The following is a 288,358-nucleotide window of genomic DNA, read 5'->3' on the forward strand; positions in this document are numbered from 1 at the left end:
TGAGCTGAATATGAATTGCTTGGTAAACGGGGAGTAGTAAATATTTTATAAAAGCAGTGAAATTCAACAGAATGCCCTCTTTATAATTTAAGGAAATTATTCCTTAATTATTGGTTTGGAGCAAACCAATTCTCTTTTGACTTTTCTTCTTAACATGCAATAGACTGCTTCTATTATCTCCACCGTCTACTTTTCATTGACTTTTTGCAGCTGTTTAGGAGGAGAGATGCTTACTGATAACTTTATTGAGCAATGTTGCACATAGCCTATCAATGAATATAATGAATGAGATGGGAATTTTAAAATACAAAAATGTATTTCTGTCACATTATTCATAAGAAACTGTTCTCATGGAGGATAGGTTTAGACATGAATGCCTATCATTTAATGTATCAGCATGACAGCTGGCAGTAAAATATGGGAACTAACCATTGAGAAAACATTGTGACACATCATGGCAGTTCTATCTATAAGGAGTAATTCACATACTGTATGTACTATGTAATATTGCAGTCATGGCTTTCTCAGGGGGAAGCGGGCAAAGGACAAAACATGAGTGATGACATCTGCATCCAAATACTATAGTTTATGTACTTGGATCAGAATTTGGGGTTTAACTATGTAATTCTGGCATTTGTTGTAATTGTCAATGCATGCATATCTCTTCAGTGTGATCATAATTATGCTGCAACCATGGCCAAATGTTATCATCAAGCCATTAGACATCCATTAAAAAAAAACAGAGTCATGAACAAGGATAGTAGACAAATGAAATTACTCAGCAAGAGAATTCTTCGGTGCTATTATAATGTATCATAATACTTTTGTCTCCTGAGACAGTGAAAGTATTCACCTAGTTTATCTAACATTCTAGGTACATAGGAATCAAATTAACTACAGTTACATCCCATTGTAAGCCACTCAGAGTCACCTTGAATGTGAGATGGGCAGCAAGTAAGTTTAATAATTTTTTTTTTAAAATTATGTGAATTGATGGATAAACTGCAGTTTGGAACAGACAAAGAGAAACAGACCAGGTATGTTGAAATTTTAATCTACTTTATAGTTTCTTCTTTGAGAGAAATGACATGAAGTAGTGCATGTATGACAATTTGAGATCCTTAAGAAATTCAATAAAAATAAAACATTCATAAAATTTTCTACAGTAAAGAGTTTGCAATACTGTAAGCAAAACTAGATATTGTATGCTGCTCATTTATTTTAGATATCTACTAACAATTTGCCAAAGAACCAAATCCCTGTCTGTAACAAATGAATAAATTCCATAACATTATTAGCAAAGTCATTGCTGGCTAAATTAACATGAACTGATTTTGTAAGGGGAAACTTGAGTATATGCATATATGTTTATTCAGTCAATTATTCTGATCTATCATTAGACATATAAATATAATTAATCCTATTGGGGTTTTTTAATTATCCTCCTGCCAATCAAGATTTTCTATATATTGTGTTCATTACAAAAAATTGTTCCTAGTCTTTTGTTGTTGTTCTATCCACTAATTGTATCAGATAAAGCATCCCCGCAAGCATACAATAAGAACAAACCTGGCAACTAGGCTGAAAGCCTCTGATGAGTGGCTATATAAATTTTATTAATAAATAAATAAGTAAAGAAAGAAACAATGGATAACAGGGATTTTCTGTATCCATCTTAAAAGTTAGAAATGAAGGAAGTGGTATAATTTATTTATTTAAAACATGTATATAGCTGCCCATTTTACAACTAACTCTGGTTGGTTGACCCCTGATTTCTGAGACCCATGAGCATAATCTGATTTCCTTTGGAATCAATGAGATAAGAAGGAGATGTTCGCCAGACATGTCTTAATGGAAACTTCCTCTTTCATGGAGCATAAAAAGGCACTTTTTATTGAATGATCTAGCTTGGTATTGTCAACAGAAGCTCTAAACCAGAGGTCTTCAAACTCAGCCCTTTTATGACTCATGGACTTCAACTCCCAGAATTTCTCAGCCAGGCATGCTGGCTGAGGAATTCTGGGAGTTGAAGTCCATGAGTCATAAAAGGGCCGAGTTTGAAGACCCCTGCTCTAAACAATGTCAAACTGGGTGAGTTTATCCTTGTTAACCTCTCCTTGTATGTTCCTAACCAGCCAACTTATTTTTATCTTTTCTCTGGGAAGACGCAAACACTTTCAGACAAAGAACTAAGCTACAGTTATCCATTTTTTTTACTTTGTTAAGAAAGCTTATTTGGCCCAAAGTATTTTTTTTAAAAAAAGCTTAAAACTATTTTTTTTTTCACAAACACCCTGTCATTTCATTATTCATTTATTATTCAAATAATCTTAAGAAAATCATAGGGTAAGAATACCAGACAGTAAGGCACGTACCCTGGGATGTATTGGAGACAATGGGTACCAGGTTGCCCACGTATGATATAAAAAGGAATACTTCTTATCTGAGTGATTTTTTTTCAATTTGTCAGAATTATCTTTATTCTATGGTTCTGCTTTAGCCTCTCCAGGAAATAAGAAGTCTATGCTTTATTCAAAACAGATTCATAATATAATTTCTCACATACCTGGCAACTTCATAGGGGGCTTCACAACTTCATGACCACTATTTGAACAGAGATGGAAGCTGCAACTCACTACCCATGAAAGCTCATGAGCTGGATTATGTTTGATATATTACACTGCAGAGAGGGCTGCTTTGTGGTTTTATGGCAAACCTGTTTAAATCCAGTTCTCCTTTTGCTGCCCGCATAAGTTTATTAACTAATATTTCATTTACTTAAGGAATTTATGGTCAAATAAGTAATATAAATATTACAAGTTTACAGATAAATCTCCAACAATTTGTTTACTTTATATAACACGCAACATAAAGAGCTTTTTAAGCAAAATATTGTAAGAAGAAAGAAGTTTCTCCAACAAAAACAATATACAGTGTTGAAAATGAACAAAAGAAACAAAAGTCAAAGGGTTGCAGGAGAGCAGGATTAAAATATAAAAGTTCAGCTGTAAGCACTTGTTTTTTTTTAATTAAAAAAAACTATAGCAATTATGTGCCAGTTTTTTTTATTAATGAATTGCCATGCTGTTATTATTATCAGGATTATAGTAATTATAGCTAACAAGCTGTAAGTAGCCAAACCTTTCTTGGTGGCATTAACATTATATTACTTTCTGGATGCAGTAAATATGTAGAATATGAAATTCATTCAGAACACAAATTGTTAATCAGATCTACAATATGTAAAAGAATAAGGGTATTTGAACATGTAATAACAATAATAATAAAGTTGGAAGGGACCTTGGAGGTCATCTAGTTCAATCTGCTGCTCAGGCAGGAAACCCTATACCATTTCAGACAAATGGCTGTCCAGTCTCGTCTTAAAAACTTCCACTATTGGAGCATTCACAGCTTCTGGAGGCAGGTTGTTCCACTGATTAATTGTTCTAAGTATCAGGAAATTTCTCCTTAGTTCTAGGTTGCTTCTCTCCTTGACTAGTTTCCATCCGTTGCTTCTTGTCCTGCTTTCTGGTGCTTTGGAGAATAGCTTGACTCCCTCTTTGGGGCAGCCCCTGAGGTATTGGAACACTGCTATCATGTCCCCACTTGTTCTTCTCTTCATTAAACTAGACATACTCAATCCCAGCAACCGTTCCTTATATGTTTTAGCTTCCAGTCCCCAATTAACTTTGTTGCTCTTCTCTGTACTCTTTCTAGAGTTTCAACATCTTTTTTACATCATGGTGAACAAAACTGGATGCAGTACTCCAAGTGTGGCCTTACCAAGGTATTTTAAAGTGGTATTAATACTTCACCTGATCTTGATTCTATCCCTCTGTTAATGCAGCCTAGCACTATGTTGGCTTTTTTGGCAGCTGCAGCACACTGCTGGCTCATATTGAAGTGATTGTCCAATAGGAATTTGAGATCCCTCTCAAACTTACAACTATTGAGCAATGTACCTATATTATACCTATGCCTTTGGTTTTTCTTGCCTAAATGTAGAACCTTGCTTTTTTCACCATTGAATTTCATTTTGTTAGATAGCACCCAATGTTCAAGTCTGTCAAGATCCTTCTGTATCTTAAGCCTATTTTCTGGAGTGTTGGCTATTCCTGCCAGCTTGGTGTCATCTGCAAATTTGATGAGTTCCCCATCTATCCCCTCAACCAAATCGTTGATGAAGATGTTGAATAGCACTGGGCCCAGAAGAGAGCCCCTGGGCCACCCCACTACACACTTCCCTCCATGTAGATGCAGTTCCATTGAGGATCACATGCTGGGTATGGCCAGTCAGCCAGCTACAAATCCATCTGTTGGTAATGCTGTCTAACCCACATTTTTCTATCTTATCAAGTAATAGTAAATAACATACTTATTGTGTTTGAATTCATAGTAAGATATCAGATTGTATTACAAGACTTCTTATAAAGTAGTTGGAAAATAATTCAGGGAACTCCTTTTCATTTTTTTTAAGGTTCTGCCATATAGGCCTCTCAAATAGTCCCCCAGTATTGATCAACAGCCTCAGTATTAGCATGGATATTCTCAATAAGACCAGAATAAAAAAGTGTGAAGATACTTGAGAAGTTTTATAGAAGAAAGTGAGATATTAAAAAAAATTCTTTTAACCTCAAGGTAAGCACACCATAGGTGGACACAAGCTTCTGCCTCATGGACCAATTTGAGAAAGTTGTGCAAATAAGTCAATGCAGTTGTTAAATAGCCAAAACAACTCCCCAAATCATAAGGCCTTAAATGTCTTACTTGTCGCCCTCTGAAGAAAGCAGTGTGTATGTTTCAGAGACCTGTGTTACCCACTGTGCTGCTGTGGCAAAGATTAACTTTATTATTTTATTCCTATAGTTCAATGATTCTTTTTTGAAGTATGAGTGCCTTTTATTACTGCAAGTTGATGTGTAAACTTTGTGATTTTGTTTCATCTTTCTTTGTTAGCCTTCTTTGTATAAGTATTTATTATCAGTTGCCTTAAAAATTATAGAAGGGTGAAAGTGTGAACCTTTACTTCTAATATGTCTAGAAGATTAACTTGTTTCCTTTTTATTTTCCTTTAGCAAGCAGATCAAACTGCTTAGTTTGCCGTGTTTCTGTTCATAAATCATGTAATAATTTTTGTGATGCAACAGCTTTATCAGGTTCCTGACTGACTTTATGAAATTTAAATTACCACGAAGGACACTAGTTTAAAACTGGTTTCTGAGGTACAAGAGTTTGATAGTTAAACAAATTACATACTTTTTTTCTTGCAGAATTGGCCTATTTTTGCATTGCTGTTTTATATGGTTATTGTTGTGTAGCCGGTTCTTTGCAGACAATAAGCGAGACGGAAGGTTGCAAACAGGAACATGCTTTATTAGGGCAAACAGGAACAGAACTGAAACAGTGGCTACTGCGCAGCTACTTATACGGTTGGCCACTAGGCGGCGGCCAATAGGTTTAAAGGAACCCATTCCCACCCCAAAATCATCCAATGATCTTCTTGGAGACAATAAGTTTGGCTTAGTCAGTGACCGTTACACAGACACTCCAATGAGCAACCTTTAAGCAGCATCCAAACAGACACATGAATCAGCACAAGTAAAAATCCCAATAGATTACAGTTATGTAGAAATTAAACACTCCCACAATAGATTTTAAGATACTAAAAGAGTATCCAGATTTTTAATTTTTTTTCCTTCAGATTTTTTCTCTCCTTAAATTGCTTTGTAAAAGGGTTGTTGACAATCACTGTTCATAGTTTCATTCCTCAAAATGGCAGGAAAGCAGGGCTTCAATTTTCAGCCATCAGGACCCAAATTGACAGAATGATTGGAGTGATTTCAGAAGAATGAAAAAGAGAATAATTTTGGGATTGCTGTCCTGTTCTATACTGAGCAAACACACTGCAGAAAATTGCAATTGGTTTAAATGATGACTTTGTATTTTAGACAACCAACAAAGTAGGTAGAATATCCAGTTTAGCAGTCACATATGTGCTCCCAGAAATACATAGGCAAGAAGCCATGTTGTCTGGGGCCTGCAGTGCAGCACCAGAAGAGCCAATGGGAGATATTACCTGTTAAGTTGTGGGCTCTGGAGAGCAGGAATGATGACACAAGGCTGAGTACAGAATAACTCATACTTTTATTCTTGCTGGAACTGTACTGGAACTTGGGCCGCAACCAGCCACAATATATAGTCTAGCCCCTAGGCGGAAGCCAATAGGTTTGAACCCATGCTTGCCACCTGGGGCTGACCAATTGCAGGACCAGAGACGGCCTGTCTGGGTTGCTGGAGAGCTGTTAGCTCCTCCAGCAACACAAGTGGTGTAACACCACAAGCCCAATACATAACATTACCAATTCTCCCCCCCCTTAATTTTCACTATTGTAATTAAAATTCTTAACTAGTAGCCATGATAGCTATATGCTCTATCTAATATCAGATATAGTTTGCCTCAGAATGCTACTTATTGAAAAAGCCTAAGAAGTTATAGATAATACCTTGATTTTCTGCCATTGGATTCTTGACTGGAATTTTATTGCCAGGTTTGTGAGGCCAAAAAATCTACCTGCTATTAATTTCAGGTAAAGAAATCTTTCTTGTTTAGCTTAAAATACAGACCTAAAATTTATTTTCCAGTAAATAAGGTATAAAACATTGTTTCTTTCATTAGCTTTGGGGCTGGTGATTAACTGCATTGGACACCATACACAATGAAGAGTAATTTCAAATTGCAGTTATTTAGAAAGCAATTTCCAGCTCTGTAGGCTAGAGAATAATTTGTATTGAGATAAATATTATAAGTCCCATGAGGTTTGTCTGAAAACCCAGATGTCACCTTTGCCCTTCCAATCAGTGGGAAGAGCCTAAATCAGTGATGACGAACCTTTTAGAGACCGAGTGACCAAACCGCAACCCAAAACCCACTTATTTATAGCAAAGTGCCAGGGCAGCATCAGCATTGTGGTGCCCTCAGGGGGGTTGGGGGCGTGGCCCACTGGGTGGGCATGGCTGCTGTGGTCATGGCAGATTTGGTGGGCATGGCCAGGCTAGGCATGGCCACCTTGATGTTGCTCATGGGGGGGTTGCCTATGGGGGCTGGACAGGACTGGGGGAGATCCAGGGGGTCTCTGGTGGATGGGTCAGTTGGCAGGAGGCTCGTCCTGCAGGGTGAGGCAGGGGGTAGGGTGGGGGTGCCATTGCTGTGGGGCAAGGCAAGGTGAGGCAGGGGCAGCTGAGTGCATAGGGGCGTGCTCTACCACCTGTACTTGAGCTTGGTAGCCGTCTGCTTTGCTTCCTTTGTGCTGGGCAGGGCTGCCACTCTTGGCACCGGCAGTAGCCTAATGGACCTGTGCAAGCTGCTAGTGGGCTCTGAGTGCCACCTGTGGCAGGTGTGCCATAGGTTTGCCATCACTGGCCTAAATCTTTTGGCGAGAAACAAGGCAGTCTATGAAGCCACAATTCATTCCAAGATGAATTTAGCAGGTTTCATTAGATTCTGTTGTGTGCCAAAGAGATTTCCTAACTTGTATGTTACTGAATGGAAAATTTAAACAACTTATAAATGGTTTATCTGAATGAAGGAGCCATATTCAAATTTTCAGTTTGAAAAAATGCATCTTTTTTTTGAAGAATAAAAAGAGCCACTCGTATTCCAAGAGAGCTTAGGAGCTCAGTACCAGAAAGGCCCCCCGTTTCCCTACATTTTTGCTATATTTTGAGATGATATTGAGAAGATCTTGCCAAGAACTTCTCAAGCTGCCCTGCAAAATGAGGGAGGACAGCAGGTAACCATATAAAACAGAAACAGGGAGGGGAAAAAGCCTTCTCGGTAATAGCCCCTCATATGAAGAATGTATTCCTTCCTCTTGCCAAAAACCCTACTCTAATCTTGACAATTTTGGATATGTGATTTTCCTGCAATATAAATCTATTTTCATATATTCACAAACATTTTAAATACTAGGGTGATACCAAGCTTCAAGATTTTATGTTTTATGAAGGTTTGCATAAAGCAGGTCTTTCAACCTGTAACAAGGCTGTTTTAAAAGAATAAGAGCATGTCTAAAAGCAAAAAGCCTTCATTATTAAATGTGTTGTGCACATTTTGTTAGTATTTTTTGTTTTAGTGGATTGTCCTAAACCTTCTATTGGAGGGATTTTTTTTACTTGTTTGATATAGGCCCCAAACATGGGACAAATCTTTATTTCCTGTTTCAGCCTAACCCAGGGGTCAGGAACCTGAAACAGTGAAAGAGCCACTCGGAACCAGTTCCCTCACAAAAGGAAAAACTGGGAGCCACAAAAAATGTGTGCGCATGCGCGTACATGCGCACATGTGCAGAACAGGGTTTGACTGAAGAGTGGAGCCAAGGCGAGATATGCACCTACCCTGCATATTTGAATTGATTGAACTTTTTTAGTCCCACCTAACCGAAGGCCATCGACAGGCAGTAGTCACAACAGTGACAGCTCATATTTGTATATATATATATATATATATATATGACAAATGCTTGTTAACTATTAGATTACCTTGCTAGGCCCCAAACATGGGACAAATCTTTATCTCCTGTGTCAGCCTATCCTGAAGGCCATCGACAGGCAGTAGTCACACCGGTGACAGCTCATATTTGTGTAAATTTTAAATTGCTAACAAAGAATTAAGGGAGACTGATATGCATTTCAAACTTATTAGTTTTCATCAGTCAGCCATACCCTTCTGAGATTCGAACCTGGGCTGATTACACATTAGGCAGTTGTTTTCACCTCTAAGCCACAGGATCTCTCTTGCTTTGTTAGCAGAGAAGCAAGGGGAGATATATGACAAATGCTTGTTAACTATTAGATTACCTTGCTAGGCCCCAAACATGGGACAAATCTTTATCTCCTGTGTCAGCCTATCCTGAAGGCCATTGACAGGCAGTAGTCACACCGGTGACAGCTCATATTTTATATATATACAAATTAATATTGATATGGATCCACCAGTCAAAACAAACTGAAGGCTTTGCAAAATAAAAAATAAAAACACAAACTGGCTGGAAGTCCCATTCCATACCATCATGTTTTTTGCTTGGGGGTAACTCTCTTTCATCAGCTGCCTTAATTCTCTGACTCACTTGCAGTGATGACTTTAAATTGCTTCATCACCTGGAGCTGTACATTAATTTGCTCTTTACAATGCTGCTTCCTCCAGACGTACTTCTCCATCTCAACTTGTTTATTGATATGCACAGCCACCTCTTGTGCAGGGCAAGTGTGAATGTTTCTCATAGTTGTGTTCTTGTGATGGAATACGCTCCTTCCCTCTTGGGAATCTGGACTACATTCCACCACCGTGGAATGAAGTTGCTTTGTAGTTATATTTTTTCATATTATCAACAATGTTTGATAGATATTGCTGCAAACTACTTAGAAATGCATTCTGTGGAGCAGGGGAAAGCAATTTCTATTGTAAGAGATCCCAGTAATCCCAGCCCTGTTCCATGTTTCATGATTGGCATACCATAAGAAAGGATCACTGAAATTTAGATGTGAAACTCCAATTGTCATTTTTAAAAGAGGCTGGGAGTAATATGAATGTTATATATTCTTCTTAAATCTTCCTAGCTCTAATGCATCCATTTTGCAAAATGTAAAAACTTAGGTAGAGATATTCAGCTCAATAACCTCTAATCTTATCACAATCATGTTCTTTCCTATCCTTTGAGATATAGAAAGTTGAAAAAAATAATAAGAATGTATCTCTTAGGCACAAAAAGGTTGCCTATGCTTGCTGTGGAGAATGTGGAATATTTACGTTTTGAATAATAAACAGGAAAAACAAATTCTCCATACTCGTGACATATATTGACTCCTAAGAACTTTTCACAGGCAGTGTGCAATTTATATACCGTATTAAAAAAGGCTGCTGCTGATTTTTAATGTTCCAGCACTCAAGATTTAGTGCATTTTTATGTTAATTTCAGTCCCCATATGGGAACAAAAAAGCCTTTATCTATACAACTCTACAAATCTGAACAGTACTGTGAGCTGTGATTTTTTTGTTTTGTTTTTCTAAACAATTATAACTTGTAATTAGTAGGCCAGTTCAAAACTCAGCCAGGGCCTAAGAAGAATAGACACATGCATAAGAAATAATCAGAAATATTTAGGAAAATCTTAGTTTGGTCAACTGAAACTCTATAATTAAGCCAATAGATTATGCAATAGTGCCCTCTTTCAGGTTTATTAAAATTTAATAAAGATCAGCTTGGTGAGGTAGGCAAGGAGAAACATTAGAACTCTGTATCTGTATTAATGCACAATAGCAGAATCCTGAACACCTGATGAGTTTCTTTTTCCCTTTCTCTTATGGCCAAGAGCATCAGGACAGTCCAATATGAATATATTTCTTATTCCCTCAGGAGGAGGTGATGTTTTTGTTATAATCTGTCTTCTAGACTGTTGTGTGTACACCAGATCCTTTAGGCGCATGTTAAATTTAAACCAACATGGTTATCAGCAGGACTCTCTTCACTTTGAGCAATCCAGTCTCCAACCACAAAATGGAGATAGGGACACACCATAAATCTGAAAGAATTGCTTCAGAATCTAAGTATTTTTCATCAGTCATTATTCATTAGGTTAAGGTCTCATAGGTAAAGGTAGAGGTAAAGGTTCCCCCGCACATGCATGCTAGTCGTTTCCAACTCTAGGGGCCGGTGCTCATCTCCGTTTCAAAGCCGAAGAGCCAGCGCTTGTCTGAGGATGTCTCCGTGGTCATGTGGCCGGCATGACTAGATGCCAAAGGCGCACGGAACGCTGTTACCTTCCCACCGTAGTGGTCCCTATTTTTCTACTTGCATTTTTACGTGCTTTTGAACTGCTAGGTTGGCAGAAGCTGGGGTGAGTAACAGGCGCTCACTGTTACGCGGCACTCGGGAATCGACCCGAACATCTGATCGACAAGCTCAGCATCCTAACCCACTGAGCCACCGCATCCCTATAAGGTCTCATAGACAATGCTTTTTCAGTTATTTTTATGCCTCCATATTTTGGGTTTTCTTTCTTTTAAGCTGTAATATTAAGATATTACAATGATGGTTTTATTGTGCATTATATATTTATTTTATGATTATAAACTGCTGGGACTGTGTATGAACAATAAATAGTTTCTCTTTATTTGTATTATTTTAATATTTTTGCATCCGCTCATCTGCACCATTTCCTAATTAAAGTTTTATAGGATCTGTGTGATTCAACCAGGTCAGAATTGACACTTTAAGTTTTTATTTCTGTATGCCAAAGTTCTTTTGTGTATAATGGCCTTAATCTATTAGCTAAAATCAGTATTAGCATCCAATATAAAATTTAACTTCTATAGCAAATATATGATATGATATATAATTTTTCCAGACTGAGAACCATTTTTTGGCTTTGCTAGATTTGCATTCTAAGTGGAACAAAAAAGATGGTAGAGACAGGAAAAATTTAAATTTGATTTGAATGAATTTACTTATATGTAGTTAAGATAATTATTTCCATACTCAACAATATACCCTTCTGTTGAATTAAAACATTTGTGTGAGCGCTAAGATTCATGCTGCAGATTTGGGGAGAATTACACAATAAGATACATATTTGGGTCGAGAGAGTTAAAATATTTGGTCCGTGGACTCAAACACAATTCAGTTAGAAGAATCAACAGAAAAACCATTTTTTAAAGTTAAAATCAAATACAATTAAAAGAATTAATTCCCAAAAAATTAATAGTTTTTCTCTTCATGTTGGAGAAAATTAAAGTGTATAATCTTAAATTGTGCACTCATAATCAATACCTCATAGCAATTAATTGAATTTTATTCACAAAAAGTAAATAAAAAGGTATCTTTTTCAATTATCTGTTGCAAATCTCTATAGCTATAATAAACTGCAGAAAAGGACAATAAAAATCATCACAATGGACAATTAAAATAATTACTGATGGGCTTGTTACTCACAAACATAATCACCTGTAAAGCAGAAAACTACCTTACATAGTCATTCTGGGTGTTTCTAGTATACTCTATACATATATTGCTGACCATATACAAAGATTTTTACCATAACCAGTAGCCACTTATCAATACATTTAAAAATGCCGGGACTGGAACTTTTGTACCAAAAACAAAGAAAAATCTGCCACTAAAATGGTAAATTAGTTAGTAGTCAATGGATCAACAATACTGTTGGAGAAAATATTAACATTTACTTCGTATTAACAGGTGCAAAATCTGAGTCAGATAAGATTAGTGTATCTTAATATGCAAACCACTTATCTCTGTTTTGTACTCTAACATCTGTGGGTATAATATAACATGGATATTTTCATATGATTGGTGTATGCTGCATCTATTTACATGCAGCCCTTAAGAAGCTTTATGTCTCTTTGTCTGAAAATATCATGCAATATTTCTGAAAAAAATGGCATGTTTTGAATTCCAAATAAAAAAGAAATAAGGTAGCTCATTAGGTTTGTTTATTTGCAAAACAGATTGCTTGTCATCTTGTGCAGCTGACATTACATCTTAAGTATCAAATGAAATACCAGGAATAGTTTGTTTTTTTTAAGTAGACTAGCCTGAGTCATCCAGGAGCATGTAATTTATTTATTTATTTTGGTTGCATTTAAATCCCCATTTATTTCTATCATTACATCAGTGTAGTACTGTACATTTCTCGAATACTAACAAAATATAACTTTCTAAAAATTAACTGTATGTGTAATAATTAGTCCATTACTTCCAGTAACCCACTGAGCCACCGCATCCCTTTTGTACTCTATACATAGTACTTTACTCTCTATTTTTGCATGTTTCTCTATTTCCATCTGTCTGTTTGTCTCTCTCATACTGTATTTAAAATAGAACACAATGTACAAAGCTGGAAGGAAACACATTTGTGAGAACAAGCACGGGTACCATGACATACCAGCCACTGAGAAAAGTATAAAAGATGGTTGTATGATGTTGGAAGGTTGTCATTTTTATTCTTTCTTTAAGTCATTCATTACTGTACATGGCTGCCTACCTATAGAAGAATTATAGGTGAAAACAAAAATAAAAAAATATTATCAAATTTCATAATGACAAAAAGCTGTTTGTAATCTCCAAAATCCCTTCTGACTCCCTAACCAGTGATAAAAAAAATGTTTTTCTTACTTTCTCTCTTCTCTTTGAGTTGATGTATTATACATGTGTTTGTGGCTTGCGTATTTTGCTGACAAAATACACAAATGGAAGCAATCAATCATGGCTTGCTATCTAGGATCATCCTTGTTTCATGCTCTTACATGGTATATAAGATCCTTGGAGATCCTGTAACATCTTTCCAGTACTGTTCTGGTGTTTTTTCTTAAAATTTGTGGTTTTTTTTAAAAAAAAACCACTCCAAAAGCTCAGTTAAAATGGTCAATTTAACCATATGAGAGATAATTTTACAGAGACTAGTGTGTAGCAGTTTAAGGAATAGCACTCAGTTTTCTGAGGATTGTGAATGGCGTATAGAAGGATAGGAAAATTATTGTAATTAGATTTTTTTGCAATAAAATTATGTTATATTCCAAGTGCAAATCAAAATGCTGGCCATTACTTTTAAACCCTAAAAAATTATTTGCAGGACTTTTCATCCTGAGGGTATTTATCCATTTTGGTAGGTCTGAGAGAGTAGATGTACACCAGGTCTCCTCTAACACAGGGCTTTTCAACCTTTTCACCCATTGTACCACTTTTAGGATATGGCAACATCCGAGTACCACCAGTCGCCTAGCAAGGTGTCAAAAACCTGATGTCCCAAAAAAAAAAGGAAAAAAGTGATGAAGTACAGGTAGTCCTCAACTTACAACAGTTCGCTTAGTGACTGTTTGAAGTTACAATGGCACTGAAAAAAATGCCCCCCCAAGTCACAGCCGAGCAAGACATCTGCCTGCCTGTCCAGCGGCGTTCTTCCTCCCGTCAGAGGTTTTCATTGTTGTGAGCATTTCTATTGAGGATTGGCAGTGGGGGTGAGGTGGGGGTGTTTGGTTTTTATTCCCATCTGCTGGGTGGTTGCAGCAGGTTTTGCTCACTTCACATGACCCTGGGACACTGTGACCGTCGTAAATATGAATCAGTTGCCAAGCATCTGAATGTAAATTGCAAGACCCTGGAGATGCTGCAACATTCCAGCTGATCAGCGCTTCTTCTGGGCTCAGCAGAATCACCGGGATCAGTGCCAAGCTCCAGCTGGATCCTGGCACTTTCACTGAGCCCTGACAGCCCTGCAGCTCCAGCCATCTCGCTCAGGCTTATGCGGTGCTGCCACTGGCTCAGCTCATTCCCTTCCCCCACTACCACTTTTCTAGGATGGCCGTGTACCACCTGCCAGGTGCCAATGTACCATGGGTGGTACCCGCACCACTGGTTGAAAAGCCCTGCTCTAACAATGTTATCTGCTAGGCCTTAGAAGGCATATCTTCTCTGTGGTGATGCCTACCATTATGAAATAGTCTTCTACCAGTAATCCAGAGGCTTCTTGGCCTTTCACAAGGCTGGAGAGTCCTGGCTTTTCCCCAAAGCACTGGGTCAGGATGTGAAGTGGATGTGAGGTTTTTGTATACTGGGAGTATAGTTGCCTTGATTCAGTTGCCTTGATGGTTAATCATTAGTCATTAGTCAAGTGGTATTTCCTGCAGATTTTCCAACGCACCATTGTTGCTACTTTGTCATATTGTGATTTGTATCAGTCTTGCAATGTTCTCGCAGCAGCTAACTAGTAGTCTGCTGTTTCTTCAGTTTCTTTGTGGAGGGAGAAGTCTGTTGCTACCTTTTCAATTCTGGCTTTGTATCCATTTGTTCTTAAGGCTTGGCCTACATTATAGATCATATATATACATCACATATCATATATAAGATTATAAAGATCAAGCTATAGAAAGATTTATGGCCTTCAGAACTGTGACGTTTTCTAGCTTTCCAGGCTGTCATAACTTTGAATGGTCCTTAAATGAACAATCAAACAAATCACAAAAAAATCATGTCCAATTAACCTTATCCCTTAAATAGAATCAGTTACTTAGTGGATCAAGAAAATTTATAGATATAGAACACCAGGAAGTCAGCAAAACCTTCATAAAATGTCTCATGGTATTCTTAGCAAAATGGAAAAATGTGAGTAAGATGATCAATGATATAACAATCAGATGTAGTCACAGTTGGCTTAATATTAATATTTCCTCTTCAGTCTGGAGGGAAATTTTGAGTCATATGCCAATGGTTTTTTCCCCCATTCCCGATGTAGTTCAACCTTTTGTCTTACAATTTGTATGAAAGTTATACAATTGGCAGGTAAGGAAAAGCTTGGACCAGTGGCTAATTAGATTAAAAAAGTACAAGATTCAAAAATAGAGTCTCAAGCAAAGGGATGAATGGATGGATAGATGGATGAACTATATCAGGTATGGATGTAATATAATGCATCTGGCTAGGAAAAATACAAGGCACAAATATAGGATGGACAGACTTGATCTTTTTCAGTTTTTCAGTCTTACTGATAAATAAGGCATTCTTGGGCATGAATCATGAACTGAACTAGTTCAAATGTCACAGAAAAGTGACACGAATGAAAGCGAAGATACCTGTCTCAGGATAATGTTGCAGGATCCAATCTGGGTCAGTCACCAGGACCAGAAGAGGTTTCATCTTCCGAGCTTTCAGACCCCGAGATGGGCTTCAGCATGAGTCTGAATACTTGGAAGACAAAACCTCTTCTGGTCCCAATGACCGACCGACTTTGGATCCTGTGACAGAACAGTGACAGTTTGTAAGAAATTGTAATGATAATTAATTTTCATTTGTTTAAACTGTAAGTGCAAATAAAGGTAAAAGGTAAAGGTTCCCCCGCACATGCGTGCTAGTCGTTTCCGACTCTAGGGGCCGGTGCTCATCTCCGTTTCAAAGCCGAAGAGCCAGCGCTTGTCCAAGGACGTCTCCGTGGTCATGTGGCCGGCATGACTAGACGCCAAAGGCGCACGGAACGCTGTTACCTTCCCACCGTAGTGGTCCCTATTTTTCTACTTGCATTTTTACGTGCTTTCGAACTGCTAGGTTGGCAGAAGCTGGGGCGAGTAACAGGCGCATACTGAAGCAATTCTGTATCAGCATATTCTCTGTTTTCCATTTTGATGTAGGACAGTAACTAACTAGTCAGTTGCATTTCTGCTGGATGGTGAAAAAGTGTCGATTCCATGCCTTGCCTTATGCAACTCTAATTAACAACAGAAAATTCTTCCATACTTAAACAATAATAGGTTTCAGCACAATAAAACTGGATTGAAAATGTTCTTTTTATAAAATGAATAGTATTAGGCCAATGATGTGGTTAAAGCAGATTGACTTTAGAAAAACATTTGACTTTAGTAAGCAATTAGATTGGATGTTCAAGACTGCAAATTGAATATTTTAATTAGCCTCACAATCAATTACAATCTTACCTAACAACAACTGAGCACAGGGAGATTTCTCAATAGTTATATGCATTAAATACAATAAAGACTTTATTGAAACTCACATTAAAGTATATGGAGATGCAAATGTTATTGCTTGATCTGCTGCTTTTTCATCTAATTGAACTATTTCAATATTGGTTAATACAAAAATGCTAAGAGTATCTGTTGCCTTAACTCTATAAGAAACATTATAGCACTCTGAATAAAAGTTGGTTATAAGAGTCTTTATTTTGTAAACTATACATGAACATAAAAGGAAAAACAGTATTTTAATGTTACATAAGAGAATCATTAAATTTAATATTAAATCTATTTAATCAAATGCAAAGAAACTTTATTTCAATTAATTGCAGATTAAAAATGAGGAAAAGCGATAATGCAGAGTTGAAATTAAACAACTGCTTGCATAATTACACAGTTTTTCAATTTCATTATGGCATGAAGCCACAATTTGATATGAATGCAGGTAGTGGAATCTCAAAACGTTTACACAATTAACATGCTAACATAAATAAAGTGATTAAAATAATTTTGTCTATAGTCAACTTGTGAATGCAACTCTACTTAAGAGTTATATGCATTCTATATGGTAATTATGTAAAAATTGGGGCAGAGGAGAAAAATATTTTCCGTAACAGCAGTAGCACTTATAGCACTTTATGATATAAAATTTGGAATTTTGAAGTGCTTGGCTACTGCCTCATAATTTTATTTCAGTATGCATGCTATAAATCTTTCTATTACTATTTTGCAAGGCACCTTACAATAGCTCCTCTAAAGTTTTGAACTAGTAGCAAAAAGGGATAAAATAGAAATGTTTAGGACCATTTAAAAATGAAAAAAAAACATTGTTCAAAAAAACAATTATCCAGACATGTGTCGTCATTATCAGCTACAGTAACACAGAAACACAAACTTTATGGAAGGTTTTACTCACAAATCATCTGAAACTGATTTTATGATAGGAAAGTTTCAGAAATAAATATAAAATTGTCAAGCTAATTTCATGCTTAACAAGATGTATATGATTTTGACATGGAAAAGAGAAAAGAACAAAATAAAATTCCTCAGTCTGTTTGTTGGGATCAATTGAATTTATAGTTCAGAAAGGTTAAAGAGATTAATTTTTGAAAGGGGCTTATGTTTGGTTAATTTTTGAATGGGGGAATACTATGGCAGTATTAGATTCAAAAATCAAAAAGTTCCTGGAAGTCTGTGGAAGACCATTTGCATTTTAATTTCCCCAAACAACATGGGCCTGTCCATATAGTCACTAGGAGTCAAGCTTTAGAGGAGGAGTTGGCAACCATAGTCCTTTTATGACTTGTGGATTTTAACTCCCAGGATTCCTGAGCCAGCCATGCTGGCTCAGAAATTCTGGGAGTTGAAGTCCACAAGTCATAAAGTGGCCATAGTTCCCCACTTCTGCTTTAGAGAATGAATGTGTATCATTTCAATATCCTACTAATTTGGAAGTTGAAAACGTTAACAGTTCAAAACAGAAAAAGAGTACCTGGCACTTTGTGTCCTCTTATGGTTTCTCTGCTGCTCTAATATATAGTAAGCTGATGACATTATATACTCTTGACTAAAATTTCCTTCTCTTGCTCATGCACATTCTGAAAAATGTCCCTGTGATCTACATCATGACTAAGCTGCTTTATAATGGAGCACGGGTCTGCTGGAAGTGTACCTTTACGTATGGATTCTCAAACAGCAGTTGTCCTTAAAATTATCTAGGGCGGTTTGCTTGTTGTTTACTACCTCACAAACCTCAAGCATCAGTTGTTGTTTTTCCTTGAGGCTACACTCCAGTGCATTTTCTTCTGCTGAGCGGTATATAAAAACAACACATAATAGAATGATTTTCATTTAAACGAAGAATGTCCAGCTGCAGTGTTTCAAATAATCATACAAAATATACATGTAGATTTGATTCCATTTGACCTTTGAAGATAGAAGAATTTTCTGGGGTAGCATCTTGTAAATTTTAGAGACAAATTAGTCACAGCTAAGAAAATCAAATATATCCCTCACGGTCATCATCATCATCATCACCCTCATCTTCATCATCATCTTCTATTTCATCTTCATCATTCATGATATCATCATCCTCATCATCGGTCCATTCATGGAAATCACCACTGGCAAAATCCCCTGATGTCTCTAAATCTACACAGTGAAGAGGAAATATATATAAATATCTAATACATATATAGTTATGTTTCTTTGTGTTAAGCATTCCTACAGGACTGTTATTTTATTTATTGTCTTGGATTTCGACTCAACCTTAGAGAGCCAGTTTGGTCTAGTGGTTAGAGAACTAAGCTAGAAAGCAGTTCTAATCCTGCCTTAGGCATTAGAGCTGTTTGGGTGACTTTAGGCTAGTCATTCTTTCTCAGCCCAACCCACCTCACAAGATTGTTGCTGTGGGAAAAATAGGAGGAAAAGGTGTGTTGGATACGTTCATTGCCTTGAGCTATGAGTTATTTGGAGAAAATAAATAACAAATAAATGAAAACTCAAGGTGGGTTACTTATTAAAAATCAAAAACAATTAAACCCAAAGCAAAAGAAAATGATCACGAATGTCCAGAAAAAACACAACACAATGCATTTCAAAATAGAACAATAACAAAAACATTAAAATCAACAAAGAACTCAGCAAGCATCCTGTCTCAGGCCTGAAAGCAAAACCAAGTTTTCAAATATTTATAGAACAACCTCAAGGTGAGATTTGGGGTTCCAGAAGGCAAAAACAACTGGAGTTAGATGGTTTTTCAGATAACCAGGCCCAGGACTATAAGAGACTTTCTAAGTGATAACCCTCAACTTAAATTGCATACAGAAGCTGGCTGGCAACCAGTGCAACTCACAAAGTAGCAATGGCATACAGATGCATTCTGATATACAAATACCATCCTGTGTTGCCATATTTTTGACCATTTGTAGCTTCCAAATAATTTTCAAGGGCAATCCCATCTACAGCATGTTGAACTTAATCTAGTCTTGACACTAGGGCATGAATGACTTTCTGACCCATCTCTCAATCTATAAAAGGGCACAACTGGTGCACCAGATTAATCCATCCAAAGGTCTTCCTCCTGAAGCTGCCACCTGCTCTTCAAGATAAAGATTAAGCTAAATGAGAAAGTTCACTCCGATGTCTTCTTTGAATGTGACACGTACAGTATATTACCTGAGGCACATGTTCAAATCTTTTCCAAATTAATCTACAAATCAGCCTTCCCCAATGTAACATAAAGTGGTATAGATAGAGGTTGTGGCTTAATATACTGTATGTGGAGACACTCAAGTTGTGAAAAAATTAATTTAGATTAAAAACCTTCAAGATTAGTTATTGTAATGCTAGCATTAGCACACAGTTTTAATGGGAAAAAGGGAGATTTTGGAGACTTACCACAATCTGCAGCACCATGTGTTCGGGATCCTATTACCTCATTGCCATATCTGTCAACACACCAGCACTGGCCCGCAGTTCCATGACACTGAGTTGGTTTATAGTAGCCATCTTCATCACATAAAGGAATATATTGCCCTGAACAAGACCCAAAACCACAAATATCTTGCAACATTTGCAGCTTTTATATTATGACTCCAGTGAAGCATTTTGTAAAGGAGCTTACAACATTTAATGGATATTTACTTCAGTATAAGCACTTTTCTCCTGAATGTCTTTTAAATATCAAGTCAATATATCATGAAAGAGATTGGTTGCTATGCAAAAGAAAAAAAAGGAAAAAAAGAAAAACCTGGCACCGTTTAGGGATAATGAAACAGACTACAACTCATTCCAGAATATGTAAAGTTGATTATTTAAGAGTAAGCAGTCATCATGACAATTGGAAAGTTAATGCAAGACCAAAAACTGGAATAATGAAATTAAGGAGTGACTGAATGGTCCTATAGATTTCACCTGTACTCTTTGTATGTGTGTGTATACTTTATAGGTACCAAATGTCACTTCATAGACAAAGTCACGGCCCACAGATAATTTAATACATAAATTATATTAATTGTTTTAATTGGTGGATCTTTTCTTCTAAACACTTCCCTAATAATTTGACACATGCATTTTGAAAATTATTAATTATTTTCTCTGAAAAAATAATAATTAAAAATGTATTTTTCTTGCTCCCTCTATTGATAAATATAGGCTCTTTCTCTGTCTACACAAGTAATGAAGAAACCTATGTGTGTGCAGGTCTGTGTGACTGTTTTAAGGGTTCCATGAAATTTTTTAAATCTGTAAGCTACTATAACAAAAATATTGCTCTAGTATGGAATTTTGTTTTTCTTATCGTATTGCATGATTCAATGAATGAAAAGCTAATAAATCCTAGGTTGTATAAACAGAGGCATAGAATCAAGATCATGGGAAGTATTAGTACTGCTTTATAAAACCCTAGTAAGACCACATCTGGAATACTGCAGCCAATTTTGGTCACCGTACTACAAAAAAGATATTGAGACCTTGGAAAAAGTTCAGAGAAGAGTACCTAAAACGATCAAAATGGAGACTAAAACATATGAAGAACAGTTGCAGGACTTGGGTTTGGTTAGTCTAAAGAAAAGAAGAAACAGGGGTGACATGACAGCAGTATTTGAGGGGCTGCCACAAAGAAAAGGGCATCAAACTATTCTCCAAAGTACCAGAAGGCAGGACAAGAAACAATGGTTGGAAACTGACCAAAAAGAGAAGCAACCTGGAATTAAGGAGAAACTTCCTAACAATTAACCAGAGGAACGACTTGCTTTCATAAATCATGGGCGCTCCATCACTGGAGATTTTTAACAAGAGACTAGACGGTCACTTGAGATGGTATAGGTTCTCCTGCTCAAGCAGGGGGCTGGACTGGAAGACCTCCAAGGTCTATTCTATTCTATTCTATTCTATTCTATTCTATTCTATTCTGTTCTGTTCTGTTCTGTTCTGTTCTGTTCTGTTCTGTTCTGTTCTGTTCTGTTCTGTTCTATTCGTTTTAAAAGTAAAACGGTCATTCTAGCAATAGTTTAAAATAGCAGCACTATCTTCAAGAGGAGGCACAGTTTGAGTCCTCCACAAGTGACAAAGTGATCTCCCATCACTTGCCTCAACTCCTGCCAACCTAGTGGTCTAAAAACATATAAATGCAAGTAGATAAATAGGGACTACTTTGGTGGGAAGGTAACAGCATTCAGTATTTTGCCCTATGCTTTGCTTGCCACATGACTACAGAAACATCTTTGGACAGCACTGGCTGAATGGCTTAGAGAAATGGTGAATGAGTGCTGCTATGACTCGCGGATTAAGACCTGCAGAGACACCTTTATTTTTTACTATCTTCAAACTAATAATGAAATAATTCTAATAGCTTTCAAAGTGTTTATACATTCTGTTACTAGAATTTTGGGTCACTAATTTAGGATTCATGTTAATTTTGTATTGCAGTTTCACTGGAATAATTATGTAATCGACAAAAGCTTCAAAAAGTAACATATAACTTACCTAGAAACTTCTTTCTCCCTTGCTGTTTGTGAATGTTGCTAAGCAATGACTGGCAAGGTGGGTCTAGAATAACATTAGGCACATTAAAATTTAGCCAGGTATGACAACTGAAGAAAGTTTTGCTCAATTTATAAGTTTCTTTCAAATATTTAAAAATATTTGATTTTCATTATAAACTTCTTATCCAGAAGATAGTCGCCAAACTTGGTTTGCAAATCATTTTTCTAGACTGGGCTAAGAATATATTCTGATTCTGCTTATCCAGATTTCTACTGAAACATCATAGAAAAATCTTTCCATAAATATTAATACATTTGGAACCACTGGACTGAAGAAGGTTCTTTAAACCAGGGCTTTTCACCCATTGCACCACTTTTAGGATATGGCAACATCCCAATACCACCAGTCACCTAGCAAGGTGTCAAAAACTTGATGTCCAAAAAAAAGGAAAAAAGTGATAAAGTACAGGTAGTCCTCGACTTACAACAGTTCGCTTAGTGACTGTCCAAAGTTACAATGTGCCCCCCAAGCCACAGCCGAGCAAGACACCTGCCTGCCTGCCCGGCCGCACTCTTCCTCCTGTCCGAGGTTTTCATTGTTGTGAGCATTTCTATTAAAGATTGGCAGTGGGGGTGGGGTGGGCGGTGTTTGGTTTTTATTCCCCCCCATCTGCTGTGTGGTTGCAGCAGGTTTTGGTCACTTCACATGACCCTGGGACACTGTGACCATCATAAATATGAATCAGTTGCCAAGCATCTGAACGTAAATCACAAGACCCTGGAGATGCTGCAACATTCCAACTGATTGGTGCTTCTTCTGGGCTCAGCAGAAGCGCCAGGATCAGCAGCGAGCTGCAGCTGGAGCCTGGCACTGATCCTGGTGCTTCCGCTGAGCCCTGACAGCCCTGCAGCTCCAGCCATCTCTTGTTCAGGCTTTTGTGGTGCTGCTACTGGTTCAGCTCATTCCCCTCCTCCGCAACCTTTTCTAGGATGGTCGCGTACCACCTGCTAGGTGCCAATGTACCACAGGTGGTACCTGTACCACTGGTTGAAAAGCCCTGCTTTAAACAAAGTATGACAATTACAGGTTTGCTCTGCTATTTACATATCACTTCTGCAAACTAAATATATATGTAATTATTAATAATAGTAGATATCATCCAGTAGCCCTAACTTCTTTGAATTTGTTTAGGTTTTTACAAAGGTACATTCAGGAATGTCATTACATCATTATATTTTCCACTAATGAATTCTATTAAAATAATTAATGTATATAGAGTCTATTTTAGATTCTTAGAAAAACCCCATTCTGTTTACTCTTGTAAATTTTATTTCTATTGTTTCATGTATTTATATGTGTGTGCTAGTATGTGTACATACATTTGCTTAACCAAACTATACTAAAATTTTACAACCAGGAGAGTTTTAAAACATGCCGACATTTAATCTGTCAAAAATAGATATTATATAATAACTGACATTTTAAAGTATTACAGAAGCAAAATTGAAAAAGAGCAGAGCATATTTATTTAGCTGAAACTGCCAGTAACTATCTGCAGAAGCAAAACATTAGTCACATATCTGCATCCCAAAGACAAAAAGACAAAAACTTCTGACTTCCATTGAGAGAATTACTCACTGAAACCAGTGTTTGACTGGATTATGCCTTTTTGTACATGATTTGCCTTTGTATTTTTTGAGAATAAATCCCCAGGAATAGGATAGGGAAGTCTATCAAGCTGTCTAGTACAAGACAGAATGGAATGGGACAACTCGCTGCTGCCCACTTGCTGTGGCCAACTCACCATGGGACAAATTGCCGTGGCCAACTCACCAGGAGCTCACCAAGAGACAACTTGCTGTGGCCAACTTGAATTCAACAATTCAATTTATTTAAAATACTTAAAAATTATTTTAATTTTGTCATTCACATTGCATTTTATCCCTCCTTTTGCAACATTTATGTAATGATTTTATTCCATAATTTCTTTGATATTAGAGTAACTCTTGTCCTGCAGCTGCGGCAAGTTGACTGAGACAAGTTGGCCATGGCGGGTTGGCTGCAGCGAGTTGTCCTAGACCACGGGTCAGCACCCCGTGGCTCTCTTTCAGCCTTCTCCTGCAGCTCCCAGTCCTCCTCTGCCATTTGCAGAGAGAGAGAGTCAGAGACAGAGAGAGGCACCTGTGCTTCCCTTCTCTCTCTCCCTCTCTCTCTCTCTCTCTCTCTCTCTCTCTGTGTGTGTGTGTGTGTGTGTGTGTGTGTAAAAAAGAGAGTGGACTCATGCTGTTCTCGGAGAAGCTGACAAGCTTATTGGGCAGGGCTCCTGCCTTTGCTGCGTCTCCACAGGAAGCAGCAGAAAGCAGGGCAGGAGAGCCAGCACAATAAGAATGTGTGTCAGCTTGTCTGAAAACAGCATGAAGCCAGCTTGCCAGCTGAGCATAAGATCAGAGAGAGGGAGAGAGAGGGGGGGAAGAGAAAGAGAAAGAGAGGGAGGGAGGGAGAGAGAGAGAAAACTCATGCACAGCAGCCTTTATTTCTTTTTAATTAAACTTTTCAATCAAGGTCTCCCCCTTGCGTGTGTGTGCACGTGAGAGTTTTGCGGTTCCCGGTAGTTTTTTTCCCCTCTGGGAAACGGGTCCATGTGGCTCTTTGGTGTTTAAGGTTGCAGACCCCTGTCTTAGACCAAGACAGAACCATTCCCTAATCCTTGATCTTCTGCTTAAAAATCACTATTGCACCATGCAGATGGTGATATTGGTGGTTTGAATCAGACACCAAGCAAGTAACACTTGGGATATTTTCTTAACACTGTTGTAATGAATCTAGGATAGGACAACACATGTATATTGATTCTTTTGTTGTTGTTGTTATTGTTGCACTGTATTTTCAAGAACTAAATTAAACTGCCATAAGGCATCTTTTTTCCCCCTTTTTTCTATAGCTTTCAACTGTTTGAATATTATTTTAATTGCTCACCTTGCTGCCTTTGGAAACAGTAGCACCATTCATTGTTTGATATTAAACTGTCCTTGTAAGTGTCACAAGAATTGAAGAATGCCTTGGTGCACTGCTCATTCTTGTCAAGATATATACTTCCAAGTTCTGATTGGTCCAAAAGTAGGTCATAGTTTGTATCAAGTCTGTTAAACATCCAGCCAAGAGACTCCTTGCAAATTGGTAAAATGCTGGTATCAAATCCTAAGAGACAAAGAGACCAAGCAATTAATTCACTAATAAAGGCATAGCTGACACACGTATCAACAGAATCAGCAGTGTCCTTTCTCATGGAAACTGTTTTATAGCATAAAACTAGATCAGGTCCGTGCTAACAGTGTTTAGCAAGGCTACTAGATGATGCAAAATTTGAAAGGACTACTAAATAGCAGCAACACTAGTTCTTTGCTCTAATGTTTTGCTGTTATCCTCCTGGAATTTTGCAAAGTAGATCTGGTAGCCTTATTGTTACTTAGTATTTTATCATTTGTTTGTTTCCCCAATTTATCATGTGTCTAGTTCAAACACAGCAAGTATTATTTAAAAAAAATCTACTAATTGCCAACTTCAAAAATTAATAACATGGATTGCAATTGAAATTAATTCATTAAAAATCCTGTTAAATGGCCTTATATAGCATGATCTTCAACTACCAAAAGTTCTGCAGGTATTTAGCATTCTGTTAAACATTGTTGTTGTTAGCTGCAAAGTCGTGTCCGACCCATCGCGACCCTATGGACAACATTCCTCCATAGGGAATGAATTGGAGCAGATGGACAGATTCCCTCTGGAGAAGATGATCCTGTAGGTAACTCAGATCCTATACAGTAGGCTTTATGGGTTATTAACAGCAATAAATTGTTAACTGATTGAACTGAACTTTGAAAAAACACTACCAACTAACATCTGCAACATATATATATATATATATATATATATATATATATATATATATATATACACACACACACACACACACACACGGACACACACACATACATACATACACACACACACACACACACACACACAGACACACACACAGAGTGCTTTTTTGTAAAAGAAAAAGGTGCCGGAACATGAGGTCTTTGATGGTCTCTGAACTTGGTTGTTAGAGAGCATCAAGGAGTCCACAGTACAACTTGAACTACAAATATTTTCTTCTATTGATGGAATACAGATCACTACATTCTGCACCAGTATAATATCTGGTTTATTTTCAAGGGCAGTTTCATGTGGAGCATGTTGTACTACTCCAACTGCATTAAGAACACGAATAACTAGATGTCTTGCCACAGAAAACTGAAAGCAATCATGCAGCCCATCCTTCCCTCTAGGTACGGCTCCTGTATTTCATCTCACGTACTGTATTTCTTTAGTAATTTAAATCTGCCGAAGATTACCTCCGTATTTCCATCATTTCCATGTTTCAGAGTTTGCTGAGATTCATGGCAGATTTGCCTGCCATTCTGCTAAGAAAATATCCCAAGTGTCTTCTGGAAATCATACAGATCCATATGGCATTTACCATGGATCACACATTTATAGACTATTTTAAGAAATATAAGGCTGTAGCAAAGTTATTATTGCATGTCTATATTCCTTCTTTGTTCTCCTCTGTATTGAACAGAAAAAGAACAGAACAGGAGCATACTTCATTCACAGCAAGAGCTTCAACATCTGAACTTGTGTGTTCTTTGAAAATCGCCCATATCCTTATATGAACTTTAAAACAAACAGGAAAAAATACAATAAAAATGAAATATAATTTTAATAAGAAATGCAGCAGAATTTCACAAAAGAATGTATACGAGTTTTATACTGTATTTCCTTCATTTTTTTTTCTCATGTTCAGTTTATATTATATTTGCTCTGGATTATGTTAGAACAGAGATTTTCTTCAGGATGAAAAACATTATTGAACTAACCATTTGAAAAGGAAAGTAGGCCATTAGAAAGTTAAAAAAGAAAGAAAGAAAAATCCTTCATATATTTCATTGAGATAAGCTAATGCAAGTTAAAACACACAGATGTCTCTTTGGAAAAAAGCCTTGATAAGTCAGATTTAAACTATTCTTCTCTTTGTGTTGTTTCTGAAAATGCTCATTGTGGAGGGGCAGGAACAACAGTGGGCTGGTCATAAAATAGGCCTGTTACCAATTTTGTATATATAAAGGTAAAGGTAAAGGTTCCCCCGCACATGCGTGCTAGTCGTTTCCGACTCTAGGGGCCGGTGCTCATCTCCGTTTCAAAGCCGAAGAGCCAGCGCTTGTCCGAGGATGTCTCTGTGGTCATGTGGCTGGAATGACTAGATGCCAAAGGCGCACGGAGCGCTGTTACCTTCCCACCGTAGTGGTCCCTATTTTTCTACTTGCATTTTTACGTGCTTTCGAACTGCTAGGTTGGCAGAAGCTGGGACAAGTAACAGGCGCTCACTCTGTTACGCAGCACTCGGGATTCAACCCGCCAAACTGCCGATCTTCTGATCGACAAGCTCAGCGTCCTAACCCACTGAGCCACCACGTCCCTTATATTTGTATATATAGCAGCCCATTAATTTCACTTTGTTCTGCTTCCTTCCTTTCACAGAAAATGCAACATTCCAGAGATTACTATGAATACCTTTACATTGTTTAAGGCCTTGGTATTTCCACTTCAGTATTAGCAATTATGATGCATTAAATTAAAAAAAGCTAAAATATGCCCACAGATACAGGTAGTCCTCAATTTATGACCACAATTGAGCCGAAAATTTCTGTGGCTCCTATGAACCAGTTGTCAAACATCCGAATGTAAATCATGTGGCCATAGGGATGCTGCAATGGTCAGAAGTGTGAAAAATGGTCATAAGTCACTTTTTTCAGTGCTGTTGTAACTTTGAACGGTCACTAAATAAACTATTGTAAACTGAGGATTCTTTTTTTTAATCTATAAGCATCATGGCAAACCCCAAAGTTGCATGCATAATAAACAGGTGACTATTTCTTTGTCCTTGATATATCTTTTTCAGATATTGATACAGGAATGATTTAAGTTTTTATGGGATATTGAAAAAAAAAGCTGGCATTAGACACTGATAAGCAGAGAAAGCAGCAGAAGATATAGTAGCTAATGAACTGAAGTAAATTAAATCTATGAATAAAAGTCTGATACACTGTGGCATGTGCCACAATGGTTAAGCACAGTTCTCAGAATAGTAACAAAATATTAGGTAACTTTACACAAACCACTTGTTTTATGCTCAGCTTCCTATTTCTGTCAGAGAGACAAAATGATTAGTTACCCAGCACTGTTTAGCCTATGATTAAGGAGTAAAAATAAACATTAAAGAACAATAATTAAGAGAATAATTAAAACAAGAAAAAAGTTAAGGAAATGTTTGGTCCATTAATGGGAGAAACTGGCAAGAAGGTGACAAGCAACAGGAAGAAAGCAGAACAACTTAACTCATTTTTTTGCATCCATCTTTACACAGAGGGGGAAAAAAACAGTCCAACCTACTAAAAATAGTACCGTAAAAATCAGATTAGAAACACAAGTTAAGATAGGCAAGGAAATGGTAAGTGAGCACCTGTCTGCCCTAGACGAGTTCAAATCACCAGGACCAGATGGATTACACCCCAACGTTCTGAAGGAACTGGCAGATGTGATCTCAGAATCACTGAACTATATCTTTCAAAGATCCTTGAGCAGTGGGAAACTACCACAGGACTGGAAAAGTGCTGATGTAGTTCCCACCTTCAAAGAAGGGGGAAAAATGGATCCAGGACTATCAGCCTGACCTCAATACCTGGGAAGATTCTGGAAAAGATAATCAAGCAACGAATCAGCGAACACCTAGAGGCAAACAAACTCATTACCAAAAGCCAACATAGGTTTGTCAAAAACAGATCATGCCAGACAAATCTTATTGCACTTTTGACCAGGTGACAAAATTAGTGGTGCCCCAGGGTTCTGTTCTAGGCCCAGTGCTCTTTAACATCTTCATCAATGATTTGGATGAGGGGATAGATGGGGAACTCATCAAATTTGCAGATGACACCAAGCTGGCAGGAATAGCCAACACTCTGGAAGATTGGCTTAAGATACAGAAGGATCTTGACAGACTTGAACACTGGGCACTAACTAACAAAATGAAATTCAATGATGAAAAAAGTAAAATTCTACATTTATTTATTTAATCCCATTTATATCCCGCTCTTCTCCGAAGACTCAGAGCGGCTTACAATTTAAAGCACAAATCACTGTGCTTAGGCAAGAAAAACCAAATGCACAGATATAGTATAGGTGGTACCTTGCTCAAGAGTAGTAACCATGAGCGGGGTCTTGGAGTCCTAGTGGACAATCACTGAAATATGAGCCAGCAGTGCTGGGCTGCATTAATAGAAGGATGGAATAAAGATCACATGAAGTGTTAATATCACTTTACAATGCCTTGGTAAGGCCACACTTGGAATACTGCATCCAGTTTGGTCACCACGATGTAAAAAAGATGTGGAGACTCTAGAACGTGTACAAAGAGCAACAAAGATGATCAGGGGACTGGAGGCTAAAACATATAAGGAACATTTGCTAGAATTGGGTATGTCTAGTTTAATGAAGAGAAGGACAAGGGGGGACATGATAGTAGTGTTCCAATATCTCAGGGTTGCCACAAAAAAGAGGGAGTCAAGCTATTCTTCAAAGCATCTGAAGGCAAGACAAGAAACAATGGATGGAAACTAACCAAAGAGAGAAGCAACCTAGGACTAATTTCCTGACAGTTAGAACAATTAATCACTGGAACAACCTCCCTTCAGACGCTGTGAATGCTCCAACACTGAAACCATTTGTCTGAAATGGAATAGGGTTTCCTACCTGAGCAGGGGGTTGGACAAGATGACCTCGAAGGTGCCTTCTAACTTTTTAAGAATAATTATTATTGATCATCGCACAGTCAGCCAGATGTTCAGACTGGATTTGGCATTCTTGTTTACCTATCAAGTCCTTACCAAGGACCTGGGATAGGCAGATGTGGATTTTTGATGGTATTATAGATATCATCACAGGATGGAAACAGTTCCTAGTAAGGCTGCCTTTTGCAATTGACTAATGGCGAATTTGTCAATCCCAATGGTGTTCAAGTGGTGCTCCAGTTGTTTTGGGATTGCACCCAAGGCGCCTATTACTATTGGTACTACCTTTGCTTGCCTTTGCCACAGTCTTTCTATTTCTATTTGTAGGTCTTTGTATTTTGTTATCTTCTCCAGTTCTCTCGTCTATTCTGCTGCTCCAGGCATTGCCATGTCCACTATCCAGACTTTTTTGTCTTTCTTATCGAAAATTGTTAAGTCCGGGGTGTTATGTTGTAGGTTCTTGTCTGTTTAAATTCTGAAGTCCCAGAGCAGTTTAACTTTACATTTTCTATGACTTTCTCTATTTTATGATCCCATCAGTTCTTGCTTACAGGCAAATGATATTTCTTGCAGATCTTCCAATGCACCATTGTTGCTACTTTGTCATGTCGCTGCTTGTAGTCAGTCTGTGCAATCTTCTTGCAGCAGCTTACCAGGTGGTCCACTGTTTCTTCAGCTTCTTTGCATAGATGGCACTTACTGTCTGTTGTTGTCTTCTCAATTTTGACTTTGTATGCATTTGTCCTTAAGGCTTGGTCTTGTGCAGCCAGAATTAGTCCCTTGGTATCTTTCTTCAACTTTCTTGCTCTTAGCCATTGCCAAGTCTTGTTATTATCTGCTTTCCCAGCTATTTTTTTAATGTACTGGCCATGTAGAGCTTTGTCTTCCCATGCCTCTATTCTGTTTATCATTTGGTCTTGTAGGCCAGTTTGGTCTCTCCAGTAGTCAGTAAGCCTTCCTGATATACTAATTTCAGTGCATCTTCATCATTGTCTTTGAGATATTCTTCCAAAGCCCAGGTGTTGATTGCCTTCACAGTATTTCCTCCATTCAGTTTGGACTTTAAGATCTTCTTCACTCTCTTGATGTATTCACCTCTAATCTTCTTCTTGACTTCAGTGTGCTTGTTGTTGTCAGCTTGAAGGATGCCCAAGTATTTGTAGTAATCTTCCTCATCCAGACTTTTAATGTTATTTTTGTGGGGCATCTTGATTCCTTCAGTTTTCACCATTTTTCCTTGTTTGAGAGTAAGTGTGGCACATTTGTCCAAGCCAAACTCCATTGCAATATCTTGGCTATATATACGGACAGTGTTCAGCAGCAATTCTATTTCAGATGATGTTTTTCCATACAGCTTCAGATCATCCATGTAAAGGAGGTGGGATAGTCTGGGAGATGTTTTTGATGTTTGATAGCTATGTCCTGAGTTATTCAGTATTGTTGACAGAGGAAACAGTTCAATAACAAGTAGTAGTGGTGATAATGAATCTCCTTGAAATATTCCTCTCTTGATATTAACCTCTCCCAGTCTTTCACCATTGACCTGCAACTGTGTCTTCCATTGTGCCATCAATCTTTGCACAAATTTTCTGATGTTTCTACTGACTCCTGTTATTTCTAGGCACTTGATTAGCCAGTCATGTGGCAGAGAGTCAAATGCCTTTTTATAGTCAATCTATGCCACATTCAGGTTGGTCTTCCTTTTCTTGAAGTTTTCCAAGATCATTTTGTCTATTAGGAGTTGATCTTTTGTTCCTCTGCTATTCGGGCGGTTTCCTTTATGCTTGGATGGAAAGAGATTGTTTTCAACTAGATGCTGTTGTACTGCATCAGCTACCACATCAGTTAGCAATTTGAAAGTTGTTGGTAAGCAGGTAATTGCCCTGTAGTTGCCCCTTTTGCTGGATTTTTCATTATTAGGTAGGTTTTCCCAGTTGTTAGCCACTTTTCAATTTCTCCTCCTTGTAGTATATTGTTGAACTGTTTGAAGCCGCATCCTTATTGTGTTTCTTTGGATTATCCCATATCTACTTCCAGAACTGCACTGTTTCTTCCTTGTCAGGTACTGACTGATTCATCACAGTTTCTCCATTGATGGACTGGTAGAAACATTTCTGATTGGATTGAAATTGGAGATTCTGCCTATAATTTGCAACTCAAGCTTCATATCTACTGATTTTCCTGGCTATAGCTGTTATTTGCTGCTTTATTATTTCCAGTGCTTCCTTGTTTCTAAGTGGTATTTCTTGATTAGGTATTCTTTGATCTTCTTGTTCTTCAGCTTTTCTTTCATCTGTTCTAACTTGCTTGCATGTGATCTTAACTTGCTGATCTTATTTTCTAGTCTAACCTTCCATTTTTGTGGTGCACTGTTTGTTTTTCTTTGTTGATTTTGCATCCCAGGTAATCAGTTATAACTGCAGCTGTGCTGTACATTAGTTGGTTTGTTTCTTGCAGTGAATTGGTGCTTATACTTGATATTGCAGTATTTGCATCTTTTAATGCTTGTGCTAGCTGTTTCTTTGGAACAAGCTTCAATGCAGGCAGCCTTATTCTATTGTTTTTGTGTTGTTCTAGATGCTCAGTTATTCTTTGTTTCAATTCTTTTATTTCTTTACTTAGAGGGCTTTGTTCTTCCTGAGGAAGAGGTGCCTGGTTTCCAAATGAGAACAGTTGTATATCTCTGCTGGATTCCTTCACTGCCAACTCCCCCTTGCTTGCCTCTACATTCTGAATTACTTCTGGCAAGGCTTTGATTCCTTTGCCCTGGGTAAATCTTTACAGTTCCTCCAATTCTGTTTCTGTGAATACTTTATTTCGTATTATAAATCAGCGTTGATTTGCTAGTCTCTGTTCTGTTATTTCTGATTCTGGATGTTGTTCTTTCCAGAACTGGTGCATTCATTTTAGATATCCTCTTCTTGTTGGACTTGATCTGTAATAATAGATTATTATTTCTTTGTTTTCAATAACTGTGTATTTGCGATGGGTAAACACCTTTTCTTCCAGTAGTTCTGCAGCTGCTGGCCCTGGTTGCTCAGCCAACAGTACTGAGTCCTGTAGCCCATTTTTCACCAGATATCCAGGAACTCCAACATCTGGCATGGACCTTGTTAACCCGGGCGACATCTGAGCCGATATGGCATTCTGAAATTTACGTCTCACCATATTTTTATGGGAGAGACACTCTTTGTCTGACTCCTCTGATGAGACCTGTCCAGTATGGTTGAACCTCTAGCATAGCTCTCATCTTCCTCAGAGCACACAATCCCCACAACAAGGTAGTGCCTCACTGGGGGATTATTATTATTGTTATTATGTGGACGTGTGAAGCTCTTTTTCTTATCAGGAGAAAAATGCTTAATAATAATAATAATAATAAACCTTTATTGTCAAAGTACAACATGTGTACATTGAGATTAGCTGAGCCTCCCCCCGTGCTCCCTCCCCCCAACACACAGTGAAAACAAACCCTCCATCCTACCACACCATGTGAACCAACTACACCACACACCAGCCTCCCAAGTCAATTCTGCATAAGTTCACAGAGATTACCGTATATACTTGAGTATAAGCCGACTCGAGTATAAGCCGAGACCCCCAATTTCACCCCCAAAAACTGGAAAAAGTTATTGACTCGAGTATAAGCCGATCCGCCATTCTGCAAGCCTCTGCCGCCAGCAGAGGCTCGATCCGCCATTTTGCAAGCCTGAATACACAGGAATACCCTGTGTGGCCGTGGCTCTCGGGGAAGCCCTGGCTGTCCGCTTCCTCGCTCCACGCTGCCATTCAGGGCCCGCGCATTCCCCGGGCAAATCGCGGCGCCCAGTAGGCGAGGAAACACGCCCGGTCCAGTCGCCCCCCCTTCCCTCAGGAGACGCGAAGCAACTGACCGCCCGGAGCTTACCGAGGACTTGCGCGTGGCCGAGGCTTCGGTGCTTCCAGGATCGCGCGCACCTCTCCCAAGCCATCGCCGTCCGGAGACCTGCCGAAGTTTGGGGAGGTTTGGGGAGGTGCGCGCGCACCTCCCCAAACCTCCCCAAACGTCGGCAGGTCTCCGGACCTCCGCGCCCTGCCTGCCTGCTTCTTTCCGCTGCGGAAAGAAGCAGGCAGGCAGGGTGCGGAGGAACGAAGACCTGCCGACGTTTGGGGAGGTTTGGGCTCCTCCCCAAACCTCCCCAAACGTCGGCAGGTCTCCGTTCCTCCTGCCGACGTTTGGGGAGGTTTGGGCGCCTCCCCAAACCTCCCCAAACGTCGGCAGGTCTCCGTTCCTCCGTGCAGACCTGCCGACGTTTGGGGAGGTTTGGGCGCCTCCCCAAACCTCCCCAAACATCGGCAGGTCTCCGTTCCTCCTGCCGACGTTTGGGGAGGTTTGGGCGCCTCCCCAAACCTCCCCAAACGTCGGCAGGTCTCCGTTCCTCCGCGCAGACCTGCCGACGTTTGGGGAGGTTTGGGCGTCTCCCCAAACCTCCCCAAACATCGGCAGGTCTCCGTTCCTCCTGCCGACGTTTGGGGAGGTTTGGGCGCCTCCCCAAACCTCGGCAGGTCTCCGTTCCTCCTGCCGACGTTTGGGGAGGTTTGGGCGCCTCCCCAAACGTCGGCAGGTCTCCGTTCCTCCTGCCGACGTTTGGGGAGGTTTGGGCGCCTCCCCAAACCTCCCCAAACCTCGGCAGGTCTCCGTTCCTCCGCACAGACCTGCCGACGTTTGGGGAGGTTTGGGCGCCTCCCCAAACCTCCCCAAACCTCGGCAGGTCTCCGTTCCTCCTGCCGACGTTTGGGGAGGTTTGGGCGCCTCCCCAAACCTCCCCAAACCTCGGCAGGTCTGCGCGGAGGAACGGAGACCTGCCGAGGTTTGGGGAGGCGCCCAAACCTCCCCAAACGTCGGCAGGAGGAACGGAGACCTGCCGACGTTTGGGGAGGTTTGGGGAGGCGCCCAAACCTCCCCAAACGTCGGCAGGTCTGCGCGGAGGAACGGAGACCTGCCGACGTTTGGGGAGGTTTGGGGAGGCGCCCAAACCTCCCCAAACGTCGGCAGGAGGAACGGAGACCTGCCGACGTTTGGGGAGGTTTGGGGAGGCGCCCAAACCTCCCCAAACGTCGGCAGGTCTCCGTTCCTCCGCGCCCTGCCTGCCTGCTTCTTTCCGCTGCGGAAAGAAGCAGGCAGGCAAGGCGCGGAGGTCCGGAGACCTGCCGACGTTTGGGGAGGTTTGGGGAGGCGCCCAAACCTCCCCAAACGTCGGCAGGAGGAACGGAGACCTGCCGACGTTTGGGGAGGTTTGGGGAGGCGCCCAAACCTCCCCAAACTTCGGCAGGTCTCCGGATGGCGGTGGCTTGGGAGAGGTGCGCGCGATCCCGGAAGCACCAAAGCCTCGGCCGCGCACAAGTCCTCGGTAAGTTTTTTTGTTGACTGGAGTATAAGCCGAAGTGGAATTTTTCAGCCCAAAAAGTGGGCTGAAAAAATCGGCTTATACTCAAGTATATACGGTATATCCCATTCAAAAGCCTAACAGCCCATGGATAAAAGCTGTTTTTCAGCCTGTTGGTATGGCTGGCTATATTCCTATATCTCCTACCCAATGGTAGGAGAGTAGATACCGTCCAGGGTGTGAGTCATCCCTGAGAATTTTCCTCACTTTTCCAAGGCAACGAGCCCTGGCAATGTCATCCAGTGGTGTCAGGGAACAGCCCACAATGTCTTGTGCTGTGCTCACTACCCTCTGTAATACTTTCCTGTCCGCGGCTGTCAGACCAGCATACCAAACCACAATACCATACGAGAGGACACTCTCTATAGTAGACCGGTAAAAGAGGGTCATAAACCATTGTTCTACCCTGCTCTTCCGCAAGACCCTAAGAAAGTGAAGCCTCTGTTGGGCCTTTCTAGCCACCTGGGTTGTATTAACTTTCCAGGTCAGATCTTCACAGAGGTAGACTCCCAGAAATTTAAAGGAGGAAACTCTCTCCACACAGTCATCCCTGATGTAAAGTGGGGCAGGTTCCTCCTTTTTTCTCCGGAAGTCTAAAGCCATCTCTTTTGTCTTGCCGATGTTTAGGTGCAAGTTGTTGTTACTACACCATATGGATAGTTTTTGTACCTCCGCCCTGTATGCTGTCTCATCCCCACCTGTAATAAGACCCACCACAGTTGTATCATCTGCGAACTTATCGCAGTGGATGGGTCAGATGATACACAATCATATGTGTATAAAGAGTACAGGTAGGGGCTAAGCACACAGCCCTGTGGTGTGCCAGTGCAAAGCTTCAGGGAGGTGGACAAAGCAGACCCGACCCTCACTGTTTGTAACCGGTCCCTAAGAAAGTCTTGAATCCAATCGCAGATGGCGGGGGAGAATTTCAAGTCAGTCAGCTTCTCGATGAGAATGCTCGGCAAAATGGTGTTGAAAGCCGAGTTGTAGTCAACAAAAAGCATCCTGACATAACTTCCAGGTTTCTCGAGATGACTTGCTACAGAGTGTAAAGCAGTAGCTATGGCATCCTCTGTCGACCTATTTCCCCTGTAGGCAAATTGATGTTTATCAAAGTCCAGTGGGAGGCAAGTCCTAAGATGTTGGAGAACCAATCTTTCCAAGCATTTCATGACTACAGACGTTAATGCAATAGGTCTGTAGTCATTCAGGCACTCAACTGCAGTTTTCTTGGGGACTGGGACAATGGTAGCTGCTTTCAAGCACGATGGTACACAGGCTGTTTGCAAGGAGATGTTAAAAATCCTTGTCAGGACCCCTGCTAATTGGTCGGCACAATTCCTGACCACTATCCTCAGCACCCCGTCTTGGCCTGCGGCTTTGCTGGGATTCACAGCCTTCAATACAGCTCTCACTTGGTGTTCACACAGGGTGAGTGGCTGAGAGTCAGAAGGCCGGCCAGCAGAGGCTACGGGGTCTGGTCTTTTTACCTCGTAGCGGGCAAAGAAGATATTCAGCTCCTCAGAAATTTGGGTAAAATAATAATTGTAACTAGGTATATAATGGCTGCTTTTAATCAGGCTGGGATCAATTTGTCATCTTTCAAAAGGATGCTTTCATGAATATATGATACATTTTAGACTGAGATTTTTCTGTTGCAATAAATAGATTCTCCAAAGCTCACAACGTATTACAAAACCATACATACAAAACACAACATATTACAGAAACTTAACAGGAAAAAACACAAATAGAGATATCTACATTATGTAAACTATCATCAAACTTTACAAAGGAATGAAAGGGAATTTCATCATATATACAATCTCAAAAAGTGCTTGGCAACTGCATGTAAGAAAAATACAAAATATATGAATAACATTTGGTTGTCTTCCTGAAATCAGACAAATTGATAGCTTGTGAAAACTCAACTAATGTGGAGACTTTCCAGCTACCAAGCATTTTGGCTGTTGTATATTTATTTCTAAAATTTCCAAAATAATAACAAATTTTATATAATCAATGTTTCCAATGATCAATATTGATAAACTTATTTTTGATGAAAATGGTTTTCACTGTACTTGAGTTTTTCCTTACTTAGCATAACTTCAATTTTAAATGCAGAAAACCAGTAGAAATGCAAGCAGTTTTAGTTCCTATTATATTCAATGCCATTTGGATCTTCCTTCTGCTCTGTCTGAAAGCTTTTTAAACCAAATGCCTTCCAAGATGGAAGCTCATTTTCCAGTATGATGTTGATACTGTCATGGTTATAAATATCCACTTGGTTTTCTTGGAAGAATATTGCATCAGGTTGTTGTTTCCTTGTGTAAAATTTAGTTCCTCATCCATGATTCATCACAATTGTGGATGAATTCTTGGGGGGGGGGGAGGGGAAGCTACATTCTCAACAATAGAACTCATAGCATCCTTGGAAAATCTTCTTCACCATTACAATGCAGCAATCCATGAAAGGGGCTGAATCAAAACATTGCTTTGAAATCTATTCTATATAATATGGTTTGTTTTTAAAAAGGTGATAGTTAAAATAGTTATTTTTAAATATGAAGACCGCTTCGTTCTTTCATTTTGTTCTATCCTCATAAGTAGCACAGGGTCAGTGTGAGTTGGACAGCCAGATATATTTTCTTAATAAAAATAAATAAATAATTTTGGAACAAGAATTAAAGAAATAGTCTGTTCAGTTTTACCACTTGATATCATGTTCAAATATTCCCTTTCCTGCCAATGAATAACATAAACCTGGATCCTGTGTGTATCGGTCTCACTACTACTGAATTATAATGCAATGGTGCATAAATTATATATGCACTGTTGCAGTCACACAAAGAAATAAAATACAATTAAAATCTAATGCAAATCTGTACAAATAAGTACCTGAAATTAAACCAACATGAACAAATATTCAGAATATTTAAAAGTGTAAATAATGAAACTAACAAGGAAAGCAATTAACAGCAGAAAGCATGTATTAAACAAGACAGGAATTGGCTTGTTGTATTACTGAAGAGTCCAGTTTTAACGCTTGCAAAATCTGCTAAAGTAGATTTTCTCTGTAGGCTTCCCAATGTTCTTCAGTAGGAAATCCATTGTCAAGCATGTCACTGTTCATAACCTCATAAACACAGCCTAGAAATAATTACAAATTCTGCTAGTTTTGATTTTATTTCTCTGTTAAGATAGTACCATTTATTAACAATTGTTATGTTACTATATGCTATTGAATACTATCTGCCACTTCAGTCCAGTGCTGTCCAGTGCTGTCTGACAGCAAAGTAACATTCATCAGTGAAATCAATTCTACCTAATATAATTCCATGCTCCAAAAATTGGAGTTCTGCCCTCAGGGCTGATATTTGTAGAATATAAATAATTATGCTTGTGTAAAATCCCATTTCCATTTTATGTATGTATAAAATGTATAAACTTATCATATGTTAAATCCCATTCCTATTTTATGCACATGTGCAATATGCATAAAATGTATATGCATACATGAAACCCCATTCAGGTTTAATGGACATGCTGCTTTAACAGAAAGACATTAATTAATAGTACTGTATACAGACCGCTGTATCCTAGCAGTTGAATGAAATGGCCTAGCAATCCATCCATCCATCCATCCATCCATCCATCCATCCATCCATCCATCCATCCATCCATCCATTCATAAGGGTGCAGAACCTGTTGATAAATCTAGGTGTATACTGTTACATGCTAATACATACACATGCTTCTATTATCTGCAGGGCAACATTTTAAGAACATGAATTTATCGAAAGCATCCTAGAAAGGGTTTAGGAAAACAAAGTTTGAAGTTTAATGAAAAATAAAATTCCTTCTAAATCAGAGATTCTTCCAGAGACATATTAAAAATTGTTAAGTGCTTACTGCTTCTTTCAGGCCTTTGCAAAAGTCTAGCTCTCTTCTGAATTCCACTCTCATGAAGGGCCTTGAACCAGTCTCTCAATCGATTTGCAACTTCTCTGAACTCCAAGTCGCCACATGCTGAAAAGCAAAATAAAACGCCCTTTAATCTCCACAGGCTGCCTAAAAATTAAATCTTTCATATTGTAAATAAGTGGAAAGTAGCTACAGGCAATCATTTTGTTATAACTTCTATTCCCTCTTTCTTTTTCTATAAATTTTTTTATAAAATGTAATTTACATAAAGTCTTTGAAAAGTTTTATTTGCAATTATTCCTTTATAAATTATTTATAACCCTTTAAAATTACAAAATAAAACCATAAAAAGGGTCTTACTGAATCTGCCTAGATTTCTATCTCATTCAAATTTCCATGTCACACAATGGCCAACTGGATATATTTGGAAAGCACATAGCCATTGATTATAATCACTGGAAGTGAATTCATCAAATGTGCGATGCGATAGAAAACTCTTTTGTCTATCAAGCTCTCTATTTGGCTTCAATGAATCTCAAGTTTTATGAAAAAGAGATAAGAATATGCTATTTAAACTAAACATTATATATATATATATATACATATATATATATATATATATATATATATATATATATATATATATATATATATATATATATATATATGTATGTTTGTGTGTGTGTGTGTGTGTCAGACCCATCGCGACACCATGGCCAATGTTCCTCCAGGCCTTCCTGTCCTCTACCATCTTCTGGAGTCCATTTAAGCTCACGCCTACTGCTTCAGTGACTCCGTCCAGCCACTTCATTCTCTGTTGTCCCCTTCTTCTCTTGCCCTCAATCTTTCCCAGCAATAGGCTCTTCTCCAGTGAGTCCTTCCTTCTCATTAGATGGCCAAAGTATTTGAGTTTCAACTTTAGGATCTGGCCTTCTAAAGAGCAGTCAGGGTTGATCTCCTCTAGGACTGACCGGTTTGATTGCCTTGCAGTCCAAGAGACTTGCAGGAGTCTTCTCCAGCACCATAGTTCAAAGGCCTCAATTCTTTGGCACTCAGCCTTTCTTATGGTCCAACTTTCACAGCCATACATTGCAACTGGGAAGACCATAGCCTTGACTATACGCACTTTTGTTGGCAGGGTGATGTCTCTGCTTTTTAGTTTAGTTTAGTTAGTTTAGTTTTATTATATTTATATACCACCCTTCTCCCGAAGGACTCAGGACTCACTTTTTAGTGTGCTGTCTAGATTTGCCATGGCTTTCCTCCCCAGGAGCAAGCGTCTTTTAATTTCTTGGCTACAGCCTCCATCTGCAGTGATCTTGGAGCCCAGGAAAATAAAATCTGTCACTACCTCCATTTCTTCCCCATCTATTTGCCAGGAATTGAGACGGCTGGATGCCATGATCTTGGTTTTCTTAATGTTAAGTTTCAGCCCAACTTTTGCACTCTCCTTCTTCACCCGCAACAGGAGGCTCTTTAGTTCTTCTTCACTTTCTGCCATTAGAGTGGTATCATCTGCATATCTTAGGTTGTTGATATTTCTCCCGGCAATCTTAATTCCAACTTTTGATTCATCTAGCCCTGCCTTTCTCATGATGTGCTCTGCATATAAGTTAAACCGGCAGGGTGACAGTATACAGCCTTGCCGGACTCTTTTCCCAATTTTGAACCAGTCAGTGGTTCCGTGTCCAGTTCTCACTGTTGCTCCTTGACCCACATATAGGCTTCTCAAGAGACAAATAAGATGGTCTGGTACTCCCATCTCTTTAAGAACTTGTCACAGTTTGTTATGATCCACACAATCAAAGGCTTTAGCATAGTCAATGAAGCAGAAGTAGATGTTTTTCTGGAACTCCCTAGCTTTCTCCATGATCCAGCATATGTTGGCAATTTGATCTCTAGTTCCTCTGCCTCTTCGAAATCCTGCCTGTACTTCTGGTAGTTCTCGATCCACATACTGCTGGAGTCTAGCTTGTAGGATTTTAAGCATAACTTTACTAGCATGGGAAATGATTACAATGGTGCGATAGTTTGAACATTCTTTGGCATTAGCTTTCTTTGGAATTGGAATGTAAACTGATCTTTTCCAATCCTGTGGCCACTGTTGAGTTTTCCAAATTTGCTGGCAAATTGAGTGTAGCACTTTTACTGCTTCGTCTTTTAAGATTTTGAATAGCTCAGCTGGAATACTGTCACCTCCACTAGCTTTGTTGTTGCTCAGTTTTTCTAAGGCCCACTTCACTTCACATTCTAGGATGTCTGGCTTGAGGTCAATGACCACCTCATTGTGGTTATCAGGGACGTTAAGCTCATTCTTGTATAGTTCTTCTGTGTAATTTTGCCACCTCTTCTTAATCTCTTCTGCCTCTGTTAGGTCCCTGCCATTTTGGTCCTTTATCATGCCCGTTTTTGCATGAAACATTCCCTTCATCTCTCCAATTTTCTTGAAGAGATCTCTGGTCCTCCCTATTCTATTGTTTTCTTCTATTTCTTTGCACTGTCCATTTAAGAAGGCATTCTTATCTCTTCTAGCTATTCTCTGGAATTCTGCACTCAATTGGGCATATCTTTCTTTTTCTCCCTTGCCTTTCACTTCCCTCCTTTCCTCAGCTATTTGCAAAGCTTCGTCAGACAGCCATTTTGCTTTCTTGCATTTCTTTTTCTTTGGGATGGTTTTGGTTGCTACCTGTTCTACAATGTTACGAACCTCTGTCCATAGTTCTTCAGGCACTCTGTCTATCAGATCTAATTCCTTAAATCTATTTGTCACCTCTACTGTATATTCAACAGGGATACGATTTAATTCATACCTGAGTGGCCTAGTGCTTTTCCCTATTTTGTTCAGTTTAAGCCTAAACTTTGCAACGATAAGCTCATGGTCTAAGCCACAGTCAGCTCCTGGTCTTGTTTTTACTGACTGTATAGAGCTTCTCCATCTTTGGCTGCAGAGCACATAGTCATTCTGATTTCTGTGTTGACCGTCTGGTGATGTCCATGTGTAGAGACATCTCTTGGGTTGTTGGAAAAGAGTGTTTGTGCTGTAGGGCTTCATTTATATACATGCAGGTACTGCTAAAATCACGATAAAGCAGAGGAGGTCTAATAAGTATCTTAATATGTTTCCATCTTGGTGACCACTTCTGTGTTTGAAACATTATGAATAAATTAAGATATGATATCGATGTATTAACCACATTACATTTTTATAAACTGAAAGCTAGAATAATATATAACAAAAAGTTGAAATATTTTTTTACCATAAACAAGAAATTTATTATAATAAATTATAAATACAGTCTAATTATAATAAATTAACTGATCTATCAAGAAACCACTGACCATTACAGACCTGTGCTTTCTTCCTACCAGCTCTAGCTAAGCTTCCAAGTATTTAGTAATTAACCATTTCCAGTTGCTAAAGAACTGAATTGGTGAAAATATATATACTATAGATTCCAGATAACACAAACCTCCTAACACTTCAAAGAATATTTTTTAATCTATTCCCCCAAACAAACAAACAAACAAAAAATGCACATACTACAACAATTAGGAGCAGCTTTGAATAGTTTAATTTGGAATAAGAGAGTATGGCAATACTCTTCTCCTCCAGTTCTGTAACATCCTACTGGTTGTTTTAGATGTGATGAACACAGGAAAAAACATTAAGATATATTGAATGTACAGAGCAGCTGACTATGGCTGGTACCTGTACAGCTGACAAAACAAACCTGAAAGTTAGGAATAATATTAGGAATAGATTAGATGAGTATTTAAACTTGTCAAGACTGATTTGCATCTATATTCCTCTTTGCTTGCAGCTTCACAAAGAAAAAGGAGGATGTGGGATGGAATTTAAGGATGGGGAGAATTGCATCTGACCATCGTCTGTTCCCGTGGGACAGTGCTTCAACCCAAGGATACATCGAGCAGATGGACTAGCGTGGCTGGCTGGTTCCCATAACAAAATGAACACAAGTGATTGGTGGGCATAATGACTGTGGGTGGCCTATATGGAAAGTGGGGAATTAACTATGCTAGCTTTTGCATGGGAAACCCAGAGCTGGTTTTGCTTTGTCTGTGCAAATATGGTACACTCAATAAAGTTTATACTCTTGGTAAAATAATATTCCAGGAGTTTCTTTTGCTGGATCTGCCAACTGGACAGTTGACAAAACTAGTTAAGAGTAGCAGTCCTTAAGAGAAAAAAACATACTGACACTACTGGATCTACATTGCCTAATTATATGGCTAACTATGTAATAGTAAATAACGCAATTAAGTTCTTGGGCTCTGCTACTGCCAGAATGCCAGATTGAGCTTGCAGGATTACATTTAGTTACTCTAAATTGCAGAGTATACTTTTTTCCTTCAAATGAAAAATCTTTGTCTTTTTATGAAGGCACGCTCCTTAAATTAATAGTACATATTGGTCTCTATTGATTTAAAATAGGTCAAGATGAGGTAATTCAGACTGATATTTCAACCAACAGCTTGGCAGATGAATCATTAATGACAAAGACAGACTGTAAAGGTTCTAGAAGGTTATACAGTAATCAAAAATGCATATTAAATCAGATGAATCCACTCAGGAATCTGCCAAGAAGTGCTTTCCTTTTGGTGTAATACTGAGTTGTGCTCTTACAATCAATTCCAGCAAGCACTAAAATAATGAATATGGATAAAATGCTATTTTAGTTGACCATCTTAAAAGTCTACACTGGGTATATAAAAATCAACATATATAACCAGTATGGAGGGAATCTTTCATTCATGTCCGGTAAATTATTTCCATAATGTATAAATGCAAAATGGAACCAACTGCTGCATTTGGTTTCACATTAAATAAATGCTACAATTTGGAGTTGGCATTTGAATATACAGAAATATAGTGATTACAATCATGATTTTTGGAATTGCAGATTTTTCCTCACTGCTTTAATTTTTAGTGCAAAATCTAATTGTATTTCATACTATGGATTCATGAAAACAAGTATGAAAAATGTCTTCATTTTTCATGTAAAATGTGCATCTAACAAAGCATTGCAAGTTATAACATCAGTCATTTGACTTGAATAAAATAACATGTTTCAAATCAAAAACAAAAACATGAATGTTGTCTCAAAAAGAGTTTAAATGAAGTTCAGCATGCAGTATCTATAGAATTTTAGATATCTGGGAGTTCATAATAACTGAAAGAGCATTTACCTTCAACAGAGAGCATGTCTTTAAGTGATTATGTTCAAAACAACTCTACCAGTTGTCAAATAATCTGTTAAAATTATATACAGCACAATTCTGTAGCATTCTATACATACTAATAACAAAACTGCAGAAAACAGATAATTGCATCCTGAGGGCAAGTACAATGGTTTTCAAAGCTATACAAGTGAAACTGTACAAATGAAATAGAATTGTTCTTGAAGAGTGAGCCACTTCCTAATCCACACAGAAAAATAATTCGAAACTGATAAACATCAAGAATCAGAAATTTAAGAAAAGAAATTTTTAAAAATGCCTGTACAAAGAATTTTAACCTAGCCACCATGTGTTGTAACATTTTCTATGATAGGGATGTATGTGAAATAATATGAAATAATGTTCAAGTGTGTGGCCTACATGCTACATACTGAATTGGTGAGATTTTTAATAAACCTGTACCATGTAGTTCATAATTCATCACATAGCTAGCAGTGGGTTGTTGCCATGAAAACTGCAAAAGCAAAGATACTATCTGAGCTTGAGTATATTCCATGTTATTTTTTTTTATTTAATTATTCCTGTTAAAGGCAGAAAAAGTGTATATGCATTTTTTTATGCTGAGAAGTGAAAAAAACCCCAACCCACTGCCTTTCCCAAAAGGAAAGTTAGATGCGAATAAATGAATAGATGGCTAAATAAAAGCAAGATAAAATAATATTTCAAATATGATAGTGTTGTTTTTAGAAGTACTATATTGCAGAGAACTGTTCAAAGATACTTCTTATTAATATGCTGTATATCAGACATGTCAAACACAAGGGCCGGGGGCCGGATCTGGCCCGCGAAGTGGTTTCATGTGGCCCACGAAGCCATCCTGGAAACAGTGAGGGAATGGCCCCCACTGCCTTGGCCCTGGCCCAGAGACCCTCCTTCTGCCAGAGACCTTCAAATCTGTCCCACTCCTGCCCAGGCCCCCATAGGCACCCTTGATGCAAACGATGTAGAGCTGGCCATGCCCATCCAGTAGGCCATATGCACTCTAGCCATGCCCATCCAGTACGCCACGCCCACCCTGGCCATGCCCACCCAGCCCCCTGAGGGCAACCACAATGCTGATGTGGCCCTCAATGAAATTGAGTTTGACACCCCTGCTGTATATGAATAGCAAATATAGTTGATGGGTTGTAGAGATAACTATTATTCCAAAAGAATTTGTCCCCTTTCTGTATTATCAGAATCCATGCATGTCTTTGCCAGTGAATGATAACAGATTTCCACAAGGATGCTATAGTACAGTGATGGCGAACCTTTTAGAGACCGAGTGCCCAAACTGCAACCCAAAGCCCACTTATGTATCATTGGGTGCCAGGTGGGCCTGGCCCATTGGGTGGGCGTGGCCATGGTGGTAACAGCAGACTGGATGGGTCTAAAAAGTTCAATCAGTCAATTCTAACTTTGCGAGATCTTTTTTTTTCCCCGCAAGAAGTTGAAATTGATTGATTGAACCTTTTTTTTTTGCACATGGCGGTGGAGGCCTAAAGCGAAAAGGTTTTATAAAACCCAGCGGAAGGCCTAGGTCTGGGGCAACATTAAAGATTAGGGCTTACAGATTTCATTTATTTTATAAAGTCATACAACATTTGATATGTCACTGTGAAAAATGTACTTAAATGAATAGTTTAAAAAGTGGTGGTGAAATTTTGCCTCTCTCTTGTCCTGGAGAATTGATGGAAAGTGTTCCAACCTTCATTACATTTTACTGATCCCCTAATTTAGTCACTTTGTCAAAGGATAAAATAAGATTTATTTGGCATAATCTGTTTTTGACAAACCCATGTTGGCTTCTGGTTATAACTTTGCTTGCTTCTAGGTGTTCGCCTGTTGCTTATCTTTTCTAGGATCTTTCCAAGTATTGATGTCAGGCTGATTGATCTGTAGTTTCCTAGATTTCCCGCCCCCCTTTTGCAAACTTCTGGTTCTTTTGCAATCCTCTGGTAATTCCTTGGTAATCCAGGAGCTTTGAAAGATATGGTTCAATGATTCCAAGATCACATCTGCCAGCTCCTTCAGAACTCTGGAATATAATCTGTCAGGTCCTGGTGAACTTATTTTAAGTGGACAGGTGTTCTCTTACCATTTTCTTACTTAATTTGTATTCCTAGTCTGTCTTTTACGATTATGTTTTGGTAGGTTGGACTATATTATTTTTTGCACGAAGATAGATGTAAAGAATATATTAAGTAGCTCTGATTTCTGTCTACCACTTCTTACTTCCTTGCCATCTTCTCTCATTAGTGGACCGATAATTTCCTTGACTTTTTTCTTTTTTTTTTAATATGTTGAAAGTCTTTTAAAAATTATTTTTGACATTTGTTACAAGTCTTACTTCATTCTAAGCCTTAGCTTTCCTGACTTCACTTTTGCAAGTTCAGGCTATTTGTTGGTATTGTGCCTTAGTTTTCTTTCCATTTTTTGTACTTATCCTTTTTGTCTTTCCGTTTATCAGAGAGTTTTATTTCAACTTTCCATGAATACAATTCTAAGACTTCCAAAACTAGGAAGAAAACTAAATAATTAGTTGCTGTCTATGATATGGTTTTATTCTACCTTCATTCTTCAACTATTGAGACAGACTCATTGGAAGCTTGATAGATTGCTACCTGACATCTTGGTTGCCTTGGACAATAATTGAAGCTAATTACTTTACCAAATTACCTAATTTGCAGCCATGTCATTTTGCAAATTAAATGATGGGCCATTGCAAGACAGAAAAACATAATAAGGTAGGCCACCTTATTATGTAAAACTTCCTTCTTGTTCAGACTTAAGCGGTAAGTAGAAAAAAACTTTTGGGAAAGCCAAGTAAAGGCCCTACATACATAGCTCTGAAACGAGGTTTAAATAACCTTTAATTCACTCCAATCAGAACATTATTTTATCAGCTCACATGAAGCTCTACATGTTCAGAGTCTAAATACTCGTTAATCATGTCAAACTAGAAAGAAAATAGAAGCATTACAGTTTGTAGAAGGAAAGAACCCCAACCCAATGCTACTTGGGTGCTACTATTCTACATGACAGCTTTATTTCTTTACTTTACAAAAAAACAGAAAGCAAATAAATGCTTTGTGTTTTATTAGAACAGAACAGAATAGAAATTGCAAATAAAAGCCATATGATTTGCTACTCACCTGTTTGAGTTTTGTAACCTTGTTATTCTGTGTTATAATTAACATAAATACGGCTGAAATACCAGGAAAGTACAGCTTTTTTACCTCTTTAAATTAATGTTACATAGAGGCATTCTGTCCATGATTAATTTAGCAGAAAATTTAAAATGTTTTCAATTTAAATTAGATACACAGTACAAGAATTTGATCAAATTGTCTCCATGCTGTTGTCAAACATGTCTCATTCTGTCATCAAGAACTACAGGATTATGTCAATATTTACAGCATGGAGAACAGACAGGTCAAGACAGATCTGAGCTATTTATTTACTAAGTACACAGGGGGAGGGGTTGGGGGCAAGATATGTTTATCTTAAATTTTGTACTTCTTTCAGTGGCTTGAATTTATACCAGTGGTGGCAACTGAGAGACGAAGGCATTAGGAAGAAAGTGGTGCAGCTCTAAGATCCTGTTTCATACATTATTTATTTTATCTATTTCTAGCTTAATGTCTGCCATTTCTCTTAGGTGCCTCTGTGGCTCTTCATTCTTTCCTTCATAGTTATTAGTTTTTTGTTTTCTGCCCTTTGTTGTCATATTAAATATTGTGGTGTTTTGTTTTTTGTGAGTTTATTTATGGGTGTTTTACATTAAATATTTCACTTGAAATATTTAAATTTGAGAAACTTTTCTTTTGCATTCCTTTATCCTTTGTGGTTAACAGTTCATAGACTTTATAGTTATGCCCTCAAGACAACTGTTTACGTGTTTTGAGATGAAGGCTGAATTGTTTTGAATTGTTTGACTTTTTTTTCCTTTTATGAATTTATTTTACTAATTTGTACCTTTTCACATATCTAGGATTCTTCTCTGTTTCTTGTAAAATGCTGGCAGTCACTTACAGTAAGTGGAAAAGCAAAACATTTCAATAACATCCTTGGTCCTCATTGTGTATATGGAGGGGGAGATGTCTGGTATCTCTGTGATGTATGTGTCTATGTTAATCATATTATTATTTCTGGTCTGATTATCTATATTGGCACAGAGGGTGAAGTGTTTAAATTTATATATGCTCTTATCAGTACATATTGTATAGACCAGGGGTAGGCAACCTTGGTTCTTTTATGACTCGTGGACTTCAACTCCCAGAATTCCTGAGCCAGCATGACTCAGCTTGGAAACCTCTCCTTTTCCCTCAGCGTGGCTGGCTCAGGAATTCTGGGAGTTCAAGTCCACAAGTCATAAAAGAGACAAGATTGCCTACCCCTGGTATAGACAATTTTGGAAGACTACAATGCAAGAGAGCCAATTTGGTGAAATGGCTAGGGCAGGGGTTCCCGACCCCTGGTTGATGGACTGGTACCGATCCATGGCATGCCAGCAACTGGTCTGCACAAACAAGCAAAGCCCCATCCATCGGATGCAGGCAGCACACAAAACCATGCACCCTCCAGTCCACAGAAAAACCTCTCCCCATGGAACTGGTTCCTGGTGCTCAAAAGGTTGGGGACCTCTGAGCTAGAGTACCAGGCTAACTGGCACAAAGCCAGTTAGGTGACTTTATCTCTCAGCCACAGGAAGGAAGCAATGGACAATTCTTCTGAAACTTCTGCCAACAAAATAGAAGGACTATTCTAGGTAGCCCCCAGAAGTCAAGACTGACTAGCAGGAAATATATATATATATATATATATATATATATATATATTGCTTATAAAACACTTCTAGAAGACTCAAAATCATTCCAGTGCACTTAATCTATGTGTCCTTTAATCCCATTTATATCCCGCCCTTCTCCGAAGACTCAGGGCAGCTTACAATCTAAAGCACAATGTGCTTAGCAATAGTCTTCATTCTATGTATATACCTGCTTATTAGGGCTTTCCCCCCCCCCCCAAGCGGCATTTTTACAAAGTCAGCTTATTTCCCCCAACAATCTGGGTCCTCATTTTACCTACTTCCGAAGGATGGAAGGCTGAGTCAACCTTGAGCCTGGTGGGATGTGAACCTGCACTAATTGCAGGCAGCTGGTGTTACTTAAGGAGGCATTAGCCCACTGCTACACCAAGGCTCTTGAATAGAAACATAGCATGGGTTTTATTGCTAATATAGTTTTATAATTTTAATAAAATGATAAGTATTGTTCTTTCTTTTATATCTTGTATTAATATTCAACAACCATATATAGATTCTTTCCAATTTCATAAGCCAGCATTTCTATCTGGTATCACAACTGATAAGCAATCAGTAGGGGGAAAATGCTTAAATTAATTTTCATCATGCTGAATAATCAAAATTTTATAACAGTGAATATGAAGATACCAATTCTTAAATTTTGACTGTATATATGCATAAAGCAGTTCTTATCATATTATTGAATGTCTTATCATGAAGACTATGTACTCTATATTTTGTAGTAAATTCTAGCTTCGCCTTTAAATGAACTTGTCAATAAAGCTATTATAGTGCAAACATATTTTGCAAGAACTTATAAACTTGCCCATTAAGATATTTTTTGCAAACTATTTTAGTGTCACGTCTACAAGGACATTTTAACATGGACAATGAAATGCTAAGCAACAATCTATATAACTATATAATTATAATAATAATAATAATAATAATAATAATAATAATAATAATAATAATATATGGTAAATTTATTTGATTGAAGTGAGTGTGATGGTTATCAGCTCCACTGTTTTTAGCTGAAAAGAACTGTCAGATTATCATCCTTGAGTTTCTTTTATCAATTGCATCTTAAACTAACTTCATCTTTTTTCCCTAATACCTTCATCGCTAATCTATACTGTTTACAAAACTCACAAAACCGAGACTGATTAAACTAGAATAGGCCACACTTGGAATACTGCATCCAGTGTTGGTCACAATGATGTAAAAAAGATGTTTAAGACTGTAGAAAGAGTGCAGAAAAGAGCAACAAAGATTATCAGGGGACTAGAGGCTAAAATATATAAAGAATGTTTACTGGAATTGTTTGGTTTAAATGAAGAGAAGGATGGGGTGACATGATAGCACTGTTCCAACATCTCAAGGGCTGCCACAAAGAAGAGGAAGTCAAGCTATTCCCCAAAGCACCTGAAAGCAGGACAAGAAGCAATGGATGGAAACTAATCAAAGAGAGAAGCAACCTAGAACTAAGAAGAAATTTCCTGACAGAACAATTAATCAGTGGAACAATCTGCCTCCAGAAGTTGTGAATGCTCCAACACTAAGTTTTTAAGAAGAGATTGGACATCCATTTGTCTGAAATGGTATAGGGTTTCCTGCCTGAGCAGGGGGTTGGACTAGAAGACCTCCAAGGTGCCTTCCAACTCTGGTATTGTATTGTATTGTATTGTATTGTATTGTATTGTATTGTATTGTATTGTATTGTATTGTATTGTATTGTATTGTATTGTATTGTAACTGTCGGTGTCAACATTGGGACTTTGCTGAAGAAAGTTAGAAAATAATCTGTTAATCACTGATGCTTGAAGAAAAATTGTTTCAGTTGTTCATGTAACATGAGAAGTGCATTACTGCTGAAGATATCTCCGAAGAACAGCAAGAAAACTTCACTGTGGAATGTTATATATTATATGGTGAAGTTCATTTCTTGTTTTCTGTCAAACTCGGTTGTTAGTAATTCAATAGCTGTGGTGCAAATAGTTCATGTGTTTTAGATATATTGTGGTGGCAATATCAGTTTTATACATTGTTTTATACATTTTTGCTTTATTATATTTAAAAATACCATGTATTAGCACTGATCCTATATATGAATTTCATTATGCAATATACTGCCACTATTTATAGATTTTTTTTTAATAATCACACAGGTCACTGAATCCTGCATTATATTCAAAGATCAACATAGGATTACTTCAAAAGAAACAGCAGCATAAATATGATTTATTGGAAAAGATTATCCTTTATGACATATCTTTATTATGCTAAGCAGTGGTCCCTATTTATCTGCTGCTTCATAAGCTGGAGAGCATGTTGAAAAAAAGTTGCTTCATATGTCTACCATTAAGCAAATGAAACAAGACCAGAGCAATCTTCTCCTTGAAAAACAGCTGATGATATGCAAACATGATAATTTGCAATGTGAAATAAAAGGAATAAAATGTTCTGAAACTATTGAGCCTCCAGCCTTCCTGGTTCACTGGTACGGAACACTCTTCTCAGCCTGTGTTGCAAACTATTAGTAAAGTGACGTGCAGATTATGTGAAAAAAATGTTATATCTATCAATACAGTTTTAAGTTATCCAGAATGTACAAAATAGGCACTGATGTCAGAATCTGGCAAGATTCTTTGGTGTCGTACTTCAAAGCAGGACAAACTAGAACAGACATGTCAAACTCGCGACATCACGTAACATCACGCAAGGTACCAGGACAGTTTTGCCATTGCCGGCAATGGGGTGGGCGTGGCTTCCGGCCCGCAAGCTGGCAGTTGGACACCCCTGGACTAGAACAAACATTTAGGATATGTGATTGACTGTTGTCATAGTAAAATCACAATACAGTATGGTATGTGGCTGACTGCACCAAATGAAATATGCAATCATCACTTATTGGAATAAATTTGCAGGACCGTCTGCTACCAGGGATGACTTCCCATCGCCCAGTGTGCTCACACAGAGAGGGCCTCCTCAGGGTGCCGTCGGCCAGACAATGTCAGCTGGCGACCCCCAGGGGGAGGGCCTTCTCTGTGGGAGCACCAGCCCTTTGGAACCAACTCCCCCTTGAGCTTCGGATGGCCCTGGACCTCCGGTCCTTCCGCCGCGACCTCAAAACTTTTCTCTTCCATCAGGCTGACCTGGATTGATGATGGGTTTTTAAATATGTTTTAATTTTTTAAATTTTTAACTGTGTACTTAATTTATTTTGGGGCTGTTATTTAATTCTTTTTTAATTTTTGTACTGTTGTTTTTTATTGTTGTTAGCCGCCCTGAGTCCTTCGGGAGATAGGGCGGCATATAAGTCCCAAAAATAAATAATAAATATATAAATAAACCATATTGCCCAAAACAATACTGATTTCTAAAAGCTGTTCTTTATCGTGATGGATAACCTCCAAAATATCTCTGCTGTAACTTGGTCAGAAGAGGAAAGAGATGCTACCAAAGTGGTAAATATCAAGTCTGATTTACCATTATTAGGCCAAGGCTTTAATAATGCTGAGGGAGATTAATCATTATTTATTTATTTATTTATTTATTTATTAGTTTTTATAAACCGCCCTTCTCCCGAGGGACTCGGGGTGGTGTACAGAGGAAGGAAGGTCTACAGATGAACAATAAAAAAGTAATAAAAACAATATTGAAAACAAACTGGGACCCCAATTAACGCTATCATGCCAGGCCGGACTGCTGGAACAGGAAAGTTTTTAAGTCGCATCGGAAGGTACGGAGGTCAGGGGCCATCCGGATTTCGGTTGGTAAGCTGTTCCAGAGGGCTGGCGCACCCACTGAGAATGCCCTCCCCCTGGGGGCCACCAGCCGACATTCCTTGAGCGGTGGCACCCTGAGGAGGCCCTCTCTGTGGGAGCGCACAGGACGGTGGGGTGCTGACATCGGCAGAAGGTGCTCCCGTAGGTAGTCCGGACCCATGCCATGTAGGGCTTTGTATGTCATTGTTAGCACCTTGAACTTCACACGGAAGGCAACCGGAAGCCAGTGCAGCGCACGGAGGAGAGGTGTGATATGGGAGTATCGGGAGGCTCCCAAGAGTGTCCGTGCCGCTGCACTTTGCACCAGCTGAAGCTTCCGAGTGGATCTCAAGGGCAGCCCCATGTAGAGAGCGTTGCAATAGTCTAGGCGAGAGGTCACAAGGGCATGGGTGACTGTACGTAAGGAATCCAGGTCCAGATAAGGCCGTAGTTGGCGAACTAGTCGTACCCGGGAGAAGGCCCCCTTGGTCACAGCTCCTATGTGGTCTTCTAGGGAGAGCTGCGAGTCTAGGAGGACACCCAGGTTGCGGGCCCTATCAACAGGGGGTAGTAACATGTCCCCGATGTTAAGCGATGGGACATTCTGAATATCCTGGTTTGCCGGAACGTACAGCCATTCAGTCTTGTCCGGGTTCAGTTGAAGCCTGTTCCTCCCCATCCATTCCCGGACCGCTTTCAGGCAGCGGGACATCACGTCTAGGGCATCACTGATATTGTTTGGAGTTGAGATGAAAAGCTGGGTGTCATCAGCATACTGATGGTACCCTACTCCAAAACTGCGAATGATCTCACCCAGCGGTTTCATGTAGATGTTGAACAGGAGAGGCGAGAGGACCGACCCCTGAGGGACTCCGCAAGCGAGAGGCCTCGGGGTCGACCTCTGTCCCCCTGTCAGCACCGACTGCGAGCGACCCTGGAGAAAGGAGGAGAACCAACGAAGAACCGTGCCTCCCACTCCCAGTCCCCTGAGGCGTCGCAGCAAGATACATTAACAAGCATTAATGTACAAGGAAGTACAGCTGCTAGTGAGGAAAATCTGCTTCTGTAACAGACAGAAAGAAGCTTAAGAGACTGCTGAGCGAAGCTGGAGCTTGAGGACTTGATATTGAGAGTGTCCTTTTAAACATCTGTATGCTGCAAAGGCTCAGTAACTGGAGAACTCTAATTCCCTAAGTCAAAACTCATTGGCAGGTCTTGTCTAGAGGGAAAAATTGAAACACAGGTGTAAGTACTGTTTTTAGTTTTAAAAACTTCCAGAATAAAAAAAAAACAGATAGCTCCAGTATTTTAATATAATTGCAGCAGTCAATAAGACCTTGCAATTGTCAGGTTTTGACCTTTTATTTCAAAGTGACGGTACCATGTCCCCGTGACACTTCTTCACTGAATTTTTACCAATAGCCAAAGTGTTATTCTGGATAGCAAACGGCATTGTGGCTGCCAACAGCACCTAAAGCATCAACAACATAGGTGGGCTGAAAACAAGACTGTCTAAGCCCAGTTAGACTGATGGTAACCAAAGATTTGCTTAGTTCAGGGGTCTTCAAACTTGGCCCTTTTATGACTTGTGGACTTCAACTCCCAGAATTCCTCAGCCAGGCATGCTGGCTGAGGAATTCTGGGAGTTGAAGTCCACAAGTCATAAAAGGGCCAAGTTTGAAGACCCCTGGCTTAGTTGATACCAGTTGATGCTTAGAGAACTTGATCCCATAAAAAGAGTCTAAGACTAGATTACTGACTTTGGCAGATAATTTTGCAAAATTCCTGGCAATGGGAAATAATCCGTTGAAAGCCATTCTGCAGAATGCAGGATGCACAGGGAATGTCCATCTGAGAAAGTTTCCTCCCACATTTCACATATTAATGGGAAACGCTTTTCAGGACCATAAGACACTAACATATGCCAAGTCATGGATAGTATTACAACAAATAATAATGACAAACAATATATTATACTTTTTTAAAAGATAAAGATAAATGGGTAATATAGCTAAAACAAAGAGTGCCATGGTGGCCTAGAGGTGGAGCTCTTGTCTCACACTCAGGAGGCTGTGAGTTCAATCCTAGGTAGCAGCAGATATTTCTCTCTTTGGGCACAATCAGTAATTGTCTGCTGTCAACTCCGCATAGGCATCAGGAAGGGCATCCGGCCAGTAAACATTCAGCTCCATTCAATCACCCTGACTCCATCCTGAGGCAAAGGATTGTAGGGTCATTAAAAGAAAAAAAAACATAACTAAAATAAAATAAATAAATGATGGGACAGTGAAAGCATCCAAGATATTCGATACTATGATATTTAAAGGAACTGAAGTAACAGCAAGTCATATAGACAAAGAGATGGCATCTTGAGCCCGCCAAAAGGACTTTAGTTCTGTCATGTACCAAAAATGTCTGTGCAAACATGAGAAAAAAATTGAGGGACTACAATGAAAAATGTGGCTTATTCAGGAGATATAATCTATCAATGATTGTATTATCTAGATCAGACATGTCAAACACAAGGCCTGGGGGCCGGATCCGGCCCGCAAAGTGGTTTCATGTGGCCCCTGAAGCCATCCTGGAAACAGTGAGGGAACGGCCCCCGCTGCCTTGGCCCTGGCCCAGAGACCCTCCTTCTGCCAGAGACCCCCAGATGTGTCCCACTCCTGCCCAGGCCCCCATAAGGATCCTTGATGCCAATGATGTAGAGCTGGCCATGCCCACCCAGTAGGCCATACACACTCCAGCCACGCCCACCCAGTAGGCCACGCTCACCCTGGCCACGCCCCCCCGCGAGCAACCACAATGCTGATGTTGCCCTCAATGAAATTGAGTTTGACACCCCTGATCTAGATTATCTAAAGGGTATGATTTGAGGCCAGAAGGAAGCTGTCAGATTTATTAAACTTCATTTATTTATTTATTTATTTATTTATTTATTTATTTATTTATTTATTTATTTATTTATTTATTTATTTATTTATTTATTTATTATATTTTTATACCGCTCTTCTCCCGAAGGACTCAGGGCGGTGTACCAGGCAATAAATATAAAAACAGAATACAAAAGTTAAAAAACGATTAAATATAATGCCCAAATTTAAAACAATAATTAAAAACATATTAAAACCCCTGCCCTAACCCATCAAACCAGGTCAGATTGCTCAAATAAATACGTTTTTAGATCGCGCCGGAAGGAGCGAAGGTCGGGGGCCATCCAGAGCTCAACCGGCAAGCGGTTCCAAAGGTCTGGCGTGCCCACAGAGAACGCCCTCCCCCTGGGGGCCACCAATCGGCATTCTTTGATCGGAGGCACCCTGAGGAGGCCCTCTCTGTGGGAACGCACTGGACGGAGGGAAGTTGACGCCGGCCGCAGGTGCTCCCATAAGTAATCCGGACCCATGCCATTTAGGGCTTTGTAAGTCATTACCAACACCTTGAATCTCACCCAGAGGACAACCGGCAGCCAATGCAGCTCGACATGCCTTTGATACCGTGCAAAAATCATAGCAATTGTAGGCTACTTCGGTCCTGGTTAGAATTGTGATTATATATATTTTTTTAGATATTTAATGAATTACTAGAAGTATTTCTAATCCACGAGCCCACTGTAGGTTTTGGGTTATATGTATTTCCTACTCTGTAACTACTCTGATTGCAAACTGCCTGGCATGAAAAAGAAAATAGTTATGATACTTTTCCCTGACTAGATCAAAATATAGAAATCCAGGGCATGACAGACCAATGAAACACAGAGCACTCACATAGACCTCTGATACCTTTTTGTTAATAAAAGTGCACAAGTCCTGCTCATCATGTTTTCGCTACATACAGAATTGGGCCTCTGTTGGAAGGAAAAAAAAAATAAAAATCCATCAAGTGGAATTAAAAAGATTTAAAATGCAAAAAAGAATATTATTGGGATTCAATAAATTCTGATAAATATAACAATTTTCAATTAAAATGAAAGCATTTTTTCTATCTCCTTTCTTTCAAAGAAATGGCAATGCGGGTTAACAGTGTCCTTGTTAAATTAGCATATAAATTCTTTCAAACAGAACTGTTTCTCTGTTTAAGAAAAGTAAAAATGACATTGAAAAATATGTTCTCAGATCAATCCTTTGAAGGTGCTGTCAAGCTGTGTTTCAAAAGTGACAGAGTGGCAGACGGTAAAATGAACTGTGGGTTATGGGAGATGTCTTTCTAAATTCTGTAAGGATAAATTTTACTAGGAATGATAGCATTTTTAATTTGTGTGGAGGTAACTATTTTATTTCCTGGCAAAGAAAGTAGATATATAAATCCAATATTTTTTTCCATTTTCTTTTAAAATTAAATAGGTCAACACCCTAGTGGACAGGCAAAAAGTATCAACAGCCCCTAAAGCAGTATTCCTAACCCTGGATTCCTATAACATCTTGAACTATTTCTTCCATATTTCATTCATACATACACGCAAACTCTCATGCTTGGCAAGGCACAGTTTAATAAAGACAGATAAAACCAGAGTAATGTACAAAATAAATTAATTTGAACTGAAATAAAGATATTATATCATTTATATATCAACTTTCATCATAATGCTTCTGGAAGTTCAACAAGCTAATGTAATTTTAGTGGCAATTATCGAATCTGTCATTTGTACCTCTATAACTGTCTGGTTTGGCACAGTTAGTTAGGACTATAGAAAAAAAATTACAATCCATTGAGGATCTGTATACTGCACAAGCCAGAAAGAGGGCTGTGAAAATATCTGAATACCTCACAACTTGGACATAAACCACTTGAGCGAGGGGCTGGACTAGAAGACCTGCAAGGTCTTCTGTTCTGTTCTATTCTGTTCTGTTTCCACTTCTTCCCTCAAGATGATGCTATAGAGCAGGGGTGACAAACTGCCGGCCTGCAGGCCGGACACATCATGAGGAAACCACGCCCATCCCATTGCCGGCAATGGGGAAAAAGTTCCAATATGTCGAGTTTGACATGTCTGCTATAGAGCATTGCATGCCAAAACAACTAGACACAGACAGCATTTCTCCTCATGTCATCACTCTGCTAAACAACTAATTCCCAAAATATTGTTTTACAGTATGTCCTAAGATATCAAACTATGTAGTAGAGCTGTGTTGTTGTTGTTATCATCATCATCATCACCATCTTTCCTACTACCTATTCCTTTAGCATCTTATGACTATCGCTGAGTGTTGTATCTTATGATTTATGATGACTGTATTATGAATATGATCATGGTTTATTTGTTGTTTTAGGTACACTGAGAGCTTATGCACTGGAGACAAATTACCGTATATACTTGAGTATAAGCCGAATTTTTCAGCCCACTTTTTGGGCTGAAAAATCCACTTCGGCTTATACTCCAGTGAACAAAGAAAAGAACTTCCACCCCCCAGTTTGGAGAGCTGCTGCTTTCGTCAAACATGGACGAAGGCAGCAGCTCTCCAAACGGGCGGCGGCGGTTTGGAGAGCTGCGCGCGCAGCTCCGCCGCCACCTCTGCAAGCCTCCGCTGAGAGAATGGGGCGGTGGAAGCTTGCCACCCATTTTCTCGGCGAAGACTTCTTTCGGGGGATCCAGCCTCTGCCGCCCCCTTCTCTCAGCTGCCCAGAGAAGGGGGTGACAGAGGCTGGATCCCCCAAAAGAAGTCTCCGCTGAGACGAGAGAATGAGGCATTGGAGCGCTCCGCGAAGTATGGGGCGGTGGAAACTTGCCGCCCATTTTCTCGGCGAAGACTTCTTTCGGGGGATCCAGCCTCTGCCGCCCCCTTCTCTCAGCTGCCCAGCTGAGAGAAGGGGGTGACAGAGGCTGGATCCCCCGAAAGAAGTCTCCGCTGAGACGAGAGAATGAGGCGTTGGAGCGCTCTGCGAAGTATGGGGCGGTGGAAGCTTGCCGCCCATTTTCTCAGCAAAGACTTCTTTCGGGGGATCCAGCCTCTGCCGCCCCCTTCTCTCAGCTGCCCAGCTGAGAGAAGGGGGTGACAGAGGCTGGATCCCCCGAAAGAAGTCTCCGCTGAGACGAGAGAATGAGGCGTTGGAGCGCTCCGCGAATTATGGGGCGGTGGAAGCTTGCCGCCCATTTTCTTGGCGAAGACTTCTTTCGGGGGATCCAGCCTCTGCCGCCCCCTTCTCTCAGCTGCCCAGCTGAGAGAAGGGGGTGGCAAGCTTCCGAGAGAATGGGGCGGTGGAGCGCTCCGCTGAGAGAATGGGGTGGTGGAGGCTTGCCGCCCATTCTCTCGGCAGAGACTTCTTTCGCGAGATCCAGCCTCTGCCGTGCTGCACCGAGAGAACAGCAAGCCGCCCCATTCTCTCGGCGGAGCACTCCACTGCCCCATTCTCTCGGCGGCTTGCCACCCCGTTCTCTCATCTCAGCAGAGACGTCTTTCGGGGGATCCAGCCTCCAGCTGCTGCATTTCCCAGCCTCGGCTTATACTTGAGTCAATAACTTTTTCCAGTTTTTTGGGGGGTAAAATTAGGGGTCTCGGCTTATACTCCAGTCGGCTTATACTCGAGTATATATGGTGCTTGTGTGTGTCCAATCATACTTGGCCAATAAAGAATTCTAATTTAAATAAAAATGCAATTGAATAAACTTCCATCATAATGTTTCTGGAGGTTCAACAACTAATCTAATTTTAGTGGGACCTCTGTTACATAACAACAGGTCCACGAAGAAGAAACATATTTACTCAATCTCATTCTTATCACCAGGATCTTACAAAAGGGAGAAATAACAGGCAGCTTTTTAACATCTTTACATTGGATGGTTCAATTCTAACTTTCATATATATAGGAAAGTATTGTTTTTCAAAAATAACTTTAATAAGGCACAAAGCTAGGACTTTGCATTTGATAGCTTTTTTTAAAGAATCATTTTTGTCTTATTTCTCTCCTTCCTCCTTCTTCTAGTGGGGGAAAGCTCAATAAACTGTAAAATAAATAAAGGGTATCTACTTCTACAAGTTGTATTTCATCTCACACTTGGATATAATAAGCCCTGTTGTTCAACACACTCTCAAGTTACATATGGACTACTGGATTACTTTAAGGCAATAACATGGCCTTTATCAATATGGAGACTGAGATTTCTGAGGTGATATTTTGGTGATTCTCAGTAAATTGTTTGCATTGTTTAGTTATACCAACACTACTATTATGTTCTTTCCATTTAGGCTGCTGAAATTAAGAAAGAATGTGGGTAACAATGATTGCTCCCAGATGGAAAACTATTGCCAGTTTAGCTTGGATTTTATTTTGAAAATGAGTGCTCAAAGTGCTAGGGACCCATTCTTTCTTGCTTCATTCTGATTCTTAAACAACCAAATCTGTTCTACTAAATTGTACTTTAAATATCGCAAACACAGGTTCTGCTCATGCCCAGTAAAAATGCAGAGAATGTTGACTTAGTTTGTCACATATTATATTAATTTTGAACCATCTAGGCTTACCATTTTGTAGTAGCTAAGCTGAAAGTTTTTTTTTTAGACTGATGTTGCCATAAGGAATCACACTAGGGGTAGGATTAAAATTTTAGGAACAGACCAAAAAAAGTTATCACTGGTTTGCTCCTTTGAAATAAGTGCTTTTTTAGAAACCCATAAGTACGGAGCCAATATCTGTTTAATATTCTAATTTCATATCTAATACTTTTGAACATTACAGCTTGTTCAAAATATAATAAAAGTAACAAATATGTAGAATTAAATCAAAAGTACTAATTGTAATTAAACCAAAATAATTTTAATAATTTTATAATTAGTAGGTAACAGGGACATTGAAGCCTTTGAACTATGGTGCTGGAGAAGACTCCTGCGAGTCCCTTGGACTGCAAGGTGATCAAACCGGTCAGTCCTAGAGGAGATCAACCCTGACTGCTCTTTAGAAGGCCAGATCCTGAAGCTAAAACTCAAATACTTTGGCCACCTAATGAGAAGGAAGGACTCACTGGAGAAGAGCCTAATGCTGGGAAAGATTGAGGACAACAGAAGAATGGGACGAGAGAGAATGAGGTGGCTGGATGGAGTCACTGAAGCAGTAGGCGTGAGCTTAAATGGACTCCAGAAGATGGTAGAGGACAGGAAGGCCTGGAGGAACATTGTCCATAGGGTCGCGATGGGTCGGACACGACTTCGCAACTAACAACAACAAACAGGGACAGAACCCATGCTAAACTGGAACAGAAAAGCAATTGATTAGTTTTGATGAGTAAGGTGAAACCCAAGCAACAAATTCATTAGATTCTTTTTTAAAATGCTCTTTGGATTTGTTAACCTTCCTATATGATGCATTGGATTCAGATAAATGAAAAATGTAGTATTTTATTCACAGACATTATACATGTGTATAATATTATCACCTATTAGGAGTTTTATAGGATTCTGGGATATATAAGCCAGAGTTGCAAAGGCAACTCATAGTTTGTCCCCTCTTCAATCCTGCTGACATATTTCATGCTAAACCTGATACCAAAACTCTTTTAGGTACTTAAAAAGTCATTAAAGTGAACAGTACATAAAGCTTGGTTTGCCTGCTTAACCTGGCTACTTACCACATTAACATAATAGTATTTACATAACTCCTAATTAGTTGAAACAATCGGGAAGAATAAATCATGGATTGTTATCCTTAGTTCTCCAGATGTTGCTGAACTTCAGCATCAGTTCCAGGTTTTATGACCAATAGTGATCTTTCATGTTTAAGCGTAACTGTCAGCATGAATCATGATTCTACTTTATTTGCATTCTGAATAATACAGGCTGAGGAAGGGAGCGGACGTAATGCAATCCCGATGCATTTTCTAATTTAGTTTATACATTCATTTAGTTTAATTATATATTCATACATGCAAATCATTTAATAAGCCAAATCTATATTTGTATGTTATTTGAACCTGATAGTATTTCTGTCGTATGGTTTTTAACTTGATTTGAGAAGGAAAATTTATTACTTTTTGTTTTAGCAAATTAAATAACATCAAACATCAAGGAAATAATATATTAATATTTACAAATGAAAAATTAACATAAAAATATTATTGCATAAGTAATTTAATTTTCTGTTAACATCACTTTTCGCAGATAGTATTTAAAATTACAAATAGAGTAATGTCCATTAATAAAAGTACTTTAAGATAAGAATAAAAAAGGCAATAAAAGTGCTAATTAAAATAATAGAACAAGTGAAGAACAAGGCAGTCATTAGATGTTAACAGAAATAAGTATTTTTTTAACATCTACTATTGCCAAAGATGTGATCATTAATATAATAAAAATGGATATGAAATGCTGAAAGTGAAGTACAAGGCAGTTACTATTAATAAGAAATAAGAAATTGTTAACAGGTACTGTGGCCAAGGATGTGATCATAATATCATAATAGATGGATATGAAATGTTGAAACTGTAATTTAAAAGCAGTATGCATAAAAATAACTGTTCTTTATTTCTGCATCACAATCTCAAGAAAAAAATTATTATCTTACTTTAAATATGAATATTACATACAATATTTCACAAACTATTAGAAAACAAAAAAATATAGTTTTCACTACAGAAAACCTACATCGGGGGTCCCCAACCCCCAGTCCATGGACCAGTACCGGGCCATGACATGCCAGCAACAGGTCCGCACAAACAAGCAAAGCCCCACCGATGAGATGCAGGCAGCACACAAAACCATGCACCCTCCGTCCATGGAAAAACCTCTCTCCACGGAACCAGTCCCTAGTGCCCCAAAAGTTGGGGACCTCTGACCTACATAATAATGTACATACAACCGATGCAAACTTAATCGCATTAAAAAGGTATAATATGGAAAAACTTTGGCCACCTAATGAGAAGGAAGAACTCACTGGAGAAGAGCCTAATGCTGGGAAAGGTTGAGGGCAAGAGAAGAAGGAGACGACAGAGAATGAGGTGGCTGGATGGAGTCACTGAAGCAGTAGGCGTGAGCTTAAATGGACTCCAGAAGATGGTAGAGGACAGGAAGGCCTGGAGGAACGTTGTCCATGGGGTCGCAATGGGTCAGACATGACTTCGCAACTAACAACAACATGGAAAAACAAGTGAATTTTGAAATCATTTTGTAATTTTTGCTACATATGACTTCAGAAGTTCTGAAGTTTTTCAGAAATTCCTTTCCCATGGTGAATCAGTGTGGTGAGTTTTTCTCTGGATAAAACTTGTGAGATTTGCATAGGACATTTTAGTTAGTCTGTTAGTTTAATGAAGTACTAATATAAGTGTCAGTCATTCTTCCTTTAATAGAGTGATTGACCAGGAGTGAGTGAAGAGGATTAAGATTATTATTTTTCCTAGTGGCAAATCACAAATTGGATGACTTTCTTTATGGAATAAATGAATCAAGCATTAAACTTTGCTCCTACCTCTTCATTCAGACCAGAGTACGTGCAGCAAGCTGGGATTTTGCCAATCGATAAATGTACACTGTGAAATCAAGATGTCTTGTGTGTGACATTGTAAGAAATAACAGAGGAGTTTGCACTGAATATCAAAGCACATATTCCCAGCCCACATTGCCTTCTTGTTTAATCTCCGACAGATATCTATCACTCTGATTCCCTTTATACATTAGCTGGATCCACATGAAGCTCTGCTAATATTCATTTCCAAAAATATGCAAGAAAATTTGAGGAGTGAATATTTTTCTATGGAGTTCTCTGTGTGTGCCTGTGTTCTTCTGTGTGTGTATGTGCGTGCTTGTATTGGAGATTGAAACCTGAGTAAAAACTGCTTGTCTAACATTCTCTAACAAAGACCTTCATGAATTTAGCACAAGAAGAACTAGTTAAGAACATCAGATTAATGGCGGAATTCCCAATTATGAACAAGTTAATAAGGACATCCAATAAAAAGAGCCTTGGTGGAGCAGTGGGCTAATGCCTCCTTAAGTAACACCAGCTGCCTGCAATTAGTGCAGGTTCGCATCCCACCAGGCTCAAGGTTGACTCAGCCTTTCATCCTTCCGAGGTAGGTAAAATGAGGACCCAGATTGTTGGGGACAATAAGCTGACTTTGTAATAATGCTGCTTGGGGCCCCCCGAAAGCCCTAATAAGCAGGCATATACATAGAATGAAGGCTATTGCTAAGCACATTGATTTGTGTTTAGATTGTAAGCCGCCCTGAGTCTTCGGAGAAGGGCGGGATATAAATGGGATTAAACAAAAAAAAAATGCACTTAGATTTTAGATTTTTTTTACCAGTCAATGTTGGACTCTTTGGACTAGTATCTGAAGTTTTTTGACACGATTCTTCAGAAGTGATTTGCTATTACCTGATTCCTAGAGCTGAGAAAAAGTCACTGGCACAAGCTTACTCAACTAGCCTTCGTTAGAGTGCCTCTCGTAATTCATACACACAAAATCAGTATAGATAGATACTTTCTCACTCTCTCTTTTGTTTTAGAGCCTAAATTCTGGGTTTTAGAAATTATCATCTGAAAAAGCAGCATTAAAACACATACATTATTATTCTAATGGCTTATTTTTTTAAAATCACATTTGCAAATTTGTTTATGACAAAATTGGGGAGTGGTGATTTAGCTTTTACTGAAAACAGTTCAAAAGTTCTGTTACTACTTTAGATTCTTAGAAAAAAATAGTTCTGCCATTAAAAAACCAGAATTTTGTCTAAGTTATTATGGCTAGATTCAGATTTGTCTTGTTAAAATGTACTGTATGGACTTTTCCAGTATAAACATAAATAAATGCAGCATCCACCATATCAAACTAGCAAGAGTTGAACTCAAATATGCCACAGGGCTCTCTGGTCAGGACAAATAGATTAGAATAGATTTCAATGTGAAAATATTATTCCCTGACAAGTTTAGAAATATGACATAATAGGATTTCCCTATATGTGTAACTATACATTTGTACAAAACCAAAGGGTACTATGAACATTTAAAATTTCTAAGTGTCAAAAATAAATTGGGTCTAAGCAATCCATGTATTTTGTGGCCACTCAGCTTATTTCAGAAAATAAAAGGGACAAAATATATCTAATTTTAAGGTTAAACTTTTATCTTCATTATATTCAGCAAATTATTAGCTATTCAACTGTAACTATTTCTTTTTTTAAAAAAATGACAAGCATAGTGCAGTTAATTGCAAAGATTAATACAACATTAGGTTGTAGAATATGTCATCTTACCATAATTAGAGCTGTTAGATTTATTAAACAATCAACAGAATTACAAAGGCAAGGGATGATTATTAAATGTGTTCTCTCTCTGAAAATTAAAAGAAAAAAACAGAAAAAAAACAAGAAAAAATCTTAAGCATTCATAAAAAGAAAGGCATTGCTAAGTGGATCTTTAATAATCATGGCTATGCCTGTAAGAATCAGTTCTTATTCAATTTGAGCTGGAAATTAGAAATATACTGTAGAGAGTACACAGTTCAATCTGAGTTGACAGACTTAGCTTTGAGGAAATCAATTTGATTAAAACCACTCTGAGATTTATTATTAAAGAAAAAAAACTTGCAACTTAGATCTCTCTCTCTCTCTCTCTTTCACGCATGCACACACACACACACACACACACAAACACACACACTCACTCACTTGTCCAGATAAAACAGAAACAGTCTTAAAACTTGTAGTCATTGAGGACCCAGATTGTTGGGGGCAGTAAGCTGACTTTGTAATAATGCCGCTTGGGGTGTGTGTGAAAACCCTAACAAGCAGGCATATACATAGAATGAAGGCTACTGCTAAGCTTGTAAGCCACCCTGAGTCTTCGGAGAAGGGCGGGATATAAATGGAATTAAAAAAAAAATTGCCTCGGCTACCCTTTCCTCCATTAGTTATTTAGTAAGATTGAATCGGTAGCTTGGTTCTCAGCTACATAGGCCTTCCAGAAGACCCCTGATGGCAAAATGCAGGCTGGGGGGCACTGCAGAAGTGGGATGGCGAGAAGTGGGCTGGTGTCACTTCATGGAAGGCCTGGCTGCAACGGTAAGCGGGTGCGGGCATGTGGTGCAGCTCCACCCCCACCCTAGCTTGATTTTAGGTGTGTACTTTGCCCTAAAACTAGGGCTTGTTTTGGGGCTAGGGCTTATATTAGGCCCTCCTATTGGAGGGTTGGATGAAACTAGAAGAGGAAATAGATTCTTTGATATCATGGTACATGTTTCACAACAATCAGTTCTTGAAATGTGTATTTTTAAAGAGGACAAAGAACAGTACAGAAACTCTAAATTGTACAGCAAAGAACCTTAGTTGTATTAAACCAGTTGAGGAAGCAACCTATTCCACCCTTTGAATAAAATTTCCAAAGAGCTATCAAAGTAAGCTCTTATTTTTCCATATGGTCTCCTACACAATCACTCTTGACATGATGCCAAAAAGTATTTACTAATTTGCTGGGGTGAATAATTAGTCTTGATATGATGTCAAAAAGTATCTACTGACTTGCTGGGGAAGAGTTTCCTCCGATTCCTTGGTGCCAGGAGTTTTGGCATAAATAACTAGTGTGCTTGCTCTGTTTAGAAGTATCTCCCCTTATCACTAGCTTTGATAAGGTGGCACGTTAAGTAGAATACACTGGCAAAGTTTGAGTTATTATGTGCAGAATTCAGGAAAATTAACACTGACTTAGCCTTACATAGCATTGCAGCTTGCTCAATAGTAGTAACTGTGAGAGGGATCTCGGAGTCCTAGTGGACAATCATTTAAGTATGAGCCAGCAACTTGCACCTGAACATCGGCAAGACAAAGGAGATGGTGCTAGACTTCCGGAGTAAAAGAGAGAAACCTGCCCCACTTTATATTGGGGGGGAGGGGGGGCTGTGTGGAGAGAGTTTCCTTCTTTAAATTCCTGGGAGTGTACCTCCCAGGAAAGTACCTGGAAAGTCAATACAACCCAGGTGGCCAGAAAGGCCCAACAGAGACTCCACTTCCTCAGGGTCTTGAGGAAGAACAGGGTAGAACAATGGCTAATGACCTTCTTTTACCGGTCTACTATAGACAGTGTCCTCTCACACTGTATTGTGGTTTGGTATGCTGGTCTGACAGCTGTGGATAGGAAAGCATTACAGAGGGTGGTGAGCATAGCACAAGACATTGTGGGCTGTCCCCTGACACCACTGGATGACATCGCCAGGGCTCGTTGCCTTGGAAGAGTGAGAAAAATTCTCAGGGATGACTCACACCCTGGTCAGTATCTTTTTACTCTCCTACATTTGGGTAGGAGATATAGAAATATAGCCAGCTGTACCAAAACACTGAAGAACAGCTTCTATCCATGGGCTGTCAGGCTCCTGAATGGGAAATAACTTTATGTATGATTGACTTGCAAGGCCGGTGTGTTGTGCAATTAGCTCACATGGTGTAACAAGATGGTGGGTTTGTTGTCACTTTGAGTTGGGGGGGCATGAAGGGAGGCTCAGGCAATCTCAATGTATACATGTTGTTCTTTGATAATAAAGGTTCATTCATTCATTCAGCAGTGTGCTGCAGCTGCCAAAAAAGCCAACACAGTGCTAGGCTGCATTAACAGAGGGATAGAATCAAGATCACATGAAGTATTAATACCACTTTACAATGCCTTGGTAAGGCCACACTTGGAATACTACATCCAGTTTTGGTCACCACGATGTAAAAAAGATGTTGAGACACTAGAAAGAGTACAGAGAAGAGCAACAAAGATGATTAGGGGACTGGAGGCTAAAACATATAAAGAACGGCTGCTGGTATTTGGTATGTCTAGTTTAATGAAGAGAAGGGCGAGGGGTGACATGATAGTAGTGTTCCAATATCTCAGGGGCTGCCACAAGGAAGAGGGAGTCAAGCTATTCTTCAAAGCGCCTGAAGGCAGGACAAGAAGCAACGGATGGAAACAACCTAGAACTAAGGAGAAACTTCCTGACAGAACAATTAACTGTGGAACAACCTGCCTCCAGAAGCACAGTCAGCCAGATGTTCAGACTGGATTTGGCATTTTTGTCTACCTATCAAGTCCTTACCAAGGACCTGGGATAGGCAGATGTGGATGTTCAATGGTATTATAGATATCATCGCAGGATGGAAGCAGTTCTTAGTAAGGCTGCCTTTTGCAATTGACTAATGGCGAATTTGTCAATGCTAATGGTGTTCAAATGGTACTCCAGTTGTTTGGGAATGCACCCAAGGCACCTATTACTATTGGTACTACCCTTGCTTGTCTTTGCCACAGTCTTTCTATTTCTCTTTGTAGGTATTTGTATTTTGTTATCTTCTCCAGTTCTTTCTCATCTGTTCTGCTGTCTCCAGGCACTGCCACATATTTGTTTAGTTAGAGGGCTTTGTTCTTCCTGAGGAAGAGGTCCCTGGTTTCCAAATGAGAACAGTTGCATATAACTGCTGGATTTCTTAACTGCCAAATCCCCCTGGCTTGCCTCTACATTTTGAATTACTTCTGGCAAGGCTTTGATTTCTTTGCCCTGGGTATTTGATTTCTTTACCCTGGGTGGTGGTGGTATTATTATTATTATTATTATTATTATTATTATTATTATTATTAAACCAGTTATTCATGCTAATGTCAGTGAGCCTATATCAAAATCATGCAGCCCCCAAGCTTTCTCCATATGAAAATGAATTTGCAGCTTCACATATTCTGTGGCCAAGAAGCAACAGAAAAGCCATAACATATCAGAGGAACCATAGTTGTTTATTATTATTATTATTATTATTATTATTATTATTATTATTATTATTATTATTATTATTATTATTATTTTTATTATTATTATTAAAATACTTGAGGAGTATTATTAAAATACTAAAACTGGAAGGAGCGGAACGTTATTTTTTTATGTATATTTTTTATATATTTTTTCTTTTTTCAGTCTTTGCACTTTTGTGTTTCTTTACTTTTTAATATTTTTGTTAGTCAGTATTCGTTTTAATTTGTATTTGTAAACTTTAATAAAATTATTATTAAAAAAGGAATGTTAAATGTTAATATACGGATATTAATATATTTATTGATAACAGTTTCCCCCAAAAAAACAGTTAGCAAAATGGTATATAATTATTAAAGATATGCCAACAAACCCTTTATTCTATATTGCTTTCAGATAAAGATATAAGTAAAGACTATTTTACATCTAATGTGGTTTATGGTGTCTTCATGGATATATCAGTAGTGATTTAAACTAGCACTGAACAAACTAGGCTAAGAGACAACTGTTATCTGGATAGCTCAGTCATCCAATGGTACCAGGCAAACTGGCCAAGTATCCATCAATTAGAAAGGCAGAAAGAAGAAGCCAAAATTTTATATGCTGGAAGACAAATGTTCTGCAGCGAGTAATCCAATTACTTGTTAAGGCTTGTTTGCAATAAAGACTTTAAATTAGCTAATAGCGTATGGAAATTTTATGCTAAGTCTAGAGATCTAGGATTTACTTCCAAGTCTGTTAAATATGGCAACGCTCATGATATTTTTTTTTGTCAGAAATACAGAAAGCTGTGCTGCCTTCTTCAGAGATCCTTTTTTAACTACCCAGTGTAGCCTACAGTCCTAAAATCTCTTGGTGTTCTCTAAACACTTAGAACAAGTAGAGTTTCAAATAAGCAATTCTATTTATCTTTATAAGCTAGGCTTTAAAGTGAAGAGTCATTTAGCTGTTGAAATAGGTCATTAATTACTTTTCTCTTTTTTTAAAGACATACCATTTGCTGAAGTAACTGAGAGATCTAACATGAACATCAAAACTTACCTCTCTTATCACTTCTGCCTGCACTTGTGGACTTTTCTGAAAGGCAAGGACAACGTCCTTCACACTTAGCTGAGATATGTTTTCCTGAGGCACAGGCTTGATACTCTAGTTTGCACTGTAATAGAAAAAAATATGAATCCTTATCATAAAAAATGTAATGCAAATTGCACTTCACCAAATATTTTTGAAGTAGCTGGAATTAACCATTTATTTATTTGTTTACCTATTTAGCAGCTAATTAACTTGGTAAATACCAGAGGTTTACAGACACTATTAACTCAGATGTTATTTAAATGTGATAAGAACAGGCTTTAATTCTATCACATTGTAGTACAGATAAATCACCTCATTAGCCAGGTAACTGTGCTGCTACCTAAAGACAAATTGTAATTCTTGGCTATGCTGAAAATTCTGGGAGCTGAAGTCCACACATCTGAAAATTGCCAAAATTAAAAAATGCTGTATGACCCCAATTAGGCAGCATGTATGTCTTCCTGACTTCTCTCTTCTATAACCTGCATAATCTTTCTATTCCCTGTATTTTTAAATATATATGTATGTATGTATCTATGTATGTATGTATGTATGTATGATGTATGTATGTATGTATAGGTAAAGGTTCCCCCGCACATGCATGCTAGTCATTTCCAACTCTAGGGGCCGGTGCTTATCTCAGTTTCAAAGCCGAAGAGCCAGTGCTTGTCCGAGGATGTCTCCGTGGTCATGTGGCCAGCATGACTAGGCGCCAAAGGTGCACGGAACGCTGTTACCTTCCCACCATAGTGGTCCCTATTTTTCTACTTGCATTTTTACGTGCTTTCGAACTGCTAGGTTGGCAGAAGCTGGGATGAGTAACAGGTGCTCTCTGCTACGCCACACTCGAGATTCGTGTGTGTGTATATATAATATTATATATATATATATATATATATATATATATATATATATATATGTATGTATGTATGTATGTATGTATGTATGTATCTATGTATGTATGTATGTATCTATGTATGTATGTATCTATCTATCTATCTATCTATCTATCTATCTATCTATCTATCTATCATCTATCTATCTATCTATCTAAAATCAAATAATGAGTTCTGTTTGACTGGTCTGCTGATTCTTGATTTTTTTTAAAGCAACCATACATTTCATTTTAAAGTCTAGCTTATTATTTCAGTGTTTTTTCTTCCCTCTGGGAATATGTTTTAACATGGGTCACGATGGCTCCACAGGTCTGAAATAGGTTCTTCTGGAGTATGGAAAACAGGATACATGACACATGTAGAAAAATCACATGTAAAATATCTCTTACAATCATGTTAAACAGTAACTCAGTATTAGCCTCAAACAGATGTAATTGAGGGGTTAGGGTGACAAAGTGACTTGCGTATAACTCTCTCTCTCTCTCTCTCTGTGTGTGTGTGTGTGTGTGTGTGTGTGTGTGTGTGTATATATATATATATATATATATATATATATATATATATATATATATATATATATATATATATATATATATATATATATATATATATATATATATATATATATATATATATATATATATATATATATATATATGTTTAAGTATTTGTCAAGGCTTTTTGAATGGACCTTGCTAATTAACTCTTTCATTCCTGTTTTGGCCCGACTCAGGGCTTATCCACAGGACATAGTCAACTTATGACAGCTCATTATTTGTGCAAATTATTCAAATTGCTAATAAAGAATTTGGGAGGCTAAGATGATCATTTCGAACTCTTTATGTTCTCATCAGTTAGTCATACCCTTTATCTGAGATTCGAACCCGGGCTGATTATATATCAGGCAGTGTTTTAACTTCCTGAGCCACGGGTTCTTTCTCTCTTTTTTATTAGCTGGAAGGCAAGGCAAATGTATGTTTAAGTATTTGTCAAGGCTTTTTGAATGGACCTTGCTAATTAACTCTTTCATTCCTGTTTTGGCCCGACTCAGGGCTTATCCACAGGACATAGTCAACTTATGACAGCTCATTATTTGTGCAAATTATTCAAATTGCTAATAAAGAATTTGGGAGGCTAAGATGATCATTTCGAACTCTTTATGTTCTCATCAGTTAGTCATACCCTTTATCTGAGATTCAAAAACACTGCCTGATATATAATCAGCCCGGGTTCGAATCTCAGATAAAGGGTATGACTAACTGATGAGAACATAAAGAGTTCGAAATGATCATCTTAGCCTCCCAAATTCTTTATTAGCAATTTGAATAATTTGCACAAATAATGAGCTGTCATAAGTTGACTATGTCCTGTGGATAAGCCCTGAGTCGGGCCAAAACAGGAATGAAAGAGTTAATTAGCAAGGTCCATTCAAAAAGCCTTGACAAATACTTAAACATACATTTGCCTTGCCTTCCAGCTAATAAAAAAGAGAGAAAGAACCCGTGGCTCAGGAAGTTAAAACACTGCCTGATATATAATCAGCCCGGGTTCGAATCTCAGATAAAGGGTATGACTAACTGATGAGAACATAAAGAGTTCGAAATGATCATCTTAGCCTCCCAAATTCTTTATTAGCAATTTGAATAATTTGCATATATATATATATATATATATATATATATATATATATATATATATATATGTAAAAGTAAAGGTTCCCCCGCACATGCGTGCTAGTCGTTTCCGATTCTAGGGGCCGGTGCTCATCTCCGTTTCAAAGCCAAAGAGCCAGTGCTTGTCCAAGGACGTCTCCGTGGTTATGTGGCTGGCATGACTAGACACCAAAGGCGCACGGAACGCTGTTACCTTCCCACCATAGTGGTCCCTATTTTTCTACTCGCATTTTTACGTGCTTTTGAACTGCTAGGTTGGCAGAAGCTGGGACGAGTAACAGGCGCTCACTCTGTTACGCGGCACTCAGGATTCGACCCGCCAAACTGCCGACCTTCTGACCGACAAGCTCAGCGTCCTAACCCACTGAGCCACCGCGTCCCTTCATTCATATATATATATATATATATATATATATATATATATATATATATATATATATATATTGCTCAAAAGAATAAAGGGAACACAAGATAAGACATCCTACTATTAAATACGGTACATTGTGTTGTTTAAGTGTTCCCTTTATTTTTTTGAGATATATATATATATATATATATATATATATATATATATATATATATATATATATATATATGGTATTCAAATTAATATTTTTGAACAATCTTTAATATATAAGAATGCAAACGACAATACTTTTTTGCTATTTTTTATTTAAATTGAATCAAAGCATCGTATACCCATTCCAAGATAATAGGGATGACCCTAAAACCTGCTAAGAAAGCAAAGTGGTTTGGATTAGTGAAACATGCAGTAGATAGTATCATAATCTATTGTATTGCCTTTTAGATGGCCATAGTACTTCCATGTTCAGAGAATATGTAATATCTCCTTGACTAATTACATTATTATAGTCATTACAACCATTACAGAAGCTAATGATTTGGACTGCTTATTTCTTGCCACAACTTCCTTCAATGGGAATAAGAATAAGCACTGAAATATTAGTGGCTCAGTGGGTTAGGATGCTGAGCTTGTCGATCAGAAGGTCGGCAGTTTGGCGGGTCGAATCCCGAGTGCCGCGTAACAGAGTGAGCGCCTGTTACTCGTCCCAGCTTCTGCCAACCTAGCAGTTTGAAAGCACGTAAAAATGCAAGTAGAAAAACAGGGACCACTCCGGTGGGAAGGTAACAGCGTTCCGTGCGCCTTTGGCGTCTAGTCATGCCGGCCACATGAACACGGAGACGTCCTCGGACAAGCGCTGGCTCTTTGGCTTTGAAACAGAGATGAGCACCGGCCCCTAGAGTCGGAAACGACTAGCACACATGTGCGGGGGAACCTTTACCTTTACTATTAGTAGAACAAACAAAAATACTGAAACCTGATTTGAGGGTATATTTTTTTCAAATATTAAGACAGTTGTTTTCTTATAGACTAATATCAACCTGTAATACAGAAGACTATTTTGATAAGTGTTTAAAATTTGGATCCATTTTGGTGCAACATGAAAAAATATGCAACAAATATAATTATTTTTCTAACCTTTGCTATAGCAAAAGCACTTAGACTTATATACCACTTCACAGTGCTTTACAGCCCTTTCTAAGCGTTCTACAGAGCCAGCATATTGTCCCCAACAATTTGGGTCCTCATTTGACCTTGGAAGAATGGAAGGTTCAGTCACTCTTGATCTGGTGAAACTTTGACTGCTGGCAATCGGTAGAATTAACCTGCAATACTGCATTCTAACCATTGAGCCACCATGGTTCTCTGCTCTCTCTGTGTACACACACACACACACACACACACACACACACACACACACACACAGCTATATAATTAATAGCTTATTAGAGTAAGCACTGTGAATTTTATTCAAAAAGTTCAGTTATTCTCTTTCTCCTCTATTATATTTGTTAGTGACTCATTTATGAAATATGTATCATACTGTAATGGTTATTATAATTTGACTTCGATAAGCTGTACCTTTTCTTAAACAACACCCCCTGATTGTATAGCTAATTTATCAAGATCAATTTACTCAATAATCTAAAGTTGAAATATTTATAAAGTTATAAGTGAACTGAAATATCACATAAAGGGCATGCTCATTAGTATTATTGAAAGATTTATACATAATCAGCATATTACTTGTTGCTTTGGGGAACTTGTTGCTTTTGTGAACTTTTAAGTTTTTTTCTTTGCTTTTTAACTGGAATATTTCACCATGGACATTAGTAAATTCTGGTAATATTAATTCATGCATAAAAATTAGCACCACCACTGTCCATGGAATATGAAAGAAAGAAGTTCCATCCGTATAAATGAACTACTTGATAATTAACACTATGCTCTATTAAACTTTTTAGAAGCCTCTACAAGCTCTCAGTGCAGAGGAAATTATCCCTCCAGTTGATCTACATTGATCAGTTAAGGAAATACAACTTTGAAGTAGATGAGCCCACATCTATATCTGAGGGAAGTATTTAAGGAAGTGATAATTGAAATGCCAACAACAGTGTTCTGCTTGCCATACCATTTAGATCCAACAATCAGATTCATTGGGGCACAAAATATGTTTTAAATCTATTTTATTTATTTGTATTCCACCTTTATTATCTGGACAGACTTGAACACTGGGCGCTATCTAACAAAATGAAATTCAATTGTGAAAAAAGTAAGGTTCTACATTTAGGCAAGAAAAACCAAATGTACAGGTAGGTACCTTGCTCAATAGTAGTAACTGTGAGAGGGATCTCAGAGTCCTAGTGAGGTAGTGCATGAGGGAAAGTCTTAGCACAGTGGTCTTCAAATTTGGCAACTTTAAGACTTGTGGACTTCAACTCCCTGGCTAGCTGAGGAACACATGCCTAATGCTCATGCAAATGGAGCGTACACATGCACATTTTGCCACCACTTCTACAGCCAGTTCCAAAAGGCTCAAGGCCCGGTAGTGGACTGTGACTCAGGGGTTGGGGACCCCTGCTTTAAATTACTAAGAAATGAAAAATGAAGCAATTTGACATTCAAGATTCTTCATAATATAGTAAGACCCAGCTCTCTGGAGAAGGCTCTAATTTTGGAGAAGACAGAAGGAAAAAGAAGAAGAGGAGAACCAGCAGTTACATGGATAAAACCAGTTATTGTGGTAATAAAGATATGAAGGACCAGAATGGAGATAGACTGTTCTGGAGAACAGATAATTAACAGCAGTGTAATTAATGATACCTTCCCACCGTAGTGGTCCCTATTTTTCTACTTGCATTTTTACGTGCTTTCAAACTGCTAGGTTGGCAGAAGCTGGGACAAGTAACAGGCGCTCACTCTGTTACACGGCACTCAGGATTCGACCCGCTAAACTGCTGACCTTCTGATTGAGAAGCTCAGCGTCCTAACCCACTGAGCCACTGCGTTCCGTGCTGGCTCTTCGGCTTTGAAACGGAGATGAGCACCAGCCCCTAGAGTCGGAAATGACTAGCACGCATGTGCGGGGGAAACTTTACCTTTAATTTTACTAATTAATGATAAGATGCAGATGAGGAAAACATTAGAGCCTGAGCAACTGAATTTAATATTGATGACAACGTATTTACTCCCATTAGTTTAAAGTCATAAAAGCCAATTCCATTAGTAACAAAATAATGTTACCTTGCTTCAGCATATTTTAAAACAATGCTTAAACTTTAAAGCAATGTTTAATATAGAAAACATTAAAATTATATTAAGAAAATAAACACAAGCAGTAATGCATTCTAAAACCGAGTCTGTGACTTGTTTTAATATGCTACAGAGTTGCTATAGGTTACAGAGGAAGGGAAGAGATTTTGCTGTTATATCAAAAACTGATAATTGAACAATCTTCATTCATTTTCTTCAATAGGACCTTTAGCAGCCTGAACGTTCTCAAAAAATTTGGAAAAATATTTATCAATTTGTTTTCTAAAGACCAGAATTAAACTACAGTAAGTGCTACACAAACCAGAAGTTCCCTTATTTAATATGGCACACTATTGTATCCAGGATATTTACAATACTTTCTCTTATTCCTACATTAATTCAACCCTTTCATCTTGTTTAAATTATGAGGAACAATTCAGTTCTCCTAAATGAAACATATTGTTTCATAAACAGTGTGGGGGAGGGGGAATACTCATATTTTTGTTTTCTTACTTTTGTTCTTGGATATTAAACAATAAGACTTTTTAAACATAAAAAAATCATTGACACTAGATGCTACATTTTCTTTATTTTGTCAACAGTATGTTTCTCTATTAGCTGCTTATTCAAATGATTCCTTATATATTCTTTTACAATCTCTTTTATTACGAGCTCATTTATCAAACATTTATGGGATCTATGTTTATTTAAAATTTATCTTTTTGAAAAATAGACAAAAACACTTATTCAGTCAAATCTTTTATGATCAGTGATCTTGCAAACACATAAACAAAACTATGCTTTGATATCTGGCTAGAAAAAAAGTAAAGAAGTAAAATTAGTGGCAAGCGGGTTTGCATTGGGCTATTTTGTAAAAATATATTTCAAAATCTGAGATAACATAGTATAAATACTTTTTAAACATAAAAAAATCATTGACACTAGATGCTACATTTTCTTTATTTTGGCAACAGTATGTTTCTCTATTAGCTGCTTATTCAAATGATTCCTTATATAGACTTCCGGTGGCGCCGCGGCGCCGAAGACAGCCATCTCCGGGCTGTCTGCTCCGCAGCTGTGTTTATCCATCGTAAACAGCGCCGATCAGCTGTTTAGATGGATTTGAAGCCCCCTCCTCGGGAGAAGAGGAGGGGGTGAGGCCCCAGGTAGGGGTTGAGCTCTCCGGGGCCGCCTGAGCTGAAAGTTTGGGCGGCTGAAGGATTGAGCCCCCCCGAAGCCTGGGTTGCTCCGAGCTGCGCAGCGTCTGTGCTCCGTGATTTTTGGAGCAGAGCCAGGCGTTAGCAACCACCCCTGCCAGAAGGAAATACCCTGGAGTATCAAGATGCAGGCAGAGCGGTACAGGAGGTCATGGTGATGTGGACTTTTATTTTTACTCTCTAGCTCAATGGATTTTATAGCTTCAAAGTGAAAGTGCGTAACAAGTGAAAGTGGGGAAAGATGGCGGCCAAAACTCTTAAAGCTCTTCGGAGTGCGGGGTCTTCCCCGGTGCAGCAGACCTCGTTGCAAGCTTTGCTTCCTCTTGCACGTCCTCCGGCATTGACGCTTAAGGATTTACAAGATGCCTTTGAAAAGCATTCACAATTAATGTCTGATATGATGGATGAAAAGTTGAAAAAGCTGGAGGAGAAATTGGAGAAGAAGATGGAAGAGAAGTTTAGAGCAATGAGGGAAAACATGTTGTCTATAATTGAAAGTGTAGCTGTATGTGTGCAACAGTTGGAGGAAAAAGTGGAGGATCTCAGTCAAAAGAACTCTATATTAGAAGTAAAGGTATTAGAGATTGAAAATATAAGGGACAAAATGGATGGAGAATTGAGCCTTGTTCAGTACCATCAGATGCAGTATGCTATTAGAATTAGGGGCTTAAAAGAGAATCCTAAAGAAGATTTAAAGCAGCTGATCTCTGAGGCTTTGGAAGTGGTATTGGGCCAGCCAGCATCTGAAATTGAGGGAAGCATGGATAAAATTTTTCGTGTAAATTCATGGATTGCAAGACAGAGGAAGTTACCCAGAGATGTGGTGGTCTATTTTACAAAGAGAGTAATTAGAGATGAAGTCATTCAAGCTGCTTATGATACTAAATTGGTAGTTGCTGAGCAAGAAGTCCTGGTTTTAAAAGAGATTCCTCCAAAGATTTTAAGGAGAAGGAAAGATTTTGCATTTCTTACACAGGAACTTAAGAAATGTGATATCAAGTTTAGATGGGAGATTCCAGTCGGACTGGTGGTGATGCACGAAGGTAAAAGACATCGTCTGGTTACTGTGGCCCAGGCACGTGATTTTTACAGCAACGTGTTAAAAGCAACCCCCCTATCACTTCTGGAAGCTGCAAAGGGATTTGGCGAGGGAAAGCCTCAAGATGTTGCAGATAGACAGACAGAGGAGAATGGTGTTGGAGGGGATCAAGTTACAGTTTCATCGGCTGCTGATGGAGAGCAGAGGATGTCGCGCGCCTCCCTAAGACGAGCGAGACGAGAGCAAGAGCAAGACCAGCAGAAAGTCATGGAACCTCCAAAGTGTACTTACAGTGAAGCTGTGGGAGGGGCGCGGTCCAAAGAAGTTATAGGGGCCATGTCAGACGTGCTCCAAAAGCTTTGGGGCGTCAAGATTGGTGACTAAATTTCTAATTTAGAATGTCAGTGGATTAAATTCATCATAGAGGAGAAAGAAAGTTTTTCAATATTCAAAACAATTTAAGACTGATGTTATTTGGTTGCAAGAAATGTATATTAGGGTTATGGATCAAAAGTATTTATTGAATTTAAGATTGGGTACGCAAGCTCCTAATTAACAACAAGTTGATTTTTCTTAATTTACTACATATAAAGGGTACTTAATTGGATTATAAAAATTTTTATTTATTTTTTTTCATTGGAGATTGGAATGGTGTTTTAGACGTATAGATGGTTTCTTTTTGAAATTAATATGAATAAGGATTGGGACAAAGAAATTTCATTTAGCATTTGAGTAAAGCTCCTTTTCTGCTTTCTTCTTTTTTTTTATCTGTAATATTAATATTGTTTGTAATCATTTTACATGAGCTAGAGGGTGATAGAATTAATAGTTTATTGTAGATAGCATATGGATGCTTATGTTAGTTTTTTGCTTCTATACCCTGTATTTAGCTCTGGGAAGTCGGGGGGGAGGGGGGAATGGGGGAGAGGGATAGGGAGGGCTAGATAGGGGTGGGGGAGGGGGGGATTGACAAAGTTAAAATGTACTGTAAAACTTTTTAAATAAAAAAAATGATTCCTTATATATTCTTTTACAATCTCTTTTATTACGAGCTCATTTATCAAACATTTATGGGATCTATGTTTATTTAAAATTTATCTTTTTGAAAAATAGACAAAAACACTTATTCAGTCAAATCTTTTATGATCAGTGATCTTGCAAACACATAAACAAAACTATGCTTTGATATCTGGCTAGAAAAAAAGTAAAGAAGTAAAATTAGTGGCAAGCGGGTTTGCATTGGGCTATTTTGTAAAAATATATTTCAAAATCTGAGATAACATAGTATAAATACCAATATACAAAATGTCTTTTCTGGAAAGTAGACAACACTCTAATTTCCCAAAAGCTACTGCCAATGTAAAACGAAAGAAGGGACAGAAATTGAAATGAAAGATGTAAAAATAAATATATGTCTAATACAAACTGTATTAGATAGGGGCCTCGAGTTGAGACGTGCTAAGAGGCCCCTGATAAAATTTTTAGCCGGTTATTTTAAAAGGTTAGGGAGGGGGAGGGGTAGGAGGGTGGGGAGGGAATCTTTAACCGGCACTCAGTCTGGGCCTGTTAGGGGTCCTGACGGGATGGGGTCGGGGGAGGTGGCTGCTGGTTCTGGGAATGTGGGGGTGGGACTTCAAATCCCCACGACGATAGGGAATGGCAGCAGGTGCTTGCACGGAGGGCCATATCAACACCCGGGATCGTGCCCCCGCTATCTCCGAGCGGTGGCGCGCTCCGACCCTCCGGTTAGCACCCTCTTACCCGGGGATGAGGGTGATCAGGTCCCTGAGCTCAGGCTGGCTTATTTTAATGCTAGATCCGTCGTTAACAAAGCTCCCCTCATTCACGATCTGATCGAGGAGGAATGTGCGGATCTAGTGTGCATTACGGAAACTTGGTTGGGTTCGGAGGGAGGGGTGCCTCTGACCGAGTTATGCCCTCCAGGTTTCCGGGTGCTACACCAGCCACGGGCTCAGGGCAGGGGTGGTGGGGTAGCAGTGGTTATTCGGGAAACTCTGTGTCCGCGGGAGGCCACCATTGTCCAGATGGCCAGGAGTGAATCCCTCCTCTTGAGATGTGGTCCTCGGGCTCAGTTGGGCTTGTTGCTCACATACCTGGTGCCCGGCTGTGTGGCAACAGCCCTGCCCGAGCTGCTCAACACTCTCTCAGGGCTGGCGGTGGAGTTCCCCAGGCTTATAGTCCTGGGTGACTTCAACCTGCCGTCACTGGCAGGGTCGTCTGAGTTAGCTCGGGAGTTCATGGCCTCCATGACGGCCATGGGCCTGACCCAAGTTATTGAGGGCCCGACTCATGTGGGGGATCATACTCTCGACCTGGTGTTCCTATCTGGACAGTGGTTGGATGATCTGGGAGGGGGTTCACCAACCATCACCCCCCTGTCATGGTCAGATCATTACCTCCTGCGGCTGGTTTTCCGTTATGCCACCCCCCGCCGCTGGGCGGTGGAACCGACCAGGTGGTTCCGCCCCAGGCGCCTAATGGACCTGGAACGGTTCCAGAGGGCGCTTGGGCCTATACCCATCACCCTTACCCACAGCCCAGTCGATGCTCTGGTGGATGCCTGGGAAACGGCGGCCTCCGGGGCACTTGACTGCGTTGTACCCTTGCGACCTCTGACCCGGCGCAGATCCCGTTGGGCCCCATGGTTCTCTGTGGAGCTCCGGGAGATGAAGCGTCGGAGACGAGGTCTAGAGAGCGGTTGGAGGTCCAGCCGATCCGAATCTGACCGATTGCAGTTAAGAACCTTTATAAGGTCTTATCTTGCGGCGATAAGGATGGTGAAGTCTAACTACTTTGCTGCCCTTATCGCGTCCGCAGATAATCGCCCGGCCGCCCTGTTTAGGGTAACTCGCTCCCTCCTTAACCAGGAGGTGAGGGAGGATCCCTTGCGGGGACGAGCCGAGGAGTTTAGTCATCATCTTGCGGACAAAATCGCTCAGATCCGGACCGGTCTGGACTCTGACTGGGCAGAGTCTGATGTGGAGGAATCGGGCGGTCTTGAGCATGTTATCTGGACTGAGTTCGACCCTGTTTCCCCTGATGATGTGGACAGGATCATGGGGAGACTGAGCACCACCACCTGTTTGTTGGATCCGTGCCCCTCCTGGCTAGCTTATGCGGCCCGGGAGGGGACACGAGGCTGGTTCCATGCAGTAATAACTGCTTCTTTGAAGGAGGGTGTCTTCCCTGCCGCCTTGAAGGAGGCGGTGGTGAGACCCCTCCACAAGAAGCCTGCTTTGGACCCGGCTGTTTTAAATAACTATCGTCCAGTCTCCAACCTTCGCTTTTTGGCGAAGGTTGTTGAGATTGTGGTGGCGCATCAGCTTCCTCTGTTCCTGGAGGAAACTGATTATCTGGACCCGTACCAATCGGGTTTCAGACCCGGACACAGCACGGAGACGGCATTGGTCGCTCTGGTGAATGATCTCTGGAGGGCTAGGGACAGGGGTTGCTCCTCTGTCCTGGTCCTATTAGATCTCTCAGCGGCTTTCGATACCATCGACCATGGTATCCTGCTGCGGCGTCTCAGGGGGTTGGGAGTGGGAGGCACCGTTTTACAGTGGTTCTCCTCCTATCTCCTGGGCCGCTCGCAGTCGGTGTTGACGGGAGGGCAGAGATCCGCCCCGAGGCCTCTCATTTGTGGAGTTCCTCAGGGGTCGGTTCTCTCGCCCCTCCTGTTCAACATCTATATGAAGCCACTGGGCGAGATCATTCGTGGTTTCGGGGTGGGGTATCATCAGTACGCTGATGATACCCAACTTTTTCTTTCCACCCCGAACCAACCCAGTGATGCCCTCGCCGTGATGTCCCGGTGCCTGGAGGCGGTCCAGGTCTGGATGGGGAGAAACAGGCTTCGTCTCAATCCCGCCAAGACTGAGTGGCTGTGCATATCGGCATCTCGGGTCAACCAGACTATTCCATCTCTAACGATGGGGGGTGAGGTGTTACCCCCCGTTGATAGGGCTCGCAACTTGGGCGTCCTCCTGGATTCACGACTCAATTTTGAAGACCACATAGGAGCCGTGACCAGGGGGGCTTTTGCCCAGGTTCGCCTGGTGCGCCAGTTGCGTCCCTATCTGGACCGAGATGCCCTACACACAGTTACTCATGCGCTCGTGACCTCCCGTTTGGACTACTGCAACGCTCTCTACATGGGGCTGCCCTTGAGGACCACTCGGAGGCTTCAACTGGTGCAGAATGCGGCCGCGCGAGTTGTAATGGGGGTCTCCCGATACTCCCATGTAACACCTCTACTCCGTGAGCTGCATTGGCTTCCGGTTGCCCTCCGAGTGAAATTCAAGGTGCTGGTCATTACCTATAAAGCCCTACATGGCTTGGGTCCGGGGTACTTGAGGGAACACCTGCTGCCAGCATCAAGTGCCCTTCGTCTAGTGCGCTCCCACAGGGAGGGTCTGCTCAGGGTCCCACCGGTAAGAGATTGCCGGCGGGTAACGCCTAGGGATAGGGCCTTCTCAGTGGGGGCGCCTGCCCTCTGGAACCAGCTGCCAGTGGAGCTGAGGACTGCCCCCGACCTCCGTTCATTCCGCCGGGGCCTGAAGACCTGGCTCTTCGAGCTCTCTAGCCCAGGCTGAGGATTAATTTATTTTAACTGGGGTTTTAGTTGCACAGGGTTAAATTTAATCTTTTTTAAACTGGTTTTAACTTTTGTATTTTTGGTTTTTAATTCCCTGTAAACCGCCCTGAGTCCTCAGGGAAAGGGCGGTATATAAATGTAATAATAATAATAATAATAATAATAATAATAATAATAATAATAATAATAATAATAATAATAATAATAATAATAATAATAATAATAATAATAATAATAATAATAATAGCATTGTAAAATTATGTGAACAGCATGATTTTTAAGATACTGATGTTTCAATAAAAATTATGACAAACATGTAGACCAAAAATTTTGCTTAATTATCAGCATTAGTTTCATTTTTAAAATCAACAAAATAAAGGTTCATAATAATGTTCAAATAGAATACACTATTTTAAAAATGTAACTATTCGTGTTTAACAAATAATCTTCAATGTTCATATACTTACTTTCTTAACAATACTGATCTGAAGGAAGATGAATGAAAAAAGAAAATTGTCTGCTTCAGAGATTTAATGCATAACTTTCAAAAGTTTGAAAAAAGTCTATAAACTATACAATATAACATCAAACCAAAGAAAAATGCACCTAATTGTTGTTTGCTCTAGCAGCCAGCTACAAGCAACAAAGAGAACCACTGGCCATATCTAGAAAAATATTCTCATTTTAATTATGGCCATGATCTTTCATTGCTACTACTTACAGTAATTTTAGATATACAGTTTGGCAAATTAATCATACTGTATAGCAGACCAACTACCTGAAATACCACACTAGCCACACTATAGGTCATATTGAAGAAATTATGACTAGAGGCCCTCTTATCCTTAGCAAATGGCAAAATGTTACAGTTAGAACAAGATTGGCTAACTTGGAGCAAGATGTTTTTGCCATCTCACCCCAGCATCTCTTATAGAAGCACCCTATTTGAAAGGGTGGTGTAACAACACTGCTCCTTTAAATATTACCTCACCGCCACTGAACTACAAAAAGTCTAGCAAAATCTTTTGAAAGTAACAGAATAAACAAAAAATAATCACTATTTCACATAAAAAATCAGGAAGGCAAGCATCTCATCAGCCAGAAAGACAGATGGGTAATATCCTTCGCACACCATGAACTGACAGCTTCCTATAGTCCATAACAATCATATCCATAATTTACAGCAATATAATAATGTTGATATACGATTCTGATTTTCTTGCAAAAGCCAGGAGCAGAATAGCTAAACTTTTGGATCTTAGAAGCCCTATCTTTATGGAAAAATATATATATCTTTGCTTTGATTCCCAGGACTTGTCAATCAGCCATCAGCATAAACTATTCCTCAGTCCCACTCCACACAGAGAAACATACAGATTATACTTGTTTGAAGAAACACATAGACTATACTTGCTTTACTTATTCAATTGTCATACAACCTATTTTCCAGCCTTCACATGTACAGTGTGAACAGTGTGATTTGAGTGGCAGAGTGGAAGGGAAATTAGTGATAGGCTGATGAAAATTAAGCATAAATTGCAGAAATTAGATAGTTGTCCTCCTGCACTAAGGATAGCAGTCTATATAATTTCTGACCATTAAAAAAACAATGTTCCCCCATACAAGCTCATACAATTCTGCATTTGTACAACATGTTGATAGGAAGAACCATATAAAGCATTACTCGTCTTAGGCTAAAGATTGCCAGCAATATTGCATAAACACAGTAGAAATTATTCAGAATAATGTATTTTACTTTTTATTCTGGCTTTATTACTTTGTAAATAACTCAAGGCAGAAAGCATACCTAATACTCCTTTCTCTTCTAGTTTCCCATAGCAACAACCCTGTGAAGTGAGTTGGGCAGAGAGTGAAGTGACTGGTCCAAAGTTACCCAGCTGGCTTTTATGCAGAATTAGAACTCACAGTCTCTTGGTTTCTAAGCCAGCACCTTAACCACTACACCAAACTGCCTTTCAAGGGCTGGATCCAGTTTTATTTGTAGAACTGAGTGGTTTAAGCAGTCTTCCTTGCTCCCTCCCTGATCACCCTCTATTCCTGTGAAAACATGACCGTGGAATAAAATACACTTTAAATTGAATAGATTAACAACAAGAGCTTTGGTGGAGCAGTGGGCTAATGCCTCCTTAAGTAACACCAGCTGCCTGCAATTAGTGCAGGTTCGAGTCCCACCAGGCTCAAGGTTGACTCAGCCTTCCATCCTTCCGAGGTAGGTAAAATGAGGACCCAGATTGTTGGGGGCAATAAGCTGACTTTGTAATAATGCCGCTTGGGGGGGCGAAAGCCTTAATAAGCAGGCATATACATAGAATGAAGGCTACTGCTAAGCACATTGGTTCGTGCTTCTTAGATTGTAAGCCGCCCTGAGTCTTCGGAGAAGGGAGGGATATAAATGGGATTAAAAAAAAAACAACATGAGGAAACTGAATTCTCTGAAAATAAGCTGGAGGAACTTTCTGTGTGCAGCTTTCGCTAATGGAAAGAAATGTTCAGCTTGCTTCGCTGAGGAGTCAGAATGTTCATATCCTGCTGGATTGCTTAGGAAAGAAAACCCTAAACACTTGTTACTCCAACCCAAGCAAGAAAATAATACAAAATCAAAATTAGAATTTCCATTTGATTAAATGTGAATAATTAAATATGTGTTTGACATGTCTTTTGGCTATGAAGTATAACCCTTTCATGCTAACATGATTTATCTTTCACCATGAAAGAAAAAAAAGTTGTGAAAATATAGATAATGCATCCATACACACACACACACACACACAAACACACACACACACGTGTATAAATGTGAAACACTTTTAATATCCTGCCCTGTGTATTCAATTATTTGTGATATCAAATAAACAATGAATGAATAAGCTACGATTTTTAGTGTAAAAAATTAATATTAAAAAATCTGTGACCCTACTTTCTTTCACTTTGCTTTACACTTGTTTCAGTTGGATTTGATTTTTCCTGGTAATAAAATAGTAATGAATAGCAGAATTAACTGGTATCATGATTCTTATTTACTTTTTTAATTTTAATTTATTTAAATTTGTTTGCCATCCATCTTGCTTCTGTGGGAGTGCTTAAATAAAACTTACAGATAGGTCCCAGAAAACGTCCTTTGGCCACATGGCCCCTCACCAATGCTGTTGATTTATGGATGCGTCCTTTGCAGGTCCAGCAAAAGGCCTATGGGTCCACCACTCCAGCCAGGGGGGCAACGGCCCAGAAATTCCACCAAGCTAAGGATGCAGTCACTCTAAGTCTCTGCCTTGGTCTAGAACTGTCATCCTTCCCATGGTAGTTAGGATCCAATTTCTAACTCAGAATATAGCAGCTATTCTGCCTCAGATCAAGCCTCCACCACATGAGTCCAGCACCCTCACCTAGCAACCTTTTTCTCCCTCTCCCCAATTGGTCATTTTACAACTTTTTTTTCCTCCAATCCCCTTCTTCCAAGGCTGCCACCTTCCTTCCTTCCTTCCTTCCTTCCTTCCTTCCTTCCTTCCTTCCTTCCTTCCTTCCTTCCTTCCTAGCTGCTGGAGACTGTAATCCTACATCCCAGCACTCTGGTATAACTGCCTCTGCTGAAGATTACATCTCCCAGAAGTCTACCCCAGTGTCCCTTCCTGTTCAAATTCCAAGGTGAGGCTCCAGCCAGCCAGCCAATCAATGGATGCTGACTAACTTGCCTGTCTTCTTATCTGTGAAAATACCAGCGCAGATCAGGGAGAATAATAGCCAGTCAACAATAATTGCAAGTCTTTGTGGGATTTATAGGATGAAAGAAAAAAGAGCTGCTGATGGGGAAAAAAAAGCTGTGATATTATGTCAGTTCAATTTTATAGATTTAAACAGGTTCATATAGTAATTTAAACTGAACAAACCATACAGTGTCTGACGATCAAATGCTATATATCACACAGAATAGACAACAGGTCTATTCATTGGCTTACCTGAGAAGAATATGTGTGACCATCGGATCCACAAACTGGATTGGTATAAATAACAGGACACAGCTTGCATTTTGATGAAAGGGCACCAGGTCTCCATTGTTTATGGCTTAAACCAGCTTCTTTCATACTGAAAGAAATCAAACCAGGTAAGAAACCTATGAGAAGGTGAACAGAGAAATATAGTCTATATTCTTAGTAATTAAATCATGTCTAATGAACTTTGCATGACCTGTCTTCATACATAGTACTAAGCCAGAAGTGTTAAACCACAGTTTGCTGGATAGGTCACAGTCATTGTTTACAGTTAATGCAATGATTAGCCATTTTTATGTTATCTACTGAAGATTACAGAAGAGTGAACACAAGTCACATGGTGGAGCAAGAATAAATGAAGCCAGATCCAAATCTTGATGGAGATGCCATACTTTTTTTGTCTTTTAAACAACAGTTTTTAGGAAACAAACAATATTAAAGGTATAAATTGATATCTTGGAAAAATGTTTATGAAACTAGTTTAAAAACTACATGAAATTAGGCTAATGGTGGGTTTATCTACTATACTAAATTCAAAATAATAAATTGCACTGTAGCTTACTATTATTTAAGAACTATACCACTTTCTTCATTAATTTAAACTAATATTTACATCTTATATTAATATTTTGGCTACTGCAGAGAAATATTTACAACTCCATAAAGGATAAGAAAGATCAATCATTGTCAGGACTGAGTAATATTAAACAGGTTTAATTTCTTGCATAACCACAGCAATTGTGGCTTATAAATATGTTATGGCTTAGTATGTTGTTCTAGTTTGATTAAAAAAACACAGACCTTGGCCCAATTTGTCAACTAAGTCTACATGTCTTGATATTCTAGCAAAACTATTTACATTTGAGGATGCTGGAACACCTCTAAGAAAGAGATGATCTTTACTAACGATCTACCATTCATACTCAGAGAAAAGCTATGCAAATTCAGATTAGAAAGCAAAATATATGAATCATTGTGAAAGCTTCCAATATAATCCAACTTAATAGAGAATAAAATGATTACTGTAGAGTCAATCAGTAGAAAAGTAAACATTCTAGTCAATAAATTAAGAACAAGCCATCTATTGGAATATTATGTTAAATGTAAGTTCTTAGCTTAGCTGGTAATATTTTTCCACTTCTTTTTCTTTTTTTTAAAGCCTAACTACAGGAATACCTGTAGAATAAATTACAAAATGAAATCAATTTCAAATCATGGTTTAAAATTCTCTTACGCATTTAATAGTTAATTAATCTAAGAAGTATTGAATCTCAAAGTATAAAGAAGCAATCAAAGAAAGAACAGAAGGACAAAGTATGTATTCCTATGACTTGCATATATCTGAGCTTCTTAAGACAAAATATGCCATGTCCGATCTGCGCTGATGATTCATGATTCTTCTTTCTTAATTCTACGACCAATTTGTTTTATGAAACCATGCATTTCTAAAACATTTTCAGAAGATAAAAGATAATGCAAAAATGTTTTCTGTGGAAAACATTTCATTTCACAATACTAAGATAAAGCAGCAGATACTAGCAGAAGGCTGCAGTGTATGTACATTATGTATCAAAACTATTACATTTAGCTACAGCTCTCCTTTTTTCTGTAATGTTCTAAGCCATCTTCCAAATTTTCATCTGGACTTGAGTAGTGTCTTGAATCCACTGTCCAAATAGTAAAACATCCCACTCACTATGAGATAATTAGAAGGCAGTAATAGCAGAATTAATTCATTATATGTCAGCCTAAATGCCTGTATTTCTTCTTTTCACAAATAATTAAAGTAATGATGGCAACTTTTGTTTCAGTATATAGAGTTCTTCTCCTTCTCTTTTAACTAAGCACATGGGGAAAAAATAGAATATTTCAGATAAAACATATATCAGAATGAATTTTAAAAACATATATTTAAATATCTTTTAATAAATAAACTTTTCCCCAGTTCTTCCATGCTTTCTATATTAGCTTGAAGCTATCAGGATTATATTCCTTTAATAATTATATTTCTATATCACCAGTAATCAGAGCTCTCTCGGTAATTCACAAACCCTTTAGAGAGAATAATCAAACAATGTTTGGGTATGTTATTTCTTATTTTTATCCAAAATTACAAGCCCATTTATATTCATGAGTGAATACAAGTGAAAACACTGGTACACATACTGATTATTTCTAGATATGTATCAATTAGTAAGTAAGTTATTTGTTTCCTAGACTCACTAGTTCTGGAGAAACAAGAATAGAAGTACTGATTTGAGAGATAGCTCTGGAGGGTTTGCTACTAATTTTTATTCTTGCTGCTGTTATTGATAATAGAGAACTCCAGGGGGTAGGTAGAAGAGACAAAAGCTATAAGAAAGTAGTAACCCATTTAGAATATTATCTTAAAATCACTAAACCATAGTTTTAGTTTACCAAAGCATTGAGAACCTAATTCTATTCAACAATATTTCATGACAGTGAACTCCCTAGAGCAGGCATGTCAAACTCCCGGCCCGCGGGACGGATGCATCATACTGAAACCACGCCCACCCCATTGCCGGCAATGGAGAAAAAGTTATGATACGTCACGCGACGTCACTTGACATTGCGAGCCTGCCATAGAGCCACTGCTGCATAGAAATTGTATTGCTAAAACCATAACATACAGAGTACAATAGAATTCAAAATTCAGATATTTTTGACTGATAGAATGTCATGAAGATGGAATGACAAAAATACAAAATCAAGAGGACAAAAAGGTCTACAAGAATTAAATTTGTTTAATTGTAAATATCTATGATTGCGCTAACAAGGTATATTGACAGTATTGGAATAGCTTTATGATAGAATCATGAAGCTACTCCAATACTGTCAATGTACCTTCTTCACATTCAAAAGGAATATGTGGGAACAATAAAAGAGACACCCGTGTGATCCCCAATATCAGGAGCCATTGCAGAAACAGTCCTGCACAAACTAGAACACCGTGTTTTCAAAATTACACACACAAATTCTGGTGCCATATTTGTCATCATCAAAAGAAATGTACTTGAAGACTTTCATACTATGCTGAACTTCATCTTCTCGGACATAGAGTTCACCATGGAGGAAGAAACAGCTATATAATTACCATTTTTAGATGTCCTTGTCAATAGACAAGAAGATGTAAGCCTAGAAACCACAGTTTATCACAAGGCCATCAACACTCCACATATTCTGAATTTCAACCGTAACCATACACAGTGTCACACAAAAAGAGTTGCATCAGAACACTATACGGCAGGGTAAGATCCCACTATAGTACCCAGCAAGCTAGCAACTGGAGAGTGGCTACCTACGTGAACAATTCAGGCAGAATGGGTACCCACAAGCATTTGTTACAATACGATGAAGAGAAAGGAAGAAACCAAGTACAAGACTAACCACGTGGCACACCCTACTATACATCAAAAACATTTTGGAAGCAATAGAATGCTGGACAATTGTCTCTTGGTTGCCTAGATAATAATAATAATAATAATAATAATAATAATAATAATAATAATAATAATAATAATAATAATAATAATAATAATAATAATAATAATAATAATAATAATAAAATTAAAAAAAAGATACATCACACCCCAGAATTAACAATTGTCGATAAGAAAGACAAAAAAGTCTGGATAGTGGACGTGGCAGTGCCTGGAGACAGCGGAATAATAATAATAATAATAATAATAATAATAATAATAATAATAATAATAATAATAATAATAATAATAATAATAATAATTAATAATAATAATAATAATAATAATAATATAACAACAACAACAACAATAAATGAGAAAGAACTGGAGAAAATAACAAAATAGAAAAACCTACAAATAGAAATAGAAAGACTGTGGCAAAGACAAGCAAGCGTAGTACCAATAGTAATAGGCACCTTGGGTACAATCCCAAAACAACTGGAGCACCACTTGAACACCATTAGCATTGACAAATTCACCACTAGTCAATTGCAAAAGGCAGCCTTACTAGGAACTGCTTCCATCCTGTGCATTACACATACATAAACACATATTTTTGTATTAGTTTTATTTAATATAATCCTTAATAAAGTTATTAAAAAACACTGTATGTACTATGACATACTGGGTGAGCATTACCCAGTTTTGTCTAGTGGTTAACCCACCAGATACAGTAGAAACCTAGAGAGTGTAGTGCTAATCTTGCTTTAGGCATGAAAACTAGCTGTGTGACTTTGGGCCGATCACCCTCTCTCAGCCCAATTCACCTCTCACTTGACAGGGTTGTTGTGGGGAAAATAGGAAGAAGGAACATTAGGTATGTTCGCTGTCTTGATTTATTTGTAAATTAATAAAAGCAGGTTAAAAATGAAGAAATAAATTCAAATGAAATAATTTCTATTATATGAAAGAGCTATTCCGTTCTGTTCTATTCTGTTCTATTCCTTTGCTATTCTAGTCAGATGACTCTGAGTAGCTTACCATCCAGTATACAGTAATAGAGTTAAACATCCCCATCCCACACATCCCCAAGACCAAATCCTACTGAACAAATATAAAGAGAAAAAGAAAATAACTTCCTCCATCACTCTTTTATTTACTGATTGAGTTTATATACCACCCTATTCCCGTAGGACTCAGGGCAGTTTACAAGGCAATTAAAACATAAAATACAAAAGTTAAAATCAGTTAAAACAGTAATTAAATTTAAGCCCTAAAAATAAGTCTAAAATCCAATTAAAAATTAAAAACCCCTCAGTCTGGGCCAGACAGCTCGAAGAGCCAGGTTTTCAGGTCCCGGCGAAATGAACGAAGGTCGGGGGCAATCCTAAGTTCCGTGGGCAGTTGGTTCCATAGGGCCGGCGCAGCCACAGAGAAGGCCCTTGCCCTGGGAATAACCCGCCGGCATTCCTTAACCGGCAGAACCCTGAGAAGGCCCTCCCTGTGGGAGCGCACAGGACGATGGGAAGTTGATGCAGGCAGCAGGTGTTCCCTTAGATAGTCTGGACCCAAGCCATTAAGGGCTTTATAGGTCATCACCAGCACCTTGAATCTCACCCGGAGGGCAACCGGAAGCCAATGTAGCTCGCGGAGGTGTTACACGGGAGTATTGGGAAGCTCCCATAACAACTCGTGCGACTACATTCTGCACCAGTTGAAGCCTCCGAGTGGTCCTCAAGGGCAGCCCCATGTAGAGAGCATTGCAGTAGTCTAACCGGGAGGTCACGAGCGCATAGCACTGCTAGCGAAATCCATACTGCTATTTCATTTGCAAGATCCACAAAAAAAGTCAGGTCCTCAGGGCTCCTTGGGAATTTAGTAGAGAATTCCCTATATTCTTTTCTTATATCTTTATACTGGATGGTTATATTTCCTCAGGGTGAAACTTTAACATTTTTCCTTTTCCAACCTGAATAGGAAAGTGGTCTTTGAAATTTATAGCTCCTTATAGGGACACGGTGGCTCAGTGGGTTAGGATGCTGAGCTTGTTGATCAGAAGGTCAGCAGTTTGGCGGGTCGAATCCCGAGTGCCGCGTAACAGAGTGAGCGCCTGTTACTCGTCCCAGCTTCTGCCAACCTAGCAGTTCGAAAGCAGATAAAAATGCAAGTAGAAAAATAGGGACCACTACGGTGGGAAGGTAACAGTGTAACGGAGACGTCCTCGAACAAGCGCTGGCTCTTTGGCTTTGAAACGGAGATGAGCACTGGCCCCTAGAGTTGGAAATGACTAGCATGCATGTGCGGGGGAACCTTTACCTTTACCTTTTAAAGACCAAAATCCTGAATTGTAGCCAGAAGGTAACCACCAAGAGGTTTTGCAGAGGAAGTGTTACATAGGCAAACTTAGGCATTCTTATAACTACTTAGGTTGTTGTATGCTAAACTAAATAAAGCTTCCAAGCACTTATTAAGGATAAACCTAGACAAAGTTTACCTTGCCAGATCTATTGGGATGGACAGAAACAACTGGAAAGAGGCAGTCCCACAAATAACTTGTGTGCCATGAAAGGCTTTATAGAATGATAACCAGCACCTTAAATTGCACCCAGAAACCTACTGGGAGCAAGTGTACCTCTTGAGGTGGTGGAGTAACATAGTACGTCTGTAACTACTGTGCTGCTGCATTCTGGACCAGCTGCAAATTCTGAGCAATCTTTAAGGGCAGCCCTGTGTAGAGCACATTGCAGTAATCCATACTGAAGGCAACCAAGGCATAATGACAATAAGAAAGACTAATCTTGTTTTTTATTTATTTATTAGAATTCACTCTAAATACATCTTCCAAAAGTAGCCACAAGAAAGTGTCACAGGTGCCAAATTTTACAATTCTGTAACAGATCCGTCTCTACTTTTCATATAGCGTGCATGAAAATGTATGCTTATTTTACTAATAGTATGCAGATGACACTTCACATGTGAGTCTTTTTCAAAAGGTAGTTTGAAATGGAAGCTATAATTGCACATAGTAAGCCACCACAAGAAATAATATTGATTAAATGATGAACCATTATCTAAAACATTCTCATTTGCTCTTAGCTAATGTAGCCAGAGATTGCTTGGGACAGGTCCTTGCCAGCTTCCATAAAATTATATTCATCTTTGCTTAATACTTGTAAGATATTCTGATGAAACAATGTAGTTGTACTGTACAGCACTGCCCATTTTCCACTAATAACAAAAGTCCCAGGTTTCATTAAAGTCCCAGGTTTTGTCTACTTTTCCATGAGGTTCTATTCTTTCCTTGATACATAACTTCCATCATCTATATGACAATGTATAATCCCACATTTTTGACATATCAGTATGGAATGTTATACTTATGCAAAAACATTGTTTATTAATTAGCAAGTACAAATAATTGTGATCTTTCTGTATAAATAAAACACATGGGTTTCATGTACCTGGCACAAATCTTTTTAACCCTTACTTCTTCCAACTGCATAAAATTAAAGTTGAGCATTCTTATGCTTTCCAGGCTTTGAGAAAGGAAAATATGACGCCTTGTGGGGTGGTTTAAGACTCATCACAATGGCACAGTTTCAGAGTAATTGTGCTAATTAAAGCTATATAATGTTACCATTGTCACTAAGAAAGTCCTACTCATTAGTTCATTACAAAGGAATGGCTGTAAATTCAGCCTTTGTGCAACATCACTTCCTGTACAAATAAACATAAATAATAAAACAAGCTTGAAACTTTTCCAAGCTAGCAGATTGGCAGAACCAGGGCTTTTTTTCTCATAGTATGCTCAGAACAGAGTTCCGGCACCTTTTTTGGATGGAACCTTGTAGCGTACGCAAGGCGGGTTGTATGACATGTGTGAGTTCCGGCACCTTTTTCTTTTACAAAAAAAGCACTGGGCAGCACAAATTACAAAGTGAAACAGAAAGCTTTCACTAGATTCAACAGAGCTCTGGGCATAAGAATGATGAAATGTTTCTATACACCAAGTACTGTACAGATCACAATAATGAGTCAGACTAAAAATTTCCAAGATATTCGACTGTGCCAGCTGGGCTTCTTCAGACAGCAGCATTATAATACAAAATGATGATCTTCTAAATAGCCTTGTTGTTTTCAGCTTCTGTGCAATCTGTCTAATGTGTGCATTTTAAAAAGCAAGTGAGGCAGGAAGGAGGAGCAGTACAGGGGAAGACCATAATTAAAAAGGAGTACAAGTTCCACATGCCTGTAAATAGTAGAAGAAATTAAAACTCTCCTAGGTTTTGTTTTCTTTCTTTTTTTAATCTAAAATGGAGAAATCCTAACATCCTTATTTCTCAGCAAAGGGGCGATCCATTTATTAAGACATATACATAGTTATATCGTTGAACTGATGATACCATCTTATCCTGTAAATTAAGACTGTAGCTATGAATAACAAAACAAAGCAATTGGAATGTATATAAGAAGAAACACATGCATGCTTACCAAGCAAAGTCATATGTTTAAATTAGATTCAAAGATTTATGATCCCTGAATAAAAAAAGAGGAAAACACAACTTTCTGAGGTTTACATTATCATTAAATGCCAAACATTTATTTCCTCATGCACTAGTAAAGCTTAAAACTGTATATACAAAGACCTTACTACCACAATAAAAGTTAACAAAACTTACATAGTGAAATATTAATTTAATAGACTCTATCAATGTAGATTTGATACAACAATCTAAATTATTATTCACACATCCCCCAAAGGAATGGACAAGGCCATTGTAGCCAGAGTCAGCGTAAGTGTCAACGCTGCTAACATCGGATGTTCTTGCTCTGACAACAGATGGAAATGCAGCCATTTTTCTCTTTTGCTTTTAGAGTTAGTTGATGCTGGGAGGGGGGATGTGGAAGAGAGTCCAGTTAGTCATAACAATAATAACTCAGCCATGGGAATCCAAGGTTATTGTGCCCAGAGTTGATTCGGCGAGCTGGAGAGCAAGCCCATGCTTCAAGCTAATTGGGGAATGTGATTTATGACTGTCAATTGAAGGAGGGAATTGTGCTTTGCTACTTTGTGCCCAGGGGAGGGGAATTCAGTTGTTGCCTTTAACTATGTAGTGCCGATACTTTGTTTCTCGAAGAAAAGATTCTTTAAGGTAAACAATGCCTTGAAGTTCTTTTGAAGAGTTTCATCTGTCGGAACCATGACAGTAAGGCATTTAAATTTTACATAATTTATGGTAATATGCATCATTTGTGTAATAAAATAATTACTTAATTTATGCAAATCACCCTGAATGCCAAAATGTACATATTAATGGACATTCTGGTATAACAGACATCCAACTCCACTCAACCAAGCCATTATATCAAGATTTCCTATGTTGCTTTATTTTACATTGGGCATGAGAGTTGTACCATAAGAATGTGAAACTTTCTTCAGTTAAAATATGAAATTCAATTTTTTCCTGTACACCGTAAGTATAATTTCCCTGAAGAGCATCCCAAATGATAAGGGTAGAAATGAAGTGGGGGACACTCCAAGGGAACCTTTACCCATTGCCACATGAATCAAGCTAAAAAAAATCACACTAAGAAATATAACGGGGAAAAAATATATATTTTCAGGTCTTCGAAACAACTTTAGACAAGTCCCCCCCCCAAAAAAAATCCCATGTTCCGAGAAGCTTTGAGCTTTTCCAAGGAACTTCAAAGACCTCTAGAAAATGACAGAACAAAAATTTCCGAAGAATGCCAACACATTCTGCCAAAGCATAGCATTGCATTTTCAGTCAGTAAGACAAACAAACAATACTGAGTAAGAGGACAGAAAGAAGTAGAATGCCAGAACAATCTTTTGATTTAGCAAGAACAGATAAGGATAAGGATGGCTATGGGATTGAAATATAAGACTGTTCCTAATAAGAAGGCCCTCACGAGTTTGATCCAAAGCTTCAATGGGCTGGAGGTTCCCATTTTTCCAACGTTGAATTTGAATAATGTGCTAACATGTTTACAAGGAGGCATTTGAAATAAATCCCCAATGAAACGTTATTTAGAAATATTGCTTCAATTAAATGTACTTTGCAATCTAATTCCTTCATTGTTTCTTTACCTTTCCTCTATCCATGTTCAACCTACCAACTCACCCATCATCACTTGTCTCCAAATGGACATATTTAAATGAAAGATTACTAGTTACATCTACCTCATGTTTTCTTATATATTTTTTTATTGAAAAGTTTTAAAAATACAGTTTTCCTTTAAAAAACCCCCTTCCCCCTCCCTCCTCCCCTCCCTACCTCCCCCCTTCCCCCCCCTCCCCCCCTCCCTCCTCCCCCCCCACCTCCCCCTAACCCCCCTCCCCCCCCCGGACTTCCCAGAGCTAAGTACAAGGTATATATATATAAAAAAGCAATCATAAACAACCATATACTAACAACTATAAATTCTAAAATCCCTCACTCTCTAACTTATATAGGATCAAACAAAACCTAGCATTATTAAATATATATAGAAGACAAAATAAAAAAAGAAAAAAGAAAACGAAAGAAGACTTATTCAAATGCTAGATAAAACTTCTTGACCCTATACTTATTCTGGATAAACTCAATCCATTTTCTCCATTCCATAATATAATGTTCTTGCGAGTAATCTTTCAAATAGGCCGAAATCTTCGCCATCTCTGCCAAGTCGGAAACCTTTAAAATCCACTCTTGTATAGTCGGCAGTTCCTCTTTCTTCCAATATTGACCTATCAAAAGTCTTGCTGCCGTAACTAAATTCAACATCAACTTAGAGTCCACAACTGTAGCGTCAACAATTATTCCCAACAAAAAAAATTGCGGACAAAACTTTATCCTCCGTTTAAAAATCTTCTGCATATTCCACCAGACTTTTATCCAAAAAGCCTTGACCTTTTTACATGTCCACCATATGTGAAAATATGTTGCCTCTTCATCACCACACCTCCAACATTTAGGCTGATAATTCGGATACATACTTGCAAGCTTTTTAGGATCTAGATGCCATCTATAAAACATTTTGTAAAAGTTCTCTCTTAAACTTTGAGCTTGAGTGAATTTTACATTCCTCACCCAGATCTTTTCCCACGTGTCCATTGTAATAACTTCCTGAATGTTTTGGGCCCATTTTATCATACAATCCTTAACAAGCTCTGTTTCTGAATCGATCTCTATCAATGCAAGATATATCCGTTTAATATGTGCTGGTCCTTGATTTCTAATTTGCTTTATCAAATTTTCATCAGTCGTTGCAAATCCATTTTTTTGGTCTTCTTTCCACCTGGCCTGTAACTGAATATATTGAAACCAAGTCTGAACAACCTTCTCTTCTCGCAAGAAACTATATGATTTCAAGCACCAAATATTCCTTTCCAAACTTAAAATTTCCTTGTAAGTAGTCTCATCATGTTTGAAACCAGCATGTATATTTTCTATTGCGTGTTTTGGGATTGCCCACAATGGTATCTTGCTGCTTAACTTATGTCTATACTTCTTCCAAACTCTCAGCAATGCCTGTCTTAAAATATGCATCCTAAACACAGTATCTACCTTCTTATCATACACCAAATATGCATGCCAGCCAAACAACAGATCATGGCCCTCAAGATTTAATAACCTCGATTGTGTCAAATTAATCCAATCACTTATTCCTACTAGTGCAGCAGCTTCATAATATAATTTAAAATTAGGCATTTTAAGGCCACCTCTCTCACGAGTATCCTGCATAATCTTAAGTTTAACTCGTGGCTTTTTCCCTGCCCACACAAATTTATTGATACCACGCTGCCATTCCTCCAAGTTAGAGTCTTTCTTAAGCGGCGCGGCGCTGAAGACAGCCTCCCCTGGCTGCCCGCGGCTCAGCTGTTTGTTTTTTCGCCCGAAACAGCGCCGATCAGCTGTTCGGGCGAAATTGAAGCCCCCTCCTCGGGAGAAGAGGAGGGGGTGAGGCCCCAGGTAGGGGTAGAGTTCTCCGAGGCCGCCTGAGCTTCGAGCTTGGGCGGCTGAAGGATCGAACTCCCCCGAAGCCTGGGTTGCTCCCAGCTGGCCGTCGTCTCTGCTCCGAACTTCCTGGAGCAGAGCCAGGCGTCTGCGAACCATCCCTGCCTGAAGAAAGGACTATGATTTAAAGGAGCAGGCAGAGCGGTACAAGAGGAAAAGGTGAAGAGGACTATTTTACTGTACTCTCTAACTTGTTGGACTTTTTAAACTTTAATTGAAAGTGCGTCATAATTGAGGATTAAAAGATGGCGGCTAAACCTCCCTCTAAAACTCTTCGGAGTGGAGGATCCTCGCCGGTGCAACAATCATCACTACAGGCATTGCACCCTCCTGAAGTGCTGACATCAAAGGATTTGCGAGATGCCTTGGATAAACATGCCCAGGTACTTTTGGAATCAATTAATCAATCAATTGCTGATAAATTTGCACAGATGGAGGAGAAATTGGAGAAATTTGAGGAAAGAATGGAAGAGAGGATGGAACAGAAGTACAGTGTGATGAAGGTAGACATTTTGACTTCAGTGCATAAAGTGGCGGAATGTGTGGAAGATTTAGATGAAAAAGTGGATGATTTGGCTCAAAGGAATGCTATACTAGAAGTAAAAGCACGGGAGAATGAAATTGAAAGAGGCAAGTTGGAAAGGGAGTTAAGCCATGCCCAATATTACCAGATGCAGTTTGCTGTCAGAATTAGAGGCTTAAAAGAGAATGTTAAAGAAGATTTAAAGCAGCTGATCTCTGAGGCTCTCGAAGGGGTATTGAACCAGCCAGCATCTGAAATAAGAGCAGCTATGGATAAAGTGTTTCGGGTGAATTCATGGATTGCCAGACAGAGGAAGTTGCCTAGAGATGTGGTGGTTTATTTTGCAAAAAGAGAAATTAGAGATCAAGTTATACAAGCTGCCTATGATGCTAAGGTTGTGATTGCTGAACAAGAAGTCTTGGTTTTAAAAGAAATTCCTCCAAGGATTTTAAGGGGAAGAAAGGACTATACATTTCTTGTGCAAGAGCTCAAGCAAAGAGATATAAGGTTCAGATGGGAGATTCCAGAGGGGCTGATGGTGATGTATGAAGGTAAAAGGTATAGGCTGATTACTGTGAAACAAGCACGTGATTTCTACAATAATGTCTTAAAAGCAACCCCATTAACGCTCCTGGAAGCTGGAAAGGGATCTGGAGAAGAAGAACAACAAGAGGAGGAAACAGAGGAAAATGGTGCTGGAGGAGATCAAGCTACAATCTCTTTGGATGATCCTAGAGAGCAAAGAGTGACGCGTGCTGCTTTAAAACGAGCAAAGAAAATAAAAGAACAAGATCAGCAAAAGTCTTCAGATTCTTCACATCGCATTCATAGCCAAGCTGTGGGAGGAGCACGGCCTAAAGTAACCAGTCCTATCAAAGCTGTGGTCCAAGAGCTTCTCGAGGATATACATGGCAACTAAATTTTTAACCTGGAATGTTAATGGACTAAACTCACCGCAGAAGAGGAAGAAAGTTTTTCAATATTTAAAACAATTTAAGATAGATGTTATATGCCTGCAAGAAACGCATATTAGAGTTTTGGATCAAAAGTATTTATTGAACTCGAGGCTGGGTACGCAATTTGTTGCTTCTGCAGAGAATAAGAAAAATGGAGTGGTTGTTTATGTTAAAAGTGCCTTAACAGCGGACCTAATTGAAGCAGATAAGCATGGAAGATATGTTATGATCGAGCTGTTGTTTGAAGGTAAAAAGACGCTTTTAGTTGGATTATATGCTCCAAATCAACAACAAGCTGACTTTTTTAGTTTACTTCATACAAAGCTTACCCAGTTGGATTATAAATCCTTTATTTTTATGGGGGACTGGAATGGAGTTATGGATGTACAGTTGGATAAGGCTGGAGCCTTTAAACGCATTCCAAGTCACGCTAGACTGCCTAAATCTTTTTTTGAAATGAAGGATGACCTGGAATTGCGAGATATTTGGCGTGAGAGACATTTGCGGGAGAAGGATTATACATTTTATTCTGATAGACACCAATCTTTTTCGAGGATTGATTTTATTTTGTTGACTAATGATCTTCTTTTGAGAACTAAAAAGGTGAAAATCTGCGCAAGAATTATCTCTGATCACAGTCCAGTGTGGTTGGAGATTGATAAGGAAAGAGGAGATAGACGCTCATGGCGCGTAAATGAGAATTTGTTTAGAAATCAGAGAAATGTGGAAGAATGCAAACAGCGGATGAAGGATTTTTTTGAGATGAATATGAATAAGGGTACCTCTATGGATATGGTTTGGGATGCTAGCAAGGCCTATATGAGAGGGGTGTTGATATATATGAATAATAGACATAGACGTGCAGTGGAAACTAGAAGGAAAGAACTGGAGAATGAAATAAAGGAAAAAGAAAAGGCTTTGATTTTGAACCCAGAGGAGGTGAAGATCAAGGAGGCTATTAGACTGTTACGAGGACAATTTGATAAATTAATGGCTGATCAAGTGGCGACCAATCTGCGGTTTGCTAGGCATAATACTTTTTGCAATGCTAATAAGCCAGGCAGATGGTTGGCTTATAGACTGAGGAAAAAACAAAGGGCATCTAATATAGATAAGATTGAGCATAAAGGAAGGGTTGTGTATCAACAGAATCTTATTAAGGATGCCTTTGTGGATTTTTATTCGAAATTATATACTAAAGAGGACATTAATGCAAAAGATATTGATACGTATTTGGAGAAGGCTAGCATCCCGGTTCTTACGCAAGTACAAAAAGAGGGGATTAACCAACTGATTACAGAAGAAGAAATTTTTACAGCTATTAAGGAACTGAAGGTGGATAAAGCACCAGGCACTGATGGCTTGACTGCGGCCTATTATAAAAACTTACAATTAGAGATGATAAAACCGTTAAAGGAACTGTTCCAGACAATCCAGAGGGGGGGAAAGGTGCCCCCGTCTTGGAGAACAGCTTTTATCTCTTTGATTCCGAAGGAAGACCAGGATGCTACTTTAGTTAAAAATTACAGACCGATATCGCTTTTAAATACAGATTATAAGATATTTGCTAAGGTTTTGGCTAATAGACTGATGAGGGTTCTGCAACAGGTGATTCATGGGGACCAAACGGGGTTTATTAGTGGAAGACAAATGAAAACTAATGTGAGACATATAGTTGATGTGTTAGAGTTTTTGGAAAGGCACAACCAGATCTCTGCTGCGCTAATCTTTTTAGATGCTGAAAAGGCTTTTGATCAATTGAACTGGCAATTTTTGTTGAAAGTTTTAGACAAAATGGATTTTGGGGAAAAATTTTTACAACCGATTAGGGCATTATACCAAAAACAAACTGCCCGAATTATAGTTAACAATAGTTTGACAACAGTATGTAATATTGAGAAGGGCACAAGGCAAGGCTGTCCGCTATCGCCCTTGTTATTTATATTAACATTAGAGATATTATTGGTTAAGATTCGGAATTCGGAAAAAATTAAGGGGATACAAGTTGGAGATCAGGATTACAGATTGAGAGCATTTGCAGATGATCTGGTTGTTACAGTGACCCAGCCAGAGAACTCTGTTGTGGACCTGATGGAGATAATAACACAATATGGGAAGGTTTCTGGATTTAAAGTAAATATACAGAAAACTAAAATTTTGGCTAGAAATATGACAGTTTCGCAGAAGGCTCTCCTAGAAGGATTAACTGGATTTGAGATTGTTAAAAGGGTTAAATATTTGGGGGTGATTTTGTCGCCCTCTAATACAAAGCTATATAAAAATAATTATGAAAAGTTATGGGGGAAAATTCAAAAAGAACTGGAGAGTTGGGAAAAATTGCAATTGTCTTTGTTGGGACGGATTGCAGCAGTGAAAATGAATGTCCTGCCCAAATTTTTATTCTTATTTCAAATGTTTTCTTATATATTAACAAGAGGGCAGCGAAACCTAAACATACAATAACCTTAATGATTTTGCAAGCTTACATTAGTTACGTAGTATTACAAAATAGCAAAAAAAACTTGAGTTAGTGGAAGAAGCAAAGGAATTCTAGCTGAAAAATGATTTTATAACACAAATAAGAAAACAAAGGTGTTTCTATCTAAATTATTGCCTATGCAAAAATGTCAGCCCTCCCAGGTAAACCAGACAGGAAACATGACTAGATGAACTAATTCTTCTTTACCGCAAGGCTACAGAAACAAAATCTTGCAAGTCCGAAAGTAATAAACTTCCCATTACCACTTTTAACTGCTTCATTCATTAGGGTGGGTCATTCCTAAATTTCTTTCTCTGAGCATTAAGTCACTGGTAGCTCCGGCCTCCCTTATCTGATTGTTCCCTAGGCATCATCTCTTCCCCATGTCCCAAGATCATCCACCCATTCCATTACAAAATTTAACAGCATAGTAAGCCATTCCATACTCTAAGTCAGGGGTGTCAAACTGCCGGCCCAGGGGCCGGATGCATCATAGCGCAAACCACGCCCCCCCACATTGCCAGCAATGGCAAAAAAAGTCATGATACGATGCGACACGTCATGTGATGTTGCAAGTTTGACACCCCTGACCTAAGTCATTCAGGAAAAATGTTTTTTTTCTTTTTTTTTTAATATTAACCATACAGTATAAGAATCTATATTTAAATAAACTTGGACTGAATCCAGCAGTTCTTATATTTTGGCTTGCTTTTTCCCAGGAAATTTCAGACCAATATCTGGGAAGATCTTGGAAAAGATAATCTGCGAACACCTAGAAGCAAAGAAAATTTATAACCAGAAGCCAACCTGACCTCATCATGCCAAACAAATCTTGTTTCACTTTTTGACAAAGTAAATAAAGTAATGGATCAGTGAAATACTGTGGATATAGTACACTTAAGATTTCAGTAAGGCATTTGACAAAGTGGACCACAACCTACTTCTTGGTAAGCTAGAAAAATGTGGGAGAGATAGCATCACTGCCACATGGATTTGTAACTGGTTGACATACTTTACTAAATGTGTACTCCTTAATGGAACTACATCCACATGGAAGGAAGTAAATAGTGGGGTACCTCAAAGTTCCGTTTTAGGCCCAGTACTCTTCAATATCTTCATAAACGATCTAGATGAGGGAATAGAAGGAGAATTCATCAAATTTGCAGATGGCACTAAGCTGGGAGGAACAGCCAACATCCCAGAATATAGGTTCAAAATCCAAAAGGATCTTGACCTACTTGAACATTGGGCCCTATTTAACAAAATGAAATTCAGTGTAGATACTTATGCAAGAAAAAAAAACAACTGCATAGGTATAGACTAGGTGAAACATGGCTTAGTGCCAGTAACTGTGAAAGCGATATTGGAGTCGAAAAGGATAATCATTTGAATATGAACCAACAGTGTGCAGAAGCAGCCAATGCAATCCTAGACTCCATTGATAGACGGATAGAATAAAGATCATGTGAAGCATTGGTATGGCTTTACAAAGCCTTAATACAGCCACACTTGGAATACTGTGTCCAGTTTTGGTCATCACAATATAAAAAAGACGTTGAGATTCTGGAAAGTATATAGAGAAGAGATGATTAGGGGGCTGGAGGCTAAAACATGAAAAACGGTTGCAGGAATTGGGTATGTCTAGTGAAAAGAAGAACTAGTGGGGACACGATAGCATGTTCCTATATTTGAGAGGCTGCCACAAAGATGACGGTGCAAACTATTTTCCAAAGCATCAGAAGGCAAAACAAGAGCCAATGGATGGAAACTAATCAAGGAGAGAAGCAACCTAGAATTAAGGAGAAATTTCCTAATGATGAGAACAATTAACTAGTGGAATGGCTTGCTTCAGAAGTTGTCAAGAAGAGCCTGGACAGTCATTGTATATAGGGTCTCCTGCTTGTGCAGTGGGTTGGACTAAATGATCTCCAAGGTGCCTTCCAATCTGCTATTCTGTTAAGTTGAAATTTTCAACCATTTACTAAATACAGGAATGGCCAAGATATATGCATGTGTATATGTCTATATTTATGTATGAATATATGTATGAATATGATATAAAAGATTCTATATACTGTATATATCTAGATATACAGTATCTATCTATCTATCTATCTATCTATCTATCTATCTATCTATCTATCTATCTATCATCTACTGTATCTATCTATCTATCTACATTTTTGCATAGAATGATTATATCAAAAATCTCTTACAACTAATCAGTGTATCGGAGTCTAATTTCTCTCCATGAAAAACATGGATAATGTTCCCTTGGGACTATCTAGCTGTATGTCATTGTTCTTGTTTAACATTCATTATTGAAGTATAGACTAAAATTCTTTTAAAAAGTTTTTTAAAAACGTATTGTAATAAAGCAAGATTCATTTGGTCTGAAAAGATAGTGGATAACAAAATAATTAGTAATTTGTTTTTAGAAACAGTTCAAATACTTGTTTCTTTTTCTTAATGCTGAAAATATTGTTCATTGAAATAGGTAAGAATGCTAAGATTTCAGTTAGTTTATCTAGAAGTTTCTGAGTTGCCAAAAACTGCCTTAGGCTGCAAAAGAACTCAAATATGTTTTTCAAAGTCTGCCTTTTTTTGTTTTTACCATTTTCACATATTGAGAAGGGAATAAGCCATTTTCCCCAGCCTATCAACCTGAAAGGTTTGGTGCAAAAAATAATAAACTTTTATTTTTCTTTATAAAAGAAAATGTTTATGCAAAAGCTATCAGAATAATTATTTAAATATAAGCAAGCTATGAAAGTCACAGACTATGTATCCTCCTATGATATGATGTCAATAGTTTAGTTGAAAAAAATGTGATCTTGGTAAAGCTGTATTTACAGTTCTAAAATTATTCTAATAACATTTATAGTTAAAGGTTTTAATTATTTTTCAGCAATATGTAGTGTTCTTTACTCTCTAAGCTCAATATGTAGTCTTCTTTATTCTAAGAGTATCTCATTTTCAGTATAAGACACCAGGTCTGAAACATAGAACAGTTAGTTTGAGGGGGGAAAACAACCAATTTTTTTTTCCACTCACCCTGGATGTGCTTTGAATCTGAAACATATTGGAAGTGTTTTGAGATCAAAGCATAATGTTTCAAACTCAGAGTACTTCCAGGGTGAATAAAAAAAACTTTCTTGCACTTAGAATAGGTTCTCTGCCCTTGAAATGCAGCATACTGAATAGAAAGGGTTTTGCAAATCCCAAATATCTATGTGTGTATCTTTTTCTCTTTTTTATTTGAATATACAGTATGTGTACACTATGAATACTTTTGGTTGAAGCTTTGCAGAATGTTCTTTATAGCTAAACTAAGACATTTAAATTAGTGGTTTCCAACCTCAGCTATTTAAAATATGGAATTGCAACTCCCAGAATTCCCCAGCTAGGAGAATAATTCTGGGGGTTCTTCCATACATTTTAAATTTGCTATAGTTGCAAAACACCAATTAATTAATGGCAGTGTACTTTCTTCAATTTGATCAGCTTGTCAAGCTGTTTCAAATGATAATCAGGTTTCACATAGAAATTATTTTAAAACCTGCCTTCTTTCAATTTTTTATGTAAGTATTTTACAACACTTACAAATATACCTGTATTTGCTTTATGAAATAAAGCAAATATATGCTTTATGAAATATCTAGGAAAATATAAAGAAATATGTCAGCACTCAAATGGGAACTCACATTATTCCATCAGGGACTTCAGATTAAACTATCTACTGTCATAGATGATCCAAAATAAATGATACTGCTTTGAATATTGTGCAAAATTGAGTCTCTCGTTCAATATTTGGATTTTTTGTTACCTTTTTATAATACCATCAATCTCAAAGAACAGTAACCAAGTAGCATAGAATATACAACTGATCAGACAAGTGTAGGGGAGATATTTTGCTCATGTTATTAGAGGACAAAATCAGGAATGATTAGGAGGATAGAGACTGTGGAGACCATATAAAAGTGAATGATTTTTTTTGTGCTACATTTTATCCTCAGTTCTTTACTTGCAGTAGAAAAATAAAACAAAAACTCAACTTTATTCACTTGATCAAAAACTTTTCATCATGAGACTTCATGAGAATATTTCATTGGAGGTAAGATGTACCTAATTTAATCTGTCTAATGTCTACGTGTATTGGTTGGATCCTGGCTGTGGTGTTGACTTTTCTGAAGGAGGGTACCTCCTGCCTTGGAAAAGGTGATGGTTTACCACCTCAAGAGGCCATCCTCTTCAATGACCAGCAACCATACTCCAATCTTCCATTTTGGGGAAAAGTTTCTCGGTCTTCAGGGTCCCAGAACTGCACCTTTTCTGTGGGAACAAAGTTCCCACTAAGATCTGGATGGCCTCCACTCTGTTGTTTAAAAGAGCTAAGACCTCCCCCCCCACACACTTCATCCCACATATTTTCTTTTATCTTTATTTGTTATTTTTTACTATGATTGTTATTGTTATCAACCACACAAAAGAGTCATGCAGCATGCAAGTTTAAAAAATTATCATCGTTATCATTATTTCATTAACACTCACAAACAAGGAATTTCATCCCTACAAACTTACAGATAAACCAATCCCAGTTCTTTAAGCTGATGGTGCAGCCCTACTCTCTGCAAGACAAATAGACTTAAGGTTCAGTTTCTAAAGCCCTGCCTTATACTGTAGACAAATCAATCATTCTGAGACAAAAATAATAGTCTTTACTAAAAGGCTTACTACCCATAATCTTCACTGGAAAATAAATTACACATATATAGAACAAATTGAGACCTTTAAATATCTGGGAAATATTTTTCAATCCCATCATTCTTAAGGAAGCAAAACAAGGGGGGGGGTTTGTTGGCTGGAAGTACCTTTTTTATATACTAAAGCCATAGTACTTAGCCTCCTACTTCCTAGTTCACAGGTTTGCTACTGCAAAGATTCAAGATGGCTTTAAGTAGACTACAAATCAATTTTTTTAAGATCTCTATTGCATATTCTTCAAAGTATATCTAACTCTTAGTTACAACTGGAATATAGTGGAGAGCCGTGGCTCATGTCATTAGAATGCTGGGTTGACAATCAAAAACATTTGAAACCCAAGTGCTGCTATGTGATGGGGTGAACTTCTATTATTTGCTCCAGCTCCTGCCCATCTAGCCGTTCGAAAGCGTGTTAATGCGAGTAGATAAATAGGCACCACTTTGGTAGGCACATTAATGGGAACATGTAAGGAACCCTGAACCAGGTGTCTCCCAACAACAGTGATATCATTGGCTGATCCTTTCAGTCTGGAAGTGCCTTAAACAGTGCCTCTGACACGAATGGGACAAAGTATCTTAACAGAAGTATTAACCTGTTTCTTGGATAAAATATACTTTAACTACAATTAAAAACAACAAACAGATTTCTAGTTTATCAATAATGTATTGGGCGCAATTGTTTGTATTTGGCTGCTCTTGCCGCCCTACCAGAAGCTAGCATCTACCATCCCATTTAGCATATTTAAACCATAATAATCAGGTTATTATTCTCCAAATAATCAAAGTCATACAAAAAAAAATGTCTGGTAGAATTGTTCTTAGGTTATTACTGAGTTGCTCTTTTCTCTTTATTCTTTTCTCTTGATGTTCTGTTTATAACCCTTGCATAATTTAGTCTTGTTTATTTTACTGATATAACCAGACAGAGATCACAGTTACTAATCATACAGTGTGGATTGTGTTATGGATTGTCGTTAGCAGAAAGGATTTGAAAGTGAGCTTTGTATAGTATTAAGTTTCTTTTAAAAAAAAATGTTCAAAAAGTTAAAATACAAATTTCCCCAGGAAATTAACAAACAACAACAATAAAAATGGACAGAACATTTTTAGAAAGTGCATTAAAGAGGACAAAAACCAGAACCACATATACAGATATTATCCCCCTGGTTGATTACTTATAAATATATTGCAACAATGTTAGTTTCTCCTCCTTGAGAAGCAGGCCCACAATCTATAAACCTCTTCATCTATTTACAACCAACTTAGCTTGCCATCTATCTGTTATACGTAAAAACAAAATAGTTAACAGGTTAATCAACAGCAAAGTTAAACTTCAAAGCCCTCTGTTAACAATCTGTCTTTGTATTTAATTCGTAGAAAGTCTACAGTGGCTTTTTATCTGCCACAAGTCACCACAATCATCTCATGTGGGAATAATAATAATAATAATAATAATAATAATAATAATAATAATAATAATAAACAACTTTCTCTTAAAGATTTTTAGTGAGAGTTTTGCCAACAATATCTCATCCAATATCCTAAACTCTCTATCAAATCCATTGTCTCACTGTGAACCAAGGTGTCAAGTCTCTTGCCAGTTGTTTTCTGGTTAGATATAATAAATCCATTTTCCAACATCAATCCATTTTCTCAGGAAAGACCAGTCCAAATTGTTTATCAATTGGGTATGATAAGTCCATCTTCTTAAGAGAGTCCACTTCATCACTCGTTGAATCTGCCAATTATAAGTCTGTAAAATCCAGATCTCCTTCAAATTGCTGCAGCAGCCAAACTGCTCATTCTTCAAATCTTCCAGCATGAATTTAGATTACAGTCCACCCAGTTGTAGTCTGGCTTGGCTGTGAGATGCTTGGTTTGCATCTGAGTATTCTCTTTAGGTTGATATGAGACCCAGGTAATTTTATCAAGCTTTTTACCAAAGGTTTCAATTTGAACTTGTAGACTATTTTTTTTTCTGTGAAAGTAACCCACCATGCTTTATCTTTAACTTGGTGCATTATTTGAAAGTTTAATATAAAACAGACTCTCTTGTATTGGAACTTACATAGCCAAAGAAAACAATTCCTTTCAAAGACAAAATGGATAAATGTACTGCAACAAAATGGCCACAAAGAACATTAAAAATATTATTTCTCACAATGAAGGCGTGAAGAAAAAAAGGCAAAGGAAAAATTACATCAAAAATTGAAAAAAGGAAAAAAAACTCAGATAAGAGCTTTTTAAGAGTTAAATCCTATAGCGAAATCCAATACAAATGTGAATCCAGGCTGGTCAGTTTCACTATTCAAAAATTTTAGCTTCTGTACAGAAAGTAGTTCAGAGCCAAATAAATAAATAAATAAATAAATAAATAAATAAATAAATAAATAAATAAATAAATAAATAAATAAATAAATAAATAAAGCAACGTTGCTTTCCTTGCTTTCATTGTACAGTATTAAGTTTCAATCCAAGGATGGAAGTATAATAAATTGATGACCACCATGCTATTCATTAGCTAATTGAACTAAGTTCTATAAAATATTTGTTATTTCTTTCTAGCTATAAATTAGGTAAGGGAAAAGGAGGCAGGAGAGTATGGTGGCAGTTTCTCAATCACTGTTCCGGTCTTCCCCTTAATGAGATAATATAGAAACTCTGTTAGCCTTTTATAGTATGGTATTGTGGTTTGGTATGCTGGTCTGACAGCCGTGGACAGGAAAGTATTACAGAGGGTAGTGAGCACAGCACAAGACATTGTGGGCTGTTCCCTGACACCACTGGATGACATCGCCAGGGCTCGTTGCCTTGGAAGAGTGAGGAAGATTCTCAGGGATGACCCACACCCTGGACGGTATCTCTTTACTCTCCTACCATCCGGTAGGAGATATAGGAATATAGCCAGCCGTACCAACAGGCTGAAAAATAGCTTTTATCCGTGGGCTGTTAGGCTTTTAAATGGGACATAATCTTATGCAGAATTGACTTGGGAGGCCGGTGTGTGGTGTAGTTGGCTTACATGGTGTGGTAGGATGGAGGGTTTGTTGTCACTGTGTGTTGGGGGGAGAGAGCACGGGGGGGAGGCTCAGCTAATCTCAATGTACACATGTTGTACTTTGACAATAAAGGTTATTTATTTATTTATTTATTTATTTATTTATTTATTTATTTATTTATTTATTTATTTATTTATTTATTTATCGTACCAACAGGCTGAAAAATAGCTTTTATCCGTGGGCTGTTAGGCTTTTAAATGGGACATAATCTTATGCAGAATTGACTTGGGAGGCCGGTGTGTGGTGTAGTTGGTTTACATGGTGTGGTAGGATGGAGGGTTTGTTGTCACTGTATGTTGGGGGGAGAGAGCACGGGGGGGAGGCTCAGCTAATCTCAATGTACACATGTTGTACTTTGACAATAAAGGTTATTTATTTATTTATTTATTTATTTATTTATTTATTTATTTGGCCTGGAAAAACCTAGTTACGTTCCTGAGGCTGGGAGGCTGAATATGTCAAGGGCCTCATTTCCTTGCTATATTGCTAACTGATGAAGTATTTTGCCCTCTATGTAAGTTGGATGTTTTAAATGTTTTTATTGGTTTAACTGCTTTTACTGTTTTAAAATGTTTTTAATATTTTTAACTATAATGTATTTTTTTTAATTGTAAGCTGCCCCAGAGTCTTTGACCCCAATGGGAGAACAAAGAAATTGAACAAACAAACAAACACGAGAAAAAATAGCATCATTCTCTTTTTCTGTACTATTTCCCAAAAAAACTCCTATATTCTATATCAGACATCTGAAACTCACAATGTCACGTGACATCACGAGACGTATCGGGACTGTTTTGCCATTGCTGGCAATGGGGTGGGCGTGGCTTCTGGATGATGCATCTCGCCTGCGGGCCGGCAGTTTGACACCCCTGCTCTATATTGTATTGTATTGTAAACCAAGCCACCTAGAGTTGCTTAGTAGAGAGATAGGCAGCATACAGATTTAATAAGTGGATAGACAGACAGAGAAACAGACAGATAGATAGATAGAAAAACAGTTACAAAAGGCAATACTTTACAAAGTACCAGTTAAGTACAGTAAATTATATTAGCAATCCAGTTTTAGATATTGTATACAGAAAAGCTATTCTAGCTTCAATCCATGTCTCTGTAAGGAAGGGGATTTGAGGTGTATTAAATAAATCAAGACCCAGATATCCTCTAGGAAGTATGATTCCTCATAATCTTATGTTTATATCTTATTATATCTGAAATTTATCAATACAAGCTAGAATTTCTGTGAAGGAAAATATCTTTTCTAAAAGATGATACACCTTCTCCATCAATGCAGGTGCACTCAATTAAAGCTATCTATTTTGAGAGCTGTGCTTATCAGGCGCCAGTGAGAGCATAAACTTGGCAATAAAATGTGTTCCCTCAACTTGAAAAGGGGTGGTTCATCTTGTTTTGTAAGACAGCAGCTGCATTACAGGAGGAAAATCTATTAAATGGAAAGCAAAGATTATACAATCTATCTAAATGTTAAATAATTGTAAAAGTACTGACATACATAGATGGCACAAAATGTGTATATTGTCTTTCATAATTCCTCACTGAAATTTTACTTGTGTAAAATGCTAGTGTCTAATTACTGGTCTACATTTTACATTTGATATCCAATCATTTAGAACTAGATCATGCTGATCAGCAAAGAAACATCTTTATGTTTCCTAGCAATGTGTGAACAGTAAAACCCTATAAAATATGTACACATACTATATATACATCAATTACACATAAATGTAAAATATAGGAACAGGCATGAATATAAATCATTGTGATTCTTATAAATTTACTTGGACTGAAAGATATGATTTGTGATTCTGTCTAAAATAGAGATTTTTTATACAGAATTTTCAGTTTCAAGCTTATATTTTTCCTACTTTCTATGGAGGTATCAAGATTTATTGCATGAAAGTAGATAGGATTTTTGTCCATGGGGTCGCAATGGGTCGGACACGACTTCGCAATTAACAACAAGATAGGATTTGAATTTTCTCCCTCCTAATCAGACTATTACACTGTATAAAATGCATAGTTCTTATTTAATTGTTTATAAACAGTTTAACATATATAAACAGGAAGCAATCCACACAGTCACTAGTACTGATGATGTTACCTAGATGGGTAGTGAAAATGTCTCTAAACAAACTAAAGAGATTGCACCAAGGATGACATAGTTGTTACTCATACTGCATCTAGTATCATAGAACATAATTAATTTTTAAATACTCACTATAGAGAGTACTTTACTTTGAGGCATGAAAAATTCTGTGTGTTCCCTCGAAGGTTAGAATAGCATTACGTTATTTTTTCATACTTTCCTTGTTATTCACTGAAATAGTTCTTTTACAAGCACTGGGAAAATACAGCTGGACTGTCTTTTCCTCTGATTTCAAGAAGCAATGATCTGCAGAATATACAGGTAAAATGGTATCTCACTGATCTCATTCAGGAGCTCCATAGTTTTATAGATCTATGTTCTTCATAGGTGCTGCTTCTGAGAAGCTCTAAAGGAGGTGGGTACATCAGATTTCAAGGGAGCCACCACTGGGACAGCTTTGTGCCTGACTACAGTGGTTTTCCTAGTGTTACTGGAAATACTTGGAAGGGACTTATTGCAGGAGTTTTATAGCAAGGAACCCTGGTGGATTTTTTTTTTCTGTGTGAAACTGTTACCCTTACAAAATTAAATATTAACATTCTTAATTGAAGCACATATATATATATATATATATATATATATATATATATATATATATATTGGCTCAGTAGGTTAGGACGCTGAGCTTGTTGATCAGATGGTCGGCAGTTTGGCAGGTCGAATCCCGAGTGCCGTGTAACAGAGTTTGCCCCTGTTACACGTCCCAGCTTCTGCCAACCTAGCAGTTCGAAAGCACGTAAAAATGCAAATAGAAAAATAGAGACCACTACGGTGGGAAGGTAACAGCGTTCCTTGCACCTTTGGCGTCTAGTCATGCCGGCCACATGACCACAGAGATGTCCTCGGACAAGCGCTGGCTCTTCGGCTTTGAAACGGAGATGAGCACCGGCCCCTAGAGTTGGAAACGACTATCATGCATGCGTGGGGGAACCTTTACCTTTACCCTTTTTTTTAATTTACCGTTTTTCCTCAATTCTAAAGGTTGCAATTTATCTAATTCACTATTAAATATATAGAAAAAAGATACTTTAATATGTTTTCGTCAAAGCTTAATCTTGAGCATCTCTCACAAGGTGATTTATATCCCAACAGATGAAGGAAAGTCTGAAAGGTCTAGTCACAAGTCTCTATGCCACACGGCTAAGAGATACATGACCATTGGGAACGCTGCATCTGTCATAAATGTGAAAAACGGTCATCTTTTCAGTGCTGTTGTAACTTTGAACGGTCATTAAATGAACTGTGGTAAGTCGAGGACAACCTTCATGTAATTGTCAGTCTTATTAGGTAAACCATGCAGGAAACGAAACCAGATGGGCTAATTCTTCTTTATTGTAAAACTACCTGAACAGAATCTTTGCAAGTCTGAAAGTACTTCTCTTTCCATGTTCCCTTTAAATTCCAAAATAAGGGAGGGTCATTTCTAAGCCTTTTGCCTTGCCCACATTTCTGCTGAGGGCCCAGATGCGTTTTATTTGACCAGTTTCTTAGATGGGTCCCTTTATCCTACCTCCCAAGATCATGCCCACATGCCATTACAGTTAAGTTAAAGGGAAGTGTATTTTGCTTTCAGTATTTCATCCTTCTGAAAAAATATTAATTTTCCAATGAATTTTAATTTATAAAATACTTTGTAGAAATTCCCAAAAAGTACGTCTGCCGATGTTTAATTTCTTTGATAGTACTTGAAATACAATTAGTATCATTTTTTAAAAAAACTCACAATACTATAGTTTGTCGGAAACTATTCCCACAGAAACCTTATTGAAAATAAACAAAATCTGTATAATATTAAGTTCAACCCACAGGATTGAATTGAGGATAAGTTACCTACTCAGTGAGTCTGTGAAGGATCTTTTCACATACAGAATGTTCACAATGTGCATATGTTCTCACACATTTTATTTACCTTGATCTGAAATGATGCAGAAATGCAGCACTGAATACAAATGTAGATTAATAGCCCGGATTATAGATCAATAACATAGAGATATTTACCTGTGTGTCAGTCTCCGGTGGCTAATGCAAACAGCGGTTTGTTGATCTTGTGCAATGCATACCTTATGACGAGTACATTTCATCTTTAAGCATGGATCTTTAGCTGGGTCTAGAGCTAAAAAAAATTGTAGAGAATATTTTTTTTAAAAAACAACAACACCTTTTCTACAGATATACAGATATGTTAGTATTAATTACTCATTTTAATAAGGGTAGTATTCCTAAATTAGTAATTAAGTATCACCTGTACATCTGGCAAAAGTAAAAAGAAAAATCCACGCTACTCCTTTTTTAATGTTAAAATAAGTATTCAAATTAATATTTTAATCTATTTTTCATGTTCTTACATATAGGAACTAAAATAATCTGAATTTGTTTAGATCAGGGGTGTCAAACTCAATTTCATTGAGGGCCGCATCAGCATTGTGGTTGCCCTCAGGGGGACGAGTGGGTATGGCCTGGGTGGGTGTGGCCTACTGGGTGGGCGTGGCTAAAGTGCGTATGGCCTACTGGGTGGGCATGGCCAGCTCTACATCATTTGCATCAAGGGTGCCTATGGGGGCCTGGGCAGGAGTGGGACAGATCTGAGGGTCTCTGGCAGAAGGAGGGTCTCTGGGCCAGGGCCAAGGCAGTGGGGGCCGTTCCCTCACTGTTTCCAGGATGGCTTCGTGGGCCGCATGAAACCACTTCGCGGGCCGGATCCGGCCCCCGGGCCTTGTGTTTGACATGTCTGGTTTAGATCATTATTGATAAATTTACATTTTCTTATAAAATTTCAACTTCAGCACTGAAAAACCAAATGGAAACAAGCAGCTACAGTAATTGTCATTGTATTTACACCAGCAAGCTTACTATAGGAACAAAATTCATAGTAGCAGCTGCATCTTCTTCACTTTCATCTCCACCTCCACCCTATAATAAAGCTTACAGTAACTACTTGTTTTAATCTGTTTTAAACTTAGAGAAACTTTGCTTTCTGAATCAAATCCTTCTTTCACAGAAAGCAAACTCTAAAGTAACTTGGGCAAGAAAGAGACTTTGTAGCAGAGGTGCATGTCTGAAATCCATATGCCAAATCGCATTTTTCCTCCAAAACAAAATACTAATTACATAGAAGACAAATGGCTATTATTCAGTGAAACTGCATTATATATCGTTCCTAAAAGTATACACAGAGATTACACAAAAGAAACAACCATACCCAATATTTTTTTAAAAAAAAACCTGCTCAGTTTCCAAAGCCACTTCTTAAATCCCCAGGAAATCTGCTAGCTTATTTTTTTTTTTTTTTTTTTTTTTTTATTGAAAAGTTTTAAAATACAATTTTCCCTTGAAAACCCCCCTTCCCCCTCCCTCCTCCCCCCCTACCTCCCCTCCTCCCCCCTCCCTCCTCCCCCCCTACCTCCCCCCCTCCCCCCCCCCTACTTCCCAGAGCTGAATACAAGGTATATATATATAAAAAAAGCAAACCTAAGCAACCATATACTAACAACTATAAATTCTAAAATCCATCACTCTCTAGCTTATATAGGATAAAACAAACCTTAACAATATTAAACATATATATAAAAAAAAAAAAACTAGAATAAGAAAAGGACACTCTCTAGCTTATATAGAATGGAACAAACCTTAATAGTATTAAACATATATTAAAAACAAAAAAAAAAGGAAAAAGAAAAAGAAAAAAAAAAAAAACCCTTCTCAACCCTATACTTATCCTAAATAAACTCCATCCATTTTATCCATTCCATGATATAACATTCTTACAAATAGTTTTCCAAATTAACCAAGGATCCCAAATCAAAAAACTTTAAAGTCAACTCTTCTGTAATCGACCGGTCCTCTTCCCGTACCACATCTATAATTATTCCAAACACAACAAAAAAGGAAAAAAAAAAAAAAAAAATTGCAAACAAAACTTGAACTTTAATCCAAAAAAGCTCACCCTCTCCACAAAACCACCAAATATAGAAATATATTGCGTCTACACCCAAATCTTTTCCCCCCTCCCCTACTTGACTACTTGACTATATCGTAAAAATTCCAAAGACTTCTGCGATTCCTGCTACTTTCTCTTCTTAGATCGTTTTGCAGCAGCACGCGTCACCCTCTGTTTTATAGATTCATCCAACGAGGTTGTATCTTGATCTCCTCCAACACCGTTGTCTTCTATCTGACCATCTTCGGCCTCTTGATGCACTCCTTCTCCAGATCCCTTTCCAGCTTCCAAAAGTGTTAATGGCGTTGCATTTAAAACATTATTGTAGAAATCACGCGCTTGCATCACAGTAACCAAACGGTACTTTTTACCTTCGTGCGTCACCATCAACCCCACTGGGATCTCCCATCTGAACCTTATATCTCGTTGCTTGAGCTCTTGCACAAGAAATGTAAAATCCTTCCTTCTCCTTAGAATCTTTGGAGGAATTTCTTTTAAGACCAAAACTTCTTGATTAGCAATCATAACTTTAGTATCATAAGCAGCTTGTATAACTTCATCTCTAATTTCCCTTTTTGCAAAATATACCACCACATCTCTAGGCAACTTCCTCTGTCTGGCAATCCATGAATTCACACGAAACACTTTGTCCATGCCTCCTTTTATTTCAGATGCTGGCTGTTTCAACACTATTTCAAAAGCCTCAGAAACCAGCTGCTTTAGATCTTCCTTAGTATTCTCCTTTAAGCCTCTAATTCTAATGGCAAACTGCATCTGGAAATATTCAGCAAGACACAGTTCCTTTTCCATTTTATTTTCATTCTCCAATACTTTTGCTTCTAATATAGCATTCTTTTGAGTCAAGTCTTCTAGCTTTTCCTCCAATTCTTCCACACACCGAGCCACTTTACACACTGAAGTCAAGATGTCTACCCTCATCGCTTTGAGCTTCTGTTCCATCCTCTCCTCCATTCTCTCCTCCAATTTCTCCAATTTCTCCTCCATCTGTGCAAATCTAATATTAATTGATTCCAAAATTACCTGGGTATGTTTTTCAAGAGCATCTTGTAAGTCCTTTGATGTCAATACATCAGGAGGATGCAGCGCCTGCAATAATGATTGTTGCACAGGAGAAGTTCCAGCACTCCGAAGAGTTTTAGGGGGTGGTTTAGCCGCCATCTTTTACCAAATATGACGCACTTTCACTTCAAATTTGTAATCCAAAAAAGTCCATCAAGCTGGAGAGTAAAACATAGTAATCCTCTTTACCATTTCCTCTTGTATCGCTCTGCCTGCTCCTTTAAATCATAGTCATTCCTTCAGGCAGGGGTGGTCGCAGACGGCTGGCTCTGCTCCAAGAATCAGGAGCAGAGGCGACGGCCAGCTGGGAGCAGCCCAGGCTACGGGGGAGTTCAATCCTTCAGCCGCCCAAGCCATAAGCTCAGGCGGCCCTGGAGAACTCTACCCCTACCTGGGGGCTCGCCCCCTCCTCTTCTCCCGAGGAGGGGGCTTCGGATTCGCCCGAACAGCTGATCGGCGCTGTTTCGGGCGAAAAAAAACAACAGCTGAGCCGCGGGCAGCCCGGGAAGGCTCCCTCCGTCGCCGCGGAGCCACCGGAAGTCCCGAAATCTGCTAGCTTATTGATTATGTATTAAAATAAAGACCTGGCTTGCAGCCATCTACCATTTTTTTTTATTTTGCAAGAATGCCTCTTGACCCACGGAGCATTATTTATAAAACTAGGTTGAAGACTAATAGAGTTAAGGCCTTATCGCTAAGTGCTTACTTCAGACATTAATGGCTAATGGAGGGAGGAAACAGAATGGGATTTTACACACATGTATTTTATTCATTTTATATTTATGTAATATGGGAATGTAATTTAATGCATGCAGAAAAGCATATACCATTAGACAAAAATTGAACTCTATTGATCAAGATCACTTAAATCAATGCTCTACGTTAATTCATTTTCAGCAAGCTAAAGTTCTTGCTCTCTTAGTCAAATGTGATTCCAAAAAATTACAAATGATGAAAAAATTATGAGCGGACGGCAAATAAACACCATACAAAATTATTGCCAGTGTTGTTTGAAAGTCTGGTAAAAGTCACAATAAGAATACACGTAGTCCTTTTCTTATGACCACAATGGAGCCTAACATTTATGTTGCTAAGTGAAACATTTGTTAAGTGAATTTTGCCCCATTTTAAGATCTTTCTTGCCAGTATTGTTGAATGAATCATTGCAGTTGTTAAGTTAGTATCACAGTTGTTAAGTCAGTCTGGCCTTCCCATTGACTTTGCTTGTCAGAAGGTTGCAAATGATGATCACATAACCCAAGATACTGCAAGTGTCATAAATATGACTCAGTTGCCAAGCATTCAATTGAGATCACATGACCATTGGATGCTGCATTGGTCATAAGTCTGAAAAATAGTCATGAATCCCATTTTTCAGTGCCACTGTAACATTGAAGGTAAACAATGCCTCAGAGTTCTTTGAAGAGCTCATCCGTCGGAAACTTGACACAGTCACTAAATGAACCATTAGTAAGTTGAGGACTACTTTTACACTGATGTTGCATGTGTTATGATGCAAATTAATCAAATTATTTAATTATAACATGTTTATGCAAAAAACACCTCCAAAGAGTCAACTGGCATCATTATACACGTCACTTCACCATGACTGCCATCGTCACAGCCGCAGCCATATGCCTATTGACATCATCTATGTATTCAGAGGGACACGGTGGCTCAGTGGGTTAGGACACTGAGCTCGTTGATCAGAAGGTTGGTAGTTTGGCAGGTCGAATCTCAAGTGCCGTGTAACAGAGTGAGCGCCTGTTACTCGTCCCAGCTTCTGCCAACCTAGCAGTTCGAAAGCACGTAAAAAATGCAAGCAGAAAAATAGGGACCACTACGGTGGGAAGGTAACAGCGTTCCGTGCGCCTTTGGCATCTAGTCATGCCGGCTACATGACCATGGAGACGTCCTTGGACAAGCGCTGGCTCTTCGGCTTTGAAACGGAGATGAGCACCAGCCCTTAGAGTCGGAAACGACTAGCACGCATGTGCGGGGGAACCTTTACCTTATGTATTCAGAAATCTTATGTTTCATACCCAAATGTAAGTCTGCCTAATTATATAAAAAAACAAATGAAAACATTGTTATACAGCCTATCTTGACAAATCATAATTGACAATCTAATAAACCTGCTTTAAATTGCTGTAAATCATCAGCAGTCTAGTTAAAAGTCAAACGTCTATGCAGGATACACAGAGAATAGTAAAATATGGGAAGGACTATCTATTTATAGAAAAGATAACTTATATATACTGCATCCAAACCCTGGTTTATCTGTTAAAGGATAAAGATTCCACTTGGACTGAGGAGGTCCAGATTTCAATCTACTTGAGAAGGTACAAATTTAATTCTAAACCTAAAGTTTGATACTACAGTACAATAATGCCATATTTTGGGTTAAAATTTCCCAAAGGGCTGATGTTTCAAAATAAAATCAGGAAAGATAACTATAAGGTAAAGGTAAAGGTTCCCCCGCACATGCGTGCTAGTCGTTTCCGACTCTAGGGGCTGCTGCTCATCTCCGTTTCAAAGCCGAAGAGCCAGCGCTGGTCTGAGGATGTCTCCGTGGTCATGTGGCCGGCATGACTAGACGCCAAACACGCACGGAACGCTGTTACCTTCCCACCATAGTGGTCCCTATTTTTCTACTTGCATTTTTATGTGCTTTCGAACTGCTAGGTTGGCAGAAGCTGGGACAAGTAACAGGTGCTCACTCTGTTATGCGGCACTCGGGATTCGACCCGCCAAACTGCCAACCTTCTGATCAACAAGCTCAGCGTCCTAACCCGCTGAGCCACCGCATCCCTTTTTAAAATAACTATACCTATCACCAAATGAAGAAAGATACCTACCACCTTTATCTTTTGAAAGACAAGTAAAATATAATATACAAATTAGATGTAAACAAATTAAACTGTCATTCATGTAATTAATCATGTTGTGTCTTCCCATTTAATCTTCCCAAGGTTAAACATAACCAGTTCTTTCTCTTCATAGGCTTAATTTTTAGTGCTCTGATCATCCTTGTTGTTAGGGTGATGAACAGAAGTGGACAAACTTTTATGCCTTTCCATCTTACTGTGAGATAACTACATGGAGTGTGGTTAAAAGCTAAACCAAAAGACAAACATTGCAAACTGAAAGAAAAGTGTCACAAAATTGCTTAACGTGATTTTGGGTTCAGTATAACAAAAATTAAATTATTGTAATATATTCCCAGTAGAACTATCCCATAAAACTATTTCACAGTATTACGTTGTACCTAATACAAATTCAAAAAATGAATGAGGAAAGAACATGAACTCAATGAACACAAGGCTATGTAAGCAAGCTCTTAGATCCTCATTAAAATGCAAGGTTATTTACTATATTCTTTAAATATATTCAGAAATATTTGTATTTATTGAAGTCTGTACTCAGGAAACAAGAGTATAACTCATTAAATGAAACAGTTGGGAATGCACAATGATATATAGACAACCATGAGTAGTTTCCAAAGCAGCCAGTGCAGGTGATTTAATGATTTGAACATGTAGTGCTTTTTATGCAAACTGCAGTATAACCATTGCAAAGAGCTTCTTTCAAATGTTTTGCATTTCATGAGGTCTCCTGAATACAAATACTTTTGCCTATTTGCCTTGGATTCAAAAGACCAAGTGAGTAACTTGCAAAATAAATATTCCCACTTTACATACTTGTAGAGAACAGCTTGTATTTCCCAGTATCCTGTTCAGTTTTGTATTCTGACTCCATCAAGCCAGGCCCGGTGAAAATGTATGGAGGGTATTAAAAAGGGGATGATTGATATAGACCAGTGATGGCGAACGTTTTAGAGATCGAGTGCCCAAAAACTGTCTCCACCCCCGCCCCCTGCCCTGCCCCACCCCACCCTGCCCCCTGCTCTGCTCAGCAACTGCCCCCCACCCACCCACCTGCAGGGCCACCGCAGATTGCCCAGGCAGCCCAGTATTGCCATGGCAGCCACACCCTCCACTCGCATCCCACAGCATCAACTGTGCATGACGGGGTGCAAGGGCTTGTCCCTGCTGCCCAGCTGCATATCCTTGGCTGTGCTGCTCTGTGCAGGCCACGCCCGGGGTGATTCTCCTCCAAGGGGGCTCCTGGTGAGGAGAGGGCCATGGGGGGAGGCAGAGTTGGGGTGATGGCATGTGTGCCTGCAGAGAGGGCTCTGAGTGCCACCTCTGGCATGCATGCCATAGGTTTGCCATCACTGATATAGACTAAAAGCCTAATTAAGAATAAAATCTAAACTTCTGACGACTCCTTAGTTTACAAACCATCTTTTGGTTCGTTTTTTGAAAAGCCATAAGCCTTGGTGCATCTTTTCTTCAAAGAGGTAAATGATTTAATGATAGTTTATGTACTCACTAATAAGACTTAAAAAGGTAGCGGTAAAAACAGCAACACTTTCTGTATTTCCTTTGACATCCGGTGGTATGGTAGTTATTCCATAGCAGGCATGTTAAACTCGTGAGGTCACACGACGTCACACGATGTATTGCGACTTTTCCCCCATTGCTGACAATGGGGTGGGCGCAGTTTCGGCGTGACGCATCTGGCCCATGGGCCAGTAGTTTGACATGCCTGTCATAGGGCCAATAGATAATTCTGAGATGCTCATTAGCATTACAGACATCCTGTTTCACCCCCTCGCCATTGTTCTCTTGCAACTGGTATTTGAAAGAATACCACCTACAATCCAGAAGAATATTTATTCATTAAGAATCATAGTCCTTGATAGAATAGTTCATGAATTTATCCAATCTGCTTTTAAAGCCATCCAAATTATGGCTTGTGATAATGAATTTCATAGGTTGCATATGCAACCTGTTTGTTGCATGTTTGTTTGATTGATTTTTATTGAACTATCAACAGCGACCTCAAGATTTGTTTTTGGATAGATACCAGCTTATCAGGCTTCAATGATTGCTGATATATGTATTGATTGTTTATATTGTTTGCATTCAGTTTTTAAATACTGTTAGTTTTCCTGAATCACATAGTGAGAAGAATGGCTATATAATTGAATTAATAAATAATAAAATTAAGTGAGGCATTTCTAAAACAGCACTAAAGTGGGAACATAAAACAGAGAATACATGTACTTATATTCACATTGATAGCATTCTACAGTTAACATAAAGTGCAAATGCTACTGATATAATAGCTCCAATCACTCTTGGCAGTTTAATAAATTAACCACCCAAACTGTACAGCTGTTACTATACTACTTTCTGTTTAAATTTTATAAAATTTTTATTGTCATAAATCATTTTTCATTCAGAGTTCTACCAAGGAAAATACAAGCATTAACAAAAATATTAAAGGCTTTAAAATTATTATGGTCAACTTATAGAATGGACAAAAATATTCCTCATTGGGAATACTTTTCAGATTTCTGAATCTGGCAGATATTAGTATATTGTATATAATATTTAATATAGCCTTGGGGCCCAGTGTCCAATAACTGTAAATAGCAACACTTGCATGCACAGTATCCGAAATGCAAATGTATCATTAGGTCTACTTATGTTGGGCAAGACATTAAACATACTTTATATACAAGTAAAATAAACAACAGGATGCCAACAGAATACAATCCTATCTCCTCACCCCACCCCCCACCCCCCAAAAAAGTGTTTTCCCATGTTGTACATTATTACAGTTTAGCATCAGAGCAAATTCTGGACCATTTTAAATATTATATCCAAATTGTTTCATTTGTTCAAAATTAAAGAGAAAATAAATGTCTTACAACGTAGCTTTTTATATCCAACTTGAAATTCTCTTTGTAATGAGCTCCTTCACAGATCAAATAATATCTATTTAATAGCACTTATATACCCTTCCATAGTGCTTTACAGCACTTTCTGACTGGTTTACAAATGTCAGCATATTGACCCCAACAATCTTGGCCCTTAGTTTATTGACCTCAGAAAGATGGAAAGCTGAGTCAAACTTGAGCTGGTCAGGACTGAACTCCTGGCTGTGGGCAGAGTTAGCTTGCAATACTGCATTCTAATCACTGTGCCAACATGCAGTATGGCGGTGGTTGTTTTGAAAGAAAATGTATACCTATAGCTTACATATTCATGTGCTTTCAGAACTTAAAGCTTCTATCTAAAGATTTACAAATAGCATACTAGTTTATCTGGATAAATATTATGAAGCTCAGAGTTTAAACAATTAATTATATATACAAAGTTACGTACAAACTATTTAGTATTCATGGGAAGTTTTATACAGGTGTACATTTTAATATCCATAATCATATTAAATCTTTTCCATGAAGTAGATATTCCTATAAAAATACTCAGTAGTACTCTTTCTAACAAAATGCAAGTTATGATTTTATGGTGCTCCTAACTGGAAAGAATAAAACTTGGGAAGATTAATGTTTTCTTATCATTTCCAGTAATACAATATAAGGCTGGTGTAATAATTTGACTACATCTTACCAAGTTGTAAAGACTGAATTATAAGTCATTTTACAGCCTCTATCTCTCTACCTATATCTGCAGCTTTAAAATTTGTATCACTAAAATTGTCCTCATCTTACGACTGCAATTGAGACTGGAACCTTTGTGGATAAAGAAAGTAGTCTTAAGTAGTTGTACCCAAGTTTACAGCCTTTTTTGTCATGGTCATTAAGTAAATCATTGTGGTCATTAAGTAGATCGTGTAGTTGTTAAGTAAATTCAGCTTCCTCCATTGACCTGGCTTGCTGGAAGCTGGCTGGCTGGGAAGGCCACAAATGGTAATCAAATCTGATTCCAGGATGCTGCAACCATTGTAAATACATGCTAGTTGCCAAGTCCCCAAGATTTGAACATGTGACCATAAGAACCAGTCATAAACTTACTTTTTTTTTGAAAGGTTGCTAAACGAACAGCCATAAGTCAAGAACTACCTGTAACTTTCATCCTTGAATGCTAGAAAATTGACATGCAATACGGTGGTTTTGAAACATTGCAGACTCGAGAAATTTAGTTTAATTTGGTTTTTTTAAATATACATTTACAATTACATTAAAAATTGTTCTAACTTCAAAATTATAATACATGTAATTTATTTGTTTGTTAAATCTAAGGACATTTTCCTAAATTGCATAGTAGTGCTATGTAGCTAATGAAAATTTTAAACAACAACAAGCAGTGTACTCTGTATGTGTCTATGTTACAAGAAAAAAAAAACCAGCCCACTTCAGTTATTATCAGCCAAATGTGGAGTTTTTACTTTTTGTTAATCAGCACAAACTAACATTTATTTGGCTTCACAATAGTATTGGCCTATTTAGTTATATATAAAGATAAACATGCATATTTGAATACACATATCAGAGTTGATTGCATTCATAATATTCATTATACACAGCATTAACATCTGATTATGAATTAATTTAAACACTACATTAAAATCAAATTAAAGTAAAATCTCGGAATTTGTGTTGTGGTTACTTCTATAAATATATGTGTAAATCAAACTCAGTTCAGTTATCTCAATACATGGGGGCTTCAAACTGAGCAAAGTCCAGCCTGCCTGTGTGCCCCACAGTCTATCCAAACTCATCACATGGCTGTATACTTGTTAACTTCTAGGAGGTTGGAACAACAGGATGGGTTGCCATCAAACACAGTTTCAGTCAATTTTAGTGCTCCCTGAAATATAGTAGAACACAACACCTGAGTGAAATCTTGGGTATCTACATCATATTTACAGTGTTTTGTTGAACTGGCACTGTTTGAATGAATGTGTTACAGCCCTGAGATTAATGTCTTGCAAGACATGCTGAAGTTCATGCTAAACAGCCTCATTATTGATGTGGTTTGCCCCACGTTCGACCACAGAAAATCATTTATCCCATACAGGGTTTAGAAAAATATTATGGAAATGATCAGGGCTCTTTTTAATCAATTTAATTAATTGTGGCAATAACCGTTAAAGGTGGTTTTTTTTCACAATTTCAAAGATCAGCCATTACTTTAAGAGCTGAACATTTTACATTCTGTTCCTTGGCAGTTGCCATTAGCATAAAAAGTCTTTACTCCACAAGCAGTTCTGTAAAAATGTGCATTGTATATGCCACTGTCTTCTGGAAGTCTTACAGAAGACTTCAGTTTTATCAGCAAAGTCACAAGGTGGGGTTTTTTATGGGATTGGAGAGGATCTCCTTAGGGCAGGGGTGTCAAACTGCTGGCCCGCGGGCCAGACGCATCATCCCGAAACCGTGCCCACCCCATTGCCGGCAATGGGGAAAAAGCTCCGATATGTTGCACGATGTCACATGACGTCGTGAGTTTGACATGTCTGCCTTAGGAGATTCAGATTGGTAGGGCTTGTATTCAGAATAATGGATCGAGGAACCATTTTGTTCCTAAGAAGACTTGGACTCTCTAATTGTTCCATGAGTCTTTGTCCAGAATGATTCAAAGTTGTTCTTCTATTGCTTTGAACTTTTCTTGGCAGAAGATAAAATAAGATTTCCTGTATGTTAGTTTACTGTTGAATCTGAGCTTCGGGAGCCTAATCAGCTAAACAAAGTAATATTACAATGTGTGGCAAGTAGCAAATTTCTGTACATATCCCTCTGCTTTTGCCAAGATAGAAATTTGAGAAATCCAATGAACTTTTCTTTTTTCGTTTCTTTTTTTAAGAAAAAAACAAAGTCCAACTGCCTTTTGAAAAAGCACATTTGGGACATTAGCTGAGAGCAAACACTGCAATAAACCTTGCCCATTTTAAAATCATATTGGAGCCAGTCATGTTTGCTTTCAATTAGCACTGAACTTGCATGATTATGACTTCTGTTTCAGGATCTGTGGGATCTCTCCTCTGTTTCTCACATTCACATCTGAATAACTCATATTGAATCCTACACCAGAAGTACTGAAAGCTGTTACTCCTCATCAACAGCCTGTGGAGTTAACAGAATAACAGAGCTGAAAGGCAACTTTGGAGGTCTTCTATTTCAACTCCTGTGCAAGCAGGAAACTCTATACCATTTCAGACAAATGGTTGTCCAATCTCTTCTTAAAAACCTCCACTGTTGGAGCACCCGCAACTTCTGAAGGCAAATCATTCCATTGATTAAGGACATTTCTCTGTAGTTCTAGGTTGTTTCTTTCTTTGGTTAGTTTTTATCCATGCTTTGTCCTGCCTTCATGTGGTTTGGAAAATAGGTTTACCCCCTCTTCTTTGCTGCAGCCTCTTAGATATTGGGGCACGGCTATCATATTATCCCTACTCCTTCTTTTTCATTAAATTAGACATGCCCAATTCATGCAACTCTTCTTTGTATGTTTTAGCCTCCAGTCCCCCAATTCACCTTTGTTGTTCTTCTCTCAACTCTTTTTAAAGTCTCAACATCTTTTTGGGCAGCTGCAACATCCTTCTGGCTCATATTTAAGTGTTAAGTTATGTAAGTATTTTTGGGGGGGTGATGGTTAAGAGTTTAAGTATTCAGTTATTTAAGAGTTAAGTCCTAGTACTATTTTCTTTCTTATTAGAAACCTTTCTATAGTAATGGAAAGTTGTGTATTTTTAACAAACACAAGTTGACCAGGTCAGCCCAAAGATCAAGCCACCAGTCTGATGAACAGAGGCAGATAGAACAGCAAACAGGACAAATAAATACTAACAAATAATAAATGTTCTATCCATCTTCTATATAACCCATCTAATGTCTTCCAACTTATTCTAATAAATAGTCTCTAAGTTAATATTACACATATTTATTAAGCATAATAGCTGCCTTTGAAAAGTTAAATATTTCCCAATGAAATCTGGTTTAATTGGTTACCAAATGTAAACAGTTTTATTTTTTGTTATTTATCTAACAAAAATAAAAACTAGAATCAGCATTCAAATGTATATTTCATATCCAGTTACTTTTAGGACAAGATAGTTATGTTTCCATCTATTACCACTTAGCAAGGGACCAAATTTAAGAAACAGTACAACTGTCTTTTACTGTCAATTTTGTTAGCTTCAGAGTTCCACTTATACTTTGCATCTCTTCTCTTTTGGATTTCCAAATCCCTGTTTTGTTTGAACGATTTATTACTGGGAGGAGGTGAACAGCCTCCCTGAATCTGGAGACCCCCAATTTTTTTGGGGGGAGCACACCCTAGGCCAGGGGTAGATAACCTCGGCTCTTTTATGACTCGTGGACTTCAACTCCCAGAATTCCTGAGCCTGGGAGTTGAAGTCTACGAGTCATAAAAGAGCCGAGGTTGCCTACCCCTGGCCTAGGCCATATAAAATTGGAAACTGGAAATGTTATATGACAGTAGTAATGAAAAATAAATGGGTGTGTGTGTGTGTGTGTGTGAATCACAGAAGGCATCTGTAGATACTGTGGAAATAAGGAATAAGGTCAGCTGTTTTGTAATAGTGCTCTTCAATTTAATATTAATAGAAGTTTAGAGAAATGAATTGCCAAACTGTATCTGTTTGTCTGTCCATGTGAAATAGCAGTTGAAAAATAAGGTTGATCAGGGTCTAGAATGTAACGATTAATCTCTATCCCTCTGTATTACAGTTATAATTACTAAATCACACTTATGTATTACATGACACTAATATCCTTAGCCATATATGAAGAACCCATTAACAACTGTTCTTTCTGATATCAGTTCTGGGGATAACAATAAAAAAGAGATCTGTATCACATTTGAAAACCATTTACTGTGACAGTTTCACTGATAATAGTTATCAGTAAAATTAAATATGGGATGTTTGCCATTTAATATAGAAAATATATAATTAATCTATTAGGGAATAATTCTTCTGAGAAGGAAAATTAATCTAATTTAACATGCTATCACTTTCTACACCTTTTTGTTAATTACTGCATTAAGTGTAAGACACTTCATAATAATATAAAACTTCGACTTGCTTTAAAATTCACTTTGTAAAAAGTAGCTTCAAGGAGAATGCCTAAAAAGATAACTTAAACAGCAGCTTTCACTTTTCTGTCCATTATTATAAATATGAAGAACATTAAAACCACCCTTTTTATTTGTATAAAGGTCATTTCTTACCTTGATCAAAGGATGTAAGCGGACTCCATGTACGAAAATAATCGTCCTGCAGCAGAAAAAGAAAGCGTGTGCTTAGAATGAGAAAAAGAGTGCGAATACATGAATGGGGAAACACAGAAATGCATAAAAAATATATACAAACCTCAACTTCCTGCACATGGTGCGCAGCAAAAGACACAAAGGAAAGATACAATTATCATATGGATAGACTAATTGCAGGAAAAACATCTTTGCTAATGAAAAATTGAAAGAATAAACCGCTACTCCATAAACCAGATGAAAAAAGTAGCTGAGATTTTAATTCAGCAGTTATATTTCAGTGGCTTCCAAACTTTCCAATATGTCTTCTCATTTTATATCATTATCAACTATTCTAATTATGCAAATTATCTTGTAAAAAATATTAAATGGTATGGCTGGAAAACTTATCACAGAAATGAAATTTCATTTTCAAGTATCAATCCATCTACAAGTCTATGGAGATTCCCAGTCATCCAGGTCATGGTTGTCCTAAAGGTGCTTTTTCAGGAGGCAACTGGACTTTCTTGTTTTTCTTTGAAGACATTTCGCTGCTCATCCAAGAAGCTTCATTCATCCAGTCAGAGCTAAAGAAGCTTCTTGGATGAGAAATGAAACATCTTCAAAGAAAAACAAGAAAGTCCAGCTGCCTTCTGAAGAAGCACCTTTGGGACAATCCATCTACAAGCACTTGATAGAGTTGTTGTGCGAGTTGTGATGGGAGTTTCCCAATACTCCCGTGTAACACCTCTTCTCCGCGAGCTGCATTGGCTTCCGGTTGCCCTCCGGGTGAGATTCAAGGTGCTGGTAATGACCTATAAAGCCCTAAGTGGCTTGGGTCCGGATTATCTAAGGGAACACCTGCTGCCGGCATCAACTTCCCATCGTCCTGTGCGCTCCCACAGGGAGGGCCTTCTCAGGGTGCCAGCGGTTAAGGAGTGCCAGCAGGTGATCCCCAGGGGGAGGGCATTCTCTGTGGGCGCGCCTGCCCTATGGAACCAACTTCCCACGGAACTTAGGACTGCCCCCGACCTTCGTTCATTTCACCGGGACCTGAAAACTTGGCTCTTCGAGCTGTTTGGCCAGACTGAGGGGTTTTAATTTTTAATTGGGTTTTAGTTTTAAATTTTGGGGACTTGAATTAATTAATTGTTTTAACTGATTTTAATTTTTGTATGTTTATTTATTTATTTATTTATTAGACTTATATACCGCCCTTCTCCCGTAGGACTCAGGGCGGTTCACAAGGTTTTTTAAAAACAATACAACAAGTTACAAAAATTAAAAACAATTAAAATGATTACACTAACCTTGAACTAAAAACCCCAATTACAATTAAAATACAATTAAAACCCCAGTTAATACTCTCAGTCCAGGCCAGAAAGCTCGAAGAGCCAGGTCTTCAGGTCCCGGCGGAATGAGCGAAGGTCAGGGGCAGTCCTAAGCTCTACAGGCAGCTGGTTCCAAAGGGCCGGTGCACCCACAGAGAAGGCCCTCCCCCTGGGTACTGTCTGCCGGCAATCTTTTACCGGCGGTACCCTGAGAAGACCCTCCCTGTGGGAGCGCACAGGACGAAGGGAGCTTGAGGTGTTCCCTCAGATATCCCGGACCCAAGCCATTAAGGGCTTTATAGGTCATCACCAGCACCTTGAATCTCACCCGGAGGGCAACCGGAAGCCAATGCAGCTCGCGGAGTAGAGGTGTTACATGGGAGTATCGGGAAACCCCCATCACAACCCGCGCAGCTGCATTCTGCACCAGCTGGAGCCTCCGAGTGGTCCTCAAGGGCAGCCCCATGTAGAGAGCGTTGCAGTAGTCCAATTGGGAGGTCATGAGCGCATGAGTGACTGTGCACAGGGCATCTCGGTCCAGGTAGGGCCGCAACTGGCGCACCAGGCGAACCTGGGCAAAAGCCCCCCTGGTCATGGCTTTTAATTATGCTTTTAATTTTCCCTGTAAGCCGCCTTGAGTCCTACGGGAATAGGGCGGTATATAAATTTAATAAAATAAATAAAATAAATAAATAAGGATAAACAAAAACTAATCTGAGTACAAAGTAACATACTGTTAATGTAAGTGCTATTAATTTTAGTGGGCTTCACCTGTATAATTTATTGATTTATATAGCCATCCTAACCCAAGGTGGCTCTGGGCAGCATGATGAGATTAAAACACAAAAACCATATAATCCCTAGATCCCAAGGATAAAATGAAAACCTCATTCATAAGAGAAACAAATCAACAGCAGCAGAGTTCACCTAATCTCCTGACCTAAATATCTGAAATCAGGTCTTCAGCATCTTGCTGAAGTCTAACAGGGTCAAGGCCATCCTGATCTCTCGGTAGATGCTGTTCCACAGAACAGATGCTACCACTGAGAAGCAACAATTCTGGGCTTCAAAAAGATGAAACTGTTTGATAGAAGAGACCCAGGGTATGCCTTCTCAACTAGATCTGGAAGCAGAAACAATAGGAGAGGTGATCCCACAACTATCAACCCAATCTCTTTATAATTTGAATTATTTTTCTTTGCACTATTCTGAACTGTGGTACAATAACTAATATTTCAAATTGTAAATATTTATGAGGTGGCCTAAAGAATTGTAGCAATAACTACAATTCTGATATTCCTGGACTTTGGAAAGCATCCAGAACTGAAGGCTATTGTGAAATAGTCTGGAGGCAGTATACACATATTTAAGCAATCATTTAGCAATCAACGTTGAGCTAAATATGTGTGAACATTACAACTTAACATTTAAAATCATACTGATAACTGCTATCTGTTATTAACTCTGAAAAGATTACTTTCTTCACACAGATGCTATTTTGAAGAGAACACTGGATCAATCATTTTGGAATATATCCATTCCTCATAAAATAAGGATACAGATATTTCCAACAAATATGCAGAAAATTGCTTGAAGAAAATGATGCAAGGATTTTTATTGTCATTTTAGTTTAGAGACAGAAATCAGCTCCTACCCAGAAACTTGACTGAAATAAATTGCTTAAGCCTCGCATACATATTTCTAATGGACTTTATAATATTCCAAATAATTAATTGCTATGTACCTATGTATTAGTGAAGGTATACCAAAATTCTTTTTAAAATCATACTGGCTGAAAGCCTGGATTCAGCAATTATACAAATGAAAATGCATTTAATATGAAATATGAACTTGCTGGTCTGTTAGAAGGAAAGTTTCAATATACAAAGCTGCAGGTAACGTAGACATGTATCAGATTACCTGTATTTTTCTGCGATCTAATCACTCGGATTAAAATAATTTGTTATGTACAGTGAAAAAGACGAAGAAAGTCATATATTTATGGAGATGTCCTCAAAAAAACTTTCAAAGAGCTGTCCAGTCCTTTGCCAGATACAGCTGTCTCAATACTTCAGAAAAGACTTTGCTTTGTTAAATACTCTTCTCAGCACTTTGGTCAGATGTAATATGTAGTAATGAGTTTTACATAAATTAAGTTTGCTGGTATGAATTAAAAATGCTACATATTTCTACCGCACACCAAAGCATGCCATTGAGGTAACTGAGCAAAAGTCAAATTCTTCTGGTGATAGAGGTAGTCCTTGACTTATGACCACAATTGAGCCCAAAATTTCTGTTGTTAAATGAAATACTTGTTAAGTGAGTTTTGCCCCATTTTACAACCTTTCTTACCATGTTTCATGCGGAGTAAGTAAATACAATACAAGCCATCACTGTGCAGAAGCTATCTTTTTTAGAGAGCGCAAATAAAACAGGAACAGGAAATACATCACAGAAGCAATAGAGATGAATCATAGAGTAGCAATGTGACACAGGAAACAAATACAACAGAGGTGAATGATAGAGCTGCATATAAGGTAAACATAACACCCATAACATCTTCCCCTTTTCATGTTAACCAAACAACATTGAGAAATATTGGATGAGAACCAGCAACAATACTTCCTACAGGTTAAGTCTGTTGGGTGGTTGTGAACATCTGCCACTATGGGTGAAGACTGGCCCTCTTTCTACTAAGAGTTTCTCCAACCTCAGTGAGGTTGTTGGGCTCTTCTTACCACTTGCTCGGGCGTTCTGCGTTGGACTGCTGTCAGGTATACATTAGCATTGGTCTGTGACAGGGGTAGACAACCTTGGCTCTTTTATGACTCGTGGACTTCAACTCCCAGAATTCCTCATCTAGCCATGCTCAAGAATTCTGGGAGTTGAAGTCCACGAGTCATAAAAGAGCCAAGGTTGCCTACCCCTGGTCTGTGGCATCAATACTATGCATTCCCTACTGTCAGTGGGTAAGTGTGGCCCAGTAATACCAGGTGAGTCTGGCCTGTCCACTGGATATGGAGAGTTAGGTTGCATGTCAGGCTGCTCAGCCACACGCAGATCTACACAATTGTGATGATAAGAGGGTTCCATCAACATCCACTCCTTGTTAAGTGAATCACCGCAGTTGATAAATTAGTAACATAGTTGTTAAGTCATTGGCTTCCCAATGATTTTGCTTATCAGATCAGAAGGTTGCAAATGGTGATCACATAATCTTAGAAGTTACCGACAAATAAATATTAACCAATTGCCAAGCATCTGAATTTTCATCACATGATCATGGGGATGCTGCAAAGGTTGTAACTGAAAAATGGTCATAAGTCACATTTTTCAGTGCCGTTCTAACTTTGAATGGTCACTAAATGAGCTCCTGTAAGTCAAAGACTACCTGTATTCAGATGCATACATTTCATTTTATTTCTCCAAAACAAAACTACCGGTATATGCATTAGAAATCGCCAAGCACGGTTAATAGTCAAAAGAATTAAGGCATGTGAAAGAAGGACTATGGACCCCAAAAAATGCAAAAGAAACTAACAACAATTTAATTTAATTATCCTAACATAGATTTCAAAAATATTCATATGGTTGATGGATGGCAATTGCCTACTGTTTTGCTTCTAACTGTCCAAATAAAAGGTAGAATGGAAGAGAATATTTTAGGATGCTTGAGTGAATGGTCTGGGGTGACCTTACTTATTGGTTAACCTTCTATAAGTGTTTTCATTATGCTAACCATAGTTGCCATTTTATGACTGTCCTCAACTTTTCCAAAATTTAAAATGAGTTTATTTATTTTATTTATTTAGAAAATTTATATGGCTGCCCACTCACTTTACAAAAAAATTTCATGGGTTAGGGAAGTATTTCTTGAATCATTTATTTATTAATTATCAAATTTTTATACTGCCTATCACAGCTACCTGATTCTGGTGATTTAATAGAATCTCTTCATGAATATTTAAGACTCCTGAATTAGAGTGGTATGTAATGAACAGTGCTTTTTTTGTAAAAGAAAAAGGTGCTGGAACTCACACATGTCATACAACCCGCCTTGCCTACCCTACAAGGTTCCATCCAAAAAAGGTGCCGGAACTCCGTTCTGAGCGTTCTATGAGAAAAAAAGCCCTGGTAATGGACATATGGATGTAATAGAATAAACAAAATGCTGAATATGTAGTTCAGTACTGACAGTAAGCAAGAAGAGGATGTGTTAAGTTGCCTTGCTTGATGACAATATGTATAGATAAATGTACAGAAAATGCTAGTGGTGATGATAGAAGTATGCTAGGACCAAAATATGTATTTAGAGTTGCATTCAGATTAACCCATGTTTCTCTGAGAATTCAAATGATCTGTAATGATAATTAGATATGCTACATGATACAACAAGGGGCATGAACTGAAAACCAACCTATGACCGAATGCATTGTGCTTAAAAGGAAAAACCAAGGAAATCTTGCAAGATAGTAGTAAATGGCAAAAAAAAATAGAGCAAGTAAATGATTTTGTGTGTTTTGGTAGAACGTTTACAAAAGACAGGAGAACAGATGGGTAAATGTTAGAGATGATGTTCTAATGTATGTGTTCTATTATGAGAAATGAAAATTTGTTAAAAGAAATGAAAATGTCAACATGCAACAGCATGCATATTTATATTTTTATTATATAAGTGAGACATGGATATGTCAGGAGAAATAGAAAGGTTGAAAACCGCAGAAATAGGTTACTTTAAAAATGCATGGGAGTTACAGAAGAGATAGAATTAAGAGACCACCTCCTTAAGAGGTGATAGAATAATTCTTAGATAGAATTAAGAATTTTTAACTCTTAGCTAGAATTAAGAGACTATTATATGTAAGAATCATCTCTCTACAGAGATGCACAAAACCAAGGATGAAAGCCTGCTAGAGTGCTTATGGGTCAACATAAAAGCAGAAAAAGAATGTCATTGCCATAGGTCTATGCTTACAGGTCACCCAACCAAGTAGAAGAAACAGATAAACTGTTTGCTACCCAGTTAACAAAAGTATGTAGAAAATATACCAAATAGTAATGGGGGATTTTAACTATCCTGACATCAGCTGGGAGACCAACTCTGCAACAAGTGGTAGGTCGAACAAGTTCCTGACCAACATAGCTAACAACTTTGTCACCCAGAAGGTAGAGGAGGGAACTAGAAGGAAAGCTATACTAGAGAAGCTATACAGAGAAGAAGTGTTAGAAGGGGTTGAAGTTGCAGGGATTTTGGGGGAGCATAACCATGTCATAGGGATGCGGCGGCTCAGTGGGTTAGGATGCTGTGCTTGTCGATCAGAAGGTCGGCAGTTTGGCGGGTCGAATCCCAAGTGCTGCGTAACAGAGTGAGCACCTGTTACTCGTCCCAGCTTCTGCCAACCTAGCAGTTCGAAAGCACGTAAAAATGCAAGTAGAAAAATAAGGACCACTACGGTGGGAAGGTAACAGCTTTCCGTGCGCCTTTGGTGTCTAGTCATGTTGGCCACATGACCACGGAGACGTCCTCGGACAAGCGCTGGCTCTTCGGCTTTGAAACAGAGATGAGCACCGGCCCCTAGAGTTGGAAACGACTAGCACGCATGTGCGGGGGAACCTTTACCTTTACCTTTACCTAACCATGTCATATTAGAATTCAATATAATATAGACACAAGCAACAGAACATAATTAAACCAGTGTCTTATGCTTTAAAAGAATTGATTTTGACAAATTCAGAGAAAGTTTGGGAAGGAACCTGTGGATGAAAATCTTAAAGGCAAAATCAACTCAGGAAGCTTGGGAAACTTTGAAAAATATGGTTATAAAATCCCAGGCCGCTCAATACTACTGAAAAAGAAAAAAGAAAAAAGAAAAGAAAACGTAGTTGCACAAAGAGTTCTGGGATAAACTGAAAGAAAAAAAGGATAAAAAATGGACTACAAAAAAATGGAATGAAGTTGCAGGAACTTTGGGGGACAGTATAACATAACTAAGGCATAATACCAGCAAATAGCCCAAACATGCAAAGTTGAAGTTAGGAAAGCTAAGGCTCAGAACAAAGTAAGACTCAAAACAAATGTCAAAAAATAAATCTTAAAAATGTTTCTTTCAACAGATAAAAAACAAGAAAAAAGTGAAAAAAATAATTGGTCCACTAATGGCAGATCATGGCAAGGAAGTAACAACCAGGAGAGAGAAAGCAGAGCTTTCATTATTTCATTCTTTGCAGAGTTTTGACTAATTCAATTCTTTACATCTGTCTTCATGGAAACAGAAAATAAAATCAACTTACCAAAAACAGAAACGTAAAAGACAGATTAGGAACACAAATTAAAATAAGCAAAAATAAGGTAAGAGAACCCCTGTCAACTCCAGATGTATTTAGATCACTGGGTCCTGATGGATCTGCGCTGGGTCAGGGGCCGCATGGGCAGAACGCGGTCGAGTGCCTCTGTCGCTGCCCTTTCCCAGGCTTCCACTAAGGCATTGACCGGGCCATGAGCGAAGATGGCAGGCACAGACCCAAGCGCCACCTGGAACCGTTCAGGGTCCATTAGGCGCCTGGGGTAGAACCACCTGGTCGGTTCTGCAACCCAGCGATGGGGGGTGGCGAAACGGAAGGCCAGCTGCAGGAGATGATGATCGGTCCATGACAGGGGTATAATAGCTGGAAATCCCACTCCCAGATCATCTAGCCACCATCCAGATAGAAAGATAAGGTCGAGTATGTGACCCCCCCATGAGTCGGGCCTGAATTACTTGGGTCAGGTCCATGGCCGTCATGGAGGCCATTAATTCCCAAGCCAACTCTGACGAGCCCCCCAGGGACGGTAGGTTGAAGTCCCCCAGAACCATAAGTCTGGGGAACTCAACCGCCAACCCCGAGAGGATGTCGAGGAGCTCGGGCAGGGCTGCTGCTACGCAGGTGGACGAGAGGTATGCCAGCAACAGACCCAACTGAGCCCCAGGGCCACATCTCAGGAGGAGTGACTCACACCCGAGTATCTGGACAATGGTAGCCTCCTGCAGGCATAGGGTCTCCCTCACAACCACCGCAACACCCCCGCCCCTACCCCCCCGCCCCTACCCTGAGCCCAGGGCCAGTGAAGCACACGGAAACCTGGTGGGAAAAGTTCGGTCAGAGTTCTGAGGGAACTAATAGACATGATCTCTGAATCTTTGACCCATACCTTTTAAAATACTTGGAGCACTGAGGAACTACCTGAGGGCGGGAAAAAAGCTTATGTGGTTCCCATCTTCAAAAAAAGGGGGAAAAACAGATCCAAGAAACTACAGACCAATCTGGCTGTCATCAATATCTGGGAAGATTTTGGAAAAGCTAATCAAGCAACAACTGTGAGAATGCATAGAAATAAACAAAGTTATAACCATGTTATTAACCAAAAAACAGATCATGCCAAACACATCTTATTTCATTCTTTGACCAAGGACTAAATTAGTGGATCATTGAGATGCTGTGGACATAATATACTTAGATTTCAGCAAGGCATTTGACAAAGTAGACCAAAAGCTACTTCTTGGCAAGTTAGAAAAATGTGGAATAGATAGCACCATCACCAGATGGATTTGCAACTGGATGACAAACCATACTCAATGTATAGTCCGTATTGGAACTGCATTCACATGGAGAAAGGTGGACAGTGGGGTGCCCCAGGATTCTGTTTTAGGCTGAGTACTCTTCCATATCTCCATAAATGATTTAGATGAGGTAATAGAAGGGAAACTCATCAAATTTGCAGATGACACAAGATAGCAGGAATAGCCAACACCCCAGAAGAAAGGCTTAAGATCCAGATGGATCTCAACAAACTTGAACACTGAGCCCTATCGAACAAAATGAAATTCATTGTGGATAAAAATAAGATTTTACACTTAGGCAAGAAAAACCATTTGTACAGATACTGACTGGGTAAAACGTGACTCAATAGCAATAACTCTGAGAGTGGTCTTGGAGTCCTAGTGGACAATCATTTAAATGTAAGCCAACAGTGCGCAGTAGCAGGCAAAAAAAAAAGACAATGCAACCTTACTGCATTAATAGAATTTTTGATTACTGCATTCAGAAAGACATCGAGACACTGGAAAGAGTGCAGAGATCAACAAGATCTGGATGTAAGAGGCTGGAGGCTAAAACCTATGAAGAATGATTGCAGGAGTTGAGTATGTCTAGTTTAGTGACATGATAGCAGTGACATGATAGCAGTGTTCCAATATTTGAGGGGCTACCACAAAGATGAGGGTCAACCTATTTTCCAAAGCACTAGAAGGCAAGACAAGATACAATGGATAGAAACTAATCAAGGAGAGAAGCAACCTAGAACTAAGGAGAAATTTCTTAACGCTAAGAGCAATTAACGAGTGGAATGACGTGCCTTCAGAAGTTGTGGATGCCCTATCACTGGAGGCTTTTAAGAAGAGACTGGACAGCCACTTGTCTGAAATGGTATAGGGTCTCCTGCTCAAGCAGGGGGTTGGACTAGAAGACTTCCAAGTCCAAGTTATTCACTTTTTGTGGTGAAGCTCTGTGTAACAACTCAATGGACGAAAGTGCCTGGTCAATAAATTATGTTGGGCACTCCTGCCTTATGGATGTTGGGATTGTTTAGTGACTATAAATTTTGACAGCTGAGATGGAAATGAATGGATTTTAAATAATCCTACAGCATAAAGGAAGACTTGTTAATACATAGAAGTGGTCAAGTCCTTATTGCATCACATTCATGTTAATTGGCTAGTGTCAGAATCCATTTATATCACATTTCATAAATGTATAGGTAGAATATTGTGCTTATTCTGGGGATTCTGCCATATCTCCGAGGGGGGGGGGGAGAGGATGGTTACTTAGATTGAAATAGGCGATCTTCAAACAACAGGGAAGGGGATGGAGGAGGAGAGACGGATCTGGATCGCATCTTCATTTACAACTGAAAAGGAAGAAGCAATAACAATAAAACCAAGGAGAGTTCCCTTTCCCACGGAAGGGCCTGACACCTAAGCAAATGATGGGAGCCTGACCAAATGGATGAGGGGAGGGGGCTGAAATGGGAATGCTTTATATAGGATTGAAATGTAACTTTGTTAGATTCCATCTTGTATTGCCACAATCGATTCCATCCTAGTAAACATTTTCCTTTTAGACTAAACTTGCATCCAAGAGTTCTTATTTCCTAAGATGTGGATTGAGGTGGGTCCTGACAGCTAGTGCTTTTTTGAAAAAAAACAAACAGATTGAATGAGCGCATGTTTTAAAACCATGCCTAATTAGAGTCTCCCTCTGGTCATAAAAAATGGAAACTATTACCTTCAGTTCAATAATTGCACAGCAATAATTTTTCCAGCCTTGAATTCATCATTACATGTTTAAGTGAAGGGGGAAAAACTAGTTACAAGTAATTATTTTAAAATAATTTTTGCAGCTATGAAACAGAGACTTTAAGCACACTCTGAATAGTTTTAAGTACGATATTGTTTTACAACTTCATAAAATCTTTATCTTTTGCATGTGTCAAGGCTGCTAACATTGAATGTTCTTGCTTTGACAATCGGAACCATGGCAGCATCTTTATTTTGAACGCCATCATTTCAGAAACAAAAATTATTTCAATAATTTGTAATAGCAGAAATGAAATAGATATTAATAATTAACTGGGTTTTTTTTAATTAAAACAGACTGCTGTGATTTATAAAAGAAATGCAGCAGAATGGCAAAAATACAATTTTCCTATGCATTTTGGAAATTTACTAAATTATTATTTTTGTAATCACAATAAAAATGCATGAACTTTAGAAGTGTTTCACACAATCACTCCTCTTTTGATCATTTCACAATTGAATTATGAGAATGTGTTCCACATGGGAATGCCCTTGAAGACGATACAGAAACTATGGATGGTCAAGAATGCAGTAGCATGAGCAATGATAAATAAAACCCTAGTAAGATCACACCTGGAATACTGCAGCCAATTTTGGTCACCATATCACAAAAAAGATGTTGAGAGAGAAGAGCAACTAAGATGATCAAAGGCCTGGAGACTAAAACATATGAAGAATAGCTGCAGGACTTGGGTTTGGCTAGTCTAAAGAAAAAAATAAATAGTGGTGACACAACAGCAATATTCCAGTAATTGAGGGGCTGCCACAAAGAAGAGGGAGTCAAATTATTCTCCAAAGCACCAGAGGGCAGGACAAGAAACAATGGTTGGAAACTGAACAAGGAGAGAAGCAACCTAGAATTAAGGAGAAACTTCCTGACAGTGAGGACAATTAACCAGTGGAACAGCTTGCCTCCAGAAATCGTGGGCGCTCCATCACTGGAGATTTTTAAGAAGAGGCTAGACAGACACTTGTATAGGTTTTCCTGCTTAAGCAGGGGGCTGGACTAGAAGACCTCCAAGGTCCCTTCGAGCTCTATTCTATAATATAATATACATGCATGTCTCTCCACTGTTTCATAAACTGTACTGATACCAAGCAGCTTCTGGATATGATTCTGGTTATCATTTATAAATCCCTGTGTAGCACTGGTTCTATCTATTTGAAAAATTGTTTAAGTTATATATTTCTGCCTGTTTGATGAGGTCAGGTAGAATGGACACGTTCTCAGTCCTCTTGATCAAACAATGTTATCTTACAGGACCCAGGAAGCATTTCTTCTTGGTGATGGATCCTAACCTCTGGAATGAGATTCCCCACCGCTCCCCCAGAGATCTTTATCGCTCCTACTTTGATATTTTTTTAGGCTCTTTCTTGTATCATTTGTTTCAACGTGAAACAGGAGAAAGGGATAATAATCAGGGTTGATTATTTGAATAATCCTCTCCATCACATCTTTGATCTTTGCACCTGAGAGACAACATAGTTCAGGGGTCCCCAACTGGTACCATGGACCGGTACCAGGCTGCGGCATGCCAACAACCGCTCCACACAAACAAGCAAAGCCCCTTCTGTGGGATGCAGGCAGCATACAAAATCACGCACTCTCCGATCTGTGGAAAAACCTCTCTCCATGGAACTGGTCCCCGGTGCCCAAAAGGTTGGGGACCTCTGCCATAGATTGTCTGGTCTATAAATTACTGGTTCTGTTCTTCTGAGAACTGAGTTGCCAATCACCACCACACAACTTTTTACTGTGGGAACTCAGCGGACTTGTCTTCTTTGTGAAAGTCTGAGTTACTTTTCTTCCTGTCACTGGAGCATTTGATGAAGACTCTTCTCCGGATGTCTGCATGTTTTCTTCCACGGGGAGGATATGAAATCGATTGTTCTGCTCCAGGGGAAGGCAGGGACAGTCCCTCAGGAACAACCTTCTCAGGCTTTTTGTCCTCTGAGCAACCCACTGCCATCACTCTTCCTCTGGGGCTTCATTTTTCCTGGCAGTTGTTTCTTCCTTGATGTGTTTAGTATGAATACGGACTGCTGTCTTTTCTGGAAAATTCTCATTTTCACAGATGAGTCTCAGAATGCCTAGGCTTGCTCTAGATTCTCTTATTCTTCCAGCAACCCAATCAGTTTGCAAATTTGAGTCCTCCTTGTGCAAGAATATAAACAAAGCATGCACATTGTGGGTTGCCATGGTGCTAGCCTCTTGCTCCATGGAAGTGTTACTTTTCAGGCCTGTGCAGGTACAAATAGATAGATAACTACCCTCTTTATATTCTTAGCCTGAGCCACTGAACAGGTCCCACTGCTCCCAATATATCCAAGGCAAATAGAGTCTTTTGCTCGCTCTCTTGTGGCTAATGTTGAAATAATGCTTAAATACACAAAGCGAAGGCAAGTCAGGTTTTCTTCTTAACCAATCTTATCACATCTTCTAACCCCCTCAAAAAACAATTTATAAATCCACAAAGAAGCAGAATAATTGAGGGGGGAGAGGAAATCACAAAGCAAAAAAAAATGCTCAGTCATAAATTTGCAGTTAATGTACAAAAAGTAATAGAAAAAAAAGTAAATCTAAGTTTCTTTTGTTCTGTCATTCCTCCCTTCTCACCATTTTCTTTACAAAATCCCCCAGAATGATTCAGAGCAACAAAAGGGAAACGTAGGCTGCAAGTAAAAAAAAATAAACAAAAATCTCCCTTTCTAACTAACCAACTGATTTCTAACTATCTAAAAGTGACATAGCAGGCAATTTTTATTGTCCGCGTTTGTTTAAAGAAATGGCTGTTTTTTTCCCCACTCAAAAAATACCTGGAAACTTTCTTCAAACTTCCTGTCCCAGAATGTGGATACTTGCATCATGTACTGATCAGGACTTTCTTGAGAAAATGAAAATGAAAAAAAATCTTTCATTGTGCACATGAAAGATTTGCAAAATTATCCAGCAAGAAAGGAGTAATTAAATAGAATCTAGAAGTATTAAAATTCAAAGAATCCTCAAAAATAAAGTACCCAGTAACACAAATGCATTTTGGCAAGAATTTGCTCTCTGAGTTTGCATTTAGCTTCCGAACGTTTCGTTACCAGGCTAGGTAACATCAGCAGTGAGACTTTGGTAGACTTTGATCTTTTTCTATTCCTCTTTAGCTTACATATGTGTATGCTCATGTGGCAATTGGTCGTGCAACTGGCCATTCATTTGGCATAATAATTAACTGGTGATGTACTTGGTCAGTCCCATTGTTGATTGGCTATTTGAGTTGTCCAGTTTCTTACATGTTCATAATGCTGGATCTAAATTAATATGCTTGTTAATTGCCCCTTTTGTAGAATACCAGGCTTCAATAAATTCACACGTGTGTTGTGTGTTGGCATGGCTGATGATTTTCGTTCCATCCCAATCGAACTGGTGTTGTTCATTGCCAATGTGGCTTGAGATCAGGGATTTTTGGTTATGCCATTTGACTGCTGGTTGATTGAATTCTTGTTAATCGTTGTCCTGTTTGTCCAACAAAGAACCGGTTATAATTGTTGCAATTGATTTTGTATGTTCTGTTGCTGTTGCAAATGTATTGCAACATGCCAAATTTGAACCAATTAAGTGTTATACACAAAGCGTTCTGCAACATTTACATGGCACTAAATATTAAGAGCAGAGCTTTTTTTAAAAAAATTCCCTTGCTACTGTCAAATGGTTATCCAAATGTTTACAGCCCAGTTCCTGTAACTCTACATACTGTAGATTATTTATTATTGGAATTTGATTTTCCAACTGTATCTTTATTGAAACTTCATTACCACTTTTGTTTGACCATAATAGTCTACTAAAGCACCTAGGTAACAGGCAAGATTTTTTAAAAAAAATCATCCTTGCTTTCCTATCTGTGCTTCTTAGTAACAGAGTTTTCCTTTAAAATTCTATACATGATCTAAGCAAGAGAAATGCAGAACTTAGTACCTTGAAATGTGCTGTTAGCCCCACTAGGTAGAGCAGAATCAATTCCACAGGAAGTTGTAAGAAATCATAATTACTTTTATTAAGATTGATTATAATATTAAAATCTTGCAGCTCTGTGTTGTGCCACCTTATCCTTTTTCTTATAGTTCAGAGAATTATAGAATATTTTTATACTCCAGTTCCAAATTGTATTGGACATTCTGGACTTAATTGTTTTACCCCCTTGTTGCTTTGGCATTGGAGCTTGAATTTGTCCACCAGCATCACCTTTAGTACTCTCTATATGTGCATATATTGCTCCTGACAGGCATCAAACACTCATCATGCTTTCCATTTTCTACACCCTATGCATTGTTCAGAATATGCTAAAGCAGAATAGGAACACTGACTGCGATATTTTGCAGAACTGACTCCTGAAGACATATTGATTCTCTAGGAGACCAGGACAAGATTCCTGAAATGAAGTGATACCTGAAGACCACTGAAGAAAGAAAGTGTGCAACAACAACGCCTTTTTCCAATGTAATACAACAAAGATTTTTTAAAAAAATAAATAAATAATCCTGCCAATCCAAGAGAGATTGGCCAGGCAATATAGTTATTGCCCTACCTTAACTCTACATGGGAAGAATTATAGAAATAGCTATATTTATATTGGGGGTAGACTTTACAAGAGACAAAGTTTTACTTGCCGATAATTAACCTGATACTGCTTGATCAGGCACATCTAAATCACATCTCAGCTTTACTGTTTTATCGTCATTTCCAAATGAATTGCAGGAAGACAGGAGTGTGGACAGTCAGCTGAAATAGTTATAAATGTCCTAGGTCAGGGGTGTCAAACTGGCGGCCCGCAGGTTGGATGGGTCATATGCAGGCCACCCCAGCTCCGCAAAGGCAAAAAAGTCAGGATATGTCACAATATGTAATGTGATGCGATCAACTTTGACACCCGTGTCTTAGGCAATTACTATTTGACTTAAATTGCTGGGGGGGGGGGAAAGCTTCTCTAATTATTTATATTCAAACACAAGGAAAAACTCTTAAGAAAGTCTTTGAACATATTAAAGGTATCAGATCATTTCCTGTGAACTTGCAAACTCTTTCAACATTGAAAAGAAGAGATTAGTAAGATCTATAACCTAAGGAGATTAACTGAATATTTATCAACTCTGTGTTTCAACACACTTATTAGCAGCTAGTTCATAAAGTCAAGATCTACCATACAGTACTCAAATTCTCCTAAAACCAGGGCTTTTTTTCCTTATAGAATGCTCAGAATGGAGTTCCGGCACCTTTTTTGGATAGAACCTTGTAGGGTAGGCAAGGCAGGTTGTATGACATGTGTGAGTTCCGGCACCTTTTTCTTTTACAAAAAAAGCACTTCCTAAAACAATAAAATTTTAAATCCACATTGATATTCTTATTTATCAACCAAACAGCTACAAAAATGCATGGTGATTTATTTTAAATTCTACCTTTATGTTTAATTTGAATATTAATTTTGCATGATAAAATGCAGAATATGAAAACTCAGCACTGAAAGACATGAACTGAAATCAATGCAAATATTTACAATAAAAAGCCTGTCCAAAAAAGTAAAACTGGATCTCACTTATTATTTTAATGGAACAAAATGTAGAAGCCAACTACAAGAAATACATTCCATTGCTTAGAAGTGATACAGGAGATGGCTATCCCTATTGTTTCTATTGTTTTCTATTGTTTGTTTTTCTATTGGTAGATCTTAATGGCTACACCAGGCATGTCAAACTTCCGGCCCATGGGCCGGATGCGTCACGCCAAAACCGCGCCCACCTCATTGCCGGCAATGGGGAAAAAGTCCCAATATGTCATGCATCACGTGATATCGTGAGTTTGACATGCCTGGGCTACACACATTCATGATAATAATATGCCACCATATTATAAAAAAGATGTTGACATTCTGGAAAGAGTGCAGAAAAGAGCAACAAATGTGATTAGGGGGCTGGAAGGTAAAACATATGATATGTTGCAGGAATTGGGTATGGCTAGTCTAGTGAAAAGAAGACTGGGGTAACATGATAGTAGTGTTCCAATATTTGAGGGGCTGCCACAAAGAAGAATGGGTCAAGTTATTCTCCAAAGCACCGAAGGGCAGGAGAAGAAGCAATGGCTGGAAACTAATCAAAGAGAGAAGCAACCTAGAACCAAGAAGAAATTTCCTAACAGTGAGACCAATTAATTAAAGGAACTGCTTAACTTGTGGGTGCTCACATCACTGGAGGCTTTTAAGAAGGGATTATACAGCCACTTGTCTGGAATGGTAGTCTCCTGCTTGAACACTTATTATTTATTTATTTATTTATTTATTTATTTATTTATTTATTTATTTATTTATTTATTTATTTATTTATTTATTTATTTATTTATTTATTTACTTATTTATTTACTTATTTTATTATTTTAACTTATATACTGCCCTATTCCTGTAGGACTCAGGGCGGTTTACAGGGCAATTAAAATCATACCATACAAAAGTTAAAAAATTTAAAACAGTTGATTAAAACAGTTAATTAAATTTAGAGCCCAAAATTTAAAAAGTTAAAACATTAAAACCCAATTAAAACCCCTCAGTCTAGGCCCAACAGCTCAAAGAGCCAAGTTTTCAGGTCCCGGCAGAATGAGCGGAGGTCGGAGGCAGTCCTAAGTTCCATCGGAAGTTGGTTCCAGAGGGCAGGCGCACCCACAGAGAAGGCCCTCTCTCTGGGAGTCACCCGCCGGCAATCCTTCACCGGCGGTACCCTAAGAAGGCCCTCCCTGTGGGAGCACACAGGACGATGGGAAGTTGATGTCGGCAGCAGGTGTTCCCTCAGATAATCTGGACCCAAGCCACCCAAAACACTTGATCACTTCCAACACTTGATCACTTCCACCAACTCTGTTATTCTGTTATTCTATTATTCTGTTATTCATCATATTCAATGAGAAAATGTTTTCTACTCATGGAATTTTGTTTATTTCCTTTATTAACAGTGTAGCATATAACCTTGATTATTTCCAGATTATTTTTTATAACATTTTTGCTGTTGTAAAAAGACCCATAAAAAAATACCATCCCAACTGTTCATGTTCTTGGCTACAAGAAATAACTTACTATACTCTTGAGAGTTTGTACTCAGTGAAATATATTCTGCATTCAGTGAAGTCTATGTTAACCTCAATGAAATAACCTCTGTGTTTTAGATACAGTATAAACTATGATCTTATTTAAAATGCAGTGGATTTAAGGAAAAGGTCCTGAATGTCTCCATCACAGTGTGCAAGAAATTTATATTTGTATCTTGGGGACAATTAAGCTCACTGAAATGAATAGAAGTTAAACCAGTCAGGATGATAAAAAACTGTGAAACAGTACTATGCTAGTTGCTTCTTCTGGCTGTAATAATGAGCTATTTCAGACATCGATTTAGTTTCAAGTAACTTTTACTTAAATATGCACCATAGCCATATTCCAGTATAATTTGTCGTGCTAATATGTAGATTACCTATTTTGTCAGAAATCTGAACCACAATGAATATATTGCCTTACTACATAATATTACATAAAAGGAACAGAATTAAAATTAGGTCATATAGAGTCATCCAAAATGTGTCCAAATCTAGCTGCTAGGCAAATGTATGATTCTTGATACTTTAAATTCTGTCTAGTACTAGAATTGGAAGACATCAGGCAGTGCTTCTGGGACAACAATCCCTGAAAATGTAAGACAGAATTTTATAATACAATGGCTAGTAATTGTTACACAGAATTGTTACACAAAACCCAAAGGCATAATTCTTGCACCTTCTCAATAAAAATTAGCATCTTCCACAATATGTGAAATTGCAGAAGGTGCAAGAGAAAGAAAATCAGAATCTAATGACCTGGTAAGGTAAAGGTAAAGGTAAAGGTTCCCCCGCACTTGCGTGCTAGTCAATTCCAACTCTAGGGGCCGGTGCTCATCTCCGTTTCAAAGCCGAAGAGCCAGTGCTTGTCCAAGGATGTCTCCGTGGTCATGTGGCCGGCATGACTAGACGCCAAAGGCGCAGGGAACGCTGTTACCTTCCCACCGTAGTGGTCCCTATTTTTCTACTTGCATTTTTACGTGCTTTCAAACTGCTAGGTTGGCAGAAGCTGGGACGAGTAACAGGCGCTCACTCTGTTATGCGGCACTCGGGATTCGACCCACCAAACTGCTGACCTTCTGATTGACAAAAGCTCAGCGCCCTAACCCACTGAGCCACCGCATCCCTGGAGTTGCCTACAAATACGTTCTCCATTTGAAAGCAAAATTATTAGCCACAATTCTTCTATTATCACTTCAAACTTTTTTCCAATAAATCCATAATTAGAAAAAAATATTTTTTTTCTAATAAACAATTGGGTGATTTCAGTTTCTATTTCAGTTATTTCAAGATTTATTTGTATCTTTCCACTTAATCGATTTCTGCAAAACTATCAACAGGTGGGTAACAGAGCAACCTTCACAAAACAAAGCAAGATTTAACCAGTTACTGTCTATGTAGAAAGCCCTTGGAAACAGTACAGATATGCCCAAGAGGTTAAATTAGTTAAATAAAGAAAAATGCTGGAAAAACGTTTAATCTAAATTATTAAATGTACATTTAATATAAATTCACGTGCTTTCATCCAAGTGTTCTTGGATTAAACAGGAAGACTTCTGGAAGTTTCTCGCCCTCCTCTCATTCAGCCTTATTCCATGTTAGTCTGAAACATTCCATCTGTTGTGACCCCGGCCCCAGAGGGTGCTTTATCTTTGCATGCTGACTTGGAGGATGACTCAGAGGATGATATGGAAGAGGAGGAAGCTGACACGAGCAACGTGCCGGAGGGGCCGACTCCCCTGGTGAGTCAGCAAGAACTGACTGCGGCTGACGTGCCTATGGACCCCAGCCAAATAGAGGAGGAAACAGAACAGCAAGCAGAGGCTGGCAACAGCGAGGGGAAGCCCCTATTCGATGCAATAGAAAGATGTAGGATACGTCATCAGCAGTAGCAGCAACTATTGCAACGTCCCAAGAGGCGTGGCTGGGAGATGTAGGGCCATACCCTACAGAGTATAAAAGGGGTGTGGCTGTGCAGGAAAGGCATGAACAATTTGTTGGCGTTTTGAGTACCGTGTAATTACAAACTGTTCTTGAAATTTGTAACGTGTCTGCCTGTCTACATCTGGACTTTGAAGCTGCTAGCTGTCTGCCAAAGACCTTGGAACATCGCCCAGTAATTACAAAAGTGCTATATGAGTCAAACTTTGGGAAAGAGTTTAACTGTTAAAAGACCAGCTTCCGTTTATTCAGCCTGCGTTTGCTTCTGCTGGACTTTTGAGCCTCTTTAAGGTTACTTAAAGAGGGGGAGGGGACAGAACACCATCAGTCCTCAGCTATTGCTAACAATTTCCTTATAAATATCTAAGGGCTGATCTGCACTGCCAGAGAAACGTGCTGTGATCCAGCGTGCCAAGTGACATAAGTAGGTCAGTTTGGAGAGCTGCTGACTGCGCTTCCAAATCCTATCCTGCCTTCGCCGTAAAGAAGAAGAGGTTCTGTCTACATAAGAAGTGGCAGGGGTGGGAAAAGAAGTGCTCAAAGTCCAAAGGCAGATTGGGAAAGAGCAGATCTGCCACTCTTCTACTATTAGATCTCCATCCAATGATCAGTCTATTGGATTGAGGAAGTAGCTGTAAAAGAGACATTCTCCTGAACATCTATGGCAGTGATGGTGAACCTTTTAGAGATCAAGTGCCCAAACTGCAACCCAAATCCCACTTATGTATCATCGGGTGTTGGTTGGGCATGGCCAATTGGGTGGGCGTGGCTGCAGTGGTAACGGCAGACTGGGTGGGACTAAAAAGTTAAATCAAATCAATTCCAACTTTGTGAGATCTTTTTTTTTCCTGCGAGCAGTGGAAATTGATAGATTGAACCTTTTTTTTTTTGCCCATGGCGGCAGAGGCCTAAAGCAAAAAGGGTTTATAAAACCCAGCTGAAGGCTTAGGAAGGGGGCGATGGCACGCGTGCCCACAGAGAGGGCTCTGCATGCCACCTGTGGCATGCGTGCCATAGGTTCACCACTACGGATCTATGGCAAGAGAGACAAGAGGACAAAAGTGAATTATACCCTTTGTTCTGCCACCTATTTCAAGACCTGAGTTTGTTTCTTTTTTTTTGTAAATACTTTATTAGAATTTTTAACATAACATAAATCATTATAAAACAGAATGTTGTCTGGGTACCATTTATAAGACAGTCCTTAACAATTAATTTCTATAATCTATATTCCATATGTTAATTTCATTTGATTTCCCCTTTCCCCAATGTATCTTTCTTTGCAAAACATTAGATTAAGACAATTTTATTTGCTTAACAACAGTTAAATATACAGTTTCAATAATCCTGTGTATCGTTTTAGTTGCCTTATCATAAATCCTGTCACCATGTTTATTTCAGCTTATTTCTCCCCCCCAAATTCTAAATATTTTTACAAGTGACAATCTGAGGACCCAGATTGTTGGGGGCAATTAAGCTGACTTTGTAATAATGCCGCTTGCGGGGGTGTGTGAAAGCCCTAATAAGCAGGCATATACATAGAATGAAGGCTACTGCTAAGCTTGTAAGCCGCCCTGAGTCTTCGGAGAAGGGCGGGATATAGATGGAATTAAAATAAAATAAATAAATAAATAAATAAATAAATCTTTTTAACACTTAACTATATTTACATTGGTGGATTTCATTCTGTTTTTTCCATACAAACCCTCTCATGCTTTTGTATTTCCCAATCAATAAGTAAAAAAAGTAAAAAGAAACAAAAAAGAGCAGCTTATTTCTATTTAAAAAGTAAAGACGTAATGGATATTTTAACTTGATGAGTAAGCTGCTGCTGACTCAGTTGTATTAATTATCAAAAAAGTATATTTTTTATACTTTATATTACTTTATATTTCCATGTTACATGAAACACATCAAGTTTCAGCCATATTATTTAAAGGAAGGTTAAGGATTAGAGGTAAAACACAACACTAGATTTTTACTTGATTATAGGTGTACCTACGATATAATACTGTTGCAGAATGATAGCTATGGTTTTAAAACTAATGTTTTTAAAACAAAAACCTAGAATATATTGTAGATAATGTATTTGTAATAGGGAATAACACAAAAAAGTGTCTAGATATCTAGGCTCTAGAGAAAGAGAAGAAGTAATTATTTGTACAAAGACACATAGGTCAACTTCTTGGTATTCTCTGAACTTGTTTCTCTTCCTGTGGACATTGCATTACCAGACTAGGTTACATCATCAGTGCATGAGAGAATGTAATATGTTGGTTATTTTATATATAGTGGTTTCTTTCTGGAAGAAACAATGCTCATATTAAGGTTGGTAGAACCAGGGCTTTTTTGTAGGGTAGGCAAGGTGGGTTGTATGACATGTGTGAGTTCCGGCACCTTTTTCTTTTACAAAAGAAGCACTGGGTAGAACAATTCTGTGGCAATGATTATTTAGCTACCAATTTACATACAAAATCTTACTGTTCTGGGGAACTAAGGAAAAAGTATAAATGTATAAAATGAAAAAAACAAAAAACCCTTGCCATTTAAATTCAGTTGTTTTAAGTAAAGGGGTAAATAGGTGTCACTCAATAGGAACTATCTTCTTCCTTGCTTAATGCTTTTCTCTAAATATAAACTGAATATTTCTATCTTTAGACTAAAATGACAATGCAGCTTTTAAAAGTTTAAAATAGTAGTCACTCTTACATAGTAGGAAAACTATATCAGAGAGCTGATGGAAATAATTGGCATTAAGATTCAACTCGATATTACTTTGTTATCAGAGTAAAATGTCTAGTACACAGTTCCATCAATCTTTTGCTGCTGACCCATCTACACTTATGAATTGTCTCTGTTCTTGGTAAACGTATAAAAAAAATATCCTTCAGAAATGTTATATTTTTATTCAAGCAGAGGTTTGTTCTTATTATTTGGACAGAAACAGATATAAGTTTTTTTTATTGTATTCAATTTCTAAGAATAACTATATAGATAACTATAACATTATATGTCTACAAAAGGTGTGGTTATTGAATATATAACCAGCCTATCTGCAGACAGATGAACTTTCAATCACACATTATAGCAATACTATATTAAATCTCATGTTGTTGCGGTACTTAATTGGATCAAAGTTATTTTAGTTTAGTTTGTATATGTTTCTCTGTATTTTATAAATATTGGGAGACAATCTGAAGACTTCAGCTGTCGAGTGAAATATGAATGTGCTAAGCTCCTATTTTTGTTTTCTAATTGTCATTAACAACATTATTATTTAAGAATAATATAAAAAATTAGTAAAAGAAATTACATTTGTTCTATGCTACAGTAATTGCAGTATAAGCATTCCTCCTGTTCTTGTTCCCAATGAACATATTACTGCAGTTTGCAGACTGACTTACATTCCAAGAGCAGGCACAGTATTCTACAAAAGCAAGCACAAATTTCCACATATTCATTTATTCTAGAATGGCCATATGTCCTATCTGGCAGTCTTCATTTATTCTAGAATGGCCATATGTCCTATCTGGCAGTCTTTCAAAAACTGTGTAGTCTATGTCCACTTTGTTAAAGATAAGTACCCTAAAGAATAGGTGCAAAGGCATTAGGTAGCCAAGCAACCTGACACCTTTGCAAAAAAAGGAGTCACACACAAAAATAATCTACTCCCAATCTTGACTCAGAAATTTGAATCTCCCTTTTGGGCACTGTTTTTTTTTCAGCATTCAAATATTGTTTGGAATATAGCTATAGCTTGGGAAAAGTTTTCATGAAAACTATCAGTTCTGAGGAAGTGTATATAAAAAAATAGCACAAAAATCAGTTGAAATTTATTTTTTATAAATTGATTTCTCTTCTCTTCTTCCATAGCTGATGGACTGATGGACACTCCAAAGATGACAAAAATCTTCCATTTTTTGTCACTCTGCAGAACATCCAAATCTCTTCTTTATTCTGAATTGTAAAAGATTTTTCACAGATAAAACTTCACATAGTTTCTGATTTCAGTCGAAATATATATTTATTTTCAAAATCTGTGTTTGAATCTGACATTTCCAATGAGGATGTGGTGAGCTAGACATCCTGAAGGAGCAGGGATGATGGAGATCAGCAGCCAAAGGTAGATTCTGACTGGCAAAATCTTTAGAGAAAAGCGAGACTGCCCACATGTAGTTTGAACAAGTGCTTCTTGTAAGTGGGCTGTAGGAACCATGGTTTTTGAGGATAGCTAGAAGTCAAGCAGCTGAGAATCAAGGGATTCCCACTAAGCTCACAGTTGTGATGTAGACTACATGGCCATAAAGCTCGGCCAAGCCCATTTCTTAATAACCTTTGGAATGACCATTTATAGTGGTCATATTAAGAACCTTTGGAACAGCAAGTTTTATGGCATTCACTAGGTAGGTTTTCTTCGATCCTTAGCAAAAGAAGTTGTATGTACAAGTTCGAGGACTTACAAAAATTCTTTTGGAAGGGTAATAAACAGCAAAAGGGTGATTAGAGAGATATTCTTAGAAAGAATAGGCATAGAGGCATAATGATATTTCAATAAATATTATTAAAGTGTAAAATTGCATTGCACAATATTCTGTGTTTTTGATCTTGTTTCCATTAGTAGCAAAGTATTAGAAACTTATGTTTATTTCTTCCTGTATTACTAAAATATTTTCAAATTACAGTTCCAAGTCAATTGAAAGAGTTCAAATAAAGGCAAGTGGAACTACCGGTTGAAAGGAGGGGATGAGTAAAGAATGAGTAAAGAGACATGAGTTTATTCTGGAGGAGGAAACATCTGAGGTCAAATCCTTATGTCTATACCTATTTCCTAAGGGAAAGCAGAGAGTCTGGCAAGGTTTTTGTAATATAAGTACGTAAACAACAATAAAATTCTATTCACAAGTGGTTCTGATTGCTTGCGTCTGTCACTAAGATGTGTTTTCATTCGGTTTCTTAAATCTCCTTATGTATATTCTACCAGGATATCAGGTAAGATGTTGATGCCAGCCCAACTTAATTTTAAATCCCGATGACTATATGCAGGATTTTCTTGGCAAGAATACGGAAATGATTTAGCACTCCTTTACTTGGGAATATTATTTTCAATTTCTCATTCTACAGAACAGTCCTGAAATTTTCTTGTTGCTTCTAATTCAAGTACTAATTTGAACTTAGATGTGACAAAGTAGAAACTGGGACAGTGGGAAATAATAGAAATAACTACTTTCCTATCTCATTCTTACTACACTGATTCATCCTGGATCAAAAGGCAAGACGAAAAGCAATGGATGGAAACTAACCAAAGAGAGAAGCAACTTAAAACTAAGGAGAAATTTCCTAATGGTGAGAGCAATCAACCAATGGAATAGCTTGTCTTCAGAAGTTGTGTGTGCTCCATCAATGGAGGCATTCAAAAAGGACTGAATAATCATTTATCTGAAATGGTATAGAGTCTCCTTCAGGGGATTGGAGTAGAACAGGGCTTTTCAACCAGTGGTACAGGTACCACCTGTGGTACATTGGCACCTGGCAGGTGGTACGTGACCATCCTAGAAAAGTAGTGGGGGAGGGGAATGAGCTGAACCGCACAAGCCTGAGGAGAGATGGCTGGAGCTGCAGGGCTGTCAGGGATCAGCGGAAGCCCCAGGATCAGTGCTTCTTTGGGGCTGTCAGGGCTCAGTGGAAGCGGCAGGATCAGCACCAGGCTCCAGCTGGAGCTCGGCGCTGATCCTGGCGCTTCTGAGCCGAGGAAGAAGCACCGATCAACTGGAATGTTGCAGCATCTCCAGGGTCTTGTGATTTACATTCAGATGCTTGGCAACTGATTCATATTTATGACGGTCACAGTGTCCCAGGGTCATGTGAAGTGACCAAAGCCTGCTGCAACCACCCAGCAGAGGGGAGAAAATAAAAACCAAACATTCCCCCCACCCCACCCCCACTGCCAATCCTCAACAGAAATTCTCACAATGAAAGGACAGGAGGAAGAGCGCTGCCGGGCGGGCAGGCAGGTGTCTTGCTCAGCTGTAGCTTGGGGGGCACTTTTTTCAGTGCCATTGTAACTTCAATCAGTCACTAAGGAAACTGTTGTAAATCAAGGACTACCTGTACTTCATCACTTTTTTCCTTTTTTTGGGGGGGGGAATCATCAAGTTTTTGACACCTTGCTAGGTGACTGGTGGTACTCGGATCTTGCCATATCCTAAAAGTGGTACAATGGGTGAAAAGGTTGAAAAGCCCTGGACTAGAAGACCTCCAAGAGCCCTTCCAACTCTATTCTATGTTCAGTATCAACAAAGGTTCAAAATTTTCTGACACATGTGATGCAGATCTGCTATGTTATTTTTTTAAAAAAAAAACATACTATATGAAGCTGTTTTTCCAAAGATTGTACAGTACCTCTCTAAAACATGCCTTCGGTAAAGTCACATGAAGTCATAGTCATTCAACTAACTGCAGAGCAGTACATAGTCAACAGATAAATATATTCCAAGATGCTTCTGTACAGCAAGAGTGAAAGCAAAAGAAAATGTTGTGGTCACAGCCTATATTTAGCTGACTATGCCTCTCAAACAAGTAGTTTTTAAAAACATGGTAAAGAATAAATTATAATTCAGAGGTACAGTATATTGATTACCTTTTCCTGACAATTAAGCATAATTTGAAAAGTATTAAGAGTTTTGATTCTTCCTAACATACATATTTTTTCCATCACTCCAAAACATGTTCTCACATATCTACCAGTAAAATATTTGTTCTTGTTGTTAGTTGCAAAGTCATGTCTGACCCATCGCAACTCCATGGACAACGTTCCTTCAGGCCTTCCTGTCCTCTACCATCTTCTGGAATCCATTTAAGCTCACGCCTACTGCTTCAGTGACTCCATCCAGCCACCTCATTCTCTGTCGTCCCCTTCTTCTCTCGCCTTCAATCTTTCCCAGCATTAGGCTCTTCTCCAGCGAGTCCTTCCTTCTCATTAGGTGGCCAAAGTATTTGAGTTTTGACTTCAGGATCTGGCCTTCTAAAGAGCAGTCAGGGTTGATCTCCTCTAGAACTGACCGGTTTGATCGCCTTGCAGTCCAAGGGACTCGCAGGAGTCTTCTCCAGCACCATAGTTCAAAGGCTTCAATTCTTTGGCACTCGGCCTTTCTTATGGTCCAACTTTCACAGCCATGCATTGTAAGTAAAGTAAAATATATAACAGATTATATTGTACAATGATTGTCTTAGTATTCTTTGAATTAAATAGAATTAGAATGTTCCACTGATCAATTTATCATACAGCATAGTTTTCTTAGCTAAGATGCATGATGCACCTTCTTCTAAATGACAAAACTGTAATTCTTCTTTTGTCATAATTTACTATGTCTTATGGGAAAATACAGTAGCACTGCTGGCCCCTTTAGTTAGTAAGCTGAAAAAGCCTAGTGTGCTCCTTTAATTTTCAAAATACATCATATTTAAGAATCAATGAGGAAGCCAAATTATGTTATCTACTGGATAATGAAGATCATTAATTTCAGCTTGCAAAATATACCAACCATTAAGCAACTGTTCATCCTAAAGGTTTATTAGTGCAATAGTAAAATTACATCCATTAACAGAGGATGTTACTCTGCATCAACTGAATTCCTGGCCTCCCATATAAATCAGAAGATACAAACCTGTTCCAACTTCATTATTCAAAATGACTAGCACGCATGTGCGGGGGAACCTTTACCTTTATAAATATAAGCATTTATAAACAAATAAATGAAGGAATATAGTACATGATCTACAGCTTAAGTCAAAAATTAAAGATGAAAATGTTCTCTCCTACACAGAGAGATATACAGATAGTCCTTGACCAACATTGAGCCAAAAATTTCCCTTGCTAAGTGAGACAACTGTTAAGTTTTGCCCCATTTTATGACTTTTCTTGCCACAATTGGTAAATGAGTTACTGCAGTTGACAATAATATAGTTGTTAAACTCAACTAGTTTCCCCTTTGGCTTTGCTTGTCAGAATGTCGTGAAAGGTGGTCACTGCAGCTGTCATAAATATGAATCATCTGAATTTTGATCATGTGAACATGAGGATGCTTACAACAGTCACAAGTGTGAAAAACAATCAGAAGTCGTGTTTTTCAATGCCGTTGTAACTTTGGTCATTAAATGAACCACTGAATGACCATTAAATGGTTGAGGATTTCCTGTAATAGGACCAAGAGAAGTACAGTGACATATAGACACTGATAAAAGTCAACACCAGCCACCAATGCTATTTATACTCCATGACTGGGCTTGAAATTTGACTTCTGTAGGATCCTCTGTAACTGAATCTCTTGATAAAGCCAGTGGTGAGATTCAGCCAGTTCGCACCTGTTCAGCAGAACCGGTAGCTAATTTTTCGTTGCCCAGGCCCAGACTGGACTTCCGGAAATGGCATCCACACAGAGAACCGGTTGTTCACATATTTAAATCCCACCACTAAATAAAGCCTTAGGTGTTCACTCTAGCATGTTCAAATCTCCCAATTCTTTCTTTTCTTTTTAAAAGCATTAAGACTACCAAAATCTCTGAATTTCATATGTGCTTTTAAAGGAAGCCAAATGAAAAAAAGTGCTCTAGTTTAACATTATTTGAATGACGGGTCGACTAGCTCCGTCAGTCATCATAAATGGCAGCCTCTGTTTTGTAGCGACTCTGCTTTATTGCATGGATCAAGATCTGGGCTTACTGTAAAACCTGAGATGAATGTGAATATAGACTACATAAATGTTGCATGCACAATCCTGTGTGGAATGCAGGTAGAAGTTAGTGCAAGAATTTTTTTTTTTCATATCATGGACCCTATCACGAACATTTATTCATGAAAAAGGCCCTTTCCATGCAAATTACTCAACTCTAAAAAAGATGATTCTGGCAACTTGAATTATTTTCATGACAATATTTGATGCACAAAGCTGCTTTCCTTAATTCAATATCTGTTTGAGTACATTTCCCATTCTGTATTTCCCATTATCAGGCTTTCTAAATCTAATATTACCAGGCAAGCAAACAAAGAATAAATAATATACTTTCAATTCAGATATTAAATTTAAAACAGAAAAGAAAAAAGATAATTCTTAGGAATCTAAAGGTATTGAAGCCATATTACATTTGAAGTTGTAATATATTTCATATGGGGGGGAAAAACCCATACTCTGCTGCTACTACCCATTGCAAAGCTATTTATAGTGGCTGTTGTTTATTAGGCACAGATGGCAAAAGTCAATTCCAATAAGAGTAAAGACATAAGACAAACTAATGATGTACAGCCATATCCACTAAATAACCTACGGCAACTTTAAGGAAGATTATGGATTTACATAAAGATAGTAAAGGGTAAGATAAAACAGTTATCTGCTTTACCTGAGCTTACAAGGCCAATTTACAGAACAGCATAATAATACTTCTCTATCTTTAAAATATCCAGCAGTTTAGCCAGCTTCTCTCAGCTAAACACTATCCATGGATAATTATCACTAAATAACATATTTTCTAACTTGCTTTTTTAAATAGCCCAGCCTAGAAATTATCATTCAGTCTCTTGACACTGAATTAAATTAGTTTAAGAATCATTAAAACTTGGAATCGTTGATAAAGTATTCTACAAGACTCCAATTATTTATCAAAATGATAACATTTATAGATAAATACATGGAATGGGATTGCTTTCAAACGTACTCCTTGTTTTACCTTTTACGGAATCTCTTCTCTGTTGATCAGTTTAGAAACAGCACAACTGATAAATAAACTGGGAATTTTAGATTACATGTCAAAAGCACAAAGCGTTTGAAAAACTCTGCCAGCAAAAGCTGAGTTTTAGTATTTCACAAGTCTATATCTGCTTGGCAGGCATTGATGGAAAGAGGGCATTCTCCTCCGATTTGTTTTGTTTCTGAAGAGAAGAAAAGAATCTATAGTAGAGCTACCGTGCCAGAAAACAGCAGGCTTGGTTACCTCTGCTGTTCATTTTGTCATTTCCAACCACAGAATCAAAAGAGTCGTCAATAACGCTAAACGAATTTTTGATCTTATGGTTCCTTTTAGAATATACATGATTTCTTTAGCCTGTAGGCAACTACAGGAAAGTGACACAACTGAGAAAGTTAGCAGCTAGTACAACTTTAGTTCAGAGGAGGAAAAAAAACCTAAGAATGATTACTTTGAAGACTACTACAAGAATATAATAAACTGTGACTCGAATTTTTAAAAAATGGATCTGTCATTCACTAAGCCAGGGGTGTCAAACTCAATTTCATTGAGGGCCGCATCAGCATGGCGGTTGCCGTCAGGGGGCCGGGTGGGTATGGCCTGTGTGGGTGTGGCCTACTGGGTAGGTGTGGCTAGAGTGTGTATGGCCTACTGGGTGGGCGTGGCCTACTGGGTAGGTGTGGCTAGAGTGCGTATGGCCTGGGTGGGCGTGGCCAGCTCTACATCATTCGCATCAAGGGTGACTATGGGGGCCTGGGCAGGAGTGGGACAGATCTGAGGGTCTCTGGCAGAAGGAGGGTCTCTGGGCCAGGGTCAAGGCAGTGGGGGCCGTTCCCTCACTGTTTCCAGGATGGCTTCGCGGGCCACATGAAACCACTTTGCGGGCCGGATCCGCCCCCCCCAGGCCTTGTGTTTGACATGTCTGCACTAAGCGGTCAAATATTGTGGCATTTTACAATGTGCATGTTACAATTTGCATGTTACAACAACAGCAAATATTGCCCTGGGAGCTATAAAAGAGATAGTGGAGCAGTGCATGTTTTAAAATCCCTGCTCAAAACTCAAAGAGAATCTTCTTCCATCAGAGGCCATTTGGAATCATAAAAGAAAACCTTTTGGAATCTACATTGGAAAAGATAACTGATGAGGGAATATTAAAAAAAAACACCTCCATTAGCCTAGAAACCATTCTAGAGTGAAAAAAATGTAACACTCTGAGTTGCTTAGGGTAGCAGCTTAACAAAAACATTTTCCTTTTATTCAGTGTTGTCCAGAAAAACACAGTTTTACTCAGGGCTTTTTTTTTGTCATAGAACGCTCAGAACGGAGTTCCGGCACCTTTTTTGGATGGAACCTTGTAGGCGGGTTGTATGACATGTGTGAGTTCTGGCACCTTTTTTTTTTTACAAAAAAGCACTGGTTTTACTTGTCTACAAATATGGAAGAATTTTCTAAAAATCCCAGATTTTAAATCCGTTATCTTCTCTCCCTCCAAGCCGGCATCATCTAGTTCAAGCCTCATAAATCTAAAGCAGCAGAAAGAATGGAATGTCCATTGATCTGGTGGTTAATTATATTTTATTGTATAGTAAACATTTATAGTTGTATATTTCTGCTGATTATTTTATTGCTATCTCATAGTATTACTTCTCTGTCATTTATCATGACAATGGTATTTTATTCGTTGACTTGATTAACATACTGGAAGGGAAATCATAAAGGAGAACATCATATAAGGAGAACATATACAAAATGCTTTATAGATGGCATCTCCCTCCGGCTAGACTTTCCAAAATGTTCCCCGGATTGTCGGCCAATTGTTGGAAGTGTGGTAAATGGATTGGCACATACTATCACTTATGGTGGACATGTCCGGAAGTGGTTAGATATTGGATGAGGATCCAAAAATAGATAGAAGAAATCACAGGGTGCTTAGTTGATCTTAAACCAGAGACGTATCTGCATGGCTCCAGGCCTGGAAATATTAAGAAGGAAATATGGTATTTGGTTTTACATATCTTAACGGCGGCAAGGATGGGGTATGCTCAATTTTGGAAGGCAAATCATACCCCGCCAGATGAAGTTATAATTAGGAGAATACTTGATTGTGCAGAAGCAGACACATTGACCAAGAAGTTGAAGGGTAAAGAAGAGACACCAGCATTTCTATCATGGAATAAATGGTATATTTGGATGGATAAAAGATTAAAGAAATGAGGGTGGCTTGGAGGTTGGTCAAAAATGAAGTGATATAGTCTTTGTTAATGAATAAGCTTTGGAGTTGAATGGTTATAAGAGACTTAATGAGTGGAATATAATTGTTAGTTTAGAAGTAGATATAATGTGAAATTTTTGAAATGGTTTTCAATTTTTTGATTTCTTCGTTTTTTGTATATTGTAAATGGTTTTTTTTTGTCTTTGGTGGTGTATGGTGTGTTTTTAACACGAAATGTAAATAAAGATTCAAAAAAAAAGTCAATGAAATTTTGTGTTTCTAGCAGTGTCTCCTTAGAGAAGATTTCTTTAAACTTAAAACCACTCTTACAATAATGCCATACTTCTTCAGTTTTGCTGAACAATTGGCAATAGAAGTTTCATATAAAACAAAGTTTGGTCTTTTTGGCCAACATAAATATTGGGTTTGTGGGAGTGGAGAGTCATGGGAAAAGTGATAAAACATTTCCACAGGCTATTAAGCTTCATAGTTAGCATGGTCCTGTAGAAAAGAGAAGGATTCCCAAAACAACTGTGAAAAAAGTGTGTGTGTGGATGGGGGGGCTTTAAGAAACCCATGTGAACATGGTTGGTATCAACATTACATGATCTGTCTTTTCCAAACTTTCTATCACTTACCTACAACAACAAATAGGAACTCACTAAGTTTATAAATCAAAAGGTAAACAATATCTGATTAAGACTATGGACATGAGATGAGCAGTTAGAAGACATTGTTAAAATAGGGGGTACTTGTAATAATCATGTTAACCATAAAGGTTGATCTGTATAATGTTTTTTTTTTGTCTGCAAGTGGGTTGTAAATTGTTCCTCAAGCATGATTTAAGCATATGAAAGACTCTATTAGAATATGGCTTATTGTTAAAAAAAATAAGTTGGAAAGAAAAAAGGGGTTTGATGAGCAGGACACTAAAAAAAAAGTTCAGAACTAATTGTCCAGGCAGTCTCCAAGAATGAAATATAATTGAATGAAAGTAAAAAAAAAAGAAGTTACATGGGATTTTTACTCTAAAGCAGCCATATATGCCTAAGTATCTGAAGATGAAGCATTTAATCCTTTCAATTAGAGATTTTTGTCCATCTGAAATTTCACTGGATGGTTTTCTATTCAAACATATGTGTGGCATGCATGACGATTAAGAGCGAAGCATTCAGAGAGGACAATTTTAAGCAGACAAGTTACTATCAAGTGAAATGGTTACAATAAATAGTTCTACTTTTCTACCATTAATTGGATTATAATTTTGTATGCTTTCTATGAGTTTGCATACATTATATTAAGTCATACTGGCAGTTGGTGGGTTCAGACATGTGAAGTCGAAAATAAACATTGGGATTTATAAACTATGATTTATGGATTACTATGGGGCACAAATTCAGTCAACAGTACTTATTCATGAACAAGCGATTTGGCATACTATCACTTAGTACACTAACTATGATGGTATACTAAGCGATGATACCTGGAGGGAAGAAAGACGCCCTTTGCCAGCTGACATAGTTAAATATTAAAATCTAATCTAGATCATTATTAATCATGTGTGAAGCTTAGATCTGCTTTGTTTTATTTCCCAAAAACTCCATATTGTTTCTTATCATGTCCATATTTACAAATGATGAAAGAAATGTCTGTATACATGCTATGCTTAAACAGAAATCTCATTTGCTTTTGTAAAAGATGCAGGATTCTAAGAAAAAAAGAATATTGCAGCTTTTTCATAACATTCTTCAGCTCTTGAGAAAGCTGGGGGTCTTCCAAGCTTTGCAAGTGTCAAAGGAGACCCTGAGGGACAATCAGGTACACAAAGCAAAAAATCCCAATAACCACTGTTACCAAACAAGCAAAAGGACGACTTTGCACAGTGCCTCAACATATGTCCCATAATGTTTTAGCTTTAAAGCAGGGGTCTGCAACGTTGACAATTTTAAGACTTGTGGACTTCAGCTCCCAGAATTCCTCAGCCAGCTATGGGACCTGAGGTCCACAAGTAAAGTTGTCAAGGTTGCAGACCCCTGCCTTAAAGAGATGCCTTGCTCCATCTTTTCTCAAGTAAGCAACACTCCTTAGAGGTTTGTGCAGCCCTACAAAATATATTCTTTAAATCCTATATTTTCCTCTATTTCTCTGTAAGTCAAGTTTTATGACGGAGCATTAAATCACTTCCATACAAGTGAAAACAAGCATCAAAACGGGTTTTACACAATATTCTTTGGAATGAACTTGTTTTAGTGGAGATAATATTAATTATTCACATAGGAAACCCAATGCCAATCTAATAAGTACACCAGGAGAAGTTACAACACATCTTAAATAAGTTAAGGTTATGAATAATTATTACTGAACTGCTCTCAATTCTGTTCTATTGTGTTCTAAATCACTTTTGGAAAGCCGAGTCAATGAGCCAGAAGTCGGGGTCATTATGTGATACATAAATCAATCTTGTCAGTTAACTCCTGAGTTAAGCCTTTAAATACTGCTTTTCACATTAGAAGTACTCCTCAAAGGCTTTCCCTTTATTTTACAAAAAGCATGCTTGAAATGCAACTTACCACTGCACTTGAATAAAGTTAAACTGCATATGCAGGATACAACAGGAAAAATAACAGCTATTAGAAGCAGAATTTAAATCATTTCAAAATAATCCTTTTACGTTAGTGCAGTCTCCCCAAGAAATTTTACACTGCTAAAGTCATTATGTGCAACCAAAAAGGGCCAAGGGTTGAAGCAGAACAGAACACACCTGCAAGCCACAAAGTGGTAGAAAGGCTGAATTAGTCACACTGACATCACTACTTCTTATTGTTCCAGAGCTCAATCATATTTTCCTATTTAATCTTTTTTTAAATACTGTACAAGATTTGCAATAAATCCAGATTAGAATAAGACTCTTACTTTTTTTTCTGATGTGCGCTCAATGACTTTAACAGCTGCATGATAATGAGAAATTAAACAAGTATAATTGATTATTTTCCATCCATCTGAAAATTTCAAAGTATACCTGTTGAATTTGTATGGGCCAAACTGTAGTGACAATAGGTGCCCACCACTGGACGATCAAAACACAAAGATTAGGGACAGATCATTAAAGAGGAAACCTAGTCACTTAGAATTGACACCAACTTGATAGCACATAATCAAACAATCAATTTGTTATAGGTTAATATAATAATAAAATACTCTGGTACATTTGTTTTACAACTGATAGATTGGAGCTTTTATCAGAAGATTTTAATATGATTAGAGTAAATGTTTACCCATTTATTAATGCATTTCCAAGACAGTTATTCTAACTGTACTGAATGACTGTGTCACAGAAGGTTATAAAAATATTTATAGAATATCATATTAGCCATTCCAAACCACATTTATGCCCCACTGACATTAGCTGGGTTTAATTTCAAGTAAAAAAAGTATAGTGAGTACCACAGCTTTAATAGTTTTAATTTCAATTAAATAATTTAAGCAGGTAAAGGAATTATTTAACAAAAGTTGGAAGAAGTCTCCTCCAGTGCTTTTTTAAAAAAATTTAAAACATCAAATATATCCAAGATTATCTATTATAAGGATATTAGCAATCATCATAGAACAAATATGATTTCACACGTTTAGAAGCAAAACAGCCTAGCACTTGGATGAATACATAATTCTCATGACATAATGCAAAAAAACCACCCTAAAGTAATATATATATATATATATATATATATATATATATATATATATATACACACATACATCATACATACATACATGCATACATACATATATACATACATATATATATATATATATATATATATATATATATATATATATATATATATATATATATATATATATATATATATATATGGTGAAACATCAGTTTCATTCTAATTCTCCACTATAACATCCAACAATTGTAAATTAGACAGTGTTTGATTTCAGACTTTACACTCATTCACAACTAAAACTTTTGAATAGGATTAGCTCACCATTTATATGCTATTAAAAGTCTATATACACATCAATCTTTCTTTGGCCAATGGCTCTTGGTCTTCCATAGATTAACATCAGCTCAGAATAAACAGCATGGAAAGCATGTAACTTCAAAGATACAAAGTATCTTAACTGAGTTTTCATATTATGTTTACTCACTATGTTCAGCTTTGGTTGTTGCCCAGACATTGATAAAACTATTGAAGGAATTTGCTATCTTAACCATATCATTTCTTTTCATGAATAAGAATGCTTAGTGCCAAGGTATTAGCATCTTAAGAAGTACAAGCAATTATTTTTGAATTATCTGTAAGAACATGGTAGATCAGTGTTTACCAATTTATGAACAATTTTTTTAAGAGAGTGTGATGGATTAAAATCCTATTTTGATACTTTTGTCTGGATAGAAATAAGGGCAAACTATCACAAAGTTTGTGATGACTGAGGTAACAACCAATGCACTCCAATATCACTCAAACAGGAAATTACATGACAGATTAAGTTACAAAATCCATTTGAACATCTTTTTAAAAAATAGATAAAGGAAAATACTGATAATAAACACCAGTCTACTAATTTGGTTCTCAGAAGCAACAACAACAATTTTATTGATTAGCCCTCGGGCCATATCAAAGCGCAAATTGCAAGCAGATCTCAGAAGCAGTTTCCAACGAATTCACTGTCTCCTGGTAGCAAGCAGAAAATCAAAGTGACAGTCCTAGAAATTAATGAGTAAAGGAGACGCTCTGTAGCAGATCAGGTTTCCAATTAATATTTCACATTCTGCAACTAAACAGCTAAAAAAATGGCTAGAAGAATTATTTCTACAAAATGTGCACCATCTTCCATGACTATAAACTTGAGAATGCCATGCTGTTGCCTAGGTTTATCCTCATCACATGAACCAAGCAGATCCCCTTTTCTCATATTTTCTTTCATCGAATAACATATTCCATTATTTTTGTAGCTACCAGGATTCGTCAAAAGCCAACACAAACTTCTGTCAGTTGAACTTTCCCCCAAACAAAGATTCTGCATTGATGCTGTCTTGAGCTCCGGACATCCTATGGAGCAGAAACCAAAGTACTGGCTGGAGGATTCAGAAACATCAAATGAAAAACCAGGAGAGTCCAGTATGGAGATGTTCAAGAAATGTGATAAAAACTCTCTTAAGAAAATATTAGTGTCTCAAGGACAGAAATTATCAGCAGAGTGCACTAGGATATGGAATCTGTACATCTTCAAGCTATTCAACGAAAAAGTACATTAATCATTTTTGTGAATGCATCATTATTCAGAGTAAATATAAATAATACAAGTAACAAACTTCTTCTCCAAGTACATCTTTGTAAAAACTATAAATACAATTATAGGGCTTTGGACAGGTACTTTTAAAAGAGAAAAAATACAAACATCAATTCTTTCCCAAAAACTATTTTCTAAACAACACAGGGCGTACAATTCAGTCAGAATAAAGTGTTACTACAATAAATATTATCTTCTTCCTAGGATGTATTCAGTCTGAGGCTACATCCAATGCAAACATCTATGGGCATAAATTTCAATTAAACATGTATAGCTCAAGCTGCACAAGTTAAATTATGGCTTCCATATAAACCTCCAAGCAAGAATTTCAATGGTTCAAAAACCATTAATTTAATTCCAGTTTTAATCTAGTATAAAGAAAAAGGGAAAAACACTTTCTCTTTTCAGTAGCTGCATTATTGCAAACATTTCAAAAATATACAATTCACAACAGTTTTATATCCCCTCTGAATTCTGTCATTCATTGAGAAGCATTTTACACACTGACTGGACTTCCTGGCTTTGACCCTTCTAAACAGGCCAAATAAGATATGGGAAAGAAAAGATACACTGACTCCTCAGCATGAGCTGTAACCCTGTTGCATGCATGCATGCATGGTGCAGCTTTCAACTCGACTTACTTTTTTCCATGAGGCTGAACACTACAACCCACATTTAAACACATAGTCCTGTGGCAGTAGAAAACTTGTCGGTTACCAATTACACACACACACACACACACACACACACATATATACATATACATATACACACATACACATACATACATATATATACATACACACACACCATGATGGGATATGACAAACAGACAGACTCAAAAAGCTTAACTCATTTCCATCGAAAGGGATTAAAGTATTCTTCTACCCATTCTTCCTAGACCAGGGGTATAGGCAACCTTGGCTCTTTTATAACTTGTGGATTTCAACTCCCAGAATTCCCTGAGTCAGCATGGCTGGTTCAGGAATTCTGGGTGTTGAAGACCACAAGTCACAAAAGAGCCAAGGTTCCCTACCCCTGTCCTAGACCAATAAAGGGGGGAAAAACCCTTCTTTTCCACCCTGAAAATCACCCTGAAAATGGCCTATTTTTTTTGCTTGGTGGTCACGTTTTTGCAGCATGGAGATGCCGAATACTCTTTTTTCATCCCCATCCCAACACTTTGCAGAAAGACAATCTCACCAAAGAGCATAGGTTAATCTTTGCAGCATGGTTTCCATTCCCTGGACCTCAGCAATGCATATACGTGGCTTTTATTACACAAGCATGCAAAGAGATGGGCAATCTACTTTCTTTCCTCTCTCTCCCCTTTCCTCCGTGCTGTTCAACACATCACCATCAATCAAGGGTTTTATTCATTCAGGGACACCGAACTGCACCCAAAGTAGCATTGTCTCTTTTCATTCCCCTTTTTTTCTTTAACGGTTCCATTAAGCCACAGGATCGATGCCCGCCTTCTTGATACATTACCGAGAAAGATTGGGGGATGGGGGACGGGGTGGGGGGGGGAGAGAATGATGCACTTTTGAACTCAGGGCGAGGTAAAACAAATATAAAAGAAGAACAACTTTTGGCTCCCTCCTCCTTTTCTTTTTTTAATACTCCCAAACCCTGCTTGCCTCCCCAATGGAAAAAAAAAAGTTGGTTGCTGCATAGGGTGCCTGAGGACTAATTTTACTCCTGAAATAAACTCAAGTCTGCAACGCTGCATTGACAAAAGGTGTGTGTGTGTGTGGGTGGAGGGGAACCCTGCTAGACTCATAAAGGAAAGAGGGAGGCCAAGAAGGAAAACTTCCCCACGGAAAGATAACGGCGCCGGCAGCCCGGATCCAGGTAAGCAGCCTGGGGGGGGGGAAGATGGGGGGGGCGCCGGAGGGCAAAAGCAGAAGGCGAGAGCAATCCAGGAACAGCCGGAGGGCGAGCTCAGCTCCCACTTACGTCTCGGAATTTGTTCCACTGCCCAACCTCCTTGTCGTACTGGGAGATAGTCGTCAGCCACTGCTTATCGTCCAGGAAATTCCCGCTGTCTGACCTGGCTCCGGCTGCTGCCGCCGCCGTCGCCGCTGCGGCTATCGATGCCGATGCCGCCGCCGCGGCTTGATTGCACCAAGCGGCTGCCCACACGCACGCCAAAGCGGCTACCTTGAACATCTGGGGGGGGGGGGCAGAGAGAAACGAAAGAGGCTGGTTATCAAAAGGAAGGGGGGGAAAAAGGAAGAAAAAAAAGGCGAGTTGGGGGCAGGCGAGGGGGTGGGAAGGCGCGCTGCTAGTAAATAAATAAATAAATAAATAAATAAATAAATAAATAAATAAATAAATAAATAAATCTTTATTGTCAATGTACAACACGTGTACATTGAGATTAGGTGAGCCTCCCCCCCGTGCTCTCCCCCCCCCGACACACAGTGACAACAAACCCTCCATCCCACCACACTATGTGAACCAACTACACCCCACGCCGGCCTCCCGAGTCAATTCTGCATAAGACTATGTCCCATTGAAAAGCCTAACAGCCCGCGGGTAAAAGCTATTTTTCAGCCAGTTGGTACGGCTGGCTATATTCCTTATATCTCCTACCGGAAAAAGCGAAGCCAACGGGGGGGGGGGGAGAGAGAACAGTTGGGGTTTTCTCCCCCCCCCTTCTCAAAGAGAGAACAGTTATCTCCAAGAAATAATAATAATAATAATAATAATAATAATAATAATAATAATAATAATAATAATAATAATAATAATAATAATAATAATAATAATAATAATAATAATAATAAAAGGCAGAGAACCAGCCAGTCTTATCACCTTGCTGAAAATTCCACCGCCACCGATCCCCGAGCCCGGCGACTGAGAAAGCAGCTCGCTGCCGCCAGCCGTATCTCCTTCTTGAAGATGCTGCTGCTCTAGCGCTCGCCGGCGCTGCTGCTGCTGCCGCCGCCGCGAGCCGTCCAGTCAGCGTCCTTGCGCCCAGCGCGCGCTCTCCCGGCCGCCGCCGATGCCGCCGCCTCACAGGCCCTCCCCCCCCTCCCGCCCGTTCGGCTGCTTGAGCTGCCGCTCGGCGCGAAAGCTCCAGGCGAGCGGCAAGGCGGGCGGAAGCCCCGGCTGGCTCCCCTGCGGGTTGGGCCGTTCGTCTGCCAAGCTAGGCTCCGATGAGGCGACAGGCGGGTGAACGGAGAAGAAAGATTCGCCCGGCCGCTTTTATTTTGAAAGAATGTCGGCTCTGGGTTGAAGATTGGAGTGGAGGGGTGGGGAGTGGGGGGTAACCTGAGAGCGAAAAGCCGTTTCCCCGCCTTTTTCCTTGCTCTTTTAGCCAGGGCTGGAAAAGGGCAAGGAGGCAACCCCTGCCAGGCAGCCCGGGAGGTTCATCCCATCGCCTTCCATTTATCAGGTTGGCATCAGCCTCTGAGCTTTGCCACTCCTGGTGGTGATGGTGTGTGTGTGTGTGTGTGTGTCTGGGGGGGGGGGAGACATGGAATGGTGTATGCCAAATAAGGCAGAGGTGGCCCCTACCTCAATTTTCTTAATTACTCCCCTTATACTGTGGGCTCCCAAGGTTGGGGCAGCTGGGAAGAAAACGCAAGCGCTTTTTTTGTCTCAGCCAGGTAATATCAAAGCGGCATCCAGGGCTTTTTTTCTCATAGAACGCTCAGAACGGAGTTCCGGCACCTTTTTTGGATAGAACCTTGTAGGATAGGCAAGGCGGGTTGTATGACATGTGTGAGTTCTGGCACTTTTACAAAAAAAGCACTGGCGGCATCTAATCACCTCGCTCTTCATCCATTCCTATCCTCTTCCATAGACCCTTGCCAATTTAGGTTTTACCCTTAGCCTGTGTTCGCATGACACCACACATTTGGTGGCTATTTTTAGACCCGGTGTGCTGTGCTATACAAACTCAGACTTTGGGTGCCTGGATGAGGTGACTGCTCTGCACTGTCCTGAAAGATAAACCACGGAGCAAGCAGAGGCATTGGGGACTCTGCCTCTCAGCTTCCTGGTCTAATCCTCTAGGCTGCAGTGTCCAAGAAAGTAAGCAAAAGAAAGGAAGTATGTGCTTGCACACTTTGGTGTTTGTTCCCAGAAAATGGCAAAGGTTGGGGGGCGGGGGGGGGGGCGGAAAGGCCTGGGAGAGGAAGTTCCAGGAGATTCCTGAATGGAGAGGCAATTTACGGAACGCTCCGGTTGGGGCAACTTTCCATTTCTATCAGCACTTGTGGAACATTGCATCTGTTGATGAAAGAAAATTATAATAATACTGTGGTGATCTAGGAAGGCTGTGGCAAAATACTTCTGAAAATCTTTGCCAAGAAAGTGTAGGGACTAGTTCAGGCATTCACCAAGAGTCAGCACTGACTTGAAGGGGCAAGGCAGGAAAAGGAAGGGGAGAGGAGAGGAGAGAATTTGCGCACTCCTGTCTTCCGGAAAGGGTCAGCTGCCTGAACTAGAACTGGAGCTGACTCAGCCTTAAAATTATTTCCTCTATTGCCATCATTCAGAAAATATCATCACCTACATCTCTTCTAAAAGGGACGCGGTGGCTCAGTGGGTTAGAACGCTGAGCTTGTCGATCAGAAGGTCGGCTGTTTGGCGGGTCGAATCCCGAGTGCCGCATAACAGAGTGAGCGCCTGTTACTCGTCCCAGCTTCTGCCAACCTAGCAGTTCAAAAGCACGTAAAAATGCAAGTAGAAAAATAGGGACCACTGTGGTGGAAAAGTAACAGTGTTCCGTGCGCCTTTGGCGTCTAGTCATGCCGGCCACATGACCACGGAGACGTCCTCGGACAAGTGCTGGCTCTTTGGCTTTGAAACAGAGATGAGCACCGGCCCCTAGAGTTGGAAATGACTAGCACGCATGTGCAAGGGAACCGTTACCTTTACCTTTACATCTCTTCTGGTAATTCACTATACCAGGGGTAGGCAACCTCGTCTCTTTTATGACTCATGGACTTCAACTTCTAGAATTCCTGAGTCAGCTATGCTGACTCAGGAATTCTGGGAGTTGAAGTCCATGAGTCATAAAGGAGCCGAGGTTGCCTACCCCTGCACTATACCAGTGATTAATGCTAACTACACAAGAGAAATAATAATACTAAATTTTCCTCCCTGTTATTTATTTCTTATTGACATAATCATATGGGGACTTTCCAACCGGTACATTGCCCTCTTCATTCATCAAGATGTTGTGGCTGCCAGATCTTTATGCAGCTAACTGATCAACTGAGAAAGTGCATCACTTCCCACTACAGGTGACTTCCTATTTTTTCATCAGTGCCTTATAGATTGGTAGGTAGGTAGATAGGCAGATAGATAGGTAGATTTAGAAAATAATAAAAGTATAAGTGCAGAAAGGAAAAAGGGACAAAAGTAACAAAAAGCGGTGAAGAATGACATGCCGCTTTCTTGGTATACATATAGATATAAGAAAACATTCAGCTTTTACTCTGAATATCTACATTATTTTGATAATTTTATTTATTTATTTATTTATTTAGTTTTATATACTGCCCTATTCCCGAAGGACTCAGGGTGGTTTACAGGGCAAAATTTAAAAGACAATATAAAAGTTGAAATAGAAATAGAATTAAAATGAATTTAATTAATTAATAGCCCAACAAATTAAAACAAAGTTTAAAAACTTAAAACCCCTCAGTCCATAATCCCATGTAACACTAATAATCAAATCCCAAAATCAGCTTTTCATGTAATTCAGTTCTTCTAAAGCTGTTTCCAAGAAACAAAATATGCCCAAGTCATTTCTTTCATCAAGGTTATCAATTTCACCATCAAGGCCAATTCCACCTGCTTACCACAAATTCTTCCATTGTAGGTATTTGTAAGACCTTCCATCTTTGACCATATAAAAGTCTCATGCAGTTGTCTTGTATAAGAACAAAGTTCCATTTCCATTAACACCAAAAGAAAGGCCTCTAGTTTCAATTATATATTCACTTTTAAAATCTTGTGCATCAAAATACATACTCCATCTCAATATTTTTTTAGCTTTGTAATATAGTCACCAAAGATTTTTCTTAAAAATGTTCCCTCTTTGATTACATTTACATTTTGAAATTCCCTTACCCATGTTTGACAATTTATCTGCTATCATATACAAAAGATGCATTTTCTAAAATGCTCTTTAAGATTATAATTCAATGTAAATTTCAGCTTTTTTCCACATATTCTCCCATTGGTCCAACTCTATTTCATATCCATTTCCCCATTTTATCATATAGTTTTTACCTTGTCCATCATGTTTCCATTTTCAATAAAAGCTTATACATGTGTGGGAAGAATCCAGAGAAAGAAATATTTTGGGAAATATTTAAATATATTTTCCCAACGGATTTTAAAGGCAGAAACCAACCCCCGCCCCGCCGCCAAGTCTCTCTGCCCCAGACAGAAACCAGGTCTGCAGAAATGCAGATGTGATAATCTTGTCAGAAAGATTGGAGTCAGGAAGCTGGGATTAGAAAGACAAAGATCCCTAGAATCAACAATCCCTCACACCAAAAATCCAACAGTCATCAGCCACAGCCCCAGGGAAGCAAGATCTGACCTTTGGGACATAATAGGATTAACCCACCACCATCAGAATTCCAGAAAGGCACACTCAGACTCAGGTCAAAGTTCATGCCACAGGAACAACTCCAAACATAAGTCCCAGAAGGTATAAAAGCCCACTGCTCCATGCAGTCACTTCTTTTTTTCCAGAGTCATCTTTCTGTCTGGCTCTTCTCTTCAATAAACTGCAATCTTCTTTCTAAAGCATTTACCATGTTTGTTTATTCCCGCTTGGACTGGACCCTGATGAAGATTCTTCTTTCCACACATGTTAACAGTAATATGATGATTATTGCTACAGAGCTTTAAACCAAATTTAGTTTTACCCTTTTCAAATTGATGATTCTTTTTATCTAACTTAAAACTTTTCATTATTTTTTCTTTTGTTTTTAAGTTAAACTCTCCTTAGGAAAAAATCAGCAAGTCAGCAATAAGTTAACCATTTTTGTTTAACTATCATTTTCCTTTTTAAAAAGGTTTCTTGTAGTGACAACCATAAAGGGATTTAGATGATAATTTTACCTTATATCTATTTCAAATTTTCTGTATGGCATGTCTGAAAAAATGATTTTTGAAATCTATCTTATATTCACCTTAACTTTGTCATACCACAAATAGCCATGCCATCCAGTCTTAAATCTTGTCCTTTTAATCCAATAACCTCTTATTTTTTATTTTCTTTTATCCAAACTAAACAACAAGCTGCAAAATACAATTTCACATTTGGTATTCTTAACACCCCCCCCCCTTCCTTTAGCATTCTGCAAGAATTTGATTCTCAGTTTCTTATCCTATGAAACAAATTTATAAATATCTTTTTGCAATTACTTAAATGGAACATCAATTGTCAGTATGGGTATTTGAAACAGAAATAATATTCTAGGTAAAGCATTCATTTTAATCACAGAAATTCTTCCCAACAATGAAAATTGTAACTTCTCCCATCTCAATATCTTTTTTAAATTCATTCCATACTTTAGCATTGTTATTTCGAAACAACATATACTTCATATTAGTCAAGGTAAACCCCCAATATTTAACCCTTTTCTCAACTTTAAAACCAGATTTCTTCATCAAAACATCTTGATCCTATGCAATCATATTTTAACCAGCATCTTTGTTTTCTGTTTATTAATCTTAAAACCTGCTAAAACACCAAAATGTGTCATTTTTTTCATCAAAACCTCAATAACTTTCATGGGTCTTGTATGGTCAAAACCAAATCATCCGCAAAAGCTCTCTATTGAAAAGTTACATTTATAAGCACATTATCTTCTCATCTTAACTAATTCCTAATGTAGCTTTTTGAACAGTATTCAATCTATATCTTTGTTGCTGAAAGCTAAAATCAGTCCTTCCTGCTTTATCCAAGTGAAATGGAATCCTTTTCTGTTTCAAAATGTCTGTTAAGAAGGAGTCTTTCCTCTTATGAAGATCCTAATGGGAACCTCCTTTAAAACAATTATGTCAACATTATCAATCTTCATTCTTACCTCAAAATGATATTGCAACACTTTATCCCTCACTTTTTTTCCCTCAAGAAATGTACCAAAGCATCCTTCAATTGTACTTTCTACAAAGGGCTGCTTACGGTACTTCAATTCTTATACATAAAATAAAAAAGAAGAAAGAAACAGTCTTACTTATTGCAGGAAATGAACCTTCATATCATTAGTCAGACTTCATTTCAAAGACCATCTCAAAGAGGAAAGAATAACTAGATCAGATTGTGAAAAAAAAGAGGGATAAAGTTTTGCAATATCATTTTCAGGAGTAACAATTTATGGTGAATTTTGTTTTCTTTGTATCTATTTGCATTTGCTCCTCCTCCTCCTCCGTTTTCAGCAGGAACCTTACGGAATAGCTCTGAACTACAAACAAAATTCCTTCTTTGGCATTCCTTGAGTTTCAGCATCAGCAAATTGTCCAGCCCTCTCCCTGGTTTTTGTTGTTGTTGTTGCTTTCTCTAAAAATTTCTATTTTCTTTTTTTTCTCTAAAAGTCTACCCTAAAATCTTATCCGTTTCTAATCCAAGCTATGTTCAATATTCATCTTCTAGATATTTCACTTTTCAAACTGAAAAATACCTGTCAATTAATTTGATGCATTTTCTAAGAAGGGCCTATTGTAGAAGAAGATTTGAGTTGTTCAGTTCCATGTGCTTCCATATGAGGTATCCTAGCCATTAAAAATATCGCTTATTGTTAACCGTATGCCCCTTTTAGGCTTAAATATTTAAAATCCCTACTTGAAAAATAAACCACTCTGACCTGAATAGCACATTGTTCTATTTCTTCCTTGGCTATAACATATAAATTGTTAAAAAGAACTCCTAAGTTTATGGGCGGTTCAGCCGAGAATTCATAATGTTGAACAGATTGGAGTATTATGTAAAAGTGATATATTTAACCTAATGTTGGTTTTTTTATTTTTTATATATATAATTGTATTTTCTTTTTTTTTTTATTGAAAAGTTTTAAAATACAGTTTTCCTTTAGAAAACCCCCCTTCCCCCTCCCTCCTCCCCTCCCTACCTCCCCCCTATCCCCCCCTCCCCCTCTCCCTCCTCCCTCCCCTGCCTCCCCCCCTACTTCCCCTCCTCCCCCCCTCCCCCCCCCCGACTTCCCAGAGCAAAATACAAGGTATATATCTAAAAAGCAATCATAAACAATCATATACTAACAATTATAAACTCTAAAATCCATCACTCTCTAGCTTATATAGAGTAAACCAATCCTTAATAATACTAAATATGTATAAAGAACTAAAATAAAAGAAAACTAGCGTCATTCCCATCTATGTTCTTCCACAATTCACTATTTCCTAAACATATTCTCATTTACACATCACAAGCACCTATCCCTATTAACCTCTCTAGCCAAAATAGGCTATAATAGATAGTTCTTACACAAATTAACCCACATTAACCCACAAAACTTTCTTGCTCTTCCTCTGTAGTAAATTGTCCATTAATTCCAAATTAAAGATTCTGTTACCATACATATCATCCCAAAACTCTTAAAAACACAACTACCACTTGACTATCAGTATGTTGTGGAAGTTCCATAGATTTCTACTGGTCCTATTTTCTTATCTTTTTTGAACGTTTTAAGGCAGCACGCGTCACCCTCTGTTCTCTAGGATCATCCAAAAGAGTTACAGCTTGATCTCCTCCTGTACCATTCTCGTCTATCTGTCCATCTTCATCCTCTTGATGTTCTCCTTCTCCAGATCCCTCTGCAGCTTCCAAAAGTGTTGACGGGGTTGCTTTTAAGACATTGTTGTAAAAATCTTTTACCTATTTTATTCTGGAAATAGATCTTCTATTTTACCTTTATTTTATTTTACTTCATATAACCATTAATCAGTGAACAAAGTATTTACCTAAAAATGAAACGGAATAAGAAAATGAATGCTACTATTTTGCATACTGCATATACAATACAAGTATAATGCTGGGGTGTGATTCACTAATGAGTGGCTATTGAGTATTTTCATTGACATGGTTTCTGATTAGCACAACTGGCAGATTTGATAAGTTCATTTAAAATTTTGGTTCTTCTTTTTGCTAAGCTGAACATAAATAAAACACATACTTTTGCTAGCAAACTAGTAGTTTTATCTCTCATTTTCTGACATAATTAACATATATTAACATGAGCTATGGTGGTGCAATGGTTAGAATGCAGTACTACAGACAACCTCCGCCAACTGTCAGCTGTTTGGCAGTTCAGTTCTCACCAGCTCAAGGTTGACTCAGCCTTCCATCCTTCTGAGGTCAGTAAATGGAGGACCCAGATTGTTGGGGGGAAGATGCTGACTCTGTAAACCTCTTAGAGACGGCTGCAAATTACTGTGAAGTGGTATATACTGTAAGTCTTAAGTGCTATTGCTATATATATTCTGTCTTTCTCAAAACTGTTATTGACATCACAGTCCTAAATATATCTAGATGAAACAAATTAATATCAAAGATCCAGAAAGTATCAGTTTTCACTTTGAAAGACAGCTGTGCTGACACATGGGCCGAGGAGCTGGCCTGGTTCTCAGCAGGGCTATTGTGAGGGAAATATAGATATAGTGGTTCCCTTGTTCCCATTTGATATATAGATGTTGGCGACTTGATCCTTGCAGGATACCCACCTCCTAGGGAACAAACTGCCAATTGACCTGAAATTGGGGAGAGGGGGGAGAGGGAGGGAGGGAAATTAAGCAAATTATAACAACCCTTTGAATGGTAACAAAGATTTAGTACATCCATTTCCAGGTAAGTCACTAATGGCACAACATCCAGAGTTCAGAAAGGCCTTCTTTCCCACAACTTCCAGCAGGAGCAGGAACATTCAGCCTTGTTCTTTCTCTCTTCCTCCCACTTTATTCCACCATCATTCTCTCATGAAGTATAATTCCATTAAGAGTCAAAATTCATATTACATTGACAGTGGTAGAGTTCTGAATTAACAGCTGCTCTTGGGTTGAATCCAAGCATCTTTCTCTTCACTCAGGATTTGACTGTCTTCAGGCATTAGATTATGACTACTGTTGTGTACTGGGTTCGTTGCTTGAGAGAAGAAACGAGGCGAGTGAGTTCAGTCAGGAACATTCTTTTATTTGCATGCAGGAGCCGAACTGGGAAACAGGGCTGCGAATGCAGCTATTTATACCCTGGCCTCTAGGTGGCGGCCAATAGGTTTAAAGCAACCTATTGCTGCCCTGGACGCAACCAATGGCGGTGCTGGAGACAGGTTGTCTGAGGAGCTGGGAGCCGTTAGCCAGCTCCCTGCTTAAGCAACCTTCCAGCAATCAAAACCCACGTGATGCACTCAGTAAAACAAAGCCCAATACATTACAACTACTACGACATTGTTTTGGCCCATGATGGAGGTATATGAATGGGTATTATAAGCATATTTATATTTTTTCATCCCAAACCAGTGGGTGATTTTCCCTAGCAGCTTTATCTGGATGGTCAACAGAATTGGGAAAAGACGAGGCCTTGCGGCACCCTATAATCTATTAATGGATTTTTTTTCACAATATCCTATTTGTTTCTTTAAGAATGGTATAATAACACATAAGAATGTGAGAGTGTTACTTTCTTCTAGAAATTCAAGAAGGGAAATATTCATAGAATATGAATGCAATAATACAGGAGTCCCCAGCCCCTGGGCCATAGCTCACCACAGGGCCATGACCAGTTCAAAACCAGTTCCCTTCTCTCCTTCCCCCCCCAGACCACTGCAGTAATAGAAAACTGGGGTGCTTATTATAGAATTTGCTAAGTCAAACCCAAAATTGATTCCTTCAAACCAGATATTTATTTTCCCAGGGTGGAGAAAACTAGATCAAGAAAAAAAAATATGGTACTGACCTAATTCATCAAGATTTTTTTTTTAGTAGAGTAGAATGTGACATTATGATATCTGTGGCAAAAAAGAAAAGAAAAAAGCAAAGATTTCAAAATTATAATTGATAGAAATTTTTCCACAGTTCCTTGCTAATTTGATTTTTCATAGACTATTAGGAATTGCCTAGAAAAAAACAATGCTGGTTTTGATGGTATATAATAAAGCTCAGATTGATGGATGGATATTTGAGCTGCCTAGACATATTAAAGCAAGTGGCAGGCTTTAGATTTCTGGGTGTTACCCTAAAAGAGGACCTGATCTGGAGTACTCATGTTATAGCATTAGTTAAGAAGGCCCAACAGAGATTATATTTCTTGAGTCTTCTCAGGAACCAACAACTGAATGAAAAACTGCTGGGGGTCTTCATAGAGAGAAGAGAGCATTGCTCCATAGAGAGCATTCTAACCTATTGCAATTTGGTGTGGTTTGCTTACTGCACAGTAGCAGATAGGAAAGTGCTCCAGAGGGTCATTACCATCACCCAAGGGATTATTGGCTGTCCTCTTCTCCCCTGGACAAACTGTACAGTTCCCGTTGTCTTAGGAAAGCTCAAAATATTCCTAAAGACTCATCTCATCCCGAACATTCTTTTTTTAAGCTATTACTATTTGGCAGATGGTACAGGATAATAAAACCAAAGACAAATAGGCTGAAAAATAGTTTTTCTTCCAGAGCTATAGCTACTGTATGTTAAATACCACTGTATAGTGCAATATTAGGGGCAGCGCAGTGATGAAAAGAATGTGAAGGATGTGTGTATATAATGTATGTTCTTATTTGTGTTTTTTACTTGTGTGTAGTGTGCACTGCGGACAGACTTAATTTTGTTGTGAGTTACACAATGACAATAAAGATATTCTATTCTATTCCATTCTGCTCTAAATAGAATTTTTCCTAATAATAACATCATAAAAAATCCACATCCAACAAATACTATATTTATTACATTTCTCCCTGCAAAATATTACCTGTATGAATTCTAGTTTATTGCTTTTGTACCACCATGTTGAACATTAGTTTTAAATACTGTATTTTTAGCTTCATCCTTATATTTTTTTCTGAACAGAGTTGACAGTCTCTTCTAGTTAATCTTAATGGATTTTGTCTTTCCATGGTTTGGACCATTCTCAACTGTAAATTCAAGGACTTTAAATTCAATAAGATCCCAGGACATTTCCATGTAGCTCCTATTTCTACTTCCTAATTTTTCAATTTTTTTTCCAAAAAGTCTTGATCGATGCTCATCTTTACTGCTGCTGAACATAGAATACTAAGAACCAGAAGCAAGGGATCACTGTGTAATTCCTGAAGTAGCAATTTTTCCTACCTATCCCACTCATCGTAATAAAGAAATAAAAATAAATGCCTTTCACTCCACATCTCCCCTGATGCCTTTATGTTATTCTTTCTTTTTATGCAAACAAAAACCAAAACTGTTAAGTCGTGGGCTCTTGGGTGCAGGAAGGAAGACACGAGGCTGAGTACAAGATAACACATGCTTTATTCTTGCCAGAACTGTACTGGAATCTTGGGCTGCAACCAGCCACAATATATAGTCTAGACCCTAGGTGGCAGCCAATGGGTTTGAACCCACTCTTGCCGCCTGGGGCTAACCAATTGCAGGACCGGAGACAGCTAGTCTGGGTTGCTCGAGAGCCGTTAGCTGCTCCAGCAACTCACGTGGTATAACACCACAAGCCCAGTACATAACAAAAACCATCCCCCAAACCAGGTGTTCCAATGAAAGGAAACACCAAAGCCATCAAATCATATTTTCTTTTGAAAGACCTGGCTGAAGCTCCAGCTCAAGGTATATTATTGATGGAGAAAGGGATAAATGTTGTGAGATTGAGCAGGGAAGAGGAAGTCATTCCAGGGAAAGAGAGACTGAAAACTAAATGATTATCTCTACTTATGGCACACACACACCCTCCCCCAATCGCTACTCAAAAGCAGACAAATTTCTTGGCAGATTGGGCTTAGGTCAGTATGCTTGAGTACCATATTCTATGTATAATCAAGCTAAACTCATATAAGATTTGAGATGATGAACCTGGCACATGGCCATTAAGATAAGGATGGACAAAGAAATGAGAATCACCCTTTCTCTCAGTTTCATACAGTTCTGGGACAGAAAAAATAGTCTGACAGTTGTGAGAACTGTCATCCTTGCAAGGAGCTGTGGTTCTGAGCCCATATGAGGTACGAGGCCATATTTGTGAAGCTGGACCAGAGAGACAAGTTTACAGCTATTGTACCATGCTCCCAGGTGCATTGTAGCGCCCATTCCAGAAGTAGTTAACCTCATACAGGGATGGTTGTTGTATTCTTAAAACTGGGCACAATTTTGAACTTCCTTCTCTGAGTTCAGAGACAGTTCGAGGGTTTATAGCTGCCATTACAACTATGGACTCTTTCCATGTCATCACTTGTCCAAAACACATAACCAGCCTTTCTTTTTCAGTTGAATGTGATCTGATTCTTGGAGACATTTCCATCAGTTTCTTGTAATGGACAGATCATTTCCTTATGATAACGAGATTAGCTGAAACCACTAAGTTCTGCAGGGTGAGCAGTCCAATAAAGATACAGGTGAGAAGGCAGACTGTCAGATACTCCAGTGTGGTCCATTCCTTTATGAAGCACTAGTGCAGTGATGACGAACCTTTTAGAGACCGAGTGCCCAAACCGCAACCCAAAACCCACTTATTTATTGCAAAGTGCCAGGGGTGCATCAGCATTATGGTGCCCTCGGGGAGGGGTGGGCAGGGAGGCACTTCTGAGTGCTGCCTCTGGCACGCAAAAACCAGGGGCGCAAAAATGGGCCATCGTCCTGCAAGGCGCTGATACAAGGTGCTGTACCACGCAAGAACGGGGCAGGGCTAGTGAGTATCACGCAGACACTAGTCCCTTCCCATTTGCAGCGCATGCATGCTCATGGCCCCGTGCACGCACACACATAAAATTTATTTATTTATTTTTATTTTATTTTAATCCCATTTATATCCCGCCCTTCTCCAAAGACTCAGGGCGGCTTACAATTTAAGCACAAACCAATGTGCTTAGCAATAGCCTTCATTATATGTATATACCTGCTTATTAGGGCTTTCCCCCCCCCAAGCGGCATTATTACAAAGTCAGCTTATTGCCCCCAACAATCTGGGTCCTCATTTTACCTACCTCGGAAGGATGGAAGGCTGAGTCAACCTTGAGCCTGGTGGGACTCGAACCTGCACTAATTGCAGGCAGCTGGTGTTACTTAAGGAGGCATTAGCCCACTGCTCCACCAAGGCTCTTGCTTCCCCCTCCCTTTTCTTCCAGTCCGCCAATCAACAGTGGTTGGTGACCTCTGCTCTACTACCTCTACTTGAGCTTGCTTGCTAGTCGGCCACTTCTCCTCCTTTGTGTTGGGCAGGGCTCCTGCTCTGGGCAGTGGTGGTGACCTGATGGACCTGCTGCTGCCAGCAGTGGCACGTGTGCCAACAGAGAGGGCTCTGAGTGCTGCCTCTGGCACGCGTGCCATAGGTTCGCCACCACTGCACTAGTGAGAGATCATCTATGGATTTGGACTGAAATATTAATTTGTAGATGACATTGATTTGCACATCTCCATCCCAGGCTAAATGAGAGATGTGATAGATATCCTGAAGTGCTGCCTAAAGTCTGTTAAGGTCTGAATAGAGAGAAGAAGGCTCAGATTAAGTTAACTAATGAAATATCTATTAGTTTAGAAACTGCTTGTTTCCTTGACAATACTATATTTGACTCTGAGTTGGGGTGGGGGGGTGTACTGCCTTAGAGAGACCAGGCTCACAACCTGTAAGGGAGATGTATCCTGGTTTACAATTATAATTTGTATCAATTGTGATCTCAGAATGTACAGAACTAAGGACAGTCACTGATGTCTTGTCATATCTCATTTAGATTTTGTGGGACTGTCTTAGAAGATCATCCGGACACCCATCTGATCCAAATACAGCAAGTCATATGACTGACTGATGTTTTGATACTGTCATACCATTACTGCTAAAAGTTAATCTAGTTGCCAGCAGGAATTTAAATACAATTCAAGATGCTGGTTGTACTTTTAAAGCCATTAATTACTTGAGTCCTAGTTATCCAAGAGACTGCCTATCCCAGGGGTAGGCAACTTTGACTCTTTTATGACTCGTGGACTTCAACTCCCAGAATTCCTGAGCCAGCCATGCTGGCTCAGGAATTCTGAGAGTTGAAGTCCACGAGTCATAAAAGAGCCAAGGTTGCCTACCCCTGGCCTATCCCAATTGAATCTGCCCATCTAAGCTAGAGCGCCAGAAAATGCATAGGGTCCCCTCCCATCAGGAAGTGCAACTGGCATGTAAGGACCTGCCTTTGTCAGAGCAATTTTGTGAATGAAGTAAGATTTAGTTTTGCTTCATTTATATATGATTATATTTTTATATCATTGTACTACTATTATTTTATTTTATGTTACTTGAATCATTTGATAAAATTATGTCTTTCCAATTCAATAAATATCGTCAATCATTTAATGTCCAATGGGATCTGGGTTGGATTGAGTCAGTATATATAAATGTATTGTAAATAAAACAAGCAAGTAAGTGTTCTTGAAAAAAGGAAAATGGTTTGTCAGCAAAGAAAATATTACATTTGTTGTGGTTTACTACAGCTATAAAAAGACCGCCTTTTCAAAACTAGTTGGTACCATGAGATTGCACAGCTGTGGAGCTACTTCCAATCTTATGTAGTCCTCATCTTGTTTGTTTGCTTGTTTGCAATATTTTATATTGCCAGTTCCACTCCCAGTATCTTGCAATTTTACATGAATTCATATAAATAAATCGCATAATAGAATAAGATAGATAGATAGATAGATAGATAGATAGATAGATAGATAGATAGATAGATAGATAGATAGATAGCCTTTACTTGGGCACAATGGCACACATTAAAAATGAAATTTAGTTCCTTGCTCTCAAAGTGTACACATACATAATGCACATTTAAACATCCTATAAACAACGTGCATAGACCTACAGCCTTAAATATAAGTAACATATAAATATTAATCACAATATTAATCGCATACATGATGGCCTGATGTCTGCCTTGTTAAAAGCTCAGTGGAAAAGCTCTTTTTTAAACCATGCTCCAAAAGGTTTCAGAACTTCAAATTTCCAAAGACAGTCTACTTTACAAGCCCCTTCAACCATAATCCATCATATCCAGTATACCAGCTGAGACTGGACAAAAACCTTTCCAACTATGGCCTCCACCTACTTATATAACTGTAGCCATAAGTCAAGAGGAACCACAAAATCAGACACTTCCTCCTTTAGGGGAAATACCATCTGATCCAGTGTTATAATCAAAACATTGAGAGCCAGAAGATTTTCGAGCAAACAGCTGCTCCAGCTTATAAAACTTAAGCTGCAGTTTGTTCTTCCCCAATGAACCGCTCTTAGCTTCCAGATAGCAGATCCAGACTTCCGCTCCATCTCCAGTCTGACCTGAGTTAGATCATCAGCACGCTGATGACATCTTATCCTGAACTGGTAGGTAGCCTGTCCCAAAGGATTTATGGATAAGAAGACAACTTATTCTACAATGATACAACTGTCAGATTAATCTTTCTGCCCTCTGCTATCCACTACAGCAGAGGTCCCCAACCTTTGGGGCACCAGGGACTGGTTCCATGGAGGAAGGTTTTTCCACGGACCAGAGAATGCTTCGTTTTGTGTGCTGTCTGCATCCCACAGATGGGGCTTTGCTTGTTTGTGCGGATCAGTTGGCATGCCGCAGCCCGGTACCAGTCCACAGACCAGGGGTTGGGGACCCCTGCACTACAGTTATCACACAGAAAGGAATGGAGCTGCTTTGATCAATGTACCCTACCCCTGATAAACACAAGCAACCCAAAGAATACCATGATAAATTGTGTAACTAAATTTCTTGGGAAACATACAAGAATCAGAAGTCATGCAATTCCACTCTTTTAGCTGTTGTATTTTGATTGTTTTAACCCTCTTGTAATCTGTCCAGGGATACTTGGCAAGCAGCTGGCCTTCAAAAATTTTCTCGGCTAACTTCCCTCTAAAACTATTTGGTTGGAAACCAGGCAAAGAATTGTTTAAAACAACTGGAATTAGGGAGGACTTTTTCAGGAAGAAACTACACAGCAACTCTTTCAGGGCAACCTGTGTCCTTTCCCCTGGAGAGACATTGACAAGTTTCTAGATCAAAACCCAGGTTCCTAGACTCTGGAAAGAGGTAGCTGGGGTGTGCATTAAGCCTGCAGATGATGGTGCTTCTGCTGCTGAACACTGTATTCATTTTCTTAGAACTGATGAAGTACTTGTTGAAATCAGTCTCAGGTTAGTCTCAGATTACTATAGTAGATGTTTCCCCACCTACTTTCTCTGATCTCACCCGTGTAGAATCCAGATCTGGGTGAATTTTAATCATTTTATCACCAAAGTACTGAGAAAACATCTTTTCACACCTCACTCTCATAAGATGAGCAGGTCACCTAAATAAAGCTGCTAAAATGCAGCTGCTAATGCAATAAAGGAAGCTATGTAAATCTGCTTTGCCTGTTCTGTACCAGCCTGCTACCGGCCCTGCAGAAAAGGCATGGACAACCCCTTTTACAAGAAGGCAAGAGGCTGGAATTAACGCCTGCCAAATTTATTACCACAAAAACAAACGGAACAAGACAAACCAAGAAACAGGAGCTTTAAGAAACATGAACTATCCAAGTGGTTGCCTTCAGCAAACCAGCCCTCCCACACATTCCCCTTATATAGAGTTCAGGGCGTGGCTTCTCTGTGCCTCCTTCCGAGGAGCCCCATTGCCTTCCTCTGTTTACTCCTAATTGACTGCCTCCTGCGTCGGGCGTCCTTGAACAGGGCCAGCTGTGGGTCATTTTCATCCACGCTGTCAGGCTCACACAGCTGGGTTTCCATGGTGACCAAGTGGGAGGGGCCTGGCTGAGGGCTCTCATCAGCAAGATCTTCAACCCCCTCAGCAAGGTCTTCAACACCCCCCCTCCTCCTCTGTGTCGTCCGACCCAACTGCCGAACCCACAGGCTGACCCTGAATCACAACATTGCCAACCTTATTGCCGCTGTGTAGATTTGAACATGAATATGCAAACGATCATGCTGCATATTGACCTTACCTAAGATCTTTAAAGCTTTTATCATATAAATATTGCTTATTTTATAAACTGCCAAAAATATAAATAGTAAAATCTATAACTTCAAGAATCCAGTCTGTCAAGATAAGAGAAGCTGTCATCCATAACATTCTGCACCCAGCTTAGAAGTATTCATGTCTGCTGATTTTAATAGTCTGAAACACTGAGAAAAGAGATAGAGTCATTTAGCTTCCTGTTCATGCCCCCATATGACCTTTACTAGAGCCCATTGGCGACTAGAAGGACAACAAATGAGGCAAAATTGGCTAATCACATTTTGAAATGAATGTAGCAATTCACATTACCATGTAAATGGGACTAATAAGACAGGCAGGAAATAGCAGCATTGTTTCTTTGACCTCCAGTTTGACACTTGGCCAGACTCTACAAAAGCATGCCCTACTAAATAAAAATATATTTTGTATATAAATGCATTATCCCTTGAATCTTATAACAATTCCTACCAGCAGTTAAGCAGTATGTAAAATGCTGCTTGCTGTATTCCATTCTCAACATAAGCTTTTTTCAAACCTTCCATCTTCACATAATGTGTCCCTTGTCTCAGTAATATGTTATCTTTGACTAATGTAAAAAAGTTTGAACTCACAAATAATCATATTTTTCACAAATAAATATGGTCTCCATTGTTCAAGTCTTAGAAGATACAAGAAAATTAATATTGATGAGAAGCAAAACAACAAATAGAACTTAAATCTAACATTTTATACAAAAAAACCCCATCTTGCAAAATTTATGTTCCCATGGTTATTTATTCAAATATTAGCAAAGAATGGAACGTTTGGAACTTGGATTTCCCATTCTGTTCACTACAAAAGCTCTAGCTCTTAAATCCACGTAACTGAGAGGAGAACCACAAGGGATTAAGTTTGTTCTACTTTTGACAGATACTTTTGCACAGCCTGGGCTAAAAGACTAAATCTGCAGAGAGTTTTTTCTTAAATTAGTAGCCCTTGAATCACAAGGAGTTCAAATTCATTCCTAATTAGAAAGGTAGTAGGTTGCTCATGCTGCATTTCTTTATATCAGTACAGAACTGAGATTTTTTTTGGTGCAGATATTTCATATTTACCAGAGTTATCATACAGTTACAAGGCCTGAAGGAACAAGACTTTCTTGCCCATCCCTTCAAGGCAGAATTTGGATCCCCTTAAATAGAGATATGCACAGAATCCATTCAATGCTACAGAAAACCATATGGAGATATTTTCTGTGTAAGTACTAAAGAGGCTTGGGGCATTTTGATGAATACCAGATTTGCAATGACACGAATGTTTATGAAATACAGATCATTTCATCATTTTCAATTGGCATATGTGCAGCCAAATGTTCATGAAATACACCTGGCTACTTTCATCAGCTAAGTGGCTTTTAAATTAAAAAAAAAAAGTAACTTTGCAGGTGACCTGGGTTTCTTCGCATTGCATTTGTAACTTTCTGCGAAAGCCAGGAAAAAGTAGCTATCCAATATCTTTGGACTGTTAGAATTAAGAGCATTTTAAGGTGAACTTTTTTATCCATGAGATAATTTTCACAAATAACATCCATTGACCTTTAATCTTTAATTCATTTACTCTCATCTAGACCAAAAAGATAGAAGTTGGAATTGTTTGGAATAACATAAAACTGGGTATGGCTCTAACTGAAATACTGTGAAAAAGTATTTTTTTACTGTAATATTTTGCTACATGAACTCCTTTTAAGTCACTGTTCATTATTATTTATTTAAAAATTGATAGGTGGGAGGGTCACAAGAGGGAAGAGTCCCCTATCTCTGAGATAAGAGAGAGGGACTGGGTTCTGCATGGGTACCACCCTAGACCCCAACGTAGAGGTGATAGGGCATCATTCAAGATTCTTGGGAAGCAACACAGGGGCCCTGCTCCTCCGATCACTAGATGAAAGATTGCATTTGTTCAGCTGGCAACCAGGAGGGATCAACTGGGATTGTTGCTATTGTAACAGCCTCCTTGCTGTGTAGCAACTTCCCTGATTGAGCTTCTTGGCTCCATCACCAGGCTGGCGATGGAGCTCCCCAGGCTTATAATCTTGGGGGAACATGAACTTGCTTTCCCTAAGCACAGGATCTGAGGCATCTTGGCAATTCATGGTCATAATGAGAGCCACGGACCTATCCCAAATTATCCAGTGTTTGATCCATAATGGTGGTCCTATCCTTGACCTGATTTCTTTCTCTTTTTTTGAAGATATTTACTACATTTTTTTTCCAACCCTGCATGTAGAAAAGAAGTGATAACTAGAATGGTACCCATATTCCCAAATAGATATATGTAGAAACATCGGTAGTTTTATTATCAATTTCTTTTCTACTGATCCCCAGACTGGGATAGGCTCTTTTTACAGCTGTTGCATTTTACACTGAAGCTTTCTCTACCAGCTACATAATCCTATCATTTTTTTCCCCTTACTGAGTTTAGATTTTGTCATTTACATTTTAAACTCAAGACATTTCTGAGCAGCAGCTTTAATAAAAACAGAGCTCTGTGTGTAGAATGCTTAAAATATTTGGAACGCTTAAAAAGTATAGGGCAATAAATGTTCCCAACAGGAGCAGCTTCCATTTTCATTCAAAGATTTCTCAAAGTTCATCTGAGGTATTTGATTATGGCATTTTTCTTATGCAGTTGATGTGGCATGGAAGCCTTACAAGCCCCTTTTGTTATATATTTGTCAACCGTTTATTTGATTAATTATCCTCTATTTGCTCTCTACTCCTCAGTGTGATCAACACATTCCAGATTACTTCATTATTTATAAGTATTGGTTTCCTCTTGAAAATGCTGATAAAATCTCCCGTGCACAATTCGGGGGGAAATAAACACACACACACACAAACTTTTTATATTATCAAAATTAGATATAGCATTCCTATGCATCTCACTTATGGACAGGTTTACTTAGCTTTTTGAGTGGGGCATGGCTTCAGATGAATAACTTTGTTAGAATAAAATTATTGGTCCTGTTTCTGAGCCATGTCACAAATGAACACACTTGACAACTTGCTTAAGGTGGAGGATGGTTTTATTCAACAGCTTTACATGCAGTACAGCTGTAGAATTTGGCCACAGATTGAAGGACAGAGACAGCAATATTTATACAAGAATCTGTTTTTCGTTGTGACTCTTGCGGACATGCCTGTAGATGTATTTGCTGACTGGGGAGGAAATGTGAGGTATGTTAATCCTACTCTTTTGTGTTAGAATGTTGGATTTTGTGTGGGCATTCTGGTGTTGGGGAGTTGCCTTTGTGTGGCTAAAAGATTTCCATGTCTTAGGAGACTTTCTTTAGTCATGATTAAATTTGACAGAATTTGCCAATTTATTAGTGGGAGATGTGCTTTGTCAATTTCAATTTATGTCTCATTATAGGTAGAAAAACGTAAGCAGTGGTTTGTTTGACTGTCTAGGAGAAAGGAGTTAGGGAGTATGGGAGTGGAGTTGGCAAGGAGTGAAGTTGATGACTGGGTGGCAAATAGGTATTTTTTCATCCCACAACCTCTACTGCATAACAAGAGAGGTCAACTATGTCCTGTTGTAATTTCTGTTGCCTAAGCAAACAAACCATAAAAACCACACAAGAAACAGAAAATCATGCTGGTTTTAACCTTAGGTTTAATCTAGTCCAGCATTAGTGGTCACCCTACAGCAGTGGTCTTCAAACTTGGCCCTTTTATGACTCGTGGACTTCAACTCCCAGAATTTCTCAGCCAGGCACACTGGCTGAGGAATTCAGGGAGTTGAAGTCCACAAGTCATAAAAGGGCCAAGTTTAAAGACCTCTGCCCTACAGTCAAATGGATAGTCTTGCTAAATTTAGTCTTGCTAAATTTCTATATAGAGCCATTATTATACTGGCAGTTCCATTTTCAGTTTTCTTACTAATGTCTTATTAGCTGTGAATATTCCTGATTTATAACTTTTGGGTCATTGCAAGATTTTGAGCACTAGGTAAGATAATATTCAATATTAATCTATTCTTGTTAACCTGAATGTTCCAGGTCACAATCATTTATGGTGGGGTGGGTAATTAATTTTCTCAGTGGGCTACATAAGAAATGCAAAATGTTGTAGAGAACTGCCACTAGACCAACTCTGCTGCCATTGAAGGGGAGGTATCAGGGTTGGCAGTGCAGGAACAGCATGGGAGGGGGTACCCCTCCCATGCTGTTCCTGCACTGCCAACCCTGATACCTCCCCTTCAATGCCCCCTCAGTATTCACATACACACACACACACACACACACACCAATTGCCACCACTCTGCCTCCCACCCTCACCACCACCAAGACCACAGACTGTACAGGGATAGCTGAAGGACCAGATGTAAAATGCCCCAATCTGATTTATGATATTTGTTCTTAGATAAGGGTGACTGAATTCATCCATTACTATGACATCTTTTTCAGCTTCCTTCCTTATTTCATTTTCCATCTATAGGACAGCTTTAGTGTCTTAGTCAGAGGGACAAGGGTGTGATGCCAGCACCAATTTTCTTTTAGGTATTCATACAAACATGCCCAATGATTTAGTGGAAAAGTTGGCTCCATAGGTAATTCCTACATAGGTAAGTCCTAGAGACAATGGGACTCTATGCTGTCTTTAGGACTTTACCCTCAGAACAGGTTCCTTATATACTATAAAGACCTTATATTCCAAAATAATCATATCTTTCTCTTATTTGTATTGCAACAGATGTTTGTTTTCTTGTATAGGTAGCACTCTAATTGCCCCATGTTGGTTCAGAGATCCTCCAGACACTTGCATATAAACTTTAGATTTTCTGTGGTATAGATCTTTCCACTTGATTTTATGAATCAATACATACAAGACTCCAATACAGTCAGTACATACAAGAATCCATTTGATTCTTGGAATTGGGTGGCCAATCAGTTTGAATTACTACATTGTAAAGTATTTTAATATTAATTTCCCAAGTCTACCACTTCCTAGATGTTCAGCTCTCCCCACACTCTTTTATCCTTTCTCTTTCTCTCTGCCTCATCTGCCATCTCTCCAGTATATGAGATCTTTGTGTTGCTATGCCAATATGTATAGGAGAATTTTTTAAAACATCATATGGAGGGGTTGTTCATATAATTCATTTGGTGAATATAAATTATTTAATAATATAAATATTTAATTGAACTTAATTTTTAGCATCAAACCCATTTTTAAATCTTTTATATGACCTCGCCCTTTTTTGCAATGTAAGCTCCTAGTATATATTCAAATGATGCTGTAGCTGTCAACGCTGCTAACATTGGATGTTCTTGCTTTGGCAACAGATGGAAATGCAGCCATTTTCTCCATTGCTTTTAGAATTAGATGCTGCTAGGAGGGATAATAGGGATGAGAATCCAGCTAGTCATAACAATAATAACTTAATTGTGGGAACTCAAGGACATTGGGTCCAGAGCTGATAGTGTTAGGGCGGGCTGGAGAGCTGGGGAGAAAGCCCGTGCTTCAAGCAGAATGTGATTTATGACTGTTTATTGTGATTTATGACTATGAATGTGATTTATGACTGTTTATTGGAGGAGGGAATTGCACTTTGTTACTTTGTATCCAGCGGAGGGGATTTTAGTTTCTGGTTTCAACTATGTAGTCCCAATACTTTGTTTCTCGAAAGATTCTTTAAGGTAAACAATGCCTCGAAGTTTTTTTTGAAGAGTTTCATCTGTCGGAACCATGACAGTAGCATTCAGTAGAATAACCATTGCAGATTATTGATTTAGTAAATTTCACAAAAATAATACATGTAGAGTTTTCCACAATAAAGGTAGTCATAAAAATTAGGACATGTTGCAGTGGAAACTCTTCATGTGAGTGTTATTATGTAATTGCATTATTGTTTTGCTATACTTGCTATAGTTAATATTTTATGGCTCTCTTTTGTCATTCTTTGGCTACAGACAAATCACGCTAACTTTGGGAAATGGTGAACAGTTTAATGAAGAAACATTAGAACAAATATCAGCGCAAGCCATGTAGGCAGTACAATAATATTTGCCAACACGTGACAATAAAGAATCAGAATTTAGATCAATGTCAGCTGAAATCAGTTGCTGTACAGTCAAGTCTTCCCAACATGAAATTTTCCTGATGCACAAGTATCATATGGAAGAAGGCTGGGATAAACAATAACAACAACAACCCATAAAGAAGACTGGAACTAATCAAGAAGGAATTTAGCCCAGGAAAAAGTTTTTTTTTAAAGTTAAACATTGCCTTAGCAAGAATTTAGTGTGTGAAAGTCTCTGTGTTAAATATGACAATAGGATAAAACAGGTTGGGTGAGTGTTTTTCAGCAGGCTAACATGGTATGTTTAGCAACTAGTTGCAACAACTAAAGTGATGGGTTAAGAAGTTGTCTCCTCTATCCCCGACAGATACAGTATAGTACACTACTTTTTCCCAACATTTTTATTGCACAATGATTACAAAAATAATCCCTATTATGCAAAGAAAGGGCTTATTTTAGGCATAATTTCTTGCCAAATAACATGAAAGTAAACCCACATTACTAGTGGAACAAGCCAACAAGTGAAATCATGAAATACCTGTACTTTAATCAAAGTATCCATTGCTTTCTAAGATCTTCAATGCAGCACCATGATTGCTTCATCTCAGAGAAGCAAAACAAATCTAAATTTAATATACTGAATTGAAACATTCAATGTATGATTCACAGAATCCAGAGTAACTACTTCAATAAAAGTGAGGATTTAATAGTGTGATACATACACCTATGTATGTATGACACTGTTAAATATGTGCATTATGTATGTATTGTTCCGCAGTTACTTTTTTTACATAAGTATTTTATATAATAACACATGTATTCCAGTAAGAAAGCAGATTTTCTTAAATATCAGTTGTAAAGCATTACATCAGTTACCTGTGTTACATTTCTTATTTTCAAAAGGTATACTTTTTGTCTTCTTTCATCAGAGTTGCCGTTTTGTACAATTACTTTGCATCCAAACCTTTGTAAAAGAAATATAGGCTAGCTCGTTTTTATTCATTTATTTTACTTTCTTAGTTTTCATTGTATGCTGCATCTGATAAAATAAAATAAAATTTCTTTACTTGCATAAGTGCTTCCTAATGTAGCTTATATTTTATAGCATGACTCATACCCCCCAAGCCTAAAAGCAATACCAAGATGTCCTGTAGTGTTTAGGAATAAGTCTATGACTGCTCTGTGTGCAGAATAATTATCTCATTTTAATTTTCAATTACTATACCTTTCCAAGCAAAGAGGATTGCGCAATATATTGGACAAGAATAAAAAGCTTAATTTCTTTTAGAACGTCCCAGTAGTCACAACCCCAGGTTTGTTGGCAATAATGGGATATACTAGACATATACTTAATAATGTGGATTTCTTAATCATGCTTTGTTGCTGAATTATTCTGTTGCTGATTTCTTACTTAATCTTACTTTTAATAGGTGTTCTTTTAAAGCACAATCTGCACTAAAACGTATGGTTTCTGTTTGTGTATATATAGCAAAACTAACTCCTGTCTTGGGAGGTTTTGGGAGGTCCTTGACATAACATGAAGTTTTGAGGCTCTTACTCGTCCCACCTTCTGCCAACCTAGCAGTTCGAAAGCACGTAAAAATGCAAGTAGCAAAATAGGGACCACTACGGTGGGAAGGTAACAGCGTTCCGTGCGCCTTTGGCGTCTAGTCATGCCGGCCACATGACCACGGAGACGTCCTCGGACAAGCGCTGGCTCTTCGGCTTTGAAACGGAGATGAGCACCGGTCCCTAGAGTTGGAAACGACTAGCACGCATGTGCAGGGGAACCTTTACCTTTACCTTTTATATATTTCCTGAAAATCCTGATATGGCTATCTAAAAATTGCCTCAATGTTTTGATAAACTAAAGAAAAAAAATAGTCATTCTTTTTTTATTAATTATCCTAACTCATTAATTTAATTTCAGATAATTTAAAATTTCATTACAGGTAATCCTTGCTTAAAGACCAGTTACTTAGCAACTAAAATTTTGATGGACCTCCAACCTCCCCAGAACTATTGATGACCCATTTTTGAAGTTCTAACAGATATACCCACATATACCCCACAGTTATGTAATTGCATTTTGACCACTTGGCAAACAGCTTGCAAAAAAATACCATCATTTAACAACCACTGGGAAAAAAGTTGTAAAATCGAGCACAGTCTCAAGGGGCGCACTGGCAACTGCCATGATTTATGACCATAATTCCTGGCTCAATTATTATATAAATAAATCAGGGACTACCTGTAGATAGTTGAAGTGGTGGATAGCTTCTGGTTTTTAGGATCAAGGAACCAGTAGTCAGGCAAAATGCTGCAGAATACCACTTGATAGAGTAACCATGAAGCCCTTAGAAAAGATACTCAGATATCAGGATGTGTCTATGCTTGCAAAGGTCAGAATCTTGCAGGCAATGAGTTTCCCACCTTTACTTTCTATAGAAGCAAAAGTTGGACTTGGAAGAAGAACAGACAGAGTACGGATGCTTTTAAACTTCAGTGTTGGAGAATACTTTTGAACATACCATTGATAGTCAAGAAGGCAAACAAATGTACATCAAACAAATGAGTCCAGTGTTCTCATTCAAGACACAAATGACCAGGTTCAAATGATTATACTTCAGACACATTATGCAAAGACCTAACTCTTTTGTGAAGTCTATAATGCTGGGAAAGTTGGGGGCAAAAGTCAAGAAGAATATGACCAGCGGTAAAATTGAGGAACTTAATTACAACATAAGCGTGTATACTGTTGGAAGACCTGAAGGAGGATAGATCCTCTTGGAGAAAATCTATCTGCGGGGTTGCTAAAATCCCAACTTAATAATAATCCCAACTTTAATAATAATAATAATAATAATAATAATAATAATAATAATGATGATGATGATGATGATGATAATAATAATAATAATAATAATAATAATAATAATAATAATAATAATAATAATAATAATAATAATAATAGTTGGAAGGGACCTTGGAGGTCATCTAGTCCAACCCCCTGCTCAGGCAGGAAACCCTATACCATTTCAGACAAATGGCTGTCCAGTCTCTTCTTAAAAACTTCCAGTGTTGGAGCATTCACAGCTTCTGGAGGCAGGTTGTTCCACTGGTTAATTGTTCTAACTGTCAGGAAGTTTCTCCTTAGTTCTAGGTTGCTTCTCTCCTTGACTAGTTTCCATCCGTTGCTTCTTGTCCTGCTTTCAGGTGCTTTGGAGAATAGCTTGGCTCCCTCTTCTTTGTGGCAGACCCTGAGATATTGGAACACTGCTATCATGTCCCCCCTCATCCTTCTCTTGATGGCACATAACTCGATGGCACATAATTAATTAATCACTCTTAGATTATGTGCTGGACACACCTTTGAAGTAGGATCTCCAGCATATTGCTCAAAAACTAAAGACATTTCTCAACCTCAAAAAAAGGTTATGTTTAGGGGGTCCCCAATCCAGTTTAAAGAGGTTGGATTATCTGAGGATAGGCCTATCTGAATATTGATGTGCACTAGTTTCCTTAGAACTAATATTTTTCTAGCATTTTTCCAATTTCCAGCAATACACAGATTCATCAACCAGAAGCACTGAGATATTTAACTTTCAGCCAGATCTTATTTTTTGCTACATAGATAAATAGTGCAGGGCATTGATAGAACCAAATGCCATGTGCTAGTACCAGGGCTAATATACTGTAATAAAGTTCAAAGAATAATAGCACATGCAAGCAGTGATATTGCTAAAGCCTTCTAACATAACTGATCCACCTAACTAAATAATGTTGGTAATTTCCCTATCAAGTCTTACAAAAGAGCAGGAGAAGACAATGCGTGGATACAGAACCTATTATGAAAATATAAATTAAAATTGTATGTCTTGCATGTTTGTACATATCATTCTTGCTACGAGTATGTGATTATTTTAAAATGAATTATTCTGGTTTACAATGGAATATTTAAAGAAGCAGAAAAAAAGATAAAAATATTTGCTAGAATACTGTAAGTATTTTTACAGAAACCAGAAATATGCCAGAACATCTGATTTTTTTTAATACATTGAGATATCTTTATCAGTGAAACATGTTTTAAAAATGTAGCACAGCTTATGATTTTTAAGGATATTTCTATGTCTTGGAACCAAGAGATTATTTGTATGTTTTGACATTTTATTAAAACATAGCAGTATAGAGGGGGGTCTAGTTTTGTCTGGTTTTATCCCATTTATCACAACATTCTGTCAGGACTGCCATAGCAAAGCATTTTGAGGCAATCTGTATTTGATTTTCCCCCACTTCATATAAGGAGGACTTGGTACTACAAATGTTCTTATTTCTCCCCTGGCTGAACAATGCTTTCTTCCAATAAAGACTCCCTATGAGTATTTTCTTTACATTTATGACAGGAAGACAACTGGAAATTGTTTGGAATGTAAAGTACCCCCAACCATAGATCATCCACATATAAATACAGGTTGGAGATGGCTGCCATCTCCATTGGTTGCAGTTGGTTGTAGACAGTTACAATCCATCTTTGTATAAGATAGATACATCATTTCAGAAACATTGTCATGGAAAAAGAGACTAACACTATTGTGATTTGTAAAATATGTTCAATCTATGTATTTATGCCCATAGAAAATGTACCAAATGTAAACTAAATGAATTACTGGAAGAAAAAGTAAAGGATCTAGAGGCATATCTAGCCACTTTGAAACTCAACCTGCAAAATGAGAAACTCCAACCTAAGCAAGAAGACTATATTCAAATTGAACATAATAAGGAACAAATAACGTCTAAAAGAAATGACCCTGTACACGAACCTTTGCAGGAAGACCGATGGAAACATGTCACTCATAGAAGAAAATAGCAACCAAAAACAATGTCCCTGCTATCTAGTCCAGCCCCTTTGGAGCTGAGCAATATATTTCATACACTCCCCCCAGAAGAAACCATGTGGAGGCCTAGAAAAGAAGCACCATCAAGTTTCCCTAGACTAGAGGTATCACCAAGTGCACCTGTGAAAGGGCGAAAAGAATCTCAGACTTCCCTAGGGGGGAAAAATGCAAGTGTTAATGATAGGAGATTTAATTCTCAGGGGAACAGAACCAACCATCTGTAGACCAGAAACTCAATGTAGGGATGTATGAGATCATTGTCTGCCTGGAGCAAAAACATCAAAGATGTGGCTGAGTATTATACAGAAATCAAGCCCACAGATTACTTCCCCTTTCTTCTCTTTCACACTGGGATGAATGACATGACAATGAACCTGAAAACGATATCAAGAAATTATAAGCAGATAGGGAAGAAAGTCAAGGAATTGGGAGCACAAGTGGTGTTTTCATATGTACTTCCAATGATAAGTCAACATCCAATGAGGAAACCGACTTCCGCTGGCGGCGCGGCGCCGAAGACAGCCTCCCCTGGCTGCCCGCGGCTCAGCTGTTTGTTTTTTCGCCCGAAACAGCGCCGATCAGCTGTTCGGGCGAAATTGAAGCCCCCTCCTCGGGAGAAGAGGAGGGGGTGAGGCCCCAGGTAGGGGTAGAGTTCTCCGAGGCCGCCTGAGCTTTGAGCTTGGGCGGCTGAAGGATCGAACTCCCCCGAAGCCTGGGTTGCTCCCAGCTGGCCGTCGTCTCTGCTCCGAACTTCCTGGAGCAGAGCCAGGCGTCTGCGAACCATCCCTGCCTGAAGAAAGGACTATGATTTAAAGGAGCAGGCAGAGCGGTACAAGAGGAAAAGGTGAAGAGATGAAGAGGATTATTTTATTTTACTCTCAAGCTTGATGGACTATGCTTAAAACTTAAAGTGAAAGTGCGTCACAATTGTAAGTAAAAGATGGCGGCTAAACCTCCCCCTAGAACTTTTCGGAGTGCTGGAAATTCTCCGGTGCAACAACAATCATTACTGCAGGCGTTGCATTCTCCTGATGTATTGACATCGAAGGATCTTGAAAAACATACCCAGTTAATTTTGGAGTCAATGGGTGTTAAATTTGCACAGATGGAGGAGAAATTGGAGAAATTGGAGCAGAGAATGGAAGAAAGGATGGAGCAGAAACTTAGAGAGATGAAGGTAGACATTTTGTCCTCAGTGCATAAAGTAGCTAAATGTGTGGAGGTGCTGGATGATCAAGTGTAAGACTTGACTCAAAAGAATGTTATATTAGAAGCAAAAGTATTGGAAATTGAAGATTTAAAAGACAAAATGGATAGCGAACAGAGTTTGGCTCAATTTTACCAGATGCAGTTTGCTGTTAGAATTAGAGGCCTAAAAGAGAATATTAAGGAAGATTTAAAGCAGCTGGTTTCTGAGGCTTTTGAGGGGGTATTGAACCATCCAGCATCTGAAATAAAACAAGGCATGGACAAAGTGTTTCGTGTGAATTCCTGGATTGCTAAGCAGAGAAAGTTGCCTAGAGATGTGGTGGTTTATTTTGTAAAAAGGGAAATTAGAGATGAAGTTATACAAGCTGCCTATGATACTAAAGTTGTGATTGCTGGTCAAGAAGTTTTGGTTCTAAAAGAAATTCCTCCAAAGATTTTAAAGAGAAGGAAGGACTTTATATTTCTTGTGCAAGAGCTCAAGCAAAGAGATATAAGGTTCAGATGGGAGATCCCAGCTGGGTTGAGCTTCATGTATGATGGCAAAAGGTACTGTTTGGGTACTGTGAAGCAAGCGCATGATTTTTACAACAATGTTTTAAAAGCAACCCCATCAACACTTCTGGAAGCTGCAGAGGGATCTGGAGAAGGAGAACATCAAGAGGATGAAGATGGACAGATAGACGAGAAGGGTACAGGAGGAGATCAAGCTGCAACTCTTTTGGATGATCCTAGAGAACAGAGGGTGACGCGTGCTGCCTTAAAACGCTCAAAAAAGATTAAAAAATAAGACCAGTAGAAATCTATGGAACTTCCACAATATACTTATAGTCAAGTGGTAGCTGTGTTTTTAAGAGTTTTGGGATGATATCTATGGTAACAGAATGTTCAATTTGGAATTAATGGACAATTTACTACAGAGGAAGAGGAAGAAAATTTTGTGGGTTAATGCGGGTTAATTTGTGTAAGAACTATCTATTATAGCCTATTTTGGCTAGAGAGGTTAATAGGGATAGGTGCTTGTGATGTGTAAGTGAGAATATGTCTAGGTAATAGTGAATTGTGGAAGAACATAGATGGGAATGATGCTAGTTTTCTTTTATTTTAGTTCTTTATACATATTTAGTATTGTTAAGGATTGGTTTACTCTATATAAGCTAGAGAGTGATGGATTTTAGAGTTTATAATTGTTAGTATATGATTGTTTATGATTGCTTTTTAGATATATACCTTGTATTTTGCTCTGGGAAGTCGGGGGGGGGGAGGGGGGGAGGAGGGGAAGTAGAGGGGTGGGAGGCAGGGGAGGGAGGAGGGGGAGGGAGAGGGGGAGGGGGGGAGATAGGGGGGAGGTAGGGAGGGGAGGAGGGAGGGGGAAGGGGGGTTTTTCAAAGGAAAATTGTATTTTAAAACTTTTCAATAAAAAAAAAAAAAACATCCAATGAGGAAACCAAGAATTTCAGAAATGAACCAATGATAGAAGAGGGAACTAGAGAGACAGCTATACTGCACCTAATTCTTACTAAAAGAGAAAAAATTATAGAGGGGGTTGACATTGCCAGAACTTTAGGGGAGAGAGATCATGTCCTACTGAAATTCAATATAATGCAGACACAAACAATAGAACATAAAAAACCAGAAACTTAAAAGAGTTAATTTTAACAAACTTAGAGAGAACTTGGGAAGAATTCCATGAATGAAAATTTTAAAGAGGAAAACAACTCAAGAAACTTGTGAAATTCTAAAAATATGATTATAGAAGGTCAATCCAGCTCAATGCCACTGAAAAAGAAAACAAGAAATCCCAAAAGAAACCAACATGGTTACAGAATGAACACTCTGATCAACAGAAAGACAAAAAGGATGAGTATTTAAAAAATGGCAAGAAGGACACATAACTGAGGCAAAATACCAACAAATAGCCTGAACTTGCAAAGATGAAGTCAGGAAAGCTAAGGCTCAGGAGGAAGTAAACCTGAATGCATACACAGATGCCATACTCTCTTATATTAGAACATGCACTGATACTGTAATGACAGAATGCATTAGAGTGTACGGGAACTGTAAACCCTGGATGACTGCAGAGATACGAACACTCCTGAGAGCCCGGGATTCTGCCTTTAAGGCAGGGGACAGGGACACATACAGAGAGGCTAGGGCAAATCTCAGAAGAGGCATTAGGATGGTGAAACAACAATACAAACACAAGGTGGAGAACCACCTAGCAGACAACAATCCGAGGCAAGTGTGGCAGGGACTGCAGCACTTATCCAACCACAAGGGCAGTATGAGGAGCATGATTAACACCAATGCCTCGTTGGCTGAGGAGCTGAATATCTTCTTCGCTCACTACTAGGTAAAAAGACCAGACCCCGTAGCCTCTGCTGGCCGGCCTTCTGATTTTCAGCAACTCACCCTATCTGAAGACCAAGTGAGAGCTGTATTGAAGGCTGTGAATCCCCGCAAAGCCGCAGGCCCAGATAGGGTGCTGGGGATAGTGGTTAAGAACTGTGCCGACCAATTAGCAGTGGTCCTGACAAGGATTTTTAACATCTCCTTGCAAATGGCATGTGTACCATCATGCTTGAAAGCAGCTACCATTGTCCCAGTCCCCAAGAAAACTGCAGTTGAGTGCCTGAATGACTACAGACCTGTTGCATTAACGTCTGTAGTCATGAAATGCTTTGAAAGACTGGTTCTCCAACATCTCAGGACATGCCTCCCACTGGATTTCGATAAACATCAATTTGCCTACAGGGGGAACAGGTCAACAGATGATGCCATTGTTGTTGTTAGTTGCGAAGTTGTGTCTGACTTATCGTGACCCTGTAGACAATGTTCCTCCAGGCCTTCCTGTCCTCTACCATCTTCTGGAGTCCATTTAAGCTCACGCCTAAATGGATGATGCCATAGCTATCGCTTTACACTCTGTAGGAAGTCATCTTGAGAAACCTGGAAGCTATGTCAGGATGCTTTTTGTTGATTATAGCTCGGCTTTCAACACCATTTTGCCGAGCATTCTCATCGAGAAGCTGACTGACTTGAAATTTTCCCCCTCCATCTGTGATTGGATTCAAGACTTTCTCAGGGACTGGTTACAAACAGTGAGGGTTGCGTCTGCTTTGTCCACCCCCCTGAAGCTTTGCACCGGCTCGCCACAGGGCTGTGTGCTTAGCACCTATCTGTTCTCTTTGTACACATATGACTGTGTATCATCTGACCCATCTACTGTGATAATTAAGTTCACAGATGATACTACTGTGGTGGGTCTTATTACAGGTGGGGATGAGACAGCATACAGGGCGGAGGTACAAAAACTATCCATATGGTGTAGTAACAACAAATTGCACCTGAACATCGGCAAGATGAAAGAGATGGTGCTAGACTTCCAGAGGAAAAAGGAGGAATCTGCCCCACTTTACATCGGGGAGGACTGTGCGGAGAGAGTTTCCTCCTTTAAATTTCTGGGAGTCTATCTCTATGAAGATCTTACCTGGAAAGTTAATACAACCCAGGTGGCCAGAAAGGCCCAACAGAGACTTCACTTTCTCAGGGTCTTGCGGAAGAACAGGGTAGAAAAACGGCTAATGACCCTCTTTTACTGGTCTACTATAGAGAGCGTCCTCTTGTACTGTATTGTGGTTTGGTATGCTGGTCTGACAGCCGCGGATAGGAAAGTATTAAAGAGGGTAGTGAGCACAGCAGAAGACATTGTGGGCTGTCCGCTGACACCACTAGATGACATCGCCAGGGCTCGTTGCCTTGGAAGAGTGAGGAAAATTCTCAGGGATGGCTCACACCCTGGATGGTTCCTCTTTACTCTCCTACCATTGGGTAGGAGATATAGGAGTATAGCCAGACGTACCAACAGGCTGAAGAACAGCTTTTATCCATGGGCTGTTAGGCTTTTGAACAGGATATAATTTTATAAACTTTATGCATGATTGACTTGCGAGGCCGGTGTGTTATGCAATTAGCTCACATGGTGTAATAATATGGAGGGTTTCTGTCACTGTAAGTTGGGGCTGGGGGCACAAAGAGAGGCTCAGCCAATCTCAATGTATACATGGTTGTACTTTGACAATAAAGGTTCATTCATTCGACTTGCAACAAATGTCAAAAATAATTTAGAAGGGTACTTTCAACATGTAAAAAACAAGGAAAAAGGAAGAAAACAGTCCACTAATGAGAGAAGATGGCAAGGAAGTAACAGGCAGTAGAGAGAAAGCAGAGCTACTTAATTCATTCTTTGTATCTGTCTTCACACAAAAAGATAATATAGCTGTAAAAGACATAACTGTAAAAGACAGACTAGGAATACAAATTAAATAAATAAGCAAGAAAATGGTAAGACAACACCTGTCTGCTCTAGACAATTTCAAATCACCAGGACCTGACAGATCACACCCCAGAGTTCTGAAGGAACTGGCAGACATGATCTCAGTACCCCTGAACTATATCTTTCAAAGATCCTGGGGCACCAGAGAACTACCAGAAGATTGGAAAAGAGCTGATGTGGTTCCCATCTTCAAAAAGAGGGGAAAAAAATAGTTCTAGGAAACTACAGACCAGTCAGCCTGACATCAATACCTGGAAAAATCATGGAAATGAAAATCAATCAACAGATCTGCAAACACCTAGAAACAAGCAAAGTTATAATCAGAAGCCAACAAGGGTTTGTCAAAAACAGATCATGCCAAACAAATCTTATTTCATTCTTTGACAAAATGACTAAATTAGTGGCCCAGTGAAATGCAAAAACATATGAAGAACACTTGCAGGAATTGAGTTGTCTAGTCTAGTGAAAAGAAGAACTAAGGGTGACATGATAGCAGTGTTCCAATATTTGAGGTGCTGCCACAAAGAAGAGGGGTCAAACTAATTAAACAGATTTCCTATTGAAATATACATTGCATTTTTGTCAAAAATTATACTAAGTATTTTTAATCATAATTTTAAAATGAAATGTACATATAATGTTTCACTCTCTTCAGAAAATTCTTGTTCCTTTGCTGATTAAACAGACTCTACATACACACTCACAGACCGTTTTTCCTCTTCCAATACTACAATGAAATATTCAGGAACTGAAAAAGCTGATAAAATCTTCCCATTAATCCAGAAGACATACAACGAGTTATTTCATTTTGCCTGTTCTGAAGAGCAAAATACTGAACCATCCAAACTTTCAGTACAGCAAAAATTATTTCCATAAGAAGAGCTCTAAGTAGGAGCAATAATGATATTATTCCTACTTAAACTGATATTCAACAATAATATATTAATGAATAACAAAATATGTTCACATCCTGAAGATTTACTATAATTAAGGAGCAATATTAAAGATACTCAAATTGTCTGAATTTTCTGAACTAGACAACTTTCTACATCAATGAAAAATGTGTAAGATTTTCCTTACATAATCATGGGAGTCCAAAGAGTAAGATTATATTGTACAGATCAATCACTATTGCTTTCAACATCCAACTACACATTATATCCAATTACATATTAGCCTAATTAGATGAAACAGAAAAGGAACAAAATATGCAATAAAGGAGGAAATCCCAGTCTATTCTTAGAAGTCATTCTGTAGTGCAACAGGCTTTATTCTGGCACTAACAGCAAAAGAATGTTGCTCTATTCCTGACTCTCATGGTATAAGATTTTAGTTATGAAACTGAGATAACTGCTTCAAATATAAGCCTAACAATGTATATATTGGTTCAAGCAATAAACTGCCTTAACCTCTTGGGGGTGGGGAGAGCAGGGTAGCTATATGTAACACCTCCCATGTAACACCTCTACTCCGTGAGCTGCATTGGCTTCCGGTTGTCCTCTGGGTAAGATTCAAGGTGCTGGTTATCACCTATAAAGCCCTAAATGGCATGGGTCCGGGTTATTTACGGGAGCACCTGCGGCCGGCATCAACTTCCCTTCGTCCAGTGCGCTCCCACAGAGAGGGCCTCCTTAGGGTGCCGTCGGTCAAAGAGTGTCGACTGGCAGCCCCCAGGGGGAGGGCGTTCTCTGTGGCTCCCGACCTTCGCTCCTTCCGACGTGACCTAAAAACATATTTATTTGAACAAGCCGGCCTGGTCTGATGGGTTTAGGGGTATTTTAATGTTATTGTATTAACTTATTGAATTGGGCTGTAGTATTTAATATTTTTTAACTTTTATATATTGTATTTTATTGTATTGCCCTGTACACCGCCCTGAGTCCTTCGGGAGAAGGGCGGTATAGAAATTAAATTAAATTATTATTATTATTATTATTATTATTATTATTATTATTATTATTATTATTATTATTATTATTATTATTATTATTATTATTATTATTATTATTTAGTTAGTAATATCTCTCCTAAATAGTTACTAAAAACTAGAAATTCATGAAGTGATATTAATTATGCCCAAAATTTATTTATTCACTACTTGTATAGCTGCCTATCACATCCAAGTGATTCTTGGTGGATCACAACAGGTAAAATTAACAATCTAATAAAAATATTTTTAAAAACCAATCTGCAAACATATAAAGCCATTAATAATCACTAAAATAAACCAACGATCAGCAGCAGAATCTATCCTTACATAAGTTCAATGCAGCTATTGCAAAACCATGTTCTTATTGTCTATGGCAGATATGTCAAACACAAGGCCCGGGCGCCAGATCCGGCCCGTGAAGTGGTTTCATGTGGCCCATGAAGCCATCCTGGAAACAGTGAGGGAACGACCCCCACTGCCTTGGCCCTGGCCCAGAGACCCTCCTTCTGCCAGAAACCCTCAGATCTGTCCTACTCCTGCCCAGGCCCCCATAGGCACCCTTGATGCGAACTATGTAGAGCTGGCCACACCCACCCAGTAGGCCATATGCACTCTAGCCACGCTCACCCAGTAGGCCATGCCCACCCTGGCCACACCCACCCGGTCCCCTGAGGGCAACCGCAATGCTGATGTGGCCCTCAATGAAAATGAGTTTGACGCCCCTGGTCTATGGAGATTCTCAGTCAGTCAGGTCACGGCTGTCCCAAAAGGGCTTTTCAAAGGGCAACTGGACTTTCTTGGGTTTTTTTTTTCTTGAAAACATTTCGCTTCTCATCCAAGAAGCTTCTTCTGAACTGAACTGAACTGAAGAAGCCTCTTAGATGAGAAGCAAAACACTTTCAAGAAAAAAACAAACAAGAAAGTCCCGTTGCCTTTTGAAAAGTTCTTTTGGGATATGTTGTAATTATTACATTACATTCCAAGGTGAAGTCTCAGTATACCAGACTGAGAACCTGAACACATGGGCAGGCATTCACAATCTGTCATATCTACCTTTTTTTTCCTGCCTAGTATTTTCCTACAAGGGCAAGGCCCACATTTTTTTTTGGGAACAACTGAATGTCAATCCATGGCTGTGACCAGGTTTGACTAACTGGCTTGTTGCCTGAGCCTGACGTCATGTGTTGAGAGACAGTGACTGACCCAAGGTCATCTAGCTCAGAGGTCCTCAACCTATGGGCCGCAACCTGCTGTTGGGCCACGGGCTGTTGGCCAGAAGGCCGCAGAAACAGCTGACCGGTGCATGCACGTGTGGGCATGCATTTCCCTTTTGCACAAGCATCCATGGCCCTGTTTGCACATGCACAGGGGCACGAACAGGACTGCTAGCACTGGGCGGGGGTGTGCGGCCCATTTGCACATGCACAAATGAGGCTGCTCGCACTGAACAGGTTGCACGGCCTGTTTTCGCATTCACGAATGGGGCCACTAGCCACCACAGGGTGTGTGCGGCCATACGCGAATGCACTCAGCACCAGCGCATGCTAGTGCTGCACCAGTGCACCTGGCTCCATTTGCATCCGCATGTGCATCAATTTAGAAGCTACTCTGAGACCTCTGATCTAGCTGACTTTCATGCCTAAAGTGGGAATAGAAGTTGCAGTTTCTGGCCTGGTGCCTTAACCACTAGAGCAGACTGGCTCCAATTATCTACGTATTATCCCACAAATATGAATCCTCAATCATAGTAACTACCTCTCTGTGTGATATAAGAAGATGGTTGGGTGATTTTTTTTTGCCTCTTTCTTTAATGTATGTATTCTGATTTAAATCCAGTGGTCTCAGTTTGCAAATTATTATCATGCTGTTATCTACAGAAATCAGGAGAGGGCAAAATTACAGAAACTTTTTGATCATGGGAACTCTAAAATAAGAGATTGCATCCCAGTGGGATGTTGCATGAAATTACATGGTAGAAAAAAATCTAGTTTGGTGAAAATTATAGTCAGTTTGCTTAGGGATATGTCCTCTCCTATTGAAATTATCTAGTATCTGCTTGACAAGCTTGTATTTCGAGAGATTGCAAATGCTACTTTTTAATTCTGTTACAGTAATTGGAATGGTGATCTAAAATTCATTGGGGTTATTTTTTAATGTTGACTCGTGGTGGAGTGGTGTCATATTAAGAACAAATACAAAATAAATTGTATCCACAATTACTTATGAGAAATATATTCTCACAGCATAAACAGGAGTTTTTGATGCTTCATTCAGTTAGGGCATTTTTTTTTTTTTGCAATACAAAGGAGGACCAAAATAACTAACTTTCAGTTATGATGTGGACATGTGGGTTATTTTAAATTGTGTAAGAAAGCATTAAATAATTATTTTCATAATTTATAAAAATACATGATTAGATTAGATTAGATTAGATTAGATTAGATTAGATTAGATTAGATGAGATTAGATGTGATTTTGTGCCTTTAAATCAAAGTTAAGTCTTGACAATTGCCTGGATTAATCCTTACAATTTTGGGGGTAAGTTTTCAGATGTGGTTTGTCATTGCCTCCTTCCTAGGGTTGAGTGTGTTTGACTGGCCCAAGGCCACCTAGATGACTTTGTATCTAAGATGGGACCAAAACTCCCAGTTTCCCAATTTCTACTGGCTTCCTTAACCTCTACACTAATTTAGCAGGATTTTCTCACATTCATTATATCATGTACTAGTCATTCAATGGTATTTGAGATCCATTGCTCTTAATGGATGAAGAAGCTTTCATTGGATCATGTGGTGATACAATATTAGTACTAATTATTTTTAAGGACGGTTTCCAAAATCAGAGTAACAAAGATGAGAGGGGAAAAAACTGCTTAGAATGACAGAATACTTCAAATATCTTGGGGATAAAATATTACACTTGCTTCCTAAAGAAACAAACTTAAAGCATATAAAGCAATAATACATGAGACAGTTTTCTAATTCTAATGAAGGGCTTTTTTCATTTTTAAACATTTCAAAAACATTTAAAGCATTAGAAGAAAACAAGTGGATTTCAAAAGCTATGCATCTCATTAGCCCTTGCTTTGTTTTAAATATTTAGAGAGGAAAGTTAAAAGAATCTATTTTAAAATTATATGAAGTGAGAACAATTTCTAACTACAAATCCTTTAAGAATGTACACATTTAATTAAGTTTGCCCAAAACCTATGTAGTTATCTTATCTGTTATGTTATCTGATTCTTTTGACAAAGAACATTTCAAGGTGTCTACATACCCAAATTGTGTTTCATTTACTCCTGGTTAGTTATTGGTGATGGTTTTAAAATTTAAACTAAGTAGTGACAATTACTTATAAAAAGATTATATTATCTGAAACTTGGCATTTCATGAGTAAGAAAGTTATAATTGATATGCAGTGTGTTTTCTAAAACCTGTACTTGTGGGTAAGAATCAGGAATGTGCAGACTTCCGGTTTGCCTACGCACCCGACATGGACGTCTGGAGGATGGCTCTCATCTTCCATGTCCAGTTTCGCATCGCTGAGGGGCCCTAAAAGGGCCGAAGAGTCACCCTGGAGGGGTGACCAGCAAGAAGAGGCTTTTGCAGAAACGCAGGGGAGCCGCAACCCCCCCCCCCCCGTTGGTGCCTGCATTCCCTTTGAACTGGCAGATGAAAGACCGGCCATAGCATCATGACTGGTTACAAGGCTGCAGCCGAAGTCACACTTACCACCAGGCAACTTTAAAGCAGCATGGAAGAGACTGGTAAGATTCCTCTCTGATATTCCAATCTTCTTCCTTTCACCTAAATAAGCTGCTAAGTACTTTCACCCCTGTGGGGAGGGAGGGGGGAGTTTCAACCCTCCCTTCAAGAGAGCGGCAATCTAGCCTCCAGGGGTGTTTTTAAAAAAACATTGAAAAAAATGAATTGATCTCAATTAGAACTTTATAACTTGTGGACTAAACGCTTTTGACTATCTACTTCTTACCTCCTACTCGTATTTGAAAATTTGGCTTTGTTCTTCCAAAATTGAAGAAATAATTTAAAGAGATTTATGATATCCCCCTAAAAGAAACAGAAAAGAAACTTTCTAAGCGCTTGGGGGACACTCAGTGGGCAAACTTGAAATTGCAATTGAAATTGCAATTTGATACTCTTTAAAAAAAACAGAGAGAGATTTGGCTGGCTCCTTAGAAAAACAAGATAAGACTAGCCTTTAACACCAGATGTGAGACTCCACCATGGAAGAAATGCAAAAACAAATCTATGTTATGTTGAAACTATCCTACCAAACTTATCAGTTTCTGTCTACAGCCAGCGATGAAATAAGAGCTTTTGGAAAAAAACCAGAAAGCGTCTTGGAGAAGCAAATTCAAATTTTGACTACAACTGATAATTTATTGGGACAGAACACAACAGAAAAAATTGAACAATTAAATACATTGATGGAAGAATTAACTACTCAACAAACACAGACACTTGAAGATAAAAGTGAGAAATGAATGGAATAAAAATTATATAGTCCAGGACAACTACATCAAGAGATGAAAATAATGAGAGGATTTGGTCTTTTCATCAGACCCCTGAAGCCTTCAAAAAGGAAGATTGGAGGACCACTTCAATACGATATAACAATACAAAAATTCTTTGATGACCCTGAAGCAAAGAAGCGAAAAATCATATGGCAAAGGAAAAAAGCAAGAATAAGACTGAAAAAGAATGGACATATCTAAGAGGCCTGAAACAGAATACCAGATTAGACAGGATTGTACTTGAATTATGAGAGATTGTTTTGATGAGTAGATTAAAATAATAGCTAATTAAAAAAAATAAAAAAATAAAAACAAACTCAGATGTATGAATATTAACTGTTAAATTGAAATACTGAACTGTTTAAATGAAATTGATTAAGATGTATATATGTTAAGAATGATATAAATGTAATCAATATATGTGGATGTAGTGATATGAAAGATGAAAGAATGTATTAAATGTTGAAATGGGAGAAATTTTTGGCTAATTTTTAATATGTGGAAATTATAATGAAAACAAGAATATTATATTGTTTTATCAACTGGTTGATATGGAAATGAAATAAATAAGAAGTGTATCTATACCACCAGGTATTAGAAATTGTGTAAAGGGAAGGGAGGTCACCTAGAAATATAAAATTGAGAAACTTTCAAATGTTTAATTTTAATATTAATGCAAAATAAAGCTGGGAAAATATATAAGGTGTTTGATGTCTTAAAGATGGAATGTTAAAATATAAAATATATTAAAGTATTGACAAATGTAAGAAAACTACTTAATAACTGATGGATAAAAATAAGAAGTATGTTTATTTAGAGATAATATGTATCAAAGGAAAATGAGAGGAAATTTTGGTTATAATAAATTGGAGATTTGTAATAATATATATTTGTACGAATTGGAACTATTGTAACCCAGACACCACATTACTTTTTAAAGATATTATTGTAATATTGGAAAATCAATAAAAAAAACTTATAAAAAGAAAAGAATCAGGAATGTGAAATCTTCTTACTCGTAGTTAACTATTCACCCTCTCAGGAAGCCAAATGCATAAGGAAACGTGCTCTCTGGTCCCACTCTTACATTATCTTCCTCCTGCCCAACCCTTCCATCTGCATAACATGGGAATGTCTAAAAAAAATTCCCCTGCATGTCTTTATCATGTCATGCAAAGAATGTGATCTTCCATAGTTCATTCATTGATTTGGTTGACAAGAAGAATTTTCAACATTTCTTTTGTTGAAACTTTTATAAAATGGTTGCTGGGAAGAGCCATCCTGTTGATGAGTACAACCTCATCAATAGTACAAAGAAATATTTCACTAGCCATATCTGATGCTACCTATCACCCAATTCCCCCATCAGGATACTCACCAAGGATGTTTTGCTTCTCATGAAAGAGCAGGTGGACACACTTCAAAGCACTGGGTTGCAGTCACTCGCCATTTTTATTTTCTAAGGAGCTTACTTAGGGAAACCCATTTTAGGGAAACAAGGTATTCTTGAAAGTAAAGACGACAATGAAAACTGTGTTTCGCTTTGTACCATGCCATTATCCTACCAATTTATATATTTTTTTAAAAAGTGTTCAAGCTATAAAAAGTCAGACATTGCAAAGAATGTGGCATGCACCAAGGGAGCCACAACACATCTTGAGTATCATGCCAGGGATTGCAGGATTACAACATCAATAATACAGTGCACCCAAACAGTTGACTTGTAGTACTCAAATATAAAATATTTGCAATGGCACAATCCTGTACATGTCTACAGTATTCAACGGAGGCTGAATGTGTTGTAATGGTTTCCAAGTTCATCTGGATATCCATTTCTCTTCAGCTTGTCCTGAAATCCTGCTGCAGGATTACACTGGAGAAAAGGTCTTCATAAAATGGCAGGTATTAGAGAAGACAAGGGGATACTAGTCCTCTGTTTGATGCCATAATTCTGGAATCTCTGGCACGATAAACACAGATGTCAATTGATTGTGGGATCTCCATTATGAGGAATCCTCCGTTATTCAACATGAACATGCAATGAATTGTTGAGGTTTCATACCAATGCTGCCCTGGGGTGGGAATGTGCATTGTGCAGAGATGGAGCAAGCACATAGGCATCCTATTCAAAGATTTATAGTAAAGGTAAAGGTGCCCCCGCACATGTGTGCTAGTCGTTTCCAACTCTAGGGGCCGGTGCTCATCTCCATTTCAAAGCCGAAGATCCAGCGCTTGTCCGAGGACGTCTCCGTGGTCATGTGGCCGGCATGACTAGACGCCAAAGGCGCACGGAACGCTGTTACCTTCCCACTGTAGTGGTCCCTATTTTTCTACTTGCATTTTTACGTGCTTTCAAACTGCTAGGTTGGCAGAAGCTGGGACGAGTAACAGGCGCTCACTCTGTTACGTGGCACTTGGGATTCGACCCGCCAAACTGCCAACCTCATTAATCCTGATCATTTTGAACAATAAAGCAGCAGCACACCTGAAAGAATGTCAGAACTGAAAAGGCTGTTGAGAACTTATATCTGCACGAGAACTTAGCCACCTCCCTGAACGGTCTATTTGGCAAGCAGTCTAACTTTGGATGCATCCAGAAGTCACACCTTTTAGATTAGCTTTTCCAGTTGTAAAGAACCAGTCAACTTTGCCTAATCAGCTGTCTCAGAGCAGACAAAGGAATGGCATACTAATACTAATTCCTGGAGTTCCTACCTCCATGAAGCCTGGATTCTAGAAGCCAAGGATCATACTTGGATGAATAGTTCCCTTTCTTCACCTTCTGCAAACATCTGGACTCTCTCTCTCTCTCTCCCTGAGAGTCATGCAGAGCAGGGCTTTTCAACCAGTGGTATGGGTACCACCTGTGGTACATTGGCACCTGGCAGGTGGTACATGACCACCCTAGAAAAGTGGTAGTGGGGGAGGGGAATGAGCTGAACCGGTGGCAGCTCTGTACAAGCCTGAGTGAGAGATGGCTGGAGCTGCAGGGCTGTCAGGGCTCAACGAAAGCGCCAGGATCAGCAGTTCTTTGGGGCTGTCAGGGCTCAGCGGAAGCACCAGGATCAGCACCAGGCTCCAGCTGGAGCTCAGCACTGATCCTGGTGCTTCTGAGCCCAGAAGAAGTGCTGATCAGCTGGAATGTTGCAGCATCTCCAGGTTCTTGTGATTTACATTCAGATGCTTGGCAACTGATTCATATTTATGACAGTCACAGTGTCCCAGGTTCATGTGAAGTGACCAAAACCTGCTGCAACCACTCAGAAGATAAGGGGAATAAAAACCAAATATCCCCCCCCCCCACACACATACCCACTGCCAATCCTTAACAGAAATGCTCACAACAATGAAAACCTCGGACAGGAGGAAGAGCGCTGCCGGACAGGCAGGCAGGCGTCTTGCTCGGTTGTGGCTTGGGGGGCACTTTTTTCAGTGCCATTGTAATTTCAAACAGTCACTAAGCGAACTGTTGTAAGTTGAAGACTACCTGTACTTCATCACTTTTTTCCTTTTTTTTTTTTGGTCATCAAGTTTTTGACACCTTGCTAGGCGACTGGTGGTACTCGGATGTTGCCATATCCTAAAAGTGGTACAGTGGGTGAAAAGGTTGAAAAGCCCTGATGTAGAGAGTAATTATTGTTGAGGTTCACATTAGGACAGAGATGGATAATTTTTTAAATACTCTGCAGTTAAAAACTTTGGAGTTTTGCTAAACAGTTCCTGACTTAGAAAAATCTGGACTTATTTTCAGTTGAAATGAAAAGGTTAAAAAAATACAGTATATTGCATCTAAAACATGTTAAGACTTTAAATGGCTTAAAACATTATTTTTGCTTAATAGATTACCACTGCTGCTTCTTTTTTTTTTTTTTGAAGTTTCTTGTCTCTGGAGAGCTTGTTACAAAGCATTACTTCTATTTTCCTCTTACAATGAAGAGTTGCGTTTTCTAGGAATGTCAAAATTTCTTGAAGACAATTTGAGAACTAAGTATCTCTGTTCATTCTTTTTTAGGTTGTACCATTGATTTTCAATAGTGAAAGCACTGAACAGAACAGAATAACAGAGTTGAAAGTGACCTTGGAAGCCTTCTAGTCCCTGAACATGTTCAGGACACCTCCAGATATTGCCATTTTAGCAGTTTATTTTTATTTATTTATTTATTTAATTAGATTTCTATACCGCCCTATTCCCGAAGGTCTCAGGGCGGTTTACAGGGCAGCATAAAATACAATATAAAAGATAATATAAAATTAAAATAAATTAAATTAATTAAGCCCAACAATTAAAACAATATTTAAAAAGCTAAAACCCCTTCAGTCCAGGCCTGATAGATCAAAAAGCCAGGTTTTCAGGTCCCGGCGAAATGAACGCAGATTGGGGGCGGTCCGGAGTTCCACAGGTAAATCATTCCAAAGGGCAGGCGCGCCCACAGAGAATGCCCTCCCTCTGGGGATCACCCGCCGGCATTCCCTAACCGGCGGCACCCTAAGGAGGACGATGGGAAGTTGATGCTGGCAGCAGGTGCTCCCTAAGATAATCCGGACCCATGCCATTTAGGGCTTTATAGGTCATCACCAGCACCTTGAATCTCACCCAGAGGGCAACTGGAAGCCAATGCAGCTCGCGGAGAAGAGGCGTTACACAGGAGTATCGGGAGACTCCCATCACAACTCGCGCGGCTGCATTCTGCACCAGCTGAAGCCTCCGAGTGGTCCTCAAAGGCAGCCCCATGTAGAGAGCATTGCAGTAGTCTAACCAAGAGGTCACAAGTTCCCATAATGTTAGCTGAGACAGTGTAATAATAGCTCTTCTGTAGTATTAAGGAACTTTCAGTAAATCCAGTCTTTCTTATTGAAAGACTAAAGCTCTGCAGAGCTTCTTCCAGTCTAGTCCCCCCCCCCCACTGGAGAAATTCTTACCTTTTCTACTACTCAGGTAGTCTGGATTCTTTTTAGCTGGATTTCAGGTGAGGGCACATTATGAAGGTATCACTAATTGTGCTCGTCATTTACTTCTGGCAGAACTGGGATGGAGCTGGTGCAAATGTGCTGGTTCTTCTTCATTTTTCAGCAGTTTTTAATATGATCAATCATTGGATCAATTTGAGGGTTAAGTGTGAGAGTCAGGATGTTGCAGATCTGGAAAATTCTGCCAAGCCTTGCCAGCAAGGCCAACGTTTGGAAAGTTTGTCTTAGTGCTACAATACTATGATTAAAACAGTAGGTTTCTAAAACATTATAAAATACAGCAATCTATTCTTTGGCAATAACTACGAATAAAAGTGGTTCACAAGCTTGAAGACTTTACTTTAAAAGTAGCAGCAAAAAGTGAAAAGCCTTAGATGTTATTATTATAAGCTATTTACTTTTAGATGAAGAATTGGTGGAGGAGGGAAAATTACAGAATGAAAGTCACTTTTCTCAAGAGGATTGTTAAGAAAGGCAAATCTGGCTTAAAGACTGAGGAGGTAGAGAAATAATAGGAAGCTATTGCATAGAATTATTGAAAAGGCACACTTAACCCTGGAGTCTTGAAAAAATACTGTATAGCAGAGCTAATTTTTCTAGTAATTTGGGAATCGCTTGAAAGAGAAACCATTTCTTCTAATTTCTATCTGTAGGCATCATCGCTGGTCATCAGTTGCTGGTTTAGAAAAAGTCACTAGATTGCATCTGGACTAGAACTAACCAGAACAGAAGCAATACATGAACAGATTTGTGACTAATGGAAGACAGAATCCAAATATAAGTATGTGCAAATGTAGATCCTATAAACTGAAGAAGTTGTGGACTACTACATATACTAGGATAGCAATGTCTTTACCTATTTCATTAAATTGTTTCTTCTAAAATCCTTGGCGATACACCTTTCATTTTAGACTTTGGTAGCCCCTATTGTGGTTCTGTTTTTTTTTTCCAGAGTGCCCGATCCCAACCCAATGTTATACTCTCAGTGCATACTGTATACAATGAAGCTGATTAGAAAGTATTAGCAATCTAGTCTCACTTCATGATAAAAGTTGCTCAGGATTCTTGAAGCATTTCCACACCTTAAAACACCGTATCCCAAGTAAATGCTTTGCCACTTACAAGACGCTTTATGTGCCAACATATGAGTCATAGGATAGTTTGCATCCTGTCAATCTTTCGTGTAATTTGTGAAGGATATGAAGTGTCTGGCAATTCCTCCTCAGCACTGTTTCCCATAGCATTGGTCCAGCCTACTCTAAGTGTGTAATGAGGGGAAAATGTAAAAAATATGGGGAAGAAAGGAGGGTCAGGGAAAAAATACTGGATTGTGTAGTACTGAACAGATTTATATTGAAGACGTTAATGTCAGATATGTGAACAACATGTCATTTACTAAGCACTAAAGATTGTAATTCTTAAAAATCAATAAAACATTATTTTTTTAAAAAAAGAAAACAATACTATTTGCTTTCACTGCCCACAATAACATAAGCACAAAAGGATCACCAGTAAAAAACAAAAGAAATTCTCAAGCACCTTAAGAATATAGTAGAGAAAAAATGTATGTTTCACAAAACAACTGAAAAAATACAAGGCAGGTTTTTACACAGAATTAATTTGTATAGACTCGCATATACCAAACTACAGTAATAAGCTTCATCTACAGACAGACATTCTAGACAGCACACTAAAAAGCAGAGACATCGCCCTGCCAACAAAAGTGCGTATAGTCAAGGCTATGGTCTTCCCAGTTGCAATGTATGGCTGTGAAAGTTGGAGCATAAGAAAGGCTGAGCGCCAAAGAATTGAGGCCTTTGAACTATGGTGCTAGAGAAGACTCCTGCGAGTCCCTTGGACTGCAAGGCGATCAAACCGGTCAGTCCTAGAGGAGATCAACCCTGACTGCTCTTTAGAAGGCCAGATCCTGAAGCTAAAACTCAAATACTTTGGCCACCTAATGAGAAGGAAGGACTCACTGGAGAAGAGCCTAATGCTGGGAAAGATCGAGGGCAATAGAAGAAGGGGACGACAGAGAATGAGGTGGCTGGATGGAGTCACTGAAGCAGTAGGCGTGAGCTTAAATGGACTCCAGAAGATGGTAGAGGACAGGAAGGCCTGGAGGAACGTTGTCCATGGGGTGGCGATGAGTCAGACACAACTTTGCAACTAACAACACAAACAGAGATTATTTTTTCAATGTCTTAGACATCAGCAACAACACATAAATACGAAAAGTCTTTTTCCCTCTCTACCACAACTGGTTAAACAGAAATCAACATTTGTTTAAAAGTCTTTGTGATCAGAAAGATTGTCTAGAGAATGATACTGAAAAAATAAATTAGGAAGATATATAAACAGAGTGCTAGGGAACAGATAACCTTCACACATTTTCATTCAGTGTGAAGCACCAAAATTCTCATGACTGCAAATACCACTGTAAATAACATAAAATTGTTTTGTTTTGCTACATTTGGCTTTCAAAATATATAGGATGCCTGAGGTGATATGATCAGAGATCTGTTTTATAGAAAAACTCCTGAAGTGGAAGCCACTTGAATAAAATGCAGAGATTCATCTAAGTGAAATCTAAGCAAGGAACAATACACTTGAACTACAAAAGCTGTCATTAGGTGAAGATTTAAAGAGAAGGATAAACAAAACTATAATATAGAATGTTATTAAAAATCAATTGAGACTGTATAGAATGGAAGACTTGCATGATGAATCAGAGAATGGATGCCTTTAATTATATCATGGAAGGAAATGAATATAACTGACCAGATATAATGGAAACAAATATGGAGGATGGGATCTTTTGTTGATTTATTTTTAAGAGTAAGCTATAGCCCATTAGAGCCAGTGAAAAAGGAATCAGCTATGCCTTTTATAGATGGGACTGCTGGTGTAAATGTTATACATTGGGTTGCCCTTGAAAATTATCTGAGAGCTACAGCTAGTTCAAAATGTAGTGGCATGGGCAGCAATGGGTACTTTACTAGCTGCTTACAGATGCATTTCAAGTTGCTAAATGTTATTTTTAAAGCTCTTAATGGCATAGGACAGCGATGGTGAACCTTTTAGAGACCGAGTGCCCAACCTGCAACCCAAAACCCACTTGTGTATTGTCAGGTGCCGGGTGGGCAATGCCCATTGGGTAGGTGTGGCGAGATCTTATTTTTCCTGTGAAAAGTTGAAATTGATTGAAACTTTTTTTTTGTCACATGGTGGAAGCCTAAAGAGAAAAGGTTTTATAAAACCCAGCTGAAGGCCTAGGACTGGGGCGACGGCGCGCGCGCCCACAGAAAGGGCTCTGTGTGCCACCTGTGGCACACGTGCCATAGGTTCGCCACCACGGGCATAGGACCTTAGGACTCTTTCTTCCATTGTTCCTGCCCACCCAGTATGTTCAAGCAGTGTGGATATGCACCAGGTCCATTCCATTATAGGACTTAATGGGATCTGTCACTTTATGAAATCTTCAAAGTGTGCCTTTTCTGCTGCAGCCTCTAGCCTCTGAAACAATATCTGCCCAGGCATATGGATGACACCTTCTCTCCCGGGGCTTTGAAAAACCCTTAAAATCTGACTTTGGCCCCATGCCTCGGGTTTATGTATTGTGGGAGTTGATTTACTTTGTTTTAATGGTTGCTTCTAGCCTAGCCTGTCTTATTTTATTTTGCTTTATTTATGTTTTTAACTGTTTTAATACAATGTTATGTTTTGTAACCCACACAGAACCCACTGGGATGGAGAGCTATATTAAATTTAATAAATAATAATAACAGGGCAACAATGAGAAGAATCTAATGCCCATTAGTCAGATGGATTGCAATAAGGGAAATTAACTGAACCTTTACAGTTAAACTTAAAAGCTATGCAAAAGCTTATTATAGTGTTCATTAAAAAGGGGGAAATGTTAGTACTTCAAGCTAACTCCAAAACATGCTGTTTGATTATATCTGGAAATGGTGACAACACTATTTAACTGGGAACAACTTACATGGCTTTTCCTATCAACACAAGCTAATGACATCAAATAGTTACCACATTAGGCATATTTTTTTTCTATTGAATTTAAAAAGAAATCTCCCAAAATACTATCAAATAGGATTCTGCCTCAAAGCTAAAGTAGCTAATAATGCAATTTTTCTTGTATTTTGGGTTTCCTATAATTTTAATTACCAATTCAAATTCCACATATGTGATCACGCTAGTTGTGATATAATTGCTAAATTTCAGTTTTTGTATGAGTTCTCAGATATATCTTTATTCCCTCCACAGATATGCTATACTCTCAAAGAGCCATTGAATTTAATAAGCATGTTTCTATACTGAGGGGCATAAAATGCTGACTATATCAGACATAGTAACTGCTAATTGAATTGAATATCACAAAATTTTTAAATTGAAGTGGTGGTTTTTAGCATCAGGTTGTTGTTGTTCTTGTTAGCTGCGATGTCGTGACCGACCCATCGCGACCCTATGGACAACGTTCCTCCAGGCCTTCCTGTCCTCTACCATCTTCTGGAGTCCATTTAAGATCACGCCTACTGCTTCAGTGACTCCATCCAGCCACCTCATTCTCTGTCATCCCCTTCTTCTACTGCCCTCAATCTTTCCCAGAATTAGGCTCTTCTCCAGTGAGTCCTTCCTTCTCATTAGGTGGCCAAAGTATTTGAGTTTTAGCTTCAGGATCTGGCCTTCGAAAGAGCAGTCAGGGTTGATCTCCTCTAGGACTGACCGGTTTGATCGCCTTGCAGTCCAAGGGACTCGCAGGAGTCTTCTCCAGCACCATAGTTCAAAGGCCTCAATTCTTTGGCGCCCAGCCTTTTTTATGGTCCAACTTTCACTGTCATACATTGCAACTGGGAAGACCATAGCCTTGACTATATGCACTTTTGTTGACAGGGTGATATCTCTGCTTTTTAGTGTGCTGTCTAGATTTATTTATTTATTTATTTATTATTGGGACTTATATGCCGCCCTATCTCCCGAAGGACTCAGGGCGGCTAACAACAATAAAATACAATAATACAAAAGTTAAAAAGAAATTAAATTAATAGCCCCAGTAGAATAAATTAAAATTAAAATTAAAATTAAGTTAAAAATTAAAAACATAATTAAAATCCCTGTCAGTCCAGGCCAGCCTAATGGAAAAGGAGTGTTTTGAGGCTGCAGCAAAAGGACCGGAGATCCGGGGCCATCCGAAGCTCAAGGGGGAGTTGGTTCCATAGGGCTGGCGCTCCCACAGAGAAGACCCTCCCCCTGGGGGTTGCCAGCCGACATTGTCTAGCCGACGGCACCCTGACGAGGCCCTCTCTGTGTGAGCACACTGGGCGATGGGAAGTCATTCCCGGCAGCAGATGGTCCTGCAAGTATCCTGGGCCTAGCCATGTAGGGCTTTAAAGGTAAGTACCAGCACCTTAAATCTCACCCGGAAGACAACCGGTAACCAATGTAGCTCACTCAGGAGGGGTGTAATATGGGAGTATCGGGATGCATTGCTTTCCTCCCAAGGAGCAAGTGTCTTTTAATTTCTTGGCTACAGTCCCCATCTGCAGTGATCTTGGAGCCCAGGAAAATAAAATCTGTCACTACCTCCATTTCTTCCCCATCTATTTGCCAGGAATTGAGAGGGCCAGATGCCATGATCTTGGTTTTCTTAATGTTAAGTTTCAACCCAAGTTCTGCACTCTCCTTCTTCACCCGCAACAAGAGGCTCTTTAGTTCTTCTTCACTTTCTGCCATTAGAGTGGTATCATCTGCATATCTTAGGTTGTTGATATTTCTTCTGGCAATCTTAATTCCAACTTTTGATTCATCAAGCCCTGCCTTTCTCATGATGTGCTCTGCATATAAGTTAAATAGGCAGGGCAACAGTATACAGCCTTGCCGGACTCCTTTCCTAATTTTGAACCAATCAGTAGTTGCGTGTCCAGTTCGCACTGTTGGCCCACATATAGGTTTCTCAAGAGACAAATATAGGTTTCTCAAGAGACAAATAAGATGGTCTGGTATGCCCATCTCTTTAAGGACTTGCCACAGTTTGTTATGATCCACACAATCAAAGGCTTTAGCATAGTCAATGAAGCAGAAGTAGATGTTTTTCTGGAACTCTCTAGCTTTCTCCATGATCCAGCATATGTTGGCAATTTGATCTCTAGTTCCTCTGCCTCTTCGAAATCCTGCCTGTACTTCTGGTATTTCTTGATCTACATACTGCTGGAGTCTAGCTTGTAGGATTTTAAGCATACCTTTACTAGCATGAGAAATGAGTGCAATGGTGCGATAGTTTGAACATTCTTTGGCACTGCCTTTCTTTGGAATTGGAATGTAAACTGATCTTTTCCAATCCTGTGGCCACTGTTGAGTTTTCCAAATTTGCTGGCAAATTGAGTGTAGCACTTTTAGTGCATCGTCTTTTAAGATTTTGAATAGCTCAGCTGGAATACTGTCACCTCCACTAGCTTTGTTGTTGCTCAGTTTTTCTAAGGCCCACTTCACTTCACATTCTAGTATGTCTGGCTCGAGGTCAGTGACCACCTCATTGTGATTATCAGGGATGTTAAGCTCATTCTTGTATAGTTCTTCTGTGTAATTTTTCCACCTCTTCTTAATCTCTTCTGCCTCTGTTAGGTCCCTGCCATTTTGGTCCTTTATCATGCCCGTTTTTGCATGAAACATTCCCTTCATCTCTCCAATTTTTTTGAAAAGATCTCTGGTCCTCCCTATTCTATTGTTTTCTTCTATTTCTTTGCACTGTTCATTTAAGAAGGCATTCTTATCTCTTCTAGCTATTCTCTGGAATTCTGCATTCAATTGGGCGTATCTTTCTTTTTCTCCCTTGCCTTTCGCTTCCCTCCTTTCCTCAGCTATTTGCAAAGCTTCCTCAGACAGTCATTTTGCTTTCTTGCATTTGTTTTTCTTTGGGATGGTTTTGGTTGCTACTTGTTGTACAATGTTGTGAACCTCTGTCCATAGTTCTTCAGGCACTCTGTCTATCAGATCTAATTCCTTAAATCTATTTGTCACCTCTACTGTATATTCAACAGGGATATGATTTAATTCATACCTGAGTGGCCTAGTGCTTTTCCCTACTTTCTTCAGTTTAAGTCTAAACTTTGCAATGAGAAGCTCATGGTCTGAGCCACAGTCAGCTCCTGGTCTTGTTTTTACTGACTGTCTAGAGCTTCTCCATCTTTGGCTGCAGAGCATATAGTCAATCTGATTTCTGTGTTGACCGTCTGGTGATGTCCATGTGTAGAGCCGTCTCTTGGGTTGTTGGAAAAGAGTGTTTGCTATGACCATCGTATTCTCTTGACAAAATTCTATCAGCCTGTGCCCTGCTTCATTTTGTACTCCAAGGCCAAACTTGCCTGTTATTCCGGTTATCTTTTGGCTTCCTACTTTAGCATTCCAATCCCCCATGATGATAAGGACATTATTTTTTGGTGTTAGTTCTATAAGGTGCTGTAGGGCTTCATAGAACTGGTCAATTTCATCCTGTTCAGCACTGGTGGTTGGGGCATAGACCTGGACTACTGTGATATTGAATGGTTTGCCTTGGATTCAAACTGAGATCATTCTGTCATTTTGAGGATTGTATCCCAGTATTGCTTTTCCTATACTTTTATTGACTATGAAGGCTACTCCATTTCTTCTGAGGGATTCTTGCCCGCAGTAGTATACCTGATGGTCATCTGAATTAAATTCACCCATTCCTGTCCATTTTAGTTCGCTGATACCTAAGATGTGGATGTTCAGTCTTGTCATCTCTTGTTTGACCACGTCCAGCTTTCCTTGATTCATGGATCTTACATTCCAGGTTCCTATGGAGAAAAAATCAGCATCGGACTTTCCTTTCACCACCAGACACATCCACAGCTGAGCGTCCTTTCGGCTTTGGCCCAGTCGCTTCATTCTTTCTGGCGCTACTAGTACTAGCCCTCTGCTCTTCCCCAGTAGCATATTGGACGCCTTCCGACCTGAGGGGCTCATCTTCTAGCGTCATATCATTTTGCCTTTTGGTACTGTCCATAGGGTTTTCATGGCAAAGATACTGGAGTGGGTTGCCATTTCCTTCTCCAGTGGATCATGTTTTTTCAGAACTCTGCTATGACCTTTCCGTCTTGGGTGGCCCTGCATGGCATAGCTCATAGCTTCATTGAATTATGCAAGCCCCTTTGCCATGACAAGGCAGTAATCCATGAAGGGGACATCAGGTCACAGGTCTCCTAATTCTGTCTTTATCATCTAATTTTTGAATTTTGTAGAAGTAAGAGAAGTAGATGGAAAACTCATAAGTCCCTAGATGTTTTCTTTTTTTAAAAAATCCCATTTATATCCTGCCCTTCTCCAAAGACTCAGGGCGGCTTACAATCTAAACACAAATCAATGTGCTTAGCAATACTTTGTTACTTAAAAGGGCAAAGTGGAGAAATAAGATATTTCTCTGGGAAGGCTATAAAGCAGCATTTGCATCTGTAAGGTAGTGATGGAAATTGCTCTAGAACTATTTGTTTTACTTTAAGAAAGTTTCAAATGAACCATAATTCCACTTGAAGAGAAATGAAAATGCTTTGGCAAATAGAGATATGGTATCAGAATATTACAAAGTAACATTTCACAAAGGATGTTCCAGTTACATTTTTCCCCCAATAAAGTGCTTCCCTTTGAAGCAAAGGTTTCTGAAGTTTTGAAAAGTTTATAGTTACAAGGCAAGAAAATTAGACATTTTGGGGGTTGGGGGTGACAGTGGGAAAATTTCCATCGTTGCTTCTGAAAAGGGGTCTGAAATAGGGATGAAGGTTGTTAAATATTTAGTTCTTGAAGGCATTAAGCGAGGCGAGGTGTTCAAACAGCAACAAGTTTATTCTAACTCAGAACAGAACAGAAGCAAGCAAATAACTGCTGTGCAGCTATTTATACGGTTGCCTCTAGGTGGCGACCAACAGGTTTAAAGTAACAGTTTTCCCACCCCAAACCTACTTAACAGCCAGGAGACAGCAAGTCTAGCTCAGCACAGCAACCATTACATAACACATAGAAAGTAGGTCAGCCATTAAGCAAACAGCCATAAAGCAAGTGAATTAAAAAGATAAGGCCAATACATTAGAAAGGCTAAGGCAGAGAGAGACAAGGATGGAGATAATTATGCTTTATCTATCTTTTAGCTCTCTGGGAAGGAAAGTTCTCTTTGATTTGATCAAAGCTATTAAGTACTTAGTCCTAAATGTCCTCTCCACACAGTGGTGGGATTCAAATATGTGAACAGCCGCTTCCAGAAGACCATTCTGGACACAGGCAACAAAAAATTAGCTACCAAAGTGGTGCGAACAGGCTGAATCCCACCACTGCCTCCATACATGTAGATCTTTGAATTAAATAAGGAAATTGTCTTTGGTTTTTACTTTGACCAGTTTTTTTTCTTAAGAAATAAATCAGAAAACACATATTTCTGGATCTACGTTCATAATCATAATAATCATAATATATAACATCTTGTCTAATTGAAATACTTGACAGAAATAATTTACATAGATGTCTTTTATTGCTCCTGCTGAGAAAAATTCTTCATCCAAAATTTTGTTAAGTCAAATGTGTCATATCTTATTTTCTCATTTGGTTTTTTTTTGTAACCAAATTCTATCTGGTTTTAATTTTTTTCAAATAATGTTTTTCTTTTCATCTCTCTCTTTTGAGAAGTATTTGCATGCCTGTCAGTAGTGGGAGAAAAATAATATTTTGGAAGACTCATTTCTCGAATCACATGCTTCAGAAGCCTCATTCCCTAAATCATATACGCATTTTGAGGAATGAGGCTTTTAAAGCATTGCTGAGTTGGAGAAGGCATAGCAAGAGCAGTTTGGAGAACAGAGCAAAGCAACCTTAGGAAGAATTGCTGGTGCGGTCTGCAGCTGCCTAGCATAGGCCATACGTAGCAGGAGAAAAAGGTGAAGATCAGCGAGGAATGGCAGACCTGTGAAGCACAGGGGCAATTTGGACTTTGCAGAAGGATGCTAGCATGACTGACCATAGTGGAGGCACAAGGTAGCATTTCTCAGTGGCTGTGGCAGCGCATTTTCCCGCCAGCAATGTTGTAATTTCAAACAGTTGCTAAATGAATGGTATTATCAGGGCTTTTTTCCTCATAGAACGCTCAGAACGGAGTTCCAGCACCTTTTTTGGATGGAACCTTGTAGGGTAGGCAAGGCAGGTTGTATGACATGTGTGAGGTCCGGCACCTTTTTCTTTTACAAAAAAAGCACTGGATATTATGTTGAAGACCACCTGTACCTTTCAGAATGAATATACTATTTTCCAGAAATATTGTTTATTTCTACAGATAACGTACCATGTAGATGTTTTGGTGAACTGTCCTGAGGTGTTAGACTGTAATAGTCAGCATATTAATGGAGAATAAATTAAGGCAGCTGCCTTCTCTCATGCCATGTTGAATATAATAAACCAAATTAGCAGGGTGCTAATTACTTCGGTAACGTAATCAGGTTTTTTTTATTTAAATGGGACAGGTATAAATGATTGGAAATGGCTGCTAAAAATTTTAATCTCTGACAATCAAGATAATCTTTTCTGTCCAGTAGTTGGAACCCAGAGATTCTCTTTTCATTTTAAAATATAAATGTGGCAGAGGGTATTGAAATGGGTCTAGTTTTGCTTATTTGAGGTAGTAAGGCAGGGCCCAACGGAGAGGTATGCAGATGTTTCATATTCCATGAATAAAACTTCAATGATATTGGAATAATCCCATAATGCAGGGGTGTCAAACTGCCAGCCTGCAGAAACCACGCCTACCCCATTGCCGGCAATGGCAAAACTCTCCTGATACGTTGCACGACATTGCGAGTTTGACATGTCTGCCATAACGTAAAAGGAAAATAGCTATGGAGAGCTTTTTAGAAAGTGGTCAATTGGCCGCTCCAGTCACTGACTATTATTTTAAAAATATTCTTCTCTATAAAAGGGGCATTTTTGATTATTTCATTATATTGGATTATTTCATTATTTCCTATGAAGAATTTGTATTCCTAACTATGAAGAAAACAATACAGAATTAAAAATGTTACCTATGCTTCTCGGTATCTTAAACGAGATCTCAAAATTAAAACAAAGTACTTTTATGTTAGAGCCATAAAAGGAAAAGCCAAATACAAATGATTGATTTCATATATATATATGTTGAAGAAAGTATGCAGTCTGGTTTTTTTTCATTACTTACAAGGAATAAATAGCATTAGTGAGCAGATTAGACCTACAGTGTAGAAAAAAAGAAAGAAAAAAAGGACCACTAGCTAGATCCCAGTTCCATATGTATGCAAACATTTGTGCATAACCCTTTTGGTAATAATTACCTATTCTGCTAAACTAGACTAAACTAGAACTGCACAAATTGTATTCTATGAACATAATACTGCTTACCTGTCACATTCCGAAGCGTCTGAAGTTTCCCCCCTCTTTTTGTAGTTTATTCAATCAGTAAAATAGAAAGAGGCTCATCAAGCATGTACCAAGCATGCAGACTGTTAAATGTTGCTGGGAAACTGCATCTGATATGAGCACAAGTTGTAAATGCTTAGATTAGACAGATGTAGCTTTCATTGAGATAGTCTCAGTGCTTTTTTTTGTAACAGAAAAAGGTGCCAGAACTCACACATGTCATACAACCCTCCTTGCCTACCATACAAGGTTCCATCCAAAAAAAGGTGCCGGAACTCCGTTCTGAGCGTTCTATGAGAAAAAAAGCCCTGAATAGTCTAGTGCAGAATTCGTTTCCTATCCTGACAGAGCAAAGCAATGTTGGATGGGAATTCTGAGAGCTGAAGCCCACACGTGGTCAAGTTGCCAAGGTTGAGAAACACGGATTTAGAACATTGTAGGTTTAATGCTTGAGAAAAGACTGTTTCTGCTATTTAGATAAGATTCAAAGATGTTTTCTGAGGGCAAATTAGGGACATTTTAGTAGTAAATATGGGAGATGAGTACTTAGCAAGAGTTATTATTTACTCTGAATTTTGGATGCATACTCAACTATCATAGGAGATTGGCTGCAGTTGCTTCTTCATTTGGTTCATATTGATCTAACATGGGGTCATTAATTATGGATTTTCCAGAGACACAGCATTAACGTATTAAAAAAGCAAACATCTTTTTATCTTTATGCTTGTCATACAGTTTGAAGAAGAGTTACATAAGCTCAATTGCTTGAATTTTTGAACTGCAATTTTTATTTTAAATGGTTTTAATAAAAATATGTCTCATTATTCTGCAATATTAATATGCATTTATGTTGTGCTAAAATGTATGTTATTTTATTGGTTCCAAACAATTATTATTATTATTATTATTATTATTATTATTATTATTATTATTCCTCTAAGTCTATACCCAGTGTAGTATATTTCAGTAGAGATACAAAATAGAAGCTATTGAATATGACTCTACCTGTCTATCAATTTTTTATTTACTTGTATTTATTTTTATATCAAGTAATGCTTTATTGCATCCAGCCAGATTATTGGTCCATGGGTTTTATGGTTTATAAATAATTATAACCTTGTTATGTCATTTTGTAAGTCAGTTGTAGTCTCTGAAAAGGTTATTCCCTAGGAAACTCTGATCCATTTTAAAAAATCGAAAGAGAGGTGGAAGAATGGGAAATTAATAGTCAGGGGCCTGGATGAATATTTTAAGTTAATCAGTGCAAATCTTTCCCCTCTATGCTTTAAAAGGCTTATTCAGCCCTGGAAGATGAGAACATAGGAAAAGGCCAGGTGAAGCTATATCTGAGTAACATATAAAGCAACACCTGAAGAATCATGGCATTTATAGACAAATTCTACAGTATGTATATATATATAACAATGTGTAGAAATGTTAAACAGCAAGTGCTATAAAACTTAAATTTAGCAGGAGGATGGAGTGACCATTAAATCCTTGTAAATCAGAATTCTATATCATTTGTCTAATCACCTAAAATTGATGTAAATTGCATAATTTGCAGAACAATTTCAACTTAACAGCTAAACCTTTGATTTAATCTCTTAAATGAGAATGGAGTCTAATTGGAAAAAATTGTCCATTATATCTATTAAAAGAAGGATACTGTACTGCTTTTATTATTTTTTCATTATTGGTGAGCCAATAAATGTAGTATTTAAATATGATTTAAGTATGCTCTGGCATGGACCTCCTAATGACTAGTAGCAGTAGATTGCTTTGCAAGCTGCCAACTTTTTTCTTTCAAAGTTTTTGAGTGTTTGTTCAGCAACAGCAAACTAAGCAAAAATCTGGTGCAGTTTTTTTCCAGTCGTGGAGATGCAAGGGCAAGCTATATCTTTTAATCTCAGGCTGACACAAAGAAATAAATATTATACTGGTGCTTAAAAAAAAAAAGGAATTGGAGATCTAATGAAAGAAGATAGCTCCCATTTATCCTTCTACCTTAGCAGACAGTTTTAATATAATTGTGAAAGATATTACACACAACTGTTTCAATACATACCCATGTATACAAATTTATAGAAGCTCTGTCAGTAGTATATTCAAGGATTTGCAGTACAGTTTTTCAAATGCAAGAAATAACAAGCCTGTTTCTTAGATCCCAAATCTTTTCTACATGGCAGTCTAAGCTGTTTTTCTCCTTTGGTGCTCACAGCTTTATTTAAGCCAACTTCTGAAATACCAGTCTGAATTGCTGTAAGTTTGCAATTTGAATAGAGCTAGTGCTCAGCTAGGACTATACTCAATGCAAATTGGGTATTTCCTTGCCTTTTGTCCTCATGTCTGCAGTGTTACAAAATGGTGGTGTCTCCCAGTATCTGCCTTTTCCTTTTATGCTTTGATCACCCTCACAAGTCCCCCCTATTTATTTTCCATCCTAGATGGCCTCTCTACACTGCCATTTTAACTTTATACAATCTCCCATTATTTCTTCTCTTAATTTTTTTTAATTTGACATTGCATCAATACTACCCTAGTAATCCACCATCTCTTACTTTCAACTAGCAGCTGTTTCTTTAGGAACTTGATGCAACATTCTTTTTTAGAGGTTTTCTTAAAGCTATGTAACCAAGGGGAAAGATGAGTAAGCCTTCTCTACTCTGAGGAAAAATCAAAAGACACAGATAATGAAGATTGAGTGCAACAGAAGGTCTTTGTCAGCCCCCTGAAGTAGACCAAACCAGGAATCAATAACATAAAAAGGTTAATACTGCTTTTATTTAGAGTGGCTATAATAACAGAATCTTACAAGACTGTGCTGTGCATACTCGCTTTCTTATACCCGCGTGAATTGAGGACATATCTCTGGGAATCTCTTCCACAAACTTTCTGCTTGTTTTAGACTTAGATATGTTTCTCTCCCCCAATGACTTCAATAGTGAATCTCTATCACTATGAAGATCATCTTCCTTACTCTATATCTTTATAAACGCTGAGAAATCACCATCAAACCAACCTTGAATCAACTGCTAAGGTTAGAGTGCTCTCCTCTGAAAGGCTTAAGGCAGCTTGTACAGAAAAATATTACTTAGACAGGGGTATGCTATGCTGACTCAGGAATTCTGGGAGTTGAAGTCCATGAGTCATAAAAAAGCCAAAGTTGTCTGCCCATGAACTAGAGAACCTAGAACTAAGGAGAAACTGCCTAACAGTTAGAACAATTAACCAGTGGAACAACCTGCCTCCAGAAGCAGTAAATGCTCCAACACTGGAAGTTTTTAAGAAGAGACTGGACAGCCATTTGTCTGAAATGGTGTAGGGTTTCCTGCCTGAGCAGGGGACTGGACTAGATGACCTCCAAGGTCCCTTCCATCATCATCATCATCATCATCATCATTAATTAATTAATTTATTATTATTATTATTAAACTTTTATTCATAAAACATGAAACTCAGTCAACTGAACACTCAAATTGACAGGCACTAATGGTTGACATGGGTTGCTGCCAACATCCTAGATATCAACCAGGTATCTCCTTAAAATGTAAGATGTTCCGAGTAGCGCAGTTTTTGTAGATTTGCTGGAGTTATTGCAGGAAGCTGCAATTTCTTGATGTATTTTGCAAAGTTTTTGGACATAGTTCCCAGTGCCCCGATCCATAATCATGCAGTTTTGATTATTATTGTTGTTGTTATTGTTGTTGTTTTAAATGTAGCTGGAAAAAGTGGGTGAATTTCAAGTAAGAGGACATGTATATTGCCCATTCCTGAATTCCAGAACAGGAGTGACACATACTGACCACAAGCAATAGGATATGCAAGTATGGTGAGTCCCTCAGTCTAACAATAGTCACCAAGCTGCTCAGAGTTATCTCAAACTACAAGATGGGTCTCAAATAAATTTAATAAAAATAGTATCTAAGCTTCATTACTTTAAATCAGGGGTCCTCAACCCCCGATCCATGGACCTGTACTGGGCCAAGGCATGCCAACAACCAGTCTGCACAAACAAGCAAAGCCCCATCCGCGAGATGCAGGCAGCACACAAAACCATACACCCTTTGGTCCTTCGAAAAAAACTCTCTCCACAGAACCAGTCCCTGTGGTGCCCAAAAGGTTAGGGACCTCTGCTTTAAATTATTTATTATTTTGATTTATATAGCTGCCCACCACTAATATTTGGCAAGTTGATTTCATCAAATCCTGCCAGATTAATCTTACTTCCTTTGTCTCATTGTGAAACATCTTTGGTAGATTGTGAAAATGCTGAAGATGTAATAATATCTCTTGATTTCAGCAAAGTCTTTCACATTATATTCTAATTAACAGGTTTGTTAATTAGGGATGGCATAGCAAGTATCAAATGGGGTAACTCAGTTCATTCCTGGCTAGAACCTCTTCAATGCTTTTATTTAGTATTTGGGTGAGCTGAGCAGAGGAATGTTTATTAAAATTTGCATAAGATATGCAGCCAGGTCTAACACCAAATCCTTGGAAGTCAGAAGTAAAATTAAAACTGATCTTTATGATAATGATATTGAGAGAGTGGAAGAGTACTGGAAATCAAAGATTGGATTAAAGATATGTATAATTTATAAATTTTTGAAAAGGTATTTTTTCTGCCAATAAAAAAAGAGTTCCTTTTGGTATAGTTTTCATATTATTTGACAGGAACAGAGTATTTTTATGAATAATTTGATATTAATTCCAGAAGAAAGGTTTCTGATTTCAATTATATTTTAACCTGTAAAATCTCCTGAATTAGTCTCTGAATTTGTATCCTTTTTTTTACATGTCTACCAGGCATGATAAAAGAAATGTTGCTTAGCATTTCAGCCATAAAATTTTAATCTTTGTTTAAAAAATGACTGTCTATGCCAATAGTTCTCATTTTTTTGTTCAGGACACCCTAAGTTCATAAAACATTTTCTATGGCATTCCAGAGAGGCACCTACCCCTAACCCATTAGGGGTATAGTTCTATAGTTCAAAAATGCATACTACAGTAATGGGATGAATTGTCAAAAGGGGATCTGTAAATATTAAAGCTAAAGACTAACCGAATAACAGAATTAGGAGGGACATTGGAAGTCTTCTAGTCCAACTCCCTATGCCATTTCAGATAAAAACAACACTTCATTCTTTTTGTTTTTTCAGGAGTTTGTCAAATAGGCTAATGCCATATGTAATGAAATCTGATCAATAACTAATTTGTTAACATGCCGAGCATCATTAGTGGTCTAATTCTATCATATGGGCAGAGAACACAGCAAGCAGAAAGGTCTGGTTTTCCCATGAAACAGGCTGAAGTTGCTAAAGATGAAATCTGAGACATCGCCACCCTTAATGCTGTTGTCTTCCCATCAGCCACAGACTATAAGTAAGGATAATAAAAGGTGTTACAAATAAATCAGCATGCTTCAGTATCTCATAACTATCAACCATGCAGTATATTTTCAGTGTTTTAAAATACTATGAGTCAACCCACAAGTAAAAGCTTATCAGGGCGTAATTTCTCTTTGATTACTTAGTAGGATACCTGGACTTAATGAGAGTCATACTGCTTTTTGATATACTAGAAACACATTTATTTATTTCTCAACTATTTGTAATCTATTCCTGTAATCAGTGTTAGGTTTATCAGTGCCAAAGTGGTCAACTTGCACAAGTAACACATCAAAAATTGCATGAATGTTACCAGAACCCTTTTAACAATTAGATGGCATTAATTCTATACTTACTGCATATATAGAATCATCTAGAATCACCTAGAGCCATTTCCTATGCTTTAATATAAAATTGTTGTTGTTGCATATGTTCATTCACCACCTCTAGATGGATTTGTAACTGGCTAACAAACCACACTTAGTATGTAGTCCTTAATGGAAATAAATACACATGGAGGGAAGTAAGCAGTGGAGTACCCCAAGGTTCTGTTTTAGGCCCAGTATTCTTCAATATCTTCATAAATGACTTAGATAAGGGAATAGAAGGGGAACTCATCAAATTTGCAGATGGCCCTAAGCTGACAGGAATAGCCAACACCCCTAGATGATAGGCTCAAGATCCAGATGGATCTCAATAGACTTGAACACTGGGCTCTATCTAACAAAATTAAATTCAATGTAGAGAAAAGTAAGGTTTTACACTTAAGCAAGAAAAACCAATTGTATAGATATAGACTAGGTGAAACTTGGCTCAATAGCAGGAACTGTGAGAGATATCTTGGAGTCCTAGGGAACAATCACTTAAATATCAGCTAGCAGTGTGCAACAGCAGCCAAAAAAGCCAATGGTGCATTAATAGAGGGATAGAATCAAGTGCTATATCACTTTGCAAAGCTTTAGTAAGACCACACTTGGAATACTGCACCAAATTTTGGTCACCACAATATGAAAATGATGTTTAAATACTGGAAAGAGTGCAGAGAAGTGCAGCAGGGATGATTAGGGGGCTGGAGGTTAAAACATATGAAGTTGCAGGAATTGGATTTGTCTAGTCTAGTGAAAAGAAGGACTAGAAAGACATTATAGCAGTGTTCCAATATTTGAGGGGCCACCATAAAGAGGGGATGTGTGTCAAACTATTTTCCAAAGCAGCGGAAGGCAAGACAAGAAACAATGAATGGAAACTAATCAAGGAGAAAAGTAAGGTGGAACTAAGGAGAAATTTCCAAACAGTGAGAACAATTAACCAGTGGCATAGCTTGCCTTTAGAAGTTGTGGGTAGCCCCATCACTGGAGGCTTTTAAGAAGAGACAGGACAGCCATTTATCCCAAATGGTTTAGGGTCTCCTGCGCAAGCCATGGGTTGGACTAGAAGAGCTCCAAGATCCTTCAAACTCTATTATTCTACATTCATTCTTCCTGTTCTCTGAGATTAATCTGGGATGGGTTTGATATTGTTTCATTAAAGTAGCTTTTCAGTAAGCATTTGGAATATGTACTGAATTTTCTTTTCTAGTACTTCATTAGGCTTGGCACTTAGCACTATTATCTCAATATTGCTTGTTTCAGCAATGCTGGGCTTTCCCCACTTTCATAGTCCAACTATTAATTTTGTCTGAAGAATAATTAAGTTGGATGGTAGTTCATTCCTTCTTGAGGAAGAGAATGGTCCTGCTGTTGCTTAAGGAGTGCTGGTGCATACCCTTTGCAAGAGGCTATCACTTGACCCAAACAGTCTACATAACTTTTAATCCAGTTTCAAACCTTCCCATTTTAGAGATGTATGTGGAGAAGAGGGTTGCACTGCAGCTTCAGAGGACTCTGCATGAAACAGATTGTCTGGACCTCCTTCAGATTCAGCTATGACCCATGGAACTTTTTTTTCCTGTCTCAGAAAAAGAAGAACATCCAACTGCCTTTTATATACTCATTGATAGCCCAAGGAATTCCCACATGTCATTGCAGAGAATTAAGTTTTATTTCTGCACCTGATGTATTTTGATAGTCATATTCCCATTCTATTCAACAAAAGCAGCCCCATGAACATTGTCGAAGTAACTAAACAACAATATTTTCACATGATTGATTTGAATATAATTTTGTCAGAGAAGGTTGGGGTTCATTTTATAGAAAGGAGATTTGCAGATTTAAATCACTTCAGTGAAGAAATATTAATGAAAATTTCCCTTCACTGTATTTACACAGCATTGTCCTTTTAAATCTTCAAAACTTGTATTAAATTAAGATATAAAATGTTGAGGTTTTTTACAGCTTTGATTTGCAACCTGGAATTGGAGATGTCAAAACAGTGTGTTAAATGTCAAGTATGCTAAGAAGAAAAAAAAGGTATCTTCATTTATCAGTTAAGAGGTAGGAGCATATAAATGAGTGCTTTGAGAATAAGAAATTTAAGTTTTGCTATAGGACAAACATGATACAGGCAATTTAACCTATGAAAAGCAAGATGTAATTAGTATTTTTATTTGATCCTAAAAATTAGATATATTTTTTCTTATTTATAGACTTATAACTAAAGGAGTATTATAGAAAATGACACAAGGCTACTGCTAAGCTTGTAAGCCGCCCTGAGTCTTCGGAGAAGGGCGGGATATAAATGGAATTAAAATAAAAAAATAAAAATAAAAAAAATTATAAAATGATGTTTGTTTTATTGAAGAACCAGATTACAATGGATTAAAAAGTTGGTTGTATCTGTAATGATTTTTTGTCATTACTTTGCATTTTACTTCACATTTTACATGCTCCTTTTCAGATAATTTTGTTATCATTACTATTTACATTACAATGGGTGAAATGATAGTTTACTTTTATATCAAGAAAATTTACCATTATATTTTATACTGGATGTTTTATTTGATTTTTATTTCCTATTGTTGCCAATATTGTAACTATTTTAATTGCAGGATATTTTATAAGAGAAATTGGTCTATATAGTATATCACCCTTATACTTTGGCATCTATAGAACTATACTGTTCAAATGATGTATTGGTAGCTGCTAGCAAATTCAGAGGTTTTGCTACCCAATAAATAAGATGAATAGCAATAGCATAGCACTTAGACTTATATATCGCTTCATAGTGCTTCACGGTCCTCTTTAAGTGGTTTACAGAGTAAGCATATTGCCCCCAACAATCTGAGTCCTCATTTTACCGACCTCAGAAGGATGGAAGGCTGAGTCAACCTTGAGTTGGTCAGAATCAAACTGAAACATAATTTACGTAGTTTACATTCTCATTCTTCCACAGGCTGCTTCTATTTTTTTGTAAAGACAATTTTTTTTTCCCCTCAGGACTTCCTGGACTGTTTCTTCATGATGTCATTCGAGGAAGGATTTTTTTTTCCCCCAAGGAGCCTGGGACCTTTCCAATATAAAAAACTGGAAGAACTTCTTCTGTCATCTTATCTGATCTGTCAATCATTTATTTATTTATTTATTTATTTATTTATTTATTTATTTATTTATTTATTTATTTATTTATTTATTTATTTATTGGGACTTATATGCCGCCCTATCTCCCGAAGGACTCAGGGCGGCTAACAACAATAAAATACAACGATACAAAAGTTAAAAAGAATTAAATTAACAGCCCCAATAGAATAAATTAAAATTGAAGTTAAAAATAGTTTCTGGACATTAATAAAAATACAATGGACAGGAAGTATGCACCAAAAGATGGAAAACAAAGTGGGGCATGTTACCTTGGTCTGCTCATCTGTGATTGATGCCATTTCACTCTAAAAGAAATCTGTGGCCGATTTCTTTTACATCCCTAGCTGATGTATAGACTAAGAGCTTATTATTACAATATGTGCCATCATGAGTCATGATTTACTACAATGAATGTAGAATTACTTATGCTGTTTTTTATTTGGTGATATAAATTTTTGAAGATCTACGAAACCATTTTAGACAGATCTATCTTTCCTTACTCATTTTATTAATAGGCTTTTTATTCAAATGCTAGTATAAAGTAATTCTACAATTTTCTGTTAGAATACTCTCTCTTATTCTCTCATTTTGAAAAGAATTTCATTTTAAAAAATAGGTTTACTTAACTCAGATAATTTTAGCTGGGTTTCACTGAAATAAATGAATTAAATTAATCACCTCCCAAAGACTTAATATCTTTAAACAACCCAGAATTTACAGGAGTGAATAATTGCAGTACATCAAAACTGCATTACAGGGACTGACAATTTCCAGGCATGATGCATGAGTGTTTAAATGAGAAAACTGCCACCTGGTTTCTGTTGTTCTGAACACATTCCTTAGTAAATAAATCATGGTGAAGATTAGTTTTTAGAAAGCATTTGCCAAATTATTTGGATGTATGATCAAAGTCTCCTTGATTTAGAAATCAATAAAATCCACTAAAATCAGTTCTCATATGTCAGTAAATGGAGGAATCATTAATAGGGAATTTCTTATTTTTTATTACAATAGTGGCTTTCAAAGGAAAGGTAGTAAAGAGGATGTATCACTGGACCTTCGCTCCTTCCGGCGGGATCTAAAAACCTATTTATTTGAGCAATCCGGCCTGGTTTGATGGGTTAAGGGTTGGGGTTTTAACATGGTTTTGAATTACTGTTTATATTCGGGCATAATATTTAATTGATTTTTAACTTTTGTACTTCGTTTTTATATTTATTGCCCTGTACACCGCCCTGAGTCCTTCGGGAGAAGGGCGGTATAAAAATTTAATAAATATAAATATAAATATATAAATATAAATAATATTAAAACATTTACAGTCAGAATAGAATGATCAAAGCATAGAATTTGTGCCATTAATTCTAGCATGGAGAAATAAGACTGAGTTTGAAACTGAAAGTGAAGGACTAAATCAGCCTGGGAAGATAACAAGAGAATATATTTATTTTAAGGTTGGCCAAAGAGAATATTTTTCGAAGAAGAGAACATCAGTCAAAGCTATTATGTGGACTACAGAACGGTAGAAACTAATTGTTATTGATTGTTTTTTAAATATAAACCCAGACATCATGATGTTTACCAAATATTAAGGTAAAAATAAAAAATAAAACATATTAAAAAAATAAATAAATATAAAAAGAGAATATATTTATTTTATAAGCATGCATGAGAAGCAAATGAATGAATAACATCATGCCTAGGAAAGTTTTATTTATTTTATTTACCAATTAAATTTATATGTTGCCTATCTCACTATCAAGCAACCCTTCCCAAGTTTGTTTCCTAAGGAAACAAAATGATCTTTTAAATACAAGATACCCAAACCATAAGGTTTTTCTTTCCATCTTTTCCCCAATTTTTTGTCCTGATTTTCCTAAGAAAGAACCTTTGTGGATTGTGCAGCTCACAGGTGTCATGGTTCCAATAGATGAAACCAGCAAAAGAACTTCAAGGCAAGAATTCTTCCTTAAAGAACATTTTACCCAGGAAACAAAAGTATTGGCACTTACATAGTTGATGATGATAACTTTATTGTCACTTTGAATGTACACCAATCAGCATACATCAAAATGAAATTTCATTGCATACAGCTCTCAAAGGGTCACCACCTCCGATATATACTCCTTGTTCGGGGCCTGCTCAAATTTCACATTGTCCAGTTGAACCCAAGAATGAGATTCCCTCCTCCCAGATACAAAGTAACAAATTGCAATTCCCACCCCATAAGAGCTGTCATAAATCACATTCCCCAATTAGCACAAAACTCGGGCTTTCCTCTCCGGCCCCTCAGCCTGCCAAAACCTTATCAGAACACATCCTTGAGTTCCCACACTTCTACACTGTTATGGCTAGCTAAATCCTCAGGCATTTACCCCATTCCCCATTCTACACCTGAACTCTAAAAGAATAGAAAGGCATATTAAAAGTGGAAGTAAAAAGTAAAAATGGCTGCTGGTTCTCAGTTGTCAGAGCGACGACATCCATTGTCAAAGCATTGACAATAGGGTTTCTATCAAAAAACCCTGAGCTCCGGCTGGTGTACCTGAATGCCAGGTCCGTGGTTAATAAAGCTCCCCTCGTTAGGGATTTAGTTGAGGGTGAGCATGCGGACCTGGCTTGCATCACGGAGACTTGGTTGGGCCCAGAGGGCGGGGTTCCTTTGGTTGACCTCTGCCCACCAGGCTTCCGGGTGCTACACCGGCCACGAGCTCATGGTAGGGGTGGGGGAGTGGCGGTTACCACTAGGGAGACCTTATGTCCGCGGGAGGCCACCGTTTCTCAGATAGTCGGGTGTGAGTCTCTCTTTATGAGATTTGGTCCTGGGGCGCAGCTGGGCTTGCTGCTGGTGTACATTTCGCCCAGTCACACAGCGGCAGCCCTGCCCGAGCTGCTCGATATCCTCTCGGGCTTGGTGGTTGAGTTTCCCAAACTTATAGTTTTGGGAGACTTCAATCTACCATCCCTGGGAGGTTCATCGGAGCTAGCTCGGGAGTTCATGGCTTCCATGGCGGCCATGGACCTGACGCAAGTAATTTCAGAGCCAACTCATGAGGGAGGCCACACCCTTGACCTGATTTTTTTATCTAGACGGTGGTTGGATGATCTAGGTGGGGGCTCTCCATTTATTATGCCCCTGTCATGGACCGATCATCATCTCCTGCGGCTGGTCTTCCGTTTTGCCACCCCCCGCCGTGGGGGCACGGAGCCAATTAGATGGTACCGCCCCAGACGCTTAATGGATCCTGATAGATTCCAAGCGGCGCTGGGGTCCCCACCTGCCTCCACTGCTCACAGCTCGGCGGATGCCTTAGTGGAAGCCTGGGAAAGGGCAGCCACTGAGGCACTTGACCGGGTTGTACCCTTGTGGCCCCTGACCCGGCGCAGATCCCAGCGAGCTCCATGGTTTTCCGCGGAGCTCCGGGAGATGAAGCGTCGGAAACGGGGCCTAGAGAGCTGCTGGAGGTCTAGCCGATCCGAACCCGACCGGTTGCGGTTAAGAACCTACATTAGGTCTTATCTCGCAGCGATGAGGGTGGCGAGGTGCAATTACTTCTCCACCCTCATCGCGTCCGCAGATAATCGCCCGGCCGCCTTGTTTAGGGTGACTCGCTCACTTCTTAATCAGGAGGTGAGGGAGGATCCCTTGCAGGGTCGTGCCGAGGAATTTAGCCAACATCTGTCGGATAAAATCGCTCGGATTCGGACCGGTTTGGACTCCAGCTGGGCAGAGTCAGGCGATCAGGACACGGGCGGTCTTGTCAATGTTACCTGGGAAGAGTTTGATTCTGTGACCCCTGATGAAGTGGACAGGATTATGGGGAGGCTGAGCTCCTCCACATGTTTGTTGGACCCGTGCCCTTCCTGGCTGGTTTATGCAGCTAGGGAGAGGACACGAGGCTGGCTCCAGGCGGTTATATCTGCTTCTTTGAGTGAGGGTTATTTCCCCACCGTCTTGAAGGAGGCGGTGGTGAGACCTCTCCTCAAGAAGCCTGCCTTGGACCCAGCTGTTTTGAACAACTTTCGTCCAGTCTCCAACCTTCGCTTTCTTGCGAAGGTTGTCGAGAGTGTGGTGGCGCATCAGCTCCCTCTGGTCCTGGATGAAGCGGATTATCTGGACCCCTACCAATCGGGTTTCAGGCCCGGGTACAGCACGGAGACGGCATTGGTCGCTCTGGTGAATGATCTCTGGAGGGCTCGGGATAGGGGATATTCCTCTGTCCTAGTCCTATTAGACCTCTCGGCGGCTTTCGATACCATCGACCATGGTATCCTGCTGCGGCGTCTCAGGGGATTGGGAGTGGGAGGCACAGTTCTTCAGTGGTTCTCCTCCTATCTCCTGGGACGCTCGCAGTCGGTGTTGGCAGGGGGGCAGAGATCGGCCCCTAGGTCTCTCGTTTGTGGAGTTCCTCAGGGGTCGGTTCTCTCGCCTCTCCTGTTCAACATCTACATGAAACCGCTGGGTGAGATCATTCGTGGTTTTGGAGTTGGGTATCATCAATATGCTGATGATACCCAACTTTTCTTTTCGACCCCAAACCACCCCAGTGATGCCCTCGCTGTGATGTCCCGTTGCCTGGAGGCGGTTCGGGTCTGGATGGGGAGGAACAGACTTCAACTCAACCCTGACAAGACTGAGTGGCTGTACATTCCGGCATCCCGGGACATTCAAAATGTTCCATCTCTTTCTATGGGGGGTGAGCTCTTACCCCCCGTGGATAGGGCTCGCAACTTGGGAGTCCTCCTAGATTCACGGCTTACCTTGGAAGATCATATAGTGGCCGTGACTAGGGGGGCTTTCGCCCAGGTTCGCCTGGTGCGCCAGTTGCGGCCCTATCTGAACCGGGATGCCCTGTGTACGGTCACTCATGCGCTCGTGACCTCTCGCCTTGACTACTGTAATGCTCTCTACATGGGGCTTCCCTTGAAGACCACTCGGAGGCTCCAACTGGTACAGAATGCGGCCGCGAGAGTTGTCTTGGGAGTTTCCCGGTACTCCCATGTTACACCTTTGCTCCGCGAGCTGCATTGGTTACCAGTTGTCTTTCGGGTGAGGTTCAAGGTTTTGGTTACGATCTTTAAGTCCCTACATGGCATGGGTCCGGGATACCTCAGGGACCACCTGCTGCCGGCATCAACTCCCCTCCGCCCTGTGCGTTCCCACAGAGAGGGCCTCCTCAGGGTGCCGCCAGTCAAGGAATGCCGACTGGTGGCCCCCAGGGGGAGGGCCTTCTCTGTGGGCGCTCCGGCATTATGGAACCAACTGCCGGTAGAGCTCCGGACGGCATCAGACCTCCGAACTTTCCGTCGTGGCCTGAAGACCCACCTATTTGAAATGGCTGGTCTGGCCTGACGGGGGATTATGGGTTTTAATTTGTTGTTTTAGATTTGTATTACTGTTTTAATTGGGCATGGGTTTAATCTTTTTTAATTTTTGTATTGTCTTTTTTATATATGCCCTGTGAACCGCCCTGAGTCCCTACCAAGGAGAAGGGCGGTATACAAATTAAATAAAACTTAAACTTAAACTTAAAATGCCAGGCTTTGACTATCTATTAAAAATTCTACCCGATATATTTTAGCTCACTATGGCTGATAAATTAAAATATTCTATATAGTTGGTAGAAATAGATTACAGCCTTTGTTTCACTAATTCTTGTTTTCCTGACTGTGAGTTATTTTATCCCATTTCTGCACTGATTTGCAAATTCAGAAAAATGAAATCATTATGAATATTTGTATGCACTTTTATATAATGCATTTTTATGCCATAGTTTTTTAAAAAATTGAAATCTATGTCACCACATTTGAAAGATCTGAAAGATGTCACCAAATAATTTCTGGTTTGCATATAGCCTTAGAACAGTGGTGGCGTGGGGTATAAAATGATTGAAGAACAAGTCAAAAAAACGATGTTGATTTGGGCTAAGAATGTTGGACATGGCATTGATCTTGATGTATGGCAAACACTTTGGGATAGAAATAAAAAGATAATGCTGGCCATAGCTTACAAAGAAAATCTATATAAGATATTTTACCAGTGGCATCTCCCTCCAACACGGCTAGATAAAATGTATAAAACAATATCCCCAAATTGCTGGAAATGTGCCCAAGAATTAGGCACCTATTTTCATGTATGGTGGACCTGTAATAAGACGCAAAGGTATTGGCAAAAGATATGGTCATGGCTAGAAGAAATATTAGGACAGAGAGTAGAATATAGGCCAGAATTGCTTGGCATAACAAAAGAGAAACATAGCAAAGAAGAGTTATATTTAATAATAAATATCATCACAGCAGCGAGAATAACGTTCACCCAGAAATGGAAAGATAGTGAAATACCTGACGAGAGTGAGGTGATAAACAAAATATCAGCATGCGCAGAAATGGATAATTTAAATTTGGAAATAAAAAATAAAGATCAGCCACAGTATTATAAAATTTGGAATAAGTTTTACCTATGGTGGGAACAGAAAGGAAGGTCTTAATAGAGATTTACAAGATGTTGAACTTAAATAATATTAGAATAAGGTGGATGATAAGATCAAATATTGTATAATTGTATATAAATGATATGTATATAAAATGTATATAACATACAAAAAATGATGTAAGACAAGAAGGTATGTTAGACCAATAACAACATGTCCAAAATTTTTAAATGTTTTAAATAATAAAATTTGTTTTTTTTTAAAAAAAGAACAGTGATAATGAACATTTTAGAGACTGAGTGCCCAAAAACTACTGTGCTCCCCATCCCACCCCGCCTGCTCACGGGGCCACTCACTGCCTCCACGTCCCGCCGCAGATAGCCTAGGTGGTCCAGCAGTGCCATGGTGGCCACGCCCTCCACCCATGCCCTGGAGCATCATCTGCACATGATGGGGCACGAGGGTGGAGTCTTATCCTTGCTGCCCAGCTGCCATGTCCTTGACTGTGCTGCTCTGTGTGGGCTGTGCCCCGGGGCAACTCTCCTCTGGGGGTGCTGCTGGTGAGGAGGGGGCCATGGGGGGAGGCGGAGGTGAGGCGACAGCACACATGCCCACAAAGAGGGCTCTGAATGCGTGCCATAGGTTCACCATCCCTGCCTTAGAAAGTAAAAATGGAAAATTTATATAGTACTTTATATAGTACTGTTTTCCTTTTTTGAAAAAAAAAATGGTTTCATTAAGGTTTATTATAGCATAAAGTAAAGATTTAAAAGAGGGGGGAGGAATGCAGGATAAAAAAAAGAGGAGAGAAAAAAAGTATTCAGTTCTGATTTTTTCCAACGCAGTAAAATACTAATACAATGAGGATGTGGTGATGTTGGAACTGTGTCTCGGAAATGGTCCGCACTCCAGCAATTTGAGCCCAGCTGCAGGAGACAAGGCAAGCTCCTGCCCACCCAGCAGTTTGAAAGCATGCAACCTTGCAAGTTGATAAATGGGAGACACCTTAGTGGGAAAAACCTAGCTGTGTTTGTTATGTGCTGGTAATAAAAGTTAATGTGTTTTGTTTTAAATGTGTCTCCAACCATTTTGGAGGGAAACTAAAGTTTGTATTTGAGCAGGAAAACCAGCTTTGAATCTGATTGGTCGCCGCCTAGTGGCCGCACGTATAAATATCAGACAGTCTGTCAGTTGAGTACAGTTATGTTATTCTGGCAATAAACCTGTTGCATTCGATCGGCCTGGTCAATGTCTCCAAGAACCCACTACGCAACAGTGTTTATATATGAGGAGGGCAGAAGCCAGCCTGGACCTGCCATATGTAACGCAATGCAACACGAGGCGAGGCAAGAGCTGCAGAGGAGCATGGAAGAGCCAGCCACCTGAGTATCGCTAGTCAGCTGGTGTGAGCTAGTTCACACCTTGCGGTGCACCAAAGATAGGCAGGCAATGCTGAATAGAATGAACTAGCAATTTTAGGCTGCCAGGATGGCATGATGTCTACATTGGTAGATTTCCCTGATGTTGTATGCCATGCGTTAAATAAATTAATACAATTAAGATTTCAACTTTTTACATTATCTATAATTATTATAAGCTAGTTCTATAAATAACAATTATTAAATCTTCAAATTAAATTCTAAATTTCATTATTTTTTCTATTTCAAGCAATTAAGTCAAATGGGGTTTGAACTTGGATCCCCCTGGTGCCAGTCCCATAATCTTAAGTGAAGCCTTGAAGGGATCCCTTTAATATAATGAAGAAAAGTGATTTAATATTTTTATAAACAAAACTAACAATTACCACCGTTGGCTCTTTCAGGCTGACCAGTTTCTTGAGTTTAGTTATAATTCAGATATTACCCAAATGAGTTTCACACAGCTGTATTTATTAAGTCAGTATTACATGGAGTTGTCCAGATGCTTGTTCAAAGTTCTCTCTGAATAGATAAAAAAAGTTGCAGTGTTAAGGAACATACATTAGTAGATATGCAAATACATGGTCTAAAAGCAAAGCTTCCCAAATCTTTTCCTTCATTAATCAAAACTGCTTATCAGAAAGTTTTATCAAACTTTGAACTTATTATAATTCCTTCTGTTTTGCCAAGTGTCAGGGCACTGCCCAAACAAGTTGTTTTGTATCTAGAGACAATGTACACTCCAGTGAACACAGAGATTTTAAGCTCTATTACTAACTCAAGCAAACATTTAAAAGCATAACATAAAAAGCATATACCATAGATCCTTAAAGCAAAAGCTCCTTAATAACTGTAGCAGTGATAACCCAAGGGCAGCTAATTTTCATAGTACCCAATGCTAGGTTCTCTGGAAAAGCTCCCCATTTAAAGATCAATACTAGGGATTTTATTAAAACCTGGCACCAGGACTTCATGGCCCTGTTTTTATGGTCATGAGACTGCAAGACCATAACTGATACATTCATGAAAGTCTGAGATTTTCCCAGATTAGAAAAGCTTTGCTTCTATGTAAAGCCACACACCTCCCTTCTCCTTTGTTTACAAGAGTAAAAAAATAAATAAGCAGGTACTGTAAGCTTTTAGACTTTTCTTAATATGAAAGAGAAAGAAATACGTCACTAAACTCCTCAAAATACAATGATCTTCCTTATTGCCATCAAATTGTCCTTCAGCACTGTTGCAACTTCGAATGATTGGTAAGCAAATAGTCAGGGCTTTTTTTCTCATACAACGCTCAGAACGGAGTTCCGGCACCTTTTTTGGATGGAACCTTGTAGGGTAGGCAAGGCGGGTTGTATGACATGTGTGAGTTCCGGCACCTTTTTCTTTTACAAAAAAAGCACTGCAAATAGTCATATCTCAAAGACAACCTTATAATAAAAATAATATTGCTGAATGATCTTTATGTCATTTCAACAAATTACCATTGATAATTTCATTGATTTTTATCTTAATAGGAATAGTTTGGGAGCTTTTCTAATATAGTTTAATACATATGGGTAATCCTTAAGTCAATTTAAACCTCCCTTTTGTAATGGGGTGTTTGTGTCTCATTATCCAAAGAAAAACACAGTTTAGGAAAGACCAATGAAGTTCTTTGAAGTTCATTCATCAGAATTACAACTTATTTATTCAGGAAACAGAAGATAGAAAAAGGATTATACAATTAACAAGAGATAATTGCTTATGATTCCACCCACGTTTCATGGAAAGTTGCCACAGGTAACTTTATTTTGACATCTGCTGAATATCAAAGGTTCAAGTATTTGAATACATGAGTGACTGAACTAATTAGCAAAAACCTGGATCAAAGAAATAAACTGAGTACATTATTTGCTCAGATAATAAAAGTAAAAAGATGCTAACAGAACACATCCTAGTTTACACACTATGAAATAGTACCTAATGTGTTCATAACACCATTCTTTCTTTTTATACTTGCACATCTTTGCATCCTGAAATTAATTCTAGTATATTACGAACAGAAATGAAATCTTCTAAAACTGTCATAAGTATGTCCCAGACTGAAAGTAAGGCATAACAAAAGAGAGTCAATCCACTCAAACTGCAGAACCAATTAATAAATAATATGGCTGTTTTGATGTAAGATTATGAATGTGAGATGAATATTTATTGTCTTTTATGAAAATGCTCAATTGGAGCAATCTATGCAAATAAAAGATTGTACAACTGCAGAGCATCATGCTTCTCTTTCCTTATATAGAATGCACTCGTGTGGTTGCAGATTATTTATAAAGACAGAATTTAAAATGACGGAAGAGGCTGCTAGTTGCCACATATTGCCATCAGCTTACAGATGGTACTTTAAAAAACTGTGAAACACTAATTTGTTTTCAGTTTTAATGGATGATCAAGAACTTGGAAGAAAGGCGACAGAAGTGCAATTTTCAGAAATCACATAAATGAGGATCTGAGTTTACATTAAAGTACAGTTTGCACCACAATTTCAAATATCACCAATTGAGAATAACACTCATATCATAAACGGCACACATTGACAAGCAAGCTATGTTGTGTGAACAAAATTATACAATTATGTTGAGGGCTCCCTGGCTGCAACTACTTCGTTGTGATGATTTCACAGTTTTTATGGTTCCTGGGGCAACCAGTTTCCCCAACACAGCTTAGCTTCATGCTGGCTAATTGCAGGGGCTTTTTCTTACCACACAATGAATCCCCCACAGAAGCTCATTCTAATGTACTATTTGGAACTCACAATATAATTTTGTGATCTGATCTCATCAACATACTTTTTTTTTAAAAGAAAACTGGTTTTCCAAAAAAAGAAAAAAGAAAAATAGAAATAATTTTGATTGGGTGATGCTCACTGAATATTTTCAGGGAACATAGCAATTTCTGTAATATTTTTATATATGATATCAAGAGGCAGCTTTAAAAGACTACTGTTTTTGTTTGGGTATTATTTAGGAATAATTCTTGAATCCTACTGACACTTCGTTCACTTTAATAAGATGAAAACCTCATCATCCCAATGATCACTCTTTTTTTTATTTAACAAACGAAAGAAATTTTACCACAGGTCACTAAACTGATAGCTACCTGGACAAGAAGTCAAGTAACCATCTTCAAAAAAATTGAAACAGGCTGCCCATTTCATAAAAATGGAAGTTTACATTTCTTTTATAAAGAAAGCGTGTAAGAAAGAGTAACCAAACATTCCTGCCCTAATTTGGCTACATATAGTTGAAAGTAAAGTACTCGCAAAATTCTTCTATTTTTATCTTAACCTCCTGTGAAAAAAAGTCAGACTCCTCAGAGACTTGTTTTGGGGATTAACCCTTTCCACTCCAGGCTGCTAACCAAAGCCTGATAGAGTAGGTGCTGCTACTAGGTATGACTGATGAACTAAGGACAGTTTTCAGACAAAAAAATATGTTTTCTTTTCCAGTGAAAGCTTTTCTACTTTGACTTTCCCTAGTCAAATTGTCATAAGTAATTGAGATTTTGAAAAAAAAAATCCAGGGATACGTATATTGCTGTACTCATGATGGAATCTGGAAAACAATCCAGGTAGCATCAATGATTCTCTTCACCCAAGAAATACATTACATATATGCAGTGCTTTTTTTGTAAAAGAAAAAGGCGCCGGAACTCACACATGTCATACAACCCACCTTGCCTACCCTACAAGGTTCCATCCAAAAAAGGTGCCGGAACTCCGCTCTGAGCGTTCTATGAGAAAAAAAGCCCTGCATATATGTATAAGGAGTCTGTCCTTATTTTTATTGTTTTTCAGTGCTATTGATTTATAATCTTTCTCAACTGTTGTTATTTTGGATACAATCCTATTATTCTGGAGATAAAATTAATGTGATATTATTCTAATGTTCCATTTATTCAACAACGTAGTTAAACATTAGCTATAAAAAGTAATATCTATCTGCCTATTTATCTATTTATCTATCTATCCATCACCACAATGAAGATAGCCACAGCTTTTCTGATAATCATGTTATTTTAGGAAATGAAACCATGGTCTTCGGGAAATGGGACCACATTTACAAACTTATCGTTTGTAAAATATGAGTGTCAGTTTGGTCTAGTGTTTAAAGCAACAGATTGCCTTACATGGTAAGTTAGCTCTGTAATTTTAGGCCAGTTACTTTCTCTCAGCTTTAGGAAAAAGGCAATGGCCAGAGAAAAGCAGGAGAGTCTTTCAAAGAAAGTGTGCAAGCCTTGAGAATATATCACTGCTTTAAGGACTTGTAGAAAAATCATTCATTTATTTTTCTGTTGTTGCAAACCACCTGGATCCCCCCTGGATTCCCTGGATCCACTGACCCCTGGATCCCCCAGCCTCACAGGGGCTCCCCAATGTGAGTGATGCTGAGTTGGCCATGCCCACTCTGGCCACACCCACACAGTCAGCCATGACCACACAGCCATGCCCTCCTGACCACAATGCTGATGTGGCCCTCAATGAATTTGAGTTTGACACCCCTCTTTAATGAAAAGTATCTTCTATACAAGTAGGAGCTTCATGTCAGAAATTTGCACTCCAGATACTGGAGCTTAAAGTATCTTAAACATGTGATGGTAGGAATATGCTATTTCTCCTTGTAATTTTTTCTACATCTCAGTATATAAATGGGGAATAATCAGTATTATATAAATTAGCTTAGGGTTGCATCTGAACTGTGATCAAGTATAGGCTTCTTGCTGTGCATCCTATGAAACCATGCTGTTCTTGATGGCTTGTTTAAAGTGAATTCATGTCTCCTGATATAATTTCATATAATATCTGAAGAGCCACAATTATTTATCTTGTTTTGACAGATCTGATATCTCATTGCTTCTCTTTCCCCATATACTGTACCTATTAAATAGTGGAAATAATGAATATGAGTTCCAGGCAATGTACATTGAAAGGAATGGAGCTCTTTTAATGAAGTGTAATGAAGTCAACAGAAAATAAATGGTTCATGAATAAAGCTCTAAAGCTTACTGATTCACAATAATGCACTGTAAAATAACCAATAACTATTTATAGCATTATTGAGAGATCACAAGAAGTAAATTGAATGCCGCTTGCATTCCTATTTCTATCAATTACAACAAATTGATCCTGTTATATTAAAATCAATATTAATCAATAATAATAAATATTTATGAAGAACTTTTTTTATTAAAGAGTTTTAATTTTTTTTTTACAATACATATCCCCAAACCCCCCCCAAACCACCCCCCTTCCCCCCACTTCCCAGAGCTGAATACAGGGTTATAGATATAATAATCATATTCTAACTAAAATTATCCATTATAAAATTAACCAAATTCATAATATGCTTTAACTCCCCTTTAATATTTATGAAGAACTTTTGACTCTATCTCATCTTATAGTGTTTAGAATAAGTATGTAAGTATTATCAGTATTATAATAATAATAATCAATATAAAAAACCGTGGTGGCACAGTGGTTAGAATGCAGTACTGCAGGCTACTTCTGCTGACTGCCAGCTGCCAGCAGTTTGACATTTCAATCACCGTAACAAGGTTGACTCAGCCTTCTAGTCTTCCATGGTCAGTAAAATGAGGACCCAGATTATTGGGGGCAATATGCTGACTCTGTAAACCACTTAGAGAGGGCTGTATATAAATCTAAGTGCTAAGTGTTATTCCTATTATTATTTATACATAATTGGTAATTTGAGTCTAGACTAGTCTTCAACAAGAAATTTACTGGTAGAAATCTTGTAATAGAATATGATTTTTCATCTGTTCAGGTATGGATATGGTATATAGTGCAAGCTTAATCAGGAAATATGTTGTAAAAACTAGATTTTGAAGATAATGTTCTGCTGCCTTTTCCAGATTAAGTTTAACCAGACAAGAGTAATATATTACCATGCTTGCTTTAATTAATTTTGTCAATAGAATTTATTTAATCAGCATAGAAAATGATTAGTTACACCCTGTATTTTAATTTAAGCACATTAATCATGATAGTAATCCAATAGGAACCCAGCTTGTTAACATAAAGGCTTAAACAGTCTTCCCCAGGTTGCCATACTTCAAATATATTGTGGTTTACCACTGCCAGAGTTCCCAACTATTAGGATCATTGAAAATACATTGTGGGAATGCTTCTCTTTTTTAAAAAAATAGTTTTAAAATATATTTTTAATTTTATTTCCAAATTTAAAATACAAGAGTCATCTATATGTATAATGAATGTTACATGGATGAAGAAGGTAAATTGTGCAATGAAACAATGAACTGAAGTAGCTCTCTATTTTTTGATGGGGGGGAAGAGAATATGAAATGAAATATAACCATAAAGATAAAAGAAGGGCAACTGCTTTCAAAGTTAGGCATTTATTGCCTTCTATATTAATTGAGGGATGCGGTGGCTCAATGGGTTAGGACGCTGAGCTTGTCGATAAGAAGGTTGGCAGTTTGGTGGGTCGAATCCCGAGTGCCGCGTAGCAGAGTGAGCGTCTGTTACTCGTCCCAGCTTCTGCCAACCTAGCAGTTCAAAAGCACGTAAAAAGGCAAGTAGAAAAATAGGGACCACTATGGTGGGAAGGTAACAGCGTTCTGTGCACCTTTGGCGTCTAGTCATGCTGGCCACATGACCACGGAGACATCCTCGGACAAGCGCTGGCTCTTCGGCTTTGAAACGGAGGTGAGCACCGGCCCCTAGAGTTGGAAACGACTAGCACGCATGTGCGGGGGAACCTTTACCTTTACCTTTTATATTAATTGACAATATAAAATAATGTTGTTTTTACTTTGGCCTTTCCCAAGTCTCTTCTCCTGATGACTTACTGCATTTCTTTGATTTCTCCAAGCTTGGCAAGTATTCATTAGAAGAGAATGTGTCAATTTTATAAATGGTTCATGATTCATTAGCTGGCATACAAATATGTTTCCTCTGAAGAAACCCCAAAAGCTCAATATGTCAACAATTGGCATAACCTAAAAAGGGAAAGTGTTAAAAGTCCTGAAGGTTGCCTTGAACATTTATAAATATATGCATTCTTAATGTAATTAAAATAAAGTATAAAAACAATCCCAAGAAATTAAGACAATTGTAATTTCTGCCATATTATAAATCAAGAGGGAGGGGAAGATGGAAAGCCACTAACTTGGATAGTTTTAAAATACATTGGATAAATTTATGGACAGCAATGGCAAAGACTATTGGTTCAATGTTACGTCTAGGGTTTGTATACCTGCATTTTATAGGGTGACAATAGCTAGACAGAATATGTTTCTATTTCTCACTGGAATGTTAGTAATGGAAAAAAACTTCTCTGTAGTTGTTTTATCACTTTGGACCTTCTTTTGTTAATATGATGTGTTTTGTCCCTCTTTGTACCCTGCTTTGAGTCACTTTGCCATTTGATGGTCTTAGAATTTGAAATCAGAATGCCCTCAATACTGTGAATGTGAAGATTTAATAATAGAGGTAATCCTTGGCTTATGACAGTTTGTTTACCAATGATTCAAATTTATGATGGCCTTGGAAAAAAATGACCTGTACTCACAATTATGGTTGTTGTACCACCTACAAAGTCACATGATCGCTATTTTGAGCATATGACAATTGATTGGCATTTAAGACTGGTTATAACATCCTACAGTCATGGGATCACAGCTTGCAACCTTTTTTTTGCCTATCTCTAAACTCCCATTGGGGAAGCTGGATCCACTTCATGGCTGCTGGATTCACTTCATGACCATGGTGATTTGCTTAATCACCATTATAAAATTGAAAAATCTGTTCTGACTGGATTTACGGACCTCAACAATTTACAGCAGGAATTCCACTCCCAGTTGCTGGTATAAGTCAAGGACTATCTGTAAATAAAATTTATGCATTCATTCACCACTAAAACTGAAAGTCAGATATAATCAGAATAAAGCTGGAAGGGACCTTGGAAGTCTTGGAAGTCTTCTAGTCCAACCCCCTACTCAGGAGACCTTATACCAGGGGTCTTCAAACTCGGCCCTTTTATGCCCTCGGGGGGCCGGGTGGGTATGGCCAGGGTGGGCGTGGCCTACTGGGTGGGTGCAGCTGGAGTGTGTATGGCCTACTGGGTGGGCATGGCCAGCTCTACATCATGGGCATCAAGGGTGCCTATGGGGGCCTGGGCAGGAGTGGGACAGATCTGGGGATCTCTGGCAGAAGGAGGGTCTCTGGGCCAGTGCCAAGGCAGTGGGGACCGTTCCCTCACTGTTTCCAGGATGGCTTCGGGGGCCACATGAAACCACTTCACGGGCCAGATCTGGCCCCCAGGCCTTGTGTTTGACATGTCTGGACTAGAGGCAAGAAACCCAAAGGAGCACAACCCTATAGCATGTAGCAATTTATGGTTTGCACCCTACCTCCTATCACCAGCTAATATTTGCTGTCAATCTAGGTCAGGCATGTCAAACTCGCAACGTCACGTGATATCACGCAACGTATCACAACTTTTCCCCCATTGCCTGCAATGGCGTAGGCGCAGTTTTGACGTGATGTATCCAGCCCGTGGGCCAGCAGTTTGACATGCCTGATCTAGGTGGTTACATTCAGAATTGGAAGATAGGTATCTTATCCTTTGTAACAAGCAGTCTTGGGCCTAAGGCAGACATGTCAAACTCACAACGTCACGTGACGTCGCACAACATATTGGGACAGTTTTGCCATTGCTGGCAATGGGGTGGGTACGGCTTCCGGATGACCTGTCTGGCCCATGGGCCTGCAGTTTGATACCCCTAGCCTAATGTCTTCCCTTTTAATTTTCACATTTTGAATATTTTCATAGTTTTCATAATTTTCAACAGATTTTCAACAGAAGGCAGTGCAGAGAGTGGTGAGGATGGCTGAAAAGATCATTGGCAGTTCCCTCCCTTCCATCCAGGACATAGCACAGAAGCATTGTTTGAACAGGGTCTGCAAGGTTGTCTGGGACACAACACATCCTCTTCACAACCTGTTTTCCTTGTTACCTTCTGGGAGGAGGCTCCATGGTATCTGAAGCAGAACATCCAGATTTAATCACAGCTTTGTTCCATACAGTATTAACCTTGTGAACTGTAAAGCTTCCTTTTTCTGCTAAGTATTAAAGATGGACAGTTAATAATATTTATATGTTACTTACATGTAAGGTTATAGGTGTATACATATGTTGTATATAGTATGTTTTAAATGTATTATGTATGTGTACACTTTGATAGGAAGCAACTAAATTTCATTTTTAATGTGTGCCATTGTGCCCACAGGGAAAAAATGACAATAAAGGTTATCTATCTATCTATCTATCTATCTATCTATCTATCTATCTATCTATCTATCTATCTATCTATCTATCATCTATTATTTTGAAGTTTTAAGAAATTCTATTAAATATTTAAATTTGAATGGATCATTTTTCACTCTCAGAAGATTGTGGAAGCAGGATCAAATAATTATATGAATGGACATATGGGCATTTGTCAAAAATAAAGACGTCCATCCATCCATCTGTTGAGTCATTGGATGGAATTGATTTTGGATGGAATTGACCAAACAAGTTGATAATTCCTGAATGCTTGCTTTAATTAACTTCTTTTTTCATTCCATTAACTTTGTATTCCAGCCTGGGAAGTTTGTTTATTTGCTTGATTTTACAATGTGTTCTGGTGTTTTTAATTTGCTATTCCCAAAATCACCCAATAAACCTTTGTAGCTAAAGAACAGAATATCTTTTTCTTTTTGAGCAGAATGTGCAAGACTTTATAACATTAAACTAAATCTGAACAATGGCATATAATATATATAACATACAAGAGATAATCTAACAAGGTAGAATGGATTACGAGGCAAAACTGAAATAATAAAAATAACCTCACGAGCAGATTTACTCACATTTATTTAAACTTATATATCAAAATTATACTCATATTTATCACTACTTGGTTTGCATGTTGTGAAAGCATGAATTATGCTTTCCAATCTTCAGGATTGTTCCAATGTCACACAAATACTCTAGTTGTCCAGCAAAGATCAATTATTTATTAACATTTCACTTTCATGCAGTTTGGCCAGAGCTAACTGCCTTTTTCAAACTATAGAACATACATACTGAAAAAATAAAGTTTACATTTAGCAAAAGATTGCAAAAATGATACTGTTTGCCCCGTAGTTATCTGCTTCAAACTTGGAATTGTTTTGAGAATTCTTATGTATTCTAAAATTGGTTGTAAAAATTATTGGGGCAAAGGAGAGAAAATATTTATCATGGAATCAAAATGCTAGCAGAATACTGTTACTTTGAACAGAGTTTTAGGAAGTAGGATGGTTCTATAGAATTAACACTCACAGCAGATATGGTCTCCAATCTAACCTTTGAAAAAATGGTATTACAAATTATAAATAAGAAAATGGCAGATGTCACAAAGTATGTACTGCACAGTTTTTAGTGCTAGAAACCTAATATCCCATATCTAAACAGTTACAAATAAGAATGGGTTTCAGGTTTTATGCTGCCTTTTATTTTTATGATTAATATTACTAATTTAACTCTGGCTACTTTAACTTAATTTTGAATAAGATATCAGGCCGCTGCCCCCTTTTTCTTGATCTAGAACTCCCCTTATCTCTAGTCATGGGATACTAAAGTTAATTCAAATTAATCCCAAACATCTGAAACTAATTGGGCATTTTAGCAGAACTTACTAAGGACTGAACGTGGGACTTAAAAATGGATGCAATTTGTTCTGCTCTTCACTGCACACCCACCATGGATATCTTGTAGAATGGAATTCTGGCATATAACTAAAAATTAAACTAGACAAGTGAATGTATTTAGATAGAAACCGCTTAATTTTAATCAGTTTCCATATGAATAGTTTAATAGCATTCTCCCTTAGCATGAAAGGAAAACACATAGAACAATATCATTCAATGTCCCTCAGTTAGTCATCTGTATAAAGAAAATGAATAGGACATAATTCTGTGAATGGATCATTAGCTGATTTCACAAATCATCAATTGAGGTTGCTGAACACTATCCATCATAGACATGCTTTAACCAGAGCCATATTAGGAAGACTGCATTGTTATATAATGATGGTAGCGATGACGATAATATTTTGTGTTTTTTTTTAATCAGGCAAACTCAGCATAATTTATAAGTTCGCATAGGCTAAGTTATTTCATTCTATCTCAGTCCTAACGAACCCTACATAAGATTTAGCCAGATTGGATTTAATATATCTCCTTAGTTGCTATGCTACTAGTTTTTTTGTTGCTACGCTATTAGTTTTATTATGGCATAGGAAAGGTTTTTCTGAGATTGCTTCTATCACAACAATTGCAACTAAACAATAGCTGCAGCCATCTAGCAATCTAACTCTTTGTCAAAACTGTTTCTGCATCCTATACTTCCCACATCTTATTTTCTCTTTTCCTTTCCCCCCCCCTTACCTTTCATCTGACCACACTGAAAATATTTCAATGTGCTGTGCATGGGCCTGTCCTTGAAGATCACCTGGAGGCTTCAATTCATCCACAATGCAGTGACGGGCACAGCTTGGTATGTCCATGTAACATCTCTTCATAAGCTGCACTGAATTCTGGTTTCATCCTGGGTGTGATTCATGATGCTGATTGCTACTAATCTCTATTTGTCTAGGGCTGACTATTTGAGGATCACCTATCTCTTGTGATATCAGCCTGGCTGGCTCAATACAATAGTGTTGGCATGTTCCAGGTCCTTGAAGCGTCATCTATTGGGAACCCAGAACCTGCCCTTTGGAATGAGGTTCCCCTTGACATCCAGGTAGCTCACACCATGATAGCATTTTGGAGTGTTTAAAGACTTTTCTCCCAGATTTTAGGCTAGGCTGATTGGAGCCTTTGTAGGGTGTATATATGTTGCTGTTGGCCATCTTGTTCATTGTTTATTTTATCTAAATTACATATTGCTGACTGTTATTATGCTATGAGCTATTCAGAGTTGACTGGAGTTGGGTGGTATCCAAGTCAAATAAAATAAAATAAATAGGCTAGCTGTAGTGTCAAGATAACTTTATTTAGGAATAAATAATAGGGTTCTAAGAAAACCAAGATCATGGCATCCGGGCCTCTCAATTCCTGGCAAATAGATGGGGAAGAAATGGAGGTAGTGACAGATTTTATTTTCCTGGGCTCCAAGATCACTGCAGGTGGGGACTGTAGCCAAGAAATTAAAAGACGCTTGCTCCTCGGGAGGAAAGCCATGGCAAATCTAGACAGCACACTAAAAAGCAGAGACATCACCCTGTCAACAAAAGTGCGTATAGTCAAGGCTATGGTCTTCCCAGTTGCAATGTATGGCAGTAAAACCTGGACCATAAAAAAGGCTGAGCGCCAAAGAATTGAGGCCTTTGAACTATGGTGCTGGAGAGTCCCTTGGACTGCAAGGCGAGTCCCTTGGACTGCAAGGTGATCAAACCAGTCAGTCCTAGAGGAGATTAACCCTGATTGTTCTTTAGAAGGCCAGATCCTGAAGCTAAAACTCAAATACTTTGGCCACCTAATGAGAAGGAAGGACTCACTGGAGAAGAGCCTAATGCTGGGAAAGATTGAGGGCAATAGAAGAACTGGACAACAGAGAATGAGGTGGCTGGATGGAGCCACTGAAGCAGTAGGCGTGAGCTTAAATGGACGCCAGAAGATGGTAGAGGACAGGAAGGGCTGGAGGAAAGTTGTCCATAGGGTCACAATGAGTCGGACACGACTTTGCAGCTAACAACAACAACAATAGGGTTCTATTATTGCTATGAATAAGTATTTGCAGTTAGTTTTTGTGTGAATCTGCCATTATTAACACTGTTATTAGATAATTCACTGACAAGCCAGAACATATAAATTGGCAGCTGATGGAAATCAGAAAAACACAAATTGATTAATATTATTAATGTTATCCCTTCTGTTGATTTCTCACTTTTTAAAACAAAATCTATTCTAGTCACTTGTGAATAATTATAATGTAACACTATTACTTATTGATCTTGTAGGCAACTTAGCAATTTCTGCTTTTTTTTTCTTTTCCAATGCTTTAAGAGGTACAATTACTGATGACAAACATTGCTTTCTATAACAGGAATGGTAAAGTGTTACATGGAGAATCATGCAGAAAACTGCTTGTGTGTCATATGAAGGATACATTAATATTTTAGTATTATTTAAATATATTTCAGCTGTGTAGTTCCTTAAATTCTCTGAAATGCTTGAATTACTTATTCTGCATCACTTGTTCTCTGGTACAGAACAATACAGACAGCACCAAAAGCAGAGAACCTTTTTGACCTCAGGGCTACTCTCATTTAATAATGAGAGTACTATTAGAGACCAAATATTTTCAGCCTTTTTAATGCATTGTGTTGGTTAACAGGTTCATGTTATTCCTTATTTTGGCTAATTAGCATCACAAAACCCAAACATTACAGAATATATGAGTTAGAAGGAAACACATGGGTCAACTAGTCCAGCTCCTAATCAATGAAAGAATTCATTAAACAATTCATCAAACAAGAATTCATTAAACAATAGGTGGCTAGACATCCCCTGTGTGAAAACCTCTAGAAAAAGAGAATCTACCACACTAGACAAGTTGTTCTCATGCAGTTTTAATCTAAGGGATTATCAGCAAATACAGTATTTCCTACTATTGTATTCAACCTGGATGTTCTTAAAAATAATGAATCATTAAAAAAGCAACCTGTTGGAACTTGTTCAGCTCTCAGTTTCAGCAAACAGGCCCATACCCTCTTGCATATATCAGGCTTTTGATATTTATATATCTGAAAGTCATATAAAAGCATTCTCATATGTCACTTAATTATCTTATTGTTAGAAGTAGAGTGGCTTTTATGGGCTGGAGGTTAGCAAGCCCACGTTCAAGACCAGAGGGATAAAATGAGCCTTGGTGGAGCAGTGGGCTAATGTCTCCTTAAGTAACACCAGCTGCCTGCAATTAGTGCAGGTTCGCATCCCACCAGGCTCAAGGTTGACTCAGCCTTCCATCCTTCCCAGGTAGGTAAAATGAGGACCCAGATTGTTGGGGGCAATAAGCTGACTTTGTAATAATGCCGCTTGGGGGGGGGCAAAAGCCCTAATAAGCAGGCATATACATAGAATGAAGGCTATTGCTAAGCACATTGATTTGTGCTTAGATTGTAAGCCGCCCTGAGTCTTCGGAGAAGGGCGGGATATAAATGGGATTAAAATAAATAAATAAATAAAAATAAAATGGGGTGAGGTTGAGCTTTCCGTCCTTTATTTCAAGTCCTGCCAGAGACATGAAAGGAGCACCCAACTGGGCATCCCCCAGGCAACAGTGATGTCACCAGCTGATCCTTTCAACCCAGAAGCACCTCAGTGCTTCTCATATGAGTGCTATGCTATCTTACTGTTTCCAAGCCAAAGATACTCAAATCTTTTAGCCATTCCTTATTGTACTTGATGTCCTGATTCTGGTAATTCTCATTAGTTCTTTAGAATTTAGAGTGCAAAACTGGACAAAGTGCTACCTCTCCGGATCAGGATGAAATACAGAAGCAGATAAATGTAATATAATTACAACCCAAGGTTACCCTACTTTCCAAAGCATTGCACATATTATTTGCTCATCTAGTAGTGAACAGCAGCAACTGCTTTTTATTTGCATTGCTACCCAGCCAGATATCCCAACTCCTATACTCTCACATTTGATTTTCCTACACATACACTGGCCACAAAGATCACAATGATATTGTCCCGGCTTCCGGATGGCAAGGCGACGCCGGAGGCAGCCATTTCTTGGCTGTCAGCCTTGCAGCTCTGTAGAGCCGCCGAAAACAGCGCCGATCAGCTGTTTGGCGGCTTGGAAGCCCCCACCTCGGGAGAAGAGGAGGGGGTGAGCGTCCAGGTAGGGGTAGAGCTCTCCGGGGACGCCAGAACTTAGAGTTTTGGTGGCGGAAGGATTGAGCCCCCCCCCCCGAAGCCTGGGCATGCTCCAGACTGCGAGGTGTCTCTGCTCCGGGATTTTTGGAGCAGAACAGGGTGTTCGCAACCATCCCTGCTAGCAAGGAAGAGCTTATGAGAACGAGGACGCAGGCAGAGCGATGCAGGAGATTTTGGTGAAGATGATGTTTTGATCTTTAACTGAATAGACTTTGCTGAATCTGCATGTGAAAGTGAGTAGTTAACAATAGAGGGTGAAAATGGCGACTATATCTTCTAAAGTTCCTGCCCTATGGCAGCAGTCTTCGGCGAAAACTTTATTGTCCTCTGCATCTGAATCTGTATCAGCTTTTACAGTAAAAGATTTGCAGAGTTTGCTCCAAGAAACTATGGAAAAGCAAATGCAACAATTTGTTGAGATAATGGAGAAAAAGTTGGAGGAGAAGTTTACAGAGAAATTAGCAGAAATGAGAGCAGACATCACATCTGCAACGTTAAATATGGCTAAAAGCATTGAGATTTTGGATGAAAAAGTGGAAGATCTTGTTCAAAATGATACTAGAATGGAAGCCAAAATGACAGAAACTGAAAATATGATAGCGGAAATGGATTATGATTTGATTTCGACACAGTATTTTCAGATGGAGCTTGCTTTGAGAATCAGAGGCCTAAAAGAAAATCCTAAGGAAAATTTGACGAAAATGGTTTCTGAGGTTTTGGAAGGGGTGTTGGAGCGACCAGCAGATGAAATAATGGAAGATATAGATAAAATCTTCCGTGTTAATTCGTGGATTGCAAGACAAAGGAAATTACCCAGAGATGTGGTGGTTTATTTCACAAAGAGAAAGATTAGAAATGAAGTTATCCAGGCCTCCTATAATATTGATTTTGTAATGGATGAGCAAAAAGTTTTGATTTTAAAAGAGATTCCTGCAAGAATTTTAAGAAAAAGGAAGGAATTTGCTTTTTTGACACAAGAATTGAGACGACGTGATATTAAGTTTAGATGGCAAATACCAGAGGGAATGGTGGTGACTTATGAAGGTACGAGGCATTGTCTTACCACGGTGGTTCAGGCACGTGACTTTTACAGTAATGTTTTAAAAGCAGTCCCCATATCGTCTTTGGAGTCTACAAAGAAAAAAGGTGACAGAGAGCCTCAACGTTCCAGAGAGAATCCACAAGATGTTGAAGGGTTAACGCAGACAGATGTGAAAGTTACAGGAGTGGGTCAAATTTCATCACCAAGGCCAGAAATTGGAAGAGGTGTGCTGCTTTTGGAAGAATGAAGCAAACCTGAGGATTTAGTTGCATAATTGCAAGAGATAATAATGTAATAAGGATGCTAGAAGGATTAAGTATGTGGGGATTCATTTTTCACCCTTATAAAATAATTATATAATATTTTGTGCTGCTTTAGTTTGAAGATGATTATGAAAATTTAATTGGGAAGATTTGTAGTAGTGTTTATTGATATTCTGTAGGTTATGCTTTGTTATTTGGATGGAAAGTTTTAAGCCTGGAAGGTAGTGTATGGTATTTTAAGTTGTATAATATATTAGGAGAAGGAAAGGTTGTATTAATTTGGTTTTAGTATGTTAAAGTCTAGTTGGATAGAAGAATAGTTTTATAAAACTGATATAAATTGTTTTATGTGTGATTGAAATTAATTTGTAATACTTTTATGGGCAATATTGGAGTAGGTAATAGAATATAAGAATATAAGAATGATGTGATTATATAAAAAAATTTTTTAAGTTTGGAAGTAATCTATGGTATTTTAATTTGTATAATATATTAGGATAATATGAATTTAAGGTATTATTTTGTATTTGAATAATCATTGATATGATATATATATGTATGTTTGGAATTTACCTATATGAGTTAAAGTTTGATAGTTTGAATAGCTTAGGATTGTTTGCGTAAGTTAGATCATGATTGTTTGTATTTTTATACCCTGTGTTTTGGTATTAGATTGGAAAGTATTATTTTGTATTTGTATAATTATTGATATGATATATATATATATATGTTTGGAGTTTTCTTATATGAGTTAAAGTTCGGTAGTTTAAATAGTTTAGGATTGTTTGCGTAAGTTAGATTATGATTGTATTTTTATACCCTGTATTTTGCTCTGGGAAGCCGGGGGGGGAGGGGAAAGGGAGGGAGGGGTTGGGGAGGGTTGGGGAGGGGGAAGAGGGTGGGGGGGAGGGGGTTGGGAGGTTTTTTTTTCTTTTTTTGGTTTGCTAAAGATAAAATGTATTGTAAAACTTTTTAATAAAAAAAAGATCACAATGATATTCTTGCTGACACAATATGAAAATGGGAAATGCTCTTTGAAGAAACTAGGTAGAAAAAGTATTTACACTTGAAATTTGATGTTATAGAGAAAAAGAAGAAAATGGGTCATCAAACAAATCAACATAGAGTTCCAACTTGAGGAACAAATAACCAGACTCAAATTGTCCTCTTTGGACACTTCGGACAAACCATTTTGGTATGCTAGTTCCACCAGTTGAAAAGGTTCTGCAATCTACTAGTCCACATTTATCTATCTTATGCACAAAGATTCCACAAGAAATCTGTCAAGCATATTACTGAGATCATGATGTAGCCATACTATATCTTGCTATATCAAAATACTGATCTTCCATAAAGAAAGATAAATAGCAATAGCACTTAAACTTATACAGATCACTTCACAGTGCTTTACAACCCTCTCTAAGAAGTTTACAAAGTCATCCTATTGCCCTCAACAATCTCATTTTACCGACTTCGGAAGGATGGATGGCTGAATCACCCTTGAGCCGGTGAGAATTGAACTGCCGAACTTCAGACCGCCAGCAATCAGCAGTAGCAGCCTGCAATACTGCATTCTAACCACTGTGCCATCTCAGCTAAAGTTATTTTGTTATGACTTATTCTTGACAAACACATTCTGTCTTCTGATAATAGGAACAAATCTGAGAAGGTTGAGATCCACACACACAAAAAAGGGAGGGGGGAATCATAGAATGTCCACTGGTGAACTACATCAAATAATATTTGGGAGTTTCTGGGAACCATAAATAGGCACCTTTGGTTTAGATTTTTGGCTGGTATATTTTTGGCTGGTATATTATATATTGCCAAAGGAAAAGTATTTTCCCAGGTGCAAATATAGAACAAATATGCCCATTTTTATATTATGTCCTCATGACGGGAGATAAATAAATAAGCTTATTCTTAGCTTATTCTTACTATGCAAGGTTAGCCAGTGCTGCTATTTGCACACAGAAATTTCTTCCCTTTTGATAAGTTTCATTATCTCTACCTGTTTGAGTTCTTATTTGCAACAGAGAAGGAGGTCTGCGTTGCCTTCTCAGTTTCATCCTCCCCTCTCTTCTATTTTCTGCAAAGTCAGAAAGCCTGCAGCAGTGGGGACAGGAGGAAAAGGTGACATTGAGTAGGTGACACAGACCATTTTCCTCTGCTACAAACAAGAATGCAAACACAGCAAAAGATTCCAGAGGTTTTCTTTCTTTCTTTCTTTCTTTCTTTCTTTCTTTCTTTCTTTCTTTCTTTCTTTCTCTTTCTTTCTTTCTCTATATATCTCTATCTATCTATCTATATCTATATCTATATTACCAGATTCAAGGTGCTGGTAATGACCTACAAAGCCCTACATGGCATGGGTCCGGAGTACCTTAGGGAGCATCTGCTGCCGGCATCAACTTCCCTTCGTCCAGTGCGGTCCCACAGAGAGGGCCTCCTCAGGGTGCCACCGATCAGAGAATGCCGACTGATGGCCCCCAGGGGGAGGGCGTTCTCTGTGGGTGCACCTGACCTTTGGAACTGTTTACCGGTTGAGCTCCGGATGGCTCCCGACCTTCGCTCCTTCCGACGTGATCTAAAAACCTATTTGTTTGAACAAGCCGGCCTGGTCTGATGGGTTTGGCGTTTTAATTATTGTTTTTAAGTAATTTATTTATTGTATTTGGGCACTATGGTTTAATCTGTTTTTAATTTTTGTATTTTGTATTTTTGGTATTTATTGCCCTGTTCACTGCCCTGAGTCCTTCGGGAGAAGGGCGGTATACAAATTAAACTAAATATCTATCTATCTATCTATCTATCTATCTATCTATCTATCTATCTATCTATCTATCTATCTCTGTTTACTAGTCCCAAGCATGGTATCGGCTGTTGGGCAAATTGGCCATAGTTTTTGCTTTCCATTTACCAGAATAAATTTTTGACCACCAAAGTTCAGAAAGCCATAAGAGCATAGAGTTAGAGGTGGGATGGGAGTAAATGATCTTACAGCAAACCTATAGAAGCCCAGCAGATCACTGCCCTCCAATGACTGCTCTCCATGTTACCTAAACATCTGCATGTAGAGGAATTTTTTCCTCAGTTTTCAAAAAAAAAGTATTTTTGGTTTGCAACATCTTAGTTGGATTTGACTTGTGGAATATGTACTTGCAAATGTAAGTTTAAAAAAATTAAGCTTGGACAAAAAAGATATAGGGATGAGTCCTTAGTTATTTTGGTGTTAACTATAGTGTTTTCTACCAACAGAAAAGAATATATCTAGCTCAGGGTTGTATTGTGGAGTCCTTGATGCTCTCTGACCATGGTTGTTTGCTTGCAGGCATTTCATTACTCATTTATGTATCATCATCAGTGCTAGTGAGTGTAGAGTTTCTCTTATAAGCAGACAACGTGCCCTGGCAGTTTTGCTATGGGTGCAATCTGATGCATTTCAATGACCATTTAGTCAGTATTTCAGCTCTTGTGTCCTAGCAGCTGTTCACAATGATAAAGCTGGATTCTCAGTCTTTTTAACTAGGTTTATTGAAAGGGAAAGATAGATTATAGAAATGTTGGCAACTGGATATGCTTATTTTAGCACCCCATTCATCTCTAAGTTATTAAAAGAAGAACCACTTGATTCTCTACTAATTGCCTATTGATGCTGTGGGAGGTAGCTAGTCATTTTCCTGATAATGTAGATGTTATAACTTTGCAATATCTTTGATGCACACCTATCCTATTTCCCTGAAATGCAGCTAGCCAGTTTCAGTCAGATAGCATCTAGAATTGAAATTATTCCAGAACCTATTGTGCATTTTCAGCTACTGTGATCTTGCTGTCTTCTATCTAGTCCCAGGGTACTGTTTTAAAGGGCCATTCTGCATTGAGCAACAGAAGAACCTGGTTATTTCAAAGTAAGGTAGACTCTTGTTCCTGCCAAGATTCTGACCTGGAATCAGTTTGAATAGAAACTTCCCTTCAGGGGTAGGTAGGGATACACAAGGAACCAGCTCCCTTCTGCTTTTTTTTACAAAACAACTCTAACAATTAGTTAGAACAGAATAACAAGTTGAAACGGACCTTGGAGATCTTCCAGTCCAACCTGCTGCACAAGCAGGAGACCCTATACCATTCCAGACAAGTGGCTGTCCAATCTCTTCTTAAAAGTCTCCAGTGATGGAGCACCCACAACTTCTGAAGTCAATCTGTTCCATTGGTTAATTGTTGTCACCGTTAGAAAATTTATCTTTAATTCTAGGTTGGTTCTCTCCTCGGTTAGTTTCCATCCATTGTTTCTTGTCTTGCCTTTTGGTGCTTTGGAAAATAGGTTGAGTCCCTCTTCTTGTTGGTAGCTCATCAAATATTGGAATACAGCTATCATTTCACCCCTAGTCCTTCTTTTCACTAGATTAGACAAACCCAGTTCCTGCAATCATTCTTCATATGTTTTCGTCTCCAGCCCCCTAATCCAATTAAGTGAGTAGATAGAGGGGGGGGGGGGAAAGAAAATGAATGTTATGCTTTGTCTCCTCTCTCTTCAGCATAACAAAGGGGACTGCTGACAGCCCACTCTATTTAGCAGACTTCACCTGAGTAAATTTGCATCCAAGTAAATCTTTGTTTTCCAAAGCTTTTTCTTCTTTCCAAGTCCAATCTATTCCTCTATTCACTATTTTTTCCTCTGGGCGTAATTCTCTGCTTGTTTAGGGTTTTTTTTTGGTTTTTTTTAGGCTTTGAAAAAATTATTTCTGATCATCAGTAAGGAGATAGGTTGTGGAAAATCTCCAGGTTGTCTTCATGTCTCCAGCCAGTTGTTCTGGCTACTTTTTAACTTGAATTTAGCACTCTTCTGGAATATCACTAATCCATATCCAAAGCTTCATTATAAATTGGCCTCCCTTTCAATGTATCTGAAAAAGAAATACTTGGCAAAATGAAAGTAAGCTTTGGTAGATGGATAAATTCATTAGCCTATCTGTCAAAATTTACTCATTCCAACCCTAGCCCATGGTAAGGGGCTTAGTTAAATCAATGAAGCAAGATAGGTATCTTCCCACTTACTGTAGGTATGTGAAAGAGATGCAAATATAATAATCATAATAGTTCTGCTTCAAGTACTTTCACCAGCCTTTTCTAGCTGAGCCAATTAAAATATAAACTGGAACTCAGAGCTAAGCTCTCTAATGTCAACACAAGATAAGTCACCAAAATGTAAACTATATGAGCCTCTGCATCAGCATATCTACACTTCTATGTGATGTAAATAAACATAAGTAAAGTCTGGCTCTGTGATTTGCTCCAAGGAGAGACTGAATTTGTCAACTTCCATATTCTGATATTAAAGTTGTTCAATATCTCCACAAGATTCATCCACATGTAACATATGCTGCCATTCAAAAAGAACACAAAGCTGCAGTTGGTTATAATGGCATCTATGCTATTTGTTCTTTATGACTTAAAACATTCCAAATTCTTCATTCTACAGATTAGCCATAGATAGCTGCCAATTTCAGCAGGAGGCAAAAAATATATCTTTTTGCCTTCAGTGCTATAAAAAGGTGCCTTTTCTCTTTTACAAAAATAAAACAAATGGATGTCTACTTCTTGTACAGCCAAGCCATATTATCTATTAAACTCCAGAAATCTCACTTGAAAAGATAGAAGCCTTCCTGAACACTGGCAGAAATATGTCTAACACACCTAATATGCAAAAAAAGGTTGTTAGAATTCTTGCTAAGACACCTTGATATTTAGAGGATTTAAACTACTGTCTTGCTCCCATCACCTTTGATTGGTTTATATTGCAGCCTTCACAGTTCATGGTGCTGTGAGAATTATTGCAATTGCTTTATTTAAAATAATAAAGTTGGTTTATCAGGTAAATGCAGATACTAGATTCAGTAATTATCACATAAAATGAAATCATGCATATGTATGACTTTATCAGGTAATAACAGATACTGAATATTTATCCCTCAAGCCACAATGAGTGCACATTACAAATTTATTACTCTTCCATATCTCAAGTCAGCTTTTCTAGCATTTCCAAATGGACAAATCTCATATATCTCTAACAGACGATGATGGATAGTTTTTATTAACTCAGGTTTGTATAATCTCATGTAATCGTGGGGTTGGAACATCCTGCTAAAATGATATGTTGTACCGTAAATTGGTATGCGTGCATTCACCATATTTCAATTTTGTACCAAGAAGTTAATAAGAAGAAATTAAATCCCCACACAAAGATAAAGTATTTTTAAGCAGTTTTCTGGGTCACCTTCTAGCTCAGCACTTAAAATAAATGTCTCATAAATCCCTCCTTCAGAAAGATGATCTGTTAAAAAGAAAAATCCCTCAACTTGGTAGGAAATCCAAAGCTTTTCAGCCTAATCTCTGTAAGATTACTTACATTTTACAAACAGTTAAAAGAGCTCTATGTTGAGAATAAAGAGCAAATGTGTAAAATATTAAACCTAGACCCCTTATTTCCTAAATGGATGTAAATATTGATATTTTCACATCTATGCTTATGCCATGATTTGCTACATAAAATAGTTACATGCTTTAAAGTTTTACGGCATTAAAGGTTTACACAATAAGCGCAGAAGTTGGGACTTATGTGTCAGTTTCATTTCTCTTTTGTTGCTCTTTACAATGGAGGACAATTGTCTAGAAAGGAGAGCCTTGAGTGGACACAAAGGATTACTTTGAGTGCCAGAACTCTTTAAATTACAGATTCAGAACCTGACACTGCAGGACTGAATTCAACTCCCCACCCCCAACTCCAAAGCAAACGCTGACAGTTGTGGATGTAAAACCAAAGACCTTCCAAAAGTTTCTATTGAACTGTAACTTTTAATGCATCAGAAGGAGAACAGTATAGAATGTATTTAATCAAAAGCATTTACATTTTAATTACATGTACATTAAGTTGGACCATAAGAAAGGCTGAGCGCCAAAGAATTGAAGCCTTTGAACTATGGTGCTGGAGAAGGCTCCTGTGAGTCCCTTGGACTGCAAGGTGATCAAGCGGTCAGTCCTAGAGGAGTTCAACCCTGACTGCTCTTTAGAAGGCCGGATCCTGAAGTTGAAACTCAAACACTTTGGCCACCTAACAAGAAGGAAGGACTCACTGGAGAAGAGCCTAATGCTGGGAAAGGTTGAGGGCAAGAGAAGAAGGGGACGACAGAGAATGAGGTGGCTGGATGGAGTCACTGAAACAGTAGGCGTGAGCTTAAATGGACTCCAGAAGTTGGTAGAGGACAGGAAGGCCTGGAGGAATGTTGTCTATGGGGTCACAATGGGTCGGACATGACTTCACAACTAACAACAACACATTAAGTTAAATTTAAAGTTGTAAGAAACATTGTCATTGCCCTAGCATTTCTTTGCCTTGGCTACAGTAACTTCTTGGAGTGTGGCCCACGGAAACTACTCAAGACACAAGTTCATCCTTTGACATAAAGAAATGTTCTGTTCCCCTGCTTAAACTTCTAAGAAGACCCAGAAGAGTTTCAGGTGCAAGAAGTCAATTTCTTCCAGTAGAAATTATTTTCCATGAATTCCCATTATAGATGGACTTAATTCAGAACAGGAAAGTATATTACCAAGCATATAATTAATATTTTTTCTGGATGACAGGTAACACAAATATTATTTATGTATGAAATATTAATATTCTTACTTTCTGATTCTGAGAAAACTTTGTACATAAGACTTCTATACCTTAAGAAAAATGAACACTACCTTAAGGAAATGTAGCACTATTATACCATTAACAAGTACTTGCTGATAAAACATATAGCTTTTACTCTGAAGATAGGAAGATAAAAGTTGTGTTCTTACACTAGATTTATCTTCATTGTTAACTATGTTTGGTTTTGGCCAGCTATAAAATTATTCATTTTATGTATAAAATTTATATTTGTACTTTTAATGAGACTTCTAAGTTTGTAATAACTTTTAAATTTTCACTAAGTCATCTACCAGATCTCAACCAATCCAAAATAAATGCATTATTTTGTGAAAGTACATATTAAGGGATTGGCCCAGAATGCAAATGGAGATCCTTTTGCTACAAAGCTCATGCTAGTTGCCATAGGAAAAAGAAAATGATGCTGTGATTGCTATATTATAAGGAATGTCTGACTTTATAAAGAATGAATAAATGAAAAGAAGCTTGATTTATTTAATGCATGGAACTGCTGATCGTTCACAATCACATCTCAGAAAAACTTATACATAACTGATCTTAACTGTTTTGTTGCCGTATTACCAGTTTACATAAGTGTAAGGGAGATTAGGATTTGCTGCTATTTATATGTAGTAGTTTTACCTGCCACTTTTGGTTAGCTGTGGCTCCCTTCTTGATGGTTTTTTTATTAGGAAATAGTTTCTTCCTTAATTGTTTATCTGGTATACAATTAAAAATCTAGGAAGGAAACTAACAACCTAGGACATATACTGTCCAATTCCCAACACACATACAAGGAATAACAACAAATCCAATTCTCCTTTTAGCAATGGTTGCATCAGGTTGTATCCAAGCTTGAAAAAAGGACTATGTAACAGGAAATCCAGACAAATGACTGTCTTTATGGAAAGCACACACACACACACACACACACACACACACACACGTGATATATTTAGGACATTATGCCCATAGGTGTAAATTTCCCTACTGTTTATTATGTATTATTCCTCAAAACTGAGAAATTCATAACAATTTGTGAAACTCTGACGTAGATGACAAATACTTATTTTTTTGGAAATGGCTGGTTTTCTATGAGTTCTTCTAGCAGCAATCTAAATGATGGACAGGCTTAAATTATAATTCAGGTTTGAACACAAGGTACCATCAAATTTCAATAAGAGGTTTTCATCTTCCAATTAGAAGATCAAACAGATTGTATCTTGAAATAGCTCCTAGCAACAGCAAACGTGCAGCACTGTATATTCGGTAGCCTAGAACATCAAGAGCCCTGAAAAATAGATTCATGGTCTGTTGCACTTCTGCCATATAAATCCACTGAAGGCCATATCAAGGTCTTAGAAATTGTTTGCAGTCAGTGTTGGATGGTATTGAAAAAAGAATTAAATTGAAAGGTAAGATTTCTATTAATAATAGAAAAGATATAGTTCTTTTGCATTTCTTTAAGAACTGACAATCAAAAAAATATGGATGTTAATGTTATTTGAACTACACAAGATATATATTCTTCAGGAAGAGTAGAGTAGAGTAGAGTAGAGTAGAGTAGAGTAGAGTAGAGTAGAGGAGAGGAGAGGAGAGGAGAGGAGAGGAGAGGAGAAGAGAAGAGAAGAGAAGAGAAGAGAAGAGAAGAGAAGAGAAGAGAAGAGAAGAGAAGAGAAGAGAAGAGAAGAGAAGAGAAGAGAAGAGAAGAGAAGATCTTTATTTGGCCAAGTGTGATTACACACCCAAAGGATAATATATTCAAATTCATTCATTCATTCAAAAATAATCAAAACACACAAGGGACAAGGAATAGAACATCCAAACTGAAAAATGAAATGGAGGTGAATTTCAATTCATGTTATAAAATGTATATCCATTATAATATGATGACAGATGTCCATGATAGAATGATCCAAACAAATAGATAGTAATTCATATGGATTTTTTTTTAAAAAAAATCTAATTTATTACTACAAAGATATGCCAATAACTTTTTAGTCTGGTAAATGTTAGACAGTGTATGAGAGTCACAATTTAAAATTTAGGAATAATCCCTAAAACTAAAGGATATACAATAATTTGTTCAGCATGGTTTCATTTATGAAGTACATTGTACAATAGTTATCACACCTTGGTTTCTGCTTTATTCATATGTTCAAATATTCATATGTTTTGGCTGGAAAACAGATTAAAAATGATTAAACCACAGATACAAATTTGTCATCAAAAGCTTACCAAATAAGCAAGCTGAATGTGTTTTGCAGTTCTTCTAAAATCTCTTCTGGTGTTAGCTTACTTCTAAAGGGCAGTGTATGTGAACTGAACACATTTAAGAATTAGATAGATTCCATAATTTGGAACATAAAATGTCAGTTTTGTGATGCAGTATTTCTCACCTCCACCCACAAAATATTTTCTTATTTATTACAAATGGAAGACCTAAATGATTTTATGTTAGGAAATATCGTCTGAAATAAATTATCATTATTATTAATAAGGCAGAAAAAAGGTAACAGTGAAAGAAATGATGTGATGGTCTGAATAACTGTAACAATATATTCACTTTAACTACAGTTTAACAAAATAAAATGGGTATAGAAATTTAACGAGGTATTCAAGAGATTGTATTTTCTTTGTTAAAGAACAGATGCGCAAACATTTCTGCTGTCATTGTGGAAACAATTTGGGATAATAAAGAGAATAAGCTGGAACATTTGGGGAAGATGTTTACAATGATTTTAGTAGGTATGCACCTCATCCCAAAATTAGGGCTTATTTTTGGTGTAGGGCTTATATTAGGTCCACCTTCAAAAATCAAGCTAGGGCTTATTTTCAGGGTAGGTCTTACTTTGGGGGAAAGACATTATTAGGTAAAGTCACCATTAGCAACAGTATTATTGAGTAACTATTGAGGTCTAGTATTTCAATGGTTATTACTAGCATTGAATGTAGTCTGGCTTCCTTGCCTAGGTATTTCCAAATTTTATTTTATATTTATTTTAAATTTCCAACCAAAATCAAAACCAACTCATTACATAATATAATAATATAATATAATATAATATAATATAATATAATATAATATAATATAATATAATATAATATAATATAATATAATATAATATAATATAATATAATATAATATAATATAATATAATATAATATAATAATATAATATAATATAATATAATATAATAATATAATATAATATAATATAATATAATATAATATAATATAATATAATATAATATAATATAATATAATATAATATAATATAATATAATATAATATAATATAATATAATATAATATAATATAATATAATATAATAATATAATATAATATAATATAATATAATATAATATAATATAATATAATATAATATTGTAATGTAATATAGGTAAAGGTAAAGGTTCCCCCGCGCATGCGTGCTAGTCGTTTCCAACTCTAGGGGCCGGTGCTCATCTCCGTTTCAAAGCCGAAGAGCCAGCGCTTGTCTGAGGACGTCTCCGTGGTCATGTGGCCGGCATGACTAGACGCCAAAGACACACGGAATGCTGTTACCTTCCCACCGTAGTGGTCCCTATTTTTCTACTTGCATTTTTATGTGCTTTCGAACTGCTAGGTTGGCAGAAGCTGGGACGCGTAACAGGGGCTCACTCTGCTACGTGGCACTCAGGATTCGACCCGCCAAACTGCCAACCATCTGATCGACAAGCTCAGCATCGTAACCCACTGAGCCACCGCATCAATATAATATAATATAATATAATATAATAATATAATATAATATAATATAATATAATATAATATAATATAATATAATATAATATAATAATAATACAATACAATACAATGCAAATCATACTGACCATTTATAACTAGGGATTCTGAGACTTGTGGAACACTACGTTGAAAGAGATTTCTATATGTAATACCTATTAATTTCCTTTTTTAAAAGCTTCTACACAATGTCAGTTATTTTTATTTTAAATATCTGATATTAGATATCCTCCCAATGATTGTCCAGACTTCAGAGAAAAATGTCTAGATGTAGTAGCCTATGAAGTGAGTACTTGATAAATATAGCAATTAGCAGTATAACTATGGGCTGGTAAATACACGGCTTTTCAACTACTTTAGCTGCCTACACACCACTAACCCTTAAATTACAAGCAATAGGCATGTCATCTGTCGACCAATGTGGGGGATAACAACAAAGCAAACTATATGCCTTTGGCAATCCTACTGGGATAAAGTTGCATTTTAATATGTACTCTGATCAGTATATCTAATTTAGAAGCATTACCATCTTGTAAATAATAGCATCAAAGTTTTCTTTATTTTAGAAGTTCTTGTTTCTTAAAAAAACTTATAAAGCAGCTAAACAAAATCCAAAATATGAACCCTTAAGATATAAGAATTGGTATAGGCCCAACATTAATTACTTCCTGTGTGATTTCACTCAATAGTATTACAAAATCTTCAGACTACACACCCAGCCACCATTTTTTAATTTGATCGGATAGAATAGAGTCTAGAATGTACCTAGCACTGAAGAAGTTTCCATCATAATGCCAACTGAATGCAAGCAACTGATATGTCAGTGGCCTTTTCCAAATTCTGGGTGGTGCATACACAACTATATAGAGTTCCCTTCCTGGTCATCATTGGTAGAGAGATGTCTCAATCCATTCAGAACCATCCTCAGGAGGCTGAGGGGCAGTGCAAATTAAAACAGCATTATGCTTTTGCAATGCAAACTCTGCCCCTTTTGAAATGCACATTGTGACTCTGCATGCATGCCCAAAAGGAGTGTTGTTTATGTCCTGAGGATATGAGACTTCTTTTGTTATTTTGACACATGCCTTTAATCTCTGGGATGCTTCTGAATCCCCTCAACTTTTTCACAGACGCATGCAGAGGGCTTTCAAAATGGGAAGAAAAAACATTGACTTGGAACGAGTGAGGGGGACTTGTCTTATTTAAATCTTTGTGCAGAAGATGGATAATTAGAGAATCAAGTGACTAGAGGTTTTGAGGGTGGCGGTGGTGATTGTTTTGGCAGAAATGTCTCCAGCACCTTCCGTTCTTGAGCTGAAATCCAAAAAAATTTCTTAACAAAGAGTCCTCAACTTGATGAGCATTACTATCGACCAGGATTGGGAGAGGCAAGCCCATTAAAAGGGAGATGAGAGTATTCTGAAAGCACCTTGGTCCAGGAAAGATTACTTAATTTTCCATCTCGCAGACATAATGGAGGAAGTGATTTTGAATTAAAGCTTGGTTCCACCAAAGCTCGTGTTCAAACATAAAGCATCTCATTGTATGGTAAGGAATTGTCTGGGAGAGGGTTAGGGGTGACATGATAGCAGTGTTCCAATATCTCAGGGGCTGCCACAAAGAAGAGGGAGTCAAGCTGTTCTCCAAAGCACCTGAAAGCAGGACAAGAAGCAACGGATGGAAACTAGTCAAGGAGAGAAGCAACCTAGAACTAAGGAGAAACTTCCTGACAGTTAGAACAATTAACCAGTGGAACAACCTGCCTCCAGAAGTGGTGAACACTGGAAGTTTTTAAGAAGAGACTGGACAGCCATTTGTCTGAAATGGTATAGGGTTTCCTGTCTGAGCAGGGGGTTGGACTAGTTGACCTCCAAGGTCTCTTCCAACTTATTATTATTATAAACAGCAAGGGGAGGGGAATAGACCAACCAAAATAACTAGATATATACATCAGGCTAAGATATAATGACATTTGCTTGTTATGGGTTTGGTACATTATGTGATTCAGCCAGTAATGCTTATCTTGATGTGTGTATACAGGTATTGTGTTTAAGTCAACTAATAGTGTCCAGTCAACAAATAATGAAGTTATATCATCAGTTGGGGCAAGGGATTTGCTGCCAAATTTCTATACCCAAAATGGGTACTGTAGTTTAGGTTGTAATTCTGTTGTTGTTGTTATTATTATTATTATTACTATTATGGCTGAATTCAAGGGACCTTTGAATAGACCCATAATTTTAAAAATACATTGTAAACTCTGTTTAAATCAAACTTATTGTTGCATGTAATATTTTAAAAAATCCAGCAAAAAGAAAAAAAAGCACTCAACTCTTTAGAGAATCCACTGGAGTTTCAGGAAAACGGTAGGAAGGCACACACACACACACACAAATAAACAAACACACCAAAACATCAATTTGAGTAGCAAGGAAATAAATCTAATGTTATTGTTCATGACAAAAATACGATTTTGAAGGCATATTTCTTCAAATTGGGTTTTCCCCCCATTTCAGTTTACTATCTACTGTTTGCTTGTGTAAATTGCCTGAGATGAATGTATATAAAGCTAAAACAGAATCTCCTTAATTTTAGTTGGGGGAGTACCCAAGTGGTAGATTTGCATTCAGTTGAGATACGTTATCAGGAGTTCAGTAATTGAATTTCTTTCTAATTTATATGAAGTCTACCTGCAGGGGACATATTAACTGCTAGGCCAAAGTTTACATAAATGTTCTGCAAGAGCAGTATCTTTAGCAAAACATAAACAATGTATACTAACTCAAAGTGTTAGGGTTTTTTTTTTCAGAATGGAAAGCAACTTGTATAAGAATTATAACTCACTGAACAACTCGCTTCAGTCAGGTACACATAACAAGGACTTTATGTTAACATGTATGATCCAAATCTTATATAAATTGTTTTGATAAATATATTTTTTCATGGATTTCTATCCCAACTATTGACTTGACCATTAAAAAGCAGGATTTAAAAAAAAAACACCTCCAGGGAACATTAGATCAGACAGTTTGAACTGAAATTCCAATTGTCCTACTCAGCATGAACAACCTGAAGAAGGATAAAAGTTGCATTTAGCAAAATATGGACTGATGTAGAATTCTATGAGAAGGACGTTGTACTTAATATTCAAGAAGAGATGCTGATTTCTACAATTATTATTATAACCATCTTGAACAAAAGCACAGCATTCTAAGTTGCCCTTTATATTCATGTGGGATCATCACATCCATCATCAGTGATGACTATGACAAGATAGTCTGTCAATGAGTGTACATGATTTCTGTGTATTTCTTTAAGTAATTATAGATACATACATAGACAACACACAATGTATATCCAGAATCAGTGTAATGATCAACACTAATATGGATCAGCTGGTTAGTTTGCATTATTGTAAAAGAATTGCAAGTTAATCAACATTTAATCAACTATATCTGCTTTAAAGTCTACTGATTTGCTCTTAAGTGTGTTGTTGGTTACAAAGTCTATAACATTCATTCATGCATTTGGGCATTCACTGGTTTTATGAGTATTATTTGAAAGTTTAAGTTGGTATAGTTTTGCTTTTCATGTTCCCACATTATTTATTATTTGAAATTAATGTATCACATAGAGCAAAGTAAAGGACTTACTCAAATCATCATTATCTTAATTTGTTTTGTTTTTTTTATTCTGATTTCTAAAATATAAAGCTAATGTTTGGGGTTTATTTAAAGCAATGTTTTATTTTTTTTGTTTTATCTAAACAAACATATGTACCCTCAAAAAAAAATATTTCTCAAATGAAATTCGTGATGGTTTACCCCATTTGCTTAACTTTATTTAGCTAAATGACCTGGTCTTTTTAAAGAATTGAAAATATTGTAATAATGGCCTCACTGCAAATATAATGTAAATGTATTTCCTGTATACTTCTTTAACTTTTGGATTTTTTCTTTAAAAAAATCTGAGGCTTTCACTATGATATTTACAATATATTTACCAATATATTTACCACCTGCGACCAGCATCAACTTCCCTCCGCCCAGTGCGCTCCCACAGAGAGGGCCTCCTCAGGCTGCTGCCATTCAGAGAATGCTGTCTGGCGACCCCCAGGGGGAGGGCGTTCTCTGTGGGTGCGCCAGAGCTGTGGAACCGCTTACCGGTTTAGCTCCGGATGGCTCCCGACCTTCGCTCCTTCCGACGCGACCTAAAAACCTATCTGTTTGAACAATCTGGCCTGGTCTGATGGGTTTTGTTTTAATTATTATTTTAATGTAATTTATCTTCTGCATTTGGGCACTAGGGTTTAATTTGTTTTCAATTTCTGTATTTGGGCATTTTGATATTTATGTCCCTGTTCACCACCCTGAGTCCTTCGGGAGAAGGGCGGTATACAAATCAAATAAAATAAATAAATAAATAAATAAATAAATAAATAAATAAATATTTTTTTTAGATAGATGTGGTTCATTATAATGAACTGAACTAGTTTACTCCATCAGAAAAGCAATTAGCTTCAACCAATCCAAACCAAGGCTTTGAAATATTTTCCCTAATTTCTTCACTACGTGAACAAGTCAGTTTAAAACAGCAAGGGCAAGGTACTTCAAAATGTTCATTTGGTGACCCCTATTATGTTAATAAGAAAAATATAAAAAGAATGTGGAAGTGAAGCATGGAAGAATTTTTCATTTTATTTGAAATAAAGTCATTTATATTTATATGGATAGAATTCTGGAATAAAAATCAATAAAATAGAATTCTGGAATAAAATACAATAAACAAATCCTAATATTTTAGGGCTGTTGTAGTTTGAGGAGTTCTAGTTCCAAACTGTCTGGAGTGACCAATAATAAACAAAATTTGTTAAGGATGTAACAAAATATTTGAGATATATTAGTAAAACATAATGTAAAATCTTCAATTTGTTTCTGACATAGTTGAAAGGAAAATAGAAAAATAAGTAATATAAAAATGGAAGATATATCTTTTAGAATTCTACCATCTGAAGTTAATTTAAATTATTATTAAGATAATTTAAATGCAAGCCACCTAGAGCAGACATGTCAAACACAAGGCCCCGGGGGCCAGATCCAGCCCGTGAAGTGGTTTCATGTGGCCCGCGAAGCCATCCTGGAAACAGTGAGGGAACGGCCCCCACTGCCTTGGCCCTGGCCCAGAGACCCTCCTTCTGCCAGAGACCCTCAGATCTGTCCCACTCCTGCCCAGGCCCCCATAGGCACCCTTGATGCCAATGATGTAGAGCTGGCCACGCCCACCCAGTAGGCCACACCCATCCTGGCCACACCCACCCAGCCCCCTAAGGGCAACCACAATGCTGATGCGGTCCTCAATGAAATTGAGTTTGACACCCCTGACCTAGAGTAATTTAGTTGCGATGGGAAGCCATAGAAATCAATCAATTAATAAAATAATACTTTTAACAAGAAAATCATGTATTCTTATTTACTGATGAACATACATTTTACTGAACAAATGTCACCAACACTTTGCAGAGGAATATATTTAGTCTGCATCATATGTTACATTGAGCCAAATTAAATATATTATGCATGAGCATTTATTCCTATCTTAACAGAATAGCATAACAACAGAAGGTACTTTAGAGCATTTATCCTCCAACCTCATCCTCAAGCAGGAGACCCTATACCATTCCAGACAATTGGCTGTCCAGTGTCTTCTTAAAAGCCTTTGGTGATGGACCCACAACTTCTGAAGGCAAGCTGTTCCACTAGTTAATTATTCTCACGGTTAGGAAATTTTCTCCTTAGTTCTAGGTTGCTTCTCTTCTTGATTAGTTTCCATCCATTGTTTCTTCTCTTGCCTTCTGGTGCTTTGAAAATAGGTTGTGGCAGCCCCTCAAATATTCGAGCACTGCTATCATGTCATCCCTACACCTTCTTTTCACTAGACTAGACAAACTCAATTCCTGCAACCGTTCTTTATATATTTTAGACTCCAGGCCCCTAATCATCTTTGTTCCTCTTTTCTGCACTCTTTCCAGAATCTCAACATCTTTTTTATAATATGGTGACCAAACCTGCATGCTGTATTCTAAGTGTGGTCATCCTAAGGCTTTAGAAAGCGGTACTAACACATGATCTTGATTCTATCCCTCTATTAATGCAGCCTAGGATTGCATTGGCTTTTTTAGCTGCTGCCGAACACTGCTGGCTCCTATTTAAATGATTATCCACTACATCTCCAAGATCCCTATCAGTATTACTGCTTTTCAGCCAGGTTTCACCTAATCTGTACCTGTACATTTGGCTTTTCTTGCCTCAGTGTAAAACCTTACTTTTCTCTACACTGATTTTCATTTTATTAGATAGGGCCCAGGTTCAAGTCTGTTGAGATCCATCTGGATTTTGGGGTGTTGGCTATTCCTGCCAGCTTAATGTCCTCTACAAAATTGATGAGTTCTCCTTCTGTTCTCTCATCTAAATCATTTATGAAGATGTTGAAGAGTATTGGGCCTAAAACTTTTTTTTTATTATTCTGATGTAGCAGGAGAAGTAGATTTGACATTTAATGTCACCAGCAGAGTCTTTTTCTTATGCATGAATCATGGTTTCATTTGTAGTTTAACTAACTATATGAAGTTCATCAAGTAATTTCATAAAAATATTGTCTCAGACTATAAACACTGTAGAATTCTTCCTCACCACTTAAAATCTATGGTTTATCATAGCTATCTAGCAGATGTATTATCATACAGTAGGATTTTCCAGAATAAATTATAGCAAAACTAAAAGATTCATATATCACTTAAAGCTATTAATAGTTAAATGTTATGTTATTTACCATTATCCTAAGCTTTATAGTGACATGCTTCTGGTCTGTTCATTCTATACTAGGTTCATTAAAATCAATCCAAACTTTCCTCAGTAAACCTTCCTCCGCTGCTGAGATTTATTTCTCCATTATTTGCAACAGTTTTTCAAGAATAAATTCCATCTAAGCTACTTTGCTGTAATCTGCAATGTTTAAAAAATCTTTATTAAATAGTAAAGGATGAAGCGCTTTTTTTTCCTTTTGTATATTGATTCATAAAATATTTATTCCACTTTTCCTCATTAAACCATTTGCAAAGCAGGATTTCTTTATTTGGCTTAGCTCTTGCAAAAGCTTTGCGATACATTTGTATACTGCCTCTATTACATACAGCCTGTTTGATAACATGCAACTGAAAAACTGTCTATAAACACAGTGTTCCATGAGTTTACGTGTTATAATAACTTCACAGAAAACAACATTGCTACAGAAATAATGCTTAGAAATTAGATATCAGGTTTATCAATATAAGATTGGCATGCTCCAGTTGTCCTAACTCCCCGGTGGATACCTAAAGCTGAACAAATAAAGCATCACATTATGAACAACATATTTCCTGCTAAGGACAGGCAGAGAGATATGGTATACTCACTATTTTTTCAGCACATGTCTCCATCCGTTTGGTATTTTAAATGAATTGATTCATTGGTGTATGTTGTGGTCAACAGTTCCTATAAATCTCCAAAACACATAGAAAACACATACAAAAATATATTTCTTTTTTAAGTGTTAATTTGAAGAATTCTCTACTGTAAGCAGAAGAATTCTCTACTGTAAGCAGCACTATTTTCCACCTATTTTCCTGTGAGGAAGCCCAAACTTTTAATAAGTACTTCAAGACAGAGGTAATATGTTTATGCAAAGTCAAATATTTACTATAGGTATCTCTCTTGTGTAAATTTAATTTCATTTGCCTTAAAGAAAAAAGAGGCAATAATGTCATCTTTTCAAATATTACAAAATTAGGAAAATGTACAGTATTTCTTTTATAATATTGATAGAAGTAAATGAAAGGTCTTCAGAATTTAAAATTGAATCTGCTGTGTAGTGGAAACTTACTGAGTGGAGAAACAAGTCTGTCAAAGAAACTACAATGGATGTGAGCAAGAAATAGTAGTATAAAGGCAGGATGTAAGATAAACATCTAGGTAAAAATTAGCTGGGTCTTTAGAGTGGGAAAAGGAAGAATACAAGCTGTAAAAAAACAGCTGCAAGAGGAAATGGCTAGGCAGGGGAAATTAGCTGAATGGGATAACAGGAAAACTAGCAGAATGGGATAACAGGAAAGGCAGACCGAACTGAAAAACAGGAAAGAACCTATTGTTTTAAGAAGCCATAAAATATTGCCAGAACTCAAAACAAGCAATTCAATATGTCTAATATCTTTCATTATTAATGTACATGTGAAGTATGATTTAATAATTTAATTTAATTTAATAATTTGATTTCTATACCGCCCTTCTCCCGAAGGACTCAGGGCGGTGAACAGGGCAATACGCAATAAAAATCGAATACAAAAATTAAAAAGCCATTAAACATCATGCCCATAAAATCAATACATATTAAAGTTTAAAACTAATTTTAAAAACCCAACCCCATCCCATCAGACCAGGCCAGCTTGTTCAAAAAAGAATGTTTTGAGATCGCGCCGGAAGGAGCGAAGGTCGGGGGCCATCCGGAGCTCAACCGGTAAGTGGTTCCAGAGGTCTGGCGTGCCCACAGAGAACGCTCTCCCCCTGGGGGTCACCAATCGGCATTCTTTGATTGGCGGCACCCTGAGGAGGCCCTCTCTGTGGGCACTGGACGGAGGGAAGTTGACGCCGGCCGCAGGTGTTGCCGTAGGTAATCCGGACCCATGCCATGAAGGGCTTTGTAAGTCATCACTAACACCTTGAACCTCACCCGGAGAGCAACCGGTAGCCAATGCAGCTCGCGGAGCAAAGGTGTAACATGGGAGTATCGGGAAACTCCCAAGACAACTCGCGCGGCTGCATTCTGCACAAGTTGGAGTCTCCGGGTGGACCTCAAGGGCAGCCCCATGTAGAGAGCATTACAGTAGTCTAGACGAGAGGTCACGAGCGCATGAGTGACTGTGCGCAAGGCATCCCGGTCTAGATAGGGCCGCAACTGTCGCACCAGGCAAACCTGGGCAAAGGCCCCCCCTAGTCACAGCTCCAATATGCTCTTCCAAAATTAAACATTTAGTATGTTTAAGGAAGGTAGCAGGAAACGGTTGGAAAGAGTGTAACGTCATAGTACCTCAGCCAATGGGGGACAAGGAGGGATGCGGCAGCCAGGTCAGGGTTGTATAAAGAAGGGAATACTTTGGTTTGGAACTTTGGAGAGTACCAAACTTTGATAGCTTCTCTCCTGTTTATTGCAATAAAGGAAAAAAAGGGGTTTCACTGTGTCTTGACTGTTATTGGTCAGGTAAGCTTGCCTCTGGTCACAAAGGAAAGTAGACAGGAGCACATAACAATATATTCCATTGAATTTTTGTTTGTATATTTTACTATTGGTGGATTTTACTATTGATGGTAAGTATTTTGTTTCATTTTAGGGAACATGTTTACAACGTCTATACTGACTTGTGGTAAAACAACTTCACCTTATTTATTGTTATAAATTTTACAAAGATTAATTTTTCAAAATGGTTTTCATATTGCTTATAAGGTAAAGGTAAAGGTTCCCCCGCACATGCGTGCTAGTCGTTTCCGACTCTAGGGGCCGGTGCTCATCTCCGTTTCAAAGCCGAAGAGCCAGCGCTTGTCCGAGGACGTCTCTGTGGTCATGTGGCCGGCATGACTAGACGCCAAAGGCGCACGGAACGCTGTTACCTTCCCACCGTAGTGGTCCCTATTTTTCTACTTGCATTTTTACGTGCTTTCGAACTGCTAGGTGGGCAGAAGCTGGGACGAGTAACAGGCGCTCACTCTGCTACGCGGCACTCGGGATTCGACCCGCCAAACTGCCGACCTTCCGATCGACAAGCTCAGCGTCCTAACCCACTGAGCCACCGCGTCCCTTTCATATTGCTTATAAGCTTTACTAAAGCAGCCCATATTCATACTGCTACTTCATCTCCTTATCATCAAGAAATTAAAGAGCATGTTCCACACAACTTTTGATAGTATTTTGTTTCCAAAATAAATTCTCCCAAGAGATCTCATCAAGAGCCAGCAAGCACAGAAATCAATGCATTTTACTATAGCTTTAAACATTTCATTGGAACATCATTAATTCAAGCTTTTTAAAAATAAAATGGTTGCTCTCATTTTGAGAGTGCATGAAATGTAAATAAAAAAGAACTTGCCAAGCTTTTAGGGAAGATTCAATCCATATTTCATATGCTGAACATTGTAGAAATATCTACTTTCTAAAGTAGCATAGAATGAATATTTTGATTATAGTCACTGTCCAAAACTGTAAAGACACATTAAAAATTAAAAGTAAAACCAAACAAGATAAAACTCCATAACTGAGAGTAGATTCATCATTAGATAATAAATGTCTGCCTAATTTTACAGGCAGTATAACAAAAACATTCCAGGGTTAAATTTTTCAGAATTACCTTTCTTATATATTTTTTTATTTTTCCCAATTGGGTTAGAATTTTTTATCTGATATGGAACTGAGAGAAAGAAAACTCCAGCTTACAGAAGAGACATTCAGAGATATTAGAGTCATCTTCATACAATGAGAAGCATAAGAACTTTTTTTTGCAAAAGTTTATTATATTTCATAAACAAACATTAAAATAGAAATTAACATGAAACATAGTACGCAATTATATTCAGCTATGAAATATAGCAGAATGCAAGGTTGTCAGTGTGTGTCCGAACAAATACTATATTTTTCTTCAAACAGACAAATGTACTTAATTGCAGCTACATAATGAGCCTTGGTGGAGCAGTGGGCTAATGCCTCCTTAAGTAACACCAGCTGCCTGCAATTAGTGCAGGTTCGAGTCCCACCAGGCTCAAGGTTGACTCAGCCTTCCATCCTTCCGAGGTAGGTAAAATGAGGACCCAGATTGTTGGGGGCAATTAAGCTGACTTTGTAATAAAGCCGCTTGGGGTGTGTGTGAAAGCCCTAACAAGCAGGCATATACATAGAATGAAGGCTACTGCTAAGCTTGTAAGCCGCCCTGAGTCTTCAGAGAAGGGCGGGATATAAATGGAATTAAAATAAAATAAAAATAAATAAATAAATAAAAAATAATGTATAAGGCAGAATCTAATAGAATAGAAAACATTGAAAAATATTCCTACTAATCATTTCATGGTGGTTGGTAACACATAATATTCAGTATTGATCAGTTATTTTAATATCCTTAGAATTATTTCTAGCTAAGCTTCAGTTCCTTTAAAATTCAGAACAAACTTAAAATTGTCTACCATTTCATACAATTTTCTGTCATGGTCTTGTTTTTCCTTCTCCACCCTCCCAACTTACATAATTAAAAAAATAGGATAATTGTGTTGCATTTTTTCAGACTGATCAAAAGTAATGGACAATCCCTAACACTCCCCTCAACGGATTTAAGTTGTATAAATCATGTAAATATCCTTACAACTAATTTAGAACCAATTTCCACGTACCATTTTTCACTGAACATTTCAATCCAACATGATTTATATTCTTGGTGAATATAATTTATATTCTTGATGAACAATTTTCAGTGGACTACTATACTTTTTGTGTAAAATTTTCTTTAGAGAAAAGCTGACTCTCATCTCCAATCATATTAAGCTATTTTTGTTTAACCATTGCAAAGTCTTTATTACTGATTTTTTCAGCTTGCTTCCCCTCTTGCCATAGGATGCAGGAGGAATCAGAGAAGTAAACAATGGCTCCTTTGTTCCCCTTGTCCTATAAAATCTGATAACTTACGGCAGAAGACTACACATGTTTTGCTGCAAAAATGAGAAGTTTATCCTCTTTCCTCTCTTCTTTCTTCAGCACTTTTGTTGAATATTCATTTGTTCATTCATCAGCCACCCAACTCAACCAAGTGATTCTGGATGGCTTACAATTCCAAAATTATAAAGCCATTAAAACTTTAAAACAGTAAAAAATATCCACAAAATAAATGTGATATTCTGTCTCATTGTTCACAAATGAGCTAATAGCTAAAGTTAAGCAATGTATTCTGGCATTTAATGCTTACCTTGCTGGAGGCAACAGATTTCATGACTGGCTGTCATTGTCTTCAAACAGCGATAGTCCTGCAGATTTCAAAAGGCATGTTTAATGCTATTCTCTAGTAAAACATAATCTTGATCCTGTAAGAGTAAATTCCTAGCTAAAATTGTATTTACTTAATTAAGGCAGAATTTATTTGAACTTTTCCCTCTCATTCTTTTAAATCTGGACTGTTACATTTGTTCACCTAAAATTCACTCCTTTTCCTCTGTACCTCCTATAGTAACTCTCACAACTACTGTACATAATTAAAGTTAGTTTGTGCCTGTGACAAATTTGTCAAAATTCCAAGCTCTTTCATTAGGTCAATTAGAAATCCTCCTCAAATTCTGCTTATAGAAAAAACTTTAAGCCTCATACATCCAGTTCATGTTGAGTGAAACGGCGAAGTTGCTCAAATCCCCATCAAAAGGAATGTGGGCATTTAGGCATAGAAGGGCTGCTGGTATGGCAATGGTTGTTGTATCTTGGGCTAGGTTACATCACATATGCTTCAAGAGATGATTTATAATCTGGGATAAGTATTAGAATCACTACTTGTTTCTTATTTTGGAGCAAAACAGTAGTTTGGTTGACATTAGCAAAGTTTAAAAAGAATTGTGCAGACTATTTAACCTTGGATAGGTAAAGGTAAAGGTTCCCCCACACATGTGTGCTAGTCGTTTCCAACTCTAGGGGCCGGTGCTCATCTCCGTTTCAAAGCCGAAGAGCCAGCGTTTGTCCGAGGACGTCTCCGTGGTCATGTGGCCGGCATGACTAGACGCCAAAGGCGCACGGAACGCTGTTACCTTCCCACCGGAGTGGTCCCTATTTTTCTACTTGCATTTTTACGTGCTTTCGAACTGCTAGGTGGGCAGAAGCTGGGATGAGTAACAGGTGCTCACTCTGCTATGCGGCACTCGGGATTCGACCCGCCAAACTGCCGACCTTCTGATCGACAAGCTCAGCGTCCTAACCCACTGAGCCACCGCGTCCCTCAACCTTGGATACTTCCTATGATAAAAGAAGTGGATAGAATTCACTGTCATATTTCACTCCAGGCATGCCTAGAAATATCAACTCTCCAAACACTGAATCCTTATTTAAGCCCTGGCTTCACTGCTGAAGGCCCTCAAAGTCAATTCCTTTCATTTTTTAAAAAACTGAAGATTAAAACACAGCCACATATAACAATTTTGCTTCTTGCAGTTAATAGCAATCAGTGCTATCCCCTGTTCTGTACCAGCCTGCTACCGGCCCTGCAGCAAAAGCAGGGACAACCCCTTTACAAACAGCAAGAGGCTGGAATAAAGCCTGCCAAATTTATTAACATAAAACAGAGCAAGACAAGACACCAACCATGAAACAGGAGCTATGAAACAGGAACTATCCAAGCGGTTGCCTTCAGCAAACCAGCCCTCCCACACATTCCCCTTAAATACAGCTCAGGGCGTGGCCTCTCTCTGCCTCCTTCCGAGGTGCCCCATTGCCTTCCTCTGTTTACTCCTGATTGACTGCCTCCTGCGTCGGGCGTCCTTGAACAGGGCCAGCTGTGGGTCATCTTCATCCACGCTGTCAGGCTCACACAGCTGGGTCTCCGTCGTGACCAGGTGGGAGGGGCCCGGCTGAGGGCTCTGCGGAGCCTCAAGGCCATCATCAGCAAGCTCTTCAACACCCCCCTCCTCCTCCTCTGAGTCGTCCGACCCAACTGCCGAACCCACAGGCTGACCCTGAATCACAACATCCCCTTAGAATTTAAACCTCTAGAAGAGTACAGAAATAACCTTGAAGGATTGTAGTTATGTAAACATCAAGTGAGAGAGCGAAACAAAAAAAAAAGAAAGACTTTCTCTGCTATATCAAGGTGAAGAAGAAAACTTTGTCAGGCTTTCAATTTGTTATACCCCCACAAGAAAAACAGAGTTCCAGTCAACCTTCTGCTCTCTTTCCTGACCTGATGTGCTTCCAAAGGCTAAAAACACCCTTGGCTTTGTCCTCCTAGTTTTCTGAGTAAGCCTGCTTACTCAGGCTTGGGAGACATTAGCTCCAGTCTTGCTAGCTTCATTCTTAACAGTGTCCTTGTTGAAGCAGCTGCACTGACTAATTAGCTACAAAGCTAGGCTCAATATTTTGTTTTGAGCATATGAAGCTTAAAACAAATTGAGACAAAGATACTTGAAGAATGATTTCACTTTTACACTTTTTTATAATTTGCTATTTGGAGGTGTTTCCCAAGATTGAGAATAGCATCATCTTATTTTTATCTTTGATTACCCTCCCCAAACCAATTTGAAAAAATAATCACAATATACAATGCAATGCAACAGTATTGAATTCTGTTAACAAATATTGGAAGTAGAATCATAACTAACTACATATTATCCAAAACTTGGGAGCTAGATACATACATTCTTGAGGGGGAGAGAAAGACAATCCCTACATCAGGAGTGTCAAACTTGCAATGTCATGTGACATGTCGTGATGTATTGTGACTTTTTTTCAATTGCCGGCAATGGGGTGGGTGGTTTCTCTATGAGGCATCTGGCCTGCGGGCCAGCAGTTTGACACCCTTGCCTTATACTCTCGATATTTTGACTCCTGGTGGTTGCATCTCAGCAATTTTCTTGGCAATGTTACAGAGGTGATTAGCCATTGCTTTGTTCTGAGTATTTTTATTTCTCACACTGCTGAGATACAATGAGATAAAAATGGAGACATGAAGAGAAATGAAGAGGAAATGCTTTGAACTGTATCAGAAATTTGAAGATTTACTTTAAAAGTATTGAAAATATGTTGCCAGCTTGTAATATTGGCTTTTGCTAGATAGTTGGCATGAAATATTTCAAATGCCAGTAAAAAGCAGGGTGCAGTAAAATATTAAAAAGTAGACATCCATTGATTAGCATTTCCCACTGTAATGGAATTGTCAGGCAACTCAACCATCTATCTCATTACCAGAACTAGCATTGATCTGTTTATTGCTTGGAAGAAAATGCATGAATGTTTGGCTTTAATCAGAAATTATAATTTTTGATTTAACAACAGAGCAATCACTAAGACAATTTCTATTTGTTGTTTAAAAGCTGCTCAGATGCACAAAGCAACATTATGCTAGAATGAAAAGTCAGTCAGTAGCACGTGGGCAGGAAACTAATTAATAAAACCTACCAATTACAGGAAAAGTAGTATTTCCAATTGATAGTATTGAAAATAAAGTTGCCTGCTGTCTGCCATCTGTCATAATTAGATTGATCTTTCATAACTAAATAATGGAGATTCAAAAATTCAATAATCCCTGGTGCTCATGCTAAACATATCATTGATGGTATCTAGCCATGCCATTCTCTGATAGCCTCTTTTTCTATTGACTTCAAATTTCTTAAGCATCCAAACAATCTTCTGCTACAAACAATCTTCTTTGTTTATTTGTACAATTTAAATATTATTTTAATATTATCCTCCCAGTGATTTTACTTCTTCTAATACTGAATTAAAGCCAAATTGGTTGACTGATTAAGGCATCAGTCTGGGAGACTGTGAGCTCTAGTTCCATTTTAGGCACAAATGAAATATTGCCAAGAAAACTTCAGGGACTTTCAAGTCAAGATTGACTCAAAAGCACCAAAAAATATGAAATACTTGTTTCTCTTGTTTTCCAAGTTAATAGCAACCATTTCTCCAGCACCACAATTCAAAGGCATTTGTTTTTTATTGAGTATTTCTCAAACTGTAATTTTCAAGATAATGTAAAACATTATCTTAAAGATACATACTTTCTTGTCAGTGTCTCTACACTTAAAATACTTTCTATAGATTTCTTATTGTCTCCCAAGAAGCAGATATCTCTTTATGTCATGATCACCATCAACATGTCTAGGGACTTTAAAAACTGAAAAAGATAAAGTCTTTCACTTGGCATTTGAAATTGACATAAATTCAGTTTTATCTTAGAGAGAAGTGGGAAAACGAGCAACAATGGCCTTTTATGGTCCATTTTCAGCTGAATTACAATACTTACACACCACTAACTAGGAATAAACAACTGCAACAACAAACTTCTGGTAAAATAAAAATCCTATTTGATTTCTTGGCCAAAAGAATTTTATTAATTTGCTTCAATTTCTGAATCATCTATGGATAAAAATCTGGAAAACCATTTTGTTTGTTTGTTTTCCTCTCAACAGTTCCCATATGCCATGACCTATGGAGAATAAGGTAAAGTTGTAGATCTCAAGGAATCTAGGAACAAGATTAGGCTTTTGAGATGAATGGAAATGGAGAACCTGCATAATAAACACTTTAGGTTTTAAGATAAAATGTCAGATAAAAATGATAACATCTCAGATAAAAATCTGTCCTTGAAAACTGCTAAACGTTGATCTTCTTCGATGTTATAGAAAATGACAGGAAAAAACACATTATTTCTGTAAATGACTTATAGGTGGACTACTTTGTCCAAATAAATTTTGGATAAAAGTCTATAAAACTTCTGTTTTCTGTTGTTTACCAAAATAATTCATGTTTCATGTGAATGAATCACCAGATTTTTCAGCTCCATTATTTTTTAAATCTGATTTAGATTATCAGCTAAATTTCATCTACATAAATTCAGTCATTTTTAAATTTTGAATATGATGGAAGAGAGTTTGTAAAGTGATAAGCTACATTGTGTTGCTTTGTTTCATGGAATCTGGACTACATTCAAGTGAAGCTGGCTGTTGGTATTCTGCCAACTCAGTAAGCTGTTGTCCGTCAACTGAGGGTTGAAATTTTTGTTTTTGGTCTTCTTGATTGTGTACCCATAATAAATCAAGTACTCTCTGTGTTATGTATTCACATGTTAATAACGTTTGCCCACAAAATATGGGGGAAAGGGGGAACGACGAAATGCAGGCAGAACCCCCGCCGCAAACATTATCACACCAAACCCCCCCCGATCAAATTGCACCACAAAAAGACCCCGCACAAAACGACTCTGAAATGACGGAGCCAAGTCCCCTGCCCCCCGAGCCAGATCCCGACACGCCTGGGGAAAGGGAACGACCAGCAGAGACAACCCCCCGGCGCTCCGAAAGAATAAAAAGACCCCCCGCCTACTTGGAAGACTTCGAATGGGGAAACCCAAAAAAGAAACAGTTGGGGAAACTTCAACTCAATCAGAGGGAGGGGTAAGGGGTGTTATGTATTCACATGTTAATAACGTTTGTATATATATTTAAACAGGGCTGAGGTAAAGCCGCGGCAGCTTTTGACAGCTGTCAAAAGCTGCCGGACTGAACTACGCAGGCGCCAACCGACTGACAGCTCTCGGCTGTCAAAATCACCTGGCAACAGCACGCGCTACCGATGACAGCTCCGAGCTGTCAATACCAGCCGACTCCGATTGGCGAAAGCGAACGGCGCGGGAAACCGGCTCAGCCCTGATTGGCCAAACCGTTGACAGCTGCTAGTATAAATAGGAGCAATGTTCTTCTGTTGTTCGCCTGGTTCGTAAATAAAGTTAAGTTGCTTAACTTGCTGTCTCGCCTGCTTCTTCGCTAAAGCACTGGTGACGAGGGTGGGATGCCTGCTTGCATAGCTGAAGTCACCGCCTAAGGGGAGAAGAGATTTTTCCCCTTAGCCTGAGCTAGTCACTTGCTGAAGTCACTTGGGAGCCTAACTCCCACACAACGCAAGCAGCTGCACCCACGACTTGACAGACAGCATGATGAACCACGGCCACATTCGAGAGTTCAACACTCGCCACCCAGAATGCTGGGAATCTCATCTAGGCCAGGTAGAAGGATACCTGGTGGTGAAGAAGATTACGGATGACCGGGCGAAGGCAGCCGCCCTCCTCTGGCTCAGCGGGCCCGCTGTCTACGATGCCGCTGTGGGACTCTTCAGTCCAGAACCAATCGCCACAATCTCCTATGCTGATCTCACCGAGGGGCTGAGTAAACACTTCATGCCCACGAAGTCAGAGCTCTTCTGGAGGGTAAATTTCGCCCGAAGAATACAGCTCCCTGACGAGCCCGCCAATGACTTTATAACCCAGGTCAGACACGCCGCACGGCGATGTCGGTTCCCGGATTTAGAGGACCGAATCCGGGACCAAATCGTCATAGGGCTTAAAGATGAGCGGCTGAGGAGGAAGCTGATCGCCAAGCCCGCACTGACACTGGCTGAAGTGGCTAGGGAAGTCATCGCCTACGAGGACAGCCACGGTGACAACCAACGTTCCCCTGACAGCGGGCCCAGTGGGTCCGTGCACCAGGAGGACGGCGGTTTCAGCGGTCCAGAAGATGACGACGTCTCCATGGACATCGATGCTGTGCAGCGGCGATTCGAAAGGCTCAGGCTGCAACGCAACAACAGAGGGGCCCCTGCCAACAACCAAAGGGGCGCTAACTACCAGCCAAACAGGGCTAAATGTGCCAGCTGCGGCGGAAGCCACCCGAGAGCAGCGTGCCGGTTCCGCAGTGCCAAGTGCCATGGATGCGGGAAGACAGGTCACCTCAAAGCCGTGTGCCGCAGCCAGACCCAAGAAAATCTGCATGAACTGGAGGTGACGTCCGCAGGTATGAACCAAAACACAACCAGGGTTAGGCACAAATTCAAACCGCTAGTACTAAACGTGAAGGGAAAGGCGAGGGAACACACAGTCCACAGCACCCTTAAGCCCAAAGTCAAGGTGGACATCCTGATTCACGGAATTCCCTGTGAGATGGAAGTGGACTCTGGGTCCTCCGTCTCACTCATTTCTTGGCAAACTTACAGGGACATTTGTAACCGCAGCAGAAAACGGCCCGCCCTACGCCCCACCAAACTCCGCCTAGCGGATTTTCAAAAGACGCCCATTAAACTCCGGGGAAAGGCTTCCGTTCCAACGGAGTTTAAGCAATTTAAAGGACCCCTTACTATACTAGTGACCCAGGAAAACAGGACCAGCCTGCTAGGACTGGACTGGTTTGAGGCGCTAGGGATAGCGTTGACAGGCGTCAACGCCACTCAGCTGTCAAACTTAGAATCCGTCTGCCTTCAATTCGTGGACGTCTTTGACAGCTCACTAGGGAAATACACAGGGCCGCCTGTATCATTAAAACTAAACCCGAATGTAATGCCTGTCAGAATCAAGGCGAGAAGAGTTCCCTTCGCCTTAAGAGAAAAAATAGAAACTAACTTAGGGGTCCTAGAACCAGTAGAAGGGGCAGACACCCATAGTGACCCCAATTAAGCCAAATGGCCAAATCAGATTATGTGCTGATTATAAAGCGACCCTAAACCGCGCATTAAATGCCCATGCCTACCCGGTCCCGGCTGTCAAAGACATCCTCGCGGCCATTAAGTCAGGCGCCATTTTTGCTAAGTTAGACTTGGCGCAGGCGTATTTACAGCTGCCTGTCACCCCTGACACCGCCTTAGCACAGACAATCGTCACCCACAAAGGAGCATTTAAAATTAACCGCCTTCAATTCGGCATCTCTGCAGCCCCAGGGATCTTCCAAGAAATCATGGAAAAAACACTTAAAGGGATCCCTGGGGTCTGTCCATATTTCGATGACATCCTAATTGCAGGGAAATCAGAAAACGACTTAGCTGACAAATTAACAAAGGTGCTCCTTAGATTCAGGGAGGCTGGCCTTAAATTAAGACGAGACAAATGGTCCATTGGGGTGCCCTCAACAGAGTTTTTAGGATTTAAAATTGATGCAAAGGGAATTCACCCCACTGAAACAAAAATTAAAGCCATTAAAACAGCACCAACCCCTAAAAATAAACAGGAACTAC

General features: G+C 38.5%; 1 protein-coding gene across 4 annotated transcripts; it reads right to left on the bottom strand.

Annotated features, from left to right (window-relative positions):
* Positions 1 to 17,976: 17,976 nt before the first annotated feature.
* On the bottom strand, positions 17,977 to 167,693 carry SPOCK3 (SPARC (osteonectin), cwcv and kazal like domains proteoglycan 3). Of its 4 annotated transcripts, XM_081332496.1 has the most exons (10): positions 167,407 to 167,693; positions 128,395 to 128,440; positions 114,307 to 114,421; positions 86,871 to 86,997; positions 69,808 to 69,922; positions 39,246 to 39,362; positions 24,995 to 25,216; positions 22,019 to 22,081; positions 19,931 to 20,068; positions 17,977 to 18,682 (listed from the first exon to the last, which is right to left on the bottom strand). In XM_081332496.1, the coding sequence occupies exons 1-10, from the start codon at positions 167,617 to 167,619 to the stop codon at positions 18,531 to 18,533; spliced, it is 1,308 nt and encodes a 435-aa protein (XP_081188622.1). In that variant the 5' UTR covers positions 167,620 to 167,693; the 3' UTR covers positions 17,977 to 18,530. The 4 variants fall into 4 exon arrangements, with proteins under 4 accessions (XP_081188622.1, XP_081188623.1, XP_081188625.1 ...); XM_081332497.1 differs by lacking the exon at positions 39,246 to 39,362; XM_081332499.1 differs by lacking the exons at positions 114,307 to 114,421; positions 128,395 to 128,440 and having other exon boundaries at positions 167,407 to 167,420.
* Positions 167,694 to 288,358: the final 120,665 nt, after the last annotated feature.

This window comes from Vipera berus, assembly GCF_964194415.1.
Source record: "Vipera berus genome assembly, chromosome: 7".
Classification (NCBI taxonomy): Eukaryota; Metazoa; Chordata; class Lepidosauria; order Squamata; family Viperidae; genus Vipera; species Vipera berus.

Coding starts and splice junctions, on each gene's coding strand:
- SPOCK3 (XM_081332496.1), bottom strand. CDS start 167,619: ATGTTCAAGGTAGCCGCTTTGGCGTGCGTGTGGGCAGCCGCTTGGTGC. Junction 25,217..39,245: donor GCAAAGGCCTGAAAGAAGCA/GTAAGCACTTAA, acceptor TTTGTCTCTTAG/GATTTGATACCAGCATTTTA. Junction 18,683..19,930: donor ACATGGTGCTGCAGATTGTG/GTAAGTCTCCAA, acceptor TTCACTGTGTAG/ATTTAGAGACATCAGGGGAT.